Source organism: Passer montanus, unplaced genomic scaffold, assembly GCF_014805655.1.
Source record: "Passer montanus isolate IOZ18808 unplaced genomic scaffold, ASM1480565v1 scaffold107, whole genome shotgun sequence".
Taxonomy (NCBI): Eukaryota; Metazoa; Chordata; class Aves; order Passeriformes; family Passeridae; genus Passer; species Passer montanus.
The window spans coordinates 1,613,975-1,902,332 of NW_024357281.1; the positions used below are offsets into that span (position 1 = coordinate 1,613,975).

The 288,358-nt window shown below is 41.8% G+C and overlaps 9 protein-coding genes and 1 long non-coding RNA gene across 13 annotated transcripts; 6 read left to right on the forward strand and 4 right to left on the reverse strand.

Moving 5' to 3' along the window:
* Positions 1–7,548: 7,548 nt before the first annotated feature.
* LOC120508513 (MARVEL domain-containing protein 3-like) lies at positions 7,549–27,291 on the reverse strand. 2 transcript variants are annotated; one of them, XM_039722196.1, is made up of 4 exons: positions 27,059–27,291; positions 25,839–25,994; positions 22,286–22,446; positions 7,549–8,712 (listed from the first exon to the last, which is right to left on the reverse strand). In XM_039722196.1, exons 2-4 carry the CDS (start codon positions 25,952–25,954, stop codon positions 8,012–8,014), a joined length of 978 nt encoding a protein of 325 aa, XP_039578130.1. In that variant the 5' UTR covers positions 25,955–25,994; positions 27,059–27,291; the 3' UTR covers positions 7,549–8,011. The 2 variants fall into 2 exon arrangements, with proteins under 2 accessions (XP_039578130.1, XP_039578135.1); XM_039722201.1 differs by lacking the exon at positions 27,059–27,291 and adding an exon at positions 26,210–26,322.
* Positions 27,292–47,310: 20,019 nt separating this feature from the next.
* On the reverse strand, positions 47,311–144,753 carry BCL2 (BCL2 apoptosis regulator). Its single transcript, XM_039721778.1, has 2 exons — positions 142,903–144,753; positions 47,311–52,012 (listed from the first exon to the last, which is right to left on the reverse strand). Exons 1-2 carry the CDS (start codon positions 143,488–143,490, stop codon positions 51,878–51,880), a joined length of 723 nt encoding a protein of 240 aa, XP_039577712.1. The 5' UTR covers positions 143,491–144,753; the 3' UTR covers positions 47,311–51,877.
* Positions 111,483–116,805, forward strand: LOC120508338. Its single transcript, XR_005628967.1, has 3 exons — positions 111,483–111,594; positions 113,276–113,777; positions 116,226–116,805. It is a non-coding gene; the product is annotated as an uncharacterized LOC120508338 (long non-coding RNA).
* Positions 144,754–151,495: 6,742 nt separating the features above from the next.
* On the reverse strand, positions 151,496–176,198 carry KDSR (3-ketodihydrosphingosine reductase). Of its 2 annotated transcripts, XM_039721758.1 has the most exons (10): positions 176,002–176,198; positions 168,927–169,016; positions 167,771–167,827; positions 162,855–162,920; positions 162,620–162,715; positions 161,455–161,646; positions 159,671–159,754; positions 157,247–157,330; positions 155,365–155,466; positions 151,496–155,000 (listed from the first exon to the last, which is right to left on the reverse strand). In XM_039721758.1, exons 1-10 carry the CDS (start codon positions 176,107–176,109, stop codon positions 154,881–154,883), a joined length of 999 nt encoding a protein of 332 aa, XP_039577692.1. In that variant the 5' UTR covers positions 176,110–176,198; the 3' UTR covers positions 151,496–154,880. The 2 variants fall into 2 exon arrangements, with proteins under 2 accessions (XP_039577692.1, XP_039577699.1); XM_039721765.1 differs by lacking the exon at positions 157,247–157,330.
* A 12,907-nt stretch (positions 176,199–189,105) lies between these two features.
* On the reverse strand, positions 189,106–206,404 carry VPS4B (vacuolar protein sorting 4 homolog B). Its single transcript, XM_039721802.1, has 11 exons — positions 206,228–206,404; positions 203,283–203,394; positions 201,741–201,891; positions 200,428–200,495; positions 198,654–198,773; positions 198,275–198,431; positions 196,919–197,067; positions 196,662–196,743; positions 194,461–194,680; positions 191,678–191,815; positions 189,106–189,920 (listed from the first exon to the last, which is right to left on the reverse strand). The coding sequence occupies exons 1-11, from the start codon at positions 206,252–206,254 to the stop codon at positions 189,819–189,821; spliced, it is 1,326 nt and encodes a 441-aa protein (XP_039577736.1). The 5' UTR covers positions 206,255–206,404; the 3' UTR covers positions 189,106–189,818.
* An 11,164-nt stretch (positions 206,405–217,568) lies between these two features.
* On the forward strand, positions 217,569–232,487 carry SERPINB5 (serpin family B member 5). The gene is made up of 7 exons (XM_039721862.1): positions 217,569–217,702; positions 222,740–222,914; positions 225,628–225,765; positions 226,864–226,981; positions 228,155–228,297; positions 229,617–229,784; positions 231,012–232,487. Exons 2-7 carry the CDS (start codon positions 222,741–222,743, stop codon positions 231,402–231,404), a joined length of 1,134 nt encoding a protein of 377 aa, XP_039577796.1. The 5' UTR covers positions 217,569–217,702; position 222,740; the 3' UTR covers positions 231,405–232,487.
* A 6,663-nt stretch (positions 232,488–239,150) lies between these two features.
* LOC120508474 (serpin B12-like) lies at positions 239,151–245,673 on the forward strand. Its single transcript, XM_039722145.1, has 9 exons — positions 239,151–239,196; positions 240,014–240,090; positions 240,846–241,026; positions 242,415–242,528; positions 242,875–243,006; positions 243,988–244,105; positions 244,631–244,773; positions 244,974–245,144; positions 245,267–245,673. The coding sequence occupies exons 1-9, from the start codon at positions 239,158–239,160 to the stop codon at positions 245,669–245,671; spliced, it is 1,380 nt and encodes a 459-aa protein (XP_039578079.1). The 5' UTR covers positions 239,151–239,157; the 3' UTR covers positions 245,672–245,673.
* Positions 245,674–258,529: 12,856 nt separating this feature from the next.
* On the forward strand, positions 258,530–262,572 carry LOC120508427 (leukocyte elastase inhibitor A-like). Its single transcript, XM_039722016.1, has 6 exons — positions 258,530–258,697; positions 259,866–259,994; positions 260,200–260,317; positions 260,633–260,775; positions 261,819–261,986; positions 262,136–262,572. The coding sequence occupies exons 1-6, from the start codon at positions 258,530–258,532 to the stop codon at positions 262,538–262,540; spliced, it is 1,131 nt and encodes a 376-aa protein (XP_039577950.1). The 3' UTR covers positions 262,541–262,572.
* Positions 262,573–267,273: 4,701 nt separating this feature from the next.
* On the forward strand, positions 267,274–275,043 carry LOC120508483 (ovalbumin-like). The gene is made up of 8 exons (XM_039722158.1): positions 267,274–267,488; positions 268,493–268,677; positions 269,235–269,282; positions 270,517–270,645; positions 271,420–271,537; positions 272,368–272,510; positions 272,788–272,943; positions 273,674–275,043. The coding sequence occupies exons 2-8, from the start codon at positions 268,510–268,512 to the stop codon at positions 274,073–274,075; spliced, it is 1,164 nt and encodes a 387-aa protein (XP_039578092.1). The 5' UTR covers positions 267,274–267,488; positions 268,493–268,509; the 3' UTR covers positions 274,076–275,043.
* Positions 275,044–282,333: 7,290 nt separating this feature from the next.
* LOC120508490 (ovalbumin-related protein Y-like) lies at positions 282,334–287,863 on the forward strand. 2 transcript variants are annotated; one of them, XM_039722168.1, is made up of 8 exons: positions 282,334–282,362; positions 283,395–283,579; positions 284,245–284,295; positions 284,898–285,026; positions 285,624–285,741; positions 285,975–286,117; positions 286,445–286,600; positions 287,365–287,863. In XM_039722168.1, exons 2-8 carry the CDS (start codon positions 283,412–283,414, stop codon positions 287,764–287,766), a joined length of 1,167 nt encoding a protein of 388 aa, XP_039578102.1. In that variant the 5' UTR covers positions 282,334–282,362; positions 283,395–283,411; the 3' UTR covers positions 287,767–287,863. The 2 variants fall into 2 exon arrangements, with proteins under 2 accessions (XP_039578102.1, XP_039578111.1); XM_039722177.1 differs by lacking the exon at positions 282,334–282,362 and having other exon boundaries at positions 283,403–283,579; positions 284,245–284,303; positions 284,891–285,026.
* The last annotated feature ends 495 nt before the right edge of the window (positions 287,864–288,358 follow it).

Genomic DNA, 288,358 nt, shown 5'->3' on the forward strand with positions numbered 1-288,358 from the left:
ATGACGGCATGAGGAAGCTGTTGTATAATAAGTGCAGTGTGACAGAGACCTGGGACTGGCAGGACTGGTCTGCTCCCTCACAGGGAGACCCAGAAGCTGATGATTCCCTGGGGCTTTCTGCTGTAGGAGATTCAGGGTGCCTGATTTACAAGCAGAGTGTAGATTTCTGCACGTCAGACTTTGGGGAAGAGGATGAAGGCTGGGAAGTAGTTCCTGCTGGTGGATAAAGTTCAGCTGGCTCTTCTTGCCCTTCTTGCCCATTAGGGTCTCAGTGCCAGTGTCCTGCTGCTCATCACAGCCTCTGGTGCGTGTTTGAGCTTGTTCTTTTGTGTCTTTTGTTAAAATTAAGGAAACAGACAGAAAAGGGATCTTTTACTAATGGTTCTGTAGAATTGTCTTTGGAGGTTTGTGTTTAGGGCATGTAGGTCACTTAGGGGCATCCCAGGGGCCATCAGTGGGCAGGGATGGAGCTCTGGAGGCCTTCAGGAGCTCCCAGTGCCAGCAGCCCTGTGATGAGAGCCTGGGCACCAGACACAATGCTCTGAGCACAGCAGGCTCTTCTCCCCTCGTCAGATTCAGCACAGCTGCACCAAGAGAAATAAATGTGTTTTAACCATAAAGTTGTCAGTATTGACTCGTGGAACAGATGGGATTGTTTTGCTAATTAAATGTATGCTGTTGAATGCTTTAAGGGAAAATGGGATGCAGAACTATGAAGAGAGACTGGTGTAGCAGAAGTCTGTGACTTTAAAGATGCTTTTTCATTTTAATTCCTCTTAAGGAGAGAGATACCAGCATTTTGTGGGAGAAAAAAATCTTGCGGTAGGTGTACTTGCAGTTAGTACTTGCTTGGTCCTGAAATTACAGAATATATAGTGATGTACAGTGCACAGAATAGGGCATAGAATGCGTAGTGAAGTGCTCTGCTCAAATGTATTTAAAATTGGGTGGCAAGGAAGAGCAAAAGCTGCTGTGTCTTTTTAAAGTGGCCAAAGCTGTCCTCCTGAAAGCAGCAAATGTCCCTGAAAGCAAGCTTTGCTACGTCACCTATGGGAGTTTCATTTAACAAGGGGTAAGAGATTTTTCTGTTCTCTCATTTCTGTTGGGCAAAATCTGACCACAAATTTCCAGAATTTGTTGCTTTGCTGTTCAGAATCAGCTCAGGTATCAGCAGTCATTCCCTGGCATTTTTTGAATGCTTTGGAGATAAAAACATGGGAAAGGTGTCCCCAGACCATCCTGCACCGTCAGAAATAGAGAATGTTTAGGAAGGGGGACCCATAGCAAGTGACCTTCCCCACTCCCAGTGGTCTGTGGCTTGCACGTGTTTGAACCAGGACCAGTGTCCTTGTGAGGATGATCAGAGATGGCTTTCAGCCCTCCTGCTTTTTTCTGACGAGGAACTGAGCGTTCGTATTTGGGGTGGGGAAAGGCGTATTCCTGCTGTCCCTATGACTTGGGAGCTGCAAGGGCTCCCCCTCGTGTTACCGCGGGACTGGACCAGCACTGCTGCATCCTCCTTGGCGGCTGCATCCCACACCCTGGTGCTGCCACCGCATCCTGCGAGCCATGCAGGACAGCCAGAGGCTCGGAAAAGCCTTTCTTCAGATGAGCATGGAAGGCAGCAACACAGAATAGCAGGAGTCTGCTTCGCACAGACTGAGGGCTCTCAGAAGCCTCCTGAGTGTTGCAAGTATTTGCTGCGAGTCCAAACAAGGACGTGAGGCTGAAGGAGCCAGGGAAGCCACACCTTCATGAGTGCACCCGCAGTGCTGCCAGGTAAAACAGGATCTTAGCAAGATCTCACGTAGTCTTAGCAAATTATGTACAATGAGATCTTGATCCCAGCATGTCTTTATTTGGACCAATAAACTGCCAAATCTTCACCGTCAGAGCTCATTCACAAGTCGAAAAATCTGAATTCCCTTTCAGTTGCACAAGTGCTGAAGCATGTCCAGAGAAGGGCAGTGGAGCTGGTGAAGGTCTGGAGCTCAAGTCTGATGAGGAGCAGCTGAGGGAGCTGCTTTGTCTAGGTTATTTAGGAGAAAAGGAGGCTCGGAAGATGTTATCATTCTCTACAACTGCATGAAAGGAGGTTGTAGCCAGGTGGGGGAACAGCTGGACTTCATCTTAGAAGTCTTTTCCAACCTTAATGGCTCTGTGATGGGGCCATCTTGTTAGGGAATTATTTTTGCACTCTAAAGCGAGGAAAATACCCTGTTGGCACCTGTGTGCCTCTGTCTCATGAGCCTTTCTACATACTTCTGAAAAACTAATTACCTGTAAAACACAGGAATGCAGGCATTCCCAGACTTGAGCCCTTCAGCACGGCCTGAGAGTTTTGGGGAGCACAGTAGCCGGTGCAGGTCTCTGTGTGAAAGGCATCCCTGGAAATCAATAGACCGTTTGTAGTAATGAAGGGCATCCTGTGACTTGCCTGTTTTGCACTGTCACACGCCCAAACCAATTACATCAAACGCCTTGACAACTGGTGGACCTTGCGAGGGGTCTCATGTTTTATTTATGATGGGTGATGCTGAGCATCTGTGACAGTTTTTATGCTGTGCTGGCGTTAAGTTGCTGCAATACCCTGAGCGCCACAATTTCTGAGAGATGGATGATTTGAAGGAGAAGAGTAATGACGAATGTCACAGCTGTCATAAACACTGCACTTCACTGGTGCCCTTCAGTAACTTACCTGAGTGTTGAAAAAGAAAAGGAGGCATCCAGGTTTGGCAAATGTGATTGAGGGATCTGAGTTACTGAAGGTCTGATGTCTATCTGTAGCTTTGCTTATCTCCATGGTGAATGTAATTGTGGTGGAAAACTACCAGAAGAGTAACTTTAATGAAGCCAAGTCTGCAGTAGGAGTAAAACACATGGATTATGAAAGAAAAATTCCATTCAAACTGTTCTTTAGTGCTCTAATCCCTGAATGTATTCTCATCTCATCAGTTTAAAACAGTTTCCCATGTAAACTGAGATCCTGACTTTTCTTAATGCTAAGCCTTGAATTCAGTTTCTGCTGTTGCATAACCAGTTTGTGTCCCTTGTTGCTTCTGCACATTGGATGCTCTCAAACTCTTCTCTGGTGGACTCCTGGAGAAAGCTTAAATTGGGATAAAATGTATTATAGTCTGGGAATGTTTCTTTTAATTTTCTTTTGTCATTAAGAAAATAGGAGAGCTTCTTGTTTCTGCTTACCTGAAAATTTCCTTTCTGCGGATGGGTACAAAGGTCGTTCCCCTTTACAGCTGCTCTGCAGCAGGATGGCAATGCCCTAATACATGCAGATCTTCCAGCAGCACCAGATTTCCATTTCCAGATACATGAATTATTTGGGAAATATAAAGGTTATGTTAAGCTTATTTGGAAGGGTAAACATCTTCTTTCCTCTTTGTCCTCCACTCCCCCAGTTTTGCCTTTCGCATTGAAACAAGAGACCTGTGTCCTTGGATGTTGATTTGCTCTCTTTTGGACAAGATTTACCCCAGAATGAACTATTTTATCAATTTGTTTGAATAAAGGACACATCCATGAAAGTGGGTATTCAAAGGTGCACAGCCCAGCATGATGGAATTTTCATGGCAGTCTACTCAGTGTTGGGATGCAGGATCAGGGGAGAGGATTCCCTCCTCTCCTTCCTCCTCTCTACTTTATTTTTTTTATCTTTCAGTCCTTCTCAGCATAAATATCTTATGTCCTTGGTTTCCTCCTCAAGATTAGGGCGTGGAGACACATTTTTTTCAAAGACAATTTTTTTTTCCTGAGAATCTTTTGTGGGGAGAGGGTCCCTCTGTGGGTAGCTAATGCTGGGGGGCTCAGCTGGAGGCTTTTCCCTCTGACTGACTAAAGCTGTTTGCTCACACATTGAAGCAGAGTGGTGCAAATTGATGGTTTAAATCCAAAGGGGCTGGCCAGGAGTCTCACAGGTAACTCTGAGATAAATGAGCTACTGAGCCCAGCTCCTTTCACTAGTGACCTGTCATCTGCAGTGGGGCTTTTCTCCTGCCAGGCAGCTCCAGTTCACTCTGCAACCTGCATCCATTTCCTCGTGTCTCCAGGGATGGTGGCCATTTTAATCCTCTTTGTGAAGGTTCAGAAAAGGCTTGGTGTGCCAGAAAGCTTCTTGCTGTACCCAAGGCTTTGAGGTTGAAAGATGCTGTGCTGTTTACCCCCAGGACAGCCTCTTGGAGAAGGGCAGGTTTGGCCTTTGCTATCCCTGCTTCCTTCACAGCAGGTGAGGAGCTGTGGGGGTCACAGAGGGCAAGCTGGATATAGCCTGAGGATCCCCCTTAGCAAAGAGGGACTGAGGGTGGTGGCTGTGGCCATTCCTTTGCTGCAGGTGATTTAGGCTGTCAGGGGCTGTGTCACAGAAACAGCTGAGCTTGTTTTCAGTGCTGACCTTGAAGGCTGCAGGCAGGCAATGCAGACACACGTGTGCACAGGGCAGGCAGCAGGGAAAGGCTCAAAGCAAGGGCAGGGCTGACAGGAGCCATTTGCCCTGCCTTTCTTTACTGGTCCAGATGTGGATTATTGTCCTGTACTGACTGGCTGCTCACAGGTAATGGTCAGGCACAGCCATCTCCAGCAGAAAGCAGGAAGGCTAATCTGCCCTGGGAGAAGGATGTCTGCAATTCCAGCTGGGGATGACAGCCTGTTGTGGCCTTAGTCACACGTGGCTGCTAGGAAACCTCTGCTCTTGTATTACACCTTCCCAGCTCACACAGTTGAGACTTTCATGACTTCTAGAGGACATCAAGCATGGTGTTATAGTTGGAAAGCAGGGTGGTTTGGATTGTTCTGATGGCATTTGGCTTGTCCTTCACCCCAACAGGTAGGAAAGCTGCTTCTTTCCTGCCTTAGTCCTCTGAGAAATATTTCTGGGATTTTCCTCACTCCTCTCCTACACTTCCTTCTGCAAAGGTGAGTGGAGGAAACAGCAGTTTATTACCTCCTCACAATTATTTCCTAATAATCTTTCTTCCTGGTGTCAAGGAAGGAAACAAATTCAAGGCACAAAACTTTGAAGAAACTCTCAATCACTGGGCTGTGGGGGCCCCTCTGCTTGCAGTGTTGCAGGACCTCTGCGTGTTTGTTGATGACACCAAGCTGACAGCTGGAATGCTGGAGGGAAGGGATGCTATCCACAGCCACCTCTCAGGGTCTCCAGGCCTCAGCCAATGTGAACCTCACCAAGTTCACACAAGGCCAAGTGCAAGGTTCTGCACCTGGGCTGGGACAATCCCCAGGATCAGTACAGACTGGGTACTGCAGGAATCCAGAGCAGCCCTGTGGAGACAGACAGGGGGAATAAAAAATAGTGCATAAAAAAATGGATTTGAACTGGCATTGTGCTCTTGCAGCCTGGAAAGCAAATCGTATCCTGGGCTGCACCAAAAGCAGCATGGCCAGCAGGGTGAAGGGGGGGATTCTGTCCCTGGGCTCTACTCTGATGAGACCCCATCCAGAGTGCTGCATCCAGCTCAGGGGTCACTGGCACAGAAAGGACATGGACCTTCTGGGGAAGAGTCCATAGGAGGGCCAGGACTATGATCAGAGGGCTGGCTATGAAGACAGACTGAGAGAGTTGGGGCTGTTCAGCCTGAAGAAAAGAAGGCTCTGGGAAGACCCTTTTGTCTTTCAATATATTAAAGACGGCTGAAAAATGTGGAGAGAGACTTTTTACTAGAACCTGTAGTAACAGGACAAGAGGGAACCATTTTAGATTAAAAGAGAGTAGAATTAGTTGTGTTATAAGGAATAAACTTGAGGCTGCAAAAGTTAGAAACAAGAGAGGATGATGAGTGCAGGGAAACAGCTGGGTGAGGGGCTGAAAGAATGTGACCTATATTCAGCACCTACATTTTGACTCTCCATGTAAAACACATTAAAATCGCTCCTGCTAACAGGAAAGGGACCCAAGATGTTTGTACTGTGAGGGACCCAGGTGTCCAAGGGAAGAACACCACAGCAATAGTCCACAGCGGAGCTCTGTGCACCATTTTCCAAAGACTTAAATACCTTGCAGCAAATAAGGCCTCTACCACAGACACAAGGAATAGAGACAAGCAGAAAAAAAAAAAAAGTCAATGCTCCCAAGAAGATTATGAAATACCTTGCAGCAAATGAGGCCTCTACCACAGACACAAGGAATAAAAAGACAAGCAGAAAAAAAAAAAGTCAATGCTCCCAAGAAGATTATTGCTTTTACACAGCAATGCCAGGCAAGCATCCAAAAATGAATGGGACAGAGTAAGAAGCCCTGAGACTAAAATTCACATTGTGCATGTATTTAATGACCGATTTAAATTTATGCATTCTTACTTGCAACATTTTCTAAGCTTTTGAATTTGTCACTTCAAGGTGCTTCTTTTCTGTTGTTTGTGTAAGTTAATAACAGTGTGTCATTGTGTAACTAAGCCTGCTTTCAAACTGTGCAAGGTGCAGAGGTAGCACAGAACAGGAGTGCAAGCAGAGATGCCCAACAAGTGGTCAGCTGCGGCTTTAGCTGCATGCCAGACATCCCTGGAACAGACTTTGCAGCTGATTACAGCATACCAGAGAAGGTCTGTGCTTTGGCAAAGAGCTAGAAATCAAAGTCCTAATTTCCTGACTCTGTGATGACTGTGAGTCACAGCCAGTTTGGAAAAACTCTATTCCTGTCTCTCCATAAGCATAATAATGCTATAGAGCTTGTTGGTGTTCAAAGTGTTAAAGAGATGTTTAAGGAATTATACAAATGATACTTATTGTAAAGGCTCATGTAATCACTTCTAATCAGAACCATAACATTTTCTTGTTTGGCCTCAAACACAATCCTTTGAGATCTGTGTGTGTGTGTATACATATATGTATGTATGAAGTATGCAGTAAATAATCTCTACTATGGTTCAAAAAAGCCTCGTCTGGGCAATGACTGTGAGCCAGACAAAACTGAAAAGAATTAAAACAGCCAGAGCTTTCCCTCCTCTCAAGCTGACAGATCTTATGCACTTGAAGAACAGCCTTTTCTTTTTCCCACTCCCTCATCTTTGAAGACCAGTGATCTATTTCATCTGCCTCAAACAAAGGACTCTTGAAAGATGTTCTCTTAAATTTATTTTCTCAGCCCTGGGGCATACAATTACTGCTGTTCACTCATGCTTTGCCTATTTAGATATTGGAAGGATACATGTACTTTCTGTCACTGGTACAGCATTCCCAGGACAGGCAGCATGTTCCCGATTCAGGCTCTGCCCACCACTGCCTGTGGAGTCAGCAAGCCAAACCTCGTTTAGGTGCTTACAGAAACAAATGGTATCTTTACTAAGCTGATACCTGACCAGTGTGCTGTCTCTCAGGTTCTGATCTGTGCTCACTGAGATGGGAAAATGTAGTAGGAAACTGCATAAGAACCCTGAATGCTGCCTTTGACATTGCAGCTAGCTCCCCCAGCAGCATTCCTCAGGGAGCACATGATCGGCATGTGTAAATCCCCGTGACTCAAAAGATAAAATGCTTCGCTAGCCCAGGCAAAAAAGGTTACAAGTGTAACTTCGGACAGGATTCAGAGAAGCACTCAGGTGTTCTTTGCTTTACAAGCACTGTAGGATAACGGAACAGGACACACAACAGAGACAGGATCTATTGAAAGCTGCCCATCCTAGCTGTGTATTCAATTCCCTATGTCATGGGAGAGGGAAAGAAGTGGTTGTTAGCTCAAGTCTGGCAGCAACGCAGTTGTAACCTGTACTGCTGTTTGGATTTGCTCTGTGCAGGATGAAAACATTACAATGAAACTCATTTTAAATGCAGGAGTCCAGCTTGAGAGACCGGTGCAAAAATCCTTGTTAAAACAGTCACTCAATGTCGATTTTATTCCATCACGTTGCAGCAGTATGGTTACAATCGGTGATTCAATACACACTTCAGCGCCTTGTAGGAAAATACACCGTGGGCTGGCTGCCTGTTTGCGAGCGTCCATCCTCTGCTGAAGCCTCAGTTCTCTGGCCCAGTCCCAGAGCTGATTTCACACTAACGTGGCGAGAGCCTGGACGCTGTGGGAGCCTTCAGCGGTCCTGTGCACGGCGTGGTGGTTTCTGACACTTCTGTCTCTCACGCTGCCCTTGGGGCTGTGCTGAGCCTTGGCCGCGTGGCTCTGGAAGGCCCGGACGGTGCGGATAGCAAGGATGCAGAGCACAAAGCTGGCAAAGTACAGGCAGGAAGCGACGACCCCGAAGAGGCCGACGGCGGCGTCGCCGCCCTGGACGTCACAGTTCATGGAGGTGTAGCCACGGCGCGCGTAGAGCCGCTCGCGCCGCCTGCACACCTCGGTGGCGTTCACCTGCCTGACGAAGTGCAGGTAGAGCCCCACGGCCGCCAGGTACGCCAGGCCAGCCAGCAGGCTGAAGGCACATTCGCCCACCAGCAGCCCTGGCCGGAGCTGCTGGATGGGTTTGGCCCCCACGACGAGGAAGACGAGGGTGAGCGCGGCCGCTGTTAAGCTGAAGGCCACTCCGCCGTACACGCAAGGGGCTCTCATCTGGGTGAACTGCATGTCCAGCTCCCGCACCTCCCGCAGCTCCGTGCCCTCAAAGGGGCTGTAGGCCGAGTTCAGGTTGAAGGAGCCGAAGCCTCCGAGGGACGTGAAGCCTGCAACGGAGGCTTGGGAAGCGCCCACGCAAATCAGCACCAGGAGGTTAACTGTGATTTCCACAAACTTCAAAATGCCTGGAAGGAGCAGAAAGATGGGAATAGGTGTCAAAACCACATTTTGTGCAAACTGTGGGTGACAGAAGTACACCAAAATCATAGGCAGAGAGTACTAATACTGAGATAATCCTCTTGGCTACAGCTACAGAAAAGCACTTGGAAAGAAAAAAAAAAAAGAGAAGCCTGAACTCTCACGGGTACATTTTGGAGGCTGGGCAAATTACTTTTTTTAATTTGTCAGTGTGCTTGATAGATGGATCTTCATGCAGTGAAAAAAAATCCATAAAAATTTTACAGTGCTTGTGTTACTGCCAAGGCAAGCGCACAGTGATTATATTTTGGCCTGTAACTACTTGGCATAAACACACTGAGCAAGAAATATCCAGTATGAACAAAATGCTGAGGCTGAAGCTGACAAAAACCTAGAAGCTTCTAACGACTTGAAAAATTGTGCAAGTTACTTCAGTCCTTCAAAACACATTTACTACTTTAACTTACACCTTTTTTCTTTTTTTTCCTGTGAAGGTATTTGTTAATTTGAACTTACTATCTAGCCAGATGCAACTTCCACTTTATCTCCTTCAGAGACAAAAATCGCTTGTAACTCTGGAGTTTCTGATTGCGTAAAAAACCAAACCCCCCCCCCCCAAAAAAAAAAAAAAAAAAGAAGGAGGGGAAGGATGCAAAACCCACCTTGTATGCAGAAATAAATTAAGTGAATTTGATACTAGGTCATATGCACTTTCACACCCTGACCTTCAGAAGAAAGCCTTACAACTTCTGAGTTGACTCTTCACTTTTTCTTATGTTAGGCTACTAGTAATAGTAACCAAGTATCTTTAAGGGAAAAAATACAAACAAAACCCAGAACCAAAAAGGAGAAATTACTTATTTTTGTGGTAGCTGCCTCTCAGGAAGCTGCCTCATATTTGATAAATCTGATTATTCTGTGACAGCTCACTAGGGGTCAGACTAAGATTAGCAAACATGACGGATGTTGAAGCGTAGCACAGCTAGAGTTGCCTATTGGGGAAATGAAAACCCTTAGCGTGTCAGGCGTGTTGCTCCAGTTCTGAAGTTAATTACAGAATTGTAAATCTTATTATTCCATTGCTGTCTGACAGCCAAGAATGTAAGATGCTCGACACAGTGGTCCTATATTTGTCTTTAAAGTGGAGCAGGATCTGTGGTTTGCACACAGACTTTCATTTTATGCTACTAGTGCTGATCCAACATGGCATTTCCCTCTTGAGCAATGGCTCAGTTGTTGTCAAGGCTGTATGGGCTTGAAAAGGAAGAACTGAAGCAGGAACACAAGGGAATTAAACAAATTCCTCTCTTGTGTTGCCAGATGCTTCTAACCAAAGAAAGCCAGTGACAGCCACAATGAAGGATTATCAGATATTCCCATTCTGCCCCTTCTTACTCCCTCCACAGACAGCTAAGGTAATGACTCCTTTCCTGCTGCCACTTGCTCTGCACAGGAAGGTAGTGTTAGTTAGAGCAGACAAATTCTTCCCCTTGTTCAAGAAGAACCAAGTGAGCAGTTCTGTGTATGTGTTCTTCAGAGGTGATGCTGATTTCTGCATGGCAGTGTGCCCTTTCTTTGACCCTCCTGCACAACCATTTCTGTGAAGCAGGGCACTAACTGTGGTTACCAAATCTCTTCAGGAGGCTTCAAGTACTTCAAAGGAGGTATTTGTGGAGCTAAACGTAGAGAGAAATTTAAATTTTGGCCCTGGAGTTAGGATTTGGAACTTCTTGTACCCAATCCAGTAATGCAGCCAAAAGACTTGTCATTTTTAATAGGTAAAGAGTCATCACTTTACTAGGATTGTTCATAGTATTTTGAAAGAGTAGTAGCTGTGCAGAACATTAACTGGAACTCAGTCAGGTGGGGTTTCTTTTTGTCTGCTCAGTTGAGTTGTGTTTTATACCTTCCAAATACAGGGAGTCAACTTAGATCCTCAGGGCCCTTAGACAGTGTGACAGTGTTGGATGCAGGAGGGCACTTCCCTTTTTAAAGGCTGACTATTGATTTCATAGATGCTCCACCAGGAAAAAGTTTCTTACAAGTCTACATGGAGGAAAGACCATTTGATTAAGGGAAACATAAATTTTAAGTATGTTTGGCTACTTAGTAGTTGGGAATTCATGATCAGTCTGCTGCTGACTTCAGAATTTCCTTTTCATCTGTGTGTACTGAGGCCCCCTGACCTGCCAAGCATCAAGTTTTCCTCTACATCACCTTGCTAAGCTTTGGAAAAGGCAATTTTCTGTTCTCAAAGTAGTCATTGCCTGCTGCTAACCTCCCCACATTTATAACTGACCCCAATCCTCAATGATGCTGCTCCAAAACTTTCTATGTGTTCACACACAATCTGTATGCCACCCCTTAACTTTGCTGAGCTGATAATGGGAAGACAAATGTGTCAGTGCAGGTCTATTGTATTTTTAACCACAGTAGTAGGTGCTTTAAAGGCATGCCTGAAAAATTTCCTTAGACAGGGCTTTCAGGTTGGACAGGTTTTGTATGTACCTGCACAGTTGTGACACATGCCTGCTGTAGAATTGATTAGAGTGACTAAACAATGGAGAGAGGTTCAGCAGCAACTACTTCACCAATCACTTGTATAATTTGGATTAACTTGGATTTTTTAAAAGAAAGTGCAAGAACAAAGCCTCCTGTATTACAGACAATCTTAAAATGATAAGCAGTATGTAGAATGAATTACAGGTCTATGATGACAGCCAGCTGGGTTTACGAACGTAGCAGACAATTAGTGGAAATGCCTAAGACCTTGTATAATCATCAGGGCTTTGATGGAAATATTAAGCCTTTACAGTATGTTCCAACCCAGTAACCCCAAAGGCCTCTCTTGCAGCCTTAATCAGTGATAGTTACAAGCTGATACAAAATCCTACTAGTATAACAGGATAGAGACAGATTTGAGAATAAAAGGAATAAAAGGACCGGTAAGTTTTGAATCTTAGCTCTGTCAAGCTATGGTCACACACATCTTAGCAGTGACCTGTGTCAAGCAGTGTGCTTCTGGTGGAAAGGATTGAGTTACAAGCCATGCTTCCGAGTCTGCCCTGCCATTTCTGCTTTCACAGGCTAGTTAGCCATGTCATCTTGAAGTTACACCTGCAGAAACCAAAAGGTCTTCCTACAGGGAAGTTGCTTATCTCTACAGTGATTCCCTAATCCCATGCAACAATGAACACATTGCAAGATTTAAGTGTAAAATAACCAAAGGTCTGAACAGCTTGGAATTCTATTGGCTATTTTTTCCTTACTCAGGTTCAACATCTTTGGATTTACCTAAAATGTTACTCATTTGTATTAAAATCAGCACAGTCAACAGCTGGCTTTAGGAACTAACCCTTTCCTTACCAAATAAGCCCTGTCAGGGCTCCTGGATTGCTATTTCTTTCCTGTGCTTCTTTCGTGCACTGCTTTTCAGCACTGAAGGTGAGGAGAAGGGCTGCAAGTGGGTGTTGCCAGATATTTCCAGAGAACTGTTTCATTAGTTCCATAAAATCTAAATCTGCAGTGGATAGTAATTTTAATGTATCCTACTTGTTAATTTTGCTTCAATGCAGTTGTCTTTTGCTGTGAGTACACCTCCTGCTATAACCAATAATAGAACCTTCCAATTTATGTAGTATTATGTACTATTTATGTACTATTCACTTTTTCTTTCCCTTTATTTTCCTTGCTGGGATATTTCCATGGTATCAACCCATTGAGCAATGGTTTTATCTTCTGTCAAATGTGAGCTTGGCCATCCAGCAAAGCTGACAGGTGGGCTGGTTAAGGGTACAGACCCACAAGCAGCTGAATTTAACAGCTCCCACCCCTGGCTGGGCAGTCACTACTTTTCTCCCTTACCTCCACATTAGGCCCTTCTAAGAGTTGTTCAAATAAACTAAAATAGCAGGAAACTATTTAACTCTTTTCTTTTGTGCTGCTGGTTTTGTTCTGCAACTTTAGCATCTTGAGGTGACTCACGGCATCTGATGAGCATGAGTTTACTGGCATGAGTTTAGCAAGGGCAGTAACAGCCAGGACCAGAGAAGGACCAGAATCTCCCCTTCTCAGGTGAGGTGAGCTGTTAAATCCACCTGCTCTGCCTCGTAAGACCACACTGTGGCTGGATGTGTGGTACCCAGCAACTCAGCTGTGCACTCAAGTCTCGTGTCAGAAGCGCAAAGAGGAATTTCCATCCAGGCACTGTGGCAGGACAGCTCTGATGTTCAGGTGTGGGGGTTGTGGTGTGTGTAACATGACTACATAAAGTACAATGGTCAATTCTTGTTTGTTCCTTTGTTTCTGCCATAAATGAATTTGCAGGACAGACAGTTCTGGCTTTTTCTGTTGAACTCCCCTGACCCTGTGAGGGCCATACTAATGGAAAGGCCTTCAAAGTGTCTCCCTCCACTGTATCTGAGACAGAAATCACCTTCTTCCTCTGCTGAATGCACATGGACTCCTCCTCCTGTCTCTTTTTGTCTCATTTGCTCCTCTTCAATGAACACCACTTCCAGAATATTCTATGTCTACCATTCTCCATTTTGGCTTGCCTTCTCCCTCTGCTTCCTTTGCAGACCACATACCACTGGGACCAGCAGGACCCAGACATGGACTCCTCCTCCTGTCTTTTTTTGTCTCATTTGCTCCTCTTCAGTGAACATCACTGTGTACTTCCAGAATATTCTATGTCTACCATTCTCCATTTTGGCTTGCTTTCTCCCTCTGCTTCCTTTGCAGACCACATACCACTGGGACCAGCAGGACCCAGGGGCAGCCTAGCCCCAGGAGTAATGTGGCTGCCACCCTTGGACACCTGGGTCCCAGTGGCAGGGCTGGTGACAGACAGGTTAGTGGTACCCATGTCACATCCCATTAGGGGTCGCTACAGGAGAAGGGAAGAGAGGAGTCAGAAGCTACAACACACATGAAAAATCTTTCTCCAAGCCTTTTTCACTGCAAGTTGTATTTTGTTTCCTTTCCTCCACACCCCCATTTGGGTAGCTTTCTGCTTTTTAGAGGTCTTTCTTCTTATTTATTTTTTTACCCCTCAAAAATGAGAAGACAAGTATTTTGAACATATACAGTGACTTACAACAGCAGCAGTCAGTCCTGAAAAGGATCTCAAATGGAGAACGTCTCTTGCCAGCACAGGTTTGGCATTCCCCAGAGACTGAAGGCACAGCTCAATGCAGCTTGGGTCACCTCTCTGCTAAACTGAGTCAGTAGCATGAGGAAAAAGATAAGGAGAAGGGGGGCAAATTTCAAAGTAAAGCAGGGTTTGGCTCTGCTTTTGGAAGGGGACAAAATGTGACAGAAATTGAGAGAAACCAAAATAGAGGAGGAAAACTGAACAAGGGAAAAGAAATGAAGACAACAGTTGCAAGAGATCAAAAATATAGAATCTGGATGCAAAGATGTTTTAATACCTTTCTAACAGTGTTATTTCCTTTATTTAGAAAGCAAGATCTTACTGAAACCAGTCACAAGAATTCAACCAGCTTCAGTAAGCAAAATAAGGGCAATGCACAGCTTTTTCATAAACAAAGAAATGCCCCCCAAGCCCCCACAACATTATTATTTTTGAAGGTCTCTGTGTTCTTCAGCCAGTGGTGGGACTTAGCTTTCACTTAGTCATGCTAAAATCAAAGACAGAAAAAAAAAACAACCCAACCCTAAAACACAAGAATTAGGCAATGTAACACCAAGAAAATCTTGGCTTTTCAGAGGACCCAAGGGATGCACAAACTCAGAGCCAACTGCATTTAAATTGCATGGATGTGCCCAACACATTTATGCTCATTTGAGATATCCATCTTACTGGAAATCACTGAAAAAATAGTTTAAAACTGGGAAAATAAAAAGATTTATGTGCTCTAGAAAAAAAACACTTTATTATTACCTTTTAATAATTTGTCTCTCTTTAGTCAAGATAATCACTCTGTTAGGAAATCTCAAAGGATGACCAGCCTTGGTTTTAATGACTCAGAGAAGTCTTGCATTCACAGAGTGCTCAGATCCAAATGTATTATCCTGTTTTTTCTGTGTATCCTCTTCCCTTAAAGAACAACTATCCCACCTGCTCTATTCTTTCTGCTTAATAACTTCCCATCCTCTAAAAAGTGCTGTCCAATTTTCACAGGAAAGGGTGGACTTAAATTGTAGAATTACTGCATCATCCTTTATCCCCATATTTTCCCACCACTGTAAGACAGTTTCAGTACAACCCAGCCCTTGCCTGGGAACAAAAGCTATGGTTTACTTGTACCCAGTAGTTCTTTAAAGATCACTTCTAGAATGTTCTTGATTTCTCTCCTGCTAATTGAGCATGAGTCATCTTTCCTAATTTTGGAGAGGGTGGGAAGCAAAAGATCTTGCATTAAACTGTTGTATTTGACAGTACTGCTTAAACATAACAACTGTAAAAGGCTGTATCCTATTTGTAACATTGGTAGGTCTCTGTATGGTCACCTCGCATTCTACGTTTCAGGAAATGGCCTTTTTTATCCTTTTTTTCTTAACGTACCAATAGTTCTTTCAAGTAGTAAACAAGTGTCTTGGTATTGAAACCAGCTTGCAGGAGTTTTTTTTAAAAGGAGTTCAGAAAACAATGAACCGTTCTTGTTCCGTAAGCCAACTTTCCATGGCCACTCCTTCCTTTTGAACTGAAACTGAGCCACCTTTATAAAGTACAAAGATTGGGGTGTTATTGCTCTTTAAGTAATCATAGTCTGGCTGAAGGTGGGTCGGGTTGGAGGCACCTGTGAACCCAAGCTTCTCATTCACTTTACTAATTGTACGTTGTCACACTTGGTGAGCAACATTCCTATCAGGGTGGATTTTTCTCCTTTAAGAGAGCTAGGATCACTTGCTCAAGAAATAGAGCTACATTCAATAGATAGTCTGTCTGCTGTATCAATTGGCTTTGTGAGCCACTTCTAAAAGAGAAGAGTTTCCCTTTGTTCCCATAATTTGGGTCAGATGTAGGGAAGACAAACCTGGTTCTCTCACAGGAAAGATGGTGTAACTCTTCTTCTGTAATAGCAGCGAGCAAACATAAGATTTGCCAGTATGGGAAACATGGACTGGAGTCTAACACACACCTCAACTTTGCCAGTACCTTCCCCTGCCAACTTTAGTGAGTCTTCTCAGTTGCAGCTCTCCCTTCTCTAAAAACAATCATGTACACGTTAGCACAATGCCAAAAGGTAGATGAAAATAATTTCATATGAAAATGTGGGCAGAGTGAAGTCCCGTGTGTTGGCAAGGCAACAGTTTGCTAAAGGTAGGATTTGGCATCTGCAAGTAGTGTAGCTCCCCTGAGTGTTTTTACAGAGCCAACTGCTCAAGGCTGTTTGTATTTCATAGTAAAGAGGACTGAGCTCCAAATGAAATACTTGAACATCAGAACAGGAAGGAAAGTTACCTGCAGCTCTGCTGCTGTATCTTCTTACTCTGCTACTTTAATTAAGCATTTTGAATAACTGGGATTATTTTAATCTGCACAGCTCCATCCAATTCCCACTATTAATATCATCTGTCTTCACAATTACAAGATTAAAAAACTTTATGGCAACTCCAGCCTGTTAGTCATGCTGTATTTAAAATATACTTTGTAAAAGATAGAAGGGGAGGCTGTCTAATTACAATGAGACTATAGGGGACCCTAGTGCTCCCATCTTAGGCAGAAACACATGGAAATTAACTGCCACAGGAACAGTGTGCAGCAGCTTTGGCACCATTTAAAGGAACTAAGCACAGCACACTGTGGGGGCGAAATGTGAAGATGGTGACTACAAAACACAACAGTTTCTAATCCTGTTGGGTGCCCCCACAGGAATGTAGGTGTCTTATATTGCCAAAAAGATGCAACATGCTGCTGAATGTACTTATCAAATGCTTGTTTTCACACACAGAGTTACCTGCACTATGCACATTTAATGACCCTTCAGTGTTTTTAAATGTGCATACCTAAAGCTACAGGAGATTTTTTTACTTCAGTCCAATGCCTCTTGCAGACCACTGTTCTCCCCCAACATCTCCACAGCACTAAAAGGGATACAAGTCCTCCACAAAATGTTTTTCCCCTCCTGCTCCCTTTCCCCTGTCTGACTCCAAGAGGAACAGTATCACAACATAACACAGCAAAGAAACAACAGCAGCATTATGGCTGAGAACAATGGCATAACTCAAAGCGAGTTTCTATTAGTGTGAACCCTGTGTCTTGGCTAACTTTTCATCTCAGTATTTTTTTCTTGTCTATGAGTATTTCCCATCATGCCTAGCTACAGGGGAAAAAATTGACTGTGTTTTGTAAAAACAAAAGCTTATAGATGTTTACATTTGAATTAATGCTGGCTTGTTAGTGCATGAATGTATCCTGGAGAAAGTCATTGTTACTCCCTAATTCTATTTCCTCCTCCAAATAAATTCAGTTTGATATTTCCTCCTGGCTATGTTTGAAATTGGAGACTTTTCATGTTGTTACAAACCATAATGCTGTCTTTTTCTGAGAGGAAATTGGTCTGAAGGTTTTAACAATTGTAGATGTTAGAATGTAGGCTAAAGGCATGATTGTTTGGAAGTGCCTACAATATGCTTAAGAAATCTAACACTATTCAAGAAGCAAAGCTGTATTCATAGCAGCAAAGAACAGGGATTCAATTATACTTGCTCCTTCACAAACTGTTTCGTAACCTTTTCAGTGTTGTCTCCCTTAAAGGCCAAATGGATCAAAAAAATTAAAAAAAAAAAAGGAAAAAACCAGTAATTTGCTCAGGAATCATGACCAGCACAGTATAATTCTATAGAAGGCAAAAGCACAAGCAATTTTCTGAGTCACATACTGACCAAAGATGGCAGAAACTTAAGTTTACCTTTGCTGTTTAAGCAAAACTACAGGAGGCATTATCCAAGAATTGCATTGCTCCACCTCTTTCACACCAATATACATAATAAAAAGAAAATAAAAAGTTTTGAAGGTCAAGACCAAATATCTGAGACCAATTTATCATCAGCAATTCACTCTTGGGTTCAACTGACATTTTCCTCTCACTGAGGTAAAGGATGGCAGCCAGCCTTGAACACTTTTTTCATTCCATCTGCTAAACAAAAGCACTGAATCTGGTTATATTTTATATATATCTAGGGGGGTTAATTGAAAGAAAAAATGATAACTAATTTAGGTTTTCCACATAGAATAGAGAACGACAGAAATTTTACCTGCACTGTGAAAAGCAAATTGAATGCTTCTTTCCGACAGAACTTCAGCCTTAAGAATCCCCAGGTCAAAAAACTCTCGTTGTTTTTAACATGTGCTGCTTTAAATGGCATATGTAATATATTGTGTGTAAGCAGTAAGAAATGGCTATTGCAAGCAGCAGTTCCTTAGTTAATGAAAGGTTTGTCTTTATCACGAACAGTTTATTTCAAATTCCCAGAAATTATATAGTGCATCTAGGCAGTTTGACACTGGTCTATAAACTGTTCCCTCAATCTCCCTCACTACTGTAGAAACAGAAGGTGGAACACTTCTGTTTCTACTGCCTTTTGATCTGTAATCTGCAGGCCCACAAGTGTGGCTCTGCTATGTAAAATTACCCAACATATAGAAACTAGACATAAAGACAGCATAGCAGGGAATAGTCAAGAGTTTTATAGGGAAGTCACTTAAAAGAATCAGCAGATATATGGAGAAAGGTAGTGCTCTTAAATGACACCAGCTCCTGTGAGATAAACAATCATTTCACTGGTTAGCAGTGGTTAAAGGATAATAAAAAGGAAGCAGGCAGTTTTCAGGCAACTAGAGTTAAGGGAGCAATCTCTAGTTTGTGTTGCCTGCCACCAGTATGCCCATGTTGGCAGTGCAGTGGGAGGGGATTTGCAGAGTCAGGTGAGTTCAAGACACAGGGGCTACAGGACAGGCATTTTCTGGGGAGAGAGAAAAACTTCATTTTGGGACTTGTTTGTTCCAAAGGGCAGAGTACCTGCTACCAGTTACAGCTCATCCTTTCACTTAGTTTTAACCAAAGAAAATACAGTTTGTGCAACCTGGGTCTGCTCTGTAATATGGCCCAAAGACCTGTAAAGTGGAGGTTCCAAGCATGTTCAGCTCAAAACTACATACCAAAATACTACGGTGGATGCACAGACTAATGAACTGAAAAGACTGAAAACTGAGATGGTGAAATCTGCTTTAATAATAATAATAAAAATTTCTTCATGCTTGCCAACAGTAAAATTGGTAGGCTGCTAAGAGCTCAAGCTTTGAATGAGAAATTAATGAAATCAGTGTTTAATAAGCAACCTCCACTTCATGATTGTACAGAAATACCCACAAACAACTGATGCCCCTGTGGACAGAGCACACAGATGGGTTCTAAGCAAAGCATTTCCATTTCAGGTAGCTTTCTTTGAAGACATCAGCTCAGTGTTCACTGATAGTCAAACACCACACAAAAGGTAGGAAGCATTAGAATAGGATTACAGAACCAGAGCCTTTTGGCAGATGTCTCATTCTTTCTGGAATTTATATGGAATTTTTACTGCATTTCTGGTCAGCCTATCTCAAAAAGGTGTGGCAGACCTGGAAAAGGTATAAGACTGGAAAACTGACCAAAACTGGCTGTTGTTCAATCTGTGAAGAAACAATAGGGGCACAGGGAAAAAGGGAAGACTTCACTCTAAAACCATAAATCTCATAGAAAAGCTGAATATATGAGATTATCACTACATATTTAGAATACCATCAGAATCAGAAACACCTTCTTTAAAACATTTTAAGGAATGAAACAGTAGTACTTCAAGTGAAACTCTGGAATGGCTTATCTTAAGGTAATGTGAAGGTCAAACATTTAAAAAAGCAATTCAGCAGAAAATTAAACAAACTTCATAGGTCTGTAAAGAGGCATTAAACACAACAGATGTGAGTGCAGTTTTCCAATTCAGGAAATTCCACCAATCCAAAGTCTGAAGTCTATTCCAGAAGACAGCTTACTTTCTACTGGTCCAAACTTTGATGGTCCTCCTAAGTCTGGGAGGAAGAGTGATGAAGTGGCCCGTATGATCCAGCACTGCTATCCATGTGATCCCACCTGAATGGCTTTGAATAGGTATCCCTCATAAAATGTTTTAACAGACTTTTTTTTTTTTTCCCCTTCTGTTTTCAAGGTGAAATGATTAAAAAAGAGCAGAATGTTTTGAAGTTTCTTAGATGGTATCAAATGTTCCTACCAGCAAAAAAGGTCAGTATCAGTTTTTTCTTCCACTATATTTGATCTGGGTTTTTTGTCCTATTATGGTTGTAGGGGGGAAAAAAGGGGGCAAGGAACAGGGAGGGAAGGGGGGGAGTAACAAAGACAGGAGAATAAGGTCCTAAAGTGTCCTAAGCTGTTTAAAGGATCCCTAAAAAAATCCAGCTGCTTATTTCTCAAATTCAGCTTTAGGTTTTTTTGGGATATAGCTGGTAAAAAACATGGATGAAGGGGGAACTATCTGGGTGAAGCAAATACTATTCAGAGCTCTGGTTGTATAGAATTCCTCTCTAGTTTGCTAAACTGCTTTAGCAGTTTGCTAAACTGCTCAAAATGCAAAAAGAACATAACCTAGGTGTGCTAGGCAAAAGATAAAAGCCCCAAAGTTCAACTACTTAGTGGACAGTCAGAAACTGAGGTTCACATTTCAGTTGTTGCTTTGGAAAAGATTGTGCTTCATCACTTGATTTCCCAGCCTTGTTTGAGTCTAGTTTATTTTAAAATTATGGTGATTGGGAAGGGGGAATTTCACCAGAGTGCTGATAAATCACTGGCAAAAGAAGGAGATGGTTAATAAGTATTTACAGGAACTTTTCATCCTCTAAAATGTTGCAGCTCCCATGTACTGACTTCTTAGTAAACAATTCATATAGTTCATTTACAGCATCTGCCAAAACTGCAGGGAATACAGAATTCTGCAAAACAATTCTGCTAAAATCTGCTAAATCTTGGTACTTCCAAAAACTGAACAGGTAGTAACATTCTCATAATCTCATCAACTTTCAATATATTTTCATTTTTTGAAATAAGGTTGCTAATAAAAGGGTTTATTTTCTGCATGATCTCTTTCCCTTCCCCCACTGCAAGCTCAGACATGAAATTTTTGGAAAACACTGAGCAATACCTGAGGGAGGGGTGGGAGTAAAATCATCATTGTCAACTGATGTTCCAAAACTAGGACATTTTAAAAATCTTAATGATGTTTAATGCACTGAAATAATGAAAATTAAATTCAGGGGAAAAAAACCCTAGATATTCACATTAAGCTATCCATAAGTCCAAGCAACCAGTAAAACTGAAAACTAAAACTAACTTGCCACTCCATTTTCCTAAAGCTCTGATGAAATAGGGCATGGAGTTTTGTGCAGCTTTTCGGACAAGTTAAAATAATTCAGTATGTTTAAAGAAGAAACTGATGATACAATTTTATCATGGATAAAATATCAGCATGGCTCCATGTCATTGAAACCTTACTAATGGTTAAAGTTATATCTGAAGATGAAAAACAAACTGCATACTAATACACAGAACATATTTTTAAGACAAAATAGTTCATCTCACTCTTAAAATTGTTCACATATTCACATACAGAGAAATATTAAATTGATTGTGCTACTTAACTTTCCTACATGGGGTAAAGAAATAATCTAACATTATGTGCTTTAATTTACTTCCAACAGTTAATCTCCTCCTTTTCTCTCTACTGGAGGACACTGAAAGTCTATTTATAGACATCAGCCAAAGACTTTGCACCTAGCTGCAAGTTCAACTCAAACTGCAGTGGAGCTTTCCTACAGACAAGGTGAGAATGAGCAGTGCCCTGAAAGAGCAAAAACTTTCAAGGGGTAATGAATATTTTAACAACTTCTTTTTTTCAGTTTACAGGAATGAGTTTACTAAGGCTGATTTCCTCCCACATTAAGATTCATTTCTGTCCTTGATACAGTTGCTTTCTTCCTAGGAAAAACCCAAGTTATTCCTCCAAAACTGTGTTATTGGAATCATGTCCAGAAGAAAAAATTGTCTCCTGCAATGATGCTTTATAAAGATGTATGAGTGATAACTGCAGAAAATCCAGAATTGATAAAAAGTGAGAAGAATGTTTGGGAAACAAACTAGCATCAAACCTTTAACAGCCATCTCTAAACAGCTCACAGATGCAAATGTCTATTTTATTCCTAAAATCCCAAAGGCTAACTCTTGTTGTACAGATTGGCTGATTACACACATGATCTTCTCTGGTGCTCTGGATGCACATTCCAGAGATGTATTTTCAAGTATCTAAATATCTGTACAAATATTGCCTTTAGATGTCTAAAATGGCATAACCCTCAGTCACACAATTCATTAACTCTCTCAGTCCTTGTGGTCTTTTTTGTGGTAGGGTTTTTTTTTCCCATTTGTTTTCCTTGGTTTTAATATTCCTCTAGCTGTACTTTGTTGTGTTTCTAAACACAGAAACCAAATCCAAGAGAAGTCTTTGGAAGGAGAGGGGTAGATGGCAGGCAATAAGAGTCTCACATACCTCTTGTTGTGCATACCTTTGAACACTTCATTGAGAAACTTTCCTTGGGAGGATAAAATTCTGGTGGTGGGCCAAAATACTCCGGTGCTGCTCCTGAGGTTTTAGAGTAAGGGTCTGAGCAAACAAGAGAAGTCCTTGAGTGCTGGCCACCTCGGATGTCTCTACAATGGAGTAAACAACTGATGGTTATACATAGGTCACAGTCTCTCCTGAACGTGAGAAATGAATGTTCTAATGTCCTCCCAAACATTAGAACATGAGAAATTATCAGATGCTCCTCTTAGTGGAAGCAACTAGCTTGCTTCACAGGCATCTGGCCTTTTTTGCTTGCCTGTTTTGAAAGCAAATATCCCAAAAACTTGCATAAATCCATGTTCACAAGGATATTTGCATTCAATGGTCCTCATTTTGAAAAATAGTGTACTCACTGGGTAGGCTGGCTGAACTGTTTAGCTTACTGGCAAAAGGTAGAAAGAGGAAATAACAGCTTTTTCATGAAAACCAAACAATTTAGCTAGTCCACAGCAGGTCACATAATAGAAATGAGAGAGATTTTGGCATAATAAACGTGCAAAGTAGCACAACTATTTAATGGGTCTTTGTACTTCCAACTAGTGTCTCTCACAAAGATGTCTTTAAAAAAAATAAAAGCCATTAAAATAAACAGACAAAGATTTTAAACTAGGGAAAAAATAGCCTATTCAAATTTTGGAGGTCCTTGAAGATATTTGAAGAAGAATCTAAATTCAACCCTCCTCCCCAAAAAGATCCATTTCTCCTGTCTCCAATTAGTCTCTTCATTGATAAAATGGTCCAGTTTTCTGCAATGACATACAGCTCCATATCTGAAGCCTGATGATTTTTTAAGTTGGTGAGATTTTGGTTATTTTATAAGGAAAGTGCAATTTTCCCTTTAAACTGAGCAAACACTCAGGTTAAAAGAAACATTGGCTGCACATTTTTTGTGTGGTCTAACAGAAATTTTCTCCCTCATTGGAAGAAGAATTGGAGCTGGCCTTTTTCAAGGTATAGCTGGATGAATTTGTTATTAAAGGGTATTTTAAGTCTCATTCAGCATTATTATTTTTAAAAGTCTTCTTTGTATTCCTTTTTTATCTTGAATTTCTTATCCACAGATCAGCATTTTCAACTGTAGTTTTGTTTCCTAGTATCACTGCACTTCACAAAGGTTTATCTTCATCCAATTCCAGACTCAATGTAATCTCGTTCATCCACATTAAATCATGTTCTTTGTAGTTTTTACATTTTAATTAAGACATTCAATAACAAGACCAATGCTAACGTTTCCATGTTTAGCTGCCAACAGCTCTATTTGGCTGAAACATTTCTGATTTTTCTGACCTCTGTCCTGTGTCTTGTGCAACTACCAAAGCATCCTGTGCAGCTGTGTCACATAAATTAAATAAGCTGTGTGATTTATAAGACTTCCAGTAACTTGAAAGCAATCCCTTTGGTACTTCTGATGCAGCTGCTTCTCTCTATTGTTTCCTGTTACTTGCCAGAAAACAAAACAAGACAAAAAATCAAACCAAACCTCCCCCCCACCACCAATGTTCAGCAGCAGAGTACATTTAGGGAAAAAAAAAAAATCCTTTTTTTAAATGCCTTTTTTCCTCAATATGGCCTGTTCTGGCCACGTTTGCTGCTGCTTTCCTTGAGGATTTTACCATTCTAGGTAATTCTCCTCTGCTCTGGGAGGAAGGTTGCTGTAGGAGTTTCAGACAGAAATGCATTTGGAAAGAGAAACACTCTGGCTAGAAAGTCTGGTTCATCAGGGATTAAAGTATTAGGCACCCAAAGTACAACTAAATTCTTCCCATGTATTTCATTACAGGGTCTGGTGGTCTTCTGATCAATCAGCCAAAGTTTTCACCAAAACCCATGAGAACTCCATGAGAACCAAGCAGAGGAAATGCTGTTAGGTTAAGCCAAACTCCTTCAAAACAACTGACAGAAAAGTTTTTCAATCAGTTTTAGTGGGGTCTGATGGCCCCCAGATGCTTGACTTGACTCTAAGAATTATCTTCGTGGCTGTTACAGATTTGCAACTGCAGCTTCCCTTCCTCTAATCCCTGGTGGATACAGGGATGTCTGTGAACCTTTACAGCCCATCCATCAATTTTCGATCTACGAGTCCAAACATATAAAACTAACACAAAACCAAGAAATCCAGAGAAGTGCTTTATTAAAAAGTGGTGGTTTAATTTATTGCTAGCCTTTCACACATTGCTTATATTATGCTACACATGAAAGAAAAAAAAAGCCCACATCAAACCTCCAACCTTTTTGGGTTTTTTTTCTTTTTCTCTCCACTGTGCTATTAACATGTTACTGGCATTAGCTGGTCTCACTTCTAATGAGTTCAAAATAATTTAACTATATTGCCTGCCAATCTCTGCTTTTGCTAAGGACAGGCATTCAGCCTCTGAGGATGATTCTTAGGCTGGTCTTTGTTCCGATTTTTCTTCAATTTTTCATAGTTTAAGAGAGACAGAAAAAAAATCATTAGCTACTTTCACGATGCAATAGTTTTAGCACTATCCAAGTGTTTTATACTTAGCCATAAGTATTACTTGTAGTCCACCCAGTGCTCTTCTCTGCTCCTTTCACTGTCATCCTGTTTTCCTTACTAAAATGCATATTATCAGGGAGTACTTCAGTATTTCAGCTTTTCAATTAAAAAGCTTTTCAGCTTTTCCATTATATTTATCTCCTCTCCCTGTTTTCTTAAATTCCCCTACAATCATGTCCCCAGAGACTAAATGGCAGAGATGAACACTCTGCTGCCATGGCCAGTTTGCCAGTGGTGTTTAGATCTACAGACCTCTCTCCTACAGTGCAGCCACGCACTGGCATGACCTAAAAGGCAAACAGCCTAAGCTCACATCTAGCGTGCTGCAGCCAGGCCAGGCTGGAAGGAGAAGTGCAATATCCTAAGAGTTTATTTGGCACTGGAAACCCATTAGTTGATCTGCTCATTGTGGTGGTAGGGGCTGACCCACTCTCAAGTGCTGCCAACAGCCTTAGACACTTCAACAAGCACTCATCTATTGACAGCGACTACTGAAAGTAATTTTATTTCAGATTAACAGGAACATGCTCACAGCAACTTGAGAGCTCACAAAGTCCCTGTGCTTGTCTCAGACATGTAACATTCTTATTTAAGCAGTGCATATTTGGCAAGCCACAGCTTGCCATCACCTGCTGACCACTGTCTTCAGGAACTGTACTAAGACTCATAGCCACATTTCACCTACTTGTCACCCAACCTGATTCAGATCATCCCAGGAAATTCACATATCAGCCTGTGTTACACAGCCTAGCTTTCTGTCCTGTCTCCAGCTCAAAACAAAGAAAAAAGGTTTACATTTCTAAGTGTAAAATAGCTCTCTTCCAAATGCAGTATGCCCATGCTTTCACAGCTGAGTAAAAGCTTTCTTTACTGTTGTAAATTAAGCCTACTTAAAAGCAGAGAGAAGACAGACATTATAGACCTGCTGTGATCTATTTCTCTGAGGAGATAAAGACGTACCTTGCATTGTATGGGTATGGTTTTCTTGCTCTTCTGTCTTCCTTGTATCTATCAGATCTATGGTTCTCATGGTGCCAGTGCTGCTTATCTTGGTATCGACTCCCAGCATGAGACATCTTGTTTCTCAGATGTATTCTCTCCTTCTAAAATAACTTCCTGAGCCAGAAAAATAAAACCGGTTCATTTTATTGCTCCACTTAAAAGTTATTCATTGACCAGCACTCACTTCCATTAAATGCTATTCAAAATCAGTACAGACTTCTTCAAGAAGTGACGGAAGTAAAACCCTTTAAACTACAAAGTAACTTCATTAAAGCAAGAAATTTTTCTTACCATTTCCTTTTCATCAAGTAAGTGCAATGTTTCTGTACCTGACATTTACTGCACTTCGATTATTTACTAGGTCTGCTCTGATTCTCCTGCCTTTGCTGCCAGTGCAAGGAATCTTGTCCACCAGGAACTGAATCTTGTCTTCTGCAATGTTTTAAGCCCAGCAAGTGCCAGTGCACTGCAGGAGCGTGCACACAGCTGCCACTGGCACAGGGAAGTCTGGAAGAGCAGGCTGTGACCTTTGTCCTGGGAGTTTCTAAGAGGAGGGCACCCGTGGGTGTAAGCAGAGTCACTACCAAACGTTGCCTACGATTTACATAAACATTAGGTACAGGCAAAGCTGTGCTGGGCTGAAAGTAAGCTGGCAAGAAGCTATACCCTGATAATTCCATATTAAACACACCAGTTTGTTATTTGCTGAAAGTGTCTTTATCTTTTCAAGTGCGATACGATTAAACCCAAACCTGTAAAATAGGGAAACAGACTTCAAACACCTGAGCAATCTTTAGACTCATTTGCCTTCATCACAGCCCTTCAACATCCCTGCAGTCGGTTTAATTTGCACTCATCAAGGCCTGATAACCTTCCTCCATCACCTTTGGGTGTTACAAAGTAAATAAATGAAAACATACAAAAACATAACATAAAGGAATACATTCATTTTTGTTTACATCTAAGAGGGAAAGAGACAGCGCCTTCCCCCGAGGGCAGGAGCCATTCCGCAGGGAAAGGTCCCTGCTGCCGCCGCCACAGCGCCCCGAGACCCCCGGGGGTGGCCCCGGCGTGGGCGCTGCCCCGGGACACCGGGACACACCGGGCACCGGGACACCGGGACACGCCGGGCACCTCCCGCCGGGCACCTTCGCTTCCCCCCGGCCCCGGGGCCTCACCTGAGGGAGCGCCGGCTCCGTCCCGTCCCCCAGCAGCTCCCGGCGCGCCGGCACCGCCCTCCCGGCCCGGCCGCCTCCCGCCTGCCCTGCCCGGCAGGGCCCTGCCCGCCCGGCACCCGGGAAAGGTGAGCGGAGTTACAAAATCCCGCAGTCAGTTCGGTTGGAAATGAACTAAAGGTCTCTGGGATCATCAAGCCCAGTCTGTGATCCAATACCGCCGTGTCAAACAGACCGTGGCACTGAGGCATTCCTTAAACACCGCCGGGGATGGCGAGGCCACCACCTCCCTGGGCAGCTCATTCAAATGTTTAATCACTCTTCATGTGAAGAACTTCTTCCTGATGTCCCGAACCTCACCTGGCACAGCCTGAGGCTGTGTCCTTTTGTCCTGTCCCTGGTTCCCTGGGAGAAGAGGCCATCCCCCACCGGGCTACACCCTCCTCCCAGACAGCTGTAGAGAATGATAGGGCCACCCCTGAGCCTCCATTTCTCCAGGCTAAACACCCCCAGCTCCCTCAGGCACTCCTCATGGGATGTGCGCTCCAGACCCTTCACCAGCTCCCTTGCCCTTTCCTCCTCCTCAGTGAAGAGGATTGAGGGCTGTGGGGATGGGCTGGTGTCTGGGAGCACAGGACAAACCCAGCTTTGTTTAATTTGATAAAATAATGTCCCTGTGCCCTACAGTGCTGAGGAAGAACTTGGTAACCGCAAGAGGATATAAATCCTGAAGGTTAATAAAGTTGAAATTCAAGGCCCCCACAGGCTGCCTTGTTTTTCTAAAGCCACCCCCATTGACTGGCAGCGTTCAGGGCAGAAAGCCCCACAGAATGTGGGGTGGGAGGGGTGAAAGGAAGGAGGTAAAAGACAATGGGTGAAACTTGTGCCCAGGGGCAGGTGTGTGGGAATGGCCTGTGTAACACTAGACAGGTTGCACAGGGAGGTAAGCAGATAAACTCTCCTCTGGTGCAGAGCCATGTTTTGGATAAGCAGCCATTTGAATGCATGCAGTCTCCTTCCTTGGTGCTCTGCTGAAAGCCCTCCCTATGGAGCATCTGCAGGGGCTTTGTCACCTCACTGCCAGCCTGTGATGTTACTCTTACAAAGGAACAATATGCTGGTCTCCTCAGGATGCCTTCTGTTGGTGTTTATAATCTCTTTTTGGAATGAGTCTGGACAGGCTCTTGAACAGGGATTGCAGCAAATGGCTTGTTGGTTGTGCAGTCCTGTACACAAAAGCAGCCTGTGCCTGGGAAACAGGGTGATGGTGTTAACATGACACCGTGCCCAGCTAATACTGAGCTTTGGAAAGCTGCCTTATGCTGTGGCACTGTCCTGCACAAAAGCTGGGAGCAGGAAATCCCTTTCCTTCCCAGGGCTTTCACAGCAGCAAGCTCGGGGTACCAGTGCTTCATGATCTTGGGCTAAGATATGTAGCTGTAAGTGCAGTCCCATGGCAGAGGTAAATCCAAAATCCCCTGTAAGTAACAGGCAGGTAACAGAGGAGCTGCTGTCCCTGAAATGAGGAGATAGCTACAGGAATTGAATGCTCGAAGCACATGTTTTGAAGTGTGGTAGGAGTGTGATTCCCTGCTCTGGCTGAGCTGTGTTAACAGCTTCTTTTGCTGTTTACCATTCACACCTTGCCTAGACCTCTTCTGCTGTTCCTGCCTTCAGCTGTACACTTCATCTTCTTCTCACTGTCTTGCACCAACTCTAGTGCTTGCTTGATCACATAATAATCCAGTTCTGCTTGCTTTCCAGCCAAAACCAATTTACTTTCTGCTGTTTTAGTGAGTTGAATTGGCTTTGTGCTGCAATCAAATGTGCACTGGAGCAAAGACTTGGCAGAAGCACATGTCCCACAGGGAAGAAACTGGGGGAGGGATGGGGGAAGAGGGCTACCTCTCTTGGCAGCAGTGAGTGGTGACTGTAACTGAAGCCCTGATGAGAAGTTGCAGTTTGAGACACCACTGCCCATCAGTTGCTACGCCTTCTCTGTTTGGGGCTGTCATCTGGCTAGCAAAGGCAGCCTAACAGCAGCAGGGTTTTACTGTTTCATAGCTTTGCTTGTTTCTAATTCCTACTCTTTCTATTTAGAGGTTGTTTAAGCTAGTTTGGCAGATTTTACCCCAAAGATTAGGGTGCCTGCATGAACTCTGTTCTCCTGTCTAGATACCAAATATTTGGGAAATTGATTCATCATTTGCATCCAGCAGAAGATAGCTACTCTTGATGGCATGAGGAATTACATCTCCCTTCTGATGGGCAGGTTTCATACAAACAGTTGAAAAATAACAAGGATTCATGGCTGGAAATAGACTTTTTTGGAGGGGCTGAAATATAAGCAGCCACTGTTTGCAGTATAACCAGTAGTTTTGTTAAAACTACTTCTTGTTTCTCCTTCTGGGCTGAAAGGGTTCAGCGTGGCCATTTTGGTTTGGAAGACTGGGTGGAACTGAAGGGATGCAATTATGGACTGGGTAAAATTCAGTGAAGCTGGTGGGCATAGTAAGTATTTAGAAGAGTTTCAAGTCATTATGGAACCAGGTAGTTGAAATAACAGGGTCACAACCAACACAGAATTACAAGGTGAGATCTACATTAAAAAAAGCTTAACTCTATGACATAAGCGTTTTTCTCTGGAGACTCATGAAGGAAATACAAGATAGGCAGTGACTGCTGGAGTTGCCTATATATGACATAAAAACCAGTGAAACAAGCCACAGAAAATCATGCTGACTAGGGAGAAACATCCAAATGTAGTAGTAGGAGTGTGTTTCTAAGGAGAAAATCATGAAGGGATTAGCTATTGTACTGGCTAAATTTAAATGACAACTACCAAAGAAAAAGATCAGGTCATTTGTTTTTACGTTATTGCAGGTGAAAGGATGTTGTGTTGTATGTAAGAAGATGGGTTTGTATCAAAGATGCACTCAATTCTGTCATCAATTTCTCTTTGTAATAGAAATAACCTTTGGGACTGAATTTTGGCTAGCTGATGAAGTCCAGAGGGGCTGATGTGCAGAAAATGAAGTGTGAACTGTTTTGATATTTTTTTTCCCCGTGGTAATTTACTCGAGTAGGTCACATCTGTGTCCTGGATCAATGTAGTCCTGGATACATGCTCCCGCCTAACCAAACAAAACAAAACACAATGAAACAAAACAAAACAAAAAACCTAAAACCTAATCTAGGTACAGGGTACAAGGTGCTATAAATAGATCTCTGGGGACAGATTTCTCCAGCCAGGCAGGCAGGGCACCACTGGAGTCTGTTCAGTCTGACAGGAACACTAAGCTCCTGAGATCAGCAGGACTAAAATTAGCTTTGGAACACTGTTTTCTACCCTTATGCTGCTGCTTTTATATGAAATCTGTTGTTTATTGTTATAAACAACAAGAAAAGAATTTGGATTGAAAGCTTTTTTTTTCTTTCTTTCTTAAGGAGATTTTGAAATCCCTGGTCTTTGGAATGGGAGGTAAATTTGGGAACTAAGTAATTGGTTATGTGTGGTCAAATTTTTTCTATGCTAATGACAAAAACCAAAATCACAACAATAAATATTTCTTCAGCAAAAGAAATGTAAACAGTCATGACAGAATTAATATTATATCCTTGGTGTGTGCTGTTACAAATACTTAATTTTAAAAGCAGTGGAACCATGAGCTTCTTTTATTTTTGTCTTTGGAAATGTGTGAGTTGTTTGGTCAGTAGCTGTTTCTCTTACAAGTCTGATACTTCCCAGCATCTTCTGAGTAATTGTCTAGCTCTGATTTAGAGATCTTACAACATGGCTTTCTGAAGAGAGGGATTTTGTCTCACTGAATCTAGACCCTCACTGTGGAACAGCCAGTTTCTGGGACACATCCAAAACAGGCTGGAGGTAGTGAGGATGTTTCTGTTGAAGCCTTGAATCCTAAAAGGCTGTTATCTGTGGGCCCCTTCATATTTACATCAGCTTGAAGTACAGAGCTGTAACACCAGCCTCGGTAATGCTCTGCATCACCACAGCTGTCACTTTCATGCTGGCTTTCCTCAAGTTCTTCTGTTGCTGGCCACCCAAGATGTATCTGAAACCTTATCATTCATTTTCTTTTTCCCTGTTCCTAAATGGAGATGTAGTGGGCTAAAGCCATTTTCCCCCTTCTAAAATGTTGAGCAAAACCAAAATGGCTTTTGAAATCTGAGAAACTGTTAGCATTAAAATTTCTCCCTCATTTCTTAACAACCCATTCTCACAAATTCCATCTGTGTTGTGCTGAGCTTGGGGGAACCCTTGTCTGTGTAAATATTAGGGACTGTCTGCAACCCCATACTTATTTTTCTGTAATAATTTACCACTTCAGTGTAAAAATATATCAGGACTTAAATTTGCTTTCAGAGGATTTTTAGACCCTGTGTAGATCTCTGCAGTCTGGATTGCTCTAAAATTCACACTGGTGGACCTTTGTGCAGTGCTTTTGTCTCGACCATCCCAGAGTTCTCAGTAGTCCTGGGCTTCTGATTCTGTGTGCCAGTTTGCAAATTGCATAAAATTGCAGCAAGAGCAGCTATCTGGGAGCTCAGGCCACTTCCCTGTCTCTTGGCATGAATACATTACATTCCATTTTATATTAGTAAAATATTTATGAAGTTTTATTAACATGGTAGGGGCTCTTGCTCTTTCACAAGAGGTATCAATTATGAGCAGCCTTCTCTCTGATTTAATCTACTCTCCCATCTAGTGTTTTTCTTTTCTCATCTGGACACAGATAAAATCCAATAACAAGGTATTTATTTTGTGGACAAAACTATCAGAGTTTGAGTCAACACTTGGGGCAGTCGTTGGAAAGGTTTCTCATGCACAGAAAATTTATGAAGGTACAGAGGTGCTGGATTCAGTAATCAAGCCTTAAAAGGTATTCAAACATTTTGTTCCTGAACAAAACACATTCCTGTGCAGCTCTGAGCTATTTACATCTGGATGGTCTGTCTGGGTCTCTAAACATCATCAATTGTATGTGTTAAGAAGGAAAAGAGTTATTAAATTTAGGTCTCCTGTTCATGCAAACAATTTGTCATTCTTTCTGTCGACCTCCTGAAAAAGAAATGCAACAGTGGCATCCTGTGGCCCCAGCAGTTCATGGCAGGTGGGTCTGGTTTAGGGCAGAACCTTCCACCAAGGTTTTCCTTCACTGAGCAGGAAATGGATCGAGTTGTTTCTAAGTTAGTTTTCAGAAGAAGCCCACAATATTTCAACACAGTGCATATTTAAAACATGAAGTAAAATCCTGCTATATACTTTTCAACCAGGATTTTTCAACCCTTTATCTTATTCTGCTTATTTTTATACTGAACACCTTGATGTTTGGGACAGAGAGAATGATTTCAGTTATTCATTGAGGAGACAGGACTTCTGCATTTCTGTCTTTGTGCCGATGAACATTTCCTCCAAAAATAGGAATAGAGGAGAGACTCCTGTTTCTAATTAACCCACGGTTTAGTGCAGCATACTGGGTCTCAAAATGAATGCTTCAGGGAAGTCCAATGAAAAGAAGACAAATAAGAGTTGTTTTCTCTTGCACCTACATCATACCCAAGTGCTCACTCCTGCACAGTGTATGTGGGTCACTCGAGTTTTTGGAAGTCCTGGCTTTAACTTGTTGAACTTGGACAGGCTGTGATTTGCTTACCTCCTCACCAGCAGATATTGGCAGCCGTGACCACCAGGCTCTCTCCAAAAGCATTCAGGCATGCCAGAAGGCACCTTAATGAGGAACGTACAGACTCACCTGCAGTCGTGTGGGAAATTGGCCAGCAAGCTGCTGATAGCCTCACTTTTGCTTCTTCTCCCCCTGGTTTTATGGCAGCTTCTTTTCTGTAAGAAAGGAGGTGTTAAGGTGGTTTCTTTTAAAGCCTCTTCCTTCCTACTTCTTACCTTTGCACATAGAGGTGTAAGTGCTGCTGAAGGCTCAGCATCAGGAAGGAGTGGGGGGAAAATGAAACAACTTTCTTTGGTTTAGTTTTTCATTTTCTTGTATCCAGGAGGCTCTGCACGTTTTGAGTCATGTATCTTGAGAACTGGAAAAGCAGAGTAGGGGCAGCTGTCCTCTGCTGCCGGTGCATGGAAAAACCTGTGGGCATTCAGTTTTCTGTTGTGCGGGAAAGTCACCATGTGATGGCTGAAGCAGGAGGCGAGGGAACCAAACCAGCAGCAGGCAGGGGCTCAATTGTTGCCTTTAATGACGAGTAAGTACTCTGAAGATTTTTTGTGGAATTGCCTAACTGAGCTTGCACCACACTTTCTGGACGGTATTAATCCCCGGGCTGCCTCTTAAAACACGGACATGCATGAAAACAACCAAATGTTGAGACTGGCAGTGGCTCCAGCGATGTTAGCCCTGCTCCTTTTGTCAGTTAAACTGACAAGCCAGATAAGAAGAGCCGGTGTTGGTATCGTCTCTTGCAAAACAAACCGCTCTCGACAAAAGAAGCAGCCTCCTGTCAAACGAATTTCCTTTACAACTGCCGAGGGGACTATTTTTAGTTTCATCTGCCATTCTTTACTCCTTAATCATCGGCTTCACTTTTTCTCAGTTTTTCTCCCTTTTCCCCCTGCACAGCTAGCTCCAGTACCAGGTACTGCTGGTAATTGGCAGAGGAGGAGGGCATTGGTCTCTATGAGATGCTATTGACCTTGCCATGTCGAGCTCAACTCTGGGCCTGTGTTTCCACCTTCAGAGAAAGGCAAACAGACCACTCTGAACCTAAATGAGGGATGTCAAAGACCAGCAAGTGAATGGGATCAATTCTAGCCGGGAAAAGGTGTTTTAGCTAAAGCTATGTTCAGAAAACATGTTTTAAATTGCAGGAGTAGAGCTACAAATGTCCAGTGTTGAAGTGACATCAGAGACACACTGCATCAGGAGAGCAAATTCTTCATATACCATTGGCAAAGCAAAGCAGTGCTTGGCTTTTCCACTGGAGATAAAATTAAAGTGCTGTGGGAATGATGGTGTTTATTTTGTCAGTATTTACTCTGTGGTGCTGGCTGCTTTTCCTATTGGTCTGCTTGAGCCACTGCATGTTTGTAGCCTTTTGAGCAGCAGAATAATTCTTATCTTCTGGCTGAGATATTAAACAGCAGTTCTGCCTATCTGCAACCCATTAGAGATTTTGTAGTGCTATTTGCAAGTTTAAGAGCATCTTAAGGCTTTAGTCATTCAGGAAGCACACTGCTTTGCTCAGTTGAGCATACTAATTCAGACAGGTCCATCATCCTCCCAGCCTCTTTCTAAAGCCTATTTCAAGTGGTTTTTATGTATTCTATACCTTCTTCCTCCACAGTATGCAAAAGCTTCAAATAATGAGTGGTTTCATGCCCATGGTGATTCTGCAGAGTACAAGTTTTATACTCATTTTATAGCTGGATTTGAGAAACACAAAGGCAAAGTGAATAGTCCAAAGTCAAGAGGGAAGTTTCTGGCAGCAGAGGAAATTATGGTTGTGCCACCTGAGGGAACTTAACAGTACTGAAGTTAGTGTACTAGCTAATGTTTTCCAGGGAAGTGCCACAATTCTCATGAACAAGGAATCACTAGAAATGGTCAAAAGTTTTTATCACCACTATTTTCTTAACAAATAGGAGTTTTCAAATGATACAAGACATTTGCAGAAAATGTAATTATTTTGAGAAAGTGAAGGAAAATTTATTTGATTTTAAAAAAATGAGTTAGGTTTATAAGGTTGATAATGTAAATGTTCCAATTTGTCCTTTTTCCCAGTTGTGTAAACAAAACAAAAAACAAACAAAACAAAACCCCAAAAAACCAACAAAAAACCCCCAAAACCCAAACAAAAACCAACCAAACAAAAGCTGGAAAGAAAGCAAAAAAGAGACCTGGTTTCTCCAGTGAAATGAGAATGCTAATGTATTGTTTATGGAAAAATAAAACTACATCTTTGTTCAGGCTTCAGTCTTTTTATTCTTAGTCTTTTCTTTTTGTCCTTTAACTGACTAATCTCCTTCACCCTAACAAACATGCACCAGCACTTTGAACAACACTCATTAGCCAAGGAAAGTGAGAGGGAGAGAGCTGGGAAGGGGTCTTATGGCTGATGACAGTGGCTTCTTGTGACTTTGGTTGCTTTACTGTCCAGTAAAACAGGGATCTCCTTAGCAATTCTTCTGTCTCCCCTCCTTCCATGGCCTGGGTTTTCATTGTGCAGTAGCCCTCAGATTCGTGCAACTGTGCTGGGATCCACCTGGCATAATCCCAGTCTACGTACAGCAGAAGTATCTGTGGGCTTCTCAAAGGCTGGTTACCCCTAGCTGTGCCATACACCACTGTGCAGCTTACAGTCTGACATAAAATTGTTCCTGCTTTTCTTTTCCCAATATACCATTGCTTTTGGCAGTGTTACTCTTTACTTTCAGCTTTCTTTGTTGGGACATTTGTGAAAATCTGTTTCTGATTCTGCTCTTTTGAAATCTCTGAATTTGATTTTCATTTAGGAGCTGGAAGTAGGGAAAACATTAAAAGCAAGATTAGTTTTGTATTTCTGAAGATGCTTGAAAGACTGCCAGAGAGCTGACAGGTTAGTGATGGCTTGTGACATATAAAAGCAGATAAGCAAAGATTCATAATAATTCAAGATCTGTTGAAAACCATATTGAAACATGGCTAGCAGCGAGGGTTTTTTAAGAGAAAATTTTCATTGTGCATATTCAGACTCAGAAGTGTATTTCAGCCCTTACTGTAGGAAACAACTTGTGACTAGCTTTATGGGCATCCTTTGGATTTTGCCTCTCTTGCTGAGATTTTCAGTGTTTTCATCCCAGTTCATCTCTCGCATCTCTTACCTGCCTTCCTGGCAGGGATACTGCCTTTAGGCGTCTGCACACGTGGAGTCCCCATTTTCCTGCTGCCTGGGTATGTGAAGCCTTTCTTTCATGCATTTATCCACTTGTTCAGTAGTTCACTTCTCTGCCTCTCTAGGCTTTTGTTGCTCTACAAAAAGGAGCAGTTAGTTGAAACTTCTCCTGGATCAGTGGTGTGAGAAGTAGCAAGAAACTTCTTGATGAGGAGCCTAGAAAAAAATCTTTTAGGTTCCACTGGGTGAAGAGGGCCTGACCTTCAAAATTTCCCACGGCATGTTAAGAGGATTTGGGCAAAGATCTCAGGGAAAAATGAGAACTCTGCTTTCAGAATGGTCATGAAATGAGAAAGACAAATTAAAAAGCAAATTTTCCTCTCACACTGTGTAAAGGGCTTTCTGCTGAACAATCACCAGCTGAATACATATAAGAAGCCGCCAGCAATCATTAAGCTCAATTAACCATATTCTTGTGCCCATGATACATCTGTAGATTATTTAAACAAAGTGATGGTGGGCAAGGAGAAGAGGAAAATTGAAGAAAAGGGGTTCTGCTGTGAACACTCGTACCACCATCACCCGAGCGATGCTGTAATACAGAAACTGGGTCAGAGACACCCTTCCCCCTCCATGCTGCTGTCAAAGTTATTTGAGTGTCTATTGAAACCCTCACAATAGAAGAGTTTGGCTCCTGCATTTGCTGAGCAAAACTGATTTGTATTTCTTCGTTCAGAAAAAAACTGCTGGGTAATTTTCTGAGCAAGTACAATGTGGCGGTTCAGTAGATCCCTGAAAGCTGATTTCTTGGTGATTTGTTTTTCATTTAATAAGACACCAATGCTTTTATTTAGCATTTCAGGATTGACATGCTGAATCTGTGTTTAGGAGCCTTAAACCTCTCTCTTGCCACTGTTAATTACCAGACCGGCACTGGTAGTCTTCCTTCAAAGTCTGAAACATTGTGGAAAGTCTCTTGAGAGGCTGTCTAACTGATGATTTAAATCTAAGTTAATTTCTTTATTTGCTTCTAGGATAATTGAAGTAAAAGATATTAATTTGGAAGTATGTCTTGGCTAAATTTAAACATAGTGCTCTTCTGGACTCTTCCAACTCCCCTTTTTAATCTTGAATTTGAGTCTGTCGTCCTTGTTTACAGCTGTCCCATTAGCAGTCTTAGCCTTCTGGTGTGCTCTGTCTGCTCTGGGATTTTTCTGTCTTGTTTGTCTGGCTTCTTTCAGGCAGTCTCAGTGCCTTTACCTTGTCCTGAAAAGAAACCAAACTACATTTCATGCTCATAAGGACAGTGTGCACTGTCCTTATTTTCAGTAAGATTTTCAGTAAGCACGGAACTTGGATGTTTGGCTATAAGGAGTGACATTGTTTGGCAGTTGTTGTTAGCCCTTATTCCAAAGGAGACATGAGTGAAGTGAAATAGTGGGGTCCAGAGTTTGAACCTGCTTTCTGAGTTAATAAAGTCTCTAAATTCACTTCCCCTTCCTGCTGCCCTCAACATGCAGGGAGGAGTGAGCACTTGCCATCTCACACATTTTTCCCCTTATATAAAATGTAATTTCTTTCCTGAAAATTGCCCTACTTGATGGACACTCTGGAGCTGGCTGGGAGACTTAACTGGCCATGAAGTACAAAACAGTGTTTGGGCCATGGCTACTGGGAGTTGCACACCCTAAGTGGTTGTTATATCGTGTGTTAAGGAGGCGTGTTTGGAAGTGACAAAGGAGGAGGAGATGAAACATCAATTCCTCGTTTTCTCTGTACCTCAGTCTACTCTCTGAACAAGGTATTTAATTGTTATCAAGCAAAAGTGAGAACCTTTGTGGCCATTCATATCTAGCTTATTTCTGATTCATCTTATTGTGTTTTTAAAAGAAAAAGGAAAAAAAAGGAAACAATGCCCCGGGTTGGGTGTTAGCTTCAACAGGCACATAGTTACCTATGTCAGCCTCTCTTCCTTGCATCCTAACTACCAAGAGGAAGAAATAGAAATTCTTGCCATTCCACCTGATTGCCCAAATTTTGGGAGAAGCTCAAGAAAACAAGCTGTTTGCAACCTGAAGTCTGATGGCAAAATGACTTCTCTTTTTATCAAGGCTAATCACTTTCCAGCCCTGTCTCTGGCAAATCCTCTATCTGTAATAATCAAGTCAGTATATATGACATAGTTTTTTGACAGAACAATATTTCTTAATAATTTAGTAGCATTGTACACACACAAAAACAGAGTTATAATTAGCTCTTATCCCTAAAGTTGGAAGAGCTTTTCAGTTCATTGGAGGCTGCTGGCCAATTCTCTTATCTAATTGGATGAAGTTCCTACTTTCTCCCATTTGTATAATGTCTGCTTTTACACAAACTCATTAAGTGCAGCTGTACTCCAAGTTTCTAACAACAGCCCCAGTGAAGACGAGGCAGAAGTTTAATAGCTGTTCTGTTCTCTCTTTTTCATCTGATCTTAATCCATTTTGGTGGCTGATGTGTGCCCAAACATCTTTCCCTAGCACCTAACTCTACCCCCTCCGGTTTTTTATTATGAATTATATTAATAATTAGAAACCAGACAAATTGCATAAGATTGATCTGTCTGTTTTGAAACTGGAGAGTTTGCAGCTTGCTTTCAAGGAAGATGGATTTAAAGCAATTATTTGTTTCTGTGAGGCATACAGAAGTGATTTTTCCCTTTCATTTTGAAGCTGGCATTAAGATGAACTAACATAGTCACTACACTATTCTTTAAATCTTCAGAGACATTAAACTGATTATACAGGTAGAATTGCAGCATCATAGTTAACATGTTAAGGTTTTTCATTTAGATGGATTTTTGGGCAAAATAAATATATTTTAAACCAAACAAAACCACCACACACACTTTTGTCAGTCTGACTGTTTTTTTTCTCATGTTGCTGTGTGTAATTTTGAATTTCTACTTAGCTGAGTATACAAAGTCTTCATTTGCCAAAATTCAAATTTGTCTTACTGTACTGTTTACATACATTCAGCTCACATTTACAAAGAAATGTTTATCACACACTTCCAGCAATACAGATAAGTCATTAGTATATCATTGGTATTAGAGTGATTTTATAACTCCTGTGGATGTTTTTTCCCACTGAAGAACTATTCCAAGGTTTACTGGGGAACTTCCAGCTGTATAATTTCCTTTCCTTAATGTGTTCCATTTTCCCACCAAAAAAGGGAGGCTGTAGGAGAGAGAGAAACTCGGAGAAGAAGTTTTCTCACAGTGTTGATTGTTTCATGAGGACATGTATCTGTGATGATAAATGCTCTTGCTCAGATAGCCGGTGATAGGGAGACATGGGTGACAATGAGGATGACATTCTTTGGCACTGGGGTCTGAAGTTACAGCTGTGTATGTGCACATGTCTGCAGTGCAGAAGAGGGGAGACAGCAAAGGAGCACAGTGAGATATCAGTAGAGGGACTCAAACTAAGCCTAAATTGAATAAGAAGGGAAATTTCCCTCTATTGGTGCTCCAGCTCCTAGCATCGATATTCCCTTCAGGTGTAGTGCTCTCCTGGCTTTGAAGGTCACCAAAGGCTTGACCCTTACAAGGTTCACAACACCCTTAGCTCAGTCTAGCACTTAAAGATGCAAACATCTGGCAAAATCCAAAGGCCAGTATGAATGGGGAGGACCTCCTGAACTCTACTTCCTCTATCTTAGACTCTTCCCTCAGTTCAAGTCCTCATAAAGAGGTACCAGAGTTGAACATTTTGTTTCTATTCCTGTGAGTGTATGAAAACTGAGCAGTGTTGTAACCAAGTCCTAGCAAAAGACTTGTCAAAGTCGGCAAAATTCAGGAGTGCAGATTGAATATCAGTCTTCTTAATAATGACACCAAGAGGTAGTTTAATTCTTTGTTATAACACAAAACTAATCTTAGCATGAGTCACGAGTAGTTTTTTTACTGATAAATGTCTCTAATAAAAAACTGAAATCTGTGATCATCTCTTGTTTTCAGAAAATTGTAGACATGTTCCATCCTAGTCTCAATCCCTGTGTAGACAAGTACAAAACATGGGCATTCTTGTTTAGAATCCCATTTGTTGTCTCCTCTTGGTCTGCTGCCCTACACATACGCGAGATAAGCTTGACTGACATTCATGAGTGAGAACATTTAGGTATTTTCTACCCAATAAAGACAATATCTTCTAAGTGTGCAAGCTTATTTTTAGAGGACATATTTATGTATTAAAAGGGCTCTTATAATGCTGGAACATTTGTTTGCCAGCTACAGTCATCATAGGTACATCATTAAATTTACAACAGTAGCTGCTCTCTGCTAATTTTGTAATGTTTTGACAGAACTTAACACACAAATGTATGTTTGTGCTACTAGTCATCGGTGAATCATACCACTTAATTGGATGGGTCAAGAAGATAAATAGATGTGGTCTTAGGAAATGAAAATGGCTTCTTTCATTTGTGACTGAGTTTGTTTGTACACTGCTTTTGTTGGAAGTAGCAATTTTTGATGTGGATTATGGAAAAAAGTGGTGACTTATTTTCCTAACACTTGAGTGAGTGGTGATAGTTGTTGGAGGATGTGATGACAGAAGAAAAGCGGGTTTTAATTTTGGTTTTGAAGTGGGTGGGGGTGGGCAAGTGGATACTCAAGACACATTAATGAAGTTATGTTGACAACTGCTAAGTGTGAAGTCTGTCATGTATTTCATTGCAATGAATGTGTCTTTATAAGCAAACTGCATTGGAGACATCTGTGCAATTGTCAGCTGTAATTAAAGGATGATTCAGCAGTGGACATACAGTTGAAAATGAAGGACAGGATAATTTTTTTATGTGGGTGTGTATACTTCTGTTTGCCAAAAGTGACATATCTTTTTGACTAGCTAACTCTTTCCAAATATCTACTAAAACAAAAAAATATTTGACTTAATTTTTTTTTTTATTTTTAAATACAATTTCCGCAGTAGGAGAGAATTTGAATATTTTAAGGCAAGCAAATTGAGACTTTTTGGTCATATCCTTGTTGGTGGCATTCTAGAGATACATAGAGAAATTACTTCCAGAAAGACTTGGGAAAGCATGAGGTAATACATCACTTGTCAAGTATGCAAAATAAGCAAAGCAAAGGATAGTGCTTAGTCCAGGGCACATCTCTGCTTGCATGTGCCATGCTCACTTGTAACACATGCAGCAGCTGTGTGTCATGGTCCATTTCCCTAATACCTTTCTGACTGTGCTATGGATTTTGATGTTGCTTTCAAAGGAGCTTGCAAGCTACAGCTGGGGTTTCTCCTCATAAGGCATGAACAATATTCGGGATTGCTGGCTGATTTTTTCCCCTGCCACATAGCTTCCCATCACAATCAACCCGAACTTAAGAAAAGTAAAGGTATTTGAGGAAGGATCCAGGCTTTTCTCAGGGAGTTGAACAGCCTTGTGTAGCAGTTAAAGCTGTTCTGCAGCTATCAGTACTCCACTTCCAGTGCAAGTACTAAAATTTCTCTTCATAGCTCCAGTAAATATCGATGGAAGTTTCCCAGTAGATGATGATTGGAGTAGTTCTCAAGTGGGTAGCTTGCTTTGAAAAGCATATGATGTGAAGAGGAGGTTTGGCCTATCTGAACCTTGGATTCTGTCTCACCTCTTCTTGGAGGTAGTTGTATAAACTTTTCTTTTTATACTTCTTGAATATCTTTTATGGCCTCTGGACTGCCCTGCCTTTCCCCCTCCATCTTGGCAGAAAGCAAGAAAGCAGCTATAAAGTAACAGCACTGACATCTAATTCCAGAACTGGAAGTTGTTATTTGGATGTAACTGGAAGCATTGCTATTTGTCCTTGGTTAAAGATTGATTTCATGTCCCTAATGAAAACACAGGGATAAGGAATCATGCTGATTTAGGTGGTAGGTAGCTGGAATGAATGGTTTATTAGGTATCTAGTCGGTGAGGCGAAGGAGTGAGGAGGAGCTGAAAATGAGCATCTTTGTTTAAAATACATCTGTTTCTTTTCCATGGCCACATTTTTCAAGTGGAAAAGGTATCAGCTTCTTTTAGAGTTGCGAGTTGGAGGAAGCTGTGCCTGCCACTAGCAGTAAATGAGTTACTTAATGGGAAGAAGAATGTTTGCAAAGCCTGGAGAGAAATAACAGCTGCTTTTTTAAGTTAAAAAAAAAAAAAAAAACCAAAAACCAAAAACAAAAAACCAAAAAAACCCCACCAAAACCCCCAAACCCCAACCCTATAACATTTCAAAACCGTAGCATGATCGAGGATTTTTTTTTTAAAGGCCTGGATGAAAGGAAATTAGTAATGTGTAAGGCGTGCTGAGTGGCTCAGGCACCTCACCTGTTTTATTCCTAGCTGCAGAGGGAATTCAAAGTTTGACACCAGATGTAAAGCAAACCCAGAGCCACATGAACTACTAGCCAGCTTCCTTCAGCAACATTAATTTACAGTCTCATGAGAGAACACTTTGGCTTGCTGCCAGTTTTGACTTCAAGCAGCATTGTCAGAGGACAGAGCAGTGCAGGCAGTGGTCCCTTTCAGGCCACGGCATCTGGGCACTGGAGCAGACAGCCCAGGCTCCTGGCCGGGCTCCGACGCAAACATTACAGAGCACGTCTGTGCCCCAGCTCCCTGCTGAAAGGCAGCATTAATTATCCTGCAGCTCCGTGGCTCTGCGCCGCCTGCCTGGTGTGTTACAGGGTGCTGGCATCTTGACGCTGCGGAAGTGGGCTTGCCAAAACTCCTGTCTGAGGTTGGCTGACGTGTTTGGCATTGCTGGGCCCTGCCAGTGGGTTCCTCCACTGTTTGCTGGGAGGAGGGCGGTGGAGGCCAGGAAGAGGAGCTGTTTAGCCAAAGTCTCTTTGGTTTGCCATTGGCAGTGCTGTGGGATGACACAGTAAGAGGTAGGGAGGTGTGATGCCTCTCAGCTTTTTCCAGCCATCCTGTCTTTAAAGAAGTGCATTTCCAAAGTGCCTTGATGCCTGTTAGGGTGTTTTATGTGACTCATGGATTCACTTTCCAATCTTTTGCTGTTTTCTTTTCAAACTATCCAGTCATATATGGATATCCCGTCCCTGGAAGTGTTTGAGGCCAGAGTCTATGTGGAATCTCATCTAGTGAATGGTGTCCCTGTCCATGGCAGGGGGGTGGACTAGACGATCTTTGAAGGTCCCTCCCTACCCAAATCATTCTATGATTCTGTGAAAAGCTGTGCAGTTTGAATGCTAAGCATTCATGCTTGGGAAACTGGAGGTGTATGTTGTCAGTCTAGTGACTGGAGGGTTGAACCCAGAAGAAAGCAAGAGGCTTTTAGACAAGTGACTTGTTTTGAGGGTTTTTTGGAGTAAAATTTAAGTAAATCAGGGGTGATTACTTCCACTGCAGCAGTAATGTACAGTCTATTTTTTTGTCTGTTTTTTTTCCTGAACACAGCATTTTCTTCCTTTCACAATTTCTGATGTAGTTGCCCCAACAAAGACAAAGGGCGTATCAAAGTTGTTGCCACACTAATATGTAGACTGCATTCATTGACTTTTTATGTGTTTGCATCAGATATGCTTATCAGTTAATAAGATTATTGTGGGTCAGTAGAACAATAAATCCAATTTTGGGATTCATGATAACTGACTAAAAGAGTGTTTTTTGAAAGACTATGAAGTAGTTCTGTGGCTTGCATTTATATAATTTCATTACACAAAGTGCTTCTCCAGTGCAAACTTTCCCCTGCTGGGTCAAGTTGATTAAATGTTTTCTCCACCATTGTAAGTAAACTTTCTGCAACAAGGCTTTTTGGTGAATGGAATATGGTGGATTGACCCTGGCTGTATGCCAGGCGCCCACCAAAGCCGCTCTACCACTCTCCTCAGCTAGGCAGCAGAGAGAAAATGTCATGAAAGGTTCCTGGCACGAGATTAAGGGCAGGTAGAGATCACTTACTAATTACCATCAGGCAAAACAGACCTGACTTGGGGAAATTAGTTTAATTTATCGCCAATCAAATCAGGTTAGTATAATGAGTAATAAAACCAAACCTTAAAAACATTTTCCCCCCAACCCCTCCATTCTTCCTGGGCTCAACTTCATTCCTGATTTTCTCTACCTTCTTCCCCCTGAGCAGAGTAAAGGAGCTGCTTTTAGGAGTTGCAGTCAGTTCATCACATGTTGTCTCTTTCATCTGTTTCTCCTCAAATGGAGGACTCCTCACACTCCTCCCCTGCTCCAGTGTAGGGTCTCTCCAACAGGACACAGTCCTCCACAAACTTCTGCAATGAGGGTCCTTCCCAAGGGCTGGAGTTCTTCCCAAACTGCTCCAGCGTGGGTCCCTCCCGTGGGGTGCAGTCCTTCAGGAAGGACTGTTTCAGTGTGAGTTAGCCCAGGGGGTCACAAGACTTTCCAGAAAACCTCATGGGCTCCCCTCTCCATGGGTCTGCAGGTTCTGCCAGGAGCCTGCCACAGCAGGGTCTTCTCATGGGGTGACGGACTCCTTTGTGCATCCATCTGCTCTGATGGTCTGAGGGTGAATTCTCCATGGCCTGCAGGTGATTCTCTGCTCCACCATGGACTTCCATGGACTGTAGGGGCACATCTGCTTCACGATGGTCTGCACCAGGGTCTGCAGGGGAATCTCTGCTCCAGTGCCTGGAGCACCTCCTTCCCTTCCTTCTTCACAGACCTTGGTGTGTACAGTGCTGTTTATCTCACATATTCTCACTCCTCTCTCCAGCTGCAATTGTGTGGTTTTCCTCCCTCACCTTCTTAAACAAGTTAAGAATACCAGAGGTGGTGCCATTGTTGCTGATGGGCTCAGCCTTGGCCAGCAGTGGGTCCATCCTGGAGCCAGTGGACATTGGCTGTAATGGACATGGGGGAAGCTTCTGGACTCCTGTAGACCCACAGCTACCAAAACCTTGCCATGCAAACAAGATTTGCCAGAGGGTAAGACATGTTACCTGAGGGGTAAGAAGAGTAATAATCTAGAAGTCACAGGTAGGAAAGGGAAAAGTTTCCTTACCGGATATATTAAGGATCAGCAGATTTTTTGGAGTGGGAGTGTACGGGTGAGGAGAAATTTAAACAGGCACAAAACTCAAGGATATGATTAACTAGGGCATTGGACAGCATCTCTGACCACACAGGCAGAGAAGTGCCTGCAGCTTACCAGGCGGACAAAGAAAGGGAAGGTGGCTCTTTTTCCATCCCCAAATAAACAGACTGGTTGACTTCTGTCTCTGTCACCTGTGGCTTTATAAAGATTTGTATCAGTACTGTCTGCTCCAAATGGACACTTTCAGCTGTACAACCAGGACCTTTTCTGAGTCCAAATTTTCACCACAATCGAGGCATTGAATTCCCACCATTGTGATTGTACTTGTAGTAAGAGTTTTGGAGGACACATGCAGAAGAGGGCAGGCTGATGTGTTTCCCCAGGATATCCAACTCAGTACATTTAATATGAGTTGGATAGGTCAGAACCAGGATAGGTACTCTCACTGAAGAGGAAGAGGCATCTTCCAGGTGAAGTAATCCAGAAACATTATTCGGTACATTGCAGGACAGCAAGGAGTGTGTCTGCACCTTTAGAAGTCTTAAAAAAAATTAGATACACATGTTTTTAACTGACAAGTATTTATCTCCATAAGCTTTTAGAGATCCATTCTGAACATTTTCAGTACTTGTGCTCAATTGTAGTGGGGAGCAGTGAACTACAGCCTATCATGGGATGCTTCAAGAGCTACTTTGTTGTTTGTCTATCTGTGCAAATCAGTTTCTTGCAGTGCACAAATCTTGACTCCATTGTCTTTTGCCCAGGGTAACATGTCCTCAGAGGCAGTTCTGGATACCAAAAAGTTAGTTCCAAGCAGGAGGTTAGCTCCTCCTACGGCCAGTTGTTACATGAAACATAAATGCCATGCAGGTGGTACCCAGCCATTCATAGTGGAATAAACTTTACTTTCTACCACTTGTAGACTTGCTAAATATTTAACAATTGAGGAGGACAGAGGCAGGAGCTATGGGATGGAGAACTTGCTGCTGCAGAGGGACAACTGCATGCTGCTGCAGCTTCAGTAGAGACTTACAGTGCTTGAAACCACTTGGGAATATTTTGAGGAAGGAGCTTTCTGGTTTTGGCCCAGCAAAACATCTTTTTTTAGGGTGCTCCTACCTAATTTTCAGACAGCCAAAATCCATCTTAGTTACCAGGTCTAATGTTAATTTTGTCTTTATCCAGACCTTTTCTGTTCTCCCCATGTGCTCACTGTGCTTGGTCTCAGGGATAAGGTAATCTCAGGTGTGTAAATCTGTTAGCTTTTAAGAAAAACTGGAGTTATCTGACTGGGCAGAAAGAGAAGAATTCCTGAACTAATTTACCTGGTTTTGCTGAACTCCCTGTGGAAACTTAATCCCATCATCCTTTGTTAGGTTTTAGCTAGAAAAAATGCAGTTCTGGGGCTGCTCTCTTCCAAGACCTCCTCTTCTTATTTCACAAAATAATGGCAGAGAGAAATGGTAGTACTTGCCCTACTGCAATGTGGTTTACCTTCTACCTTGCAAAGGTTTAGTAACCTTGCTCTCTGCTGGACAGTTAAATCCCAGAGGACAGAGTCCAGCTTTGCATTCTGTTGTGTTGCTGCTTCTTTCAGTTTCAGGCTGACTTCCTTCACCTTCTCTGTCTTCATGGACACAGACAGAGGGGTAGATGTTTTGCACATGTGCTAGAGTTGTGCTTGAAAAGCATTAAACTATGAAGATCAGACATTCATAAAAAGTGCATCCATGACAGCACAGTGCACATATTTGGCTGCAAAACCTACTGGAGAAGCCGGGTAAATTCTTAAAGCAGTTAAATACTCATGACCTGAACACATGTAGCTATGTTCTAGCCGAGTTAAAGCCACAGAAGGTAAGAGGCAATGCCTGTGAATTAAGGGCCAGTTAATAGGAGCCTGTAAGAAGCAAAATACCTAAATACTTTTTGGAAACCTTTGGTCATAACTGTAGGAAACCTTCAGCAGTAACAAAAATATTTCTTTTGCTCCTGTTGCTAATGTCCATTTCCAGCTTATGGTTGCAAGAATGAAAACCAGTTTTAGCAAATAATTAGAAGACCCTTGCTGCACTTTCTGCAAGGCATCAAATGAATCAGAGGGCAGAAAGGGTGACACTGTCCTTGGATCCCAAAGCAGAGACTACACCTGGGGTCTGCAGCTACTCAGACCTGGGTCACTGCATCTTCATGAGCAAGGCTGGCGAGTACTGGCCACTGCTGAGCAGAACAGGTGAACAGAACTATCAGGAAGGAAAGAAACATTATGTGCCATTTATGGGATTACACTCAAAATGTTTGAGTAGCTTTTTATCGACAAATCCTAAACAATGCAAATGCAAAATGAGTATCTCACAGTGTGCTTTTATTATTTTTTCACAATATAAACTAGACAGACATGGAAAGTTTAATGGCAGCATGTTCTTATAACATTTTAAAGACAAAGAACAACATAATCATATTAAATGATGATAAACTGACAAACTACATTACCATACATACATCATCCAAGGGTACTGGATAAACAATATCTGCTTATGTACATTTATGCTGGTGATAATTAAAATTCAAATATTCAGAAGAAAAGGAAAAAAACTGCTATTTAAATTATAAAAATATATCGTTTTTGTGTGGAACTCTTAATGCTGTATTACTTTTTGAAGATAATTTTATTGTGTGATGAAGCTGCATTAACTTAGTATAGAAATGTGATTTAAACCAAATATGGATAAAAGTAGCTCTTTTGTCTTCCTTGCATTTAGCCTTATTGTAAAGAGAGATAGGAATGAAAAATAAAGCTGGGCTTTTGCAATGAGAAAGAATTTTTATAGCCATAAATTAAAATACGTATCATTTTTCATATAGTACTGAGCCATAAACTCATAATAGAAATAAATCATTTTGCTAGTTTGTTCAGAGATAGAGAGAGGAAAAAGAAGAAAGGCTTTAAATATGCTACTTCACGATACTTTTAATCAATAGGTTGGTGAAGTGCAGGTGCACAGCTAAGCAGTGTCATGCTTCAGGGTCAAAGCATGCAGTCCAGACTCTCACTGCGTGGACTGGGGGGACTGGGACCGTGTTCTTTGAACTGCATCACCTTCGTGTTACCTTTGCACATCTGGTTTCAGACTTCTTTTTTCATAATTGCTCCTTCTTAGTGCAAAACTACTCAGGCTATATAATCCCCAATCATAACAGCAAACTGATGAACTTTTACAGACCAGATAATTTTATAATAATTTACCTGTATTTTTGTAATTGCTATTTTTTTAGTAATCATAGCCATGTAGTGCACACATTTGTTGCTGCTTTTAGTTATTTTCAGACCATCTTGAGTGAACTCCTGCAACACGTGAAACTGAAGATTTTCTTACATACCAATGTCATTCTCCATATCTTCCAGCTCCCTTTCTCATCTCTCTCTATATATCCCTGTTACCTTGACAGCCCCATTAGTCCTTTGGTGGATCCAGTGCTTGTTCCATTAAGAAATGTCCTCTGTATCACCTCTACTTTCAGAACACTTTTGCATGATTTTTTCATCTGTTTCTAAGTTACTGATTTATGACAGATCTCAGGTGATCCTACAGATTATTTTTTTCAGAAGCAAAATACTTTTCTTCATTATTTTCTTAAAAAATAGAGTGAAAAAGAATTAAGGACACCTAAGCTGAATATAGCAAAACCCAGTACTTCTCTTTGATGCCTGTGCATTTGCTGTTTTTAAAAAGATTGCCTTCAGTATTAACAAAGTTCTATAGTGAAAAATAATTGTGGGGTCTCTGCAAGCTTTTTCTCTGTCCTTATATAATCCTTTTTCAATGGAAAGATAAACAAATTCCAGGTAGCACTCATCTTTAACCATGGAGATGGTTCAACGATCTCTCAATTTCCCTCTGCTTCTGACCTCTTCCTTCCTTTTTGACCTCTGATTCTCTACACCCAAACACTTCAGAAGTCTCCCTATTTTTAATTTTTTTTTTCCTTTTACAATTTGGATATGGTGGGAGTGGTTAGATGTCAGTGCATGCACAGTGACAGAGGATGGCTTTTCACTGAAGCGTAGTCTTTGAGCATGGAAGTCGGTAAGGCATTTTGTGGAGAAAAAAAAATCTTACATGGAAGTGTAATGGAGAGTAGGAAAGACAGGAATTATTGCAAAAGAAATGCAGGAGTGAGAAGAGAGGATTTTATTTAAGAAGTTCAAGCTTTTATATACATTCAATGTTTCTAAATGTTTTCTTAATAAATGTATTATCAACTATCATTATACCTAATGTAGCCACAATACTGTACTATTCTGCAGTCAGGATGGGAAAACTCCATCAGCTCTTTAATAAAATAAAATTATCAACAGTCATCATGACTCTTCTCTTTGCCTGGTACTAACAAATACACTGGGAAGTCCAGTGAGTAGACACAACAGAACACAAAATCCTCAGTATTCATTTAATTGTGTATCATGTGTCCTCTTCATATTATTTCTAAAGCAGCTTTAAAAAACTTTAGCCATTGGAAGGTATTAAAAACCAAAACCCCATTCAAATTATTCTGGTATTATAGCAGCACTGGAATTGATATTTTTTACTATTTTTGACAATGTAAACCTTTAATAAAACAAACAATGTTGAAACAATTTGAGGTCTAATAGTTAATAAACTTTAATGGGCATATGGGCACAAATCGAAACGAAGACTAGATTGTGAAATGAAACATAAGCTCAATAGCAGCCAATTCCAGTTGTGCAATTGGCTGCAAACAAATTCAGTTTGTAAGCTGAGATAAAAAACAAAGCCCACACTCAATCCACAATACTCCTCAGTTCCTCCGATTTGAAATATTTTTCATAAAACCCCAACATGACCATGCCCACTGCTTTGAGAAGCACTCTGAAAGCACTGCAGGTACTATTTGTTTGATGGTGGGATTTTTCCTTTTCCTTTAATCAAGCATAGTTCACATTTTTGTCTTCTTAGAAATATTTCCTTTCTACATTTCTATAAAATTAAGTAATTCCAAATCTGAAATGTAAGCTTGCCCCATCTTTGCTCATACAAAGTGTAGGTGCCACGACTAAATAGCAGTAAAAATGCTGAGATGTACAACTCTTAAAAAAACCAACCAAACATAAAAGCAGCTTTGAAGACACAATATCAACTACAGCCTTAACATTGAACATATTACATTCCCGAGTTACTGGAGATATTTTGCATATAATGCCACAAAGTTATTCAGCTGAAATCTTGAGGTTGGAGCTACAGTTTATTCACTGTGTGTTTTTCACCCTTTGAGCACTTACGTATTGTACGGTACATTTTATCCAGAGCTTTGCAAACTTTCCTTTTATATCTGGACATCCATTTACCCACAAATCCCCGATTTCAAAAGTTTCATAGAAAAAATAGAAGCGCAGGATCTAAAACATTTGAAGCTGGACATTTCGTTGCCTCAGAGCAGCCCCTGGGACTCAACGCTTCAGAGTCTTCTGTTTCCAGGGGACTCCTTGCCCCCGTCGAGCTCATGGAAAGCCCCGCTTTGAACACAGATCTGTTCATAAAACTGTGTTATGTACTCTGCGTTAATTTTACACGCGGTGCATTTTGTAACAGGAGCAGATGACTTCACGCCTCCCACTCCCCCTTTTCCTTCACCCTATTTTCACTTGAGATGACAGCAGGCACCTGCATGAGAGAGGTGTCAAAGAGTCTCTGTCCAGAGATAGGATTTTGAGTTTCTTCATCAACTTTTCTTCTGTAGAAAGTCTTAAGAGACTATTTGCATGAAAATATTTTGAGGGCGAAGGGCAGGATGATAAATCTCACTTTCCTTTCCTGTTATGAATATGAACTTGATTTTGGTGTCCAGTTTGATAAACAAGGATAGTCAGAGCTAATCTGTAACTTAGCTGAGGTCTGCTTTTTGCCAAATAAAATTAAGATCTTTTTCAACTTTCAGGGATTTAGAGACCACATCTAATTGGTTTCAAACCCCCAGAGGAACTCTGTAAGTAAGCAGGATTATTTGCAGATATGAGCCCACTAAAGTGGGACACAGGTCAGGTCTTCAGACTCCAGCTCTGCTCTGTTGAAGCAGGCACTTAAGGTCTCCTGATGTTTCTGTGTCAGTAGCCACAAAAAACATTTGCTGCTGAGAAAATCATTGGAACAGCAATTTCCTGCGAGCCCCAAAGATTTAACTTCACACTTCTATTAAAAAAAAAAGTTGACATGTATTGTGTGGATATTGTGATTAGGATGTGATGGCACAGCTGGTAACTTGAAAACACGTGTTTAAAAGGCATAGGCAATCATATTTCCAACTGTTCTCCTGTAGGGATAGCAGTGTCCTTCAAGAAGTTTCTGTCTTGACTCCACATATGTACCATGTTGAATTGTTTACTACATCAGTTCTTGCCAGCAGGACAGGGTGAGAACTTTGCTCATGCTGACCTTGTCTTTCAGATCCCTCCCGGAAAATGCTAGGAAATTCAACACAATCTGGCAGTTTTTAGCAGCTCAAGTAACTGCCCTTGTAAGTGTAAGCAGGTAGGTCTTTGTCAGTATATTCGCTCTTCAGAGATAAAATAATCCAGCCAGCGGCATTAATTAAAAAAAAAAAAAAAGAACGTAAAATACTCTGGGGCTCATTAAAGTTAAGAATAACAACATGATGTGATGACAGATACAACTTGCTGAGGTTCTGAAAATAGCAGGTTAAAATGTAAATATCTTTTAATAAATAATTTTCCGGCAATGTAAAAATAAATGATATTTCCTTTGGCAGTAATAGCTGATTTAATCTTTCGCTGGGAAGTTGCTTTGCTCATAAAATATCATTGTGCTACAGAAAAAAAAATATTATTTTGTTGTTTTGAAAGACTTTTGTAATCCACAATAAACTGGGTGACTCTACTTATGTCCGAGATAAGCGCCAAGAGTGATGCAAGCTCCCACCAGAACCAGACTCAGGATAGTCTTCAGAGAGATCCAGGAGAAATCGAACAAAGGCCTCATACCGTTGCCATACAACTCCACAAAGGCATCCTAGAAAGGGAAATAGTGAGAAAAGGAATATCAGAATTGCAGTTACTGGTTTTTTTGGGGGACAGGGAGAATGGGGAAAGGGAGGCAACTTCTTCACCCTCAGGGATCACCCAACAATCCCGCTGGCACAAGAAGACCACACAAACCTATTAAAATAGTGATTTGGGAGGTCTGTTTTGTGTGCTTTAAAAAAAGTTCTCCTGCCTATTTCTTTATAAATACTGCTGAAATTACTTATGGTTGTGAGTTCTGCTTTAGGCATGTTTAGTCTCACAGAAAAGACAGAAGCAGCATTGTAAAATAGAAGTTACCACTATTTTGGGTCCAAAATGTTGTCTATATGAACACACACAAAGGAAGTAAATGAATCTTCATTCTCCACATCTTTTATTTCCACTGGATAAGGAGCATCTATATTGCAGGTCAGCTTCATGGAAAATAAGGCAGTATTTGGTTCCCCTGGATGGGCTCAGAAGACTTTGTGTAGTAGCCACAGATGTTTCTTCCATCTGAACTGAAGGTGTTAGGGTTGTGTTACACCTATGATAATCTTTCACAACTGTCACCAAAAAGGGTGATGCTGTGGTCCAGTGCTCCAGGAAAATCTGCATTTCCACTGGATAAAGAGCATCTATATTGCAGGTCAGTTTCATGGAAAATAAGGCAGTATTTGTTTGGTTCCCCTGGATGGGCTCAGAAGACTTTGTGTAGTAGCCACAGATGTTTCTTCCATCTGAACTGAAGGTGTTAGGGTTGTGTTACACCTATGATAATCTTTCACAACTGTCACCAAAAAGGGTGATGCTGTGGTCCAGTGCTCCAGGAAAATCTGGTCGTGCACGTAGGCACCAAATAGCTGTTTAAGTAGCAAAGATAAAGTTTTTGTGACTCATAAATACAGTGGGATTTGACCGACAAATGACTGGATTGGTGATACTCTGCACGTAATGCCTTTCTTTCAAGCTGCAATTCCTAACGAGCGTGACGCTTCAGGGCATTCCTCAGAGACAGACAAATCATACTGTATGGCACGAAAGCAGTAAATAGCCAAGCTGAATGACTTTAAAAATGTGACAAAACTGATAGCATCATTTATGGCAACTCTTTTACTGTGCTGCCAATTAAGGTCTGCTCCCAAGCTATTGCAATAAGCCCATGAAACAGCTATCTAATGTGACAGTTTCTGTGTCTACTTTTATTACCCTAGACTTCCCATTTTCGGTAGAAGTCACATTCTCTATTAAAGTTGTAGTGCCTTTAGCTGTTTTGCAATGTTATTGTGCTAGGAGTTGACCTGTCTTCTAATAATGCATATTTGTCTTCTAATAATGCATATATTGTTATGGTTTACAGCAGGAACTGAGGAGAAGAAGATGTTCATTATTGATGTAAACCTTCCAACCGAGTTAATGACAACCAAATTCTGTAGTTAAATTAGCTTCCCTCACCAGGCATCTCTAGTTATTGTCAGAAGAGGTGCGTTTGTGGTTTTACCACGAGAGGGCGTGTAAGGATTTTTAATATTTTGACTTCTATTCACTAGACGCTGAGTGAGATTCAAATAAATAATAGATATTTGCTTCCAAAATGTGTAATTACATTAAGTAATATTGGTGCATGTTGTAGGTCAGAGTGGATGTAAGTAGGTAAGGCTTGATATCAGAACAGCCACAGGCTCTGGCCAAGCCAGTGACGTGAAAACACGCCTGCCTCTTGCTATTTCTCAAGGCTTGTTCCTCTAGGCAATCATTTTCCAGCTTGGGTTTCCAAAGGTATATTCTTAAGTGAAAGCAGCTTAACCTTTTGTGGAGAGGATGGACTGTTTTAATGCAAATTCTTCATTTCAGAGAGAAATTGGCAACTTTTGCTTAGCTGCCTGTTTTTTGACATAGACATTTGCAAACTCTGGCCTTAATATTCTGCTCTGCTGTTGCAGAGCTGAAAAAGCACACTCAGTTTGCTGTGCAGCTCTTTGGAAAGCTGCTTTTATTTCTCCTTAAGGCTATGAAGTAACACAATATCCTAAAATGTTACGGACTGGGCTAAATCCTGTTGTCGCCAGTACAGACTCACTGACTTCCACAGGAGCCTTCTCTGTACAGGGAGTTCAAGATCGGGCCTTATAAAAATACAACAAGGGTAAAGTTCAACACTTGCTGATATTATTATGGGTGGAAAAGAGAGGAAATGAAAAAAAAAACCCTCATGGAAACACAAGTCATGTGCAAACATTTAAATGTTAAGGTTTTCATGGTTTCTTTCTGTGGGGAAGGACTCACTTCTGTATATTCATGACAGTTGATACATACAGAGTATCAATATCAAAATGGGAGTATTTTGTGTGTCCCTTCTATCCCAGTTCAGGAACATTCCTCCAAGTTTTTCTGTGAGACCATTTCCAATGATTCCATAGAGCTTCTGGTACTGGGTATGGAGACGGATGGAGGAGAAGAGTAAAACTTGGATACAAGACAAAAATATGGCACAACCTATGGCTCAAAAGAGGAATGTTAACAAAAAATGTGCAGCATGCAGTACTTTTTTCTCCGAGATTATTACAACAATAACATGAACCCAACCTAATGGTGTCTGCACTATATATTACAAGTAGCTCTTTATGATCGTTCCCCCTCCCCTTCTCAAACATTCTGATTAGGCCTATTTCCGAAGCTTGTTTGAACAGCCTGTCACTATTTGTTTAAGTTTCAAACCTGTTTTAAATAAACACATGTCCATTTTATGTACTAAAACAAGGGGGGTGGGAGGAGGGAAGTATGACCCATTGCTGAAAACTATTTTAGCACAAAGAGAGCCCTAAACAGAATTTTAACCTTTCATAAGGTTTTGTCTTCTGTAAACCCATGTATTTGTCACTGGATTTTTGTCACCTAAACTGCTCTGTTTAAAATAAGAGAATCTCAGCTAAAATAAATAAGATTAGGAAAAATTGTTTAAAACACTTGATGTCCTTTGAAAAGCACTCTTTATAATGAAAGCAAGGGTCCCCTTGGCAAATACACTGAGGCAAGTTCTGGCTTGGTGAACCTTTCTGGAAGTCTTACACAATTGGAAAGAAAATCATTACAGACCTTGCTTTTAAGATCTTCAAAATTTAATGGGAAGTTATATCCTGGATGTAAAATTATATCAGGGCTGTTAAAAATTATATGGAAAAGAACTCTTCATTCAGTTCTGTAACTTTTTAAAAAGCCATTTCTTAAGAAGCTTTTATTAAGTCAAATCAGTCTGTTGCTGGTTTACTGTGCAAATTTGTGTTGACCGTTTCTGTGAAGCAAGAAAGGTGGCACTGGAGAAGGGAAAGATGCTCTGCCTGAGCTCCTCTTGGGCACCAAAGCCCCTGAGATGCCTGTTTCACCTTGCCTGCTTTGACTGGAAGCCATGAGGATTACCCCAGGGGCATCCCTTACTGCCTTACTTGCCCACTGCACTATATATAGGGAGGACCGAACGTGTTCCTGGACAGAGTTCCAGGGATTTGCAGGGAGCCCAGGACAGAAGAGTTCGTCACTCTGGGAGCATTAGGAAGTGTAATAGTGCACTTAGTCAGTGCAGTCTCAAAACAAAGAGATCACACTATCCCGCTCTTCCACTGGCCCAAATTCGGCAGCTGTGATCCAAGAAACAAATGTCATCTTTAATTACACGGGCATTCTTTGCTTGTGGAAAGAGCCAATTTTGTTCAGCCCCGGACCTTTCACAGCGCAGTGCAGCTTGCACCCCAGCCCGAAAGGCACAGCTCCTTGGCCACAGAGGAGGACGTGCTGCCCACAGGCTGAGTCCAGAGAGGCATTATGGATCTGACAGCTCCTTACCAAAAATGTGGAGGAAGAAGGCAATTTCTGCCTGGCATTTCTGACCGAGGGGGCGGCAGGGAGAGCGAACATGAGGAAGTAAACGCTTCCTTTTTCTACCTGAATCAAACAGCTGGTGAGGAAGTGACTTTATTTCCCTCGTTATCATTGGTTTGGCAGGATATCCTCTTGAGCCACATTGTATTGAATGAAGAGCCAGAGAGACTTCCATTTTACTGTACGGGAATTGCCTCGCAGCTATTTTACGCTGCCCGCTCTGTGACTCCAAAACAAACAAACAAACAAACACTCACTAGCCCCCGGCTTTTGAAGAAACTTGCACAGGTCTGAACAAGGCCACTTTGCCAACCACTATGGGGCAGGAGAGGGAATGGCACACACTCTGATGCCAAGGTTTGGCAGCTGAATGACTTTTACCTCACCCCTGCCTCCACACGAATGACATAAATTCTCATAAAAGCTTTTGTTCCCGCATGGTAACTCATTTCAGAAAGGGTTTGGGGAGTGAGGGAGGGAGGGGGTGGACAGAGCTGGTTAAACCGTCCCATGTTTTCTATGCCGTGAAACCTCATTAAAATGTCATCTTGCAGCTAACAAGAAAAGTTCTTGGAACACAAAAAGTAGACAAATGTGTAGCTGCTCTTTTCCCAAAGAGTTTATGAGTCTTTTATGCAAGCCTAAGTCGTGAGTACAAATAAGGGCAGCTCAGCCCCTGGCTGTGCTGTGCTGTGCTGAGGTGTGGTGTTTCACAAGGTCCGTATCTTTAGAGAGGCCGATATCCTTTTACACCTGGGAGTGCCGACATGCTGGCAGTCCTGCCAGGTGCACTTTAGCAAATTATAATGGGAAGGAAAAGGTGTCACCACTCAAGCCCTGCTGATCATGGAAAAAGAACCTGCCTGGGGAGTGGCTTTGGCATGTGAACCCCTGAACCGATTTCCATCTGGGTTTTTTTTTCCTTTCCCCCTTCACCTTTGCTCATGGTAGAAATAGGGTCTATTTTGGAGACATGGTTCAGTGGTGAACACAGCAGCGCTAGATTAATGGTTGGATTTGATGATGTTAGAGGTCTTGTCCAACCTGCTATGATTCTATGATTCTGTATTGAAGTATCTGTTTCTGCAAAGCCTGACAGTCATAGGTCTGCAGCTGATGTATTAGATGCTGGCTGCATACACTTTTTTATTTTGTTTCTCCAGTGTTGTCTGAGGTTTCTGACTTTGACCAACACTGGTTTCCATCACAGTTAGTCTTGCCTAACTACTTTTTTCCTTGTCCTTACTATCTATTTGTATAAATTCCTGCATCAGCGAGCCCTGTGATTTTGGGGCTCCCACTGTAAAGCTCTGTGAACTGGCATTAGTAGAAATAGTATTTGCATGACTGACTAAACATGTCAGTCAGATGGAGACATGTAAGGAGCAAGGACTGACTGTGGTTAGGTTTGCTAATGAAAAGTGATGCATAGGCTTAGAAATACATAAATGTGAGTAGTTAGAGTAATGGTGATGACTACTCCTCCTGTCTGTGCTCCTAAAGGGTGATCCTGCTGGCAGTCAGGTTTTCTCCAGACCCCTGGAGGATGAAGGGTAAATCCAGGCCTTGAGGAATAGTCAAGCCATATCTTTAAACACAGGATTTGTAAGGTGTTGATCACTCAGCCTGAATGGAAATCCATCCGGTGTTCAGACTAGGCCACATTCTTGTCAAACCAAGTCAGCATGAGAACTGTTTCAGTAATTTAGTCTTGGCATTTCTATTTAATTAATTTAGACGTGGTTCTGCAATATGCAAAAGCCCAGACTTAATGGAGGCTGCCTCGCTCTCTTATTCCTGGAAAGGCCCACACTATAAAATGAAGTATTTCTGGCATTAGGATAACAGCTGTAATGTCACTGCAGCAGCTAGCTGGTGGTATTTGATGGGTGCCACTTCTGAGGGAGCACTATTAGCAATTATGAGAAAAAAAAGGCCTCCTGGACAACATATTGTGTCCAAACAACACAGTCAAAGCTGCTCTATTTGATCCTTCACAATTTTGAGATCTTTTGTACGTTGATAGTCCTACTTAAATAATTTGCTGCTTTATTAAATTTTCTGAAGCTATCTTACTTAATCAGAGTGCTAGAAACTGTTCTACCTAGAAAACAAATATGTCCCTACACATGAATCTCAGTTGCACTAAAACTGAGTCATTAGTGGGCCATATTCTTCCCCAAATTATCAAACCCATTCTAAAGAGTTTACATTCCCATGCAACAGTAAATTTAGTGACATCCATTTGTGGATTTGTGAACCCCTTTGAAGGAGAGAGCAAGTGTCAAAGAGCTGCTGGGGAGACTCATCTCATGCTGTTACATCGCTGTTATACCTGCATCCTCCAAAAAAAGGCTGGATGCATTAAGACCCTTGTCAAATCTTCAGAATGGCTTAGAAAAAAATAATGACAAAAAGGGCTTAAATGTCAATGCAGACCTGTTTTTCTCTAAGTTTTACTTAAATTCTCTGTCTTGTTTGTAACTGGCTTTCAGTATGAGTGCCCTTATCCTGCAAATAGCCCAGCTAATTTAAAAGTGCATCTCTGAAGATTTGTCTACTATTTGCCCTTATCCTGCAAATAGCCCAGCTAATTTAAAAGTGCATCTCTGAAGATTTGTCTACACTGGGTGCTGCACTGACAGTAGAGGGAAATGTGAACACATCCCCCATTATATTCCCTGTCTGCTCCAGCTGCCCGGGCTGCTCTGGGGCTGCTGCAGAAGAGTTAAATCATGTAACCGCCTGGGAAATGGGAAATGAAAGTGGCTGCTTGTAGAAGTGCTCAGGGTGCTGTGGCACAGTGTTTGTCCTCCAGGCCACAGAGGCTTTCATTTAACAAGAGCATCCAGTGGTGCTGGGCTCAAGGCACAGGTATGAGTGGAGGCAGAGAGAGGACAGCAAGGTGGCAAAGCTGTCAGCCTGGGGAGGGACCTGGCTCGGGGTGGCCTTGGCCAGAGAAGGCTGAGAGCACGTGTGAAGCAGATGGGTGAAATCCGACTGGTCTGAGCAGGTTGTCCCATAGACTGCACCACGAGGGACCAGTCATGCGTTTTTGTGCTGCTTGTTTTAACATCCCTCAGGGATATGCTCCATCTCATGTTTGTTGTTTCAACACTCAGTTCTGATCCAAACTCCTTCTGCTTGACAAACTCGTGCTCAGCATTGAGCAAGAGTAGCACAGAGCTGGAGCGGTGGCCTGGCTGGTCCGTGGTGCTCCGTGGTGCTCCGTGGTGCTCCAGCAGCAAGAGGCCATGCAGAAGTGCCACCCAATCCTCGTGTGACTTGATGAAGGCACTTGTTTTTTTTCATAAATCTTGTGACAAGCAACTGATTTACCGGGCCAGTGAGACAACACAGCTAACATCATGCTAAAGTAACCTCACGATAAATCCGCAATTTAATGAGTAAGTGCAAAAAAAGGCCATGCTGTAGACTTCAATGGACAGTTACATTTCTACCACCAGCCACCTGGAAAATACGAATTTGCCCATGTGTTTTCTTTGGCAGCCTACACCTCATTAGCGGCTCAGACCATTTCTGCTCACCTGAAAAAGCCTTATTTGAGGCAGAGAAGAGGCAGCATTTTTTGGTCATTTCTGCCTTTTGCCATTTCCTAAGTCAGCCCTCCCACCAGGAGCTGTGGGAGGCAGACAGGTCCTGGCAGTCTGATGGAATGCTGCAAATTCTCCCCTTCCAATGTGGTGCACGTGAGAATGGGGCCTCTAAGTGTCTCGCTTCATGTTCTCATCAATTCACAGCTAAGTGATAATGGGAAATTAAAATAAGGGGAAGTTCTCTGCTCAGAAGAGATTGTTTTTAATTGAGTGCTTTCCCCCACTCCACTTTTAGTCCTTTCTGTCCTGTTCACCACTTGCACAAAAACATTTCTCTGGTAGAGAAACTGAGGGTGAAGGAGCAAGGAAAGGAATGAGCAGAGTTTGCATAGACTGAGGCAAGTAGAAATTTGAACAAAATGAACTAAGTGGGACAGGTGAAAACTATTGTCAAAAAAGCTGAAATTTTAAGCCAAGACAGCATTATGTGTTGCTTGCCTTATAGATGGGGGGGCTTGTAGGTTAAAGTGGGCTGGTAAATCTTCAATTTTTGGGTTCATCCAGAAAGTCCTTTGGTAAATGTTATCAGGTAAGAGCTAACAGGGACCACTTGAAAAAAAAAAAAGGACCAGTAAGAGTGTAAGAATACAAGCTAGGTCACAGAGTAAAAGGACTTTGTTTTGCTATTCAAAAGAGCTCAAATTCATTTGCATACACAGTTGTAATTCATTAACTATGACCAACAGATTTATTTAAATGCCACCCAACAAAACCAAAATATGAAGATCTAATAAAAGGCAAACCATCTCTGCCTCTTGACCTCCAAAACCAACACCAAAACATATAACAGGCATCCTGCAGGAGAACTGGGATCTTCTCCCATTCAAAGAAAGTACCACCAGAATGTTGGAAGGCAATACACCTCCTATCCATATGTGTACTTTAATTCTTCTGTAACAAGAAATAATGTCTTGATGATATAAGAAAGGGCACAAATTCTGCATATTTCCTTTTAGCAGAAAGCTCTCTTTAAAATGGAAAAACATTGGACACTGGTAGCAGGAGAAAAAATTGCTGTTCTTTATGTACTTCAGGGGCTTTGCTGGTGTCACTATTCTGGCCATATTCCTTGATGGAAACATGGCTTATACCAGCTGCAGCAGTCTGCCAGTATGGTTGAAGTACCTCCCAAACAATGCGAGTTACACTGGCAAAAGGACTCCTCTCTGGTCTAAGTCTACGTAAGTCTACAGAGTGGGGAAGGGAATCATGCCAAAATAGCTATCTTTGTAAGCTAGGGATGTGATTTTTTCCCCATGAGATAGTTGTGCTGGCCAGACTTTGTCATGTAGACCCTAGGAATTTTTATTTGCAAAATAAGACTGTAATTTATTTTAACCAGATGTTCGGCACTGATCTGTGTCTGTGCATTCACAGCACACTCCAAGTAATTTTTACTGTGAAAGACATATACCTTGGACACTGGTAAGATTGTAAAAACATAATGCTGAAGCTTTAAGACTGTGGTGGGCTTTCCTTTCTTTTTGTTGGTAATGGGTAGCTCCCAATGAAGTAAGCTGGTGTTCTGGGTGTTGAGTTTTGCTCCTATCAATCAGATTCCCCACAGGCCCTGTATGGCGAAAGTCTCAGCTCTCCCAGGTATCAGAAATTCCCATCAATTGCTGGAGCAAGTCATGCAGTTTCTTACAACCTAATGGTTGCTGGGAGAATAGAGTGAGAGCTGAAATGACCTAGGATCCCTCTTTTCTCAGTAAAAAGCAGGAGGTACGAGTGCCAGTCCTCTGAATAAACAGATCCCTCTTTGTTTTCTTTCATGCCTGGTGTTCTTGAGGGGAGGCAGGGGCTGGTTCTGCTACAGGACAGTGATCATCGGAGTGGTCACGTAGCTGTCACTGGAGCCTGATGTACCAACCATTATCAACAAGTTACACATACACATCCTTGGGAACAGCTGAAATACAGCTTAGCCTGCATTCCTATGGCCAGTCATTCAAAACAGAAACGAAAGGATTTAGCTAACTGCTGCTTTTTTTTTTTCATAAGCCTGCATGTCCTTGCAGATCATTTGCAAGGGCTGCACATTTATATTTCCTGTTGACATCCTTTGAAAGGGAGAATGCCAATGGAAATTGGATCTTATAATCAACAATTTTTGTGGACGGCAAGTCGGATGAAAATTCATAAGGATTAAATTCTATCATTCTGACCTTGAACTAAGAGCACAAGGAAGGGGAATGCTGTTAACTTAGGCAGGAAAGATTGGTAATTACTCCATGTGTTGGTGTTTCCAAGTCAGTAGAAATTTCATGCAAAATTTCAGATACTCAAAGGAATAAATATAAAACAAAATCAGGACTGTCAGCCAAGGAAACAAAAAAGCATCACCTATGAAATCAGCCTTGAAAGCTTCCCCAGTTTCTAAAATAAATAAGACTCCACAAATCAGCAACCACAGATCAGAACTGATATAAAGTCCTTCATAAATGTCATAATTTATTTTTTTAATACTTCTAAGAGTAGGTGGGAGCACACAGCAGAGTGCAGTTCTACAGAGGGGAAAAGAGAGCTCACCTTGCACTCATCAAGCTACCTCAGGGTCAGGGATAGGGGTGCGAACACTGTGGGTATATTAGAATAGCACTCCAGGCAGACTGAATATTCCTGCTGTGAAAGTAGCACAACACTGCTCAGAGGCAGCTCCAGAATCCCTGTGCAGTGCTGAGCTCTGCCGTGTAGATGTGCCCCGAGGCACTACCGGACTAAAAATGATGGATCCTGCTCCTGCTTATGGCATTGCCTTCCCCGTAGAGCAGCGTGAGCTGTGACTCCTGTGCCAGCAGCTGCTGCTGAAATCCCAGTCTCTCCTGCCCAGCCACTTCAACGTAGCCTTAAGAATTTCATTAACACATTAATCTGCAATTAAAGAGCTGCCCTTGCTTAAGAGCCAGAGGAAGTGATTACAAGGGCTGAGGAATTCATGTGTGGTGGTAGGAGAGGCACTAGATCTGGAAGCAGGTACAGCAATCATCTACAGGATGACCACGAGTAACTCCTGTGTGCAACCACCTCCTGCTTGTGTCCCTCTTCGGGTGATGTCCCTTGCACATCTCAATGCTCTCTTCCTTGGAGTTCTGCCATTGCTGCCAAAAGATTTCTTCTCCCCCTATGTCTTCCATCACTGATATCTGCTGCTCTAGCCCTAAGTGGGAAGGCCCAAAGATGGTTTCCATCAGCTTTGCATCAATAAGGGCTTCCTGCCACAGTGATAACTCTCAGCTTTCTCTTTATGGCTAGAATCCAATGTATAAGTGTCATAAACCCACCCAGAAGCTGCCTTCATAACCTCCTATAATTAACTGTTGCTGCTATAAGTTTAGACAAACCCAGGAAATCACACGCAAAATTCTGTCTGATTTGCTATCTAATCATCTTCTATCTAGGTTCTTATACCACACACATTGCTGTGGTATCTGAGCATCTTGATGCCTGGATGCAAGTCAGACAAACCCTTTTCTAGCTAGCTAAGCTGCAGTCCTGACACTTCTACACTCTTTTGCAGACAACACTTTTGCTACAAGCAAACTGCAAAGAAGCTTCTTCAAAGATTTGCTGAATGTACCAGCTTCTCTTGTCTTCCTTTCCCAGATAATGTAAGATTGGGAAATTTGCCAAGCATCATGCTAAAGTGAAAGAGACAATTAAATTGCAGTGAGTGCATGAGCCAAGGGAGCCCAGCCTGCCAGAATGTTATTGTAGTGTTCTCAAGAAGTTCTCAGCATTAAGACTTCATTTCGTTTTCTGTCTTGTTAGGAGATGCTCCACTGGAGACCAGAAAGTCATTGCTTCCTCAATATTAAATACAAGTGTATCATCCAGCTACAAACCATTTGTTAGCTTCAAACTTTTGAGTCAGTTTTGTTTCTTTTTCTTTTAAGATAGGAGACGTTTGATCCTGTGGTTACCATCACTTGAAACAAAACTTCTGCTTTCAACAAGATTTTAGATATACCCTTTTCTGGTGACCATAGGATCGAAGCAAGAACATGGACAGGGACAAGCAGTCAAAAAGGTGATGAAAAAAAAGGTGTATTTTTTCTGCATGAGAAATAATAGATATGGGTTTGACTGATTTAAGAACAAGTAAGGGAAAAGTTCAGAACTTATCTATACTTTTAACAGTAAAAAAGCAATCTTCCCCCCAGGAGGAACCATTTATACTGATATCAAAGTGTATTCTGACTCATTAACTGAAATATGTTGTGCTGGTGGGAGACAGTTGTATCAGCAAGATTTTGTCTACAGAAGGGTTCACACCAGTATAACTTAAATTCATTTAAAAAATCAGACACATCAGCAACAGGGGCACACAGTAGAGTGCAAACCAGGCATGAGACATAGGGAAGATCAATGTTTTGGACTATTTTTCATATCTGTGTAGTAAAAGTTCTTGTATGTCCATAGTGAGAGCAGTTAAAATACAAAGACCCTCAACCCCAATCTAGAGAAACACAAGCATCAAGAAACTAAAAGAAACCCAAAGCACCTTCCTTTTTTAGGCTATTTACTCCTGCAGCTTTAGCCATAGAGTTGGGGGGAGGGGGGTGAGGGAAAGAAGCTGAACAGAGCTGGTAATCACAGCATTAAGTTGATTTGACTATTAGAAAACTTTAATTTCAATGTTCCCTATGGGGTTTGTGGTATTTATTTCCCTTATTTACTTCTTGAGCCTATTTAATACTTTGACCTGAAGGAAGAAGAATTCGTACAAGCAAGAAGATTAAAGGTTCAAATTAGTTAAAGATGATACAAACTTATTGATTCACTACAGGCCAGTGTTCTCAGTGTCACCAGTGATACCGTCATGTACTAATGCCATAATGTACCGTCATGTACTATGCTTGAAGAAAAAAGACATTTTCAAAACCTCATTATAGATGGCTTTTGATTGGAAAAAAATACACTGATGCTTTGCATTCTTTTTGCCCAATGTTTTCTGTCCCACCCAAATGGCCCTTCTACACATGTAAGAACCATGAAAGGGTCAGTGAGTCTTTTCTCACACTGACCTGACCTTGTATGTTGGTTTCAGTCTAATTTTTCCATCTGTGTTCACTCCAAAATTGTACCTCTGAATTTGCATTCTTTTCACAATTGGGGGATTTTTATGTGCTTTGGTCATGTAGTCGCTTTCTTTCTGGTACGCGTTTCTTCTGCCATTTCTTGTGTGATTCCTTCTTCCTCTGGCTGTTTAACCTTACTTCCTTCATTGCTTCTCTTTTCACTATTTGCTTTCAGGTATTTGGTGCTGCCTCGCAGAGTTTCCACAAAGCATTTGTCCATACACAAATTATGTCTTTCCTTGATGGTGTATTGCTTACTCCTGTCTATGGAGCACAAGTTAGTGCAGACAAATACATGATTGTCGTTGTGCCAGCTAATCGTGCTTGAGCCATGGTCCCAGCAGGTTTTAACTGCAGCTGGCTGCTACAACGCTGAGCGTAGCCTAGGTGGATGTAATAGCCAAGTCACCGCAGGCACGGTGCCAAAGGGACTCTTCAAGGTTGTGCTGTGACACAGTGGTAGCCTGCAGTGAGACTAGCCCTGACTAGTACTCAACAATAGCTCAAGACTCAGTTTGTGTCTTGAAGAAACCCAAGCTGAGGTGGTGTTCCCCTAGAAGCAAGCAGGGGTCAGATAGGAATACTTAAAATAAGGCTTAGTCCAACACCAGTTGTGCCAGGTTTAGTGTGAAGCCAACACAAAACCATGCTCAGAAAGCAGGGATACCTGGGCACTGTACAGCTGGACACCTGTATGCAAAAACCTCCTGTGTGGAAGGCACGGCACACCTGCATGATTTATCAAGGAGCTGGTAGCAGCCAAGCCATGTGAGAAGTTCTCTGAAGGCTTTCACACTCCTGGGAGGAGGAGCAACTCATAAAGCTGTGTTTATTACTTACCCTCTGGTCAATTTTTAAGGGTAGCTTTAGGAGGAGGAAGATGAAGTTGATCTTTGTTGAATTTTTACATGCTAAAATACATATTTATGTCACAGAGGTTAAAGAAAACAAAAAGACCATCACCTCCAAGAGGTGAAAGTTTGATCCTTGGACTGCTGTCCTGAAATAGGTTTCTGGTACACCTAAGCGTTAGTGCTCAGTGAGTTAGCTACAGTCAGTTTGTGATTAATACCTGGGTTAAGAGTAGTTTCTTTCTTCTGTCTCTCACTTTTCCAAGATAGTGTTGTGTCAAGTGTTAAGAAAATTGCTCTTCTAATTTGTGTGCCTCCTGATTTATTTGGCCTGGCTTAGGGGAGTAGCCCAAGTCCCCATTACCACAAATCTGTTAACAATTCTTTTGAGTTCAACAACGCTCATTCTGTTTCCTTTTCTTAAGCTGGATATTAGCAACAAAGACCTGCTAATGTCTTTACTTTACAAAAGTTGTAAAAATGCTTTGGAATTTCTACTTTAGCATTTATTTATTTGTCTTCAGAGATTCAGTTGCACAGCCCTTCCCACTTACAGTTCAGCTAAATAATGTTCATGTTATCCTTCCATACAAGAGTATTTCCTCTGCCCCTGTGGCCCAGTCTTTCTTTCCTGAACAGTTTGTAGGTAGATAATTATGTTTTTCCACTACATTTCCCTACCACCCATTGCTATTAAAATCATCTTCCATGGCAAAATAGTCTGATTGTTCTTTTGCTTTTAAGCTTGTTACATTTGTCTAAATAGCTACGCTATTCAACTCCTTTTTCTGATACCTTCCCAGTTTTCCTGAATTCCCCTTTATACGTTTACCAAAATTACGACTCTCCAATGGTCGTAATTGGCATCATATTCTCTGAATTCACAAGACGCTGCCATATATACAGATGTCTTTAATAGACATATCTGACTAATATGTTCCCCAGACTCCCATAACTTCTGGCTTATTTGCAGGATCTACTTCTGTTCTGGTCCTCTCAATTTTCTAGGCTCTCCTTCATTCAGTTACTGTATTCTCTATCTAACAAACTAAAACACCTTCTTGCACAGTCTGTTCTGGCCACACTGAGAACTGGCACAGATCTCACTGCTTCATCAGACTTGAAGATTAAACTGGGAACAGCTGAGTCAAAGCCATTTGCCCTGTCTTGGACCAGAGTTTTCTATCTAGCCAAATGATGTTACTTCCCAGACAACTTCTCATACTTACTGGTAAGAAAAGTTCACCCAGTGCCTCATGATATCCAGTGTTTTGGCAGAAATTAAGAAGCTTGCTGAGCTCATGTTCGTCATGACCATGTTCCTGGGGACAACTGGGGGTGTTTGCCTCACCAGTCTCATTCTGAGCTGGCAAAAGCCAGCTTTAGTTGCAAAGAGTCTCATTGTCTGCCAGAGAAGGATGATCTGACCCTCCACTCTGCAGCCATAGGGAGACTGGCTTCTTGAAGCAAAGCCTTGGCCAGCTCGTGCCTGAGAGCCACCCTTCCCCTCCCAGATGACCTTTCAGCTTCTGAGCTTCCTCAATTTGTCACAGATATTTGTGGGACTTCAGAACATTTGAAAGTAAAGAAGCAGAAGCTGTGTCAGATCAAGGGTCCTTAAGGTAAGATATTTTAACCAGTTCCATAGTCAAAATAAGAGTTACTGTCTTTTTATCTACTTGCTTGTGGTAATAAAATGTTTGGCTTTTGTATGGGCAAACAACTGTCAGTACGGCATAGCCCATATGAGTTCCTTCTCATTGTCACTGTAATGTATCCCACTTACCTAAATCTTGAAAAAATATGCTTTAAAGTTATATTCCTAAACACATGAGTAGACACCTGAGTAGACTGAACTTCACAGTGGGGACCTCCTGCCTTGGTGGCCTAAAGTTAGGCACATGACAAGTATTGGAAGTCTTGGGCGAAGAAATACACTACAAAGCTACAGTCTGGATGGGGACAGAGGAAATCAGTTAAATTCCTGATTCTATTTCTAAAATTTGAATATTATGCATTAATAATCACTGCACTGATAATAACTTATTAAAGCTTCTGGGATTTAGGAAATCTTTTCTGAAAACAGTGTTTGAATTTTCTGCACTCTTTATTTGACAGGGATCAGAGTAGAGCAATAAGACTATAAGAACACAGGAAACTTTTCAATAGGGAGAGCACTGGAACAAGCCATTTGGGAATGTAGCCACCTAACAGAACAAGGAGTCAGGGAGTGACGGGGAGAGAGAATGTGCAGATGGAGATTCAGCACTCCCAGTCCTCTTCATGCAAGCAAGAAATAGAGGGATTTCAATAACATAAGGAAAGACAGGAAATTCAAAGCTGGTAAGACAGCATACTTTTGCATGCCATCCTCAATTAGACCGTCTTATTATACAAAGTCCTTAAATTAGATAATTGCTACAGAATGCTGAGATGTGAGCTTAGTGAGCTTCAAAGAATAAGTAAATATTTCTACAGTAAACAAAAGCCATTAACGGTCCAAAATAATAGGGATAGTAGTAGTAATAATAATGGTGGCAATAATAGTAATAATAGTTGTTATTATTATAATAATTATAATGAAAGGCTTTTGTTTGAAGGATTAAATAAATCTCTGATTTTTGGGATTAGTGTGAGATCTTCAAAAGGACTATACAAGACAGGGAAGGGTGGAAGATGACATTATCCTAAATCCACCTCTTGGGGCATTTTTTTGCCTTCATTTGAAGCAGGTGGTGCCCAGCACAGGCACAGACACAGACAGAGTCTGTGCTAGATTGATCATGATTCCAATAAACATGGACCATTTTAAATAATTATGTATTAGCTGAGCAGGGGATTTTTGTGTCCTTTTGTGTTTATAAACACATCCTTCTAAGTTTTTTCATGTTTATCAAACAAAAAGACTTTGACTGAGACAGAATCCATGGATTCCTAAAGTAAGAATTTTATAGAAATTTGAAAAAATTCTATACAAGCAACACAGTACCTTTAACTCAAGAAAAAAATTCCAGTATGTCTTTTTACCTGCAAAACTAATGGGATTATTTAATATTAAAAAAAATGCTGTAAGTTAAATGCAAGGCATAATGAAAGATTGAGAAAAGAAGTTCAAACCCCATTTTTAGAATGGACAAATTCTTTAATCTTAGAAGGAACATTTTCATAAACTATTTAATGAAAACTAAAAAGTAAATAGAACAAAATTTAGGTTTTGTTCATGTGCTTTATCCAAATGGAAGGAATAATAATTCAACGTATAATGACAGCATCATAAAGGAAAGAGGCTGTATTTAAAAAAAAAAAAGAAAAAGATAGTTCTGTTCCTTAGTTAACTGAAGATAAAGCTAAAAAACCTGGTAACAATATGGAATGTAACCATGTGCCAGGGTATAAAATGCTACTGTTTACGTAGGGCCGCCTTCACTCCTTTGTCCAGCCACAGACACTGTGACAGGTCAGTCATGGGTTTTTAACTGAATTAATCACAGCAGGGGAGGACGCTCTTCCCGGCTGCTCTGAGGACCACCCCTGCATTCCTGCTCTGTTTGAGGCTGGAGTGAATGCTGGAAGAGGCCATAGAAGTGTGGCTGATGTTGCTGGGGCAGAAAAGGATTCACCACACCATAGATGGATCCTGTGGCTGGAGCCAGGGTCAGAGGCAGAGGCTGAGCACAGGTGTCCTCATGGAAGGCCACCCGTAGGAGCCAGGACACAGACTGTCTCCCTTCATATGGTGGTGCTACAGGAGACAGCAAAATCACATCAGTCTGCAGGAGTTTATCAGTCTTTGCTTCTTCTCTACTGTCCCTAGAGGACTCCTCAGTTTATTTTTATTTTTCAGGCTTCCTTGAATCTCTTTCATTTCCTCCCCTGCTTAATTATGCAGCACTACATGATATAATTTAGACAGAAGTACGTGAGCATTTTTAATGACATCAAGTCTTTTAAAACTGTTTCATGGAAGAAAATACAGCTTGTACATCTGTAGTGTGCCACGGGGTAACACAGTAGTGTCTTTCCCACCATCAGCCCTCCCCCAAGTACTTTCACTCACCCCTTTTCAGACCACTAAGCAACCACTGCCAATCACCCTTCACGCCCCATCCCACCACTTTCGCTCTCAGTCATTTGCCCACTGCCTTCGAATCTGTCAGGACTTACTTCACCAAACCATTACAGACACCCACCCCTTCTTAATCACCTCCTGAACCCTTTCATGCGGGCAGGGATATTCATCAGTTGCTCAGCTACAGCTCTCGGTAATGGCGAAGCAATAAATTCAGAGAGAGAGAGAGAGAGGAAAGAACCAAGTGATACGGGCACTGGGTGGGAAACTCCTCAGTCAGAAGTTTAAGCAGGTATGAGTCTCTCAGGACAGTTGGGGAGTGCAGGAAACTCATCTGCTTGAAGCACTTCTGTAATGCAACAACTACACCCAGAGGCAGGTCCTCTCAGGTTCAGCAATTACAATGATTGAAAAAGAAACTCTTCCAGGTGATTCAGAGAAGCAGCCACATAATGTGGCTATTCCCACACTGCCCTCTGATTAAACCTGTCTTCCAGTCTATCAAGCATACAGGGGAAAGTCCTTACCTACCTACCTGAACCAAAATCCCTCATTTAGTCTTTGTATCTCAGTGCATCGTCTGTGGTTGGTGGTAACAAAGTGCTTGTCATGGAGAAGTGTTCCTGGAAGGTGAGTGCTACGGCAGCTGTGGAGGATCACCCACAGTGGGAAATGACAAGTGCTTCTGCATGTGTGCAGAGCTGGGAAGTCCCCACAAATGGGGTGTCCATGCCTGCTGAGATCAAGCACAGACACTCTTCTCTCTGTTTCTTTTGTAAAAAGGGTCATGGTATTTCCCTTTGGGAATTGTGTATTGTGGCAAGTCAATTTTTAGCTGTGTTTATCTTAAGTGGTTTTATATTCCCGCATGAATTTGCCATAGTAAAAGAAACTTCCATGTGCATATCTCCTCAGTTTTTGAGTAGAAAATGACAACAAGAAGAAGAAATTCTCAATAACTTGAACACTGCTTATGTTTCCTTTCAGCCTACTGTTGAATGAAGTACCATTTCGAGCTAAGGGAGGCACTATTTGACAGAACAAAAGGTATCTCTCCTGTCAAGCTCAAGGATATCTGGAAGGTACTACATTCAGATTTACTACCTTACAGAAGTATTATGCAAAATCCAAAGATACTTTTCCCTATAAATAAACCTAATACCTATATACTGGAGATATACATATATGTATTATATATATGTGTGTGTATGTACAATGCTGAGCAGTCAGAAGAACTAAGTGAAAAATCAAGACCTGTGCAAGGAAATGAGTAAATAAACCTAATACCTAAATACTGGAGATATACATATATGTATATGTATACACATATGCATATTATACATATGTGTGTGTATGTAAAATGCTGAGCAGTCAGAAGAACTAAGTGAAAAATCAAGACCTGTGCAAGGAAATGAAATCCAGTATTCTGTTACCGTTTTCCCAGCAAACGACCATCCTCTAAAACAGTCTGGTTCATTAGCAGAGTCCAGCACTGAGTTGTTACCGATGCAAAACATCCATCTTTCACATTGCAAAGGCTCAGTGCCAGAGCCTGCACTTCCTGTAAGCACCTGCTTCATCCACAGCCCTGAGGTCAACAGAAAGAGTTCCCATGCTTTCATTTGACTTTGATCAGGTTCTCAACATCCTAAAGTGAACCTTCTCACCGTTCAAAGGAAGAACCTCCCAGCTGTGAAGAGGACCCCAGAGCTCAGCTTGCTGTGTTACCAGGGGTGTGGGGGTTGTATCTGCACGGAGACTGGGCAGACCCTGGAAGAGAACGGTCTGGACCGTGCACTGAGGGTTTCAATTACAAGGTTCATTTAACCCAGAAAGCCTCCTGCTGCAGAAGGCCACAGATGTTTCGTTACTCCCCCTTGGTTCTTCCTATCTTGACAGACATCACAGAGACACCGTGCATAATAAGGGTTTATTCGAGTTTTCCGCTCGGGACTGTGCCCTGACCCCAGACCACTGAAGAGCCGATCTCATCCCAGCTAGCAGATGCCTGTGTGAGATCTTAGAGTTCTTGTCCTTCACAAACACTTCTTAGTCCCGTCTATTGCCAATTAAATCTCCCTATTGTGATGCAAAGAATGATAGCAGCATTTTCTGTGTCCACACACTGCCTAAACTGATAAAACCCTCAGTATATGTTAAGAATATAAGTGTGCTCAGTCCATTCACAACACACAATAAGTGCACAATTCAATTAACTAATGCAATTCATATTTCATTAGGACAGAAGCTGTTTGTGACCTTAAACGGACAACAATTTCATGACGGCACTGCAGAATTTTAATTAGATAGGAAAATAACAAAGACAAATGAAACAGAGGGAAAACGCGCTGCCTGGCAGAATTGTTCCGAAGAACTTAAAAACAAAAGATGCAGTTGTTCTGCTAGGTTCTTCTCTTTCCCCCTTACCAATGATGCAGACAACAAAACATTATTGCCTTTCTTTGCCTTTCATTTGTAGAGAAGGCTGTCTCAGCATTGGTGGTATGAACCTGGTATGGTACTGAAAGGCACAGGCAAGAGAAGTCCAAGGGCCTGGTTCAGCTTTTGCTCATGGGTACCTAAGTGAAGAGCAGCTCCTCTAAGAATAATAGTTTTTGTATCAGTTTTTCAGAAAAGGCCTAAATATTCGGCCCTAAAATAATTTGTGAAGAAAGTGGTAAACCAACCAACAACAGACATGATTAATAAAATTGTTAGCAATATTGGGACAAAATAACACACAAAATCACAGTATATAAGGACTCTGATTAAAGCAGAGAAGGATTCAAATATTAAGCTGTGATTGCTGTAATATTTCTTTTTGATGTACTCTTAAGAAAATGAGAAAAGATTAACAAGGTTAGTTATTACAGTCCTGTAGTAATTTCATACTTAATCCAAAGTATTACCATACACGCTGACCCTTATGTGAGAAAAATGGCTCCCTACAGACTGTAATTCGGTTTCATTATTTTACTATGTATTACCAAAACTGTATCTCATCTTACAGAAACATAAAAGGATGAGAGCCTTCAGTTTTTAGATACTACATTTAAAGAGATGACAGAAGGATGAAACTATCAGATCAGAGTTCACGTTCTGCAGAGCAGGCTCCCCCTGCCCCCTCCTTCCCAGACTATGATTTATGTTTTAAAGATAAAAACAGTAAATACATTTTGTACAAAGCTGGCCAGATTTTGTGTTAAAGGCAAGATGCTGAATAGGAAGCAGTTGGATGTGTAGCAAGATGTGTCTGTTTAATCAGGATATTTGTTGATCTGGGTCACTAACAGGATGGTTGTTTGTCCCTGGCCAGTGGGTGGCAATGGCAGCAAATGGCTTATAGTAGACAAGGATTGATTTTGATAAACATGTCCAGATGGGTATGATTTAAATCAGTAAATATATTGCTTCATATAAAGAGATATTTTCAAATTAATTTTAAACCAATGTTTGCATCTACGAGTCAGTAGATCCTACACATACACTCTTAAAATAGTACTTGAACCAGGGGAATATCAGTAAAGAAAAAGGAAAATAGCTTTGCCTTCCCTAGTCGTAACACCTCCAATGCTTTATTTTTTCATGATATATTAGATCAAAGCCCTGTTGTCTGTATATTAATATTATTTAGTAGTTCTTTTCTCAAACTTATTGTGATCTGAAGCTAATTTTACAGGAAGAGATTAAGTTAATTTATCGTCAGTCTTGTAAAGTAAGTTTTTAATGCAATGAAAGTATCATAACAGCTGCTAAATGAGAGAGACCATAAAAAGGGAGTTTCCAGAACTCACTGATATTAGCTGCTCACCCATACATTCCCTTCCTCTCAAGTTTCAAGATGAGATTATTATAAAAACAGGCTGATTTGTTACCAAAAAAAAAAAAAAGAAAAAAAAGAAAAAAGAAAAGAAACTGTCTGAACAAATCTGCAAATAAACCAGCTTGGGGGAATTCCCATGTCTGTGTCTGACCTCCATGATCAAAATAAGGCATCCTCGACCTGATAGAAAATGCTGATATTTTTTACTGATACTTAATTTTTTTGGTACTTAACTCTTCACCTGATGGGGTATCTGAGCATCCCAGGAAAGCTGTGCTTTAACTGTGGTGGGCCCAGCCTGTGCCACACCCCTCAGGCCAGAGGGGTGACTGCTCAGGGATGAGCAGTGGGAAGCAGGGTGGTGGCCATCGCTGGTCACGGTGGCAGGGTCTCACCCAGCCCCTGAGCATGACACTGAGTCCCCACACCATGGAGAAGCTGGGCCCAGGCTATTTGTCTGTGATAAGTGCAGCCAGTTGTGCAGCCAAATTGCTCTGTACGGCTTCCTTTTTATTTTTTTCCTGTTAAGTTTTTGGCTTGGCTGATGGAGGACGGAGAGGAAATGCATCCCAGCAAAACTGCCTCTCTTGGATTTGCGGGGGCCTTGTTCCAGTCTGCTTGCTGGCCTTGGGCTGACTATGAGCTGCGATTGTTTTATTTTTTTTAGCCTTTTCTACACTTCAATTTACAAATCTGACGCCAGATTCTTTTCTTTCCCTTACAGTACTGCAAAATGGGAGTCACCCCGCAGCCATTCTGGGATCTGCTCTGCACAGCCAGAGATGCCACTGACAGCTTTTAGATAGGAGGAAGCTGAGGCTAAAGAGCAGAGAATATTTCTTGCCCTACATTGTTCTTGAAGACTATTTCTGGCACACAGGAAGGTCTCACAAAATTACCATCAAACTTATTTTAGCTAATTCCATACGTGACTTGAAGTACTCCAGAGGTGTGTGTCAAGCCTCGGAGAACTGATGGCAAGTTTCACTCCCTGATTAGACATAGAAATAAATGTATGACACTCTAGGGGTTGCCTGGAAGTGCTTTTCTTATAAACAGAGGGGAAAACAGTCTTCAAATGATACACAAGAAAGTTAACAGGAGTGGGTCCAAAATATTGTACTCTAAAATGAACACTTTGATAATCATAACAATGTGGTTTGAAAAGCATCACTTTAAAAGGTCAGCTATACCACCCTCTGACTGCACATTGAAAGCATAGCGGATATATTGAGTCATACATATTGTTCATTGTCATTTGCATTTGGTGAAATCCCTGCATTTTACCCAATTTAGTAAGCAAGCACCGCCTCGGACTCCCTTGGCAATACCTCTAAATGCAGTTACTGTTTGTTGGGCTAAAACAACATCTTGTCCCATCCTGCACCAGTAAATCACTCTTCGGTCTTTTGATCAATGTTTGCCTTTTCAAGCCTGTGAGTCATTTTGCATTAATGGAAAGAGAGGGAGTGACACACGAGAGCAATGTGGGTATTTTGAGCTGCACCTCTGGGATACTTTTGTGCACGTTGTTCTGAACAAAACGACCATCTGTATCGGTTTGCTGACAGCCACTAGTGCATCAAAAGATCTGACTTCCTATCTTTGTGGATAAAGACTGGCTTAATTCTACAAACACCACGCAGAGTCATCAGGCGACATGTCATGAAAAGGCCTTACTGAAAACAAGCACACTCTTTGCAACGCAGAATTTTTTTCAAAATTGTCCTCAGCATCTGACCTCATGGCCTTTTCCATATTTTTCTGCACATCACCCATCACTGTTCAATTTCCCAATAGTCATGTCAGTGATGTTTCCAACCAGAATACGGCGGAAGCTGTCCTCACCCTTCCGGGGCCTACACCTGAAGAGTAAGCAAATTTTGTGGGTGTTTCAGTCTTTTTAAATTTTCTATGAGCAATGTAAAAATGACTCATTCCTGCTTTGGCTGGAATATATAATTGGTAAACATTGGTGGGGAGCAATCATATTTCTAAATTTGTAAATATAAACAGTGCGTAATGCAGCAACTCTTTGGTCCTGTGTTTTTTGTGGGAAGGGCAGGGCAGGGGCTCAGTCTCACAGCTGGGCAGGTTTGGTAGATACAGCCAACAGCAGCTGAGGGGGAACCAAGAACTGTCCAGCAACAAGGAGACTAGGAAGAGGTGGAGGAAAAGAACAGAGGCACCTTCCCATCATAGCACTGATCGAGGCTTTAAAACCATAAAAAAAAAAAAATCCCTCTCACAAAGATGCATGGATACTCAAAGCACCATGGAACCTAATCCAAAGACCACCACAGGCAAAGGAAGATCCAGGAAGGAAAAGTCATGGATGTTCTGGATTGGGTTCTGCAGGGAGGACAGTCAAAACACGTGCCTGCAACACACAGACTGCTTTAAAACTAGTTGGTTTGCTGACTGAAGGAGAATTTAGACTGATTGTGTAAAAGCACACATTCACACATTCACAAACTCATCAGGAAAGAAGTCACCTTAAAGTGCATTTATAAAACCTAACACTTTTACATTGCCTTCAAAATCATAATGTTGCTAATAATGATTTTTGTTAGTATTCAATAATTTGAATACTAATAATGATGAACTTGTTAGCATTCTATCCAAGAAGGTATGCAAGTCATATGCCTTTCCTTGTCCCTGATATGGACAAAACACCAGTGCTCAGAGGGTTTCCTTTGGACCTCTAACCCAACCTGTACAAGCAATTCTGATGGAGAATCTGGAATGGGAACCCACTGACTTGCTCCCTTCTCTCCATCAACCACCAGAAGGAGCACACAGGCTGCTGAGGGTGACCTGTGTGTGTCCTCCCATTTTGCTACTCTTACTGGACTGGGGCTGCTGGGCTGCCATGCCCAGCACTCTAGTTCCCGCAGTTATTCACCCACTGACTTCTCAGTCCCAGCTGAGGATTCATCTCACACAGCATTGCTCCCCTGCTGCTGGGCCACAAAGTTTCTTTGAGAGTCTGCACATCCCTCCAGTGATGCCTGCTTGGAGTTACCCGCTGATGAGTAATAGCGTGTAAAAGTCAATTACATTCATATTCATAGAGCTGCTACTTAAAATGTTAACAATGAGGAAACTTGCCCTACAGGAATGAGGATGGGGGCAAACTTTTATTAGCCCCACATGAGCTTTTATCTGTTTTAAATGTTACATTGTCCCAGGGAAAGAAGTGCCATTGTTAACAGCATTGGAGGCAGTCAGCTGCACTCAATTTAAAATTAAAAGGGGAAGAAAAAATAAATGAAAAGGGAAAAAAAAATCAAGGGTCTGCCTGACACACTGTAGTATGGCAGGCCATGGTAACTTGCCCCAGAAACTTTTTATTGAATCCAGCCTTTCACTACAAAAGAATTCATTAACTGCTTCACGATGCAAAGTCTGCTAAAGACATTATCCTCAGTGGCCAGCACGGGGCTGTTCCCATACACTCTGAGCACTGCTTTCACTGATCACTGCTGAGTCCAAGGTCACATCTATGAGTCACTGTTATCCAGTCCCGGCCACCAGTGGGTGTCCATGCTTCCAACTCGAGATGGCTCCACATCTCTGCCCACTGTAGCCCTGCTCAAGTCAGGACTGGAGAGCTCAGCTCAGAAGGCATTAAGTGTGAAGTTGGTGTTTAAATCAGCTGGTATGAGTCTCTTGTGGGCTGAACTTCCTCCCCTCTCTGCACAAGGACTACCAGGGGTGCACAAAACCCTTCTCCTGCCTGCCCCAGCAAATTACCTGTGCCACACACGTGTTGCACAAATGGCACATAAACCACCATGCCAACCACCAGCTCAATTCTGTATGGCTGCGTACACCCACCCTTGGGGCAGTGCAGGATCTACTCTAATGAAGTTATTCCAGTTGTTAACTCCATGAACAATAACGCTACATGAATGTAGCCTCTGTTACTGGGGGAGCCCCACCTTTAAAAATGTTCTTTTAAGGGACATAAAAAAGGCTGGGGCAAGAGGAGCCAGCGTGACTCTGGGAACTGCTAGAATCTTCACATCAGCTTATGATTTTCATTCACTATCAGCCAGTTTGCACTTCACTGGTGCATGTGGTGCTGAAAGAGATGCACTAGTGGATGTTTATTATATTTATGAACCAGGTGGCCCTAACTGCCCCAATTACACTCGCTGCCTTCCATTCATCACGCCGCCTTAATGAACAGAGAGGCTGGCGCATGTCAAACAACCAGCCAGAAGAAACAAAAGAGAAGCCAGGCACTGTGTCACCCGGCTTGAACCAGCCCACCGGTACCTCTCACGTGGCTGTATCCATTCAGCTTCCCTGCAAATCCCAGCGTGAATGAACCACAGCCACCGCAGAGCAAACAGATAAGAGTCCGGAGGAAGTGATCGATATATTTAGATAACGTGTAACAAGAACACGTAGCAACCTGCCCCCTTTTCTATGCTTGGATAAAGAGGAGAGGAAAATAAAAATCTCTGTATTGGCTGCTTCAGGCTGAGTGATTCTTTGACACTATGGTTAATCGACACCACCGTAACCATGGAGTTAGCCTAAGTTCAGGATAACACGGTGGCTTTATTAAGAAACTCAAGCACAGAAATACAGTTGGAAAGTCCTAGTTCTCCTCAGCAAATTAATCTTTTGAACTCAGCTCAGCCACCTGCACCTTCATGCTCACTGTTTTTACAGAGTAGATGCTGGAAGTGTAAAAATAATTCAAAATATGTTAGTCATGCTTGAAATGGTCAAATGAAGATTAGAGAAAAACCCAACAGCTTAAGAGAATGTGAAGGGACATTAAAAGGTATGTAAATATTTATCCATAATTTTATAGCAGTATGCTAAATACTGTACTTTTTTTTTGCTCACACACTGATTCCAGTGCTCATTAATTGGAATTTCTTCAACTCTGAAAAGGACCTTTATGGGATTGAGAAAAGAAAAACTAGGACAGCACTGAATACGAAGTAGCTTTTGAGACAAGAGCCACTTACGTGACCAAGACTGTGCTCAATTGCCTTTGCTGTTTTCTTGCAGAGAAGCAGCTGAGCAGTTTTAAATAATAGAAGAAAAGAGTCTGTTTATAGAATAAGCTGGAAATGAGACTCTACCTGCAGAGGCTGAGCACACAGCCAGCCTTCCTCTGGGTTCACTTTAGTTTGAGTTTATTACAAAGCTAAGTTCTCAAGCTGAAAATAATGTTTATCAAGCTGAGAGCTAGTCTTTTCTAACTAGAGTATAGTTCAGCAAAGAGGGTACAGTTCATCTTTTTCTTCTCTAAATGACATAGATATATAAAGACACATGTAGGGACACACAGGACAGAAAGAGTATGTCTGTCTGTATAAAAACTCCTCTATCCTTAGCTGAAAAATTTTTTGCTGTGTCAAATTCATAATACAGTGCAAAACCAAAATCTAGAGAAGAGTATAAGTATTTTGAGACCTATTCAGTTTTTGGGGACATTTTTCTTATAGATAAAATAAAGACTGTGAGCTTACCCGTGTCTTGTGTAAGAATCTCTTACTTTTCTGTGACTATAAGACACAGTGTGTCTGTAAGACAAAGTGTTTGGCATAGGAAATGAACCAGTTACACTGGTTCATTAGACTTTTGTTAATCAAATTTTACAGAAAAACTTAGCAAATTGCTTATGGGGAAAAACCCCCATCCCATTACCATTCTAGCATCCATGTTTGTTCAAATGTATTTTTTGTAAGCACACACTGTATTACCCACCAGAAAAAAACCTCAACCAAGCTGCTTCCCAACACTGAAGTGCCAAGGCATGTACATGAGTCTCTCCCTTTGCTCTGTTCCTTTAAAAACAATTTCTCTTCAGTTCACTCAGGTACTTTATTTATAACCTGGCCCAAAATTTCAGCTGTGTTTTTAGCTTCAGTTTTCATCCACTGAGTCCAGTAGATTTCAAGAGCTACTTTGGCCTGTGAGGTGTCCATCGTCCATCCCTTGTGCAGATTTATCTCTCGGCAGCTGGCAACAAGGAACCCTTCAATGCCAACAGCATACAGCAGGCCCACAAAGTGATTCAAACCTTAGTTGTCATCCAACCCATGCCAGCCCCAAATATAGGCAACCCCTCTCATCACCATGAGCATTAATGTAATCTTTTTTTAGGTCTCTAGGTGTTGGCTGCCTGTGTGGCTTTGCTTTGGCTTGATCTGGTATGCATCTACACAGACCACTGCCAAGATCAGGCCTTCCAAAAAAACCCAAACTCGTGTAATCCTTATGCTGTTACTCCCAAGAACTAAGGTCTGCTCTCTCCCTTGATCACTACAAGGAGTATAACATGACCTGCAAGACTGCTGTATAAAAGAGCATCTATTTTCAAGTGCATCTCTCTCCTATTGAAAGTCTTCCATTTTGTTTTAAGTATGTAAAATTAGTCCCTAGAAGATGATGAATCCCACATCTTACATCTGGACCAGCATGAGCCTGCAGAGTCAATCTGCAGTGGTGTCTAATACAGTTATTGCAGGCAAAATGAAACAGTATGGAGAGGAGATTACATAGATGTGGGCTTGCTACATAATTCAGGGCCATGGGAAGATTCCTCAGGGATGGTCACTGCAGCCCTCAACAATTTCTTTGTGAAGACCAGACCAATGCATGTTGCCTATGCTTCCAGATTGCAGGATGCAACATTCACAGTAATTATAACCCTAGCATTTGGATTTGTATCAGAAAAAAGCAGCTCATTGCCAAGTGCAATTGTAAACACCACTTACATTTTTGCAAAGCCTAAGCCAACAGATAGATCCCTACAATCCAGAAAATGCTGAGCTACAATGTTCCTCATAGAGCCAGGGATGCCGTAATACCACGATGCTAAACTGCAATCACGCACTTTTCCCCCTGAATATTACTTTACTGAATCCTAAATTATCTGCAGGAATAGTAATGATACCAATTGCCATTTCAATCACCTAAGACAGGCATGTTATCACCTGTCTGAGCTAACAGTGTGCACAGGGCCGGGGTTTTTTCCCCAGCTCAAAAATAAAGTCTAGCAGAAAGTACTGCAGAATGACCAACAGCTGTGACAGTCTCTAGTTAGCAAAAACTAACTCTCAGCTTGAGAAGCACTATTTTCAGCTTGAGAAGCAGTATTTCCAGTCAGGTGGGGATTTGTGGGGCAATTCCCACACTGACTGAGACACCGGCTCCTGAGAAAGGAAGAAATAGCATCACACTAGTGAGACATCAGAGGCCTGTAAGAGAAGGTCTTGTAGAAAAGACAAAGTCATTCACAAGCCCTTCTGCCTCCAAGCCACCTGCAATCCTCAGAACATCCCCCAGCACCTCTTTCACAGGACAAAGATTGGAGAAAAAAATAAACCAAACAAACAAAGGCACAAGAAACAACCTTAGCTGCATCTTGAGAGAGGCAGAGGGGGATATTTGTACACAGAGACCCTGAGAACACCTTGCCTTTTGCAGGTGCAAAATGCCCCTCTCCCCTGCCCACGCTGGGAGTCATTTCCAGGGGTCTGCCCAGGTGGTTATGTGCTACTACCTGCAGATAAAGAACCCCATGCTAAAGTGCATCCTTACTGCACAGCCCAAGCTCTGCATCTGTTCAGCTTGGATGGGTTCAGTGGTTCAGTTAATGTAAGCTCAGGCCAGTCTGAGCCTGTTAAGTGCTCAATTAAGCCTGATCCACTGCACCTCTTTATTTCCTGCGTAGCTGGATTCTGTTTTTTCCATGACACAAGCATTTCCCTAACCTTTTGGAAAAGGCATTTAGCTGAAAAGCACGGAGTAGTAGGAAGTTGTTTGCTCTTGGTATGCTGTGCTGGAAATAAAGTCAACATGATAGATTAGTACTGAGTGAGTGGAAGTTGTTTTTCCCAAAATGTCACACTTGTGTTTCAGAAATGATTGATCTAGAGCATCAAATAAAGCACCAGTAAACCCACCAAAATATACATCATGTAGCAAAACAAATGCCATAAAGAAATGTGCTATGAGCTCTTGCTGAGGCCTGCAAAGCCCAATAAACATTTGCTTGTCACAGTGCAGAGCAATGGTTACAGCATGCAGAGGAAATTATGTCTCCACCACAAGAACGTGTGTCTGGCCTTAAAACTAGGTGAATGGATCAGATCTTCATCTGGTGTAAGTCAGAAAAGCTACAGACATTTCAGTCAGGTTTTAGATGATTACTCCTAATGAGCTCTTGTTCCACAAAGTCTGCAGAGACGCTTGGTTTACAAGGCCACAGCTTTGAAAATTCATAATCTTCCTTTTAGGCTTCTCCATCAGGAATTCTTTATACAGATTTGTTGTTTGATCCTCCACAGGAGGAAAAAACCTGAATAACTCCTCTCTCATTTGACTACTGCTGACAAATTGACACAGGCACCGAAATTAAAACTCTCTTCCGTTCAATTTGGGAATGAAAGAAGAACCTGCTTAGGGGTTGGGGAGGTGGGGTTAAAAATAAAGCCCACACAGCAGATTGCCTCCAGCAGCTCTCACAGGTCCTACAAGCTCCTATGACACAGACAAACTGCATCTCCCGAAGCAGGGATGACGGGGAGCTTCCCTTGAGAGCCGTAGCTGTAGTTTATGAACGTGCAACTTCATTAGCAGCCGGTGACCCCATTAGACGGGGCTCTTAATTTCTTGGCTTGGACAAAACTCTCCAGGGATTATCACAGCTGTATGCCGTGCACAGAGATCTCATCGCTGGGGCAAGGAAGATGGCTTTCAAAGTCACCTTGAGAAAAGCTCAGCAATTCAAAGATCATCCTGTGGATTCACAGAAAATAAAGGGTTTAATTTCAGATTTTGCTGAATGAAATTGCTGTAACTTGTAGGAAACCCACTCGAACTCCCAGGTGAGGAGCTGACACAGAAAATCACATGTAGCCCAACGAGGCTCCTCTTTCTATTATTAGGGGAGAAGGATAAGACTATTTATTTCCAACATTACTTCATACTGTGGGGGTTTTTTGAGAAAAAAATTAGAAACAGAAGGAAAGCTCATAAGCAGCTGATGACCTGCTCCATGTAGAACAGTTACAGAGGAGCAACTGTGTTCTTCACAAAGGACTTTTGATGTAGGCAGCAGGCCGTGATTTAAGATAGGCTGGGTTTGCGGGGTGGTAATGGCAACCCAAACTCTTCTGTCAGTAATCTCAAACCACAACAGACCTCAGAGTTCTGTTCTCTGGGAATGAGGGTGTTTGGGAAGCCCACGGCGGTGTCTGGATAGCTGGGGGATGCTGCTGAGACCCGGCGCTGTCTTATCATCCCTTTACAAAACAGAAGAGAGGGAATAAATGACCCTGCAGCTAGAGGTCCTAGTGGGATGGATGGATGGATGGATGGATGGATGGATGGATGGATGGATGGATGGATGGAGCAAACTCAGTGTATTAGGCACTAAGACTAGGAAGACAGCAGAGATTCAAGTATCTGCTGAGAAGAAAGGAGCTGTGAGAACAGTGCGGAAGGAAAGGTCATTCTGATGTCATGTTTTTCAGTATTCAAATCTGTCGGGTCACAGAGGTTTTCAAGCAGCCTGTAATGCTTTAAGTTGGATCATTCAATTAAGAACTGTTTACAGCTTTGACCAGAGTTTAAATTTTGTCTGGAGGGAGAAGCATCAGTAGTAGTGCTCAGCAAAAGCCTGCAGTGGTAAGAAGATGTGGTGAATGTTGTACTAACAGAGTTAAAACAGTGTGCTCTGGCTGTAAGGTTCTCACATCTATTTTGGAGAGAAAGGAGATATATATGTTGTCATTAGTACATGCCATATTAACTGCTATTCCTAATGCGTTCGTCTGGCATGATTTTCTGTTCCTTTCCTTAAAATCTCCTTTTATGGCTGCCACGCAGTAGATCTGTTATTTTTAAACTACTGCATTTTTTTTCTCCTAATACTCATCTGATTGTTCAAAGTCTGACCATGGACTCTCAAAATACACATCTGCATTTTTCCACAGCTTCATGCTGAGTTCAATCTAGATTTTTATCAGCAGAAGGATTTCAGCCTGGGAGGTTTCATGGCTTCAGCCCCAGTGGCTACAGGTGGGAAGCGTTGATTCATGAGCAAGCAAGTTTGAAGGCTGCAAAACAACCTCCTGCCATGACACCGAGGCTGAGAAATGAGCTATCTGATGTACTGGAGTTTCCAGTGAAAGGCATTTTTCAAGATGTATCAGCAGTCTTGAAATGCTGGTATGGAAGGGTAGTTTTCTAAACTGCCCCAAACTCTCCCTTTGTCCCACTTTTGTGCTGTTGTTCTACTTGGGAAACTTCTTTTTGTTGTCGGTTTCTTAGTGCTGACGCTTTCGTTTAAGAGAGCTGCTCTTCAAGGCAGTGCCGTGGCTGATGCGGAGTGGTTCAGCTCCACTGACTTTTCACTGGAGTTGCGCCAGCTTGCACCACCTGAGACAGAGCCCTCCCTGCATTTTCAGATTCAGATCTGCTGTATTTAGAAGCAAAAATCAATTTCAACAGTTTCTTAATCTTGTTAGCTCTATAAAATCATGCAGCAGGGCAGGGAATGGCAGCTGGCAGGCATCTGTTACAGAACAAATTTTACCAGTGAATGGAACATCTCCTCAACCATCTGTTTGTAATGTGCAGAGAGAGGAATTACCATCATTGGTGACTTCAGCCTCAGAGATATTTGCTGGAGATCTCATGTGGTCATTCAAAAAATACCTTAGACGGTCATGCACCCAGCACACTTGAGATGAGTACTGACCTCATTCAGATAGACAAAAAGTATAAAAAGTTTACAGACTGAAGAATTAGCAGGTGGCTGGGCATAATGATGACCACATTAGGATCAAGTAGAATCAAACATCAACCACGGAAATGTATGAAATAAATTTAAATGCGTCACTATCCCCAAACTTGACGTATTAGCATAACAGAAGAGCAACAAAAACTAACAACAGAAATAATTGACAACAAGATGGTTTTATAAAAAGACAGCCACAATTCCACAGGAAAATTCATGACAAAAAAGCCTAAAACTACTAGTCTAGATAGAAATGTATTTATACTAAAGAACATACAGAATCAGTGTTAACACAAGTATAAAACATGAGGGAAAACCAAAAAGACATATCCAGTTAGTAAGGGATTTAAAAATCACCACAGGAGCCTGGTGTGAAAAGATGAATGCCTTTTATCATGGTCCCAAGCCAGTGAAAGGTGCATGAAAGGCTTACCCATTGGGAAGCACCACATTTGGGAGCCATGCATGAGACTGCTGGGGCAACACAGCAGGCACAATGTTGTGTTTGTCTGTCCTGGCTTGCTCTTGCATTTCCAGCCCCATAGGTGGCTTGGAACGTGCACATCACAGGAGACAAGCCTATCCCTATGATCCATCATCTGCACCGATCATCTGGAGGATATTTCTGGGCCCATCTGGGGATGCTTCATTTTCCCCTCCCTTTTTGGCTCCAAACACTGCAATATAAAATCTTTCAGGCTTAGCAAATGAATGTGTGGGTGAAACTTATGAATGACACATAGGCAAGTAGGCCAGGTGAGTTAATAGCCACCGTGTCCCTAACCTCTGCAGATCTAAGGAGACTCTTACTCTTTCCCACAGATCAGAAACAAGTTTAACTACCCTCTAGCAAGCTCATTTCCAGCCAGGTTGCAGGTGGCAATGTAAGACCTGCTCTTCATCTCAAGGCAGAAAGGCATGCAAAGCTGCACTGGGGTTGGTCTGGCGGCTGAGGAACTGTGCCAGGCCTAACAAACGCAAGCTGCAAAGTATTTAGATACAACTGCAGGTATCACATCATAAACGGATAACTTTTACTTGGCTGTTTTGCAAAAACAAAGTCCAGTATTTACAAAGCTCTTTCTGAAGGCACATGAGCACTCCAAAGAACTTTGCTGACTCACTGAGCCTTTGCAGTGAAAGGAGACCACAAGTTCTTAAGAAGCAGTATACGTGTGGCAGGAGAGCTCTTGGGTCAGCAGATGAGGATGTTTATGGCCACCAGAGTGTTGTCATTAGACCTGAGCCCCATCCTGAAGGAAAAAAATCCAAGGCAAGTGAGTTCAGCCATAGACTGTCAATAGTGACAGCTCTGCGAGGAGGGAGAGCCTGGTGAGTGTTGCAGGAGGAAGGGCTAGGCTGCTTTAATCCTAGGGTGTGCAGGGGGAAAGAGTCATGTAGTTTAGAGTCTGAAGGCTGGAAGGTTTTGCAATGAACTTCAAGGCTCATCAACTGTAGACAAGGCATGGGTTGCACTGGGCCTGCAGCTAGTAAAACAAAATGCTGTGGCATGAAGATCCTGAGAAAGATTTATTTCAGCTAAGGACATTTTCACATATCTAAGCAGAGGGTGCCTTTGGCCTTTGAGTCTGGCCAAACCCATGTGTGGGGCTGGGGTTTCTCTGCTTGGAGCAGAGGGAATTTTAAACATTTAGGAAAAGACTTAGTGGAAATCAGCTGGCTAAGCGATGAGCTAAACCAGAGAAAATGTGGGAGACAAACCATGCCCTCACCCCAAGGCCAAAGTGTGGGGTTAACTCAGGATTGCAGAGCAATGCCTGTGTCCTCAGGGAGTTCAGACACTTACATTTGGAAGCACTTACTTTCCTTCAAAGAAAAAAATATAACCCAGAGGCCTATGCTTTCCTCTTCCTTCCAAAACTACTTCTCTCTGATCTAGTCCAGGGGGGGTCTGGGCTCACCCCACTCTACAGGGATATGAGAAGACTGGGGATCATTCCTCTCAGCCCAAAGGGATTGCAGCCCAATATTTCACTTCATTTCAAACTCAGCACTGTGGGTTTGAATATGCTGAGGAGAAAATGCAAGAAGCCCCAACTGCTGTAGTGTTTTCACATCTCACAGCTAATTTGTTGAGACAGAGGGAGGAACAATCCCTGTGATGGAGCAGCAGATGCCCTCACACAGGAATCATTGCAAGATCCAGCATGAATGGCAACAAAGCCCAAACATGCATCTGTTTCCCACCACCATCAGCTGGGGTAGGAATGTTATAAAGACACCACTGCTGCCTACAAACCCTGCCTGTCCCACTTTCCATCACTGGGGTAGCAGCAAACTGCAGATCCCCACACTCCCTGTGCAGTACCTTAGCCTACAGAAATGCTGCATAATCACTAGGTCAGTCCCTTTACAAATGTACACACTCTGCTTTCTTTCCTTTGTTCAAAAACCAGCCAAAGTATTTAAAGGAAAATCATTTATTTATCCTTTGCTTCTGCAAGTAGGATTTCCTTGCGTATCTAAAATGTCCTGTAGAACAGCAAGAAAGGAACGTAAAAGAACCTCTTGCAAAAATTATTTATTTTCATGTGTCTTTGAAAAAGATCGTTTTATATGTTTGCTACTTTATGTAATCACAAATATGTTACAAAGCAGTAGATACAAGCACCAGAGTTTACTTAATTTAGGGTTTTTAAAAACAATTTTCCTACATTTTTCAGATGTCTCTATATATTTTTTATCACTTCACTTGGCTTAAAATTGGAACTATTGCTCTTTGACCTAGGACTGATTTGTTTTTCTAGACTTTTGGCCTAGATGTTTGTAATACAACAACCCAGGTTATCCAATATCTAATTAAACACAGGTGGAGCCTGAATTTCTTACAGGACAGCAGCAGAATCCATTTTGAGCAGTCTGAAAAAGAAAGGACTGCATTGGCAGAGAAGTGAAGATGGTGAGGAAAAGAGATCACCTTGATTAACTGTCTGCTACTAGTAAATGTATTCCTAAACAACCAATCTGTATGTGAAATTTTTTTGGGGGAGTTTGCTAGTATTTGTTGCATTGATTATTTAATTAAGGCTGAACAGGTTTATCTGCAACCTTGAAGCATCCCCACAGCACTCACTTAGAAGATGTAGCTAGTTCAACCTTACCCACCCCTGCTTTTTCTCTGTGCCTTGAATGTATTTTATATTAGGTTACTGCTCCCTGTAAAAAGCACTGTGTTTCTCACCTTCTCCTGCCTGCAGCTTCACCACTGACAGAGAAATTTTTTAGGCTTAGGGTACAGAAAATAGAAGAGAAATGAGTTCTTTGAGTTCCACTTATATACAAAGCTACTTCTAAAAAAGAAGAGTTCTATTAACAATCCCGTGCCATATGAACCATACTCAGGCTCCAAAAGTGACAGAAGCTTTCTCACTGCAACCTCCTCTCAGAAAGCTACACTCCAAAAAAGACCTCAAACTCTGCACCAGATTACTGCCTTGGGCCTCAGTTCTGCCCCCAGCTCTTGTATTTTTTGCGTCTTTTACATATGGAACCACAGAAGCATGGAATGGTTTGGGCTGGAAGAGACCTTAAAGATCACCCAGTTACAACCCCCTGCCACAAGTAGGAACACCTTCCACTACACCAGATTGTTCAAAGCTGCATCCAGCCTGGCATTGAACACGTCTGGGGATGGAACCTGTACCAGTGTCTTATCACCCTTACAGTAAAGAATTTCTTTCTTATATCTATCCATCACCTTTTGTCCTATCCCTGCATGTGCTTGTAAAAAGTGTCTCTCCAGTTTTTTTGCAGACCCCTTTTGGTAGTGGAAGGCTGCTTTAAGATCTCCCCAGAGCCTTCTCTATTCTAAATGGAACAACCCCAGCTGTCTCAGCTTGTCTTCATAGAAGAGGAACATGTATGTAACAGCCTTAAGGACAATTTATTAAAGAGGTGACGTTTTTCCTGACACAAGGGCATGGAGCTGGACACCAAATAGGCAATTCCAGCACCATGTTGTGAACCATTCTCCCTGCTTCCTCATCCAAACAGTACTGGGGTGTTGGATTTATACAGATTAACACCACAGGTAAGCCAGGCAGGTGAACACCCATGTCTGTTGGCTGCCAGTGGGTGCCTGTTACATCTTCAGTCCCTTGACAATGTTACATCAATTAAAAGCACATACTTGCTGGTGCTACAAAACTGAACCCCCTTTGTGCCATCTTCTCTTGGATTGCCTCCTCAGCATTCTCCTTCTGAGTGCAATGAAACAGAGCACAGGAAGAAGGGCTATAGAGCCAGATGGGTGAAGGCACTACTGGTGGTGTGTCTTTAGCCAGCTGATGACTGTGAGGGTGATGTGTGACATGAGCTGGGGATATGGAGCTCACTGCCTCACTGCCGAGTGTCTTGAGCACAGCTGGACCCAGGACACCACCCAGACAATTCCCCCAAGGCCAGAGTGATACCAGCCTTCCTATGGCAGCAGAATGCTGGTGTGTGAGCCGCTCTCTGTAGGATCTTTGCAATTTGCTATTGCATTAGCAGCACAGAAAACACTGGTGATTACAGTCTGTGTTTCTGTAAGGAGGCAGTCGTTCAACACTCATGGGCATGGGTATAAGCACCAAGTATGGACACAAACCTTGCCCACATTACCCTGCTAGTGGCCCCAAGACATGAAGTTCCCATGAAAAAATGTCACCGCGGTTCCAGCCATCAATCCTTTGGGACCTCCCCCGAGCTGGGGCCTGGCCAAAACACAGGGACACGACACAGGGATGCCAGCCTGGCTGTGAGGGCAGCAGCACTGCTCAGGGTGCGGAGGCCAGGACGCAGCTCTCCTGCCGTCAGGGGCGAGGTCACGGGCGCTGCAGAGGTTCTTCCTTCCACGATCTCCTCCGTCTGCAGGAAGCCTCTCTGATGCGACGGGCGATGCAGCAGCCCGCGCCTCCCCCACTTCTGAGAAGCGCAGCTCTCACCACTACCGGCTTTCCGTGAGGCGCGCTGCCACAGCTGGCACAGCGCACGGCACCCGCCTGCTCTTTTCACTGGAATCCCCTGCTTTTGGCTATTTACATCCTTTTCTTAGAGAGAGACAGGAAGTCAAATGAATCAGAGCCATCTATGGTTACCTCCACCCCAGCCCGTACCAGGCTCTCGGCGGTCCCCGTGCCTTGATGGAGATACCTTTGTTTGGGTTCGTGCTCGGCCCACCGCTGAGATGGGACAGGAGGGGACCAAAAGCACCTGTGTCATCCCTCCTGGGGCTGTGGGTAGGGACCAGGAATCACTGTGACCCTGGGGAAACAGGGCAGGGGCAGGCAGAGGCATTCCATGCCCTGCTGGCTCCAATGGCCCTGTCAGCATTTCCCACAGGAGGCAAAGGTGGGGCTCAGAGACAGGATAGGTCCCAGGACAAGCCTGCAGCATTCCTGCTGCTGCAGCCAAAGTCCTAATCCTGGCTCTGCAGGGGTGTACCCCAGAGGAAGAGAGGAAGGATGTAGGCAAAACATTTCATGGTAAAAGTTGGTTCCACATAAAACTAAAAAGCAAGTTGTTCCTCTGAATGAGCACAAAGTATATGAAAACAGCCCACCAGAGGAACTAAAGTATATCCTTTGCTCTTCTCTTGCAATACCTGACTGACACAGAGGGTTAAAAACCAGCAAGCTCTGCTGTGCATCTTCTGCAGAGAGGTTTTCTTCCCTCTGAAACTTCGAACAACAGGCAAATTGCAAAGCAGCAGTTTAACCAGATGCCTCTGATCAAGGAAATAAACCCCATGAGTGAGGATGAGGCCCTTCCCTCCTCTAAGTGAATTGCAGTTACAATCTTTTGCCCATCAGATGTAGGAGGCTGCCTCTGAACTCCAGTGATGCATCCGTGCACTCACAATTGCTCTGTTTTAAATGACACTTCTTGCTTCAGAAAATGATTTTAGCTGCCATAAAAAAAAAACAAAAAACAAACCTGCAAGGTTTGAACATAATATTTGGGCTACCTTTGTCCAATCCTTTGTCTTAGGCCTTATTAGCTGAGGGTCAGTGCTGCAAAGGAGCTCAACCCCCACTACCCTAAGCACAGCTGTGCTCAGCTGCTCGGATCCTTCCAGACCTCCTGGGACCCTCCCCAAAGTTACCAGGATTTCTGGCTGCAAGGCAGGTTTCCCACCAACTCATGGAGGCTGCTCTCTGCTGCACCAAACTCACTTGTGACACGTGCATGGGGTCTGGGACACTAAATCAGAGCCAAGCGTCTTCCTGACAGCTTTAGAGCCAGGCTCAGCAGCACCATGCCTAGTGCTGCAGCACCTGAGGTGAGGCAGGCGGCTTGCTGGGGACACACAGAGCAGGCAAAGTCAGACGGCTTTGCAAATGGCATTTGCAGAGCCTTGGAAGTATTTCCTATAGAGGTCTATTCAATTGTCTAGTAAGCAGCAATGCTCAGGGGAGAGGGCAAGCGACGCTGGGAAGCTCCCCTGCCACCCTCTGTCCCGCAGGCTGCCAGCACATGCTCACTCTGCTGACCAGAGCTTCCAGACTTTGTTCTGGCTCACACTGCAGGCCCCAGCTCTTGTATGGGAAACCAGAAGTGTTCAGGACTTCTGACGTCCAGGTCCTTTTTGCCAATATAAAAAATTTACCAGCATGCTGGGAAGGTCAGAACAACGCACCCTTTGTGTCTCAGCTGAATCTGCAAAACAAAGCGTATGTCTTCTCTTTTCCTCTTCTTTTCATTAAGGGAAAAAATTATCCGTAAGTTACAGCAACAGGACATGCAAAAAAACCTTCTCCAGCCAAACGAAGCCTAAACTTGCAAAGGCAAGTACTCAAAAGTTCAGAGATGCCAGAAGTGAGACTGCCTGCTCAACACCAGAAGCAGGAGCGACTGAAATAAAGGACATTTGTCCTGCCTCTCTCATAGAGGGAAGACTGCATTCTCTGGCCACGTCGCACTGCCATAAAGTACCTGGAGAGAACAAATGGAAATATTTTCTTAAGCGGCAGGGGAGTGACGGGGAGAGGTGAAGCCAAGCAGCTCAGAGCCAGGGAGCTCCAGCCTGGATGCCGTCCCTCCCGCACCCAAGCACTGTCCCACTGCATGACCCAGCAGAGACAAAACGAAGCTCTGAGACTGATTCAATCCTGCCTTGTTCCAGTTTTCCACCAGTTCAACAGCCATTACTTGAAAACAAGCAAGCCCCTAGCTATAAAAGTCAGATTGCTTTTCTTTTTAAGGGAAGGAAAGAGGAAAGAAAAGAGAATAAAGGATCCTCTACCAATAATCCATTATATGGAAGCATTTCACGGGAGCTGCATTGCATAAAGCCCAGCAACAAAGCAGTGGTTTTGGTCTTTCCCGAACAGATAGAGCAGACGATGCTTTTTATCAGCATCATAAATATCAAGTTATACTTTTTGGAACTTGCACTTCAATGTATTTCTGCACTGCGGTGTAGTCATAACAGCTTGGGCTATCAACTACTCAGGTCCTGTACTAATTCTGAAACTAAATATCCGTGCTTACAAACATGCACCACAAAATATTCTGGCAGCTCAAAGTCACACAGCTACAGAGTGCACCCAACTCCCAACAGCTGATTATGTCACTGAAAAGGCACCTCTTTTTGGGAATTCAGGATCCGTACATGTGCAACAGGAAAGGGTTTGTTTCAAAGTTTCATTTGCTCCGTGGTTCCAGTAATTTGGTTTATCAGAGGGTGTGATTTATTAGAAAAATACAAACAGTGAATAGGAATTAAAAATGCAGTGACCTTTCACTGCAAAGAACAGCCATATCACAATGCATTCCTGATTAGAAAAGCACATCAAACTACCCACATGCTGGTAGCTGAGCAACTGCAAAGCTGATTTTTTGTTATCTAAAAAATCATGGGATTTTTCAATTTTTTCTTTAAAAAATATAAACAGTCTGTGTTCATGTTCCCAAGTGGAAAAAGTGTCTGAGGACCTTATTTACAGACTTGGAAGGACAGCCTAATCCCTTGTCCTTGCAGCCAGTTTTAGGAACTTACAGGTTTTTCTTGGCACATACTCAAATGCAACACTGCTGTCTTGCTCAGACTAGCTTTAGTCAATATGATTTCTGTTAAACTCACCTGCAGTGTGAATCGGGCAATTGTTTGGCCTTATTGCTACCAAACAGCTATTTTAAAGAGTAATCCTTATAGTTTACGAAATGACAGCGGAGGCCTTGCCTTAGATATGCACCAGGAAGAGAGCATTTTCTTAGAAAAGCATAGTTCTCAGTAAATGATAAACCACAGAGCTACTGCTGTGCACATTAAACCACAGAGCTATATTTATATAGAATTAAGGGGCTGAAATCCCACCTCCACCTCCACTCCCCAGCTTCTGCCATCCAAAAGCAAGGATTTTGAGATGCACATCTGGCATTTGGACTCCTAACACAATCTCCTGACCCACCTATAAGGCATACACATTATAGCCATGGTGAACACAAACTCTTTTTCCATATGACTGTTTGATTTAAGGCATCTGAAATGTCTCCACTATTTATTATTATTGATCTTCTGGGCTATGGTGATGCCAAGAAGCCTTATTGTGCCAGCTTCTCAGCAAACTAAGAGTCCCTTCCTCACAGAGCTGCAGTGCAAAGAGACCACAGAGGCATCAGGAGTCAGAGGAAACAAGTGCTCTGATCCCAAACACATACAGGAGGAAATAAATCAGTCTCCAAAACAAGCAAGCATCCCGATTCAGAAACACACTTTAAAAATGCCCACACTTAACCCTTGGCAGGGACCTGTGGGAGGAGTGCACTCCACAAGCTACTGCTTGTCTGGGCTTCATTATATGTCCCAGGCACAACCAGTGCTACCACCAGCACTGCCAGGTTGGCAGGGACACTTCAGGCTCACTTCATTTTTCCAGTGGAGAAGCATGAATAACCCTTACAGAGTGTTGGTATCCAAAGCTGGTATCCATAGCTGTGCAACTGCAAAAAAGTATTTGGCGAAGAAGCTTCTGTCCTGAGGGAGAGAAAGGCAAGGCTCATGGAATGGGACAACAAAACAGACCATGGAGATGTTTTCCTATGCCTGATCATAGAGCAGATTTTCCTGAAAACTAGACTGAGGCACATGGAAAATAAAGAGGTGGTTGGTAACAGCCAACGTGGCTTCACAAAGGGAAATCATGACTGATAAATTTGGTCACCTTCTGTTATGGGCCCACAGTGTTGGTGGATGAGGCAGAGGAACTGACATTGTCTACCTGGACTTAAGAAAAAGTGTTTGATACTGTCCTGCATGTTGTTCTTGTCTCCAAGTTGGAGGCATGGATTTGATGGATGGACTACTTGGACAAAGAACTGGATGGCTGGATGGTGCAGCTGAATGGCTGCGCACAAAGAGTTGTGGTCACTGGCTCCTTGTCCACAGGGAGATCAGTGACAGAGGTGTCCCTCAGGGGTCAGCCCTGGGGCTGATACTGTTCAGCATCCTGTTGGTGACACGGACAGTGGGATTGAGGGCACCCTCAGCAAGTTCACTGACCACACCGAGCTGTGAGGGGCGGTCGGTGTGCTGGAGGGAAGGGATGGCATCCAGAGGGACTGGACAGGCTGGAGAGCTGGGCCCGTGCAAACCTCCTGAGGTTTAACAAAGCCAAGTGCAGGGTCCTGCACATGGGCCAGGGCAATCCCAGGAACACCCACAGAGAGGCAGAGGGCAGAGAGGTGATTGGGAGCAGCCCTGAGGAGAAGGACCAGGGGGCAATGGCTGATGAAAAACTCAACGTGAGCTCCCAGCCCAGACAGCCCATGGAGCCCTGGGCTGCATCCAAAGGAGCGTGGCCAGCAGGACAAAGGAGGTGATTCTCCCCCTCTGCTCTGCTCGGGTGAGACCCCACCTTGGGTGCTGCACCCAGCTCTGGGGTCCCCAGCATAGAAGGACATGGGACTTTGGGAGGGACACAAAGCTGGTAAGAGGACTGGAGCCCCTCCCCTATGAAGACAGTCTGAGTTGGGGCTGCTCAGCCTGGAGAAGGGAAGGCTGCATGGAGATCTCATAGCAAACTTCCAGTACCTGAAGGCGCCCTACAGGGAAACCGGAGAGGGACCCTTCATCAGGAACTGTAGTGACAGGACAAGGAGTAATGGGTACAAATTGAAGGAGGGGAAATTTAGGTTAAATATTAGGAAGAAATTCTTGGCTGTGAGGGTGGAGACACTGGAACAGGTTGCCCAGGAGGTTGTGGACGATCCATCCCTGACAGGGTTAAAAGCTAGGCTGGACAAGGCCTTGAGCAACCTGGTTGGAAGTGTACCTGCCCATGGCAGCAGGGTTGAGACTAGATGATTGTTAAGGTCTTGTTAATTCCAACCCATTAACATTCTATGATTCTCTTATCCTATGTGATAAACTGCCAGCAAGCAACATTACTTCTGAGGGATTTTTTTCACAATTTAGATAGTCAAGAAGAAATAGGAGTTAACAGCGCTGCACCTGCACAGTACAATCCAAATCTGGGTTCCAGGATCACAGACTGTCCTCAGGAGAGACTTGTGGGGCACATCCTGCATTTCTCCAGGCTTACATGTGCTTCACCCTTTCTAAAGAAACCAAGGGGAGGAGGCAAAGGGCACACAAATCTTTTCCCAGCACAGCCTTCTGGAAGGCATCTGCTTGAAGGTGGGAACCAGAAGGTAGAGAGACTCAGCTGAGGCTCTGTTAGCACATTCTAACATTTTAAGAGCAACAAGAGCTTTCTAGATAACTGGAAAGACTTCTATTCAGTCTAGGTTTAATCCTGCTGTCACACACCTGAAGGCAAAGAGCAGCTTCCCTGAAGCACTTAAGGGCAGTGCTTCTCAGGAGTCAGGGGCTCTGTGTTACCATGAACAAGCCCCACTCTCAATCCTAGCTTGCAAGGACTTTTTTTCTCCAGCTGACAAAGGGAAGTCAAATAAACCCCATCTGTCAGAAGAGGCTTCAGGTGACCACAGCTGGACAGTTTCTGGCTTCCATTGTTAGGTGAGTGCCAGGATTCAGCAATAAATCCAGCAGAATTGAAAACTGTCTCAGTACTTCAAAAGTAATAATAAGATACTCTTTACAGAGTAAGGTGGCCACTGGCTGCACCAAAGCCTCAGAGCAATTGCTGAGATTTCTCTTGAATTTACTTATGATTTTGAGCAGTATTAGCTGTAAAATGACAACTGCCCACATCTTAGTGGTACAGAGTCGTGCAAGGCATGCAAATACCAGTGAGGCAGGGCCTGTGATAAGCAGTGAGTAACAGAAAAATCAGTTTCCCAGCTCCCTGAGCCCTCAAGAGAGTTAACAGAACTGTGATCACAGAGGACAGAAACCAAAACACAGTTATAGGCAGGACAGGGGCTGTGTAAAAGCAGGATGTGCAAGCTCAGCCTGGCAATGCCTGCCCATGGCCCAGGGGCAGAGCTGGCTCAAGGAACAGCCCTGAGGAGCCATTCAGTAGTTTGTGCCATGATCTAAATAGGCTCTGGGCACAACTGAACTGCATAGTTACTAATTACTACCCTCATTGGCTTGAGTTGGGCAAAGATTTCATGCACTCCTCTCTGACCCCACAATGCTGACAGCTCTGGGAAGAAAGTGGAAAGACTCCAGCAATGACTAGGAAAAAACCAAAACCATTGGGTGACTCACTTTTCCATATCAAACATGATTATTTTGTATCTATAAAGATATTTAATCCCACAGAGACTCCTACATCAAGTTCGTTCACTTCACAAAGCAAATAATTTTCCCCTCTCAAGACATCTGATTTGGGGGGCACCTGTTATCAAAGTACGTAGAGCTGGAATGAAGGTGCAATTAACTGTTTGACCTTGGCTGACGAAGCCAAAATATTATGTACTGCAATTTTCAGGCTACTGAGGAATGAGGCAAACATAGTATTCAACTGACCTGATGTGGAAACAGAACTATAATTCTGGTACCAATGAATTCTGTATTAGCAACGTATTCACTGGCGGGAGGAGAGGAACATTTCTGTCACATCTCAAAGGCAAGTGGGAAAGCAGCCTGATGCTGGAAATATAAATACTGCTTCAATAACCCTTACTATATCTAAAAGGGTTTCTGTTTGGGGATAATTATCTTTCTTTCCCTCCGGGCACTGCCTTAAGTAAGTGCTTTGAGTAACAAGGAAAACAATGACTAAAACAGTCACTGTGCTCTCTGTAAGCTCACAGCACTCCACAAGCTCCCAATGAGAGACACTTTGGACAAGTTTTATTCCCTGATCCACACCACCTAAAGTCAGCGAGTGCTCCATTTCTACTCCTCCAAGAAGAATTTCACCCATAGTATTTAACTACAATGAGCAAATCCATCTTATTAGATATTGGTGGACTGGAAAAATACCCCAAGTATTTTCAGACGGCAACCTGGAGAACACTCCAGATCCCAGGATTTACCGTGGCTAAGCTCTAATTTATGAAGCAAGAGTTTGGCAAGAAGAACAAAAGCATATGGACACAGCTATTGCACATCTTATGATCAGTTCTTAAATGGAAAAATGGATGAGATACCTGAGCTTGGAATAAAATTATTCCAGCCAAAGGAATACACAAAGGGAGTGGGTCTTGAAGAATTGCAAGGCATCAAGAAAACATGAAGATACCAGTGTAATGCTACATCACTATATATTACAAAATTACTATCATGAGAAGGAGTTTACTAAGCAAGGGAATACTTATTTCTTTTATTCAAAACAAATCAAAGTGGAATAAGAAGCCACCTAACAGATGAGTAGCTAAAAGATTGGGAGAAGACTAACAAAATCTCCTGCTCATGGACCCAAAATTATCAGTTGGATAGAGCACACCACAGAACCAGTTTCAGATGAGGAACCACACAGTTCATGCTTGCCACTCAGATTACCCATCACTTGACATGAAAAGTTTAAATGCTGCATAAAATTAATGGGGGTGTTGGTGGTGGTGGTGCTCTAGTTTATGTCTCTAGACCAACTCATGATATGCTCGTGGCATTTTCTATAACCTCAGAAACTTGCAGATATAAATTTAAAAGAGTTGCTTAGATCTGTAGTAACTTTAAAATATAAGTGCCTGGGGAAGTGAGGAATCCCTTTTTTAAAGGAACGGGATTACGCAGAAGAAATGTGAAGAACTGTAAAAGGGAAAATATCAATGGAAGAGGTAGCAAAAGCCTTCCTGATGAGATAAGTTTAGCTATAGAAGGAGTAAAAACACTATCACTGGATGCATATAAAATTTTACTAGGCTCTCATAGATGTCTTGCATACTCACTCACAACCTTTTCTGGTTAGAATTTCCTTTGCAACAGATGGATAGGCATGAAGGAGCAAAGTGTTTTCCAAACACTTCTCTTACCAAAAAAGTTAAGGCGTAAGACAGCAGAAAAACTTTCCACTCTTGAAAGAAACAAGCTGAACAAAATCCACACCACCACACGACTTTTCAGCAAATCCTACCAATTTTACACAGAGCAGAAGAGGTAACTTTACCTCTTGGTTCAGGTAGTGGCAGATGGGAAAGCTGGGAGAAGAAAAGCTACACAGCTGTCTCTGAAAATTTTAGTGGCATCTACAAATTCTTAGCTCGATTCGCCCCACATCACCAGCTCCAAATAATCCTTCCTTTACTGTGGCACTGGAGGATCTAAGAAAATCTCACCTCTGTACAACTGCAGCAATTGGAAGGACCTTATTTGGATTCCTCCCCCCAGCTCCACTTTGCACTGAGAATACATGGCTACAAGAGCATTCACGAAGGGATTTTTTTCCTCCTCTGGCTTAAACAGTGAATGGCAGAGCTCCGAGTCTGAATAAACAGTGTGGGTGGTGACTGCTCTGTGAGGCCCATGTAAAGGATGCAATCATTTTCTGACTCTGTTCAGCATTAAATCATGTGAAACTAGCTTGATTACCACACATAACATTGACTCTGTTACAGAGTATAACGTACCGTGTATCCTTCCCTAACTTTGCAGGGGAAAAAAATAACAATTAATTCTCCTAGCTTCAAGTGTTTAATTGTGTATAAAGTTCATTGACCTCACTAGTTGCTGTCAGATGATCTTGCTAAGGCCTGTGAAAAACATCCCAGGAATGCAGTGATGTGGGCAGAAACAAAGTGAGTTCATGCCACAAAATGCTTTAAATGGAACAAAATCAGCAACCATCCAGAGAGCCTGCACTGAAAACAGGACTTCGGAATAATCGTTGATTTAACCTCACCTAAGCACAGCTAGTCCTTGAAAAGGGGCTATTATAAATCATAGCCTTTTAAAAAAAAAGAAATCCTTTAGGGATCCTGCATGTGACTACATGAAGTAACTTTGTTTACTGGGAAATCTCTGCAGCTGACTGGGAGGCAATGTTTTGGAATGACTGGAGAAACTCGGGCACGGAGGAGATAAGCTGGGAAGTGGGAACCTGCTTTTGTGCCCTGTCCAGTTCCCATTAAGGATACGTCGTTTTGCCTCCGTGCAACTCAATTTCTTCCTCAATAAAAATGGAAATGGGTCTGCTTATCTACATGAAGACATGCTATGCTTTTTTCTGTGTGGGGAAGCCGCTGTTAATGGGAGGTATTATCATGTATTTGACACATACGTAAGCATCCTACATAGTTTTTGACATCTCTCTGAAATGTAGCTTCTGAGCTATGTTTTATGAAATCTTTCCCTCAATGACCCCAAAGAAGTGTGTTGCGTTACTCACTTCATACATCGTTTCCAAATGAATAATTCAGCATGAATTCTGCTGGTAGTGCCCATTAAAATGTAAACTGCTCGTCTTACCTACTTTTCACAATTGACCTATGTGATTTCCGAGGGATGTCACAGTCCAATTTTCTAGGGAAGCAGTGCAAGAACCACTGATTAGATGGCAGTTTTTGTTAACCCGTAAATCTTAGCACAACTTAAAAGCACATCTGCCGAACTTCTGTCCGACTGCAAGGCCTTTGGGATGGAAACCAAAGGTACCTATGGGCATGGATGGCATTTCTGCCATCCCCACTTTCATTGCAGGGTGATGCATCCAAATAAGCCCCATACCTCACCAGGGCTGGAAACTGAGTTCTCCCCTGCTTCTGGCGTTTTTCTGGGAGCCTCCAGGAGAACCTGACTGTTAAATAACAAGTTCTTTAAGTGTGACCAGGCAAACATCACTGCAGGGCACTTATTCATTGCATTTATTTCACATCCCCTCCCATACTGCTCTCACCATTCCTTCCCTCCTCCTCTCCAAAGGCTGATGTACATGATGAGGGAAGGTGTGGCTCACAGACAGGAGAAAGGAGATTGAAAAGCTGGTCTGCAGTGATGATCTAGGACATGCTTTCATCTTATCCAGTATGTTGCTTAAGAGCAGCTGTCTCTTTGCTTTGGTGGGGGCCACCATTGGCCAAATCCTTTCCCATATACTTCTGATATTTTGCATCTCTTATGGTGGCTACAGCAGATAAGCTCCTAAACAAATAATTCTGGTGAGAACATTTTGCATTTGGTTATTTGGTTCATTTTGGTGATTGTAACAGGCTTGGATTATAACTTCTACCATCTGGAATTTAATCTTCTTCACAGACAGTTAAAACCAGTTAATAGCCATATTAAATTGTGGATTATGATTTCTCCTGGTATTAAGTTCTAAAGTCTTGCTCCAGAAGGGTATGGGATTAAGACAACCTCTACTATTAAGTGCACTGGAAAATATGTAGTTCATAATTTCTCATATCTATTTTATCTGCTCATTATCAATTACAACAGTGGCCTTAAAAGATAAGAAAATGTTCCAATCAAGCTCTGTAACCCACACAAGGTGTCTTTGTGAGAAGGGGGTTTAATTAAGTTTTTCTTTCCATTGCCCCATTGCAAGTGTTTGGATGGGAGGGGAGGGGGATAGAGAAGGAAAAACCTGAACATGTGATGCAACTTCATGTTTATGGGAAAAATATTTGGAGGACAAGATATCTATGAAATCAATGGGTTCCAGGCCTCAGCCAGCATTTCATGCTTTTCCCAGATGGTGACATACTGGAATGTTTTCCCAAACAGCAAGAAGCCAAACTGGGGTTTTTGCAGCTGCAAATAGGTAAGAAAACTTTAACCCAGCTCCTCAAAAAGCTACAAAATATCAAACAATTTCAAGGTATGTGTGAAAGACAACTGTAATACACAATAACATACCATTCTTCTGGATTGTATTTTTACTAATAGCACAGCAAACTACCTAAGTAGTAATAATAAGAAATAGGCTTCTGAGCAACACCCACACATTTAAAAGTAATGCAAAGACTTGGGTTTAGTTCAATCATTTCCAAAGTTCAAGATAAATAATCTTGAACAAAGGACTTAATGTAAGTGCAACACTATTTTATTACCCAGAAAACTACACTCCACCAGAATAAACTGAAGAGAAGTCATGGAGTTTGCAGCTTGTCAAAAATGGAGAAGAAATTAAACTTGCCTTAGGGGAAATACACACATGTATATATTATACACTGTGCAATCCTTGGCCATTAAGATTTCTTCTTACCTGAAAATGCCATTCTCTCTTGTTAGGAAATGAAAAATACAACAGTAGTAATCCAAGAACAGCTGGTGAAAACCAAACAGACCTAGGAAACCATCTGCATATCAATTCAGAACTTCTTGCCACATCACTCCCTTCCTTCAGTTTCATTTCAGGAAACCCAACACATCCTGCAAGCAGGAGTTTTACCTGAGAAAATCAGGTACTTCAGTCACGTTTGATACTAAATAGCACCTTGAATCCTCTCCTATCTCCTCCCTGCTGTTTAAATCCTAAATTATTTTATCAGCCCAGTAGCTAAAATTTCCTTGGACTAGCAACCCCTGCTTTGTAGATTCCGAATGCTGAGTTTCTGAACTGTATAAAGAAGGGGGTTGCTATGTCTGATAGTTCCTGACACAATCTACAGCAAAAGCATGCTGAAATTTGAATTAAGATGACAAGTATTATCTATATATACATGAATAAAGACTTTTATTTATATAAGGTTAGTATCCTCAGATAGTATGGAGCTAGAACATTGTTTGGATAGTGGTACAACAATATAATCCCAGCGTTCCTGTGGGATACAGCATGTATTTCTATCCCTGATGATTTATGAACTATTGGACCTTAAACCTCTTGCTGCTTCTTTCCTTTAGCAACTTTTCACTGGCACGGGTCCAGCTCTGAATACAACCAGTCCACAGCCTTCAACTATTAAAAGTACTTGGTGCCTGTTCATGTCGAGGTGAGGGTCTGCACAACCCACCCCGCAAGGCCGACTGCTGAACTCACTGAGACAACCCCACCACGTTCAGCAGGGACACCCTGATTTACACCCCTTCAGTATCTTATCCACGATCCCACAGCAATCCATTAAAGAAATACTGAAAAAATCTAAGAACAAACAAACAAATCAACCCTGCATTCCCATTAAGATAAAAATGTGAAATGAACATAAATGGAGGGAGATACTGCTGTCACTTCAAGGAGTGAGGATTAAAGGACTCCAGCCTCATCAGATAAGACTCTGGATTTTCTTGTCTAGCACTCTTGTTTTAATCCATTTTCCAGTTCTATATGAAATGAATTATAGCTAGATCTGCATAGCGTTTAAGGACATAAATCTATCCTACAGTGTATTTGAATTTAAAATACACACAGCCTAATATCTTTCATGCCTGAAAAAAATGGACGTGAAATCTCAGGGGGAACAGAGCAATTACCTATTTCAGTCAACGTGTGAAGAATAGTCAAATAAATGGGCTAACAGGCCCACCAGCTGGAAAAATTAAACTGAAAGCCTGCTTCTGAATATATGCATTATATCACCCTTAGCCAGAATGGCTTTAATTATTCTTAAATATAGCAGTGGAATGCGAAATAGGAAAATCTTACAGTCCTTTTCTCCCACAATGGAGAAAGAGAAGAAAATTGCCATCATTATAATTTTTGTTGCCATTAGATAAATGGGTAGTCTTCCAGGTCATGGTAATCCTCCTTGGCTTTTTATATTATCTATTTAGCCCGAGGATCCAAAGATATTTTTTTAAGTGCTTGTGGATTCTGTCACTCATACGTCATCTGCTGGTTATGGAAATAGAATTGGGCCCATTTTACAGGCAGGGACAAACACAGCTCTGCCAGTGACAAAGCGTGACACTGGCTGAGCCCGTGCAGTCAGGTCTCTCCTCGGACCATGAAGCCACTCAGAGAAGTCATGAAAAGGAGGGTGGGATGTATTTTACCTAGCTTGAGCTGCCTTAAAACTGCAAGTCTAAACAAAGTGTTCACGTAGACTTGCTCCCTGGATGATTCATCTCGTTTCGCACCACCTGTCTTAGGACCAGATGAATCACCTTTTGAAAGTCTCTGTCTGTTGGATGTCTAACTTTTAGATACCTCAAATCCATCCTATGCAGAAAAGCACCATCATCTCCACTAAATACTTGATAAACTCTAAAATGTATCTTTCTAAGGCTAGTAACAGAAGAGTTTTATCTAGTATTCTTTGACAGAAATTAAAAAAATACCAAATGCTTAATTTTCATAATCTCAACAGTTTCCCCTGACCAAAAACAAACAAAAGAGCCACTGTGTTTTAACAGAAAATGCTTCAAGAAGAAACTACTACTTTGTCAGGCACACCACACGATTGAAATAGTCTCTCTGTTGAGATGGTGAGGAAGACAATGCAAACACATAATCAAACTTTTCAGCCAGTGTGCCTTTTTCTGTACCTCTAGCTTTGTACATATGTCTTAGGAGGGGCTGAAGTTACATTTGTGTTTTCTTGCCAGCCATGTGCCAGATGGGTTCCTTCTCAAATGTGTGCTGTTTTAAGACCCAATCTTGCCTGAAACAACAGGGTCAAGGCCACTTTGATGTTACAGCTGGATACAAATCTCTGCTGCTTCTGTGCCTGTTGCTCACTTTACTTTTAATGTCCAATTCCAAAAAGATGGTGGAGCTCAGTACAGATCTAGCTGCAGGAATTATTTGCAGAGATGACAGAGAGTTTCGCCTCTTGGGGAGACTCCCCAGTGATTCCCATGTGATCAAACCCCTTCCAAGCCATCAACTTAAAAATAACATGTTGGGTTTTGGAAAAAATGTAATTCCAGGGGGTTTGTGGAGCCTCTGGTTTTGACTTTTTTAGGCTGCACTGGTGTTGAGTTTTCAGAAGACTCCTCCACAACCGAGAAACTTCTCGGCAGCCAGCTCCAGAAGCAAAGGTCTTAAGGACATGGGTCAGGATGAGACTCAGCCCTTGTAAGGAAGGCTTGGCAATGCTGCCAACGTACGTGGCAGCCCAAAAGGCCTCTGAAACCCAAGAGGCCTATCTGAGCAGACCTACAGACAGATAAAAAGCATCTTTGCTCCCACAGTGACAAGTGCCTCAGGCAAGCCAACAGATAGACTGCCTCAAATGCAAACTGGTGAGTTTCTATTTCATGACTGATTTCACTCTTATGGGCAATCCCCAGGGTAAAAAATTCTCCTTGCTTTATGCCAAACTGCTACCAACAGGTTTTAGGGAGGTTCTGCACAGCTCGGGGATTTTTATTCAAGTGTTTTAAAGCCTACATGATGAAAACCACAGTGACTAAAACTAAAAGCCTGGGCATTCTGCACCATATGTTACTGCTTTGCCATAGAAAACTTCAGGGCTTTAGGGCTGGCAACTGAGAAATGATGACCTCCTGCCTGTGAAGTTGCAAGTAATTAGTGCACTTGCACAATTGCACCATTAGTTCTTTGATTTCATAGGCAGGAGGAACAGAGGTGGTTTTCGTTGTTAAATCTGTTTCCCTAAAAAACCCCATATTTTAAAGTTCTGAGCAAAAATGGACTTAGTGGATGTGCAGAGGTCACAGATGGACTTCTCCCCTTTGCCCCAAAGTGCAGTTTCCTTGCTTTAAGCAGTCAGGTCTTACATTGTTCAGTTGCAAAGCAAAGCTTCTGGATGTGACCTGATGTGACACACACAGTCAGAAAAAGATCAAAGCTCTGGGAATTGCTCCTGTTGAGTTATATGGACAACTTTATTGATAACAGCATCAAATTACTGCATTGCTGATAATAATAACTGAACAACACCCTGCCAGGTGTACGGGCAGGGCCAGTAGTTATGGGTGAAGCTGAATATAGCTATGCATCTTTCCACCAACTCCTAACCTTATAATATCTTCTCTATATAAACATCTGACAAAAAATATAGAGGCCCTTGAATCTTCCTCTGCTTAAGTTCTGAAATCTAGAAAAGAGATTATAATATATTTTACCTTACAATGAATTAACTCCTCAGCATGTCTGTTCCAATGCTGGGTTTGTGAACTATGCCATGACAGAAAAACTGTCAGTAAGCATAATTTACTGCTAAGGAAGATATTTCTCTAAAAATGCATCAAGGAGAGGGTGATAAACCCCAAAACATTGTAACACAAGTTTTACTGAAGTATGTATGTAAGCAAAAAGTGAATAAAGGGTGGTAAAACTGAAGGCACTTTCTCTATTCTGGGTGATAAGATTATTTGGGATTAACTTCTGTATTGGATGGATGACTCTGAGTACACTGTGGGTAAGAAGGAAATAATACACATTCTTGTGGCTACAAACACTAAACCAAAAAACTAAACTGTCTGGCTTTATATTGCTAAAACACGGAGTTGTGGAAACATTGCTAAAGTTTTGTTGGTACAGACCATGGAACTAATCTTGTCTCTTTCTCAGTGTATTTGTCTCATACTTTATCTTCCCTTTACTTTCTAATTTCTCCCTCTTTCCCTTTTCTTCCACCCTTCTCTCCCCACTCAGCATTCAGTTTCTTTGTGTCTCAGGTACAGCAAGGCTGGTTAGCAAGGAAATCCTGATGCAATCGTGATGCTTTTCTATCACCGTTCACTAGTCATTAAGGTTATAAAACCATAATGAATGATATTGTTGTTATTATTAAAGAAATTCTGCACAGATTAGATTACAACAGCTCAATCTTCCCCTTTTTGTTTCATTCTTTAAGAAAAAACATTTCCTTTTTTCAGTACAGTCCACGGAGGGCACAAGAACATCTACAGATTATCTTTGAACAGCTCAGGCTGCAGTGGTGACAGCCCTCGAGGCTGCCTTGGTGGCACAGGGTGCTCTTGGCTCTTGGGATACACCTGTGGGGCAGTCCACCCTCCCTTTGACCCGCTGGCATTGTCCCCTCTGGTGGGACACTGGCCACTGAGGTGAGCAGCTGCTTCCTGAAGGCTCCTGACATAATGGACTGCATCCCTCTGCCTGCCTGTATCCACAGGGAGAGTGGAAGCACAGTTGTGCTGCCATACTCAAAAGGATGGTAGCAATGTCACCACCCCAGGATGCAGACAGAGATGGGATCACCGCATGTTTCCCTGAGGTATCTGGCAAATGACCCAGAACTTAGAAGGAGCCATAAGTGGACAGGATTTTGAAACTCAATGCAAGGCTTGAAAAAGCAGGCCCTAATATCTCCTCTTCATTTTCATCCAGTGTAAAGCTCTAAGCACACTAAGGCTGGCGGGATAAAAGAAGAGAGACTAACATACTGTGTCTACTGCTTCCCCTTTAGCACCCTCCTACCGATTCCATACTCATTTCCATCTGTGCAAAGTGCATGTAAAACAACTTCACCCCTTGCCAGCTAGACATTGAACTGTGGGATTTGAATCGTTCTGGGTTCCTGGGCCTCCTTAGGTACATAAAAGCCGCGTCTGCGCCGCGGGAGGCGGCTGAATCGCAGCCTTTGTGTGCTGGGCACAGGGGAAACAGAGCCCGACCGTGGGCATGTGCCAGCCCCTGCCGGGTGAGAGCTGGCACTGTCTGCCCAGCAAAGCCTCGACATTTCCACCAACCACACTGAGTACATTTTCAATGGCAGAATCAGGCTGTACATAGTAAAATGAACAAATCCAAGTTTCCTAAAAGCGGGAAGGTCTGTGATCAAAACACACCACAGAAAGACCTGCGTTTCCCAGCCTGGTGCATAGAGCAGAGAGAGCAGCGCATTTGGAGCATCCTGGAATGCTGAGTTTTAGACCATCCTCAGCTGCAGCATCCCATGCCTAAGAAAGGGGCCAAAGGATGCCCAGCATTGCAGGGCATCACCTGTGGGTGCTCAAGGGGGAAGTGCCCAGCAGGACACTTTTGAATGAAGCAGTTCTATGCAAAACAGCCTTTGCTGTGTCCTGTTTCCCTTGGACAGATGCATCTCCCTGTCACAGAGTAGTGAGGGGCACCAAGCATACTTGACACAGCAGAACAGAAGCAGAGGAGCACTACGGCACATCAGCAGTTCCAGGTCACATCTTCCAAAGTAATAAGAAAGAATTGCTTGTAGTCTGCTACATGAAAAAGTCTTTCAGCAAAGTTTTTCCAGCTACAGTGAAATACATATAGCTACATATTTACAGTTAAGACACCAGGGAGATAATCTATGCACATACACTTCCAAAGTAGCTGTGGACAAGAACTGGAATTTTCCTCTGCAAGTAGCGTAACAACTAAATATTTAAATAGTTAGAAGGCCAAACAATTGCAAACAAGTCAGCAACAACCATATTTCTCTCAGTTCCTGACGTTGCCCACTAAAGACAGCTGTAAAAGAGGACCTGAGTAAGTCCCAAGTTATTCTTTTAAATTGAGCGTCCTCCTTCTCCTCCTAATAATAATAATAACAATAGTAATAATAGTAATAGTAATAGTAATAATAATAATAATAATAATAATAATATTAATGTTCAACCAAGCAATAGCTATATGAAGTAGAAATATGTATACCTATCTCAGAAAATCTACAAAAATCCAGTGCTTCAGAGACCTCACCATTTTTTCATGCAGCAATCACCAAACAACAGCTATATGAAGTAGAAATATGTATACCTATCTCAGAAAATCTACAAAAATCCAGTGCTTCAGAGACCTCACCATTTTTTCATGCAGCAATCATTAAACACTTCTCTGATAAATTGTTATGCAAACTGATGCTTGATGGAGTTTGGACTAACTAAATAGTCTTGTGTCAGAGTCAGACTCATAGAAGAGCCTTATATGGGTACCCAGCATCTCAGCAAATGCTCCCAGTGCTGCCTGCTCAACTGGTGCTGTGCCCTGCAGACGATCCGTGACCGCTGGCACCCTCACAAGCCCACATGTCACGAGCAATGGCCGAGCAGGCTAATCAGAAGCAGCCAGCGAAGTTTTGGGGTGCGAGGCTGCTGCCCTCCCCAGCAAGGAGGGAGATGGGTGCAGGGGCATGGGGAGTGACATCACGCGAAGGAAGAAGCGAGGCCCTACAGATGTCCCGCCGGGACAACGACACAGTGTTCCTGCTACATCCCGAGCGCGAACGTGGCTTGTGTGCATTCAATGAAATTGTTTTTGTATACAAAGAGGATTTCAGCTGCTGTGAGGCAGATGGAAGGCGCTTTTGGCCGCGCTGAAATGTCTGGTACTGCCCGCGTTCGGAAGCATGCACGGGGCAAGAACAAAATACACTACTGTGCAATGTAAGTTGTCTGGTAAAAAATTAATTCAGCACAGGGCTATGTGAACTACAGGAAAACAAGGAGGAGTGGATGGCTTACCCTGCTGCTCTGCCCATTCCTTTCTCTTAGAAGAAAGAGAGCTGCTCACACTGCCGGGCCACTCAAAGAAAGGTGAGGGGGTGGCAACTGTCAGAGGGCAGCAACAACCATGAGAAACTTCATTTAGCTGAGTTTAAACTTGGAGTTAGAGAGCAGAGCAGAGTGAGCAGGGAGCAGCTACAGACAGGGAGCCTTAACCTTCAGCAGAGCACCGCTCACCTCCTGCAGTCGCTGGCAGCAGTTCTTCGCCCTGGGCTGGGGGGAGGCACCTCCAGCCAGCGACTACAGCTCCCCCTCCCTCTGCTCTCCTTTCCCCCAGGAGCTGAACTGCTTCTGCATGCCTTTCAGGGTGGCACAAAAACAGGTGAGACAGTCCTGCTTTCAGAAAGTTAGAGAAACTCTTTACTAGACCAGCCAGTTCATCCTACTAGGGTGATTGCATCACTTAAATATCTGGTTTGCTAAATTCTTTTTAATTGGGAAAGTGTTTTTCTATTAAAATTTGCAGGTCTCCATAGATCATTTACCTTCCAGTACCCCATGCCTGTTAAAAATCTTTCTCCCAGCCCGGTTTTGTATGGTGCTAATGTCAATCCACATCAAAGTCCACAGGAATTCTACACATGTGAATCCAAGTTTAAGCAAGAAAAAAAAAAAAGGGGGCTCAGATTTTTATTACGTGAATTTTATTGGAACATTCCCTTCATGTCCCTACATACAGAAGAGCGTCTGGATTGAGTTACAGCTGCATTTACTCCCACACATCTGCTCCCTTATTGTTATAGTTACCTTTTCTCAGGGGATTTAAGAAACTACCCCCCCGAAAAAAAGCCCTTCACCTTTAGGTCCATGATGACAAAGATCAAAAAGCCTTCAGCATTCCTGCACCATGACATGAATTATGCTCTGCAGCAGTTTAAAAATTGCTTTTCTAATTCGAATGCTGCTGCTTGACCGCTGGGTTTCCAAGAGCGGCGCGCAGCAGGGCCGGTGCCCTCGCTCTCCGTGGAGGTGTGCGGCTTTGCTTTATAACCCACAGCACGTCTGTGACTGGCGTTTCACTGGGAGGGGCATGAGGCAAGGTATAGCAAATCTCCCTAGCAACAAACATAGAAACACAAAAATAAACTTTGGATGCACAACACTCAATTGATTTCACAAGTTGCTGGGCTGGCTGCGTGATGGAAAGCAATCGGAGGACAGCCGAGCCCGCCAAGAGGGGATGCCAGCCAGATTAAAGGTACCCAGCACTTAGAAACATAAGGGCCCAATTGTGTCAAAAATCTTATTTTAATAGAATAATACAGTATGAAGCAAGACACTTCCCTACTTTCCAATTGCTCTATTGTGCAGACCCTCAGGAGAGCTTTGAAGACCAGATTTTATCTTGGTCTCACTGCAAAGTCGAATCCCATCCCAGCTGAAGGCAGGAGGAACGTCCTGGTTTATTTCAGTGCTAATGAGGGTGGGCATTAAATGCATATGGTGATGGACCTCGTGCAGGAAGGCAGACAAGGATGCCAGGGACATCAGGAACGAAGCCCTGCAGCAGCACGCCTAAACATACACCCTGGCAATGGGGGCTTGGGCAAAGGGAAAGGAGAAACCACTGCTCCACTGCAGCAATTACAAATGACAAGGTTATTACTGACACGAACAAAAACACATTGATTGCTTTCATTAGCTGGTTATGGTCAGCTAGTGCATATTTGGGGATGGAACTTGAGCTGGTTCAAAGACAGACACTGACTGCATTTTCTATCCAGGAAATTACAAGGCAGGTCCAAGTAATCATCTTCCAGGGAGACAGTTCAGAATTACTTGGTTTTAAGTATGGATGGATATGATTTCGAAGAACCAAACTGGTATATCAAGAAACTTGTGAATGGCAGGGATAAAGACTAAGACCAGGGGAGGCACAGCTGATCTGAACTATCTCCTGATAACCTCACCAGTGAGCTAACGTTACTGGGAGAAGAAATGACATGGGCAGATGGGGTGCAGGCTGCAGGACTGCCTTTGCCCTGCCCAGCGTGATGACTGCCCTGCGAAGATGCTAGTTAGTCTCAACAGCAATGTGCACATTACCCTCCCAAACGTACAGTAGCAGTCCTATCTGAGACCTGTAAGTAAGGAGAAACAGCGTATTCCTCAGCTTGTAAATTAATTTAATTCCTGGAGTGCACTTATAGAGTAATGCCTGAGGCTTATGAAGGCAAAATGGAGCTAGAGACAGCACATTAGTCTCTGGAGAGACATACCAGCTGTTTCACGTCCTGATGGGGGTAGGGTGGAAAACAGTTGTATACAGTCTGCACTGTCCACTTAAAATCAGAGTATTTTCCCCTTACTTTCCCATACTATTAAAAATCACATATCTGAATAAATATAGGGAATTAGCAATTCACAGAGATGGGATAAGTTCAAATCCTGCACCTCCGAGGTGCAATGCTAAAATAGAAACAGCAGCCTTCTCCTCCTACAGAGTATTATCAAGAAATAATGATTCTGATGAAGAAACAGATTAAGAGGGAAATTAAAGTGCAGATTTAATTTCAATAGTAGTGCACCCAAGTCAGCCTGTAAATAAGCCAATCTCACCACCTAAATTAGGCATCAATAGAGAATTAGTGCCGACCTTAGGAAAACTGTAAGCCTTAAGAAAAGGGAAGGGTAGATGAGTGCACCCTTTTCAAACATAAATCTATAATCAACCCTCTCAAAACCAGATAAGGGCTGATGGCAGGCAAATTTAATTTTAGAAGTATCTGAAGAGTTTTCTCCTTACTGAAGGATGGGGTTGGGGCAGGGTTGGCCTTAAAGCTGGGATCCTATTGCTCCTAAACTTTGTGGAGGTCTAAATTTATGTCCAGACATTATAACTAGCCTGTATATCATTAATAAGCTATATCAAAAGCCTGCATTCAGATACCTTATCAAGTTGAAACACCTCAGATGCAAAGCTCGTCTATGGATATCAAGGCTTGATTTCCATAAAAAATCCCCTTCCAAAAGTTTATAGTACATGCTAGGAGGTTCTGCTTTGGTGTCCTCATTTCTGCCTCCCAATGAGTGGTGGTTGGTACAGTACTGAGTCAGAATATGATGTCTCCAGCTCAGTTTGAATCAGCCAGGTAAGGCACAATGCAGCTGATCGCTTAGAGCACATAATTATAGCATCCATGAGCTACTCAGAGGATGCTGGCACTGACAAAGTAGGAAAGGCTAAAAGCATCATATTAAAATGTCATAAAACATTCATTTTACATGATTAGAGAAACTGGTAATTAGCATTTTTCTTTTAGTGCTTGACTTTTTATTCCAGCTGCTCTAATCCAGCTTCTTTCCATGGCAATTATTGCCAGGAAAGCTGAATTTGGCATTCTTTTCATGTCCACTTTAAAACCTGCTCTGTAATCCGTCAGCTAGGCAGGTCTCACATGCAGTATTTGAAGGTAAGTGAGGGGGGTTTTCGCCCTATAGTCAAATTACATTTATAGTAAGCCTTAATTGTAGGAGTATGTCCATACACTATTAAACAAATCATATCAATATGTTTATTCTCTGTTAGTCTAGATTTATCTTGCCAAGGCTGAAGCTTTGTGTAAAAGGACTGACCCCAGGAGTGCATATGTCAAGCTGAATTAAGGAAGAGGAAAAAAAAATAGAGCCGTATCTAAACTTCCTTAGAATAATAGGATGTTGATTAAATTGTTAGAAAGTTAAATAAACAAGTGATTTTTTTTGTAATTGTCCTTTGAATGCCTCAGACTTCCACTCGCCTGAGCTGTCTCTGAAGGTGAGGAGGAGAAATGGCCCATTGCTGCAGGGCACATGGATTTCAGAAGGCAGCCGCCCTGCCAAAGCTTTCTGAGTGACATTGGGTAAGTCGCTGAAGCCTGGGGCATTTTGACATCTCATTTCCATCAAACTAATTGAGTTGTTGTAGGAATAAATAGAGAACAGAGCCTGGGACTTCTGCAGCAGAAGGGCAAGCTAAGGTCTGCTTCAATGGGCAGGGCAAGCAGCCACGTTACTCCAGCCAAGAGCCGTGCTGGGGCCCTGGGCTGGCCTCCTGGAGAGCAGGAACCAGCACCATCCTGCCAGGAGCACGGACAGAAAACCTGGGTCAGGAAGCTGTGAGAAACAAGTCATCACATGGCTTTGGCTGTGCACCGTTTCTAGAGAAAAAGACAAAAGCCATCAAGTAATCCCCCAATCTTCTGATCAAGAAAGGATCAGGTTGATATTTAGACTGGAGTAACATGGCCATGTCTCTGCCACAGACACAGAACCACTGCTGTGGAGGGTAGAGAGTGTACTTCAGAGGCTTAAGCCATCATCCATCCCTTTTTGGGGTCATCATTTCTTGGTCTGGCTTTAAGAGAGCAATCTACATTCACAATTTGCAAACTGCTTGCCACCCTTCACTTCCCTGAGGAGGCAATACTAAACCGTCAAAGCCCTTAATGTAGCAAGATTTCCTTGGCACTTAAGCTAAATTTTGGCTTTCTACATGTCATTTCTGCTCCTGCTGTGCTCTGACTGTCAGCCCTCATTACGTGAGCTGTGCTAACCAAGAGTCAGTGGCTCCAGCCACCCATGGCTGAATTGCCTCCACACCACTGGAAAGCCATGCAGCCACCTTTGTGTGACACCATGCTGTCTCCACTCCCCAGCAAGCATGTACCTTGAGGACAGCCCTACAATCATCCACAGATATGGATTTTGGTCTGGAATTGACTTAACCTTCAAGCTGCCCTTAGTGTGTAACCCTGGTCAAGTGCAGGGTTTTCTGCATCCCCTCACCATGACCCACAGCCACTTAGAAAAACAACGGGCATCTTTCCTCATACATGTCCTTTTTAGCACTCCCCCACTAACCTGCTTTTGTTCCTTCTTGAACCCCTGCAGTGCTATCAATCTCCCTCTGACAAAAAGCGTCAATTTTTCCAACTACAGCAAAGTCATACAGAAATGCAATAGCATTTCTTGGCTCATTAATAATTCCAGAGAGGCAGCAACATTTTTCCTCCTTTGTATGATTGACAAGCTGGTTTTTCCTTTCATATGAAATACCATAGGTAGACATTAACTAGCTAAACAAAGATACTCTTATTTCCCTAAAATGACGCTTTAAATATTTCAAGTTCCAATCACATTTCTGGTGCAACACAAATTCTTAATAAAATCATTAACTAATAAATGCTCCTCATCTTTGATGTTAGTAAGAAGTCTCAATACGTCCATGTGTTGCCATAAAGCTCTAGAGAAACTTAAAAAGATGCTTGCATTATTTACTCTTAAAAGGATCTCGCCAGTATTTGAGGAAGAAAAACATGGAAATCAATATCAAGGAACATAAACACAAACAAGGAAGATATTAAATTAAGCCACAGTTGAAAAGTTCCTTCTCCAATGAGTACATGGTGTGCAGCCAAAAGCCTATTTTTATACTACAGAAAGTATTTAAGTGAGCACATCTGCAATAGGCTTCTCTGGGAACATATACGGGGGAATCTTGTTCACACAACGCACTCAGGTGGATTCCCGTTTTTCCCGCAGACTTCCAGAGCACTGCAAGTGGCTTGTGCCCACCACCCCTGCCACACACCGCTACAGAAAACTCGTTCAGCCCGGCTTCCCAGCATTTTCAGGATCTCTACACATATGGCCGTGGCTTTTCCTATTGCCTTTCCGGTTTTGCTGAAAGGGAGCGTGACTTCCTACATGTCAGCTTTCCCCCACTGCTTCAGGTACATCTTTTTGCTGACCCTTGAGTCTGCTGAATGTATCTGAGGAGGGTGCCTGCCTTGCTCTCCTCCAGCACACCCTCTCCTTTTGGGAGCCCCTGGCTCTCCCACACCCAGCCCGGCATTCTGGATGGATATGAAGGGCCCCTGCGTTACAACCAGCTCCTCAGCAGCTGAAATTATTCCAGAAGAGCCAACTGCAATGCAATGCCCGGGGAAATGGCAATTCCTGACAGATACCATCTCCTGCCTTCAGATACAATGTCAGCAGTGCACTTCGCTTATCTTAGTGACTGATAAGAGGAAGTGGCAAGGTAATGTTGGACCTCACAGGAAAAACCTAAAGAGTAAAACTTTCATAGCTGAGCAAAACCAGTCCCTTTTAGTCCTCCTTCTTTCTCTTTAGCTTGCAGAAATGGCGAGCTCTGTAAATGTTTTCAATAGACTGCAATTCCTTTTTGTGCAATTATAAATATTTTAACATATGACATCAGTACAATATGTTTTCATTGTGTTTAGATCTCTTTAATTAGGATGGGGCCTGAGTTCTCCTTGCTGCCTTTGGTACTTGGACTTGGCAACCAAATTTGTTTTGTCTCAACTTACTGTTCTTTCTTTCAGTGCAGAAGGAGCAACACGCACTTTTTTATTTATTGTTCTTGATAATTGGCTTCATTTTCAGTCAGAACTGATCTGATCATCATGGAAAAAGAAATAAAACACATAAAAAAACCATTAAGGGATATTTATCTCCAAGTTAGAAGGGTAGTGAAAATATCCAGAAGGATGAGATAAGTGGTATTTCTAATCTAACGGATAAAATCCCCACTTAAACATCTACAGACGATGATACAGCTTTCAAATGCAACTATTTATGCCCTTTTATTTCTGGACTTTGCACTTAATACGGCGGTTAATTTATAGCAAGCAAAGGCAGAATTTACAGGACTGCAATAAACCAGGAGCCCATTCCTGACATAAAAGAAGTCACTGACACACCGTCCGTTCCCTCTCCATCACATGGGCCATAGCTGCACGCTGGGTCACACCTGGACAATGTCACCAGCTGCAGCACTGGGCCACCCCAGGTATCCACCACCCCTTCCCCCTTGGGTGAGGACAAGAAGTGTGTTCCACCCCACCCAGCTGCTCCAAAAAGCCCTCAATTCCCTCCCAGTGATAAGTCCCACCACTCTGAAGCCATACTGGGAAACTTTGGGATTATTCATCCTGTAGCTGGAGCCCCTGTGTGCTGCTTAGTAATGTGAGAAGTGCCAGCAGAGGGGACTTTCCATGGCTTGTTTAATGCTTCCTGGTAATGGCTTAGGTGACAAGCAGGCCCAGGGGCTGGGCAGAGGGGACTGCTTCACTGGGACTTACATGAATATGGGCAGGAAACTTCTGTTTGGGTATATCTGACTACCAGAATTAGTCTACAACTTTTGCTTGCTTATTTGTGGTCATCGAAATTGAGCTGCTGCACCACATTATTAGTCAAGGCTGATACTAAAACAACTGAATCTCTAGAACATGGAAACAAGCTAGTTAGAATGAAAGATTACAAATTAGTAAAGTACATGGAGTCAGAATGCAACTCCCTTTGCCAGCCAATACAGCAAGGACAACTGTTTTCTTCCCCATAAGCAAGCTGATCAGGAATGCTAAGAAGGGCTCCATTTGCTCTTGAGAGAAAGAGGCTTCAAAAAGTAGATTTAAATGTATTAACTAGCATACCAAGATGCTTTATGAGAAATCCTGGCAATAGAATTACTGAGGTTGACAGCACATTCGAAGTGAGAAATTAAATCATAAATGGTGTTCCCTGTCTAATCCCATTCATTTCAATCAGTACAAGAGCAAAACTCGTCACAGAAAGAAAAAGAACTAAACTATCATGATGCTTGGGGACTTCCTGATCCTTTCCTTGATGTCTCCTAGAGGCATTGAGAGGAAGTTTCATCCTGTGATTCATCCAACTGGCCAAAGACTGCATGTATCTGGGTCTAATTCTCTGCTCCCTGCCTCACTTTGGGCACATCAACTCATGGTCTGATCCCGAAACATCAGCTTCCAGCATTTAAGCAGGACATGGGCTCTTCATGTCTCTGTAAGGCCCACAGTGAGAACCAGAGAGCCCAGCTGGGCACCACATAGCCCTGGAGCTAGGGAAGTTGCTGGGTCACCACAACCTCACTTTTCAAAGGAGCCCAGCCCAAGGAGGTAGGACCTATTAGCTATGGAGCCAAACCAGCAGAGCATCCCTACCCATGCACCAGACCAGCTGCTCCCTCCTAACACAGCTCCTTTCTTTTCTCTGAACACAGAGCAGTGGCTGTCTCCAGGCCAGCAGTTAACATTTACCCAGGGAGTGGATCTCTCTGCCTCCAGTCTGATGGAATTCAAGGTGTCCACTACCATGGGAAGCAGCCTAACCATCTGAGCCAGGGCGGGGAAAAGAGCTCAAGTTTGGGAAAAAGGAGATAGCACATTACAAGCACCGATGAACACCAAGAGCTGAACTCAGTACTCTGTACAGGGTGCCTGGGAAATCACAGCTTACAGCGTGTTCTTTACAGTGCTACGAATGTAACAAAAATACACACCCTGGGTCTCTTTGAATTAAAAGAAAGGATTTCACTATACAGCATTAAATGTAAAAATATGACACGTGAAAGTACTGAAGTAGTAACATGAAAGAGATGGATATTTACATTTTAAAATCTCCAACTGTTACACAACTTACTTTTTTTTTTTTCTTTAAGAACACAAAATTTGCATACAGAAGAGGGAAGAAGATGTTTGGGGGATAAAAATAAGGAGGAGTAACATGATCCTCAGTTCAGATCTTCCACGAAGTATTGAAAGAAACCAGAAGGAAAGCAGAGGCAAAGCTTCCAATAATACTGTAAGTTACTCAGTAAAAGTCTTCAGGAGCACATGTCTTTGAAGTACCACGGGGAAGGCTCAATCCTATTACAGCCCTCCTGAGGAAGTGTTAATCTTCTAGACAAAGAAACCAAGGCTCACTTTTTATGAACTCCCATGTACTTTTGATTGCTTCTGGCTTGGTTTATTTGTTTCTTTAAGGCTCATCAAACCTGATTTTTTTCCTGAACCACTAAACCTACAGTTCAACTCAAAGGCAAATGGAAGCTGCTACGAAAAATCAGGCCACTTTCTTTTGGGAAGGGTAATTTATGGGCCTGTATTCTACTGTTATTGATGAAATGCCAGCATTGTGGAAATCAATAAAACAGCCTATCGCCAAAATGGCACTAGCACTAAGACTGTATTCTTGATTTAGAAATTGCTGGCTATGATTTAAAAAAAAAAGCAGAAAAGAAGACAAAATGCATGTTTTGTGGGTTCATAAAAAAGGCAGAGTGGTAGGAGATAAGCTATATTGATAAAATGTAATCCTTTTATGATAGAATTAAAAAAGATTCAAGGTTTATATTTCTGGTGCTTTAGACTGCATTTATCATAAATAAACCAAAGTTAGTCTAACATTGTGGCACTGTCTGTTGGTGAAAATTTATAAATCTGCCCATTTATTAGGATTACTGTTATTACTTTAGGGGGAGGACAATCAAATCCAAACTCTGGGCTTTTTTTTTTTTATCTTCCAGACACAGATGAACAGCTTTTGGTTGGGGATTTTTTTTTTGTATGAAAACCAATTACTGGTCTTGACTGAAGCTGAATTCAATTCTTTTTTTGATGTTCTGCAGTGCACTTCTGAGCAGCTTTTGCAAGCTATGACTAGAGTAGAGCATTTGCAGTCCCTCCAACAAAACAGAAAAAGTATTTGTAAGCTCATTACTACCAGAAAAACAGCACCAGTACGACTCACACAGTTTGTTCTTGCAGCAATGATGAAGAAAATTCACAGTATGAGCAAGGGGAAAATCATAGTGAACAATTTCTGATTTATACAATCAGTTCGGGGTTTTTTTTAGTTTAGGTGTGGATACATTGCATCAGATGTTTTTCAACATCTCCGCCTTCGTGCAGATAGGTTGGCAAATCCAAAAGGCAAGCTGTCCCAGAGGGCAGCATGCATCTTATACAAACCTGTACCCCTGCTCAGGAGGCCTTCAAAATGGGATTAAAGAATTGAAAGTCATTTTGTTGCATTTCTTCCTCCTTTGCAAGGATCAGTGATGCCATCTTCACCCTTGCTCTCAGTGACTAGGGGATCGGCTGCCTGTGGTTTGCCCACTGTTTCCCCCAGAGCCCAGCCTTGTTCCCAGGAACATCATCCTGCCTCCCAAGCAACAACAAATGCTACACGCAGCCAAACCATGGAGGAGAAGGCTTTGTGACTTCAACATGGACTCTACCTGGTATCCAACACCAGGGCCAAGACTTAAAACCCAGCAACTGCATTTGCTGTGGCACTACTGCTGTTCTGCATGCACACCGCAAGCTGCTCCAGAGTAAGTAGAGAAAAAAATGCACCATGGAATTTAATTATTACATTAATTTGATTTTGTTCAACAGCAAAAGGGAATAAAAAAGACATACGAGAGCAGCTTCAGACATAAACAAGGAGCGTATCCCATTTTGGATCGGTTCACGTGCTGTGTATGGCACAACATGTAGTTTTCTTCTTTTTGTTTGTTGTTTTCAGTTTAGGTTTTATCCAATTATATATCTATTGTGTGACAGGCCTGGCATGAGAGATCCCATTTACAGGAAATATTTCTGAGATCACAGGCCCTGCAGGCTAAATGCAAACACTGGAGCAGATGGTAACTGATCCAGTAGAGCTGTACCTAGGGGTGCTGGAAGGGGGAAAAGACTTGGAAAGTAAAGCCGCTAACAAAATAACCTCACATTATTAAAAACTACAACCAAATCAGCCCAGCCAGCAGCTAGGGACCTCATTAAGGATGCCTCTGACCACTGCTGCCGACCTGCTCGTGGCAAGGGGCCGGGGGTGGGAGGGAGGGCAGGCAAAAGAGGGTGCTTGCTTATGGAATGACTTCCTACCTGCCCAAGAGCAGAGCAAAGGGGCTGCTCTGCCCATTGAGTAATCACCATTGAACAGTGGTGAAAGCTGTAGAGGAGAAAGAGGAGAGCCAAATACCAATCCACACTTTAACACAGTCGTTCCCAGGCTCTCCCTCTGGCACGGCTGCAGGATGCCGAGACCAGCCCTGTGAGAGGAATTCCCTCCCGTCCCTAACAATACAGTGTCTGTGTCCAGCCAGCCTGCTGATGCTCCTTTTCAAGCAGGTGCCCTCTAGACTGCAATGCCTCTTGGGTTCACAAAGCTGTGCTGAGGCTGGGTCAGCAGGAGGAAGAGCTGACCAGGTTAACAGGCAACTTCATTGCACAGGTGAGCTCAGGTGGACACCTATCCTGGGGAACAGTGCAAATTAAGGAAGGAAACATCAATATGCTGCCCTTCTTGCAGCAAAAAAAAAAACCAAACCCTTTTGATGATAAATCTGCATTTATACTAGGGTTGTAAAAGTGCTGTGACAAGAAATCACAGCCCTAATGAACTATACTGTAGCAGGAAAACAATTCAACCACAGACCTGCAGAAGCAGGTAACTCTGTCTCCCCATATTTTTAAGTAGCATCTATCACAGTGCATTTCCAACGTCGATAATAGTATGACAGTATCTCAGCATACTGACATTAACCTGGTTTTGAACACATGAGGGGAAACTCAGAGAAACTGGATTATAAAAGTGAGATTCCAGACCAGTAAATGGGAACAGCTGACCAAAGCTCTTGAGAAACACTGACTCATTCACAATCAGTATTTCAAAGATTGGTAAAAGTTACATCATTTCATAAGGCAGAGTGCAAAATATCAGCTTAAGTACTTCACCTACTTTATTTTCTGGAGAGGGACTAATTATACCCACTTATAACATAAATTGTACTGTTTCATCTTTACTAAGTAGGGGTTCATTAAGCCAGCTAGCTAAGCTAGCTATCCCTCACCTATGTGTTTTCTGTCACTTCTGTTCTTGTCCCTTTTGCTCTCTGTCTGCTTCTCACTCATTTGAGGACTTATCCTTCCATCCTTTAGCCTTCTGCATTTTTTCACAGAGCAAACAAGCAGGTTTGCTCTGACTTTCCTTGCAGATGATGCTCCCCAAGCCATGGGGGAGTCCCCAAGACTCCCTCTCACAGTGGTCAAATGCTTTTTTGTTCGAAGCAGAGCACAGCATCCAGCTGAGACTTCCCCAGCGTGGAGTCGCTGTATAAAGGTTTCTTCACACGTCCTGCATCTCACTCCCCTCGTGTGACTTTTTCACCCTTTGGAATGCAAAAATAAGCCCTGATTTACATGTGCAGTCCAATTTTACCAGGATCCTCTAAAACAAACCTCCCTGCTGCTGCTGAGCGCTGTTTAAATCAAGAGGCCTTCACACGGGTGAAGATGTCTTAAAGAAAGATCGGGATGTAACTCTGTCACAATTATTATGATTTGGTAACATTTAGCAGCTGTGTTTTTTTGCTGCAGACATCAGTTTTATAGCTGAAACTGTTCCTTTAATTTTTTTGCAAGAGTGTTTCACTATTTTTTTTGTCATTGTTGTTTCCTGGACTCCTAAATATAGCCAAGTGGAATAACTAGCACCTCTGTAAACTGTTGGTTAAATGCCACACTGAGTTTCATTTTGCTCTCTAAAAGGCCATTTAAAACACATCAGGCTTGTAGAGCTCAAAATTTAGGAAATTATTTACATTCTGGGAATAACTCCTAGCCATTTCCGCAGGCTTTTCTGCCTTTAATACACGTTAATGCTATTCCCACCAAATAAAAGCGTGGCCTGAAAAACACCAGGTATCAAAATAAATGGCACTTCAAAGTTGAAGAAACAGAATTGAGAAACAAAAAAAACTGTAAAGGTTGCTCTGCTGTCCCGAGGTGTTTTGTCACCAGGGTGTTAAACAGCAAGTAGTCTGCTTTAGGCTTCATGGGACATTTCAGGCAAACTCACTGGTGGCAAATGAAGTCACTGCTGCTCTTAACCCTATGGAGCTGAGCTCATTTATGTCATCATTTAGTATAAACATGCTTCAAAACTAAAAATGCCATGGAACTGAGTGCCACATTCCTGCCAGAAGGGGAAGTAAGAGGTTTATGTTTACCTGCCACAAGGTGTAAGATGGTAAATGACACTGTCATTGGACACAAGCCAGGAATTATGGAATCACAGGTTGGAAAAGACCCCCAAGATCACCCAGCCCAACCACCACGAATCCCTCACTCCATCCTGAAACAGACCCACACACACACCAGAAAGCTGAGGTATGGGGATCAGTATGGAAAAACATAGTCCTCAGAGTCCAGATGCCTATGCTACACCCCTTTACTCCAAAGTAATTTGAAATAATGCAAGCTCTGAAGTCCCTCTGAGAATAAAACTGCCTGACCCACAGGGAGTAGAACTTGCTTATTTACTCAACTTTCTGTCAACATTTAAAAGGAATTATCATTCCCATTTTGTAGCAACTAAGCTGTTTGCCTAAGGTCAGAGAGTGAATTAACGTTAAACTAGATTACACAGTATCGTAGTTCCCATTCCTGTGGTCAACCAGCTACCATCTGATTAGGTCACCTCAGCACATTTAATTTAAAAAGAATGTTCAATCTAACACTTTGCTGAAGAAGTGCTTGAGTCTTCAACAAAGTCATGTGAAAGAGAAAGAGGGAACAATAAACAAGAAAGCTGCCTACGTCTCAGTAACTTGCAAGTCCAAACAGACAAAGAGTAATTCAAAGTCCTGAAATACTGTCATTTGCTGCAGAAAAAGTCACATAAAAACTCTTGGCTTTTGGGGAGGAACTGCAGCCCAAAAGGCCTGATCATTGCTGCAGCTCGGGGCCAGGCAAGCAGCTTTGGGGAGGTTCAGCAGCTACTCTCCCATAGCCCCAGTCCTCCATGCAAAGGCATTGCAGCCTGCCCAGAGGCAAGATGTTATGAAAATTAGGTAGAATGAATGTCACTCAAAATTACTTCTTGTATTTTTCAGCTTTAAAACAAGCAAATGGGCTGCAGGGCCTCTCCAGACATCCACACGAAGAGAGCCTCTCAGAAACATGAACCATCCTGTGCTGGAAGGGAGACTGGAAAGGTTTTAAATTAGGAACTGCATTCCTCTTCCAGGTGCTGATGAAACCCATAACACCAAAACAATTAAGATGTTTTCTAATTTACTTTTTTTTTTTAATATTTGCTGAAATAGCTGGAGCTTCTCAAAAGAAGAGAAACACATGTTTTTGCAAGGCCCAGCTATTCCTTCAGTTACCACTGGCAAAGCAGCAAATAGCTGCCTGCCCAAACAAAACTGCGGCACCTCACAAATGAGCACTTGTACCCCTGCACTTTTAATATTCTCAAAGCATCCTGCTCTCTGAATTTGTACTTTGAAGCAGTAGGAAACATACAACAATTTTGCTGAAAATTCAACGTCATTTGCTGACAATTCCAAACATCAACTAGTCTTCTGTACCTGTGTGGTTATTTAAACAGAGCTTGTTCAGTTTGCCTGCCAAGCTAGGTGCTTCTGAAGTCACCATTCAGACGAGCACTACGTAACATAAACTGTGACGACAGGTCTTCAGCAGGCCCAAACCAAGCCCTGCAGCACGTCCACAGAGTCCGCTGAAAGAACAGAGCTCAGCTTCATGTGGGATTACTCTAAGAGCAACTATTTATGAATTCTTCCACGAGTTGCCACTTTTTGCTCTTCAATATGAGTGCTCTGTTCCTCTTCAGCCAAAGCCAGTGCTGCAATATCCGAAAGACTGTTGAGGAGCAATGTGGCCTCTTTCCAAAAGAAAAAGACTACTGGCTCATGGACTGTTCTGGAACAACTGCTCTTCCATTCCTATTTCTGAATAATACGAGTAGAGAAATCATGGGATATCTACATCACCAAAAATGTCAAGGTATAGTCTAGTGAGATATGTTAGTCACCTATGCACAGTTCACTACAAATATGAACATTGCAGGTTAACTAACACTCCTGGATGAGCTGCATTAAAACCTGTTAAGAAATTGGAACTGTCACTACAAAACCTTAATGATCAGAGTCTCTGCTGGCACAGCTACCACATGTTTTCCAAAGAAGATCTCCCTGTGGTATCACCTTCCATCTGTGGTAGTGTATATACATATATATATATATATACAGGGTTGCATTCAATCAAAGAAATTATAATTATGTACTTTTTGCTTAATGGGCAGGCAGCGAAGAAAAATAATGTATTCATCCATCTATGCAATGTGGTCTCTGCCCATGAAAATCAGAGGCTTCATAGTTGCATGAGGAGGATGTGGGATGCCTTTCCTCTTGTCCACTTCCCCTGGCTCCCATACTCTAAAAGGTCTTAAAAAGCTCTACAAGCTCTACAGCTCTGGTGGTAATTTTGCCAACCAGTTTTATTGAGCCTCTCCTCCAAACTCCCACACAGCAGAAGTATCCAGTTTGCCTCCGCATCTCGTGTGCTAGCATGGAAGAGAGCTTGAGAGTTACTGCTACACCCACAGCTGTTTTCCGTGAATCTGAAGAACACAATCAGCTTAAATGTTTCTTTGAAGATAGACCATCCTTTTCCTGTGGCCTAATTTAGACTCAACATTAAAAGCATATAAAGCTAAAACTGGAAAATCAGTCATAATTAAACTTGTAAAATAGAGAATCTATTTTTCATGAAACAATCTCAAATTCTATTTTATCCCCCCCCTCATTCAGACAGTTTCCTACTTCAAATGGAAAACGTTATAGCAATGACCTACTCAGTTATGAACTCCAGCATTTCTGATCTGTAGCAAGTAGGACACCACCCGGGGTGAAAAAAGATGGCTTCAAATCTGATTCAAATTGTACCAAGGTCAAGTGAGAGCCTGCTAAGACCAGGATGATACCCACAAGGACTGCAGGCCTTCTGAGACAAGAGCACGAGTGCAGAAGAGTGCAGAGGCAATAGCAGGAGGACAATAACCATTGGCATTTCAATGAAAACAAGCAGCTCTTGGGTGTTGGGATAAGCTGCTAAATAATGCTGTTCACCACCAGTGAGTAAGCAGTTTCAGGGCATGCTTGGTAGAGGAAGTGTCATAGTGGCATCATGCACAATTTTGAAACATGCAACATCTTTGATGCAGCAGGAGAAACCAAGGTTGTGATATACTCAATAACCTGTTTGGCTCAGAGCTCAGGGCCCAGGTTGAGCCCAGCTGACAATACCACCTCCACACAAAGGCTGGTGTACAAGGAACTCCCAAAATGCCACAAGACAAGAAGCCTTAATGGGTCCTTGCAAAACCTGGGAACTGTGCTATCCATTCTTCAGCACCATCTGCTGGTACCGTACCCAGCATCAAACGGGTTATCTGCCTGCAGGCCACAGCTTGTGGCACTTGCCCACTCCTCCAACACAGCCATGGACCCCACGAGGTCCGGGGTCCCTCTGGCACTAACAACAAGGTGGATATATCCCAATGACACTGCTGGAACTTACCAAACACCCTCCCATGGTGATACATCTAAAGCTTAGACTTGAACCATCTTATGTGATACCAGGGGCCTGGACAAAGGTTTTTCTGGCTCAAGAAATGAGATGATGGATTCCCATGATCAAGGAGTTCCTGACCATATGTGTGACCCTGACCTATAAATATCGTTGGCTCTGCTGACCAGAGTGCTATCTGACAAGTGCTATCTCCCTTCCTCTTCACACCTTTATCACCTTTTGGCCTTCAGTCACATCTAAGTGGCATCATCACACTGGAGTGACTTGAATGCCACTGCTTGACTCATTCTAGAGTGGCTTCAGGAAGACAAGAGTCCAAGTGCAAGGCACAGCAGCATCCCCAAGGATGGTGCCCACGTTAATCACATGCAAACAGACTGGACTTGCACAGGGGAAGTGCAGACCACCCCAGCTGAGCCTGCCCTGATTGGAAAGGTTTGTGTCTCACCATGCAAGCTCTGAGCAGCGCTCAGGAAAACAGCCCCCAGCAAATACTGCAAGTGCGGGTCACAGCTGGTTAGGCTGCTTCTGGAAAGCAAAGCAGTTGAAGGAAATATTCCCATTAATAGAAAGAGGCTTTCTGGGGCCACGTGGACAGCTCTGGAGACCAGAGTCAGTACAATGCACAGGCTCTCATCTCTGCTTCAGTGTCCCCATGCTCTGTAGTTTCATTGCTTTAGCTAATGTTGGGAAAGTGCTGACAGGGATTTCAAAGGGAAATTTCTGGTCTAAACACATTGTTGAACTCAGGCCCTTGGTAGTTGTTTTGTTGCACAAGAGAAAGGAGGGAAAACATTGAATAAAAAACCCCCTGGAAGCACTTTCCCAGGGCACAGGCGCAGTCACCCCAGGGGCTGAAACCCAGCCAGTCCTGTGCCCTGCCATCCCACCCACCAAGTCCTCCACACCACCCAGCCCCCAAGTGGGGACCTTTCCCAGCCATGGTTACTGGGGTACTTGGTAGAGCACAGTCTGAAGAGAAGATGAAAACTATCGCTGGCAAAAATAATTCCAACTGGGATTTTCCAGCCTGTTTTGGGAAGACACAGTACATGTAAAGACCAAAAGAAAAAAATAATCTTTCTTATCTTACTGCCTAAGAAAGCACCTTTGAAGAACGAGAACAAACAAAATTTACCCAAAAGAGGAATAAAGGAGGAGCCAAAAAAAGATGATAACTACTGACATTCTACTTTAAGCCAAGTTTTTAGATCTGAGCATGGAATTGAAATATACTATACATAATCCTGGGAGAAGTGAATTTCAACCTCTGTTACTCATTTTTTTTCCTGTTTGGTTCAGTCATTTAAAGGAACAACTTTCCCCTTGAACTCTAATCATTTTTGAATGAATTATTAAACAGCCTGACTTTACAAGCAGATTTCCTTTTATATACAACAGCGCACAAATAAAAGAGGAAACTGATTAAACAGGGAACATGACAGTATTCACTTGACAGCATACTTTGTAAAAACCATGGGCATGTGTGGTGCATGTGTGCACAACTGCTGGCAAGGAGGGGTGGTTTCTTTTTCCAGTCTTCCTTCTCATTCAGAATAACTGTGTGCTGTTCTACCACTTTTAATTTTAACATTATGGTCCAGCTAATTATGATAATTTTTAAAGTGGGCAGTGCCTCTTTAAAGAGATAAAATATTTTAGCTTGCAATTATATTTATTATTTATTTTTATATTTTCTATATAATTTATTATTATATTTTCTATAGCTTTACTTTTAACTAATGGAGATTAAGCTGCATTCCTGAATGGCTTGCATTTTATCTAAAAAAAAAAAATACTAGTAACTACAGAATACATAACTCATTTCTTCTCTTTGCAAATAGATTCTATATATCATATCCATAATAAAAATCAAGAGGTGCTGCCAGCTCTCTTTTGAAAACTCATGGCAATAGGAAGTCTATGTTCTGCAACTTCATGTACTTACTCTTGACTGATAAAGGCTCTTTTTGAAGTCAATTATAAGCGTGCAGTACCTTGAAGGGACTAAAATGGAGTAAAATATCTAAATAAGATTAATTTTTCTGTGAAAGCAACCACTTTAATAACAACAAGGATGTAGTATAAACAGGAAGAGTCTTCCCCTATTTCCACACATTAAAGCAAAGGTGCTCCCAGAGTGGGTGGGCACATGGGACCAACCACAGTTTCATGTCTGCTTACACTGAGGCTCATTGATAACCAAGGAGCCACAACCATCCACCCCTCTGTACTCTTCATCTGGCATTTCTCACCTGTATTACCTTTGCAACAAAGACTTTACCTTCCAAGAACAATTCAATCTAAAATGCAACAGGCAGAGTTCCTTTAGCTCTGTGCTTCCTCTGTAACACATTTTATTTTCATATCCTTTCTGCTCATTTCTGCAGAGGGTATACACATCCAGTAACTTACATGCTTGTCTGTATTAGAAACTTCTAGCTTCTCACATGACTTCCATTAAAAAGAAAAAAGTTTTTAAAAAAAGATTTATGAGCAGCATGAACATACCAGCCAGCTTGCTTTCAGAAAATTACAAATCTATGCAAGAACATGATGACAGGATGATTTTGAATGAAAATAACACCAGCATAATCCAAGCCTGGGAAATCTTTCCTCTGAAATTATGTTCACAAAACACTAAGGCTGATTTTTTTGGGTGCAAATTGGACTGTGAATCTCAAACTACATGGCTACTCAGAGTAACCTTGGTTACCTCTGTAAAACTCTCCTGCACTCAGAGGACCAGCGCGAGCCTGCCCAACACCAAGTGCCAGCTGAGGCTCACTGGGAGAAGCGCTGCGACGCCGATGCCTTGCCCTGACCCTGGGCACTGGGGTGAGCTGTGCCCACAGCGAGGAGGGACCTGCTGCCAAGTGCTACACCCCACACCGAGCAGCCAGATCACACTCCCTGGTACCAGCACGGAGCACAGGACACGGAGCACAGGACATGGAGCACAGGACACGGAGCACAGGACACGGATCCTCTCCGGCGTGCGATCCTGAAAGCTCCACTGACGCGGATGTCCAAGGACTGCTTGCCAAGATACTGACTGCTGCACTGGGCCCTGGGGTCATACATCAAATGTTCACATGCACTGACAGATGTTTATGTTGGTCATCCTGATTTAACTCCCATTACATCATTTACCAAGCTACTGATGTTATCATAAACGATTAAACAAGCCGGCAAAGGGGACTCGAATACAAAGCTGATTCCCTTATGGTATGAGGGCATTACCACTCCAGACTGAGTCTTGCTCTTAAATCAAATTGAACAACTGCACAGATTCTTTAATTCATTTGAATTCTGTATGGAGAAGTGCTCCTTTTCCCAGAAGACTGATTTCATTCATCATTTGACCACCACAGGATGAATGAAAGGTATTAAAAGGTAAAGGGGGTGGGGGGGGGGGTCAGACTTGGAATCACAAATTATTAGTGTAAAACTAAAAACAGTTTTGTACTTTAATTAAGGCGCTGCTTGGGCTGGGATTCATTTAAACTACCTCAGTTCTTCAAAGTCTGCTGCATTATTTAGTGCTTCCAGTCACTTCTGGTTTGTGTCTGGACTATTTTAACATACTGAAAATAACTGAAAGTTCTGAGGGAGCAAAATTAATAAGCAGAGGAAGTCCTCAATCTAGTGTATACATAACATGCTTTCTGCCTGCCACTGAAATACAGTATTATCAAATACAAGGGGTTAAATTTAAACTCTGACCACCTCCCTGCTTGCTTGGTTGTCATTAAGTGTGGGGAGGGAATAGGAAACACTTCACACATCTTGTTTTCCGCTTCTAATATATTTTTGAGTTTTCTAGTGCAGGCTTTGCTTGGATGTGTAATCACTGTGGAATGGCTACTATACTCTTGCTTCACTACATAATACTTTCCCTTCCTCCTTCTGTAGGATTCCTCATGAAAATAGGCACTTTGTGCTTTTGGCCCTAAGGACAGAACATAATGTACTGTCTCTAGGAAAAAATTAAAAAAAGAAAAAAATCATTAAAACATTTTCCACTACTTAAACCTCGACACATGAAGTACTACTGTATTTCTGTTACACACATGACCTCATAGATAGATGTGTGCATCCACACACACAAATGCATTCAATTTTCAATTTAGCTATTTATAGAACTCTATAATTTTTCCTGGCACAAGTTTTAGTAAGTCTTCCCCGATGGGGTTCAGTTCACACGGTTTCACAGCCCTTCATTTTGCTTCAAGTTCAGGTCCATGGAATGCCCCTCCCCGACCCTGCCTTCTCCTAGAACCCCATTTAATGTTTTGCTGATTAAATTGGCCCTTTGCTTTACTGAACTCATCACAAAAACCAGCAGGTTTTTTATTTCCTAAGGAGCTCTGTGTGTCTTGACAATTTTTCTTGCAATCTCCTAACAGCAAAGCTCAGGGATCCAGTTGCTTCTGTCTACAACCGCTTTCTTGCTGATGAAACATGCTAAGCACACCTAGGAGGTCTTGGCAGAGAGGCACATAAAGATCTTCCAGCCACGCTGCTGCTCCCTTAAGTAGGAACAATGGAGATCTGGGGAGTGTTTGAGAATCATGGAGCCTTTGTTCAAGCTGGCAACAGCGCAGAAGTTCTGGAAGACAGGCATCTATATGATGCTGCTCCACTTTCAGTGATTTGGGCAAAAAAGAATGTTCAGAGACCTCAAGGCAGGAGAACCTTTTCTTCCCTGTCTTCAGACCCCTCAGACTTCAACAAACCATTCTGTCCTAGGGTAAGGATGCCCCTAGCTGATTTAGGATAGATGGATCTGATGGTACTTCCACATCTTCCAATTCTCCATCCTCTTTCCAGGCTGCCAGGTGGGAAGGCAAGGCTGAACTGCCCTTCAGCCCAGCAGCTGTGTGAATGCCCACTGAGACCTAAATGCCCATTTATGTAACTTCCAGCTAAGCTCTGCTTTCTTTTGGTAAGAAAAGCCATCCTGCCATGTCAAGGTGCAGTGCTGGAATGCACAACAGCAACAAGAGGGAATTGCCCCCTCTCCCCACTCTCCAAAGCTCAGCTTTAGGCTGGGAGCATACAGCCTGCATACAGGACAGAGAGGCAGTGCTCAGAAAGTAAAAAGTCATTAAAGTGAAAACCCATGAGGCAGATAACAGCTTGCTGCCAGACTTCTCAAAATTTAAGTGTTGATTGTTCAGAATTTATGTCTAGATTTTTCTTAAGAATGCAATTTCCTGGCACATGGTACAAGTCACTCTAGACCTGCATGTCAGCACAGCAGGCATCCTGTTGCAAAGGTTATTATGGAACTATTGAATGTTTTCATGCCAAATTTGTCCAAATTAAGCCGAGGGGAATGGAAATACTTTCCCTGGATAGGTGGTGGTTGCATTAGGTGGGTTTGTTTATAAGGAGAATAAAAGTTACAGCTAAATATAAAAGCAGATATATCATAATATTGTCTGAGAACTTGAATAACATGTCATTCAGCCTGTGTGCTGTGGAAAGAACACGAAGGTCAAGTCTAAAATAAGATCAGTGACTGTTTGACAATAGAAACATGTAGGAGGTAGAGCAGGAGAATTTTCCACATTTTTTTTCAAATGGCATTTTTCTTTCAAAAAATATCCTTCTCTACCTTGCAATGAGTCTGATGCAAAAAACCTGTTGAACTTCATGCAAAACATACTGCTGAATTCAGTGTGTTTTTGATCAGCCCCCTGGCAAACCTGTATTAGTAATTTTTGCCAACTGTTTACTTTTTTGCATTATGCTTAGTTGGGAAAATGAAAGAAAGCTGCTCTGTCGCATTTATGTTTTTAAAGAGTTTCACTTTCTGCTTGAGCCCTCTCATTCTGCTTCCCTGGAAGTCAGAGACTTCAGTGAGTCTATTGATACCTTTTAAAGGTAAGCACACCTGAATTCCCAGCATTGGGGAGCACACAGAGTCCTTGCCAAGGTCAAAAAGAGAAAGAGAGAGGGAAAAAAAAGCCCAGCCAAACTACTACTTGGAAGTGTTTTATAAAATCTAATGCATTCCTTTTTTATTTCGTTCATCCACCAAAACCTAGGGTGAAGACATGATGTCAAGGTCTTGCCATTTGCCAAAATGCAATGGAGGTGGGGATCTCAGCCTCTGCCCTGCAGCAGGCACAACCATCCCTCAGCAAGTCTTGCAGGAGAAAAGGAACTTGCAATCCCAGTCTTGACAGAGACATCCAATTCCCTCTACTTTTACTTCAGTCACTGAAGTCAGACACACTTTTATTTTGCCCCCCACATTCACTTTAAAATACAGTTACAACCACTTCCCTGTAAAATGTGTTACAAAAGAGTCTTGCAAATGCCCTAATCGCCCTGCCAACAGTTCCAATGGCAAAATCCATGACTTTAAAGCAAAGGCAAGAGACAGAACCCAGCTCAAGGCTAAGGCCTGAAGGCAGCTGCCCTTCCTTTCCCTCTGAGCTGTGGTACACAGTCCATGTAGTTTCCAAAGCCAACATTGAAAGATTAATTGCCAACTTGTTCCTCCACGGGAGGACTTTCAGGGTTCCTGGGAGGAAAGGCCTGGCAGAGGAAGGAAATGTGGGGGTAGAGCATCCTCTCCTCAGCTCCCTCAACCTGTCCCTGTCCTCTGGAGACTCTGCACCAAAGCTCAGGGTGGCAAGGTGCAGGAGAGGACTTGTCCCCTCTGAGGAACCTTCAGGGAGGCTGCAGGAGAGGTGGAGGAAGGAGCCAGTGCCTTGTGGCACACAGGGGGGACTGGTCAGAAGAAGCCCCAGGCACAGGCTGGCCAGAGACCACTGCAGGGACAGGTCCTGCTTGGGTTTGTGCTCCACAGCCCCCTTCCGCTGACCTCCAAGCCCTGGGGCAGACACGGCCAAAATTAGTATCACACTGAGGGCTGGCACACGGTGGCTCAGACCCTAACGATCCCACTGGGAATGCAGTATTGTTCTGGCCCTATTAACAATAATTTGCATGTTGTCTAATAGCCCTGGGAGGAAAAAAATAAAAATAAAAAGGGTGGCAGGCCCTGAGGGAAGAGAAGAGGAAATGGGACTGCTGCCATTTTCTTCTGAGACCTGGCAAAGTAAGAAGGCTGGCTTTCTTAAGGAGCCAGAGGTAAAACCATTCATTGCAAAATTATTTAATCTCTAACTTAATCATTCAGCCTTCATTGCTTCAAGGCAGGGTTTTGAGAACCCAAACCACTTAACTACTCTGAAGAGCTCCTGTCAAACCAGCCTGATGGGGACCTTGGTCATAGGAAACTGATTTTAGCGGGACTCTGGGTCTCTCCCAAGGCACTGGTGACAGTGATCTTTCACATGAGGAGTTGCTCTCAGCAGAAAGGTCTGAAGCACAGAGGCAAGGGACACCTACACACAGCGCTTCCCCATTGAACTTGGAGCCTTACATATAAAGAGCAGTCAGTAACACTGAGCTGCCACAGTTCCAGTCATTATTTCCTTTTGTTGAGAAGAGTTTCTTTAGGGATCAAAGTCTCCTGAAAACCAAACAAGCTGCCTGTCCATCCCTTCCAAAAGAACAGGTAGTTTATTCCAGCTGTCAGCAACTGCAAACCAAACAGCTCCTCTCCCACTGTCAGTTTTTGCTCTAGGCCAGTTATTAAAGTTAAACAGTTGCGTTTGCAAGAATGATGTATTGTGTCTGCAGGGGGGAAGAGAAGGGAGTAGAGAGACAGGGGAAAAAAAAAAGCAAGCAAGTTTTCTAAAACAAACCCTAGGCCAGTTTACACAGCCTAACAGTGTGCCAGTGCTGCCTCTTCCTTCAGTTCATTGAACTCCCACAGAAGTCCCAGCCTGCAGGATGTACTACCATATCACAAGCATCCTTCTCACTGCGTTGGGGAAAATATTTTATTTTATTTTAAAGGCAGAAAAAAACCAGTTGCTTGTAAAATAAATATACTATTCCCTTGTGAAAGAATCCACTTCAAAAGGTATGAAAAAATGTACAGGTTTCTCCCCACCACCTGTGCCACTCAGACTGAGAGCAGAGGGGAAAGGCCCCCTTCTCATGCTCCATGAGGCTCCCCAGCTTGCCCCTGGGCTGAGGAACAGCTTTACTGGCCAAGCTGGGCAGGACCAATTTCCAGAAAACTGCTGTGGCCCTGGTGGGACACTAGCATCCCTGTCCCATACAGGCACAGTCAGGAGGATGTGTGTGGCATCCCAGGCTCCCCTTACAGTGAAGATTCCTGGGAGGCTGAAAAGCACTCGCAAGGAAAAGCCAGAGGCAGCCTTGCCCCAGTTTCCACCACTGCACAGCCGTGCCCAGCCACCCACTGCAACCAGGGCTCTGCACAACACTTCACTGATCCCTTTCTGGGTCTGTCCACACGCTCACTGCTAGTGAGGCTAGACATCACCGCTTCTAGCACCCACAGTGGAAAAAAATAGCTATTGACTCCAAATGGGCAAGGATTCCACACATTCAGCCCAGAGCCAAATACATGGATTTTCTACTGCAGGGATTTTTTTTCAGGCAGCCATGAGCTACTGCAGAAGCCTGAACAGACTCCAGGCCGGCTCATTTACTTGCAGCCTTGATTGCCACCTGACATTTCAAGAGATTGGTTTATTTTCTCCCTTGTCAGGGCGCCCTGCTGCGGCACTCCGGCCCCGTGAGGAGCAAAGCTTTTCCCTCAGCCAAGCTCCACAGCAGCGCTGCTAATTACTGCAGATCTGGAAAACAGAGAAAGGAACGGGTCGAGCTGGAATCTGGAAAATAACACAGGCATTAGGATTCCTTCTCAGTTATATCTGGGACCTTGCGCATCCAGCAGCAGACAGGATTAGATATTTGGAGAGTGTGATTTAACGTGATGTGCCAGATCACTTCAGGAGAGGGGCTTGGGATATGTCTGACTTAAGGAAAAATTTGCAGACATCTTGGAGCACAATGTAGAATTTGCTTCAGTTATGAAGGAGGGAGTCATTACTACAGTTTTTTAGTGTCTTTTTTTAAACTTAAGCTGTGGGCTCATTCTTGAGAATGAAACCTCAACAGGTTTTATCTATCTACAGCACTGACCATCTTATTCTGCTAATGGAAATGTCAACTCATTTACTAGAGTATTTATCTTTGATTTATTTCTACCTCTTTTTTCTCTATTAAAAATAAGAGATTAGAAATAGGATCCTTTACTACATCGTATAACAAGTCTGAACATGTGAAGAATATTCTTAAGAAAGGAGCTCATTCTGTTAGAGACAAGCCTGCAATAGTTATTCCATCACAAAAACAGGCTACAGGACTATCCCATAGATTTTACTGGCCTGTTGTCTGTGGTCTTATTCCATCTTTCTAGTGAGTCATGCAAGTCTCTCCAAGGCACATAACAACAATTTTGTCTCCTAAGCCTCAGTTCAGCAAGATATTTAAGAGTAACTTCAAGCTCATGCTTAAGCCAAAAGGTTTGATTACTATTCATTTTAAAAAACTAAGTTTAAAACTGCTTTTGCTGCTTGTATCTGAGCATTTAATGAAGCTTGTGAATGGAAACAGAAGAATACAAGTGTATAAAGATACTTCCTACAGGTGTATATGATATACCTATACTACTCCTTCCCTGAAGTGCCACAGACAGATTTTTCATACAGCAGGAATAGAAAAGGAAAGACAAATTCCTTCTTGAAACACCCATTGAACTGGGCTGATACTTAAAGGAAAACACAAATAGTATTACTTGCCATTTCTCACTGCTCACCTTTCCCCTACATAAAAACTAGAAATCAACACCTGAAACCAATCTGCTTCCATCACAAGGATTGGTAAACATCCAAACAGTGGAACTGAAAAAGTTTAAGCCTACTTTCCATTTAACTTTTTTTTCCTTCTTTTATCTTCTCTCCACTCAAATCTCACCCAAGATACTTTCACAATCTGACTCACTTCGCTCTTTCCCAGGCTAGCAAGCTCCAGCAATGACAAAATGCTACAGATTTGAGCTTTATTCTAAGCTCCAAATTACTAAACTGCGCTTTTTGTTCAAAATTTACCTTGTATCACTTTTTTTTTTATAGATTATAGACCATCAGCTCAATTCACAATAGCACGATGGGCAACAACAAATTTCCCATACCTTGTGTGCTGTATATCAAGAATACCTATTTCATATATGGGTTAACTGAAAAAGAGAGATATTAGTGATTTGCCCCTTTTCCTATCATGTACTCAGTACTAGAGCAAGAAGAGGAAGTTAAGTTTTGACTCTTAGTTACTTTCTCAAACAACTGTGTGATGGCCTCTTTCAGTCACTATGAGGGGTAAAATGAGGCCTTTCCTTTTTCATTGTACCTGGCCCACATTCTTAAATTACTCACTGAAGCGTCCTGAAACCCACTGAGCTACCTTTTCAATCAACAAAACAGAATCATTCTTTTTATGCTTCCTAAATAAAATAGCAATAAAATTATGTATGCACTGAAGGATGCAGACTATTTCTTTCAACTAACTCAAAATCATAAAATCACAGAATCATTTAGGTTGGAAAAGACCTCAGAGATCATCAAGACAAACCACTAACTCAGCACTGGTTCTTTTCACAGAGCTTCGATGACAAATACAAGGAAGATTGGCTTGCAACTTTAAATGAGAAGGGGCAATGCATAACAGAACTCCAGTCAGCACACGAGTAAATTCTGTGATGTGGGTGCTCTTAGAAACACATCAAGTGCATTTACAATTACCTTAACAACAAAACACATGCAGGAGTAGGTTTTCCCTGGATGGATGAGCAGCGCATCCATCCCAGTATCCCCAGTCACTGACCAACAGCAGGTGCTCTGGGCGAGAAGTGATGGAATTGATAATTTTGAAATAGCATTACCTGGAGAAAGCTCTACCCTCAGCACCTGGTGATCTGATTTCAGCACCTGATGTTAAATTTACCCTAAGGTGTATGACTGCCCTTTCAAGGAATTGGACTCAAACAGCAGCATAGATGTTTTCCCTACTCTTATAAATAAATATCTAAACCTTTCCTGAATGCAACTCAGTACTTTCACTCACAGCTTTCCCATGAAAACAACCTCCAAAGGTTAATCATGTGTTGCAGAAAAGGCTGGTTTTGTCTATTAGCTGAAAACCTGTGGCTTTTTCATTTGATCTTATTTTTCTTGCCACATATACAAAGTAAACACAACTGCAATTGTCCAATTAAGTGCCTCTTCCTGTTCCTATTGAAGTCAATGGCAACACTTTCTAACATCAGATTTGTTTTCTTACTCATTAACTGTAAAATCCAGAAACTGGCAAAGAACTTTCCAGCAAGGGGGAATTTTGCAAAATCTATCAATACACAATAATTATGACAGCAACCTAACATTAAGATAAAATAACAGAAAATAAATTCCAGACTGTCAGATGCATTTGGAAAAGTTATCTGGTTTCATAGTCTTTTGGGAGCCAAAAGGAAAAAAAAAAGGCCAAAAAAAAGCCATCAGATTGTTAATGAGACTGAAAGCCAGAGTAAAATAAAAATCCCTCAAATCTGTCATCAGCATTCATGTTTGCCAAGGCCTGGATGTTATCCTGCTGGGGAAGAGAAGATTTACGGCATCACACACCTTCATCCATCCTATTATTATATATGAAATGGAAAATAAAACAGGCTGGTACTGCCCTTAGAAATAATCAGTATTTTGCTGCCACTGAGTAACAAATGTTGTTATTATTATTACTAAATCAGCAGGAGGGCAGCCACGAGGTGCTCATAAAAAAATTATTTTTAAAAAACCAACAAACCAAACAGGGCTGGGCTCCACCCTCCCAAGGGTGTGAAGGAAAATAAAACAGGGATGGAGGTGGGCAGGGCAAGGCCAGACCTGGCACACAGAGCTCCTGAGGTGGCAGCGCCCAGCACCCTGCCCAGCACCTCGTGCCCGGTGCCAGCAGCAGGGATGGAAGGGGACAGTCAGGAAGCTGAGGACTGCTGGTCCACCTTGAAGCAGAAAGAAAAAAACAGGCAAAGAACCAGAACGTCTCACCATAACCCTGATCACCAAAAGGGATGGAAACTAATCAGGCAAGAAGTAAAAATCCTCTTTGCTAACAGGATAGCCGTTATTCAATCAGATCTTTCACACTGTTTTTAGCTCCATGACTGCCCAGGCTGCTGACCTAGTTTGGAGCTACGCAGACCTCAGGTCAGGAGCCAGTGGCCCCTGCCTTACCAGAGCCTGGGGAAAAAAGGCTTTGGGCTGGTTCGGCGAGGGGGCTGCAGGGCAGGATGGGAGACAAGGACACAGCACAACTGCTGGCATCTGCAAGCAGAGAGCCACCACTGCAGCCACCCTTGCCCCAAGCCCCAGCCCAGCACCCCTTGGTGGCGGTGGCAGAGCACAGGGCTGGCTTACTGTTCACCAGGCACAAACCACCACACGAGACCAAAACCACAGCAGAGGTTTCAGAGCGACACCTGAGCGCCACTCCCGATTCTGCATCCACCTCCCTCCACCATGCCAGGTCCGACCTGCTGAGAGATGGCCCTCTCCCTCATCAAGGACACCTGTATTGAGCACGAGGGCTTAATGTTTGCTGGTGATGCAGGACAAAGTTCCCATGCTGCCTTAGGAAGCCCAGGCCCTGGGATCTGGCCGCTGGGAAAATGCTTCTGCTCCACATGCAATTTCACACATCATTGCATAGGTCTTGTGATTCTCCTGCTAGAGCCATCGGAGGAACGCTTGTGCCTCGGCAGAAAAATTCAACTGGATTTTCTTCATGGATTACCAACTCTGAATTTCAAGCTACATACTCAAAAAACTAAGCTCCTTACTGTCCAGCAGAGCTAACACAGCAGCTCGGGAGATGCCTGTGTTAGTGCAGGCACAGAACAAACTTATTTCTCAATATTGAAAGTAAAGTAAAAGTTTTTAATAGGATTGCTGTTTGAACTTTACAGTTCTTTGCAAGATCAAGGCAAATGACATCATCTCCACAAGTGAGACCCCTGGTTCTGAAATTTTAAAGGTCATAGTCAATACTTTTTTTTTTGTTTTTTTAGAAAAAAAACAGACTTCTGAGAAAATATGCAGCCCACTGTTTTTGCAAGTTACAGAGAAAGCTATTATAAATGAAAGGGACTAGAGAACCACAATAATTTTCTCTTTCTGCTCTAGCTCTTCTCCTTGCTTCGGCACAGATCCTCCGCAGAATGAATTTCTTTCTCTTCAGCAACAGCAAAAAGAAAAATATTTTGATAATATTTTGAGAATTTGATTGTAAACCCACAAAGCCACAAAAACTGGCAAAGGACCTAGAAGGTGCAACACTTGAAACTGCCAATTCACTTATTGAACGGAGTGGATTTCAGATCGTTTCCTTTTACCAGTCAAACAGTGACTTGGGGTTAGCCCCACTGGGGATTGAGTCGCTACAAGGCTGCGCCTCGCCGCTGAAGAAAGGCGAAGCTCATTGCTCCATGCTCTCCCTGGCAAAGCACGTGGCATCCCTCTGCAAGCAAGGTGAAGTCCTGTGCTGAAAGAGCAAGAGGCTTTTGCCTGGGACTTGCACAAGAAGCAGAAGTGTTGTGCAGGAGGGTGCCTGGCAGAGCAGCCCAAATCCAGAGCCCAAAAGGGATGGGGTTTTGGCCTGTGCCACACTGATCCATGATTTCTAGCTCTGTCCTGGAGGCAAATGCCTCTGCCATCCCCCACCTCCATGACACAGCCATGGACCACCGCAGGGCACAGAGATCCTCCCAGCTTCCTTTCCAAGGTGTGCCACCAAGCAAAGAAAGTTAATTATTTAATAGGCACAAAATAAAAGAGGTAGCTCAGTGATTAGGACAATGGGCTCAGGAGAGGAGAAAGCTGAGGTCTTGTTGCTCATCTAAGAAGCATTTATTCATTTGGCTGTGGACAGCCACCTGAGAAAACATATCAGACTGCAGGAATTAGACACCCTACTTCTTCTTCCTCCACCAAATGTAATATCACCCCTCTAGAATTAGAAGAAGCCCTGTTGCCAGAGGGGAAGACACCTCAACAAAATCAGCCTCAGCAAAATCAGGGGAAGACACCTCAGCAAAATCAGTGAAACCTCCAGAGATGTTGGAGATGTGATGCCCCACTGCCAGGCTGGAGAAGTCTCATTGCCAAAGCTCAGGAGAGGCCTAAACTAAGGAGCCGCCAGTAGGGAAAAGTGGGGACCTCTCCTCAGATGCTTTTGCAGGTGAGAATGACACCTAAGTGACAGCAGAACTAAGGACCCGCCAGTGGGGAAAAGTGGGGACTTCTCCTCAGATGCTTTTGCAGGTGAGAATGACACCTAAGTGACAGCAGCTGGGCCAGAGGGTGCCTGCCAGCTTTGGGACATGGAAGTTCTTGGGAATGGTGTCCCACACAGCCCCAAAGTGCCTCCCTTCTCTCACGGCAGAAGCAGCTCCTGACTAGCTCAGGTGAGGAACAGTGAGAAGCCTGGGACTTCCATCAAACTCCGGCTAGGCAGGCACTCGGAGGATGCAAGTGCGTATGTTCCACCGAAGGTCCACTTCAGACATCTAAACCCTTCCCTGTATGTGGCCTTAACTCTCAAGCAGAATATAAAGAACTGCAATAAAGGAACAGAATCAAATGAAAACACATGGCCATTGCATTACTGGTTCAAAAGTAAATAAAGTAATTTAAAATTAAGTGTTCTTGGCTGATTTTTTTCTCTGGTTCTCTCACCTGGGCTTCTTTTCATACTTTACATCAAAAATGTACATGTCTATGTAAATATGATGGTGACTGTTTCTCCTTCTGTAGTGCTCATACTCCTGTTTTTTTCTTGAACAGCTTGGGGAGAAAGCCATATGTTGGACTAGAAGTGCCCAGAGCTAAGCATGGCTCCCACGTCTGTTAGGTTGTGTGCCCAAAGAGGGAACCCGTCACTGCAAGACAAACACAGTTCTTTCTCCCACACCAACTGCATCCCTTCAGTGTTCCCCCATGCCTGTGTCTCCTTCTGTAGTTCTTGTTTTTTTCTTGAACAGCTTGGGGAGAAAGCCATATGTTGGACTAGAAGTGCCCAGAGCTAAGCATGGCTCCCACGTCTGTTAGGTTGTGTGCCCAAAGAGGGAACCCATCACTGCAAGACAAACACAGTTCTTTCTCCCACACCAACTGCATCCCTTCAGTGTTCCCCATGTCAATGTCAAAAAAAGTTGCCAAGTGCGACAGGCCACTGCCAAGCCAGTCCTTCTGCAGCTCTGGAAATTAAAACAAAGCCATTAAGTTTTTAATCAGAAGGCATATATTACACCAAGTACCACAAAATTGCAGAGATGTGCTAGTTCTCCACTTTTTTCTTTTTAAATACAATTAAGATGTTATCAGGCCGAAGTACAATATTGCGGTATCCTGGCCAAAGTGAAAATCTTTGAAAGCAGCATTTATTTGCCACCAGAACCACAAGCTAATAATGCAGATTACGTGCAGTCCCCATCTGTTGCTTTTCCTAAGTTTTGAACAAACCCATGAGGCCATGTATTGTAAGGGCATTAGCAACCCCAGACACCATTATCAGCGATGTCTAGTGCCTAAAATTTATACTCTACCAGCTATATCCCCCTCCCACCCTGCCCTTCGATATGCTTTCCTTCTTTGTTTCCCTTGCAATATAAAGAATTCACATCCTGAAAACACACTGCCAACTTATAGAATGGACTCAGACCAAACAGACAAATAAGAAAACCAAATGTCAACCAAATTTCAGACCTGAGGGTAAGACACAGGCCCACTCATGAGACACAAGGCCCATGGTGCCCAAATTACCCGCTGTGTAAAACATGCTCTCATGACTGTGACACTCTCTTCTCTGGTACTGTGCAGCCTTTAATAAACTTACCACTCCACAAAATACCAAGGAGCCAAAATATAGAGGAGGAGAAGGCTACAGCAGCCAGGGCTCCTGCCTGTTGTATCACCCTGCATCACAGAGAGGTCTTGCAAGAGGCTGTGCTGAAGTCCTACCAAGCATGACCACATACAAAGCTACTCTGGAAAAGCCATTTATGAATAAGGTTCCTACATGGGTTGGGTGCAAGAGGCAAGTTGAAGACCGAGCACATGTATTAAAGCGTCCTTTTACACTGACTGATCCTGAAATCTAGAAAAAGAAAAAAAAATAAAAGAAAAATCCACTGCCCCATGCTCTCCTTGATTTCTTCTCTCTGAAGAAAGGACCCCAAAAGCTGTGTTTGCAACTTCATGGTAGTCTTTTGTTCTTTGTAAGCACCCATAAGGTTTTGCCTGTGTTTAATTAAGCTAGAGTTCAATGCTTTAATAATGCTAGGGTTTAATAATGTTAGGGTTCAAAGATACCAGCCATGTACCAGAGAGACAGGCAAAAGCCACCTTCAGGTAGTGTTTCATGTGTACATTACAAATAACAAGTGACAGTAAACGGTATCACGTGCATCCAAATTCTGGAGCTTTTGTTGATGGGAAACCTCAATAAACAATTAAATGGCTATCAATAAGAAGCATCTTTTCCTTTTAAAGGCAGTCATTGTTTACAGTCCAAGTTTCTTGTACTTCTAACTGTCAAGCAACAGCTCCAGCATTCTCCTCCTCTGGCCAATCACGCCTGGTAACACCTGTCTTTTCACATTCTCGGTTTTATTCATTATTTGTGTTTCTCTTTACACAATACACCCACAGGACAATACCTCTCCAGCATGCTTACGATTTGATCCAAAGCTCACTGGAGTCAAGAGAATGACTTCACTGGCTCTGGAGCGAACCGAGGGCCCCAGCTCCGCAGACGGGCTTCCAGCCTGAGGAGGGACTTACGCACAAGTTAGGCATCCCAGCCCAGAAGTGCAGTCGCAAAATCCCTAACCCTTTAGCTGCTCGCCTCTGAACAAGCCAAGGTCTCCAAAAGCCTGAACCATTCACATTTGGTTTCTTTCCTCCAGTTATCTGTTTCATGAAAAAAGACCCCCACAACACTAACAAACCCTCTTTAGTGATCCATGCACTAAGGGTCAGGGGATAGACCTCCCTCTCCCAAGTGTGGTCCCAGCAACCAGGTGCTGGAGTCACGCTGTATGTATGTTCGTATAGACATAAGTGTGTGTCTGTATATGTGTGCATATTTGTATATAATGCACAGACACACACTCACACACACACATTTTTTGCTCCCCCTTCTGGCCCCATGAATCTTGATTTTTTTTTTCTTCTTGATGGAAGCAGAGGAGAGCAGGAGAACAATCCTGCCTCCAGTGTGACTTGTAGCAGGGGATCAGCAGCACTCCTCTGGGAGGTGTGCAATGTGGATTCCTGCTGAGAAAAGGACCCCAAAGCCTTGCTCCCTCTGTTACAGCAGCAGGACATGTCCTCTGCATCCCTGGACACGAATCCCCTTTAGTCAGGCAGGTTCAGCAGCAGGGAAGGCAACACCTTCATTTTTTAACAGAGATGGTCAATGCAGGCAGCACATTATTTAGCCTAACACTGATTTACCAAGAGATCTGGTGCTAACAAACACCATGCTAGAAAAACATGTTAACTGGGAAACATACATGTAATTCACATTTTTCTACACACACCTCTTAAAGGTGTGCTGTGCAATTGAGTCAGCTTTCTGTATTTCACAGGAGACCGAACCTGAAATTGCCAGTGTCCTACCTAGCTGACCTCCATTTCTAGGTGAGTTATGCCAGCTCTCAACCCAGGTTTCTTCTTCAGTATAACTTTTGCCATTTCTCTCTCCAAAAGAGCAATATCATAACCTCTACACATACAACAGGTTTGGTTTTGTGGGAGAGCAGCTGGGAGCACATTTTGTTCCAGTACATCAACTAATAAAGGAAAAAAGGAAAGAAATACCCTTCTAATTCAATGCAGTTACTTATTCTGGAAAGAGAGGGAGAGAGAAAAAGGAAAGGCTTTTAACTGACTACAAGTGAAAAAGCTGTCCATTTTCCACAAGTGGAAAGCTTCCCTTTCTAGTTGATGGTAAAGCCTGCCCCAGACAGAGTAATCTCTACCTCAGAAACACAGCCACCCATCAGATCACAACAAACACTCATTTTCCAGAACAATCCCACAGACACGGCTCCCAGCACCTTTGTTTCATCTCAAGACAAAGGTTTTTCACTCTAGACATATCTTATCCCATAAAACCCCACTCCAGTGACAACCAGAGCTGCAGACACTGTCACTGATGGCCACCTGCTTGCTGGTAACACCAGAATCCCATGTTTGTTGCACACCAGTCTGGTACACCACCCCTCGCAGGTAGGGATACTGCATGCACACACACACAGGTGGCCCCTGCTGTCCCGACACTGCCTGGGACCTGCCTCTTCTGCCCGGCAGCTGGATGGGCATCTCTGCTGCCCCTCCCACCCCCCTGCACGACCCTGCCTCGGCAAGGAACCTGCCTTGCTTAGGAACCTGCCTCCGTTCTGCCAACAGGGGAGGGTGGACAGGAGAAGTGGAGACCACAGGAAAGTGGAGACCGCTGATGAAGACAGAGCCTTGTTCACCCCTTTTGCTCACCCCTTTTGCTCACCCTGCCTCGGCAAGGAACCTGCCTTGCTTAGGAACCTGCCTCCGTTCTGCCAACAGGGGAGGGTGGACAGGAGAAGTGGAGACCACAGGAAAGTGGAGACCGCTGATGAAGACAGAGTCTTGTTCACCCCTTTTGTTCACCCCTTTTGCTCACCCCTTTTGCTCACCCCTTTTGCTCACAAGCTGTAGCTGTTCCCCTCACCTCCAACCACTCCACCCTACCCTGTATCGAGGTGACACTTGACAACTGGCAAAGGGCCTGCACTGCTTTGGCACATCCCACTGCAGACACCCCCTGGGCAAACCTTTGCTCCCACAGGTGCGATCTCCCGGGCACTGCCCAACCCGGGGTCCCACCAGCCACGGGCTGGAGCCGGGAGAGGAACCGAGCAGTCGGGGGACTTACCCAGCCTCCGTTGTCCTGGATCCAGTTGTGCAGCTGCCGGTTCAGGTACTCAGTCATCCAGGCGGCGATGCTGTCCACGAGGTGAGACATCTCCCGGTTGACGCTCTCCACGCACATCACGCCGCCAAACTCGAAGAAGGCCACAATTCTGCCCCAGTTAACCCCATCTCGGAAGAGCTCCTCCACCACCGCCACGAAGCGGCTCCTGGCCGTGAAGGGCGTCAGGTGCAGCTGGCCAGACATTTGGGCAAAGTCCCTCTGGTAGCGTCGGGAGAACTCGTCCCCCGCCTGGCGCAGGACGAGGTGGACGACCTGGGGTGCGGGGCGCAGCCCCTCGGCCGGGGGCGCGTGGCTAGCAGCAGCCGAGCCGGGGGGCTCGGGGTGCGGAGACACCAGCCCAGTGTGATCAGAGGAAGTCCCAGCAGCAGCAGCAGCAACCGCAGCAGCAGCAGGAGAAGAGAGACCTGGAGGCAGGGATGCCCTGTCCTCGCTGGCAGGCCAGTCGTATCCCCTCTGGGAGAGTTTATAGTGGATGTACTTCAGCACTATCTCCCGGTTATCGTAGCCTCTTCTCCCCGGATGAGCCATAATTCCCACGAGGAAGCAGCAAGAGGAAGGGAGAGAGGAAGAAGAGGAGCAGGATGAACCCAAAAAAGTAAAGCAGCCAATAATAATAAAATTAATAATACCAAAAATTATAATCCAGTTATTGTATTGGACACGGTTTCATTCATGCTGGTGTGGGGGAGTTCTCGGGGTCTCGGAGGTACTTTTGTCTTCTCAGTGTTTCCTCCTCGGTTTGAGATGCACGGCATAAATAGGGATTAAAATGCTGTAAATACTTTACTTCCAGGTGCACATTTATTACTTATTATAAATTTACTTTAGGACCATTTCCTCCTCGGTGTTGAAATGCATCTTAAAAAATATTATACCGACTGAAAATCAGGTGCATTTTCCCCTAGGTGCTGGACTACCACGGACACGAAGGAGCGGACGAACACACACTGCAAAAACTGCAATTCAACACAATTTGCTAAAGCAGCCTTGGATGGACGTTAATCCAATGCACTTTATGCTAGAAACCTCAACATTAGGTTTTGGGTTTTTTGTTACACAAACTAAATTTCCTCTGTAAAGTACTTACTTGGACTATAAATATGTTCCTCTGTCAAGTTTCCTCTAAAAGAAAAATAGCAACAATAAAATCCAAACATCACAAGTCTTCAGAAGCGTTAAGTTCTGGCTGCTTTGATGCTTCAAGTCAACAAGGGGATGGGAAAGGGGCAAAAAAAAAAAATTTCTACGATTTCAAATGTTTTTTCCCAGACTCCTGTTTAACAGACATCTCCAAAGATGTGTCAAAGCTCAGAAAATCCCGCCTCGCAGACCGGGAAGGCGAACAACCCCAAAGAGACGGAAAATCCTGGAGACCAGATGAACCACATTTGAATCCAAGCTCTCGCAGAAGTGCTCTGTTTTTCCCTCCAGTGCAACGTACAGACATATGCATTTACGTAGTTTCATTCAGACACCGATCGCAGGAACCCGGTGCTTCCACACACACGCACGCACACACCCAAAAAATTTTAAAAAATTTAAAAATCGTATGTATTTAGGAAATTAATTCTTTTTCACAAGAAAGAGCGCAAAAAAATTAATTAAAAAACGAAAATAAAAATAAAGACGGAAAATTGCTTTTGACTGCTGCCATTTCCCGAGCAGCTTTGTATCGGCGGAGGAAGAGCCCCTGGCGCTGCCGAAGAGGGGCGCGGACGGGGCGTGTGTGCGGTGTGACTGGTGCCGATGGGGACCGCGGCCGCGGCGCCGCTGCCCGCCCGCCCGCCCGCGCAGCCCCGCGCACCCGNNNACCGCCCGTGCGGGGAAAGCGGCGGAGGGGCCGGGGGCTGCCCGCCCTCCGCGGCGGAGAGCGTCCCGCTCCGCGCCACCGCCGCCGCCCCGCGCGGATTCATTTAAATAATTTTTTTTTTTTTTTGGTAAATAAATGAAACGGGGAGGGGAAATAAAAAGAAGAAAAAAAAAAGAAGAAAAAAGAATACACCTTTTTAAAAAGCAAAGTGGCCGCTGCAGCGTGCGGGGCTCTGTGCATTTTGGATGGTGTGCGCTGGCCGCAGCCCGTGCGCTGCGCGGGTGCCCCGCTCCCGGCGGCGGCCCCGGCCGGGCGGGTCCCGCACACCTGCTCCGCGCAGGCCGCCCCCGGCCGGTGTCCAGGCGATGGGACACGCAGGGAGTTGGGGTTTGGGACTTTTTGTAGAAACGGTACTCAGGTTTGTCCCTGTGCTCCAGCCTGAAGAATTTTTTTTACGTTGAAGAGAGGCATTGAGGAGCTGCTTGAAGATGAGGTCGATCTGGAGTTGACCAAAGAAGCAGAGTTAACCTTTAAAGCTGGTAAACCCAAAGAGCTGGGAAATAGCGGTGGCTCAGCTGCCTTGCCATCGAGCAGCGACACTGGGGGCCAGGGATGTGTGCTGCTGGACTGCCCCCGCTGAAATAGGGCACCATGCCGGGAAATGCCAAGCCGAACGGGAGAAGGACATTCCCGGCACCTTTCTCTGCTCAGTACAGGAGGGGAAAAGATAAATTCTTCCAGATTTTGTCAATATGAGGGTGATTGGGCTGATAATCTTATCCCCAAAACTAAAAGGAATGAAATGCATAAACAAAGCTGTGACCGTGAGTTCTCCTGGACAGGGGGCACTGGGAATGAATGCACCCTGCCCTCCAAGTCTGTTTTTAGAGATGGTTCCTTCAGGCACGGGCCGGTAGCTCACAGGGTGGCTGCTCCTCTGAGGAAATGGCACTGGTGTGGGAAGGGTGAGCAGCTGTCCCTCCAACAGAAGAAGGGGAAGTCTCCGAGACGGATTCCGTTAAACGGAGCTCACCTGTGCCCTCGGTGATCCAGGGTTTTGCTTCGAGGCCGCACCGAGGAACTGGTTTCTGACATGTACGAAACAGCGCCTTTCCAGGTGCTCGAGGAGGCGCTCAGGGTGTTTAACTCGTCTGTCGTCTGGTTTTTAGGGGGCACGGGGAGGCACTCGGCACCATACCTAGTGCCAGCATCCTCCCCTCTCCCTGTCTTCCTGTCTCCTCCGCCTCTCCCTCCTCTCTCTCCGGCGGGCGGCTGTTGCCACCCAGCGGCCGCCGCTCGCCCCGGCTCGGGGCTCCGTCCCTGCGGGAGCCGGGAGCGAGCTCGCCCCGTACCCGCCCGGGAAACCGCGGGAGCGAGCGGGGCCCTCCCGCCTGCCGGTGTGTGAAACGGGGCTGGCTGTGGATGGTTGAGCTCAGGGGGTTAAGAGCGACGGAGATTGCAGGACAGCAAGTGAAATGAGTTCAGACAAGACTGATGATGCTCTGTGAAATCGTGGACTAAGGGCTGTACCTGACCAGGTAACTCACAGCATGGTTTAATGATGGACCACAAGCTCATCTCATCTCCATCCATATGAAGGAGTCCCCAAAAGTAAGGTGCTTGCGATGAGCTGAGGGATGGCTTCTGATGGCAGAAATGCAGACAAGGGATCTGTCAACCAAGTAACATCATCACCTTTATATTCTTTCACCGAAAGAGAACAAAGAGCAAGAGGTCTCCCAAAACTGAAAGTAACCTGACATTTCCGTGTAACCATTTCCATGGTTTAAATGGAACAAGTGATACAGGCAATCAGAGCAGCCATAACCAACCTGGATGCTCATTCAGTCTGTCACTGTGCTGGTGATTGAATCTAATGCAATTGGTCCTGCAACTGAAAATGCATCAGAGATGTTGAGTAACACAGAAACCCTTTCTAGGTGCACAATGATGTTCTAGCAAGACCAGTTTTAAAGCCCAAAGAGTAAATCAGTGTGGGGCAGATATAAAAGATGCATGTAAAATCAATGGGATTTTGTAAGGAGGAATTGAAAATATCACTGATTTTATGGTATTTAAAGGTTTTTTGCATGTAGAAATGCAATTGAGGCCAGCTAAATGAACAGTGTACTGAGGACACAATCAGTAAAATAAGAGTTTCATCATTTATAACTGATTCCTGATGGAAACAGGTACAGCAAAAATTTTATGAGATACCCTGTTTGAAATGGATTTAGTGATGATGCTTCTTCCTCACCAGCTCCACATTCAGCACTTTGTTATGGGAATGACAGCTCCCAGCTTTTTAAAAAAGTTTAATAGGAAAATAGTGGTCTTGGTTCACCAGAAAGCTTGCTAACACCAAACACAGCTGGGACTGTACCAAAAAATATAAAAAACACAAGGAAAAATCCTGGGAAATGTTTGCTTTAAGCAAGGGTATTAGCGTTGAGTCATGGGAAACAAAAACCGTGCCTTGAAGAATGACAAATTGGGACTCTGTAAAAAAAAGCAAAACAAAATTATGCACATCTGAAGCCTTGTTCTTAACATTAAACGTCAAAAGCATTGCATCTGACCTGTACGACTCTAATTGAAGGGAGCGGCATCTTAAAAGCAATTATGCTACCTGAATGGGTGATAAACATCTATTACAGTGTCACGAGTTTGCATCACAGCACTGCTTTTCACTTTGCTTGTTTGTCTGAGCTCAGCAGGATAAAACAACAGTTAAGAAGACATCCAAAACAAAGGCAATATGGTTTTGGAGGCAGATGGAAGAAATGGCAAAAGAAGCTCAGGATTTATTAAGGAACCTGCAGTCAGTGCACAAAGTCAGCTAAGAAACCACGGGGCTTTTAGGTCGCAGAATAAGATGCTGACTACTCAAGATCTGATCCTGCAAGTCCTTCCACACACATTTACCTTTATGTGAGTCAGCCCACCAAAGTTAATCAGACTTATAAGAATTAGCTGTATGAAGAATTGGAACTTGATTAGGAATACAAGCAGCAGTTCACCTGCAAAAAGCTCTTTTGACACTTAAAGAGTGGTGAAAGCATTGCCATTCAGGCATCAGTCAGGTCTGGTAGCATGAGGGATTTTCTTGAGATTATTTTCTTGAGATGGCTTTCTTAACCATGCTTGGGCATCTGACCAGACAGGGTCCTGGAAAGCCTGCTCTTTCTTCTGTGGCTTCCCACATGCCCACTGTACAGCAGATGTATTACTAACAAATTCTGTAGAAAAGTTTGTAATGTCCGGCAACTCTAACCTCCCCAACAACCTGAAAGCAAACACCTTTTCCCTGTACCTTTGTGTTAACATCAACAGGCTTTCAGCAGCAATCCTGATTCCTGGTGACCTGCCCACCCTTTTATTTCCTTGGATCAGGCACAGAAGTTAGAGAGAAGCAAATGATTGTTTAAAGCCCTGCATGAGCAGGCACAAAACAAGCAGGATGTGTGTTTGCACTCACAGTGAGCAAGGACATTGCCACTTTTTCTTCTGAAAATCTGCAGGGTGGCAAAAAATCAAAACCACCATCGCCACCAACCAAAACCCCCAACAACAGTAAACTAAATTTGAGTGACCTGAAAGAAGCATTTAGGGCAATATAGGTAAATATACCTATGACATCAGAAGAGGTCCATTGCCTTATGGTGTTGGAGCGCAGCTTAAATACTGGCTTCACTGAGAGTCCACTAAGACTGTGCCCACAGGTGGGGAATTTGCACATATGCAAATCAGCAAGCCGCTCCTCACACAGCCAATGGCTCTGTAAATGCTTTTTGGTGCTGTGTCCAGTGAGGTATTTGTCTGTGCCACCCACTATGGCCATTCTTCCCACAGTTCCAGGCATTCAGTGATGCTCCCTCCCATGCCAGCATTCATTTACTCTGCCTTTGTTCCTCCAAGAGCTTTCTAACTCTCCCTGAGTAAAATTAACCACCAACCACATGACCTTTCATGTTTGTTTCTGTCCGTGAGACCACAATACCCACGGATCTACGGTATCTCTGCCAAGCTGGATGAAATGTCTTGAAAGCAATATTCTTGTAGAGACTTGCATGGATGCACATAATGTTCTGCTATCAGGTGCCACCATTTATTGCTTAGACTCTCATCTGGTTTGCTCAACATGTGGCCCAGCACTGCTGCTGAGGAAGCAGCTGTCTGTTGTATAGAACGCTTTAAGTCAGTTTTCTGCATGAAAAAAGTATAGGAAAAGGTAGTACCCATGAAGCCTGGATGCATATTTTCCTCATTCTTAACCAGGATGATGGCAGGCTAACCTGAGCAAACTTCCTCACTTCTTCAGAGTGCATTCCTGAAATGGGAGATTGCCTTTCATCCTGCTGGTGTTGCAAATGCTGCAGGTGTGGAGTGGATCCTTTTTTGCTGGAAGCGCTTACAGAGCAGATAATGCTACTGTAAAACACTTAAAGCACGCCCAACCTGCAATTATGGTTTATTTCATGGGGTTTAATTGCGCTCATCAGGAAAGGCAGCTGGATGAGATACTTGGATAATATCCTTAGGGTCCAACATAGCAAACAGCTCCTGGCTTTCAGATGCCTTTTACTGTACTCATCCCTCAACCATCTTCACTTCTTGTCAGGATCCATAGGCCCCATGGTTTGGATTGGAAGGAGGCAAACAGCCCCGGATATCTCTTTCTATGACATCTCTTGCACTTCTCTATGTGGCAACAGGGTCTTGCCTTCACAAGAGCTGAGCTGTCTCGCCACCTTTCGCAAGACACCAACCTGTGCTTGTGACTGAGGCAGTGCCGCCCATGCCCTGTCTTTCTGCTCTCTGGAAAAGGATTGGACACCAACTTCCCAGATGAAACTGCAGAGGAGCAAAGCAGGCAGGTTCTGCACAGAGGAATAGGAAATCGAAACACTCTTCTAGACAAACAGGAACATCCATCTCTGATTCATGAACTTTTATTACACCTGTTAAAATTTCTTAAAGTAAAAAGGGAGGAAAGCACTTTTTTGAATAAATGCTTTGAAATAAAGACCAACACACTTCATTTTAACAACTTAGCTTTGAAAAGAGGCTGTTCCCCTCAACTGCAAGTAACCTATGTCATTAAAAATTTCATTTTAGATTTAATTTTATATATATTATTTACACAGTTGTTATCTTAATAGATTTAACACCTTTTTTTGGTCAAGGGAGTTGATTCTTGGTGCTTGGTTGTATGACTGTGTTAATCATGTATGTTTTGCTCTTGCCCCTTATGTTTATTTACATTGCTCTAGCAGCACGACTACAGAATCAACTTCAGAGTTAGAACTGGAAAGGTTTAAAATTAACATGGGGATTCCCCTCCAAGCTGAAAACAAACTTGTTTTCAACTTAAAAAATTTCAGACTGCATTGGTGGTATTCTACCACAGAGGAGACTTAGTATTACATTCATCAAGGTTTCCCCAAACAGCAAACCTTCCCAATCAAGTCTATGAAATCAATCTCCCACATCAAATTAGATTCTGCCCCACCCCCCCTCCAAAAATTAGATACACATCTTTTGGGTTAAAAAAAAATAAACAAATTTGCACTTTCCACTTCCTTCAGTGCAAGTTTCATCCAAAAGCTTACCAGCATTATTTCCCCCCACCGCAAACCATCACCCACAGCCAACCTTTCCCAACAATTTAGAGCAACTAAGGTTGAAAGTAGTAAGAGAGACAATGAGAGGCATGGCAAGACAGACACCTTTTGAAGTCTCCCTCCAGTGACAGAGGAAAGGAAATTACTTCATGAGGTTTTTACTACCAGCTTTTGACAGACAATCACGCACACACCTACTCTACAGCGTGCCTGGTACTGGCTGGGCAGGAAAAAACCCAATTAAATGGAACTACAAGATAATCTTATTTCACTTACAAGGCTAAATTATGAAAAAGATTGAGGAGCAATCTAGTTTGGCCTGCTACGTGTACTGAACTGGAAAAAAACAAGAGCTCCAGTTGCAAAATGGCCTTCTCCCATTTCAAAACTTAGAATGTTGGGGAACTAAAAGATTAACATCAGCAACACATTGTAGACAGCACATGCTTTCCTCAATCCATCTTTGATTTTGTCTCTCTGATAATTTAATACAAATGTCTCTTTAAAAGATTGAGCATTTGAGATTTTGTATTTACTTTGAGAATAAGTATCTTGGCACTATTTTCCCCTCACTATTATGCTGGGGGCAAGCTACACACTCAAGCCCTTCCTACCACAGAACTCCAACATAATGCAGTGATTTTCTACGCAGCTGCGTGCTCAGCGCTGGTACAGAAAGACATCTGCCCTAACTATTACTTCTATTGTTTTCCCCTGGGAAGAATGAGCATCGCTCGGCTCCTCAGGATTCTCGAGCGCTTCCAGAGAGCACAAACACTGGTTACATACCGGCACTACCTCCAGCAACAAAGGCAGGTTTTGCCAATTTAATCTCACTTTCATTGTAGTTTGAGGATACTGGGTCTGCTGACAATGCTCAGTCAAATTTTTCACATCCTTTTTTACCTCTGCCCTAAGCTGCTAAAATGGAAGGACATGTTGCCCCCTCTGCTGTCCTAAAGATTAAGAGACTCCTGCTGAGCTAATCTCGGGTTTAAAAAAAGAAAAACGCAAACTAAAAAACCCCACCACACCAAAGCCCTGCAAACGAACATATCCATTACTCTTTATCCTCTCAAAGAAGTTAAAAGTTACAAGCTTTGTTGATTCTCCATTTATTTTGAGAAATATAAAATATGAAAACTAGTTTACAGTTCTGGCACAAAAAATGATGTCGCAATAAGCACAAAGTTTCTTTTTACAAATAACGCTATATATCTTTACCATTTAAAAGTGCCTAGAGTTTTTCACAGCAAATAAACTTTATTCACTTATATATTTTTCCTTATTAAAATATTAGATCTATTTAAATTGCACGTGAACACCTTGGTGAAATAAACTAGAAGTAAAATTATAATAAATCTGTATATTAAGCAAACAGTCATTAGAAACTACATGGAATGGAAAAGACTATCAAAGCCTAAACTGAATCTTAAAGGATGACCAAGAAAACAAGAGACAAGACAGCAAATGATATGGCACAAGTGATTAAATTATTGACAATTAGACAGTAAGTAGAAAGTAAAGCCTATTTGAAGATCTTCATGGATCTAATACACTGCTAAAACATTTTGATGCAGAAGTTTTGTAACATTTAAACTGGCAAGAGTTTTTCAACTGCTAAACATTTTTCCACAAGATTACAAGGCATCTCCTTCACTTTATATTGGACCTTAAAATAACTACATTGGTAGATAGAGAATGTGCATAAGAAAACAAAATTTACACCAAAGGTTGCTGTAGTTGAAAATTTACATTGTTTTGACAGTAAAACAGTGGAGAAGTTTATCAGCTAAAATTAACATCATTAACTTGCAACAGCAGAAACTAGAACAATGAAAAATATTATGCTTCTTGCTTTAAAACCATACCTTGTTCCAACCTCCACAGTTGCTGAGGGGTTCAATCTACAGTTTCACTGTCAAGACAACCACTTAGACTATGCAAAATCAGGTCTGCAAAACTGAGGTGTCTGTAGGTCAGGGCCATAACTTTCACCTGGTAGTCTTACTTATCCAGATACTTGCACTGAATTCTATCAGTCATGACTGGGAGGGGAGTGGCGATCCAGCATCTCCAACCTGAAAGCTTTAGAGGCCCAGCTGCCATAGTGTTGTGTGTGCTCTGACCTTCTCGGTCATGTTTCTTAAACACAAACCCTTTAACATTCCAAGGTGAAGATCCTAAAATTCAAGCATCCAAAGGCTTACTGGTTTTAAGTCCTGACCTTCAAGCTTGTGCTGGTATCAAGTTGCTTACATAAGCATTTCTTTCAAACTACAACACAACCAATTCACCCATTTTGGTATCTTTTCCAGGTGGTCAAAAGAATATTTTATTTGCATCAAAACAAGAATAACATAGATCACAGGGTCTGAAGAAGTGTTCCAAGGCCAGGCTGGATGAAGCAAAACCTGGTCTAGTAGAAGGTGACCCTGCTCGTGGCAGGGGGATTGGAACGAGACCATCTTTAAGGCCTCTTCCAACCCAGATCATTCCATGATTCTATGAATAGCATTGTTATGTTGCTTTAAGAAACACAGCAATGTTGACAATGGATGTATGATAAATGCTCCTTTATGTCACTCACATTAAGCAGCACAGGAAATACAAATGCACACTGGATTTCTTTGCACTGAAGCCAAGCTGTTTAAAAATGCAGGAATACACCATATTCTCAAAATTAGTATTATACTATAGGCATGCACAACTTCACATATCTAAACAAAATCAGGAGGCAGGACCTAAAACACAGGCTTTGTGAAGAATTCAACAGCGCCTCAACATTTGCAATGAATTTTCACCACTTAAAATGAGAGTGCCAATGTGATCCTCTCCAAAAAAATATGTTTATAACCAGGTATTAAAGCAAGTTTAGTCTATGTGAAGAAAATTGGAAAAGTGATCAACCTAATTCAGAGAGGGGAAAAAAATTAGCCTCAATAAATTACATTCTAAGGTTTTCCAGTTAACCACCTGTTAATTTTTATCTCAGTTTAACTGAATGCATCTTCTTAAATAGACATAGAGAATCTCTTAACAAAAGCAATCAATTTTGCCTATTTTTGGTTGTTAAATATTACTGTCAAAGAAGTGAAAGTGCCCAGTTTTACACATAATTTTAAGATTCAGAGTACTGAATGAAAATGGAAATATGACATTGAAAACACAGCAGTGCTAACAAATACAAAATATGCAGCTTTTGAAAAAAAAAGCAGCTCACAAGGCACTTATACTATAGTGGTCCATTAAATAAACTGTATACATAGTGCACCCTTAAAACATCATTGTTATGCATCAAGCTTTTTCAGTGTTAAACGAGATCTATTAGAAACAACCACTGGGTTCTGTGTATTCTGAAGCAGTTATTGAGCAGCCTTGTTTCATATAATGTAAATGAAACAAATTAGAAGTGGGTCATATAAGGAGAGCATTTTATGTAGTTTCTCATGTGAAAGCTTTTCCGTGCAGTGGTAAAATGCAGTGTGGAAGGCCATTCTGACATACACCTCTCCCCCCTCCTGACCCCTCTGCCTTAAAAAGCTACATTCCTGCTACTGGAAGAGCCCGGCATTTTAATTACAATTGATTCTATCATCAACTACTGGTTTGGCTCATCATTTGCAGCTTTGAAATTAATGTGCATAACAGTAGCATTAAGCCACTTTCCAGAGGAAAAACTGGCAGATTAGGTATCTGTTGAAATTGTACATTGTTTCAATGGCTTAAAATGCTGAGTTATAACTGACACACTTGATACTGGTTTGATTTTTTTGTTGTTGTTGTTCACAACGTACTTCAAAGGCCAGAAGAGCTACGGACCCAACCACATCTCCTAGCATTTCTCTGTGGGAACGGGTTCTTCATCTCCCTTTAGAAAGTATGCATATATTAACCATACTTTTTAATTACTCCCACACTGAGAAAGCTTGGATCATACAAACATATTTGCCATCTTCAGGTTTCCACAGTCATATGTTGGACAGAATAAGGAAAGCTGTCATTGACAGAAGGATCTGTAGATTGGCCAAAGGAAAAGTTAACATTCTAAGTCAAATGCAGTCCCAAAACGTTAGCAAAAGGTACCAACTTGTTCAGGGGACTTCAATCTACTTCAGCCCAGTCTGTCATGGTACTTGTTTCATCCATAAGCACCAAAGTGAGAAAACTTAAGTATTTGTCCAGAATTACCACACATAGTCCATTCTCAAATTCTACTCTGCAGATCACTTATGAGCTCTCCAAATTCTTTCCAACTCAAATCACCAAAAAAAAAAGTTATCTAATCCTCATTCACACTTTTGCATAGTTTGGCATTTTCTGGATTTGTACTTTTGTTTTTTCTTTCATAGCTTTTGAGGGGACTCCTCTGTCACACATGCAAGTACTTCCAGCCTAAATCCTTCAGGAGCAAAACTGAGTCCCACTTAAGCAGCAAGCTGTCCAGGACCGCTTGACATTCTTCTTTCCACTCAAAGTAAAGATTACTCAGTTTTATCTGCACTTTCAGATTTTTCCCTTTGCATCATGCAGCGACGAACTATGCTGTCAAAACTTCCTAGGTAAAATAGGCCAATGATGCGAAAAATGCCCATGCAAACAACCTGGAAACAGAGAGAAACAGCTTTCAATTCATTTTGGATCCCGGATTCCACCATATTATTGACTCATAAAATTTTTTAAAAACCCCAAGTTCTAGGCAGACATGTTATATAACTTTCAGAAAACAAACTGACCAAACCAAGCTGATTATGTTACAGCTCAGGACTGAGTAGCAGTGAATACTTTCAGCTCAGTCACCAACTTGCCGCTTCAGCTTGAAAATACTATTGCAGTTTCCTAAACCCAAGTGCCACAGCATTAACAGCCATTTGATGAAAAGATAATCCATTTTTGCATCATGCTCTACATTCTGAAATTGTTTTGAACTACCAGAAATTATGACAACAGGTACTTCCCAAATCCTACCTGCTGAAGACCTTCAGTAATAGAAGTGACTGGTGACATTCCACTTGTCAATATTGACAGCATGTAACCATCTGATCCAACTGAGCTGTTGAAGTTCCCTTGCTGGATGGAAGGATTAAGAAAACAAAAAGTAATTTCCCCAGTTGTGGCAAATCACGATGTGTCTTATTTCAACAGCTACTCTTGATGGACACAGATAACTGATATCGCTACCAACAAATACTTTATTGTAAAAAAATATTGCCACAATTAAGAAGCAAAATACTCCAAAATATTTTGGGCTATACAGCAACATTCTAAAAGGCATTCATTTAAAAACGGAAAAGGAAGCTAACTTCTCTTTAGAGAGAGTGTGCTAAATTACTGCAGATTTTTACAAGATATAAAGGCTGTAAATTTCTTCTTACTTCTAAAGAAAATACATGACAGTCTTCACAGCTATAAGCATATTTCAGAAACCAAATGACACCCTAACTCTATCAGATCACCAACAACTACTGTAATTGTATGACAAATACAGCTTGCCTTTTGTTAAAATTAGCTTGCTTATCACATGAGATTTGCAAGGGGGTGTATTTCAAATGCTAGAGGTAGCAGGTTCTCTTTCACCTACACCAAGGATTTTTAACTGCAAGACACAGCTTGTTAGGCAATTCAGAGGAGGGAAAAGGCGGGGGGAAGATACCAGGAAGAAACCCCAAACAACCAAACAACTTTAATTACTTAACAGTAAAATTGCAGTTCTACAGCTCTTACTCCCAGGCTTCGCTCATTTGTTTTCATTTGACTTTATGCCAGACAGACTTTCTGAAACATTGTGGGACTAAATCTATGGAATGTGGAAGTGAAAGGAAAAGGAGGAGTTCCTGATTCAGGGTTAGGGGTAAATCTATGCAAAGTAGCAGAGGTTATTAGATCTGATTATTTCCCAACATATAACCGAGAGTACACAAACACCTTCTTGTTTCTATTTCAGTCTCTCTGCTCAGGGCCAGAGTGCATAAAGACCACGTCTGAACTAATATATGACCCAAAGTGTAGAGAGCATGGTATAAATATACCAGATGCTTAAGATGAGAGAAGAGATTAATTTTCCTTAATCACAAGAGAAGAATACTCTGTTGAGGTAGTACTTGCTTTTAAAACAAAATCAGACATAATTTCATGTTTATGTGCTGTATTTGTGACAACACTGTAAAAACATCACAACTGAACACCTGCTGTAGGTGTAAACCATGTTGAATATCAAGAGTATTTGGAACTGCAAAGTAATTGAAGGTTTTAGGATTCAATGGGTGTGCTTTATAATCATGAAATTTCATGTTTGTTTCTATTCTGAGGTGCTTCATTTAGCATGCAGGCCTAGCACAAAACATTGACAAAAATCCTCAGAAAGGCAATACACTAAGAACAGCATTTTATGTATTTTAATCACTCATAAATCACATACTTCAGATATAAGCCAATAAAGGTCAACTGCCTTTCTTTATTGTAAAATTATTTTTATATGAACTCATCTTCAAGAAAAGTAAGAGATTACAACAAGCTTTTGAGGTTAGACAAACGGTAATTGATACATACAAAGTCAGTAGTTTAGTGCTTTCAAGTCAGTCATAATCCATCCCTGAGACATTGCATCATACTGATGCATCATTTTAATGTGACTATGTACAACTTCAGATACCTTTTACTTCTGAGAGACTGTATAAAATCGTTTGTGGGCACAGTGGCAAAAAAAGAATAAAGAAAACAGCTCTTTTCAAACTAACCTAAGAGAATTGTTTTGTGTTAATTGCTTTTGCATTTAGCTTAGCCATTATCTTATGGTCTCAGTTCCAGACTCTTCAACACAGAACATGCTCAAAAAACACAATTTACTTACTATGGCATCTTTCACTATAACTCTGGCAACTTGCTCTGCTTGGCAAACAGATGAGGTTTCAGAAATCAGCTTCGTCTCTAAGGGCTTTAATAGAAAAACACCAGTTTAAGTTTGACTAAGCACACACAGGAGAGAAAAACATGAAGGCCGAATTTTGGGTGTGGGTCTTCTGACACAGATGACACCGCTGCTAGCACGTGTCACCTAAAACACCCATTTAAACAAAGGTATAAGCATGTTCATAAATAATAGTCCAATTTTACAAAGGGAAATTATACTTTTCCCTGAGTAGTACTTTTTTGTATATAGTTTATTACTTCCATGAAAGTCAGGTTTTTGTCCCTCCAAGTATTTTTTTTCAGTAGAAGCTATCAAACACTTTAACTATTTTCCTCAATACTTATATTTGCTTATTAATGTTTTTTTGCCAGAAATGAAGTATAAGATAGACCTGAAATATTTTAAGATCCTATAAAATAGCCTGCTTTTTTTTTTCCCCAGGCCTACTCTAATACTGGGATTAGTTTAATTCTGGGATTATTATTTTTTTTTAAAAGCACTTCTATGGAAAAGTTGAACAACTACAGGTCTCTCATCATCAATTTGAAGTACTACAGCAATTAAATTTCATAGAAAAAGGCCTATTTCCCTATATTGTAGAATTAGGAGATTTCATCAACCAAGCTCACTGAATTTTATTATTTTTAATATGTGTATTTTAAGGGTGGCCAGGAGCTCATCAGTGCCTTTGTCAGCACAAATCACATACAAAAACCTTTTACATTCATTCCTACAGTGATACGGCTCATGTCATCAGATCTCCATTTCATAGCCCCTTATTTACTTTTGAGCTTACTGGCCAGTATCAAATGAATCTGAATGAGATATAGGGATATCAACAGTAACTCAAATACTCTAAATCTGGGAAAAAATAGCAGCTGTTCAGGAGCGACAGCTAAAGTTAATGACATGTTGGGAATAAGGCAGGCAGAAATCAGCCATTAAATGCTGGATCTGGCTACTCAGCTGGCCAAGGCATGGCTGTCATTTGTGAGGCAGCTACCTCAAAAAAAAAGAAGCTTACTGAATAAACACAGGAAAGCTGTATCCTAGCTCCTGACATTTTTTTTACTATATTCAATAACTACAGAGAAAAATAAGGAGATGCAAGATGGAGGCATATGTTCTAAGTAGTATTGAATATTAATATTAATTCAGTAGTATTAAATAAATGCAACAATAAATGAGTATCTGAAATGTCAGAGCCATGCAATGTTGCAGAGATTTAAGGTACACTATCATGCTAGGAGCAAGTCATCCAAAGAGGTCATATAGGCTAAAACAAAGCATAATTCTCTCCTAAAAGACAAAAGACTTTTTTGACAAATAACATAAAATTCTCTGAATCTCCTTCAAAGAGAAATCTTAGACGAACAGTACATTCTCCTGGTGCCTGCTGGTGCCCTGAAATAGGCTAAAAATCCTAGAGAATATGCAAGCTGTACAAGTATCTGCAGATGTCTAATTCTGGCACTTTATGCGGATGTGTGGGAGTATACATTTAATACAGAATATCTGTATCAAGAAATGATGAAGTAAGAATTGTGTTATACAATCCCTACTGATTCCTATTCAAAGGGTGAAAGACAAAATGGAATTCAAACTCAATTTCCAATTGTATGTGATGGTGCATGTTGAAAAGATTATAGTCTTAGATAGCAGATTTTTAGTTCACAGTATGCAAATAAAAAATAAAGATTTTTTTTTTCTGGTTACCTGATGCTGTAGTCTGAACAGGGGGCCTGAATGTGATTTTTGGAATTATACTTCACATGTATGGACATGGCAAATGACAAGATGTGACTAAAGGTGAAAACTTTCACTTTTAAGGCAATCCAAATGAAAAAGGCCTCCTGCTGCTGACACATCCTTCTGAAAAGTGATACTGTCATTTCTACTATGAACACAGTGCCAGAGAGTTTCCTTTCTACTGTAATACTAGAGAACAGCCATTCCTGAACTGGATCATTATATGCATTCATACAATTTGATCTGGTTGCAGGCTCCACTGAAGGAACTGAGGTTTACTGATCTGTCACATCTATCACAACAGCCACACATTACTGAAGATGCAAAACAGGAATATTATTTTCAGTTAATTAAGCTTTAGTATCAAAACAAATAGTGATTTTATAGTTTACCACCCCACAGCAGTATTCTGATTGCATGCACGAATACTCTGCAATGTTTCAGATCTTAAAGGCAAGTATGAAAGCCTCAGAACAAGAAACTACACAAAATTATCCTGCAAGTTATATAACTCTGCATAGTTAAAAACTGGTAAAATTGAAGTGTTTAAGAGTACTTCTTAAAATCTCAATATGCTTTAAAAATACTGATTTCAAAAACTGAAGGATAATTTACCTTTGTTTTACTTTCTTCTGCAAAGCCAGGAGTATCAGTATCTGGAGGATAGGCCACTGTTACGTAGACATTGTAAGGTTTTACCTGTGTTTTACAAAAGCATTAAGTGTTACCTTAATACTGACAGCTTTCACATGTCCCTTATAATTTCATCTATTTATCTTCTAATTAATAAGTTTAGGAAGCAACAATTCAGATTGCTTCTAGGGTTAAGTACTCATCAATTTCAAGACTTGCAGCTTTGTCAACTGAAACAAAACAGCAAAGATTTTTAAAAGGTGGGTGTGGTGCTTTTTCTAATAAAATGCCCTAAAAACTTTGCAAATTATTTGATGAATCTTGGTGGTTTTCAAGACACTTAGGAAGAATATTAAAGTAGTTCAGGTCTATAATTTGACCAATTTCAATTTCTAAAAGAAGACCAAACCACTGTCAAATATCAGCACCCAACATTTATAAACACAAGGTCAAAAACGCTTTAACCGAGGAAAAACAACAACAAAAATGTAAAATTAAAATTTGTTATCTTTAAGAGGTATACTCAAGTCTCAAGGCTTTTCAACCCATGGTATAAACTTGCAAGAGGTCAAAGTCTAAGGAGACAAAAAGTAATTGGAAAATGTGAGAGAAAATGGAAAGTCTTACATCAAGGATTGTACTTATTTATGTATTTGTATGTACATGTCATAGAATTACACTACTTACTACAATCCTATTCATACTGCAAATCTGTACCACAGTACAAAAAAACCCCCAAGCTTTTAATGAAAATATTCAGAAGGCTACGATAAAGCAAAATGTTGTAAAAGACTGAGCATTTTCATTTATATTATGAAACACTCTATATTGAAAACACTTCCTGAAATACCACACACCCATAAACACCCTATTTTTAGTCTTGAATAATTCAGTCTTCACAAAAGTATCTGTCACCAGTCTGAAGAAAGACCCTGCAGTCACACTGTTCTATTTGGCAGACCAGAAGTGGTTAGAGGCAGTTTTACCCCACATTCTTATCCTGATCAAGGCATATGACAGGGACTATGCAAGGGTCTGGAACTAAACAAAAGCATCTTATATATAAACATGTAATTACTCAAATATACATTCTTGACAGGAAAATTACAAAAGTAATTTTCAAGTCAGTTTTATCTCTCTTACTACAATGTACTTACCTTGTTCCACTGAATAATGAAAACAGTGTTTGTTTGGTTTTAGTCTTAAACACAAGCTTAAATCACTGCAGGATAAAAAGCTCATATATATCAAAATATAGAAGGGTGAATGACTGCAAACCCAATTTTTGTTTTGGTGGACAATCCTCAAATTCTAGCCTAGGAGTTTTACAGTTTCATATGGTTCACATACCACTTACCATGGACACTCAAACAAACTGGCAATCTCATGCATCCATGTGATATCTTCAATAGCATTTTGCACTTAGAACCTTAAAGAAGGCTTTTAATCGAAAGTCTTAAAAATCTAGTCATTTTAATTAAAATAAAAGATTAAAAAAAATGTTTGCACATGTGGTCATACTCAGTTTTTGGGAACAGATTTGATCTATTTCCTCTTATGCAACTGAAATCAGGTTAGCTTCTGCAACCCATGCACAGCAATAGCATTATACTGCTGCCAAATGAGGGCAAATAACACACAGATATTGGCAATGCTGCACAATATAGCCCCCTCCATTTTTTTAAATGAAAATGTCATGTGCTAAACAGGACAGTTAAAACCAAATTGCTTACAACCAAAATTACTTGAAATCGTTGCACACATACCTCCATTTGCAGGGCTTCAGCCAAGCCTCGAAGAGCAAATTTCGTGGGAGAATAAGCAGTATATCCAAACAGGCCCAACTGCCCAGCCTGAGACGACACGAAGACAATCCTTCCCATTCTGCGCTCCTTCATGGTAGCGATCACCGCTCGGCTGGGGTAAACACTCCCCAGGTAATTGACTGCCATTAATCTCTGCACAAACAACATCAAGATTGGGGTATTTGAGCCTCAGATCCAGAATTCTTCAGCTGTTTGGTCTTATCTATCAAAAAAACCCCTGCTTCAGTCTGCTTTAACAATCAAGTTCACCAGATCTGTTCTGGCAAAAGAAACGACTGTTTTCTATTCTACTGCTTCATAAACTGTTTTATAGCTAAAAATCTCACTCCAAGCCAAAAGAAATCCTGTAAGTCTTAACAGCATCCAGGATCCTGATAATACTGTGAACCATATGGCCTCGAAGGAGAAAGAATAATATTTCATGGAAAATCTAACCTGAACAGCCTCCAGGAAGCAATCTATTTATGCATGATGCATGAAAACATACTGAAAGTTTAAAGAGCTTTCTAAAACAGGAAACAGGAAAAATGCTATGTATTTACAAGTTTCAGAGATTTTATTCTTTGCCAGGATAAAGGGAAGTCTTTACTTTCATTCTCTACAAAACATAAAACACAACTGATAGCCTATACAAGCAATAAAATGGATGATTCAAATTTATTATAAAATTATGCCCATTTAGTATTTTCAGATGATTCAGCGGTGTTTGTAGATGAATGGAGGCCTGAGGGATGTGGGCAAAAAGTAACCAAAATACAGGTGTTTTGGGGTTGCTTTTCTGTCTTTTAATCAGAGCAGCAGCTTCTCAAGCTGAAACAATTCATCCATCTCAGAAGTGAACACTGATTTTTGTTTATTTTTCTGCATTTTTCTTAAACAGGTTAAAAACTGTTTTGAAAAATCTTCAACAGAAAAAAATGAAACTATGTGAAATCATTAGGGGAGAAGTTAGAGGCAACCTTTGCAAATCTGAAGAGATTCTGACAGCTAGCACAAGTCAAGTGTAGCACTGTTCAAGTCTACAGACACAGGAATGCAAGTTAATTGTTAGAATGGTTAAATAAGAAATTATCATATGATGAAATAAAAAAGTATGCTCACTCACTTCAAAAGAATTCACTTCAATATCTTCAAATTTTCCTGTAACTGATGTCCCTGCACAGTTTACAAGCATGTCAACTGGCCCCAACTTCTCCTGAGCCTGGAAGAGGGGACAGAGATTAAGATATTTTTTATGAGGAAAAAACCTTCTTATATCATCATACCAAATAAGATACTATTTCCAACAGAAATACAACACATAGAGATAAGCTATGTAGGTGAACCAGTTATTTTCTCACCTGTTTTAGAACATTCTCCACCTGTTCATAGTCTTTAGACACATCAACGGAAATACAGAGTACAACCTAGAAAAGAAAGTGAAAGCCCATTTTCACAACACACCAAGTCCAGTAATTGTTGTCTTAGAGCCTTTCAAAATGAAACAAGCCCAATGTCATATCTTTTCCACAAAAAAAAAAGTCTTTTGACAAGATATTCTGCCTTCTGGCGCATTGAAGAAAGCAGTTTCTGCTACCTCCAAGCTCCTCCCCCTCACACACAGGTTCTAGTGTAATAACGATTGCATTAAGAACAAATAAGCTCCTCAGGATCTTCAAAGCAGTGACTCATGTGCAAAGTACAATTTCTAGTTTACTGTACTAAGACACTATTGACCGAGTTATTTACATGAAGTTTAGTAAAAGCTATTTTAAGTAAGACAATCAAAATTCCCCAGTGATATGTTTAACTTTCATCAGCTAAACATAAGTTTAAAAATTTGTATGGCTTAGGCTCATCTTTAAAGAAAAAATGGGGTTTTTTCCACCTCATAGCAAGGCACTGTTGTAGTGTTACCCTGAAACAGCAGTACCAGCACTGCAAAAAAAAAAAAAAATCTGTTCCAAAATTTAGAAAGCAAGTGTTAAAACCCCACTAATTTTAGTACTTGCAATGCACACTCCCTCCTTATTTCATGATTTATTTTTTTTAAGAATAGTAGTAAACCTAGTTGCATAATATTTAATTGGGACACCTCAAGGACAAAATGAAAGTAAAATTTCTATGAAAAACTGAGTCATTGCACAGTGTCATAAATATCTAAAAAAGTGAAGGCATGTGTGCATATTTACATCTTGTCTGAAAATCAGACATTAAGAGGTTTAGTTTGAAAAATATAGAAAAATTAAAATAACCAGGGAAGAAAGAAGCAGAGGGGAGAGGTGGGCAGGCAGGATGAAGGAAAACAGGTGATAGCAATATGGTTTTTTGCAGCTAAAAGTTAGGCCCCATTTTCCTTGGAAGTTATTGACTACTTTCAGCAAGATGGTCTCAGAATCTAAGTTTTCAAACATCTTCAAAGCAACTTCTGGCCAAAGGAAGCACTGCTTCTTTTGGGTTACCACTTCCAAACTGTAAGACTACTGCAAACACCATGTTTGGTGTTAATAAGCTACTCTCTCTGCTAAGCCATCAACAGAGCTCTAGGGCAATTCCTCATCTTGAACAGTAAAGCCATTTCCTATTGCAAAAATAGGAGGGACTCCTGTATTCTTGTTCCAACTTCTATCCTTTCTGTTACTTTGGTCAATTAATTTAAAAGTCAGAGATAAAATAAGACAAAGTCATCAGTAGTTTGTAAAAAGTGTGCTCATGACCACTTATCACGGAGCATGTGGGCAAACACACACACAAAAAAAGGCTCACCACAGTGTAACTAACTGCTTGGCAGCCAGGGATCCTCAGTCCTGCCCCTGGTCAGACTGTAACACTTCTTAGCTGCATAAACAGAATCTGCCTGCCATTCCTGTACAGCAGGTTGGCTATTCCTGCCTCCCAGCACTGTGTGTAGTTGGACAGCAGAGTAAACTTGTGGCACAAGTTATTGGCAGGAATCCCCTTAAGGCATTTATTACATTTTGAAAACATTTATCTTTTTCGTAAGTTTGGGAACAAAACAGCAGCTGAACGCAAACAACATTGAATTATCATCTGGATGTCTTTGCCAAGATCAGTGAGGAGATGAAGTAAATCATAGTTCTCTATAGAAATTGGAGCAATTTTTTAATTTAACAGATTTCATAGATTAGTTACACTGTGTACAACACACTCAGGAACTACCACAGCTTTTACTGTTTACCACATGTTTTACAATTCACCTCTTTGCTTCTATTATCATACATTCTTTCTGCTACCATATACTAATTACCTTTACTCAAAAAATGGACTATAGATCCACATCTAGGACACCAGAAGTAGTCTTATGCCCAGCCCTACTCATTACATTTTGTTCTAAATATTGCGTGATGTTGGATCATTAAGGAAGCCTTCCCCAATTAAAGATCAACTCTACCCCCAGTAAAATAACTGAGAATATTCTAGATTAGGAAAAGGATTTTAAAAATACTGGGAAAAAACTCTAAGGGTAAGGATTCTGCTGTGGTGCACACCTACATCCAGAGAGGCTGCACCATCAGCACTCCAAATCACATGCAAAGGCGAAAGGTTAAAGGCCAGACTCTGGTTGTCAGTGCAACTTGGTTTCAAGCATGTATCCAAGAGCCGAACAGTGACAGCACACGCCCAAGAAAACAGTAATCTTTCCTGAGGATCTCTGCCTCTTGACAAGGGACCGCTCAGTGTCTTCAAGGACACAGACAACTTGGTCTGCAGGAAGCTTGCAGGTGACACCAAGCTTGGTGGTACAACTGACCACACTAAGGACAGGATGAGGAACCTGGACAAGCTTGAGAAGTGGGCTCTAGGGAATTTCATGAAGTTCAACAAGACCAGGTACAAGGTACTGCAGCTGAATTGAGGCAATCCCCCACCCCCTCTATTGCTGCAGGCTGGGAGATGAACTGATTGAGAGCAGCCCTGATGAGAAGGGCTTGGGGATGCTTGGGGGTGCTGGAGGATGAGGGGCTGGACATGACCCAGCCACGGGCACTCCCAGCCCAGAGAGCCAAACGTGTCCTGGGCTGCATCCAAAGCAGCGTGGGCAGCAGGGGAGGGAGGGGATTCTGCCCCTCTGCTCTGCCCTGGTGAGACCCCACCTGGAACCCTGCACCCAGCTCTGGGGCCACAGCAAAGGAAGGACATGGACCTGCTGGAGTAAGTCCAAAGGAGGCCACAAAAATTACCAGAGGGCTGGAACAATCCTCTTATGAAGACAGGCTGAGAGAGGGGTTGTGTAGCATGGAAAAGGCTTCAGGCAAACCTTACAGCTGCCTTTCAGTATCTAAACGGGGCCTACAAGAAAGCTGAAGAGGGACATTTAATGATAGGACATGGGGAAATGGCTTTAAACTGAAAGACAGCAGGCTTAGATTAGACACTAGGTAGAAATTCTTTACTGGGAGGCACTGGCATAGGTTGCCTAGAGAAGCTGTGGATGCCTCATCCCTGGAAGTGTTTAAGATCGGGTTGGATGGGGCTCTGAGCAATTTGGTCTAATGGAAAGTGTCCCTGCCAAGAGCAGGGGAATTGGACCTAGACAATCTTTAGGGTGCCTTCCAGCCCAAACCATTCCACGATTCTGTGACCTACTAAAGGTTACAGTCAGTGTATGTTACCTATACCAGGCATCACCTTTCTCTACAGCCTATCAGTAATCCTTTTGTACAGCTTCTCTGTTCATCTACTGTCACTTCACAGCGTTTGATCTGTTGTTCCAGTGCCAGCTCTGCCCCAGACTCCCTGCCTTCTCCAGTTCTGTCCTTTCCATTCAGATCAGTCAGGCTTCCCAGAGACCACGTCCACAACCAGGAGCCAGCCTGCCCGCCACCTCCGCTGCCAACTGCTTCACCTGGCTGCAAGCCTGAAACTGCTTCTGCAACAAAAGTCCTAGTCAGTCCACACTGGAGCTTGCTCAGCCTTGAAGGTGCTTTTGGAGATTTGCACCGAATCTCCTAGGTACATGCACCAAATAATAGTCTTTTTAGAAGTCAGCATCTATCAAGCTAGGACAGATTTTAAGAACATCCTGACACAGTGTTTGACAAGGGATTAACTGTAATGCTAAGCTTGGGAAACTGCTAGAGCAGCTAAAAGAAAATGGTTATCAGGATTTTTTTTTAATGGGCAAAATACAGCTTCTCCTCACCTCAAATGGCTTAGATTTTCAAACAAAGTTGATCTGAGTAAGGCAGCATGCACAGAAAAGAAACAGAAACAGCTCAAGCCATTTGATAAAAGTATAAGGAAGCAAAGACAGAATCTTATCTTATAAATGGAGGTATTAAAAAAATTTGTATCAGCTACTATACTAACATTTTTGCTGGCAAATATTCAGCTTTTTTCATTGCTTCTTTTCAACAGAAATATCTGGTTCATCAACTAAAATCTCTGAAGTCCTTTAGAACTTTAAAGTAAGTTCTCAAGTGTAAGTAAATTATCAAATCATCTGGGACTGAGGGCCTCCTAAAAATTATGGGCAAATAAATTACTTTTATCTGTGATCATGAAAGGAACTTAGTTACTAAGTTACTTTTATGATCAACAAAGTTCTGGAAGACAAAAAATCAAAGATGTTAATAGTTTCAGTACTATTTTCCCTCTCCCCTTCATTATTAGTAGTAAGAAAAAATTATTTTACTATTTCACCTCAAGGTTGCATGTTTTGAACACAGCAAGCTTAGCTATTCCTAGCTAGTACTTCTGCAAGCTCCAAACCACTGCCCTCATGCACAAGTGCATTATCTATTCAGCAAAGCAGCTTCTATGTTTAGAAGTCTCTGAACTTCACAAATTTAACTTGTGTAACCAGTACAGGAATTACTCAGGAAAAGCAACAAAAGTATGATATAGTGAAATAAACCTGGGAACAAGCAACTAAACTTCTTTCCCAAGATAGATGCTGTATTTATGAATTGTAAAAAACATGGTATTTGAGGAAAAAAGATTTGGATCTTCCACTTCATTTGAAAGAATAAAATGCCTATCAAGTGACAGTAAATTGCAGCTATCCAAAAAAGCATTCTACACCTACAGATGAAGACATCTTTTTCTAAGAAAAGCAGGCTATTGCACTAGCTAGGCAACATCAAATATAGCAAGAGCTCAAAACAACTCATGTAAACAGACTGGTATTCCTGAATCCAAACACTGAGTCCTCACTCAGTTTTGTCAAACAGCTTTGTTTTAAACACAGGACCAGTGAACTGCAGTCACTGTGTTAAACAAAACACACAACAGCCCCCCTTGGCAGTGACCTTACCTGCTTGTCATTAACAGAGTACTTTTCTATTTCCTTCTTCGTCTGCAACAGCTTGTTCTGAAATGGACACAAGGACAACAGAAACATAGTTCTGAGAGCAGAATTAGTCCTCAGTGCTTCAATGAGGCTTAAACCCTAAAGCCCTCCAAAGCTATCCTCAACTAGTTACAGCATTTTACTGTCATTTTGAAGACTTACAAAGATATGAAAACATGAAATTTATCAAGAACTCACTTCTCTGTTTTTCACTTTGTGTTCTAAACCAGTAATGACTTCCACAGATTTAATGCTTTTGTTTCATGCAACAGAGAGCACCTAAAACTGTAGGTATTGATTCTTCTCCTTTATTTTGGCTCTATTTTATATTTATGTGATATTACATAAACCTTCTTGCAGAATAATCACTGGCATGAAATCATCAAATCCCAAAAATCTGGTAAATTCAAAGTGTAATAATCCTTTCAAGACATATTCTTTCAATTCTCACTACATTTAAGATTATGTAAAGTAAGTTCTCAAGTGTAAGTAAATTATCAAATCAGCTGGGACTGAGGGCCCCCCAAAATGAAATGCTTTTATTTCCAGAATAATTAGTTTTTTTGCAACAAATAAAACAACAGCCTGTTATGAAAACAGAGTAATTCCAATTAAATTCTGAATACCTCTTAGTTAAAAACACCAATAAAAAAAACCAACAAAGCAATGAGTTTTCTTCCAAAGCTGTCTTGATGAAGAGTTTTTCACTAGTAAAAAATATGATATAATGCTGATTAGACACCAGTACAGTTTGTGAATTTTAGAGATGATTAAACTCCCACGTGTCACTTACTGTAGGGAAATTCCACAGTTTTAACCAATATGGGGGTTTTCCTAATTTTGTTCTCTGGCACAAATCTAGACAATGATATAACAAACACCAATAACAAAAGCAACAGAACTGGTGAAGTTTTAAAGCAAGCTAATCACAAATTCCATGTTGGGCTATGCTTATTAAAAAGACAGCCACCTCTGCTATTCAAATGCATTAATTTGGAATGCTTAGGGTCCCCTTAAAATATACACTGAAGTAGTATGAATAACCATCAATTCCAAAATTATTCCCCACCTATACAGATTTTGTGAACAGTTTAGCCAGTAAAGTTACACATACACTTACCTCATCCCTTGCAATCAGTGTTATGAAAGCACCTTGCTTATAGCATTCAATAGCAATACATTTTCCAATTCCACTGGAGCCTCCAGTTACCTAAAAGTTATTTGAAAATATCAGTGTTAGTCCACGATTCTCATCCCTTCTCACATATGTATGAGTCAAATCACATGAAAATTCTAAAAACATACTGAGGTTAAAATATCACCCGATGAGACACAAGTAGAGGAGATGCACTAAGGTTAGCTTACTTATTAGCATACTTATGGAGTATGAATGAAACATAAGATCTGAATAGATCACTGAGCCTGTGTTTCTGCCTCAAAACCAGTTTTACCTCAGTGGTCATTTTTGGTCATTTCTGTTGTCAGGCACAGTTAGACCACTCCCACGTGGGTGCTCTCACGTGTTCGTAGGCTGCTTCTAAAAACGCGGTGTTAGAAGTTTGAAATCACTATGAATGCCACGATAGTGCCATTACACACTGTCCCTTCATACCTGGCCACAGCAGAAATTACTGTAAAATCAGCTATTGCAGATTGTTTTCTGAAGATGTCATGGTGTAAACGTAAACAGAAAACACCTTCTTTCTTATTAAAGGAAAAATCCTATTAATTCAACAATTTGCCCTTTTTGCTGCATTTTTCGGTCCCCCAGTCAGAACCTTGAACTGTCCCCATTCCATCCTGCTATTTCAGTTTATTGAGGATGTCACCACCTGAATTTCCATAACCACTTCTTCTTCCTCCAAGCTGTAACACCTGGATAGTCTTATATGCAAACAGGAAGTTAATATTTCATTAATATTACACAAATACAGGTTGATGGCTACAGTCCTGCATCATATGCTGCAGGAATATACCCTGACAAATCATACCAATATACAGGTGAAGGTTATCTTACTACCTCTCTCACTACCCTCAATAAACCTACTTATGAACTGCCTGTGGATCAAGATGTAGATGGCAATCCTGACTTCTCTTTTTGACTAAAATAAAAATGTCTGTCCTGACATCTTTAGGTGACTTGGATCAGTCTCATCCTGCATGTGCCGTTGGTTCTAGGACACTGGTATCCTCCTTATATACTGAAGTTATTTGAATTTTCCTTAAACAACATATTAAAACTCATATTGAGAAAATATTGGAACAAAATACCTAGAAGCAGTTATTTCAAAGAAAAACACATTGATGAAATGAGTTCAGAAGAAACTGGAAGAAGATGAAATTCAGATTTCTTTGGAAATCATCACCTTTCGCTTTTTATCAAAACCTTTACAAAGACTCCAGTGAAAGGTTACCTTCTGCATTTTAAGAAAATGGAGGCATTGAGCTAACTGATGTACCAGCAAAGATCCCAATCTCTAACTACACATTCTGTCAAAAGCCTTGTGTTGTCTCCTCATTAGGTAATGGCTCAGTTTTGTTTTCAGAGATGCATTATCCTCAAAATTCTTTCCACTCCCGGAGGCAGTAAAGTCAGAAGAGTCAGAAGTACATTCCCATGAGTCACTAAACTCTTCTTTCATTTGAGTATTTTACCACTAGCCTCAAAAACAGCTTAGTGCAAATAAAATAATCCCAGCAAACATTTTTGACACAATCCACAGTTTTTGACTGGTTCATCTTGAGCCGCAAATGGGCCAAGAATGGGCGTAGCACTCACAAAGACTAATTTCGGCACTTTAGGCTTCCTCTGTTATTAGAGAGAACTCCTTCAGATTAACTTCTGACTCTGCAAGCTCAGCTTCACACTACCCCAGCCTTTGGGGGTAACTCCAAGATGTGTGTCCTCTTCTGGAAATGCAAAACCCTCTCTGTAGTATTATGAACCAACAATGACAGCTCTCATAGTAAATAAGCCCGTAAGAGTGTGAGTGGCAATTATTGATTTGTGACTTCAGCAGAATCACAGAATTAATTTAATGATTCATTAGGGAAAGAAGCAACAAATACACTGAAATTCTTAAAATAGATTGCAATATTTCAATACATATCTGAAAAGGTTAAAATAGTTTGATACATTCAGGCAGACCTCAGATCCACAGTATGTGAGAGATGCTTCTACAAATCAGCAGCAGGTACACCAGCACTAATCAATGGGCAGGGAAGACTGTTCCAACTCCAGTTTTTGGTGAGACAGCTGATTACTACCAGCACAAACTGGCAACTATCAGGAATGGGTCAACTACAGCAGTGCTTGAGGAATTCTCTGCAGTGAAGGTACAGGCACCATGCCTCCAGCTTGTCAAACAGCGCTAAGGTTCACTTCAGAAAAACAATGTCTGAAGTCATGCAAGGAACAGAAAAAGGAAGTTTTTATTTACAGTCACACCCAAGAACACTGGATAGAGCTCATGTCAGATTGGTTGATGATAAAGTGCAATATCAATTAGCTGGGAACTTTAGCATTTAGGTGGGAGGCTGCTACAAGCACGTGGGAGTTTGCTACTAATACATCTTTAAGAAACATTCACCATGAGCGCTAATGTAATAGCAAACAAAATCCCCAACACCAGTGAAAGTTTTGCTTTGTGCTATGATGAAGTTAACCTAAGCAAATCTATGAGGTCTGTTAGGTATGTAAGTTCCTAACATGCTCAGAACTAATAGAACAGCACACACCTACTCTGTTAAAGACAACATTATTACAATTACTTATCCTTATGGCTAATGGTTCTACACTGGTACTGCATTTCATCAATTCTGGACATTTGAATTGCCACCGATCCCATTTTTAAATTTTAGTGTAACCCAGCCTGAGAGGAGCTACAAAAATAAAAATATGGCCAGTGCAACTCAAACCACAGATTAGTATTTTGACAAGAAAGCACAATTAAACCTTAGCATTAATTCAGATGTTCAGAATGCAGAACTTGAGCAGTGTTACTGAGCTGTTTCTATGCTTAAAAAGAACAGGTACCAAACTATGTATGCCAAGAAGTACCTGGCTCCAACTTGTTGAGCTTTGATCCTTAATAACAGAGTTCAATTTTTTAAGAGTCACAGGATTTACTTCCCCCTTATAAGTGGAAACAGTGGCATGAGGTACAGAGAATTGATCTATTAGATCTTCAAATTTGAGATACTGGAAATTCACTTCATTTGACGAGACAGTCCAAATCCAAATTAACTGAACTGTCATCAGGAATGATCAAGACTTGATATGGCATCTCCAATAGAATTTATTAACTTTCACTGAGAACTGCATGCAAGCAGGCTTCATGCTTTTAGACAGTGCTCTGAAAGAAGGTTCTACTGAAACAGAACGTGCCTTTAATCGGCTCTAAGTGGTTAGCACGCCTGACTTCACTCAAAATGACCTCTTGTCGAACCACTCGGATGTGTCCAAACCACAGATCTTATCACTCCCAACACAGGAACGACGGTGTGAGACACCAAGATGGGCCTTCCTTACAGCTGACCACAGTCACCAGGCTGGGTTCTGCACAGACGTAGGGAAATTACTGGACTAGAGATGACCCAAGTGCAGGAGGGTTCAGCGCAATCATTCTGAACTACATCCACATGAAAAGGGGACCTTGTCAAACTGAATGGGAGACAGTCCCAAGCAGGTAATGTCTTTCCACTTCCTGCCATCGCTATTCTGAACTTGGATAACTGTATGCACAACACTGAGACCTGAGGGGTTTGAGTTTTCTCAGAAATTCAACTTGGTTTTAGAAAGATTAAGTCTGAAACAAGGGGAGAAGATTAGCATTAATATTTCAAGCAAGGGGTTTCTAAACTGAAGAACTTTTGTTGAGAAACTTAAGGAAGAACACGGATAGAGAGCAGGTGTAACATCCCTGACAAAGGAAAATCAAATGTGGTCCGGGTGAGCTCAATGCAAATGCAGCAGTGGTGACTGCCTTAACCTATTTTCATACCCCTGTCTATTGTTACAGACAGCTACCAAAATACTAGCTTATTCTCACAGAATCTCTGACATGTGCTAGTTTGTAGCCTGAGACCAAAGGAGAGAGATAAAGCCAATGGCAAAATAATAAAGGTATTAAGCTGCCTTCTGAATCACAAAGCACAAAGAAGTTCAGCACATGAAGCCGCATCTTTGCAGCACAAAAATAACTTTTACACCCTTTCTTTGAGAATGCTTTCCTCGTCATGCAAGAAGTAAAAAAGTATTAAGCATCTAAGAAGCATTTTGTTTAAAATAAGCTAAACTTAATGCCTGAGCCAATTTAAGAGCAGAGAAAGCCCTTACCATTTAATGGTGCTTGCTGGGGTAAAGAAAATACATAGCAGATATGGACGGCGGGGGGAGAGGGGGTGAGCAACCCATGAGATTAGACGATGAGTAATTTGGAGTTCTCTAGACTCTCACTCTGAATAGCACTCCTTTTCTAAGAAAAAGGGACTCTTAGAATTCTATGATTTCTCCAGAAACTATGTCTCGCCTAACACAGCAAGGGCTTCCATCACGCAAATGCACAAATGACTGTGGGAGAGGACAAAGGAAAAAACCCCTCAAGTTTTCTGCTTCAAATTCCTATCCCAAATGGCAGCCAGAGTAAGTTATTCAGCCATAACTCAGACATCTCCTAACCATAATTGCTAGGAGTAAAGAGAAATAATTTTTCTGAAGGATTAAAAGTGAAAAGAATGCTGACTTAAGTTGAAAATTCAATAACTGGTATGTAATAGCTTCTGAAATTGCCCAATGACCTTTTTTCAGAAATGTAACAGATTCCATTATATTTTCAACAGACCCGTAGAAAGAAACGTTTCTAGAGAAGACTGACTTTTTCTGCTTCAGTAAAGCAATTTATTCAGGTATATTTTGAAAAATTATAGTGTGCAGTGACAATCACTCACCCTGCTGAAAGGGCTCATACACAATTTGCAGGTCATTCTTTTATTTATTTCAACAGTGGGTTTAAGTGAGGCCTGATGCTTAAACAGATTTTGACCTTTTTCTGTGAGAAGACTTCAAAGAAGCACAATGTTACGGTCCTTAAATATTTTCATGAAGTGTCTCAGTCATTTCAGTAGCAGAGAACGTTCACTCCCACCATACGATTAAAGAATTCACTTTACACACACAACATGGGAAGTCTTCTTGAATAGTATTTCTGATTTACATTACCATCACCCAATACTTTTCCTTATGCATGATATTAGGGAATCTAAAATCCACAAGTGCAAGTGTCCAACATTATTAACAACATCTACACATCTAAAAACCAGTGACCTTCAAGCCAACTGTTCCATATTTCATTAGTTTGCAGAAACACTTGAGGAGCATAACTGAAGTCAAAATAAGCAGTTCCACAAGTGGTGACATCAATAAAACTGCTGCCTGCAGATTTGTATTTGCATCATCAAGACGGATATATCTTACAGCCTTTCTGTAAGATTTTTCATGATCAGATTTTTCATTATCATATATATTCATAAAGTTAGTTTTCCAGTTGAACTTCTAATTTTACAGGACTTGCAGGAATACTGTTTTTCAGACTTCTACTAGTACCAAATGGGGCTTAAACTGCTAATTAGCAGCAATGGTTACAGGGAGGCTTCTCCAAACAAGAACACTCTCGTAGTTTTCAATGTGAATTTGTTTAAATGAACCCTTCTGATTGGAAGAGCCAGCACAGTATTTTAATCACTATACAGAATGAACAAAACTTCATGTAATCACTGCATATATAAATAAATAAAACAAACCAACCAAAATCCATTTCACTTTTTATGTCTGCTATTCTATTTCTTCACAAGTCACAGCAAGTGTGTAAATCTCCTTCACCTTTGCCTTAATAATCATTACTCCTGCAGGGAAAGAGCCATAACCCAAGAACCTTAATGCAACTTTGAACACACCTCACACAGAACATGATGCTGTAAAGCACCCAAGTTAACACCTACTGCATAAAGCAACTGGGGAGCCCTGTTGCAACTTAATCGTTCTGGGGACAGCTCCATCCTCCAAAGAGGAACTCCAAAAGATAATAATGAAAAAACCAAACCAAAATTACTCACTTACAGTAAATTTAAACAAACAGTAAACTGCAGCTTTTCTGCGCAAAACACACCGTGGAGATTTGGAGATAAACTAAGAAAGCTGACTCGAGGACGCTGAATCTTTTGAACCACTTAACTAATTTGCTGTCATGTGCTCAAATTTACTATTTTGTGCTCAAATTTACTACCCTCTGAAAGCAACTGGGTAGGATTCCCCTTTTTTCCGTCCCCCTCTTCCCAAGCCACATATTCATACAACTTCCACTGATGTACTACTCATGGACTCTTTCAACAGTACGCTCTTCCAAAGACTTCCTTCTACCAACTTGTCAAAATGTTGCTCAAAGACATCCATATCTATGTGCCTAAAGACGAAAGGGCGCCCAAGTGCCATCTGACCACTTCCTTTGTATTGGTTTTTCCATTTCCTCATACCTGACTTGGCTTTTTAGCCCAAGGAGATAATAGATTTGGCCTTTGGTTTATACGTGTGTACACACACCACGTCATTGCCCTGGGAGATGCTAAAAGAAAAGAAAACTCCAGGTAACCGGTGGCTTTGGAGAACACAAAAGGAATGTCTCAAAAAGCCAGCGCTGAGATTGGAAGATGGTGACTCAGACCATCGCCTCAAGCCAACCGGGACCCGCAGCGCCTGTCAGAGCCATGGGGACAGGTCATTTCCCTGTCACCCGGGACCTGTGGCTCCCGGTGTTTTGGTAGCTCGGGGTGTCGCCGCCAGCTTTCCACCATTCCTCCCGGACCCGCGGGCACCCCAAGGCTGGCGCTGCCCGGCCGCCAGCCCCGCTCCGGGCGCTCCAACCTCCCTTCCCGCTCCTGCCGCGGGATTCCCGCAGCCATGCCAGCGGGGCACTGCCCCCAGCCTGCGCCCCCGCCCCGCAGAAAGCGGCTTCCTTCCCTGCTTCCCTCCCCGCTTCCTTCCCCGCTTCCCTCCCTCTCCCGGCGCGGGGCGGGCGGCTCGGGAGCCGTCCCGCCGCCTCCCCGGGCGCCGAGGCCGAGCGGCAGCGCCCGCCCGCTGCCTCCTCCGGCGGCGGAGCGGGACCCCGCGCCGTGCCCTTCCCGGGGGCCGCCGCACTCACCACGACGTGCGCGCCGGGCAGCTTCAGGGACTTGGGGCTGATAAGCGGCGACACCATGTAGAGGAGGAGGACGAAGGCCACGATGAAGGCGGCGGCCAGGAGCAGCATGGCTCGGGCTGCGCCGGCGGAGGAGCGGCAGCGGGCTGGCGGGGGGCCGGGCTCCTGGGGCGGGTGCTGCGGCGCGGGGCTGGCGGGGCCGCCCGGGGTCAGGGACGGAGGCAAAGGGCGGCGGGAAGCGGGAGCGCTCCCGGCGCGGCGTGCGCCCCCTACGGCACAGCGGCGGTGCCGCGCCGCCGCCCCCCGGGTCCTCCGCCTTTGCGAGGAGCGGCCCCGGGCGGGGAGCCCGGCCTTGGCGGCGGTACCGGCGGCAGGGCAGCGTGAGGGCGGCCCGGCCCGGCCCGGCCCGAGATGGGCGGTGCGCGCCCGCTCGCTGCGGAGGCGGGGGCTCGGAGCTCGCCCTGAGTGCCCTGTCCGTGGGGACGGAGCTGCCCGCCTCGGGAGGGAAAGGGGGAAAAGCCCCTGACGCTGGTAATCGTAAAATCGTAGCGTGGGTTGGGTTCCAAGGGACCTTAAGGATCACCTGGATACAGCCTCCTGCCGTGGGCAGGAACACCTTCCACTGGAGCAGGTTGCTCAAAGCCCCGTCCAGCCTGAATGCCGCCAGTCACGGGCCATCCACAGCTTCTCTGGGCAGCCTGCTGCAGTGCCTCATCACCCCACAGTAACGCCGTTCTGTATATCCAACCTAAATTTCGCCTCTTTCAGTTTGTACCCTTTCCCCTTTGTCCTATCACGACAGCTCTTGAGAAATAATCCCTGTCTGTCTTCCCTCTGGGCTCCCTTCAGACACTGGGAAGTTGCTCCGAGGTCTTTACACAGACTTCTCCTATAGAGTATGAAGCACCTGTTTGTACACCAACTTGTTAATACATTGCCTGAGGTCACCGACTGACATGACGAAAATTGTGGAGATGTGTCGGAACGTTCCTGCAACGTGCACTCGGAATGGGATGAGGGCAGAGAGCTCTCCCTTCTGCGGGTAATGCCGTGTGTCAGTGAGGTAGAAAGCATAAACCCTTTGTGCAAGATGATTAACAGACTTTATCACGGCGCGTTTTAAAGCCTGATGATGTTTTATATCATCGCCCCAGTAAAAGCAGGTGCAGGTTCTGTGGGACTTGGTTTGCAGTGGTTGAGCTCCGCTGGGTTCTGCTGGCTGCACTTGAAGCTCATGCTGCTCATTTCTTCTAAATGCAAAATTTTTTTCAGCCTGGTGTTCCCTGCTGAGTGAAACTACAGGTTTTTCATGTTATTCACATTAAAAGAAGATAAAAGCACAGTTTTCAGCTTTAAGGCAGAATATTGGAACAAATATTCAAACAAACAAACAAATAACCCAGAGCAATTTGAATAAAATAATTCCACATGTTTGACTTAGACATTTAGATATTTATTTAGGATGTTTTCATTTAAGTTATAATTATTTGTAATTAAAAAACTTGGATTACTTTTCCTTACTAGTTAATATGCAGTCATTAGCTTGTACAAAATAGTTCCCCCCCCCGCCCCCAAAAAAATCCCAAACCCAAAATAAAACAAAGGAAAAACTAAAATCCCCTAGGCAAGAGGGTGTGCAGAAGGGTGTTGAAAGTAATATTTTAGAGGAGGAGATTAGAAGTAGTGAGTAGGTGGAAATGGAAACAGAGTTGTGGGCAGGGATTATGCAGTTTTTAGGGTGAGAACAAAGGACCTGAATTTGATGCAGTAAAAGGATGAGAAAACCAAGGATTAGTCTTGAAATGGGATTGATCTGGAATGTGTCTTTGGTAGCATTTTGAATCCAGTGCTTCAGAGGTGGAGGCACAAGGAAGTGAGAGGAAGATACTGTGCATAATAAAAAAAATGCTAGCTGCTGGGGTGACATCCATGGAAGCTGATTAGCGATCCATCTAATAAAAGTATGTCAGTTATGTTGTTAGCAGAAGTCAAAATAGGATGTGGACAGGAAAAAGCAGCAACTAAATATGTTCATTTCCTCTTTTACATACGGGACAGTCTGTATGTGCCATCTTTCCAACAACATCAAATTGTCCATCAACACAAAAGAGGAAATTAATCAGATAATAACTATAGACTACTTCTAGACTTCCACCACAAGAGATGTTGAGGCTTTCAAAGCTCAAGTGTCAGCAGTATAGAGCAAAGCAGACAAAAGTAAATCTGTCTTTCACCATATAACTCTTGAGGTCAAGGTGAGGTGAGGACATGAGTGCAAAAAATCATCTGCACTAAAGCTCCCAGTAAAATGAAGGTTAAACATTGGTAGGAGACCTTTAGAATCCTTGAACTCGTGATATTGCCCTGGTCAGTCACAGTTAAATGTTCACAGCTTACTAATGGAGAAATTCTCTTGTAGCAGATTTCTTGGAAAAAAAACTATACTGCTTTTTTCTTCTGGCTAAGAGGCCACTTTAGCAACCTTGGGATTGACAGTGCAGCTGTGATAATGTTTGCTCTTGTTTTGCTCTCTGCATTGTAAAGTGATGTTGACTTCTGTGTGAGAAAGGCAATCAAAGGGGAAGACCTTATGAACTCCATACAAGTTACCGATGGATTCCCCAGCAAAGCTTTTTGATTCTTTTAAATAATGCCAATGGAAACTGACGTCTGCCTTCCCCAAGTTACCTGGTTTGTATTCATCTCACATGACCTCATTCACAGAGGAAATGCATTCCTGGCACAAGGGAATTGTTTACAATAGAACTGTTTTCTCAATGACTGTGGAGTTGGAATTTGAATGCTAACATAAACATCATAACACCACTCCAAACTGCAGTTATATATAAAGCAATACTTAATTAATCTGACCTTCATAAATAACATCACAAAGTGTATAATTTTCAAGAGGGAGCTGGCCAATGTCTGTATATACCCTGAGGATGGGGAGGGAGAAAGAATGGATAAAACATACTCATTACTTTGCTAATTAATCTGCAGAAGAAACTTCAATACAACAGTGATGTGTTTAGAGAAGGACAGAGAATACAATACAAGTAGATGAAAGCAAAGTGTAAGAGCTGTTGCAGCTGTGGTTTTCTGCTTCTTCAGATTTGTTAATTTAAATCTTTCAACAGAGTTTTGCAGTGACAGTTTTGTGGGTTGAGATATTCAATATGAACAGTGTGGCAACTGTAGAAACAAAATTATCATTTAAACGTGGAAACAAGTTTTTGAATTGGTAATACTGCAGGACAAATGTCCTTTTGATCTTAAAAGATACATGCTCCCAAAACACATCAACATGTAAAATAAACTTGTCCCGCTTCCAGAGGCCTTCAGGAGAAGGGATGAAGTTTTGGAAGAGCAGGTAGCACAGTTGCAGCCTCCAGCCTCTGGAATCACTTGTGCCTGACTGTTAATCTACTGGATTTTCTGGTTGTGTTTTTTGCCTATTGGGAAGGGCAGAGGAAGACCAGGGGAAGAGCAGTATGCCATAGGTTATACTGTGATAAAGCTGGAGATGCCTTGGTGAGATTTCCATCCAAACTCTCCTACTGTATTTAGAAAAAGAAATAGCAGTGAGAGAGTAATTTCCATGGCCAAGCAAAATAACTTTTTATTTTCTCTTTCCAAAATAACTTGCTTTCTTTTCTAGCCTCCCCCAACTATATTTTTTTCCCTTCTTTCTTGTAGCAAGCATAGATGTGTCATCTAACAGCCCTCTTAAGAAATTAGCATTAATGGTTACATGACATAAGAGCCATGCTAATAATTCTGGGATTCCTGGGAAACCCAAGGTTTTAGAATAATGGCAGTGCAAATAGATGGTTCCTGTCAACCAGCTTTCATGATCCCTTATCTCTTGAAGAAGAATAGTTAATAGGAACTCAAGAGCTGCTGTACTCCATCAGAAAAGGATCTAACATACTATCTGTCCCTGTCCATTATCTATAGAGGGTACTTGGGAAAGAGGAGTGAAATGATGACCAGTATATGATGGTGACAGATGTAGGGTGACTGAAATGCATATCACACCCGTTGTCTGCTTGGTTGCACTTTTCCAAACAAAGAACTGGCCCCACTGTATCTGTGCAACAACTTGTGTGCTGGTGGTCATGCTGGCAGAGATCACAGAATTGTCTTTGTCTTGCAGGGCCACACAGCTCCCAGAGCAGTGCTCCGGCCACAGCACCCTGTCCAGGTACCCTCTCTTCTGGAAAAATGTCAGCCTAATTCTGTGGGTCTCCCTGGAAGGAAATTTCCCGTGCTGCTGCACTCTGTGTGTCTCCCAGGAGGTGTTTGTTCGCCTTGTTCGCAGATCCCAGAGCTCTCACAGCCACCAGCCCATGCCACGATGAACATGGGCAGGGCTGATGGCCCCGGGGCTGCTGCAGAATCGCTCCCCAGGGCTGTGTGCACTCAGGCAGGTGGTGCTGGTAGGCAGCTGGGGCTCAGGTGGAAGAGGGGCTGCCTGCTGGAGCAGAGGAGGTGTTGGTGCCTGATCGTGTGCTGCAGAAGCAGGTGACATGTACATATATAGCCCAGGCACCAGCCTGCTTCCCCGGGCTGCTGCAGCTGCTTTGGGAGGAGCGCTCTGGAAACAAAAGTGCTGTTTGAATCAGAACTTTGTCTTTATACTGCACTTCAAAACTTATTTAACTGCTTAACATGTTTGGCATAGATATTAGAAAAAAAAGAAAAAAAAGGAAAACAATATTCTGAATTAACTATTTGTAAATGATGAACCATTATATGTTATAATTTTTATTTCATGCTGAAGAAGTAACTGTACTGATATTTTGCATGCTGAGCACTAGGTCTATTGAAATAAAATTAGTGACAACCCAGTAGTAAAAGCAAGTAATTTGAAAAGACATAAATTAAATGTGGGACCAAAATGATCTTGAACTTCATTTGTGTTTCTTTTCCTTTGGTACTCCTACTTATACCAGACCTCACACAGGAACAATTTGCTGTTCACACTTGGACATGAGACTCCTTTAGCTTGCTAAATATTCCTAGGGATGCTGTGGACTGTGGGCTGGAAGAGAAGGCTGGGCAGCCTACCTTCTCCTCAGGTGGCATGGAAAAGTACTGCTGATAGCGAGCAGGCACAGGCACAGGAGGGAAGAGGCTGTGGCTGGTCCCTGCACTGAAAGGTTCAGAGCTCAAACATAATTAAGTATCTGCAAGAAGTGAATGCAGGCCTTTTACACAGGGACGTCCGATTTTTTTCTTGACATGAGCACCCTCTCTCAACTGGTCTTATCACCTCAAAAATGATATTTAAGCAGATGATTACAATGCAAGTTCATGTTACAAGATAGCACAGCTGATATTACAGGTAACAGCAGTTGTCTGACTAGATGAAGCTCCAGAGACACCAACGGTGTGTTCCCCTGACACTGTAACAATACCCCCAGTGCCTCATTGCCCCTCCCACCTTACTGTACTTATCCCCTGGGAACACTCTACTGGGCCACAATCACTGAATATGTACAGGAAAATGCACTATAGGATTACAAGTGATACACTGGGGAGTTTGAAAATGCAGTTCTACCAAAATCACCTTCCTTTCAGGTGTAGTATGATTTTCTCCACTACTTATTATACCCTGAGTGCTGGGTAAGGGGGTTCTTTTATTCCTAATGAAAGGCACTCCTCTTTCTAATACGCAGACATGCTGTAGTGTTTATTGGAGGAAGCGTAGTGCTTGTGTTTTGAAGGTCTTTGTCATTGAATTGAAGGTAGAGCCATTCCTACAATCAGCAGTATTTCAAGATGTGACACGTGTCAGCCTTTTCTGGAGTTGCTCTGGCTTTCCACACCTTCCCCCTGCAGCCTTCCACTTGTCAGCACTGCCATAAGCCTTTCCTCCTTGCCAGCAGAATCAGTTGCAACTCCTACCCTGCCTCAAGTTCTCCAGCTGGTTGCAGCTGCCCCCTTTCCCCAGTGTCAAAGGAAGAGCTGAACGGCTGAGTGCATAAACCAAGGATCTGCCGACCAGAGGGATCAAAAATATGCATTGCCTGGGAATCTGTGCTTCAGGGGCATGGAAGAGGAGAAGATGCCAGTGCTGTGCTTACTGTGGGGTGACACACACCTCCTGCTGAAAACTGGGTAATGAGAGAAAAAGAAGAGATTCACAGCCTTGAGAGCCCCCGTCCCACTTTGTTTAATAAACACAGATTAATGTGAGGATTGCCATGGCTTCACCTTCCCTTGGCCCCTATTTGTCTAGAAAATCACAGCTGCTGCTTTTATGATTTCTAAGCTCCTATTACGATAGATACTGTGACAGGGGAGAGCTTTAATACAGAATTTCATCTATGGGGTAATTAGTTCCTTGGCCACTATAGTTTTCTAGGTTTTCAGGTAGAAACTCTAGGCAGAGAGCTAAAGGAGGGAGCCTTTCTTGGCTGTTTAAAAAAAAAAACAAACTGCCAGAAAAGGCTTAGGAATTACCATTGAAGCTACTGCATTGCTTGCTCAATGTCTCAATGTTTGTATCATGTTTTGCATTCCCTCAGACAAAGTCTTTATCTATTACTGTCATCATTACCTTCCTGGATATGTATTTTCATGAATGCTTTCACTTTTTAGCCAGATAGGGAACATTTTTGTAGTTAAACTTGCAGCAACTTTTGGCCTATGTCTACTCAGCAACTTGGTGATTAAGTTGCTCCACCCAAGCTGCTCATATGTTTTTCAAAAATAGGAACAATTTTCTGCTTTGTACTGTACTTTTGGAAACACCTCCACGTAATCTTTAAAGATTGACAGGTCCTACACGTTTGTGAGCAGTCTTCTCTGCTTCAAAACTAAGCTACCAGTTGTACCACCCCAGTTAAGCCATGTCTATTATGCTCATGTTGATATGACTCGATCTTGGTACAAAAGGCCAAATTAATGATTTGTAGTCTTGGTAGGCCTCTGGTTTTATCAAGAACTTTCCTTTTGTAGGTGATCTTGGGTAGTTGCTATGCTTGCAAACCACAACATTGCTGCCCAGGTCTATTTGTGCCTCTCACTGACAACTCTTGTTTCTAGAGCTGCTTGCCCTACCCCACGTTGCTGCGTGGGACAGCATCGTGGGCTGCCATTGCTCTTTGCTTTATAGCTGCACTCTTGAAAATACTGGAAGAACTGAAATTACCTCCTCCAGGTTCATGCGAGGTTCTCTGTCAAAGTCATTCAGACAACTTTGTTTGCTCAATCTTTTAACATGAATTAAGTCTGTTTCCAGTTCCAGGTAACGCACAGGATATTGACAGCACTGGCAAGAGGTTGGTGTTTATTTCTTGAATGAAATTACACAACCTCTGCCCTTGCCATGAGTCCCTGCTAATTTAACTTTGGCACACACTGCAGAGAAGCTGCTGCTACGCAATAGAAATTTAGAAGATGTCTTGCACATAGCTCTCTTTTCCCCCTCTAACCCAAAAAACAGGTACAAAACAGGTTGCTCAACACAAGCAATTCAACCATTCCTTCCCCTTGCACTGCTACCAAGTACAGCAGAGTTGCTTGTGCTCCAAGTCTGTCTCCATCCTCTAACAACAGCACAGCCCATTGCCTTCCTGCTGTCAGCCCGGGAAAGGACAGTGTGTACAGATGGGCCTGCTGCTTTGAAGGGAAAAACAGAAATCAGAGACACTCTGTCAGCTTCTTCTTTGTTGGATATAAACTTGCTTTGCTATAAACACTGGAGAAATATTGGAACATAAAGAGCTTTGAAATAGGATTTAAAAAGAAATCAGTGCTTTATCTTCTTTTTGAGAAAGGAAAAAAAATGGTGTGAAGGACAGAGGGTAAGACAGACAAAAAAAGGAAAGAAACAAAAATTAAAAAAAAGCAAAACCCCCAGAAAATTAGTCAAAAGCAACAGGAGAGGCAGGCAAAGATTGCCAATTAGCATTCACATCAAAGGAAAATTCTCATCAAAACCTTTTTCTTCTTGTAAGAAGCATCATGCATTTCCAGTACGTACTGCAGTGAAGCAAGCACATTTTACACAAAAAAAGGCCCAAGAGAATAAGCCAAATAGCCTCAAAGCTTGTGGAAACCATTTTACACAGCTGACAACTAGGACAAAACCCCATAGGAGCCCTGAGTGTCAGCATCGCTGCCCTTGTTCACCAGTCAACTTCCAGCCTGCGCCAGCTCCAGGGGATCTGAAGCACAAACCCTACACATGTTTCTGTGGACTCTTTTATCCCATGTAGAGCCCCAGGCTGCTCAGGATGAACAACAACACTGTGTCCCACTGCCCCACAGAAACCCCACAAATGCTCCAGCACATTTGTTCCCAGCTGGAGTGAGCCCACCTAAAGCTGGAATGTGCAGGAACCTGGCAGCGCTCCAGGCGCTGGATGGAGGTAACTGTGCAGCACCTGCCTGGTGTGCCCTGGGTGGGTGGGTGGTCACACAGGACCCTGCGTGTTTGTGAGGTGTTTGTCACCAGCACTCCTACGTACGGGTGTGCACGTGTGCCCTCCGTGTGAGTTGGGCAATGGCAGTGTCTTTTACAGGGGCACCTCTTCTGCCTTGAAGCTGGTGCAGGGGCAGAGAAGACGAAGGGTGGACAGAAAGGCTTAGGCTCTGTCAGCAGGTCCTGTGGCTCCTGTGGAAACTTGGGCTATGCTGCAGCTAAACCAGCTTTGCTGTCAGGCAGGCACAGTGCCCTGATTGCTCCCACACTGGAAGGGGACGCGTGCATCGTGGGCATGAGCTTTTTGGGCAGGTAAGAAAAACAACAACAAAAAAGAAAACATTTTAAAATAATACTGACAGGGCAAGGCAGGACACAAACATATCAGTCTACAGCAAAACAAGAGCAGGTATGAAGATTAAAACAGTAATAATTTCTTTACTGTTCAGTTGTCTATGGAGCAACTAATAGCTGTGATTAATTAATTAAAACATCATTAAAACTTTAAATGAGCTCATGCTCAGTCAGGCAAGAGCATGAGCATTTCAACTAGCAACTTAAATGGGACATTTGAAAACAGTAATCTGCTAATTTTTCCAGATCTTCTAAAATCTTGCATAAAGCAGAAGTCTTGATAGGTCACAGCCTCCCTGCTAGAGCCCATGCTCTAGCTTTCAAGGAGAAGAGGAAGAAGAAATGATAATTTGCATTCTTATGGTTTTAATATTTTCCTAACTTTCTACTGGGCAAACAGTTCACCTGGCTCTGCCAGCGCCTAAGTCACAGATGCAACTAACAGTCCCCATTTGTCGCTGTATTTCCTGAATGCGATGGTGATATTTACAGCCACTTTCCCAGCCCCTTGCCTAGCTGACTTGCTACTGCTGAGACACGGACAGAGAAGCAGCAGAAGGCAACTACTCCAGCTGAGATTTTTGTAACAAATTACCTGTGGATGGTCATCAGACCAACAACAGAGTGAGTCAGAGGAAATTACTGTTTATAGTTGACAGAATGCATGTGACACTGAGCATGTTTGAAAGCAAAGTCCCTGCCTTGAATAGCTTGGATTTAAATGAGTTGAGGCAGCAGAGGAGGAGCGAGGGCAAGCAAAAGCAAGTCCTGCCAATTCATGTTACAGTGCCTGATAATAGGTCACCAAGCAGGAAAGAAAACTCTGCCTGCATTATCAACATCAGGGCTGTGTCATGTGTCAGTGACTTATTTCCTGGAGATGTCTCAAAACACAACCAAAGCCTATTTAAAAGGGAACCTAGCTCCTGCTATGATGCAGATAGGACATTCTATTGTGTTTCCATGACTACTGGTTGAGAAGTTCAGCTGAATGAGTCCAAAAATGTCAAGTATTTCTGCAAAAGACTTGCAGATTGTACATGTGGCAGGCACCATGCACAGGCGGCATGGATGGATGGAAATCCAGTGTCCCTGGACTTGGGATATGACAAAGGAAAGAAGTAATCTTGAGTATTTATGCATCAAGTTGGAGCCTCTCGGGTAGGAAGGCTGCAAAAGCGAGTAAACAGAAAATGTCACAAACCATCGACCTAATAGAAAAGCTCCCATCAGAAGGGTGTGTGTGCATGTAGAAGTAGGGAGGGAGAGGAATAATTCTAATTAGGTCACAGGGACCAAAAGATAAAAACAGGACAATCTTATCTAATACCTGCGCTGTCACTACACAAATGCCAGGACAGAGGATGAACGACCAATTAAAAGAGTTTTTACGCAGCTCATTATGACGACAGAGGATTTGTGGAATAAAATCCCTAGATTAGTATGTTAATAAAAACCTAAAGAAAAATTGAAGGGGTAAGCACTGAAGCTACACCACAAGAGCTACAACAAAAGCTGACTGCTCAAGAATAAAAGAAACAATGTTTTGATAAGAATTAATTATCTGCTGGAATAGCAGCACAGTATGAAACAAACAGTCCACTGAGTTCTTGCAATAGTTTACGTAAGTTACAGGAATGGCTTTAAGTCAACCATGATTACTAGGGTGAATCTGGTTAAGACCAAAAACATGTATGGAAGCCAAACTTGAAACAAGCTTGTCATTCTGGAGGAAGGAAAGAGTAAACAGCAAAATGAAGATGTTCCTGCATATTTCAACATATTCAGAACTATTAAATAGCTTCCTGTCAGGATAATCCTCTGAAGAACAACAAAAAAATGTGGAATGTTCTTATTAACACTAAATAAACACCAAAAGTAGATCAAAACACCTGACCAGAGAATATTCAGCAGCCTCTTTGCTTCAGTTGACAAAAAGAGCAAATTCTGACAGGCAGGAACATGAAAAAAGCCAATTCCAGAGTATCTCCCTCAGCTACACTTGTTCTGCTCCACTAGTTAAAACAAAAGCATATGAGTATATTCAAAGACCAGCAGACTTGAAAAACCAAACCAAATAAAAAACTTAAGACATTTATGGAAGCCTGAAAAAGATTTGTATGCTTTTGTTATGCTAGACAAGAACAAAAAGGCAATACATAAATCAAACTACTCTAGAACTTGACATCAGTCAGGGAATGCAGGAAAAAATATAAGTTGATTTACTGAGCTATTTTAACCCTGTAAGTATGTACATCAAGAGACAGACCACAAATGGTAGGAAATCCAAAACTCAATATCACTGTGAAGAAACCATCTGTGAAGGACATAAGCACATACAGAAGTGATTTAACTGAAAAATTATTTTACACACAGGAAGGAAAATGACATTTTTTCATACTGCAGTCAGAGTAAGCAGTAACACCAGAAGGCATAAAAACAATTTGTAAGCTAACCAGCCAAAGATCAGACCTTGTTAAAAATGTACAACTAATTTGTCCAGTATTTACAGAGATTTTCATTATTCAAAGCAAATACAACCCTTCACGAATTATTTGATATAGAGTATTTTAAATTAACACTGAAAACTAAAAAGTGATTTTGCATGTTCCTTCGTTAGGCTACAGTCTGCAATGGGTAACTTGGCTAAGACGCTCAGTGATATATATATATATATATAAATTTCTCATAATTTTACAAAGAAGCAAACCAAAAAGTTGCCCTTGTAGCTGCAATTCTAAGCAGCAAAGTTTATTTGGAATATTTCTAAAAACAACTTTCAACGTCAAATAGTAAAGGTTCTGTTACAGATGTCATCTGAGCAAGCAGCAAGATGTAAATTTAAAACATACAGTATATTTTTCTTTTGCATTAAAGATACAAGATTATACAGTTAAGCATATGGAAGCCCGTAAGACAAATCAGCTTACCACAAAAAGGAAAAAATAAACCAAAAACCAAAATGTTCCTGAGAATTTTAAGATTGCAGGATTGCAGTAAGGACTCTCATTTTTCAAAAGGTCAAGAGAGATACTTCAGACAGTGGCTTCAACCCTCTGAAGGACAGCCACGCTAGTATGTGGCTCACTTCTGAAGTGTTCACAAGAGAAAAGTACAAACGAGATCTTGTTGCAATAAGGATTAAGTTTACTAACCATAGTTACTTGTACCTATGCTGGAATTCCTGCCCTCGCCCACTCCCTCTCCTGCCATCCCCCCAAAAGCTGTCAGAAAGATTTGCAGCCCACTGATTCACATTTACACATTCTGATGTAAGACAAAGGTAAAGCTGTGTAACTGAAGGATTTTGGAAGAAATGCTTCATCATGTTAGTAAAAAAAAGCTCAGCACCTTGCAGATCAAAGAATATTTAACTACTTTGTTTGGCTATTAAACACAGAAACAAAAGTCTAAGAAGACAATGATGAGGAAAAACTTGAACATAACATTGAAGAAATACTCAAATAACATAACTGATGTTGTACTACAACATTTTACTTCATTAAAGTACAGAAAATGTCACCCATCCTATGATTTATAAAGTACACAAAATATGTACATAGAAGAAACCAAACCCCATCAAAAGATGATCATATTTGTGCATATGTACATAGAACATACACACCTAAAATGTGCAAATTTCTTTTAATGCAAGTTAAACAAAACATTTGCAGGATAAGAGTTGTACAATGATAATGGAAGAGTATTCTAGATATTCTAATGGTGTTCCATATCTACAGCCAGTGCAAACTTACAAGGCACAAACTCAATGCTGATGCTGTAGTGTTTTAAGTTACATTCAGGCACATCTCCATTTGCAGTTCTGCAGAAAAAGGAGCAATGGAAGTGCTACTTCTATACTAAACTGCCAGCCTTCTCTCCCAGTTTAAGCACTAAATTGATGTAACCTATATGCTACAGTTACCAGTGGGGTTCAGGGTTAATTTATCACTGGAAAGGCTGTGGCTAAAACATCTGTTCTAATCTCCTTGCATGTGAAGCATGCTATTTCCCAAAATACCTCCCAGACATTCTCCAAAGACTACATATACCTTGCCAGCCTCAACATACGAGATCTTAGAGGACATTACTAATGCTTTTTTCTAATTTCAGTCAAAACTTCACCAGGAAGAGAGTCCAGATTTTAAAAACCAAAACAACAATAAAACAAATCCAAACAACTCCCCAAGAAGAGCCAGCAAAACACCCTCTGAGTTACCTGCATTTAACAAATTTGTGTTAAATTGCATAGTGACAGTGTGTACCAGCTAGTAAAGAATTAAAAATAAAAGCTTGCTGTTTAAGGCAAAATTTTATTGCATTTAACAAATTGTGTTAAATTGCATAGTGACAGTGCGTATCAGCTAGTAAAGAATTAAAAATAAAAGCTTGCTGTTTAAGGAAAAATTTTAACACAGCATAGCAGAAAAAAAAGCCAAATAACAGGTCCATCAATATTTAATCAAAGTACTGGCCTATGTAGTCTTATCCTCACAGTGTCTTCTTTCTTACTTTTAACAGCAAACCCACACTTGCAGCATGCTTGATTAGAAAGTTTTGTTACATTTTCCTAAATGAAATGAGAGCAATTAATACATATGCTGATTGACTCATATTGAAAACACCTGACAAATACGTTCTCTCCCATCCCTTAAAAAGGTTTTTCACCTTACTGGGAGGTAAGGTCAAAACCTAAAACTCACTGGTATCCAGGTCTAATATACTACCTAATATGGAACTAGTAATTTAAAGCTTTCTAGTATTTATTAGACATTACCACATCACTTTGCTGTCTCACCCTAAAATTGCATTTTTGTATTATTTTTTCAATAGAAGACATTTAATAGACATCTGAGGAAAACAATACAATACAAAAGCTTACAGGTCTTTGCAAAGGTATCTTCTATTCCTTCTGCAAAGTAAGAAAGGGGTGATTTTATTGGCATTTATTTGAAGTGCCATCAATAAAGACACAGGAATACTTTAAAAAGAAAAAAAAAGAAAGTTCTAACGCTTCACACATATCTTTGGTTTAGCCTTCCTGACCAAAGTCTTCTGTAAACTTCTTTAACTTCTCCAAGTCCTGTTCATTAACTGTTGGTTTTGTGCTAGCAAGCGACCTGAGCATATCACCCTGTCAGAAAAAAAAACAAACATGTTTTCAGAAACAAGTATAGTACTAGTGCTAGCAATTTTGCTACCAGGACAAATATGCATTAAAAAAATCATTAAAAAGTTTCTATTAACATAAAACTTTAAGTAAGCCTGAACACTTCTGCACAGAGACAGCCTTTTAATCCTCTGAATGCAGACAACAGTCAATGAGTTTTCCAGTAACAAAATCAGAACCTCAGGTTTAGGTTTAAGCCACTCATCCATTCAAGTTTTGTTAATCTATTTTTTTAAAAGAACTGAACTTTTTTTTGTCAGTTACTATTTTCAATCCATGATTAATTACAGTAGATTAAGTGGAAAATAATCAGATGTTCCCATGTACTCTTCACAGTCCAGCAATGCAGAACAACAGTTTGTGATTAATCTCTAGCAGTTTTACTGCTCCTGACTGGTAACTTCTGTCTCTTCAACTCAGTAAATTTCCTAGATGAATAGTTAGATGCTAGGAAATGGAGTTTAGAAAAAAATTCATAGGTCTATGAAGTTGAAAACAGCAGTTAAAACACAATATGAATAAAAAGGGTAAAGAAAACGAAACAATTCCCAGCCAACGGCAGCTGAAAAAAGTAGATGTCCAACACCTCATATTGCTATAAAATTACAGGCAATATCCAAAAAAATTAGTATAATGGTTTTCCACACATGACATTTGTCTCATCAGACCAGAGGCATCCTGCCTCAAAACGAATTAAAGCCTTATGTTTTAAGGCAAGAAGTGATTTTGGACACTGAAACACCTGCCTGTAGTGCATCAGAGCCCAGGTACCATTAGGAGCACACAAGGAACTTCTGTCTTTAATTCCAGGAAGGACTGATTAAAAATCCAATTAAACCATGCAGAGAGAAGTTTTAGGGCAGGCCTGCACCTGCATAAATCCTCTTTTGCTTCCTCAGTGTGCAAATACACACAGGAAATTCTTTTCTGGAATACAGTGATCCCCATGATCACATTGATTTCCTTCACTCCTTACAAGACTCTTTGCACACAGGAAACTACAGCAACACAGATTTGTTTAAATGCTTCCCACAAACTCTGTATTTAAATATAAAATTTTCTTCTGCTGCTCCTGGGGAAAAATACAGAATGAGTATCCAGCAATTATTTTTTTTCTTAAACAGTGATCTAAAATTGAAAACTGTCTTACATATTTCATTCCCTAGGCCAAAGCAAGTAATTTCATATGCACAAAGAAAACAGCAGAAAGAGCTGTATCACCTATAATAAATTTAAACCTAAACTACCATTATATTAAACATCTTCTTACATTTTGGTTTTATATTTGTATCTATTTCATGGGCAATATCTACCTATAGAACATCACTTCCCAATTTACAGTAAATGTAATTTTCCACTTCCCAGTATTAATGCCACAGTGATGAGAAGAAAGTGCATCATGGTGCAGGAAGCCTAAAGGTTTTGAATGAATAAAAGCCAAGTGAAAGAACAGTGCAAGAGGCAGATACTGTCTATGGATGAAAAGATGGCAGCTGCATGCCAGCAGACAAGAATAAAAAATGCTTATCAGGGATAGACAGCTGTCTTTTTCATAGCATGCCATACTGTAGTGATTTATGTTGAGAATTCAAATGTTATCTGGTATGCCCAGGATTTCTGAAAACAAACACCTCATCTGATTGTCCTGAAAAAGACTCTTTATCTTAAAGTGTTTTGAGAGTTCTGCAAAATAAGAAAGAAATGCTACAAGGAATACCTACCATGGAAACTCTAGGCTCCAGTAATTTATCACCTGGGACCTCCATCCATGTCATTTCTATGGCACCAGGATCACCTGGAGAGCAAGGGGTGAATAAATCTACCATCGTATTTGGATTAGACACTGATGGTCCTTTTACCTGAAAATAAGAAAACAGTCAGTTTATGGGAGTTATTATTTTGAAGACAGAAACCAGAAGCTGAACAGCACCCCAAGCAAAAACCATCCCTTGATTTTATGCAGATGCCCTATCCATTGGGAACACATGTCCTGTGAAAGAGAAATTGTACAAGTGTACTGGTATTATTCACCTTGAAAACATGCAGCTGTAGCCAGATACTTAAATTCGCATCAGGTCAAATCCCAGAAGCCACATCCTCTTAAGGCTGAGGATTTTTGTGCAAAACTGACATGACAGGAAATCTGTTTGGTGAAGACCACCCTTCCTGGTCCCCAGTCACTTTAGGATTTCATTCATCGCTAGTTAACAGCTCTCTAAAAGCTTCCCAGTGCTTTTCCCTCTGACATCCTGCCTTCCCAAGCTCCCAGCACTTTTCCCGGCACCACCTGAGCAGCGCTCCCTAGAAAACAGCGCCACCTAGCGGGAGAACAAACAGCTTTTTTTTCCCCCCGCGCCAGACAGACGGACAGACCCAAAAAAAGCTGCCCCGTGCATCTGTTCCCTTTGCGCAGAACACTGTCCGGTACCAAGGATTTTGCCTTCCCCCGCTGTTACCTGCAGCTCCGCACACCCACGGAACTGGGAGCACACACAGAGGTTAGAGCACAACACGCTACTATGGACAGAGCGGGATTGGCTGCTCCAAGCTGGATTTATTTAGAGCAAGATGCTGGGGAGCAGATTGTAATATTCAAAATGCACTCTGGCAAACCTGCACTATCACAGATGGCAAGGAAAGGTTTACAGTTAATTACTGACAACTGAGGAAAGCTCTGCTGAACTGAGGCAAGTCGTCTGTTATAACACAAATAATAACGCTAAGATTTTGCTTACACAAAATCCCATCCAATTAAAGTATTAACAATACAAGTGGAATCAACCTGGCTCATGTCAGAGTGTTCAGAGTAGTGCAGTTTTGGGGTTTTTCCTTCCTTTTTTTTATTTTCTTAAGCAGAAATAGTTAAGATGGAAGGAGTTCTTTCGAAGTTGCTCCACAAACTGTGACGACTGAGGTTATTTCATTGCTCCATGGCAAGCTGAAACATGCCTCAGATTGCTCCAAATTTGAACTAAACACTAAAAGCTAACAGCCCTTTAGCCAGAAATGTCATTGTCACGTAAAGTTAACAACAGATAAATACTTCAGACATCACTGCTTAAGGGAAGGAAGCATCTAGAAAATCCTTGATATATCAAAGTCACTGTTTATTTATCAACAAATACAGCTTACATCACGTTGTTACTGTGAGTTGTCCTCAGAAGTTAAATTTCCTGCCCTCTCATATTCTGGACCATACTGGATTTAAGTGTGTCTTTCTCTTTGAGTCTTAAGCTGAATGAGTTCATTGGAAGAAACCACATTGAAAAAAAGGAGCCTATCTTCAAAGAGAGCGAAGCTGTTCTGTTCAGGACCCTTAACCCTTTTATGTCAGGTTGAGTTGCTGGTAAAGAAACTGTAATTGTAACTGAGAGACAAAGAACTGCTGCCAACACAACATACACGGTACTCCACACCTTAGGAGTTTTTCCTACTACACCTGCTCTTTTAAGAAACAACAAATTAAGGCTTCCTTCTACAGCAATTAGCACCTCTGCAGAATATCCTGACCCACCTTCACCCAAAACCCATGAATTTTTGCAAAAAACAAAGTTTGCACTAAAAATATTAACAAAAAGTACCTTTAGTCTGGGTCTGCTTTAAAATATGATACACAGCAAAATAAAATTTTATTTAACTGATACACATTGTAGGTATTTTAACCTCTGTTTATACCATTGATACTATCACTCCTTTTTTTTCCATTTAAGAGTTTAATAGTTTTCAAGGAACAATAAATTTGACTGAACAAGGCCCATCTGTGCAAATTCTCCAGGGGAAAGACATTCCCAGATGTAATGGATTTAGACTGCTGGTAAAGAATGCCAATTGGTTCTTGTACAGACAAAGTTTCTGAGATTCAAATATTGTGAAGAAACATTACTTAAATCAATACATAACATGTAGAAGTAACTGGAAGACAAGCCAAACAATATAGTTTGAATAGGCTCTTTGGTGTGTACCTATGTAAAAGTAAACTGGTTTTTACATTTCAGCAGTGTAAATGAAACACAGACCTCGCTCAGTTGTGTTGCATCTTTACTACTGTAATTGATTCAATGTTTCTACCAGAACTCTACAAGAACCTTAATTTTTCAGTTTGAAAAATATGCCAAGTAAACAGAATGTGCTTAAGTACAATCCATCTGTTCTCAAGTGGATGAGGGATACTTTTTTTTCCCAGCATGTTAAGAACCACTTAACTTGAAATTAAAAAAAACCCCACTTCTGTAACATTGCCATTTAAACGGCAAACTGAATGCTTTTAACACTCTCTAGAGACATTTAAGAGTCAGAGCATGAATATTCAGAAATTAGCTCCTCCAGACTTATGGCAGGACTAGGGAGGGTATGGGGAATGGAACAGTTCTCCCCAGCCAATAAAAGGGACATTCATAAGCATGCAGTATTATCCAAAACCAAATTCAGTTTATTTGTAAGGAATTTTCAAATTAAGACTGTTCTCATAGGTGCAATAACTTGAAAAATTTTGATTCCTACTTACTTTTTTAAAGTGAGTCGCTGATTGCACTTTTCTGACAGGCTGCATCAGTGCATCACGGACAATGATGCTTATATCTGCACCAGAATAGCCATCAGTTCTCTTCCCAAGCTCCCGATAATCTGAGTCTTTTAGGTCATTTGGAGTTGACCCAAGGTGAAGTTTGAACATTGCAGCCCTGGCGTGGTCTTCAGGTAAAGGAATATAAATACGCTTCTCAAACCTGGTTTAAAAAAGACAAAAACAAAGCTCCCAAGATGCCAACTCATGCAGGTGCACAATGGAAAGATCTCATGCAAATGAGCTTGCTTCTAGCAATATTAGAAAGCAGTTTCAGTACAATAAACCTTTAAAAAAAATCTGATGCAAATATTCAGCAACTTGTTCTCACAAATAATACTTTAGTTAGTACAACCTAATATCCAGAATGTAACAACTGCTTCCTTTCCATTACAAAATCCTTCTCTCCAGACTGACGTTTTTCCAGCACAATTTGAGTCTTAAAAGAAAAAACTGAGAGGAAGAAGTCTTTAAGTGTTAAAGTGTATTTGAACAGATTTCACACTCAAAGAAAGAAATGCCTGATAACAAGTTTATGCAACAACTTTCTACAGGATCCAACTAAATTAAGAAAACACCATACATGGAAGTAAATTTGAAGTCATTCTCAAGAAAATATTGGTAACAGCAGTTCCTCCTTTGAAGCAGCATCTGTTCTCAGAGTGGAGATAACTCTTACCAACGAAGTAAGAGCAACTCCAAATTCTGCTGAACACAATAAACCTGATATACATGACAAAGTGGCTCAAATCCATGAAAAATTAATTTTATTACAGCCTTTGTTGTACAAATTCCTTTAAGTCTTGTGGGCAAGAACTAGGGAATTTCTCTTTCGTGTTGCTGAGAATGAGAAAATGGTTTGGGTTGAGAGAAACCTTGAAGATCGTCTAATTCCAATCCCTGCCACAGGCAGGGAGACCTTCCCCTAGACCAGCTTACTCAAAACCCCATCCAACCTGGCCTTGAACACTTCCAATGATCCACAGCTTCTCTGGGCAACCCATGCCAGTGTCTCACCACCCTCATCATAAAAAATTTCTTCCTTATGCCCAATCTAAACCTATCCTCTTTCAGTCTGAACAACTGCCCCTTGCCCTGGCATTACAAGCCTGGGAAAAAAACACTGAACATCTCTCCACCCTTCTAGTAAGTTCCCTTTATACACTGAAAAGCCACAATAAGGTCTCTCTGGATCCTTCTCTTCTCCAGGCTGAACAGCCCCACTCTCATAACCTGCCTTCAGAAGAAAGGCATCCTGATCATTTTCAGGGCCCCCTTCTGAACACACTTGATTAGGTCTGTGTGTCTTTTACTGTGGATCCCAACCAAAGCTGGAATTTCAAGAATGACTTGAAATTCTCAGCAATACCTTAACTTTTAAATCTGGCTCATACAACTCTAGAGTCATGCAGATGAGAAGTGACATCCGGAGGTGACCTGGTCCAACCCCAAATCAAACTGAAGTATGGCCAGCTTGAATTCAGTACATAAATAAAAGCCAGTGTCAGTCATAAAAAAAAAAAGAATCAATGAGTCTTTAGCCAACAAAAATGGCCACTATCCAAGCTGCGTCCTCATCACAACATAATCCTGTTTGTCACATAACTCTATCTGTCCTTTACTTGCTCTGCAGCTCAGAGAAAGATCCAAATAATCAGGTACAGGCAGTCCTGTATCTGCAAAAGTCCTTTATCTGCAAAACCGCAGTTAAAAAATTACAAGTTAAGCCTGACCAGTAGAAAAACATGGCATTTCTCCATAAGGTTACACTTCCATGAAAAAACTCAAGCTACTCACCAGTTTGTTAACAGCTGAAAAGGAAAGCTCTACTCTCTCCTGCCCTTCTGAGTTGTGTATTTTCTAACTTGTCCCCTAAGGCCCCAGAAAACCAAAAAGCAAGCAGAAAACTGTTTCTTCAAGCATAATCATCTAACCAAGAAATCAGATAAACTACAGAACTGAACAACTTACCTCTCTCTAAAGAGGCAAGTGACTATCAGTTTAGCTAAGTCTACCTCACGGAATTGAGTTGCAGAACATTAAGCACTTCTGCAAACATGAGCTGGATGAACACCTTAAGCACTCTCTGGCTGAAGGCTCACATCAGTTGTGAATTGGACACCATGAAAAAAATGCCATCATACCTTCTTCTGATAGCAGAATCCAAAACCCAGGGTATGTTTGTTGCTCCTAAGACCAAGATTCCTTCATTGTCAACACCAACCCCTGTATCAGGGCAGAAATAATTTCACAGTTTAGATGATAAACAGAGATTGTTTTAAAAAGCCATCAAAATTTAATGAGGTGGAACTGCAGATATTTTTAGTATTCTAATGCAAGTTACACTTAAAAATATATGCCTTAATTTCTCTGTCTGATTTTGAAAACCAAAAAAACTTACCTTGCATCTGGACTAGAAATTCCGTTTTTATCCGTCTAGCAGCCTCACTTTCATTTTCACTTCTTGACCCACAGAGGGAATCTATCTCATCAATGAAGATGATAGAAGGTTTGTTTTCTCTGGCAAGCTGGAACAAGTTTTTCACTAATCTTAAAGAAGGAAACAGCTTCAGCTATATTAATAATTACAACAGCAGAAACACATAACTTCAGATTTTGATATAGTAATTTCCTTTAGATAAAGCAAGGGGAAAAAGCATTAACATAAAGCTACTCAAAAAAACAACATTCTTCCAGCTCCATGACTCAGAATTACACTGAATGAGAGAACCCAGCATAATGAAAAAAAAAATTATAGTGCTCCAGGGATGATTTCTCAAAATAAAGCCCCTTTTCAGTTTACACTTCTACATGACAGCCTATATAAATGGACTATACAAAACCACCAATTTAGAAAGCTTTTTTCTTTTGAATCTTTCTCTAAACATTTCTAACTCAAATTAATTCTAGAGATTTTGTAAGAAATAACATGTATCTTTACTTTATACAACATTACTTACTAAATAATTTTTGTATGACAAGGAATATTGGTTTCAAATCAAATAAACAAGACAACCTAAAACAAACTCCATATACTCTTAACCATCTCTCATGAACACACTTTACTAGTTGCAAAAAGAAAAATAAATAGGAACGCACTGGGAAATTCTTCATATTACAGCAGTAAATCTCAGGCAATAGTCTCAAATGAATTCAAGCATAAAATCTAATGCCAAGCTAGCCTTCAGTTCTGTATTAATTTTGCAACAGAAGAAAAGCAGCTTAAGGTTTCCAGCTTTCTGGAGAAAAAAAATAACTCACTTCAAACACTTTATCTAATAGCCTTTCTTCCTCATTCTATCAGCTTTCAGTAGTGTTGCTCAAACTATTAAATTAAATTATGACAAGTATGCTTATCATTATATGAAATCCTTTCCCTATAAACCCAGAGCTTTTTATTAATTCAGGAAATCTCTTTTGGAAGACTAGATGGACAAATTCCTGGACTTCTAGACTGCAGCCATGTCACTCATGGTCTTCTGGCTTCCAGGTCTTCTTCATACATCACGCAGTAACAAATGAAGAGTTAGTATGAGCTCTGTGGTGCTCCCAAAATCTTTCTGAGCACTGAAAAGAGTTTCTCAAAATGCAGCATATAATAATATCGTTACATGGCACTGCAGCATGAAGCATAGAAACACCTATAGTTGGTTTTTAAAAAGACAAGACCATTCTCTTAAATTCTTCATGGCAACTTATCTCTATAATTATTTCCTCTCAACAATGTTTTCCCAGACCTCTGGCAACTCCAACTTACTTTTCACTTTCACCTAGCCATTTTGAGACAAGGTCAGATGAAGATACTGAGAAGAAGGTAGAGTTGTTTGCTTCTGTTGCCACAGCTTTTGCTAAATAAGACTTTCCTGTTCCTGGTGGTCCAAATAGAAGAATCCCTCTCCAGGGTGTTCTCTTGCCTGCAAGAGAGAAACCAGAAGTTTTCAAAACACTATTTTCTGAGTATCCTCCTGTAGGGTGCTCAGAAGTTTTCCACATTTACCCACAAAACTTCTGTCAGATTGATCAAAATCTCTTTGTTAAGAGATCTCTTGAGTCTGTGATACATTGGCATAACACACTTCACAGACCCCACTGCCAGTCCTGGCTGGCCAATAGCAAATAAATGCTGTAATCCTGACCTGTAAACAGGTGTGGAAATTTAATGGGAAGGATGACTGCTTCTTTAAGTGCCTCTTTGGCACCTTCAAGGCCAGCAACATCACTCCATTTGACATTTGGTCGCTCCATAACAATTGCTCCTGTAAGAAAAGATTGTCTAAGTTAGTGACGTACATATATTTTCAAAATTACAATAAATTCCATTTGGTGAAAAAAGAAATCTACACCCATGTCTATACTGAATAAAAACAAGGCATTTCTAAGATGATAGGAACACTGAATTCCATTAGTCAAATGGGTGTTATTTTTACAGATATCTGTCACATTTTTTAACCAAAATAAACCATGGATAACCAGAACATTTGTGAGTTAGTAGAAGTCCTGGTACCATCTCATAACTAAACCACCACTGCACTTCCCAAAAAAAATCAAAATTTCCTTTTAAACAATGTAGCTGTACTAGCTCAGGGATTTTTAAGATTTTCCAGCAGATGAAGTAACTTGTTGGTATCTCCAGACATGCTGCAAACAAATGGATAATCTAATGGAAAAGAGGTTTGAGAGCTAGGGCGAAAAGCATCAGAAAGGTTATGTGGATCCTGCCTAGCTGCAGAAGTATTTTCTTAGTCAAGGCACATTCAAAGTTTTGCACCAAGTCTCATCCTCCTCAGTCAATGAGTTCAGCCAACTGAGCTTGTAATTCAGCCTTCTCTTCAGATTGGTTAGTCTGGTGTGCCAAAAATTTTGTCTCAACTACTTCTAGATGGGAAAACTTGGAACTCAGGTAGTAATAGGTTATTAGACCTATAATATTAGATCTTGTAATCCTAGCCACTACTTCTACTCTCTGAGGTCAGATTCATGTGGGAAGAAACAAAGTTTGAATAGTGAGAGGATAGGAGTTTAAGGCTCATCAATTATCTGTTACTTTTAAAAACCCAGGAAACTGTTTCTTATAACTGTGCACAGGATTAAATAATGTGCAGAGAAGCAGAAAAAGCATAGCACAGTTTCCAGTGGTGATACAACAGCTCCTGAAATTACACAGGCACAAGATCTGGTAAATGCATTTGATCTTTGTTACAATCAAAACCAGGAAAACAATGAGGTTTCTTCAGATCCATAAGCACCTTCTGTTAGGGAAGTTCTGAACAGTTCTTCATTACTAAAGGGAAATAAATATCAAAAAGCCTCCTTTTTACTGCACACCAAACTGCTGGTAACTGCTATACATTGCTTCACTGACTGTGTTCTGTACTTGAGTGCAAAAACCCAAACTATGCTACTGAACTGGGACAGCATCATCACTGCATATAAGAAAATGCTGCCTGTTATTATAAATGGGCAAGAATCCATATTTCTTACTCCTGAACATGAATACCAGTCTTTTTGTGAAAACAGTCCTGCTTACACTATGTATTTGGATCATCACTTCCTTAGCCTCTAGGCAATATGCTAGTGCACTTCAGAGTAAAAAAAAACCTACTAAATCAGTTTAACAAATAGCTACCTGGGATTTTGTAACTTCTGTTGGAAAATGCTAGCCTGATAGGTGATACAATTTTAACAAGAAGCACAGGGTGCAGGAGATGCATTTCAATATAGCGACTGTGTAAGTTCATGGCACACTAGTCCTTTTACTTCCATAAAGACTATGCTTTTGCACTTGAAGATTACATGCTAGCTGAGCCACTTACAGATATTAAGTTATTCCATAAAATTTAGATGGCAAAAATATAGGAACTTGCTTGACTGAAGTAATCCCTATTTAAAGAAAAGGATGCTTCAAATTACCTTGAAGTTGATTCTGTAGCTTCTTTTTTTCAGGGTCCTCTGATTCCCCTTCCCCATCACTGTCATTCCTGATTAGGAAACAAAATGTTGAAATACAATAAGGGAGACTTCTGTCTTAGCATAAAAATCAGAACGCAAAAAGCAGAAAACCCATCAGGCTGCGGAATTAAATAAACACTGAGATGCTTCCAGCCTCTAAAGGTTTACATGACTGTAGAAAAGCAGAAGTACACTTTCCTATGATTTCTTTCCAGTTCACCCTCCTCTGCCATTTCAACTTCCTCTTATGGGTCTGAGCCCTCTTAATACACTTCTGTGTGCTTTGAGACTGCTGTTAGGAAACGCAGCCCTTATATCCAGCAACACAGAGGTGCTGGAATGGTTTGTTTGTAGACATTGGCACTTCTCCTCTATCTGGACATGCAACAGGACTTGGTCAATTCCATCTAGTACTGTGAAACTCTCATCAGAGCAAAGGAAACTGGAAGTTAAAGGAAAAGAGACTAGAGAGGGAACAACTGGAGTGGAGGTCATGAAAATACACGTAGCCTTCGTGGTTTTACCATTTCCTTCTAGTATAAATAAGCAGGAGATGATACAGCTCAAAAATTAAGGCTGATGAGATGAGCAGACATTGAAAAAGACTGAAAACCAGGTGAAGTTTTAAGAGACAACTGAGCAACTTCAGCTGTTCAGGACTCCTAGAAAGGGCAGTCCCACCAGAACGTACAATCTTGAATCCTTCCTCTTTCCTACCCCCATAAAGGAAGTAGCAAATGCAAAAGAGGCTGGGCTTGTTTGGGAGGCTCTGCTTGTTCAACTCTCTCATATGCAAAGTGAGAAACAAATCCAAGAGAAGGATAGCAGTGGAGGGACCAGGCAGCAGCAACACATTGGAAGGATTCACTCCACCTTACAGAACTTTACCCTGCATAGGGCTTTTCATCTCTTATCAAGTGTCAGATCAAACTGAGTAACCCCAGTAATCACCAGTCTGAAATTATTTTGTAGTTACTAAGTATTTAAATGGAGAAAGCCTTTGAAGGCCATTAAATCCAACAATCATTGGATTCAGCTGTTAGTCTGAGGCAGCTTTCATTCTTCAGTGAATTTCCTATTGAAATGTTCACATTTTAGTAAACAAGCACAGAAATGCTTGTGATTGTAATTCAAGTTATTTTTATTAGCCCACTGTAGCATTGTAATCATCTGAAGCATTTCAGAAACACAAGTGAAATTGATCTTTGAATAGTTGAAGTTTAGAATAAGCTGAGTTCAGGAAGTATTTTGCTTTACCTTCTCCAAAAACATACCCTTTTCCTTCAGCAGGACCAGACTCTTTAACTGGTTTTGGTGCAGTTTTTTCTCTCTTTTTCAGATATTCTTTCAGCTTTTCTGCTCGGTCCAAGTATTCTGTACATTTTGCTCTAATGCTTTGTTTTGCTTTATCACCCTGCGCTTCATCTGAGAGTTTGAAGAGAAACAATTCTTTGTTAACAGCAAAACACATCTGCATCAATCAAAAAACAAGACTAAAGATCTGTCTTCTTTATCTCTTATCAATATACCTCTCTCAGGGCTCACGACGTAACCAAACATCTCAGCTACTTATTTTTCCACTATACCTTGGAAAGAACTGACCAGAAGGATGTCATCATGTAACAGAAATCAAATATTCACCTGAACATTGCCTTGCCTTAAAATTTGACTCTAAAGGATTAAGGACAACAGCACTGGAAGCTTTTCTGTCAGCCTTTCAAGCTGCTAGACATTGCCTCAATAACTGCTTTTCTAAAATAGCTAATCAAGAAGCTGCTTATGCTAGGCAATTTTTATTTAGAACCATACTTGATTCTTCCATAGCCTGCTAATTTTAAAAGATAAAGAAACATTACATAAAACATCTCAAAGAACTCAGTGTGTTTGAACAGCCATGCTGTTCTCATAATCACAATTACAGTATTTCAAACCAACAATCAAAATTTAACACGTCAGATTTTTGAGCTAAATTTCCAAAAGTACATCAATATTGTTAAAAGCATAGAAAGTGATATTCTGAGAAAGTCTGTAAGATTTAAATGGACAGGAAGTGATAAACACAGATTATCCTAATAATAATGGACTATAAAGAAAACTATTTTTTTCAAACCATGAAGATCTGTAAGTGTACTTTGGTCAGGCAAGCAACTCTAACCCACTTACATTAGGTCTGTACCCACTTTAAGAAAGCCCACTTCTTGCATACAAACACTGAATGTGGCACAAAAGGTACACAGAAGTGTGAAAAGGCATAAAGTAATGAGAATATGGAAACTGAAGAAAAATTGTTACATACAAGTCCATCTCATACATTTTCTCGGCCAAGATAAACAGCAAGACTATGACATTAGGGAGCAAAAAATGTCAGCAGAGAGGCTTCAGAAGGGCAAGCAGCATGAATTAAAGGAGCAAAAAGCGCTCTGCAAATACAGCAAAGACTTCATGTGTAACATGGTTTTCAGCACAACAGAAATACAGGGATCCCTGTACTTATTGTCATATTTCCTCGTGCAGTGGCCCGCTTGAAACACTGCTACAAAAGTCCAGAGGAGAGACAGCAAACACCTGCCTCCTGTCTTAAAAAAACCTAAAACAAAACACAAGTAAAAAATAATCTAATTTCTTACAAGAATGGAGCAAGCACACAACACAGTAAAGGTAAAAGCTGCAAAATATATGACCTTAGTCAAACTACAATTAGCAAGTATCAACTGTTGATGAGAGCAAAAATTTAAATACTGATGTCAAAATAAGAGATTACTCTTGTGCAATCTGACAACTAAACTCTACTTAATCATCCAACACATCACACTTACATTTAACAACATGGAGAAAATACTGCACGGCATGTTGGTACAAGCGGAAGGCTTCCTCATAGTTTCCTGCTTTATCTTCTTGTGCTGCCTTGCTAGCAAGGTCTATTGCTTTCTGCAACACAAACAAATAATTAATTACTGTACAAGAGCATTTTCCATGATCAGAGACCATTTCAGCTGTTACTGTTCTCTGATGGCCAGTTTTTCTGCTCCTCAACATTTACCCCCTCAAAGCTGGAGGCAATTGATTGTTATAGGTGGTGTTTTGTACAAGACACAATATTTCCATCCTTTCATGAACAGCAGAATTTACAAACTGCTGAAATCTACCAGCACACAAAAAAGTTTCTGTGTACTAAGCTGGAACTACTACTACCACTATGCAGTCTGTCTTACCAATCTCTTGCACTTTCTCATGGAAAGATTTGGAAATCCATTATAAAGCTTGGGGGCTTTTTATCACAGACACAGAAACTTTGAACTATGATACAGATATGCTGCTTAAGGTGTGGTTTAGGGGTGCACTTGACAGTGCTGGATTAATGGTTGGACTCAATCTTTTCCAGACTAAACAATTCTATGATTCTATGACTGATGACATCAGTAAACCCTGTAAACAGCCAAGTCAATACAGGAAGTACTTGATTACAATCACTGAAACTAGCACTATCACTCTTCAAACATTATGCTTGGAGACATCTTCAAAGACGAGTTGCTTAGCTTCTCTAGGAGGATTTAGATTCTTGATATTCTAGTGAGAAATTCTAATTATCACTCCACTGGGAGAGGAGAAAAAAAACCCCAAAACAGAGAGAGAACAAACCCAAATCTCAAGCATCAAAGAGTTCTGAGAAGCTATGAATGGATTTTTACTTTATTTGTTCAGCTAGTTTCAAATGTGGGAGAGGAGAAAAAAAAACCCCAAAACAGACAGAGAACATACCCAAATCTCAAGCATCAAAGAGTTCTATGAGAAGCTATGAATGGATTTTTACTTTATTTGTTCAGCTAGTTTCAAATAGATATGACTGAGATCTAAGCCACTGTATTGCACACACTGTCCTGTGGATTTATTGTATCACCACTATTCCATTGCTTGCTTACAAGTGCTTATTACTTTTTATTACACTTTCCTTCTTGGAATGCCCAGACCACTTCCAGACAATTAAAACTGTCATTTTGACCACCGGTTCATGTAAGTTGAAAGTAAGCAGCCAGCCAGAGTTAACCAACACCAACTAAGTATTCTATAGTCCCTCACCTATTTTTTCCCATGTGGTTCCCTCTCCATTGGTTCCCATTGCTAGTATGCTCAGGATGATTATGTAATGTCAGGCAGCAAGCTTAAGAGTTTGAACCGCAGCAAGGAACTTCCATTAGACATTCCAGTGCAGATTCTCTTGCCACTACCTACAGTCTGCTGTATTTCAGGCAGAACAAAGCTAGTAAACAATAGCCATGAAAGAAACAGCAAAATATTGCATTCTGTCTCTTTATGTTGCAGTCTTGGAAGCAAAGATCATCTCAACAGATCTACTTGAAATCAGAGGTATTTAAAAACAATGAACCAATTAAACAGACTATGGCTCTGTTGTGTCAAGTGCTGGAGCACTGTAAGCATCTGTTTTTTCAGAACAGAACCAAAGTCTTTCCTTTATGGAGAGGCTGGGAGCTCAAGAGCAGTTTCCCAGGTATGAATGGACAGCTGCCTCCTTGCTGCCCATTTCATGCTGACTCCCTTACTCACCTCTGTGCACCATTCAAATACAGCAACAGAGCAAAAATTAACCCCGAAAAAGTTATTTTCATATTAAAGTTCATAAGTCCCATCAGTGACTTAAATTACCACAGGGCAGCCCAGTAACTGTATTATTGCCCAACATCCAGGGCAACCCCCTGGATCCAGTACAACAAAGACAGTGATACTCGTGACATTAATTCCAAAGAATAAATGGCAAAGATCACCTGCTAAAACAGAACTGTGAGAAAACAAAGCATGTTGCAGACCAGTTCCTCTGAAATAGGCAAAAGTCTTCATCACGGTTTTGCTATACTCTCTCTTTGTAAACAGCCAAAGACTATTACCTGGCTATTAGATTCTCAGCTCTAATACTTCATTACATCAGCTGCATCTTAGCCTGTTACTGTGAAGAACACCACTGCTATCAAACAGAAAACATTATTAGAAAGTTGTGTGAACTAGGGCATAGATGACCAGCTCTAACCATCCCTGAGGCACAAACTATGTTGTACCAGGCCATGGGCTTATAGTTTGATGAACATCACCCAAGGAAAGAACGTCAGCTTAAAGAGGTGTCATGCTTATTATAAACCCTGTAACATCTCCTCTAGCTTTGCCAATGCAAACATCACACTGCCAGTGTAGACAAGGCATACAGAAATGATCACGGTTCAAACAGCCGAAGAGCAAAAGGAGTTGTTTGGAAGGCGCTTATTTCACTCCGGGGTCTTTCTGCCGGCCAGCCGCAGCCCCGACGACACCCGCGGAGCCGAGGCTTAGCGCAAGCGGAACAGCAGAGCAGGCAGGGCTGCCTACGGCCACCAGCAGCCTCACAACGCCAGCCGAACCACGCGTCCAGAGCGCCAGCGCTGCCCGGGCGGGCGCTAGGCCGCCGTGCCCGCGGGGACCCCTGCCCCGGGACTCCTGCCCGGGACCCCTGCCCGGGACTCCTGCCCGGGACCCCCTCACGCCCGGGGCGATGAGGGCCGACCCCGCGGGTTCTGCCACCGAGTCCCCCCCACGCCCCCCTGGCTGCGCTGCCCCCGGCCCGCTGAGCAGGGGCGTTCGCGCTGCCTGTGCCCCGGGACACCCCCGGCCCGGACAGCCCCGGCCCCGCTCCTTCCTGGCGCCGCCCCCCGCCCGCCGCCTCTTGCCGGGTCCGCCCCGCGCCGGGCAGGGCAGGGCAGGGCCGGCGTCGCTGTACCTGCAGGTTGCCGGAGTTGCCCGCCATGGCGCAGCGGCGAGGGGAGGCAGCGGGAGCGGCAGGAGAGTGGCGCGGGGAGCGGGCCCGGCTGCCGGTGGCGCAGCGCCCCTGCCCCGCCGCCCGCGGAGCCCAAAGCGCGGCCTCCGCCGCCGCTTCCGCACCGAGCGCCGAGCGCCGCTTCCGCCTCCGCTTCCGGGCACGCCCCGAGCGCCCGGCCCGCCCCGCGCTCACCCCGGGTGTTCGGGCTTGGAAGGGAGTCTGGGGAGCGTCCTGTCCCACCCCCCTCGCAGGGCAGAGTCACCTGGAGCAGGTGGCACAGGAACGCACCTAGGTGGGGTTGGGAATCTCCACAGGAGAGTCCGCGGCCTCCCTGGGCAGCTGGTCCCAGTGCTCTGCCTCTCAACGTGAAGAAGTTCTTCCTCGTGTTGAGGTGGGGCTTTTTGTGCTTTGGGTTATGGCCACTGATCCCCTCCTGCCGCTGGGCACCACCAAAAACAGCCTGGCACCGTCCTCGTGGCTCTGCCTTGGGGACATTTGTATGCTTTAAATAAGATCCCTCTCAGTCCTCTTTTCTCCGGATTAAACAGGCCCAATCCTGTTTAATCAATCGTGACGGAGTCATGGGCAAGTGTCACTCACCCGTGGGTTGGTGACAAAGATCAGGTGACACAGGATGCTTACGGAGTGGGGAGGAGGAAGTGACTCAACACACGAGCAATTACAAACCAGTTCTGGAAAGCCAGCTTGCTGTCTGGATGTATGGACATCTGCTAAATAAGTGCCATATCTTCCCCTCTGGTGCATTAATTCCTTTAGGGCAAAAAAAGTATCTGGCAAACTCAGCTGTAATAAAACCTATTCTTCCAACTTACCAGCTTTGACTTAATAATTCCAGTGTAACTTTTTTGATTTTATATTGTAATAAAAGTCCTCTGAACTTTTCTTGATACAGTACTCTGTACTTTTGTGTACTCTGGGCACAAGGGAAAAAGGCACATCCACAGTTCCCCCTGTACCAGGGAAGGTCGTGGTGAATCTCTTCATTATGTCATCTGGTTGGCAGTTTATTTTGGTAAGTGTCCTCACGAGCTGGGGATGCTTTGGTTGATTTTTAGACATGGTCAGTCACAGCTGTTCTCCTTGCATCAACTGCAAACGTGTAAAGACGTGATGTAGGAAAGTCATGCAATCAGGCTTTGGGAAATGAGACGGTAAAGAGAGTTTGCCCCTAAAGACAACTGAAACTGGCCAAAGTGAAAGGAGAGATGATGATTTCTAAAGGAACCTTACAGCTGTGCGGTCATCAGGATTCAAGCACAGCATCAGTGGTGGGAGGGGCTCAAGAAAACTGGGTTAAATATTGTATGTCTATTTCTTTCTTCTCTTCAAAGGATGAGGCAAAACCATCCCTTTCACTCTTTCATGGTTGATTATGCCATTATGAAGCCTCTGGGCTACTTTTAACCTCCTTTTTATTTAAAACAGGCTCCTTCCTTGGGGTATAATTTCCTTTTTGGCCTTACCTTCTCATTGTGGTTAGTGTAACAGAGTATTTTCAGATATGTTTCTGTTGCTAGCAATTCTGTGTCATCTGTACCTATGATTTTTAATTCTTTAATGTTACATTTAGATTTTAGACCGAGGTCTAAAACAATACATACCTCACAAGAGTGTAACTATGCTTCTCCAGTCACACTGAACTGGCTTCCAGAAGAAACTCCAGAAAAAATGACTGCCTTCTGCAAATGTGATTAAAGGAAGTAAATCAGAAAAGGCACCTCTGTCATTTACAGATAACAGGCTAAATCTTGCACTCTTTATTTAAGTCTTACTCATACAATATTCCTGCTATAATTTGACTTCGCAGCTAGTTTTGCCTGAGGAAAGACTAGATGAATGCTGAGTAATGACATCAAGATTATTTCTTGAGAAGCTAATGAAGTGTCATGTTAAGGGCATTACTTCAATTTGAGGGACATGTACAGTCTCATTATCCAATGGTTCCCAGTGTTGAAGTTCCTGTGTTACCATATTCTAAGAATGATTGTGTACAACCAAGTGTAATGAAAATAAAACATATTAAAGGTGTTAATATGGGTACCTGCTGGCCTGGATGGAACTAAGTCCATCCCATAACTGCCTGGGGTGTTATTGCTCGCATTGCTATGGCATTAGGTGGCACGGGCACTGGTGATCTGTGTTTCCTAAGGCTGAGTAAGCTGTTGTGGAGAATGCTTCCTGCTGCCATGCCTTGGTTTGGAGGGAAGGGCCCACACCGCGTGTTGCCTGGACACCTTGGGCCAAGGGTGGATGGTTACGTCAATAAAAGAAGTCATGCCTACGGCACAACAGGTGTCGTGTCTGTGATTCTGCCCTGGCAGCTGAGGGTGGCTAGGGATGACTAATGTTACCATCAGAGTGAGATTGGCATCAGCCAAATGACGTGAGAGCCATGCAGGTGAGGGAAGTGCCTTAGAGACCTTTACAGTGCAGGCAGACAAGGCAGAGAAGGCAGGAAAATACAGCCTCTGTTTTCCTGTAGTTCTCTAGCTGATGAAATGATGCTGAATCTAGTCAGATCAATCTGACCTAGGAAACGAAGTCTGTCAGTAGCAAGACTAGCAAGTAAAATTCAGGTTGTCCAAATTCCGTTTCAGCACCTCGATCCAGTTTGGTGTACACATAATGAGCTCGTGCACTTGGGACAGGACCTGCAAAGCACTCGTGGTGCAGCTGGGTCCCTTCTTTGAACCACGCTGGGCTGAAAAGCAGGAGCACTTCAAGCCACCAGTGTTTGGGAACCTTTCTACCTGTTACATAGTGCCTGGCCTGTGGGAGTCCTGCTGCTGTGGTATTCCCAGGTGGATGCTGCCATACATATCTCCTTTAAGAGCACTGAAACCACAGCAGCCTTATGGAGGAGAGCTGTGTCCTAAGAGCTCTTATTCCTAAAGCACTCGGTGCTCTGGGTGCAGAGAAGGTGTTGTGCAGCTATGGAGCCTAGGAGGGAAAGAATTAAAGCTGCATTCAGGGCCAGAAAGACTGACAACAAAATAAAGCCGTGTTACATTTATGGCATTAGAGACAAGAATGAGCTTTGGGACAAGACTTGAAGCACTGGGTTTTGAGGAGTTTGTGGTCCTCCGACTGTACCCAATCTTGGGGGTCTGAGGTGGATGATGACAATATTTCCTGCCATAGTACAGCAATGGGTGTGGTTGTACCTACCTGGAAAGGAAAACTTAAATTTGTCACTTTTGAACTAAACACTTAATATTTTTTAGTTACGTTAATTTTCACTCTACTTCTGCTTTAGTTTTTAAACTTGGAAATTCAAAATATGTAAATGCTTGAAGGCACACTGATTTCAAATCAAGTGTGCATATATACAAAAATGTGTTGTTTTCTGGACTAAATTTATTCCAGGCAATGGAATGACTTAGGATGTATATTTCTGAAATTCATATTGAGATTAATCCAGCACAACATGAAAATAGCCTATGACAATGATTGCAGGTATAACTCAGGGCACATTTTGGAGTTGTTAATTTGATCTTTTTTGACAGAGCACAGAAATAAAAACATAGCTTATTTTCTTAAGTTGTGAAATATTCCATCCATTGCTACTACTATGTTTTTTGAACGACATTGAACATAGTGAGTTTCAGGACTTTTTTTCCTGCTGTTACATGAGAACCAGCAGAAATTGTCACAAATAAAAAATGAAATCTGAAACAATGTTTTTATTAACATTACATGTGTTATCTTCAACGGCAATATTTGTCCTCTGTGAGCATAAGTCTGGAGATTTCTGAGGTTTTTCTCATCTTGAACTCAGCAAACAGGGACTGTCATGGGCATTCTATGTAGAGACCAAGGGCAAACATTTCACCTAGGTCTTTTCTGCATACCATTTCATTTGTAGGTCTTGATAACGTGTTGAGATTGAATGAAATAAAATCTCTTCTATGATGGCTTTTTGTACAATTGAGCAGATGTGGCCTCAGGGCTGTAGTGGTTGACTAATTTTCATTTAAAATACACAATTTTTTGCCAGGTGGAAACTGCCAGCTCTTTTACACATATATGAGTTCAGGGATTTTGTGCTTTGCATTGTTGAGTTTGGTGCAGCAGCATTTCTTTTTGAAACGTTTTCATAGTCACAGGACTTAACAGCCTTATATAGCCCTATTCACCTCAGAGGTTTTATTGTTAAAAGTTTAAAAAGTGCTCCCCAGCCAATGTTTCTTTGAGTTTAGAAATGTTCAGGTTTGGACTGTGCACTTTAGATTGCTTCATACTGCCTTCATTTAAATTTTTGATGACCTGTAGAATCATTGGAACAACTCCTAAGGATATTCTAGATGCTCTCATCAGCTGGGGGTTTGTTTTGATCACTGCCAGATTTTTCAAAAATATATGCTGTAACCCAAAGAGAAATCATGGGTCTCATAAAATTGGTAGATCAGGTTCTGCAACCTGTGTTATGAAAGTGTTCAAGCCAGCTGGTTGTCACAGCATGTGTCTCACTGTCTTAAAAAAGACACAAATCTGTGAGTTGACCCAGATTTTCTTTCCGTGCATCTCCCATGCAATAGAAAGTCTGTAGTGTTTACTGTTGCCAGAGTACCAGAAATCTGAATTGTGTTAGGCAGGGAGAAGCATAAAAGCAGTTCTGCTCCAGTAGGTCCTTTTTAAAGTATTACCAGACTCCTCTAAGCAGATGACAGGGGAATAACTTTTGCCATTCCAATATACAGCAGAATAACTGGACTTGGCTGTTGCAACACAGACATTCATCTGTATGAGTTATTTTTAAGACTGATGGGCTGCCTCTCATGCTTCCAGACTTAATTTTCATGCTGAATTCAAGGTGGCTTTTGCCTGTGTGACTGTAGAGAGCAGTGTTTCCAACATAACTGAATGGCTTGTGGTCTGAATGATTAAGGTGATAAAGGGAAAGAGAGCTGGTTTGGGACTAGACTAGCTGTGAGCTACTGCAGTGTAGTCTACACTAGATTCCTGAGCTAGAATTTCCCTACTGGATCCCTGTTTATTAATCCCTAAGCCTTTTAATTAGGTATGGAAAGGAGCAAAAACTGGATAGAGAGGTCATTTAACTTTCTCTTGATCCAAGCCACTCTTAGCAGAATAATTTTAATTTTAAGCAGGAAGCTCTTGGAACCAGGCTATTATTCTACCATAACCTGTCTATAGTGCTTCCACATATACTGTGCTTCCACACCTTTCAATACAATTGTCTCTAGGAAGTCTGTTGCCCTTTTTTACCCAAAACTCACTGAAGCCAGTAGCCACATTTGCAGTGGACTTTGAATGTTAGCCTCAGATAGACAAATAGGAAAGTATTTGCATTACCACAAGTAATTACATCTTTCCTTATTACATTTTTGTGTTATTAAATTTAATGCCCTACTCCTGTTATAGAAATGTTAATGTTATTGTGCTAGTAAGTTTATTAGCTTGTAATATACATGCAGTATCCTCTGAAGTTTTTCCATAGAGCTTAATGAGACTATTAGATCTCAGAAGGACTGAGGAAAACTAGTTTTAAGTGGACTACCTATTGCCTGGGTAAATGTAAGTGGGAAAGTAAGAAGGAAGAAGTCTGTTATAAAGTCCTAAAACTTTCTTTTGTAAAATATATAACTGAGTCTCACAATTTACAGCATTTTTATACTTCTCCTATCATGGGCTAATAAAGTATTCTTTTCTACATGTTTTGTGGTGCAAGTCTTGCAGTCCTGGGTCAGTGGTCATAGGAGCTGAATCAACTGACTATGGGAATAGCTGTCTCACTTTCATGGGCACTAGGTGTGCATTTTGCATTAGCTGGAGCTTTGGACTATTAACTGTAAATTTTAAAACTGGGAGTCAAGATAGGTTTGCAGGTATAACTTCTGTATTTTACTGATCACACAGACAACGTGCAGGGTGCATTTCTCCAAGTTGTGCATAAGAATCCACACGGTGTTTTGGTTGCTTTTCACCTGGAGAAGCAAGAATTAACATGTTCACCCCTTGTCTTAGCTGCATGCAGGGATAAACAAAGACCTTCATCCTACCCTGAAAACACACAAGAGGAGTAAATTCATCCTGTGAAGTCACACCCATTTCCAGTGAAATATTCAGCAAATATTAATTCTAAGCTTTTATTTTACTTTAATGTGCATAAATTCAGTCTGTGAACCTGCACTAAGCAAGCCTGGGAAAATATGTGCCTTCACCAAGATTAATCATACAGAGGTAACTACTTGGATTACAGAAGAAAGTGACTCATCTACAGATGACAATGGATGATAAAAATGGGGGGAAAAATTCCCTAAGTCTCATTCCCCCTTCCTCTGTACTGATAAGGAGGCACCTAAGGGAGTAGTACAAAAAACACAGAGCTGGAAGAGAAACTGTGTCAGAGTCCAGGTCTGCTATGGTGAGCAATGGTCATGTAATCTCTTCCAGAATCTGCTGAATCTTGAGTTAAAACTGGTTTGGTGTCTGAGGGAGGGAGCTGCTTGATCCCTTTATTTCTTTTGGGAAAGATACTTCTGCTAATTTACCCTATGTCAGTGTGATCTCCCTCTCTAGTTTCCACATTGACATGAGCAATCTTATCCACATATGGATTTTATTTTGCTATTTGAAGGCAGATAATTCTAAAATTGCTCGTATGCCCAGTTTGGAATTTACTGATGGATTATTATGCTGCAAATAATTCACTAGTGGGATCTTCCACAAATTATAATCAAGCACATGAAACTGTGGATATGTAGGGAAAGCATTCCTAATAGCAGCACTCCTTGGTTAAGTGATTTCAACTAAACAATACTAGAGAGTGACACTTCAAACATTTGAAAATATCACTAAATTGAAAAAAAAAATACTGACAAAACATAACAAATGTGAGTGTGTTGGCATTTTATCTGGGACAAAAATAGGGCAGGTGATTTTGAATCATAGTTTCAGCCTGGCGAAGGAAGCTGATGCAGTAACAATGGGCACTGGTGACAAAGGAAAAAGACTATTAACATTGTCCCCATGAGATGGCACCCTGAACCAGCAGTGGACACAGGGATGGGTTCAAAGTTGGGGTTTTTTTCATGTAAGGAATGGATCACAGGTGTTTTGAGAAGTTGTTAATCCAAAGTGTTGTCTCTCTGCTTTTGTTTCACGGAAGTTGATCTTTGTATATTTTCAGAGTAATGTGTCAGAGTTTTTTGTCTGGTTTACATATATTAATTTCCCCTTGTGTTTCAAATTCCTAGTTATATTGCAAGGCTATTCCAAGTAGTTAGTCCAATCTGTGTCTTTACTAAGCTGATTTACACTAAGCATTATGCCTGGTGATAAGTGTTGGGAGTAACACCTTTAGGGAAAGTAGTCAAATCTTCAACAGCCTTATCTCAGAACACAGAATAATTCATTTCCTACTGAGCAAATTAAAGGCCTTGTTCTCACTGAAATCTGTCAGCTGTTTGGTTGCCTATTTAATTTTTTTCCCAATGAAACATTTTTTCCAATGAAACCTGTTCAGAAGAGCCTCACCAAAAAAAAACAAACAAAAAAACAAACAACCAAAAACCCAACACAAAAGTGAAAGCACTGAAATATGAGAAATTAATTTCCTGTCTGTTATTAGAAGTAACCACTGGTGAGTAATACTTCTACATCAGCAGAGATGTTTGAAGAATACTATTTTGCTACCATGCATGTTGGTTCAGTGTGTTGCTACGTGACACCACCCTTTACATGTATTGGTGAAGATGCCTTGGGAGGGGAAAAAAATACGGTGTTTGTTGCTGTTCAGTTTATGTCTCTCTCAATGGAAGCATAGAGTAATGCTTTATTATTGTGGTGTTATTTTAATTTCAAATTAACTTGTGGCCAATATGATCTTTTACTCACATTTCTTATGAAATTAAAAATACTTTGGCTATGGCTTATTCCTGTTATTAAATAGTAATATAGACCCATGCTATGTAAAAACTTTGAAAAGCTCTGCTGTGTTTACAGACACTGCAGTCTTTCATACCCTTTGAATATTTCTAATTGTATTAAAGCTGTAGGCCACTTAATCAAAACAAAATTGTACAAATAACCTCCTACCACTGGTTCCTTTGCAAGGTCCAAAGCTTATTGTGAAAGCACAGAAAGAGTGCACCAGTTTTAGGCTATTCATTATTCAGTCCCACTTGTAAATGATTCCCCATGTGGTCTTCTAAATATGTGGGCATTAATTGCAAAGAGACATGCACTAAGAGTTAGTGATTAGGGGGAAGGAAAAATAAGGGCTACAGTGGATGCTTTGAGCCTCTGAAATAATTGAAATAGTTCTTCATGCTGTATTGAGCAGCAAGAGTAGTCCCTCCCAGCAGCAAGAGTGGGGAGAAGGCAGCTGGGGTTTTTTCCTTTCCAGCAGCATGTAGGAACAGTGTTCCTAGGAGGGAGTGGCAGGGAGAGCCAGGAGAGTGAGGGCTGAGAGCAGGCTGAGTAACAGGAGAGTCACCTGGTGGGTTGCATCCCTTCTGCAAGGGAGTGTGTCTGGCATGCCAGTTCAGAGATGCAGGCACACAAATGTAACTGCTGAATCCTAGCATCCAGCAACATCTTTGGATTTTTCCTTGAGACCTGGAAGAGTGAGGACAGTGGCTCATTTATTACTTTGCCAGTAGACTGTAACTTGTCCATGTTAAAGGCTTTACACTAAGATTCAAAGTGTACCATGTCACATCCCCATTGTTTCTACCTTTTTATTTTTACCTATTTTTTGATAGATGTCCAATTCACAGGGGGTTTAAAAATAATTTTTATTTTTTCATATAAAAAAATCCTGTTATTTGTTCTATTTTTTTTTAATTTATTGAGGTGGTGGAAAAATAATGTGTGTGTTGAAAATACTTTGAGATTAAACTGAACAGAACTAATTTAGTGAAAGGTAAATGAAGGACATGGGGATGCCGTTACAAGTAGTTGTTATTCAGTCAGAGTGAGGAAGAGTGTTCATGGACACAGGGACAACTACTTCGCTCCTTGTACTGTGCAAACTTCAACTACCTGAGATTCAGCATCTTCTTACTCTTCAAGTTAGCATCTTTTGCTTTTACACATCTTTCTTGTTGGGCTGTAAGTCCAGCAAGTCCCATAAATCTGAATAAGTAGCTAGCAAGAAGTCACAGTCATTTTAACACTGCCTCCAAGAGCAAGTGAGCCCAAACTGTCCATTCTTAGGGGAAGCAAAACTGCCCCATGAGTCACTCACACCAGAGCCAGTGCACTTCTTCATTTGAAGCATAACAATTGCAGCAGTAATTACTAGTTTCATGGCACCATGATCAGAATTAATTAATTTCTCAGCACTAACTAGGTCAGACTGAAGGATTCTGTACTGCTACATGGTGCCAGATCTCAGCCATCGCAGAGCAGTTACCCAGTGAAGTGTAGGTGATGTTTACACACTTCCAGCTTGGCAGTGCAGAGCCCTTTCCCTTTTCCACTGTCCAGCCCTTTGAGGCACATGCCTATATCTGTATTTCTTGCCTAGCAGTAAGAAGGAAATGGATCTGGTGAGTTGTGCTGTCTCTATGAAGGCAATCTGCCTGTTGTCCACCTCGCCGCAGCTTATCCAGAAGCTCCTGAGCCACCTCACAGTGACTTTACTTGTTAGACCTGGGTCTGAAAAAAGGTTTGCTTCTGCAGAGATGGCAACACTTGGCTTTAGATTACCTGCAGACATCTGAGAAAAGTCTGGCAGCAAAAATTATTGTGTATTTTCATAAACATTTCTCTTACAGAGAGCTTAATTAGATACATAACAATGATGTCCCAGATGGCACAGTTTAGCCAGCTGGCCTATATCTTATTTTAATTGCCTAAACATATCCACACCCTGTCTTTGTTATGAATTCAGTTATGGAAAAGGATATGAATTTTAAATTTGCTGTCTGGCAATGATGGAAGGTGAACTTAAGAGCTTAGGAGCTTCTTGGAAGGAAACATGGGTAGGACTCAATCAGGCTGCTGTGGTGTGGCCTGATTTATGCTCAAAGCAACACAAAAACATGTCGTTCCAGATGGAGATACCATCTCCCCAGTTCTCACTGTCACCAAGGGAGTACCATGCTGGTGAAAATGCATCCTTTGGTGTCCTACCCCCTTCATTTGGGCAGCTGGGCACACCAGCACTTCAAACCTGAAAGCAGATTCAATTAACTTGCTTGTGCTTTTTGTAGTCTAAAAAGATGCAGGGCCACCTGGGGTTAGTGAAGTGTGACCTGGAGCTGTGCCTGTGGTTGGGGCCATGTCCTCATGGGGACTGAGGGGCAGCCATGGCCTCCCAGGGGTACTTGCTGGTGTTGTCCACTGTGGACAGCTGGGCTGCCCAGCCAGGGAATTGTGTAGAAGAGGGGCAGGGCTTGGTAAGGGCAGCGTACATCTTTCAACTTATAGAAAATAGACCTGGTGGGCTGCACTGGCACCTCTCCTTGTCCCTTTCTTTTGCCGCCTTGTCATGTTCACTGGTACTAACGTGGGCTGTATTTACATGAACCCAGTGGTGCCCATTCTGGAAGTGAAGGGGTGGGATTTTCTGTTCCCCTACCACCTCTGGGACAGCTGGCAGCGGGGAAGGCTGCTCCCCTGCAGAAGACCTGGCTGCTTACAGGAGGAGCTTTGCTTTGCAGTAACAAGGTGTTTTCCTTTGAGCATTAACTCCAGTTTGACCTTGGGCTTTTTAGGCAGCCAAACACACACATATGCCTCGTGGGCAGAGTTAAGATACTGTCTTAATGCATGTACAGATGCAAAGTGCCCAGCCACACACTTCTACGTGTTTTGGTTTTCTTCTGGGTTTCTTTTTCATGGTTACAATTGTACATGTACATGTACAATTGTACAGATGCATGTACAGATGCAAGTACATGCATGTACAGATGCAAAGTGCCCAGCCACACACTTCTACGTGTTTTGGTTTTCTTCTGGGTTTCTTTTTCACGGTTACAATTTTTCTGCCAACAGCGGTAATCCCAGTTGGAGTTTCTTGGAGTGCTGGTTTTGTTGAGAAGATCTTCAAATTGCTCATGAACTCCTGCATTCGCTCCTTCATTCGTTCTTGTCTGGTGCCTTTTGTACTGCGCTTGCTGAAGGCAACACACATGGCTGCTCTTTCCTGCCACAGCTTGTTGTTGTCTTCAGTGGCTGGGCAGGCAAAGACAACTCTGGTGTGAATCATTTTGCTCCTCCAATGTAGGAGTTGCCATGAAGAATGATTAAGGGAGGGGAAAAAAAAAGCGAGAGTGAGAGGGAGTGTGTGTGTGCACAAATTGAGGCTGGGAAAGTGGGAGTGGTGTCAATGAGCAGGCGAGTAACAGAGTCTTCTGCTCAGCAAGGTTTCAGCACGGGCAGCTGGTTCTTCGTGCTGTGCTCACTTCATTGATTCGTTTACCAGGATTATAGCCTTGCAAAGTGAGTACAGCTTTTTTCTTTCTCTGATACTTTAATTTATGCTGAGCTAATAGTTAACAAATCTTGGCTGTGAAACATAATTGCATGGAGGGAGTGGGATAAGGAAAATTTGTGCCAAAAATGTACATGTGGAATTAAAGAAGCTTTTTTGCCTTCCCAAATGACACTGTTTTGCTTTCATTTCAAAACTGCTGAAATTCCTATTCTCGGTTACTTTCTTTTTGGAAAGATTCATTGGAAACAGTGAATAAGATCTGTCAGGTGAGACAGCAAGGGCATTAGGAATTATTAAAATATGGTGGTTTATTGCAAATGGCTATTTCCATATTAGAAAAAGCAGGTTGCGTGTGATGCCATGAAAATCCTCATGTACCAAAGTAGGATTTAGATTTGTAAACCCCTGTTAGAAAGGAACATTCCTCTCGTTTTCTGCAGAGGTGTGTATGCTCTGCTCTGTTTGCTCCGAGTTATTAACCAAGTGACTAATTTGCACTTGTTTAAAGTGAAGGACACTTCACTTTAGCTTAGGCCTAGTAATTACAAATTCATATTCAGTGTGACCATTTAGTTTGAACAGTTCGTTGCCTATTGAAGCATATTGCAGTGGCTTGTTTCTCTTTCTTTCCTGGAGTGACTTTCCCCGCTCTGTTGCTGACAGTGCTTTTTCCTCAACCATATGAGATGTTCTGGTCCCACATCAGTCTGATGTCTTGCATTCCTCGATGCCTGTTCAGACAAAATTGTGTCCTTGGTTTTTTATCCAGATTATTTTGCCAGGTGGAAAGTTGTCATTTCTGTAGAAGAAAAGGCTCAGATAAATCTTTTATTTCCTCTGATCGTGTATGCTGAGTAAGAGCTGAAGTAGGGTCATGTTAAACTCTTGATCTAGTTTCAATATTAATGCCTCACTTGTGAAATTTGCATGTGGGTTGTTTAATATAATTCATCCTCTTGGAATTTTGTTTGGACTGGAGAGACTACAGCATTGGGACTCACAGTTCCTGAGATATAAACCAAATATACCCCCCAGGACTGGATGGCCAGCACTGTCTATGCTTTATCTGCCACAGGTGTCTCCTCCTGGAAAGACTGCTTAACCAAGACAAGAATAAAATAAATACTTGGTTCTGCTTTATCAGATTATTCCTGCCATACAACTAACTTGATTTGTCAGATGTTTGCACACTGATGCTGCTATTCTTGTGATTATATTTTTAAATGTAAGTTATATTTAGATTTTCCTGTAGTAAGCAGATAGTAAAAAAAGCCTCCTTGTTTTTGTTTTTTCTTTTGGGGTGGAGGTTTGTAATTGTTGTTGAATGCAAGATTGACTAAGCAAAAATGGGGTCTTATACCAATAAACAAGTTTAAATAAGGTTTTTCTGAACTGGTTCTGTAACCTTTCAGCTGCCTTCTGTATCTGAAAGTGTTTCTTTCACGCTGTGACAGTCACAGATTTAAGTAAAGTTGGGTGGACCGCGTGCTCCAAGTGCTTAGAAGATGCCCCAGTGCTGCGGGCCTTTCTGGAAATGCAGATAGTCTGCTTTCCTGGGAAAGGAGGCACCCAATAGGAATCCATGCAGCAGGCCTTTGTAAAATTTCATTTTCAGTTTTTTGACTCCTCCCTGTTTGAGGGTTCCCTGTGATTACCGACTCAGGAGCTATGTCTGATTTCTGAGACTGTTAATGGGCAGCTAATGGGCTTTCCTCTCACTGGGAGCCTCAGCCCTTCTCACCTTGCTGGAACTGGCTTTACTGGACTTGCAAGGCTTGGGGTGCTCAAGGCTTTAAAGAGATTTAAGATTTTTTTAATATTTAATACTGTAAATTTTTTTCAGTAATATGAATGTTGTAAATAATATAATATAGTACAATATGTCATTAATAAATGGAGAATAAAAAACAGACTGACCAGTTGAAACAGATGGTGGAATAGAGATTACTCTTTGCTATCCAGCCAATAATTCAAGGTCAAGGGTGCAACTGAGCTTTTTGCCTCAACCAAATGTCCTGAATGGTCCTTATTTCAATAGTAGCGTTGAAAGGAAGAAATTAGAATGGAGAGCTTTGCCACTACCAGAAACAATTTCACTCTCCTCCAAAGAAGCTTTGAGAGTATCAGCAGTTACTGGATGAACAAAGGTACATAAAAGGTTCACCATGAAATACCTCCTGTTTTTCTCACTGAAAAGAAGCATCGAAACTTTATAAAAAATAATCCAACATGAATAGTATGAGAGTTGCTCATGAGGCCAGAGGAGTTTTTGAGCCATGGTACAGCTTTTAACTGGCATAAGGAAGAAGAATTTAATTCAATTATGTAAAATTTCCTATTTTGTTTTCTCACTCTGAATGTCTTGCAACCCAAGGAAGTGAAACACAGGTAGTGCATTTACATCTCAAATTCAACATTAAGCCAGAAAGGAACAAGGGGTAGTTTTAATTTGCTATGATTTCATATTGATTTTTACCCTGTAAGGAAAGCCCAGAGGCCTGAATAGAATAATATCATGCCAGCTAATACTAAATAATATACGCCATTAAAATTAAATTAAACTCCAAATTAAATGTTTTTCAGGTGTACTGCATGACTCATGAGACTTTTTGTATTATTTGTCTTTTTGAGGGTGGTAGATGTTTACTGAATGACGCATTCTTGGTTCCCTGGGTAATTTTCCAGTTCCTCAGAAAGAAATACCTGTGAAGTTAGTACTTGCCCCAAATCTTCAATTTTGGGGGGTGGAGTGGGGTGGGGCAGAGAGAGAGAGAGAGAGAGAGATTGAGAAGCAGACAGACACAGTATAGGAGTGTATTGTCGGTTCCTGTGAGAATGGTTGAGTTAATGGCAACGATAAGGTGGGTAGCCTATGCAGGGGAATTTATTTAAGACACGCATAGGCACAAAAGAGCACATTTGTGATGAGCAATTGCAAGGAGGCATTCAAAGGAATGATTTTCTGTTTGCTTCTTTGTCCTGTTGTCCAAGATACTCCCTCATCGACGTTCTCAGTCCTTCAAACTTGCTCTTTTTGCCACTGTCCTGCCTAAGCTCTCCTCCCTGAAGGTGTATGCTGAGCCCATGGTTGCTGGCAAGCTCGACTTTTCTGGTAATTAGTTGCTTTCATGCCTGAGAAATGGTGTCTGCGTAAGCGAGGTGGGTGGTTGCAGGGCTAGGCTGGCACTTGGATCTCTGAGACGTTTCCCAAACCTCGTTGTGACATCAGCTCGAGGCCTGCTGATGCTGTAAAATGGAATCTCTCCTGGAAAATTCCTCTTTACCAAGCACTGCCAGAGACTGCCAGAGTACTGGAAGAGAGACAAGTCCAGCCAGACCCATTCTGAATTCCGAGTCTGACAAAACCTTGGGATATTGCAGAGCATACTCCTCCGTATTTTCATGTGGGGATAAGTTTCTCCAGTGAAATATGTTCAATGTTTGCAGTCAAGACAAATTCTTTTCCTTGCTTTGTTTTTTTTTCTTCCCCCAGTGGGAGGGGATTTGTTAGCAAACAGTTTGTTGCTAATGCCAACAGTCAGAATGTTTTGCAAGAGTGCAGGGCTGGTTAGGTGTTCTTTTCAAACTCTGATTTAAAAAGCCTGGGTTTAATGCCATTATATCTTTTCTTTTAAACTTGATTAAATGCAGTGCATTTCACTAACCTTTTATACTTCATGTTTTAGCCCATAACAAACTAGTTGTCAAGTAAAACAATTGCCTTACCTAACAGATCCAAGAACATGTATAAGTTAATTAAAATAAAAATAAAGACATTTATTTTGTAAAAGACCTTCTGTAGTCAAACAGGTCTTACAAGTAAATCAAAGTTCTTTCTCTACTGTGTTGCAGGCCAATTACGTGCCCATTCTGTTACTCCCACCAAAAAATAGTTATAAAAATTTATAACTGCCACAAATTATTTGGAAGTCATTACTACTGTCAAGTAGCACAGCTGCTCTAGAGTGTCTCTGTACAATGGTGTCAGATGTTCAGCTACATTTGGGCAGCATAATACATGCAAAAATTTCCATTTCCTTTCTGTTTCTGTCAATAGCTTTGATGGAGCCATTTAGCACCAGTTTTAAGTTTCCTTTTTTGGGGGGATACATAGTATTGGGGGTACAGTACTGTCAAATTCACTATGCCAGAGGGGTCATCTTCTGTGTGATTGCTGGTCTAATGCCAGAACTGTGCTATTGACTAAATGCTGGGGTTCACCCTTCTTGGCTTGAATCCACACAAATGTGCTTATACAAAAATGCAACTTTGGGTATGAGAAAGCAGCCTGGAAGATGGGAATAGTCTCTGGCTTTCCCAGAGCATGGACAGCAGCAACTGTGCCTTGCCTTTCCTGACTGCACGGGTCATGTAACAGCCCTATGGCAACTGCAGTTACTGAGAGTGGCTAGGAAAACCTTTGAGTTAAAACAGTGTAAGTGATGGGTGGGCACGCAGCAGTGTTTTGTAGAAAGCCTCCTTTAAGTTTCTAAAATAATCTCAACGTACAGGACCAGACAACTTTCTGGAGACTTCTAGAAAGGCCAGGGATAATCAACCCTGAGAGGAGGGACATGTACCAAAGCTAAAGGTTTAATGGACAATTAGCCATGAAGTAAGATAGAGAAGTTATGAGACCATTAAAGACTTGTCTGAGAGCCAGGAGATCCCAGAGCGTAGGTGAATTACCTTCTGAGTTGGCACATTTTAAGAGTATCAATTAAAAACAGATTAAATTCAAATGTGATCCAGTTTGACTCAGTGTGTGTGGGTCACCCTGAACCACACAGATCTTCTCAAGTGCTTCTGATTATAGTGGCTCTACATAACACGTGGCATTGCCTGCTGTCACTTGAAGATGATGGCTAGTACTGAACCTCTCCTCTCCTCTCCTCTCCTCTCCTCTCCTCTCCTCCCTGGAAGTTCAAGATACCCAGTCCAGATACTGGTGCCAGTTTCTTTCAGTGCTCTGACCCAGCCTCACCACAGCAGGAGCTAGAGTTACAACCTGAGTCATCTCTCCTTTTTCTTTTCTATTTCAGGATGACAATGGACGCTCTGCAACTAGCAAACACTGCCTTTGCAGTTGATATGTTCAAAAAGCTATGTGAGAAGGACAAAACAGCTAATATTATTTTTTCCCCACTGTGTACCTCAACATCTCTGGCTCTGGCATATAAAGCTACGAAAGGTGATACTGCAGAGCAGATGAAACAGGTAAGCTGTCAGCAACCTGTTCTGTGGCTGCAAAATTATATGGCTGTTGTAGGTGTCTTATTAACTCTTGATAACATTCTCCTGGATGTCTGGTTCCCTTGTAAGATAGGCTTCAAATCATCCATCTGAATTTCTTGAATAGTTCCACACTTCATGGCCCTGCACAACAAAATGGTGAAACTGTCTTAAGGACAAATCTTTTCAGGCATGTGTAAGGTGGACATAGCAGGGTCCTTGCAGATGCATTAAAGCCTTGTCTCTTTTTATTGTAGTCACTGTCCAGATGTATGTAAATGTTTTTTCATTATTCAAGAATACTTAAGCTTTATGGAACTTAAAATTATTTTGCCACTGCTGTCAGCAGAAAGTGTGTGTAGCAGCCCTGTCACTGACTTTTCCCCTATCTCTCACAATACTGTAAAGAGGAGATGGATAAAGTAGAAGGGGCACAATAGCGTCCATGTTTCTCCTTTCAAGCAGCTCATGATGTTCTAGGGGTTTCCAGCATCATGATCCAGCATGGCAGTCATGATTCAATTGGTTTATGGAACTCACCCTGTGGTGCAGGGAGTCAGCCATCCAGCCTTGTCTGCTGCCTGTGTAAGCAGAGATTGAGCTGGATCCTTTTAATCCCAGTGAGGGTCCCCACGGTTTCTGTAGTTACCTGCTCACCCTGTGGTGCAGGGAGTCAGCCTTCCAGCCTTGTCTGAGAGATTGAGCTGGATCCTTTTAATCCCAGTGAGGGTCCCCACGGTTTCTGTAGTTACCTAAAGGTGCATGAAATGCAAATTAAGTGTGCATTTGTATGCTGATTGTATGCTGATTATCTACCTCTGAAAGACTCTCAACATATTTGAATGTATTTTCCCTCCTTTGGAAACTCCTCCATGTAGTTTCTCATTCACTGGAAGTACCCCTGAGCACAGTCTTCTGTGCCCCTACTTATACCACAGATTACAGGGAGTCTTGTGCTGTTCACAGAGCTGCACAGCAATATCTCCATGAAAGTCATAGAATCATAGAATGATTTCTGTGGGAAGGGACCTTAAATCTCCTTGCCACAGGCAGAAACATCTTCCACTAGGCCAGGTTGCTCCAGACCCTTCCCAACCTGGCATTGAAGATTTTCAGGGATGGATCTTGTAAGCTCGGCACATTTTCCCAAACAGTATTAAAAAAAATAAAATAATTAAAGTTGAAATTTAAATGGTACCCTGAAGCTCCCTTACCATTTCAAAATTCAAGCGTTGTCTTTCTGGTAGGAAAGTTAAAAATATTACCCTGCCCTTATTTTGCTTTCACTTGTGTCTGCAATTTGCTTTGAACCTTTCCATAATAACAAGCTAACCTGCACCTCCGCAAGTGGAGCTCTGTTACACAAGCACACTTCTGTTTCATATTTCTCTAGTGGTATTTAAAAAGTGCTGACTACAGATGCTAAGGAGAGCTTGGTATGCTTTTAAGTGTAATATATCCTATTTTCCATGTCTGTTTTAGCTTCTGCCTTTCCCTGAGTTTGTGCTTGGGTTTTAAATACTAGGTAAAAAAGGAGCCAGATTGGCAGCTGTACTCTGAAACATCGGTCAACAAACTTGTGCCAAAAATTCTTCCAGGTAGAGAAGCAGCAGTAACTTTCTCCTCCAACCTAGTTCCCAGGCACAGAAGCTTTCTGCACTTGACATGCAAAGAAGTAAAACTGTTGGAGGAAAAGGAAATAAGTTGAGAAAATTGTTTCTAAGGAGATGGACTTGGAGTTGGCTATGACAGCTGTGCTGCTGCTGTAATGGGAGTTTATTTCCTTCTACTCCCACTGAGCAAGGAGAGAAGAGGATATGGAAGAGTGACTAAGGCAGAGCAGCAATTTTGTCTGTGAAGATGTGATGTGTTCTGGGAGAAAGGGCAGTAGTGATGTACAAAAGGAAAAGAAGGTCACAAGTGCCTGCTGTGCTTCATAAGGCAATTTGAGGCAGGTGAGGAGGGTGGACAGGCTTCCTTTAATGAAACAGTCACCATCAAAAAGCCTGTAATAAGTAGGCATTAAAAGTTGAATTCATATTTATAAGGGTTATTTTCAAACAAAGGCATCATTATCCCAGTATTTCCTAGAACTGGACTTGGCGTTCCCAGGAGTTGGGAGGTAGCCATGTGTGGGTCAGCAGCCCTACCCATGATTATTCTCTGTCTACAAAACCAAACACAGTTATCTTTATCTGATCAGTTTTTGCTGAAATGTCATGTGATGTCATGTGTTAGTCACAGCAGTCAGAAAACTTGATGATCTGTCAAGAATTTTTAAAGTTATAGCCCAGTTCTAGAAAGGAGATTATCTGGGATGCTCACGTATCTGTCTTAAAAGCTTCAGGATTTTGAGTGGGAATGTAAGTTTGACAAAAGCATTATAACTCCATGCTATGGAGTTTTAGTTGACTAAGTACATCAGCAGCATGATCAGCTCGATTGGTTTCTTTGGATTGCTCATAGGCAAGAAATGCATTTGGTGGAAGTTATGGTAGGATCAGGTTTTTGGATTTATGTGAGCATGTCAAATACATAAATGATTTTTGAGTAACAACAGTGAGAGGCTCTGTCATTAGCTTAAATACAAAAAGCAACAGCTCTGGTCACAACCTAACATTTTTTGCTTAGCTGTTAGGAATGTTTAGACAATAATAATCAAAAAGATGCTTAGTGTTTTATCATTTTCATTTAACAGGTGCTCCATTTACAAGATGTCAAAGATGTTTCTTTTGGGTTTCAAACAATAACTTCAGATGTTTCCAAACTCAGCTCTTTCTTTGCACTGAAAATGGTTAAAAGGCTCTTTGTAGACAAATCTCTCAATCCTACCACAGTAAGTACTGCAGGAAAACCCTGGGGTTATGAATTACTTGGCCATCATATTGATGGGTTATGGTGTCAGACTGCAATGTTATTTAAAATTAATTTTTGTACTTTTGGTTGTTGGTTGACTGGACCCAAATGATAAACAGCATAATATTGTCTCCTGCCATAAAGGCTTGTAGGAGGATAGATGAGTCTGCTGCTTGACCCCAAGCTGTGCAACTCTTACAACACTTTTAAGTCTTTTGTTAATATGCTTTAGGTCAGTAGCAAGTTTGGTTTTGAATGCAACATAACTTCTATGCCACATCAAAGTCTTTGCATTGCAAGTATGAGTGAAAATGACTATTAAAAAAATTGGTGGTGCAAGTGTATGTCCAGTTCACACACCCAAGTAATTACTGCATAAGCTTCAGTTTTCCCAATCTGCCTGAGAAGGCAGAAGCCTGGATATGGAAGCAACACAAGTGAAGAAGGTGGTGTTTGGCCTTTTAACTTATGAACTTTGCAAAAAACTGATGGGAATGCTGTGTGTGTTGGGTTTTCCCCTCCAAAAGTTGTCTCTGAGTAGAGTCCCAAGCAAGGACAGCATCAGCCCAAAAGAGGTGTTTCAGAACGAGAATGCTGTGTGTGTTGGGTTCCCCCCCCCCACAAAGTTGTCTTTGAGTAGAGTCCCAAGCAAGGACAGCATCAGCCCAAAAGAGGTGTTTCAGAAAGCTCAACATGCTGCAGTGATGCTGTGCTCAGATCACCTGCTGTTCAGCCTCTGCTACAGCAAGGCCAGGACCCAGAGCAATAAGTGTTTTCCCTGGAGAGGACAGACATGATGCGAGCAGATTGTGGCCTCTGTCTCAGTCTTGCTCAGGCCTGGACTGAGGGCTGTTCTACCCTGTAAACTCTGGCAACATGGTCACTCCTCCAATATCAAAGTTACTTTGCTGATGTAGCACCACTGGTCTGAAGATGACCTTGGGAGTGCTGTGCTGGATGCAGGTGTATGTCCTTGTTGTCTCCTGCAGTTATTTAGTACCTTTCCTCAAATAATTATGAACTCCTCAACTACCCAATGGCACTTAACCAAGAATGACTGGTTACTTGTGTCTTTCAGGACTTTGTCAACTCCACAAAGAGACCTTTTCCATCTGAACTGGAATTAGTGGAGTTCAAAGAAAAAACTGAGGAAACCCGAGAAAAGATCAACAAATCCCTTTCAGAGCTGACTGATGGTGGGTACAGCTTAACCTTGGGAATGCTGTTTGCCTCTTTGGAGAAAGATCTTTATCCTTGTGACACCTCTTTAGGAGTAAATACATAGTGAAAGAAGACTAGGCCTACTATTTGGATTCATGAGGATTAGCAGCACTGACTTCGCTGCTGCAGCACTTATGAAGGTGGAACTGTGAGACTGACCTTGCATTAGCCTTGGGGAAAGCTGCTCACATTTGACTGCAGCAGGATGGGCTGGGAGAATGGCAGTTCCTGGTTGTGGAGCATCACAACATGTAAAACCAAAACATCGAACCCTCTAATTCCTTTAAAATCTTCATTGTAATGGGAAGCACTTGCTGGACTCTGAGTTTCAGGCTGTTAATTAATATCTCAGCTGCTTTTGCCAGCAAGAGTGCTACAAGCAGATGTGGGTCTCTCATTTGCCACCTTGTGGAAGTCCTGGCAGAGGTGGCCCTGGGGTTGGTGGCCACCTGTGGCCCTCATGTGGTGCAAATATGGAAACACCGTGTAGGAGCCTGGTCCTTCCCAGGCTGGCACAGGTGCCACGGGGAAGCATCTGGCCCTGCCTGTGCAGCTCCAAGACAGGACTTGCCTTCCCAGTGCTCTGAATTCAGGGTCATTTATAGCAGTGTTTGAACAGGTCTAAAACAGAGAGAGTGGGTCAAGACATTTACATCCTGTTTTGAAGTCTGTAGCGGTATTTGGATATTAACTGTAATCACAGCAGAATTTTTTTGTTATCCTGGTTATTTTATTCTTGTTTGTCAGTCTAGAAAAGAGTAGCTGCTAATTTGAAAATTCCCTTCAATTCTTGCTCTCCAAATGACAAAGTGTTTTTTCAGTTAAACCTGTTGAATATCACTGAAAACTCAGCACCTTCTTTAAGGTACTGAACAAAAGCAGGAGATGTAGTTTTGATTACATGCGATATAAACCAACAAAACATGTAATTTAAAAGATCTGCCTTAATCCCAAACCCCACATCAAAAATTAAGCTGCAATTTTATGTGCTCCTTTTTGTAATTTTCTATTAGAAAGAAAATCTTTTATCTGTGAGATGTAAGACACAAATCTGTTTAGTTCAGTGAAATGTTACCATATTCACTTAAAGCAATTGATATACTGCTAATGTATTGTTGTAATAACAACCATATTAAATCTGTTCACAGGAAAAATGGAGAACGTTTTGAATGAGGATAGTGTAAGTGACCAGACTCAGATCCTTCTAGTTAATGCAGCATATTTTGTCACAAACTGGATGAAGAAGTTCCCAGAGGCAGAGATCAAAGAATGTCCATTCAAAGTCAACAAGGTATGCAAACTTTGAGCTAAGGAAATCCCAATAAAAGAAAATGAGAAATATGTATTACTGTGGCATTCTTAGATTCTGTCTAATCTTACCCAGTGTTGCAAGGGTCCCAGACTGTCCTGGGAGTACAACATGAGCTGAGTACAAGTGGTCAGAAGCAGCTGTTGTCTGCAAGGAGATACAAATTCTCATGGGCAGCTTTTTCCAAGAGATTGGAAGGTTGCAGGTACTAGAGGCTGCATCCAAAAACCAGCAGAGGTGAAGCACATTGCATTTCTTGAGCTGGTGAAATGTGTACAGTTGTGTCACCTCTTTGACTACATCCCTCAGGTGCCTGGCCCTGTGTTTTCCTCTTCAGAGGTGTCATCTCATCAGTCTCCCTCTTTCCAGTCAGGCTCAGGACTGCAGCTCCCTGCATGTCAGTCCTGCTGAGCCGTGAGGTGCATGTGGGAGCAGCACCTGTGGCTGGTGCATTCAGGAGTCTGTGGAGAATATTGTAATCAGAAAACTTACAGCCAAGATATAAAGCTGCACAACATTTGTGAGATAAAGAGATTATATTCCAAATATGCATAGGCATATGCAAATATGCATATACATATAGAGGTGCAAAATCAAAGTCGGAGTTTCAAGTTCACTGAAAATATTTATAAATTACCTCGTCGGCCAATAGTTCCACCTAAAAATGTTTTCAAAGTCACAGAGTCAACACAAAAATTTTTAAGTGAAATATCTCAAGATTTTTTTTCCCCCTAAAGTAACATTTTTCTACTGAATTTGAATTTTGAACATTTTCATGTGGATAGAACAGTTTTAAAGTCTTCCCTATAAAATAAAGTGTTTTGTTCTGTCTCATTTAATTCAAAACCAAAGAGATTTAGGTAAGCCTGAAATTTCTTCTGATTCTGTTTCAACTCCTAAACCAAAATATCGATTATTGGAATGAACAGCTTGACCTTCACTGTTAAACTGTGCTCAGCACTTAACATTTGCTAGCATTACAATGCCCTGTAGACAGTGTAGTTGGTAGTACTCAGTGAAAAGGCATGAAAGGCCACCAATATTAGATAAATTGCTCTTTTAAGGCACATCCCCCGTATGTTGCTATTGTATTAAGTAGAATTCTGTTCCACTTTTCTTTGGAAAGCTGCCTACTGTAAAAAAGCCAACTCTCGCTGCTGCTTTCATTACCTGTGAAAGCCAACAAATTCTCTGGTGGTACCTCAATGTATGGCTTCCATAGAAGCTTACAGACTTTCCTCTGTCTCCATCTTATCTGTGAATTAAAACAAATGATAGATTGTTTTCTCTATGTTTTGCAGACTGAGACTAAGCCAGTGCAGATGATGAATCTGGAAGCTACTTTTTGCCTGGGCTATGTAAAAGATTTAAATGTTGCCATCCTTGAGCTCCCATGCCTTAACAAACATATAAGCATGCTCATTCTCCTGCCCAAAGAGATTGAAGACGAAAGCACTGGCTTGGAGAAGGTGAGAGAAAAAAATGGAATTGCCATGATACTTCCCTTGGAAATAGCCCATATAATGCCATATGTTTATGGAAGGTTTTTGTTATTTAGAAGCAATGCATAAGGAAACAAAAAGTAACTTTCCTGTGAATTTACCATCTCATTCTGCTTCTCTGCTCCTCCTCTCATATTTGTGGCATCAATGTTTTCACTGTTTCCAGTGGAGGTTGTACATGAGGCTTTGTTCTAGATAGGGAATGCACAGAAAACAGTGTAAAGTTCAGAAGTTTACTTATTTCTGGTATCCTTATTTTTGCAATTGGCACGTGTCCATGATTTATTTTACTCAGGTCTTACACTTCTCCAAGTTTTAATTTAGAGCAGAGAAAACTGCAAATGAGCCACTTTTTATTACCAATTGCACATAAATGTGAAAATCAATACAGCATTTCTTAAAGATCAACAATTTCATATGTCATTTCTCTATGAAAATTTTACAACATATTTTCACCCCAATTCAAAGTTTATTATGAACTAAGTAATTACTAATATTAATTAATAGTAAAGTTATTTAAGGATTAAAAGACTGATGATCACTTAAGTCTCCTTTGTAATTTGCTGCAACTACCCACAAATTTTAAAGGCAGGAAGAATCTGTCTTTGCAGCTGTAAAATGCTTTTATATGTTGGAGTAAATTACAGAACACGCCTACCATAAAATGCAAGTGAGGCCTTTCGTGATAGTAATTTGTTGTGGCCCCACATTCTGCCTCCTCCCTTTCCCGTTAAAAAAAATAAATGCTTGAACAGCTGCATGTTTGATTGAGATCAGGCTCTGGATTTGGATTTTGTGTCCCAAATACCAGCAATTTCATTACTCTGTAGGGTCAGGAATAAAGACTTTTGGATCTCTGCCAGCTGGCCAGGTGTAACCTGGGTAGGGACTGTCTTCCTCAGGTTCCTTCATATGGCTGTTGAGCTGATTGCTTATCAAAAGCTTGCCAGAGCATGCACATGCAGAAGAGTTGCTCCAGAGGCCTGTCCTATGGATTAAATCATACTTGAATCAATATAACTGAGAGTATGTTAAGCCTGAATGCTGTGGTTGTGAATTTAAAAACAAAAATTACCTTTGGACTTTATTTTTTGGAAGTTTGATAGGAGTGAGAAGTTCAGGAATGGTCTTTTTTTTCTCCTTTCACTTTTCTCAGACTGCTCACTAATTTCCTTTATTCATTTATGTTTTCAGCTGGAAAAGGCACTGACCCCTGAAACATTACTACAATGGACAAATCCCAGCATGATGGCCAACACCAAAGTGAATGTATTTCTTCCAAAGTTTAGTGTGGAAGGTGACTATGACCTGAAGCCACTTCTGGAAAGCCTGGGAATGACAAATATTTTCAACGAAAGCACATCAGATTTCTCTGAGATGTGTGAGACAAAAGGTGTTGTTGTGTCAAAGATCATCCATAAAGTCTCCTTGGAAGTAAATGAACAAGGTGGCGACTCCCGAGAAGTACCTGGATATCGGATTCTGCAACACAAAGATGAATTTAAAGCTGACCATCCATTTATCTTTTTGTTTAGACACAACAAAACTCGCAATGTGATTCTTTCAGGCCGATTCTGTTCTCCTTAAGCGGGGCATGTTCCTTACAAAAAAAGCACAATTACATTTGTGGTGGTGCACACTCCTGTAAAGCTTTTCTTCCCAACTATCACCTTTGAAAGGAAATCTAAGAGGTTCATATATTGGCTGAGTAATACAATGTACTCTACATATGCAGCAGAAGTAGTTTCTCTCCTTTTGTTTCCTCCCCTTTAGCGGAATAATTTCCACTGTGAAGAACACACCATATTTTATTGAGAAGTATCCCAGCTTCAGCAACAAGAACATTTTGTTCCTCTGTGACACTTTTTTCCCCAAATGAAGTGAGAGCCTGATTTAAGATAGCTCAGGAGCTGGAAAGGGCTCCAGGAGGAAGAGCTGCATTCCTATTCCCTAGTGAAATCTCTCTCCCTTGTGACTTGCACTCTCCGGATTCCTAATTGCCTAAAAGGGGAAATGTGGACATGTGGTATGATAGCTCTCCCTCTGTACCTGGTCACACTCTGGTGGTCCAGGGTGCCCTACCAGACCCTGCCAGCATCCACTGAAGAAGTGGACAAGTTCTGCAGCATAGTTACAACAGTTCAGGCTGGCATCAGGATTTGCATCTGTGAAACAACAGCCACACCAAGGCCTATGGACACCAGAGGCAAAAATCATGGGGACATCTGTGTCCCCAGAAGACTCTTCAGCATGAAGTTCCCATACTGGGGAGGTTGTACTCTGCTGTGTGGCCTTTTTTGACTCATTCCCTTCAGACATGGAAGATGGAACAAGAGGAATCTTGTTGTATATATCCTAAGGAAAAGAACATTATGCAAATCAAGGATAGAACACACTTGGATTAATACTGGAAGTGCCACACTTCTCATGCACAGATTATCTGCCATTTCTAGCTCTGGATTCAGCATTAAGGAAACTCCTTACTGTTACTCAATGTCTAAGGCATGAGAAAGAAATAAGGACTTCAACTTGACTGAAATTAACATTGTAATTACTAGTCTTCAAATTCCACAAGAGATTATGGTAATCAGATTTCATTTCTATCTAAAGACTGCCTGCTGCATATGTTCAGTACTCATTTACCTAAATACTGTTCAGAATAAAGCACTATAAAACCTGTGTCAAATGTACAATACCTCTAGTGCCAGTCTGTGTGTTCATTGACAGTGTCAGTGTTCACGCCTGACTTCCAGTAAATTATAGGAACAGAAATAAGCAGATTCACTTAGGCCACAAAATCAAAATAACAAAAAAAGCAGCTAAGTGAATGTCTGGATTGCCCTTCTGAGACAGATGATGATAGCTCCCAGTCAGGACTATCTTAGGTAGTCAGGATACATGCGGAATTCAATTATGTATCCTCAAAAGATAGAAGCATTCTACTTGAGAAATCATCTTGATGCCTCAGGTCTGAAAGAAACTGGAAAGAGATCTCTAAATGAGAACACGCAATAACACCTAATATGTATACTTTCAACATCAGAGCACTGCTTATTGTGAATTTAGAGATGGGAGTTCTGTTTTGATTCTTGAACTTAACAACCCATGAGAAGCCTTTAGTCACAATAATTCCGTAGTTCCCACAGAGGACCTTTAATGGTTTCTAACGCATTTTAGTGCTAGAGGGTTAACTGGGGTCTTTGGCCTGTATTTTTGAGGGTACTGAGGAGACTAACTTGGATCAAAAACAATGGGAGGTGTAGACACTGGGGGTCTTTGCTGATATGCATCAGATGTTTTGACACAAGGATAGTAGTCAGAAAAACGAAAGATACAACAATTTACATGAGCCCATCGTCTGAGAAGGACTTAGCTGCAAAGATCTTTACTGGCTCAACTTCAGTGATACCTGAAATACTGGTAATGATTGATGCACCCTTTCATTGTCTGATCTGCTCTGGAGGCTGGGCTCAGAGGTATCCGGGGCTGTTGTTACTGTGGCTTCTACTGGTTCTCCTGTAGGAGATGGATCAGGACATGGGGTTGGTGACTAAGGAGCTGCACAGGCAGCTCATGCATAGAGAAGAGGGACTGTACAGTTTGTGCTTGGGCACTGACTCTTTGTCAAGTGGTTCCAGTTGTCCAGCAGGCCATTTCACACTGCTACAGCTCTGCTGGTCTGCTAGACTGAAGAAAAACTCTGGCAGATTGTCCCAACCCTCTTTTCTTTCCTGGATGAGATTTCCTAAAGGAGAAAAGCTCAGACATTTCTTTCTCAATTTTTTCAGGTTCTGAATACATTCCAGTTCAGAAGCCAGTCTTCGTTTAATGGAAACCGTAGTCCATTTAAATGCTGATCAGAGCATTTGGCATATACCCACAAATTTATGACAATATTCTTCTCCTTGTGATAGCTTGGCCAGGAAGGGTTATCCCATGAAAGCAGAGAGAAACACTGCTTCAGGGTGTGCCCATCTTTCTCCACCTCCTGACTAATTCCAAGGTATCCCAGCCTGTGCAAGGCAAGCAGATGTTAGAGATACAAAGCTGTCTTGGCCCACATAAAGCAAACCCACTTATTGATTATTTATGAAGAGGGTGGCTTGCTCATGAAAACCTCAGCGTCATTTTCCACTTCTGCCTCTTCTCTCTGCCAGTCCCAGTGTGAAGCTGTTCCACCTTGCAGCATGTGAGAGAGAAGTATCTGTGAGGCTCCTGCTGCTGTGAGAAACCATGTTACAGTCTACTATTTTCATTCTACCCTTTGCTGGCCTCTGGGCCTTGGGCAAGAAATTGCCCGGGAGGACGTGGGAAAATGTGTGTGGGAGTTTGTGTGCAGGAGCTCTTACGTGCTGGAAGGTGTTGGTCACAAAGGAGAGAGTGAGCATAGCTGAGGGCTTGCTCACATTGAAAGGGTGCTCCACCTCACCTTTCAACAGGGCATTACTATCCAGTGATGGATGATGCCCCTGGAAAACAGCAAGCTGTGGCTGGCTTTGGCAGGTGGTTGCAAACTGCGGGGCTGTGTGCCTGCTCACCTCATCACTCGCCCACCTGCACGGTCACTGCCCGCTCCTGACTCCCATTTGGTTGAGAAGGGACACGTCTCAATGTCTTGTGGTAGCAAAAGTGGTTTGTGGGGAAGTTCTGAGTCTTGAAATGCAACTTAGGGCAAATAGGCCCCACTGGAAAAGCAGCACATTTTTGTGAATATGCTGTCCTAAGGGCCTAGAAAAGACAGAATTTGCACCTACGTTGACATTTCCTGAGGCAAAGCAGTTAAACAGATGCCAGGGAAGCTCTGAGGGAATATATGACAAAGTGTGGGTAGGGCAAGATGGTGCTTAGGGGCCTTGTTCCTCTTTCCTGCTTACCATCTTTGATCCCATAAGTACCCTATGAATCCAAAGGCAGTTTTATGCTTTGTAGGAAGAAAATAGAGGTGAGAGAGAAAAGACATAAAATATTTGGTGTTGCAAAGCCACATACAGCCCTGGTTTAGCTCGGCTCTCTCAGTCCAGCTGCCATAACCCTGTGCTGCAGCTGAGTTCAGTGGCACTGATTAGAGATCAAGCACTGTGCTAGTGCAGGGGATAACCCTTCCTGGCCAAGCTATCACAAGGAGAAGAATATTGTCATAAATTTGTGGGTATATGCCAAATGCTCTGATCAGCATTTAAATGGACTACGGTTTCCATTAAACGAAGACTGTGCTACTTCCTTCTCACTTTATGCTGGAGACCTAACCTCAGTGATCAACCACTCCTGGCCTTCTTTTATTCTTAACTCCAGTGATTTAAGATTTAAAAGGATACCCCCTGGCTGGGGATTCCTGTTACAGTTCAAGGAAATATTTATTCCCTTCTCTAATTAAGCTTCTTCCATGCATATAAAGCCAGCTCCTTACCTGAGAGGGAGAGATAGCTGTAGGCAACAGAAAGCTCATGCATTTCCCCTTCATTTCCTTTATCTCTGCAAGCAAGCTCAGCTCCAATCAATCTTGGCATGATCCCTGCACACTCTTTGTCCAGGCCAGACCCCATCAAAAATTAAAAGGGACTAAGCACAGCAGTGCAGTCAAGGGTCTTCCTGGGGTTAATGACCAGTTTTCCAGCTGACAGTGGCTTGGCATTGCAATCAGGAGATGTTGCCAGCAGATACTGCCTGCCAGACTTGTTGGGCAGCTTGAGAGAAATGCTAATAGCATATTGCTAGATATAGGTTTCTCATTCTTCTGTGGGGAAACTTCATAGTAATGGCATTTGCATTAAACAGCAAGATGCTGATATCAGCAATCATTGGTTAGAGGCTGAACTTTCCCACAAGAGAGTGGGAGATTTTTTTAAATACAGTATTCACAGGAACGTGCTCCGGAACTCAGCTGTTGTCTTCTTGATTTAACCTCTTCAGGCAAGAAGGTAAAAATTCTATGTTGTTTTGTTGTTTTCTTATTTTTTTTTCCAAAATAACTGTGATTTTTTTTTCTTTTTTTTTTTCTCCTTTGTTTTTTCCCTCATCCAAAGTACTCTACAGGCTGGTAAAGTAAACATGATTTTTACATATTGGGCAGAAAGAGAGATACCTTTACAGGCTGCAGGCAGCAAAACACACTGCTAAAATTTAGGTGGCTCAAGAGCTCACACAAAGGGAGCTGATCTTCAGTGGGACATGAATGAGGATTTAAGGGACACATCTAAAGATTCTTGCCTAAATTTCACAGGCTTCTGAATCTGTATTTTCACCAAAACCTCTCTGTCCACCCAGTAAAATCTAATTGCCACAAGACTGATGAGTTCAGTGGGTTGTATGAGAAAGTAGACACTTTTCTTCCTGTCTCTCCAGAAGGGCTGAAGTATTGCAGGCACTTTCAGAACACCTCTACTCACTCTGGTAGAAACAGCGTTCATATAAAGTGATGGTGCTGGTGAAATGGGCCTGAGAAATGCAGGTTACTTTTCCTTCTTTACTCACATTTCCGTGGCACAAGAAAAAGCCTTGAAATGTTCTCTGGAAGAGAGAGAGGGCAGGCAATTCTTTGGCTGGGTTCTAAGGCATTTCCCCTTTACACTGATCCCCACTACCAGGGAAGTTGTTTATGTTCTTAAACAATGACGCTATAAAAGAGAAAGGGTGGAGTGGCATTCAGATTTTGTTTTGTTAGTGGGGGTGCAAGTCTTTGCTATTAAAATATGAGCTCCTGGGTTTGGCAATGCTGTTTAGAAGCTTGCAGAGAAGCCTGTGCAGCTGCACACAGGCACAGCAAATAACTTGCCACCTTACAACCTATAACAGGCCAATGCACATCCATGCCTGTTTATTAAGAAATAACTGGCCTAGAAAGAGGTACAAAAGATACCAGAGGGGCTGATGCAAGCTAATAAAAGCAGTCAGGAAAAAGCTTTCTGGCATAAGAGTAGCCTACTGAGAAGCTATGTTGTTTGGAAAATTAACTTGGCACCATTTCGCTTGAAAAGCTGCTTTGTACTGAAATGTATTGGTTTTTGATTTAAAGCATGTGTTGTGCTACTTAGGGATGATCAGAATTGCTATGTTATAGGAAATTTAATTTTTCTTATGTGCTGTTTGTCCATTTCATTCCAAATCAGCACAGAAACACTTGGAAACTTATTTTTGTATATTATTTTGTTTGACAATGAAAAATAAGAAAGTAACTTCTACCAGTTTTCATGTGAGGAGACAGCACTGTCACGTTGTCTTTTTCTAGGATAGACCATGTATTTTCTGCCAATTCTATTTCCCTCTGTGCAGGTAATGAAAAATAAGAAAGTAACTTCTACCAATTTTCATGTGAGGGGACAGCACTGTCACGTTTTCTTTTTTTTCTAGGATAGACCATGTATTTTCTGCCAATTCTATTTCCCTCTGTGCAGGAGAAATGAATGTATATTAAGGCACCTTAATGGGATGCAGATTGAATAAGTCAAACATGCAATGGGAATTATCATGTGGCATCAGGCAAAACAGGTTCCTTCTTACTTAACTTGTATGAAATACAGAATTACCTTAACAGCAAGGCTACAGGTCTCTTACCTTCTCCACCCAATTCACTGCCTCCTCCTGTTGACTGAATAATATAATCTAACACAACCATTAATTGTGACAGCTTTCAGCACAGGTTTATTTATTCTTTGATAGTTTTTGTTTTGATTTCATCTACCCTTAGCCAAAAACAAACTAGAAAGAGAGAACAGATCATGAATAGTTATAGAAAAGGAGTGTTCATCATTTCACACAGCCATGGAGGAAGTTTGTAATTTTTACAAGGTCTGTGGTATGCAGTGGTTTCTTCTGAAGGAAGCAATTTTCCTGGGTAGCTTCTTGCTCACATACTGCAGTGCCAGTAATTTCATTTGCCAGACTATGTTAAAAGCTGCTGAACCATCATGCAAAGGATCTCCTGTCATCAGGGGCTCTGCACTACCAATAATGCTCAGCACAGGTGCTTTGGCTAGTGCAGATCAGCATCTAGGAACTTCCTGGAACACTCCTTTTGATCCTGTATCATCCCTCCTTACACTCCAAGATTTTTTAAAAGTGACATTACCATTTGCTGTTCACCATGTAGATCCAAATGCTGTGATCCTTGCAGTAGCTCCAAAGGTCTGATTGAATTATTGCTCAGATTACACAGAAGCCTTTGTGGTGTGGAATCATTCATACACTTGCTCCCACCCCATTTCAGGTTAAGGAAGTTCACTAAATCCTTTCACTGTGCAGTAAGAAAGTTCTTTCACTAGCCTATACCTGCCCTCTCTTCCTCTGGATTTCTAGGGCAGCTCTCTAAGCAGTTCCTGCTCACAAAACCATGGAGTTGGCTCTAGTGTTTGCACCTGGATGTCTCCCTGTTGGCAGCCTGCTGCTTTTGCTGAAGGAGTGGCCACATCAGTGTGCCAGACACTCGCTTGAAAACCTGTTCCCAGATCCTGGGCTCTCCCTCCATTCTTGGCACTCAGCCTTTCCCTGCAGGGTGAGGTGGAGCTGCCTTCTTCCTACTGAGTAAGATTATTAACTCTTTTTTTTTCTCCTTGACTCGGTCTGAAGGTGGGACACACCTACAAAGTGCCTCATGCCCTACACTCACTGTGCCCGATTTCAGAGCTCCATTTCAGATCTTGCAAGAGATGTGGAACTATAGCACTACAAACATCAGCCATGAAACAGCACTGTTTTGCTTTCAGAAGGTTGTGGATAGTAGGATATGAAGGTGGAAAACAAGATAAATTGTTTTGTGCAATGTCTTGTTGTAAGATTACTGCATTATTAAAAGGAAAATTAAAACCATATTACATAAAAATACACTAATAGCAGAGCTAAAACAGCTGTGTTCAGAATAAATGAGATAAAACTCATCCTTAATTTGTCTGTGCAAAGAATCCTTTGGTATTTCTAATCTGTTTTGTCCATTTGCATTAGGCCTTTATGTGAAGTATTTCTGGACTCCAGAGCAAAACAAAAGTCTCAGTATGGAACATCTATGAGCTTTTCTTTCAGCATCACAGGTTCTGTCCACAGAGCATCACTCAGAAACAGTATGAAGCATTAATTGTTTCTGTTAAGTTGTTAGCCAAATAGAAAGGAATGTCTGCATTTGCCACACATTGTACCTTCATATATTCAGAAACTTTACATTTTCATCTCTTCCAAGCCTCTGCAGCAGTTTGTTTTAGGCTCCGTCTGTTTTCCTGCTGGCTGAGTTCATTCCCACTGTCTGGCACTTGCTGCAGGTGAGGAAGGTTTCACACACAAATGTCGTATCTTGCCTGAGCCATATCAGCTCCCAATGCCCTGGTAACTTCTGGAACCTGAGTGCCAGCTTTCCATGCAAAGTCATGCCGGGCTCGTGGCTGAGCTGGAGATGGTGAGCATGCTGCATCTTGAGAGCAGTGCAATGCATTTTGAGCAGCTCTTTGCATAAAGAGAACTCTGTGAAGGTCAGAGTCTCTCTGAGGGGAGGGAGCTGTGGCTGTGGTAGAAGAACTGGGGCCTCAGTGGAGGCTGACAGGGGAGTTTTGGCTGGAATGGATTGCAGGTCCCCAGCACCAGGTAACCCCTTCCCCAGAGGGCTCAAGACAACTCTCAGAGGGGCACCAGCAGCCCAGGACAGGCTGTACAAGTGTCCTGCTGATAAAAGATCCTGAAGTTCAGCTTTGCACCGGTCTCTTCCCACCTTTAACCTCTGGTGACACAGACTGGAGCTCCTCATGTAACCTGACCTTGCAGGCTTCAGGGCAGACAGGGCTGATGAAGAGTGCCTGCTGTGCTGTGGCTGTCTGTGGGCACTGGGGAGAGCCACTTGGCTGTGCACTCACTCCTTTTCCAAAAGAGAGGAACTCTGGCAGCTTTCTCTGCACCTGACCCATGCTGGTCCCAGTGCAGGCTGAAAGGTAGAGCCAGCCAGATCTGTGCCATGGGAGACATAAAGGATTTGTCACCATACTGTGGCTGTGTATTTTCCCCTAAATAAATAACCTTTAATCTTTCTGGAACACAGACCAGTGCTATTTGTCTAGTAATTTTTTTTAGTGTTTGGTTTTTTTTTTTTTCCCTTGGTTTGGTTTTTTTTGGTATAATGATTCCAGAAAATTCTGTGTGATCCCACTGGTATCTACACAACACCTTTACAATCTCCTAAGCCTAAGACTCAGGAAAGGATTTTCTAATTTCCTGTTTTTTAGATGGCCTCCTCCTTGCAAGGACCAAGCTCAACTTGTTCAAAGTGGAGTGGATTGGAAGTAAATGACGCATGGGAGAGGTATCAGACTGCAATGTTTCTTGTGCAAAAGTAGAGAGTGACACATATCTTGTCATATCACTAAGCAGGAACTTACAGACTTCTTTTCAGAGCTCTTGGGCTATTTGTTTGGAATTTTAAATTGTGGATCCTACATTAATCTGTGACTCCTGGAAAACTTATTAGAAGTTAAAAGTGTATTTCAAACTGTTAGTGTTTCCATATGTAGTTCAGTCTCCATAGCTGTTAATGAGCCTTTTTCATGTATGAAGACATTTAATTAATAGTGATTTTATTTTTAGAAACCTGTTCTTTGGAGCCCCCTTGCCACACCTCTGGTTACCACAGATGGTTATATGCAGGCTTAGTTTCTGTCACCAGGTCTCTATCACTGATGTATGTTGTTAAGAGGAAAGAGTTGATGCAGGGGCATGCATCAAACCAGTGTGGAGAAGGAAAATGTTAATCCATACCTATCTAATTTCAGTACCATAAATTGAAATAAAACACAGCATGGGATAAGGCAGAAAAAGGGCTCTTTTTGAGGACATATGTTGTGAGCATGGGTCCCTTTTGCAGACCCTCTGTGCCTTTGCTCCTGCTGTGCATCATAGACTCATCTGGGCAAGGCTGATTAAAATTTTCAGAATTTAGAAAATGTCTATTATGTTCAACAACCAGCTGTGGGACAATTTCAGGGCTGAGAGATGATCCACAGTGTGGTCAAGCTAGGCCAGCTGCACTAAATTTTTAAATTCTTTTGTGCTCCCACTCAGCAGCTGCTTCATGATGGACTCCATTTCTAGACCAGTTACTGAGTTTTGCCTTGATCTCTACAAAAAGCTCAACAAAAGTGCAGAGGACACAAATATTGTCTTCTCTCCTATGAGCATCTCTGTTGCCCTGGCCCTGATCCATCTTGGTGCAAAAAACAACACTGCTGCTCAGATAGAAAAAGTGAGTATGAATGAACCATGGTGGGGTGCTTCCACATTGCTTTCTGTTCCCTCAGAGGAAATGCTGGGCATCCCAGCACAGCACACGTGTGAGTGTCTCACAGGAAATGTGCACAAGGGCAGGCACAGGTGCTGCCTTCACAGCTGTGCTTGGGGCACTGTGATCCCTGCCATCTGCTGGGGTGAGTCTCATCCTGTCCCCTGCAAGGGCTGACTGAGGGGAGGTGATACAGCACAGTGGGGTGCTCTGGCTTTCCCCAGGCCTGTGGCAGAATGTCAGGCTCATTTCAGAATTATGGGCAGGCGTTTCCTCTTGTGGTTGCTACGAGAATCCTGAGAGTGGGAGTCTGGGTACACCTGCAGACACGTCAAGGGGTTGCACCTGAGTGGCTGAAAGCATTAGCTCACTTGTCCCTTGTGACTTTCGAGGGTCAAAATGTCTCTCCCCACAGAGCCCCAGGTGGGCAAAAAGGGGATGAAGATCACACCTCCAGTCACCGTGCTTTTACTTCCTGCAGTGCAAGTTCTGCTTTCTACAACCTTCTCTTTTCTTTTTTCTTTCTTCTCTCCTTCCCCTTCTCTACCATAAGTGGTAGAAGACCAATAATCTTAAGGCAGAGCTTCTCACCACAATGTGGTGGGTTAACCTTTGCTGTGGCTGCCAGGTGCCCACCCAGACACTCCGAGTCTGTTCTCTTTGCACAGAGACCACCCCTACAGCCCCCTGGCTACCATAACCCTGCCACATCCCTACTTAAGACAGGGACTCCTGCTTATTTTAGGAAAGAAATGGGAATTGCTCAATATCAGTATCCTCTAAGAAACGAGAGCATGTCTATGTATGATGCATGATGCAACATTATTATAATAGAAAAACTGCTGAAAATTTCTCAGCGATGTATTTGCACAGCACAAACAAGGACTGGTTTCCATTAAGAGCACTGTGGCTTTGATCTATTTCTTAAGCTGATGCTCATGTTAAGGATGATTGCAAGAAGGCAGTTTTGGTGGTTTTGAAGAAAATTAATTTTCATCTCTTTACTTGGGGTAACTTTTTTGTTTTGAAATTTAGGATAACTGTAGCAATGAAAACACAAATCAAATATAGCAATGAAAACACAAGTCAAATATAAACATTTTGAGGTAGTGAAGAGTAATATTTTGAGGGATTAAGTGCAAGTTCTTCTTGGAGTGTTAATATAGAAAAGTGAGTCTGAACATGAATGTATGAACAAGTTCAAGTCTGTCATTTTAGCTGATGAGTGAAGCTGCTAAAACATCTATCGTGAATCTACGCCATTTATCCAGTAGGGGACAGCAAAACTTTTAAACAAGGAATATGGTTTTATCCCAGTTACAACTGACATAACTTGACATCTTCACCTGCAGGTGCTCCATGTCAGGAAAGCTGCAGGAAGAATGAGTCTTGGATCTGATCACGAGAATGCAGCTCCAGAAATGGAGCCAGAAGGAAGCCTGGAGAGTCAGCCTTCCTTCTCAGAGGTGTGTCCTTGGGTGGGGAGCCTCGCCTTCACTGCGTGGTAGGTTAGTGCGGGTAAAACACTGGCGTTTGCCACTGGAGGGAGTCAAGATCCCATGCTCAGAGTCTGCCTAATCCTCTAGGAAATGACTGATACAAGGTTTTATTTTATTAAGGGCCAGTAAGTCAATATCAAAGCTTTCAGTGATCTCATCCAAAGGAGGATCAGCCTACAAAGCTTGGACTAGCTGGATTTAAAAATCAGTACAGCAGGAGTTAACATTATAGTGTTATCTAATTAAGATGAAAATTAGCAACCAAAACTGTACAGAGGAATAATTTTAATTGTTGTGTTTGTGTTACTCCCAGTGTAACAAGGAAGGAGACCTTGATCATAAAGTGTTCCAGGAGTTGCTTTTGCAGCTACAAAACCTTGGTGAAAAATACGTTTTAACCTTGGCCAACAATCTCTTTATACAACAAGGATTTGAGCTCCAGCAGGTAAGTCACCTGCTAACTGTTGTGGCTATGACCTTAAGCTTCCCTGTAGTTGTGAGCCTCACTGTTACCCCTCATGTGTGTGTTTTGGAGCATGTAATGTGCTATATGGAGCTATAGCTCTTGAGGCTGGTGGGAAGGAGACAAGACTGTCAACTTTCCATGACTTTATTTAAAAAAAAAAAAAAAAAAGGAAAAAGAAAAAATAAACCAACAACCCCCCCAAAAAACCCAACAAAAAACACCAACAAAAAAACCAAACCCCAAAAAAACCAAAAAACAAACAAACAACAAAAAAACCCAGAAACAAGCCATCCTGTGGATATCAAAGGCTATAGAGCAAAAATAAAGCAGGGATCTGTTAATTTTTGGCACATTTTTCATATGTGTGCACTCAGCCAGAGGAGAACCTACAGCCAAAAATAGCCTATTCAAGCTCTCTGTAAACCACCTACTTCAGGTCTTGCAAGTGGGACAGCTGAGGCAGCAGTAAGCTTGGAGAGAGTTTATCTCCAGGAAGGTTGTGCAGGTTCATGCACAGGACTGCTCTGCTGAACTTCTTGCTCCTTTCCTACTGAATGACTGAGTGGTCTTGAGACTACTTGGTATGGCTAACTTGTTAGTCACATCTTTGCTTTTCTGTCAATTATTTTGACACTTAAGCATCAAACAACTCATCTTGAATTTTTTCTGTTTCTTTAATTTTTTTATCCGAATCTCAGTTATGCAGTTCTCCATGAAAAGACTCATTCTTCTGGTTTTCTTTTTACTTATTTACATTTTTGACCTATGCATTAGAATCTCTTTTTCAAAGATCATCTGGATAAACTTCAGATACTTGACATTTCCAAAATGAAATTTTGCCTCACAGATTCAACAGATCCCTCACCAGTTCTAAAATACTATCAAAAGATTGATTTCTTTCAAAAGGCAGTAAGTACTTAATAGATTTGACCAATTCATAATGCTTATTTTGCTTTACAGCAATTTCTAATGTGTAGCAAGGAACTGTATGGAGCAATGCTGCAAACAGTCGACTTTCATGGTGCTGTTGAAGCTGCCAGAAGAAAAATTAATGCTTGGGTTGAAAGTGAGACACAAGGTAAAACAAAGCAAAACTATAGCCATTCTATCCTTGCCTTTCTACATGGCTTCAACAAACGACATTCCAAGATAGGAAAAGCAAAGACCTCTTCACATTTCTGTGTGTGTTCACTCTTATGCTGTTTAAGGGTAGTTCATCTTCCATCTGCTCTTATTAGACTAAGTTACTAATTTATTTATGAGTTAAAGATATATTTGCTGTTGAATATTTTTTTCCCCACCCTTATGCCTGCCCTGATAATTGCAGCAATACCTATAAGTCTTGGCCAGATAAACTGCTCCTGCAAACAGCCATAAATGCCAATCAGAACACCATGGCATAATTTGGTGACCCCCATCCTCCCTGGCTGGTTACAGGGCAGAGGAATCTACCATTTGTTTGCCTACATTGTTTTTGTCCTTTGAATAAACCAAGAACTGTGTTTCTAAGTTTTTCCAAAACTAAGTTCACAGACCAATAATAGAGTCTCAGTCCAGAGTCTTAATGCTAACAAATGCTTCTGTGGATCAAAATTCCCTTTAGGTAAAATCAAGGAACTCTTTTCACCTGGTGTGATTGATGTACGTGCATTGCTGGTGCTTGTGAATGTAATCTACTTTAAAGCATCCTGGGAAAGCAAGTTTGAGGAAGAAAAAACAGTTCTGAGGGATTTTAAACTGAATCAGGTACATCTGCATTCTGTAAATCTTAACATTATTCACCTTAGATACTGTCAGGATTGCAGCAAGCATAACAATGTTTGGGGCTGAGCTGCCCTGTGTGTAAACTGTGGGTCTGTTGGGAACTTAAATTACGTCCCCTATTGGGTAGAGGTGTTGGTAAGAGCTGTATTGCCTAACTGACTGTGTAATTTTATTTTCAATAGAACAGAAAGAAACCTGTGCAGATGATGTATCAGAAAGGCAAATTTAAACTGGGCTACATCGAGGAGGTGGGTGCTCAGATCCTTGAACTCCCTTATGCTCAGAAGTCACTGAGCATGATCATCCTGCTGCCAGGGGATGTGGCTGATGGATCTGTCAGTGGGCTGGAGCAGGTAAGGCAGTACATGTCACAGACTAGGGCTGGAAGCCACGTTTCTGAATTAACACTAGGTAAAGATCTCGATTTTTCAAAGCTTCCCACCTATTTTAATCTCCTTTTCCCCCCATCTTATAGATTGAAAGCACAATCACCTATGAAAATGTAATGCTGTGGGCCTCCTCAGAGAACATGTTTGAGACAACAGTGGAGGTTTACCTGCCCCGATTCAAGCTGGAAGGCACCTTTAACCTCAACGAGGTTTTACAAGAGATGGGGATGACTGACATCTTCACTGAATCAAAAGTTGACCTTTCTGCAATGACATTTGCAAAATCACTGGTGCTGTCAAACGTTGTCCACAAGGCATATGTGGAAGTTAATGAGGAAGGCACCGTGGCGGCGGCTGGCACGGGAGCTTCCATTGTGAGGAGGTCTCTGCCTCTCACAGAGGTGTTCATGGCTAATCACCCTTTCTTATTCTTTATTAGACACAATCCTACCAATGCTATTGTTTTCTTTGGCAAACTCTGTTCACCTTAAGGTCAGGGCCATTTTCTAACACTGTGAGGACCACCTGGATGAAAAGCTGAAATTGTATTTTTCTCCCAAATGCTTTCTTAATCCTTTGATGGCTAATTTGTACTTCAAAATAGTCACTGCAGCCAGTTTATTTAGAACCTATGAATCGAATGCTCTGGTAGTAGACTACTTGAATTGTAAATATTGATCTGAATCCAGAATACAAGTAAATTTTATCTTAAGCTCACTGGATATGGATAGCACTTTGTTTCCTTGATGTGCGCACGTGCTCATGGTGACAATAGGGTTGAGTTGGGAAGGGACCTCTGGATGTCATCTGGTCCTCCTCTGCACGAGCAGGGCCATCTACAGCTGGTTGCCCAAGACCAAGTCCAGATTCCTTTTGGATATCTCCAAAGATGGAGACTTCACCACCTGTCTGGACAACCTCTCCTAAGTCTGTGTTAAGTTCTCAAATAACTCCAAAGAGAATTTTATATGCATGGTGTCTGCAAGAACAGGACACAAACACATGTATTTCTAAAGATGGTTAATTATTTACATAGTATAGAGGGCTGTCTCTTGTATGGGGATAAATCAAACTATTTATCTCAAGGTTTCAAAGAATAGAAAGAAAATGATCCAAAGCATCCCACTGAAGTTACCGATGTGGAACACTGTAGCAATGAATTTCCAAGAAATGTGTTTTCCTTTTCCCATGTTGCTGAGTGGTGAATTTAGAAGTTCTGAGATGCAAATATGAGAGACAGAGCTCTCTCCATACTTTGAAGAATGAGGAAAGGTATAAATCATGGAAATCACAGTTAAACATTACCTGGCAATGCTTGTGGGAAAAAAAATAAACTTCTTTCCAGCTGATAGGGAGACATTACTGATAATTTCTAATTTCCTGGTTTAACATAAGTGACATCTTCCTCAGAGGGATGAGGTTTAACAAATTAACATTTGTAATGTGCTTTTAAAATTTATATATAATGGAGAATCAGTGAATAACATGTTCAATGCACAGAATTATATATGGCCTCAGAAAGGAGAAGACACACTAAAAATGACATGTCTCTCCTAAATAGAATATAGGCTGGCTTTAAATTTGTACATCCAAAAAGCCATCTGAAAGAAAAATCCCCTCATCCAACATTTGCACGCATTTTGTTTTCTCCTTTTGTAAATTTTCTAGCAGCTAGCATTTTCCTTTGCTTGCTCTGAGCTATCTTGATGTGATCAATTAGATACTTTACCCATGTTGAAATTCAGGAGCAAGGTAAGATGAGGTGTAAGTTCCTAAATTCCTGGAGAACATCTAGTGCATGGATTCAAAGCAGACCTTGAGAAAGCTGTTCAGACAGGGCTCCTGAAAAAGCCATTAAAAAGACTCCTTTTTTTTTTTTTTTTTAATCTAAAATAGTACCTAACTTCTGTAGTGGAGAAATTCATGTGTCTCAGGAGGCGAAGGGCCTGTATCCCATATCCTTGTTGGAATTCAACCCTGCAACTCTCGATGCACCAAGTGATCTCGGGCACTAGGCTTTAGCATTGGCTGCAGGGCAAAACTGCCCACCTTCATTTTGAAGTCCTTATATGAAGACATGCAGCTTAAACACACAAGAAGGGAATTCCAGGACTGAAAATTTTGCAGTCAATAACTGTATAAGAGATGAGTTCTGGTTTCCAGGATCTAGTGCCATTCCTGTTTTAGTCCAGTAACAGAGGAAAAAATTATCTGTATGTGGGTGTCTATCCTAACTAGAATGCTATGGAAGAATTTTTTTTCTACATTTTTCTGATAGCATGAATTTTTCTTCACTTTCTTAATATCTGCCTAGAAAAGAACATGGTGAATGAAGTAGGTCAGTTGTGAGCTTCCTCTCAGCTCTTCAGGGAGTCCTGCTGTGCAGCTTTTTCATCTGAATCCTCAGGCATTAAATTAGATATTCTTAGTTATGGGATGGCAAATCACAGCTTTTGTGTAAGAGCACTGCCACCTACACATCTCCAAGATTATTTTGCAATCCTCCCTCACTTGAGTGCTACAGTTTGGAAACAGAGTCCAGCTTTTCCACACACTTACTGACAGTTTTAAACATGCTGGAAAAGCACCCCCAAAGGACCTGTCTCACCAATTCTGATGGAAGCCTTATTTTCTTGTGGAATGTCTCATGAGGCAGGTAGCTTTTGGCACAGCTCTAATTGTAGCCTGCAGCCTCACAGCACCAGTGGCTGCTCTGCCTCCACTCACACCCTGACAGCTCCTTTTCCAAGAGACCCCCACTGCAGCCCACTCTGCTGCCTCTCACTTCTCTCCCCTGCAATCTGTCAGCACGAAGATCTCCCAAAAGTGGGCCAGCAATGACCAGTCCTGCCTTTTCCACAGCCCTCAGATTGCCCCGTGAGGAATCATCTTACTAAATTGTAGTGGGATGACCACTGTGGGGAAAGGCTTTCTCAAACTAGAGTTTCATAAGAGGAAAAGTCCCCTCAGTCATATTTTCAGATTATAGTCATGCAATCATTGCATGTTATCTAGTGGGGGCTTAGCTGCATTTTGCTCAGTGGGTTCAGCTACTGGTCTTCCATGAGAAATGCGATATTCTGCCAGAGCAGTGCTGAACACAATGCCTGTTGGCCTAAAATATGGGCATTGCTCAGCCCACAGCCACCCTCCAGCCAGCAGGAGGAAACACTGTGGAAAAGCTGACTGCTGCTTGTGATGCAGAGCAGCCTCCAGGGTTGAAGGATGAATTCTTGGCAGCATGCAGCCATTTCCTTGCTTATGAATGGTGATGAATATGAAGGATCCTGGAAGTCATGCCCAGGGGCCTTTGGTGTATCTCTTGTACCACAGACAGGAAAAGCTCCACCTTGCTGCCTTATTTGCTTGTTGGTTTGCTTGGTGCAAACCTTCCTGAGGTGCAGACTGACAATGATTGTGGAGCTCAACAAAAGCCTCAGGAGGCCAACATACATTTCAAGCCATAACCATTGATGCCTCAAGCTCCCCACACTGTTCTGCTGAAAGATGTGGGCTAGGCCTAGGGTACAGGAAATCAGATCCATAGCTGGAGTACAGCAGCAAATATCCAGAACTAAGAACCTCAGCTATGCTCTCATACCAGTGTCTAACTTCCTGTGGTGTTGTGGGAAAAATCCACATCTTGTATGATGTACTTCAGTGAACCACAGTGTCTGAAGCTTGGTCAGTGCTTCTAAACCAGCAGTTCTTGCAAAAAATCCAGGATATTGACTACATGACTGTGTTTACACAGAGTATAGCCTTTAGGAAAAAAAATGCAGGAGATTAAAGTGATTGTGGAGCTAGCTGGAGCAGATAGGGGAAGAGTTTTCTTTGTAGAAATTAATGAAGAAGGAACTGAGGCAGCTGCTACTACAGGGGTGACCAAAAGAATGCTTTGCCTCTGTAATTCCTTATGAGTTCAGAGCTGACCATCTGTTCCTCTTGTTGATCAAACACAATCCAAGCAAGAACATTCTCTACTTTGGCCAATGTTCCCCTGAAGGGTAGAGCAGGTTCTGCTTCCTTCTGCACAAAGAGAGCACAATGCTGTGGTAGAGAGGAGTAAGGCATAAATAACATGTTGCTATCAAGTTCCACTGACATTTCCTGATATCTATATTCTTGAACCCAACAAAAAACACCACACTGCTTCAGCAAGACAACTGGAAAAATTCTAATGGGCCTTTCCTGTTTAGAGATCTTCTCCAACAAGTGAACAGACTTAATAGAGCTTATTTGATACTTATTTCATTCTTAGCCATGAAAACACCCGTGCAGTGGGGCTGTCTAAAGAGTTGGATGATGTGCAGTGTAAATCTCAAGTCCAGCATGATGCATGAGAAGTCTGATGGCAGGGCCACACTCCAGGAGGTATCAGACCTCTGTCCCCAGCCATCAGGTCCCAAGCCAGACACAGCTCAGTGCTGAATCCCATACTTTCCTGAAACATGTCTCCAGTAACCCCATCTCCAATGCCTAAACACCACCATGAGGGAAGGCTCTTGGCTGCCATGAAGGCACTGAAACCCACAGGCCATGTTCATGTCCTGAGCAAGTCTCCATATACATGTTGGACATGGAGATATGTAGAGGTTTGTCCCACACTCTTCTCCTCAGATGTCCTCTCCAGGCCCTCCCTTTGGAAGCAGTGAAGTGTGGCAGTAATAAAAGTATTCAAAGCATTTACTTGGTATAGATTTTTGAACCTTGATTTGAAGGTTGCCTTAGGCACTCAATGCTTTTGAACCTCTGCCACATCTTGTCTCTTGCCTGTTGTATTACATCCGTGAACTACAAGCACAGTAGGTGTAATTTACCACCACCAGGAACTTGAATGTCTTTCACCTTCATTTCTCTGACTGGTCATTCTGAAAATAATAATGAAGGCAAAAGGTTGGGTTTGTTTGGTATCACTATGAAACTTTCTAAGGAAATTCTTCTCTGGTGCTCTGGTGTTTCACCTGTGCCTGAAAAACCATGGTCCTTGAAGGACATAAGATGTTTGGCTTTGGAGGAAGATTGTTCTCAGTCTATAATTTCTCATTCTGCCAGTTCTATGACCCTCTGCCTGATGAGTGGGAAACAATCTTACTGTAAAATACAGACATGACCTCTGAAGGAAAAGTGTTTCTCGATCCAGAACTCCGTAATGGATGAAAGTCCCTCTAAAGTACCATATTAATTTCAGCATATATTAATCCTATTGCCTCGTGTCTACACTGGGGTGCACTGAGTGTGACTGGGATGGAGCTGACTGTGTTCATAGCAGCCTATATCACGGTCTTTTGGAATTTCTGGCTAAAGCAGTGTTGATATATTATGGCCACTGCTGAACATTACTGCAAAAGCAATTCTGGTCTAATTCTGGTCAAATTCTGCCTACACAATTTTTTTTGCAATTATACAAAATGGGTTTATAGGCTATTAAAACATCAGTGAAGAGTATTGGTGGAGTTAGGATAGATTTACACTCATGTCCGAGAACAGAATTCAGTCCCAGTTCTAGCTGAGCAGGAAGAAAAAAGGCCATCTTGAAATCTCCGTTTAGAAATGAATACACAGTTTTGTTTCTCCACGTAGCACAAAAGCATACAAAGGGAGAATATATTTATGGGTACATCCTGTTTCTGGTTTACAAATACAGGAGGAAAAAATTAACCATGTCTTAAATATACAGTAAACTTCAGCTCTGTGAATGAAGATGTGGGAAGCCTTCCCAAATCTCAAATGAGAAGGCTTGTTGGCAGGGTCAGAACTTTGAAGTCACCCCACAGGCATTTGATGGTGTTCCAGATCCTGTTTACCTCCCATGACTTACTGGTAATGTTTACTTTGTATAAAAAAAAAGGAGATTTAGGGAAAGGGCCAAATGGCACTTTCCCCCAGCAGCAACACTGGCTGTGTGTGCCTCTGTACCAAGGGATCTGTGTCCCATTGGCACACAGAGAGTTGCAAGGGAAGTGTTTCATGATTTCTCACACACCCTTAATGTCCCTTCATCAGCATGTTGTAGTTAGATACCTGCCTCCATCTGGAACAATGTGAGGCTTTTCTGTGTGTGAATTCCACTTGGATGTCCCAGGCCAAACACCAAAGCTATTGAACATCATGTTCAGTCAAGACATGCTTGTTTGCACCCAGTGGTTACTCAAGAACACAATAGCAGGGACTATTTTACACATTCTGCATGAAGTAGTGGTTCTTGGAAGCGTAACACGTTTAAGTCATGTTTTCTTAAATATCTGTGCAGTAAAATCACCTTGTTTTACGAAGGATGTTGGTAAGTGATGCTGGTCACAGGTTCTCCATTAGATTATACACCAATGTTTACAACCAGCCAGGATACAAGTATTTGGGAATCACAAGGTGATGTGTCTGGGTTACAGGCAGGCCAGAATATAAAAGGGCTGTCAAATTTTATCCAGGATAATATGAGAGCAAAAACTTTATCAATGGTAAAAATCAGTGGAACTGAGGGAAAGCAGAAATGTGAAGAGATATAGAGAATTTATTTTCAGGACAGTTCAGTCCTCAGTTACCTCGGGCAGGTAGGAATTTGAATGGCAGAATGCAGAAATTATATATTGTACAAATTCCATGGCAGTGTGTGAAAAACATACCATTTACACTTCTGTATTATTCTGTGGCCTGAAGAGGAACCTTTTTCCATGGAAACAAATTATCTTTTCTCACTTCAGTCACTTTACATTGGCTGAAAATTTGACTTTGTACTTTCAAATTATTCACCTGCCTGTTCTTCACAGTGCTTGGCAGCTTAGGAAGGATATTTTCAAATTTCATTTTGTTTTCAAAACTCATTCACTAAAAAATATGTATACAATATTGGCAAACAAGCTCCATTTCTGGACCTGTGATACATCTGACTTCAATAACTGTAAGGACTGGCAAGAGCTTCTGCACTAACATTTATGCAAATAATATATGGGACTGCTGAACCACAGCATAATTTGACTAGCTATGGAAATCATACCACAAGGATTGTCGCAGGAATGAGGAAGAACAACTATTTTTAACATCCAGACTGATGACCAAAAGCAATACCTTTCTCCTCAGAATGGTGAAAATTAAACAATGTGCTGCAGAGCTGAGCAGCCCTGAAGGGTGTTTCAGGTTTCCAAGTCCATAATCTGGTAAAGTAGCTCAGGAACTAACAATACCCACAGGTTTTAGGTAGTGTGATTAGTGTAATGTTAAGTTCCTGGTTATGAGTACAACTACAGTAATTACATTTTATGACTAGGGAGACACTTCTAGATGCTACGTCTTGTACAAAGGATAAATGGACTAATAAGTATTTGAACAACTTAGCCAGTAGCACATATCAAAGTTTAAATATAACTGAATGCAACTGTTTTTAATTCACAGTCAGGACAACTTAGGACAAAGTTGAGTTAAAACTTCAGGAATAAGGACGAACAGAAATGCAACAGAGATTTGAAAACACTTTGTCCAGAAGCTTCAAAAACAGGTTCAACAAACACCTATCAACTGTAATCTAGTTATTTCATCCCACCTTAGGGCAGCAGATGCACCAGGAATTTCAACGATCCTTCCAGCCACAGTTCTGTCATTTCTAACCAAAGTTAACAACAACAGCTCCATTGCCTGAAAATATCTGTTATCTTTTCCACTGTCTAAGCAATATAGAAAAGCAGTCTCTTTTTTAAAAGACAAAGGAATTTTCCTACTTTCTACTGCATCCCACAATGATGAATGACAAGAAAAAGTGTGCACTGAGGCAGAGTAAAGAGAGGAATGTTTATAGACATTCTGTATCACACAGCTTTAAAAAATGCTGCACTTGCTATTAAAATAAAGAAACCTGGCTTACAAAATTACTTAAATTGCCACAAAGAAATTATATCCAGAAATACTATAAATGAGATCACTCATAAAGACTGAATCAGCATTCTAAAACAGGGTCATCATGCAGAAATATTTATCTGTGTAGTCATATAACCTTACACTATGGAAGTCTGTTAAGAAGATACATACACACATCACTGCCTACAAATGTAATTTCCTGTTAGTCAAAGCTCATGAACAAGTGAGAGAAGGCGTGAGCAGAAAAGGTGCAGCAGACAGAACTGGCTGTATTGCTAGAGCTATTTTTGGATGCTGATAAGTGAAACAAAGATGTGTCCTATTTTGTGTCATGTCTAAGTTTCCCTGGGGAGTAAATGGGGTTTATTTTAATTGTGGAAAAGTTTCTGGTGCACAAGGAAATTCAGCTGGAAAAACAACAGTGCTGGGCTCACCTTTTCCCTGGCAAGTTGAATGACCAGCATGAGGTGGCTCAGGTCTCTGCCAAGTTCACACTCATCAATTCTTGCACCTTGTTGCCAGTAAATTCACTAATGGAGAGTCAGCAGACAGCAGTGCTATTTATAAGCTGACATATGGTTTTTAATAGGTTCTTGACTCATACAACCTGAAGATCACAAAAATGAATATCAGAATCTGTTCATGTGGTTCTTCCCAAATGAGATGAGACCATCAGCAACATCTGAAATATCTCCAACTTGCTCAACTTCAAGAGGCATGTTTTCTGTCATGCTAAAGTTTCTGTGGATCACTACAGATACTTTATCACACTAATTGCTCTGATATATTGTATAAGACTTGTTATTTGGTGCAGCAGAGGTCTGACAAACAGGGAGGGGGGCCCTCTTGGCCAGTGAAAATCAAAGGAGTCCTTGTTTTACCCTTGCTATTCAGCAACTCCACTTTAGATAAGTGGCCTTTACCACAGGCAACCTCAGACAAATCAGGTACTCTGTAATTACCACCTGAACAGGGTGGTAGCAGAACGTGCATTTTGAAAGATGAAAGGGGCAAGAAAAGCCTTTGTGGTCAAACTTGAGATCAGCCTCTGGTTCCTCGACAAGAATCTTCTTCCCTGCTACGTCCTGCAGTCACCAACAGCAAGGGAAGCTTATGGCTGCAAACAGTGAGAAATAAGCCAGGGGAGAACTGGAGACATCCAAGTTTCTTGCATTCTCTTGAAGCAAAGAATACTCACAAGGAATATGCTGGTGGTCTGTTCTCCTTACTGAGTGAGTCATTGCTTCTTGCTGTGAGGTTGTGTTCTGCTGATTGACATCACCAGCTGCTTTGGCCTTCCTGTGCTTATCTCATCCATATAATCAGAACTCTTTGTGGTTTAAAAATCATATAGGGAAGTCTTCATTCCCTTGGTCCTGGCTCCAGGGCCATCAGAAACATTAAAAAAGTGTTGCTGGAAAGTGAAGTAAAATTTTGAGACTTTCAGCCATAATAACTTCCAACAGATAAATGGTGCTGGGCAAAACTTATCCCTAATGATGTAGTGCTGTTTACAATCTTATCTAAATGTGTGGAATTTTAGGCGTAGAAAGCAGGTCAGTCTGGAATCCTTTCCTCTGTGCCTTAAAGCAACTTTACTATGACAAGCATCTGACCACCAGCTAAAAGGGCAGAAATTTTCATTCTTGACAGAAGTTTAAGTATCTGAAACAAATTCTGTCATGCTTTTGTACTTGCAGTGCTTTTACATCTTCATCTTCCTTTCCACACAAACACAGCAACTGTTTCTCTGTAACCTTTAGAAAAAGTCCTCTTGCTATTTATCCTTTCCTTTTAGCAAGGTTATCAATGGAAAGGAATAAAGAGTCTCCTGATTCTGAGACTACTCTGACCATCTTCAATCCTCCTAGCTTTTCTCTGGTTTGCAATGAACCTCTGCATTATTCAAAGAGCAAGAAGGGAGTCACAGATGTGGAAAATGCGGGGCAAGTCCTAGTCCAGCTCTGTTCAACAGCAGGATGAGCTGTAGCTTTGCCTTTCCCAGCAAGCATTTGCATAGTGAGTCTCCTCAAAACCTACAATTCAGGAGATCCTTCAAGCTGCTTGAACAAAAGCTCCTGGATTTCTCAGACATTCCCATTAATAACTATCTCTATCTAAACCACACTCTAACCTACAGTAAACTAACCTAGAAGAGAACAAAATAGCAAAGCAGGAGACTAGAAGAACAGCAGACAGTGTTCCTTTCTGGGAAGGGAGCCCTGTCCAACTCCATTGCCTGTAATTTGACCACTAACAAAAAATGATTTGTGTGAAAGAAATATCCACCAAATGGAAAAATGGAGTCACAGTTAACCTTCAGTTTAATTAAAAATTAATTAAGAACAGAAGTACCTACAAAACCAGAGAAATAACAAACAATGTTGAAAAAAAACCTGGAGAAACCTGTTCACTTAAGACAGGTAAAAGTATTAGAAAACTAATCAGGGGCTAAGAAAGTAGAGTTTCACTCTGCAAGCATAATAGATAACTTGAACTTTGCTTTAACAGATTCCTACACAGAAGAATACATTTTAAGGGTACTTGTGGCTTTTAGCACATACCCCTGTGCCCAAAGGCCATGAATTATTGTGCTGCAGGATTGCAATTTCCCATTCACTGTATTAATTTGGATTAAAAATTGCCTGTGTTCCTGAAAGACAAGTACTTGGTTGTGTCTTGCTGCTCAAAAACCATCTAATTTCTGTTCTGGGAGACACCTGGATGCCAGGTAAAACTGTTACATCTTGTAGCTCCTTCCTTTATACTTACCCCCTCTTATATTCTACAACTTTTTTTCCTCCAACTGTGCCTAGTGCCCAAACGACTGCAGAGAGCAGCCCATCATCACGAGGAAGGGAACAGCATCTGCCCAGTTCTGCTCTGCAGTTCCCTGTCAATGACAATGCTGAGTGTTGGGGAATCCATTCAGTGCAGGTATTCCCACTTTGCCAAGGTGTCCTTTTCTTTGGGGTCCCTCCTTGGAGGCACCAGCACAAACTGATATTTTGTTATTGCATCATGATTAAATTATTTCAAGGATTGAGATGTTTGAGGCTCTGTGATGGAAAGGAAATCTGGTGTGATGGTGGGTGTGGGGGACTCAGCTGTGAAGTGGCCTTGATCCCAGCTTGGTTGGTGCAGATGTAACTGCTGGAGTGGCTCCTGGGTGGTCAGACAGGGCTCAGCACTGAGGAACAGGCTCAGCAGGTGGGTTTTTAGGTGACTGTGTGGAGAGCAGCCAGAAACCAGGAAAGCAAGCCAGATGCTTCTTTGGGAAATTCTCTTTCTCCAATGTTAAGCAAGTTAAACCAGACTGCACGGCTTTTGTTGCTTTAGGCAAAATCTGTGCAGGTCTGACTCTCTTGTTCTCAGGGCTTGAATGAGCAGTGTGTTTTTCATTTCTATTTCCTCCCAAGAAACAGCTATGGGAAAATTCAAACTGAAAGGAATTAAACACCATGAGTACTTTATGACTGATAGGAAACTGCCTTCAGAATTTCTTAAATACCAGAAAAGCCCAGTATCTGGTTGGATTGATGTGTAAATATATCTCAGTAGTGATAACTAAGTACTTGTTACAAAACAATGCTGTTAGTGCATGCATACACTCATACAAATACTTGCCCACCCACACACCATATCATCTTGAATGTGAAGAAAGATAATTTCTCTGAAAAATAATATCAGAAAGATACTATTTCTTATAAGTAGGTTGCTCTGTCCCTGCTGCCTATGCCTTGCTGAAGCAATATAAGACAATGATCAGGTGTCCTCAGAGACACTGACAAAAATGAGGAGTAATGGGAAGTTCTGGGCTAAATTTAAGATATGGTTTAGCTCAGGACTAAGTCAGTGGGCTGGTTATAGCAGTTTAATTGTTTCTACTACAAAACTGTATGCTGCATTCATTGGTGCCACTTCTGACATCAAAACAAAACAAAATTCTTAGAATTTTTTTACAGGTGAAAACCATCTCTGAAATTGCCTTTGTTTCTAGGAATTTGCTTTCTTTTTTTATAACTACTTAGATTTTACTTCTTTTTGACATCTTAGTATGCATTTAAAATTGTGACTACTTTCTGAATTCCTAGGGATATGGAAAAATTCAAGATTCCGCAACAGGTCCCCTAATTATACTAAGTGGTTGCAACAGACAGGAATGTGATTCATCAGGAGTGAAATTTATGCTGCCATTGGGAGTGGCAATGGTTTTATATCCCATTGCTCCAGAAGCTCTGTCAAGAAGCTCGACCGTCAAGTTGACACCATCAGTTCTGAGGAGAAGGTAAATATCTCCATGATCTTTAATTCTAAATGACAGAACTAGGATCTAAGGATCAATATGTGCATTAGTAATATACATACCTCCTTTGCACATAAATATGGCATGTGGCATATTCTGAGGAAGTGACAATGTTTTGGATTACATTAAAATGTATGGGCTGTGTAATGAATCTGTGCTTAACTTGCACAGTGGTGCTTCTAAACTTCTACTTTCCAAGTGTGCTTCTAAAGAAGATTAAAACAATTTGCCATTTCTTCTGTATGACCCAGACTGGTAGCTTATAAGAGCATAGTCTTTCTATAGTGCTCTAGCTTTCAAATGTTTGTATGGATAGTTTAATTCTTCTTGAGTAATAGGGGAAATATGCTTTCTACATGTGTAGAGGAAATTATTCAGACTCAGTAAGAATCAAACCAAATGTGACTTAGAATAGTGGAACTTCTAAAATACTGAACTTATGATCAGATGTTTCTACAACATTTCACTGGATGCAGACACTACCTCTTTAAGTCTTTAATGAGAAAGAAACTCTGTTCTAGGTCGAAGATGTGAAGAGTTTTGCATAACATTCAAGATGATCTGCTTGTAATAATTGTGATTATAACTGAAGAGTATCTGGGAAAAAGAGTTTAATCTGCAGGAAAAATATTTTAAGCTTCAGAAAATAAAATATATCTGGAATTTTCACAGAAATGTGTTTCTCTTAAAAATCTTACTAAGTGAGCCTGTCTATAGTTCCATTTTCTGTCAAACATTTGTTAAGCAACCAACCTTAGAAGGACATGTTAAGTGATGCAGAACTGAGTAATACACATAAAGTTTTTAGAGAGAAACAAAGAGTCAGATATGATCAAGGGTGTAATTAATAAGTGCTATACCTAGAGAACTCAAGGCACAAAGATCAGGATATAAACTGAGCTGGAAGTTTGGCTAGGACTAAGTCAGGGCTAAGTGGCACAGCCATAGCTATTGCTTGAGCTGGAGAAGCAGTTCAACTCAGAATACTGTTTCTGAATATGTGTTTCTTCTGCAATTCAGGGCGCTGATTTTCAGATTCGTTGTGAAATCCTAAATATAATGAACAGGGAATTTCCATGAAGTACTGAATAATTCAGCCAAGCTATTGCAAAAAGCCTTACTCTAAACATAACAGGTGTAAGGATGAGAAACCTAAATTATTTTTACCCTTGTTTCAGGTGATCACAGTGCCACAATGTGCTCTCTCAGTGCAGCCAATGCCAAGTTCTGTCTTGACTTTTTCAGAGAGCTGAACAAAAGAAAAAGAAATGAAAATATCTTCTTCTCCCCACTAAGTCTGTCAGCTGCCTTTGGAATGGTTGTCCTTGGAGCCAGGGGCAGCACACTCGAGCAGATTGAGAAGGTAGGGCTTTGCTTGAAAAGGGAACGCTGGCAAGATATGAGCCAAGAGGCTGATTGTGCCATCTGATACAGTTCCTAAACATCTAAAGGGCTGATGCACACAGAAAGCCCTTTTAAAAATACATTATGCTGCTCCTAATACCAAACTTCTTCAGACTAAGAATTATTATTGAATTGACTGCTCTATGAATACATCAGTGCTAAAGAAAGTGTTTTGGAGGTATCCCTGCACACTCAGAGCTCAGAAGTGTTCCTTACCTTTAATGTGGTTTTTTGCCTTCTCTGGACATTCCTTTCTCATATAGAAAGATTTCAAAGATTTCATGCACTCACCATCTCCTAAAACTATTTGTTCACTTGCAAGGATTTTATGGTAAAGAGCAAAGAGGCCCTTCTGCAGGGCCTGTGTCTGGCTGTGTTTTGGGGTGCGCTTGCAACACTGCTTTAGCTTTGAAGTACCTTCACTCATCTGCATTCACCCAACATTTACATTGCAGGTCTTTCATTTCAGAGAAGTTTTGAGCAGTACAAGGCAGGAAAACAGATACCCTTCTAAGGAGGTAAGACACAATTGCAGCTCTGAGCTGAATCAACAGCAGCCAGTTTGTCAGTCTTTTTCCTTGAAGACAATCACTTAATCAGAAAGCACAGCAGGGCTGATCAGCCTGTCCATCTAGATTTGCCAACCTGCTTATTACTGTTACTTTATTAGTTATTTAAGGGGCCTTGTGAGATCACACATTTCAACAGCTGAGCCTTCTCATTGTGGGTTTCTAATCAAAACAGCAGTGCCAATCTAAAATGTGATATGTGCTTCAATTGCCACCTGCAAAGGTTTGCCTACAGAGCATGCCAAAGGCACCTTTGAGCTTGCTTCTCCCAGTCTCTAAGCCAGCAGCCTTTTGCTTAGTGTGCACAAGGACACCACTGTAGAATACAGTGTGGTTTGGAGGTGAACAGGTGTGGGCTGAAGGGGAACTGTTTTGTCATTCTGCACATGTAGCGCAGGGGGAGTAGGAGGTGGTGTCCTGGTGCATTTATTCCAGTGCCTGAATCATCTGGGTGGAGTAGGGTTTTGCATGCAGAGAGAGGCTGCAATTCACCCTCAGGTCCAACTTTGCATAGGAAAGCTCAAGCCTACCACGAAACATCTGTTTTCCTGTTTGAAGTGTGACGAAGATGAAGGAGTCCATTCCCAGTTCCAGGCTCTGTTGGCTGAAGTCAGTGAACCTGGACCAGGCTGTTGTCTCACCATTGCCAACAGGCTCTTTGGAGAAATTACGTATCCATTCTTCCAGGTAAGCCACTGTGGTCTCCCTTGTAACAGCTCCTAGGAGTGGGGAGCTCAGCAGAATGTTTTCCATCATAAAGCACAAAGGGATATATGCATTTTTTACCAATTTCTTTCTTGCTGATCTACTACATGGAACTATCCTGAAGCCATTAAATTATTTTATAAAAATAATCACATTGCAATAAACTCCTGCAATTTGTACTTTCCAGCAATACTTGGATTCCACAAAGAAATTCTATCGAGCAGAACTGGAACCAGTAAATTTTAAATACACTGAAGAAGAAGTCAGAGACAAAATTAACTTCTGGGTTGAAAATGAAACAAAAGGTAAAGAAAAAATATGCAGGTTTTTTGGTTTGCAATTGAATCACTTACATATCCATCTCTACTTTTTTTCCAAAGATAGCAAGATTTTGGTATATTAAACACCTGCACTATTTTTTTCTTTTCAATAGGAAACAAATGTAGTAAGGGGGACAAAAATGCCTTGAGTTCCTTGGTTCCAAAGCTGTACATAAATATTTGTCATTTGTCTGACAGCATTATACCACTTGTCAATTTAAAAGAAATAACTCTTAATAGTCAAAGTCAGCTGATTGCCAGAACAAAGTAATAATTTGTCTTAATTCATTATTTTTAAAGGTAAAATCAAGGACCTATTTGCTGCTGGTTTTATTGATCCCTCGACTGTACTTGTCCTGGTCAATGCTATATATTTTAAAGGAAAGTGGGCAGTAGAATTTAAGAAAGAAGACACTAAGGAAGCGTATTTCCACCTGAACAAGGTACAGTGTGGGCAGGAGCTGAAGCAGCTGGGGGATGGAGGTCATATGTCTTCTGTAATAACAAATGGGGGCTTTTCTCCTCTCTGTTATCCCAAGACAAACCGGTGGTCTTAAGTGAGAACAATAGAAGATTGTATTTCTCTCTGTTTTCCTAACCAAATATGTAAATGTTTGTACCAATTCACATCAGAAGTGGTTCTTGTGCAGCTGAGATCCTTGGACCAAATCCACTGAGCACATGCACTAACTTTGTTGGGGATTTTGCAACTAAGGGTGCTGTTTCAAAAATAGTCTGCTGTTGAGATTGAAAGTGAAGATTCTGCTGTGCTACTATTTATGAACAGAACAGTGTGTGCTTTCGGGAAAAAAAAGTATTAAAGACAAATTGTCTCAGGGGAATGTATACATTATTCATGAGGAATTTAATTTATGGTTGCATAAGACATATCAGTTTCCTCATCTAACACACCAGAAAAAAGAAAGATGTAATGAGGAAGTTGTGAGTAAAGTAATTTGGCACAATTAGAAAGGGAAATGTAGTTTTTATGCTTCTAAAATGGATAACTTAATTGGGACTACAGTTGAGAGGAACATATCAATGCTACAAGTATATTAAACCTATGACCAGTTTAAATAATGCTTTAAGCTGAACTCTAAGCTCAGTGCTGAAACCAGTTAAAACCAGGGTGATAATTTCTGTATTTTCCATTTAATTTGTTTCATGTGTTCCAGAATGAGAGAAGGAAAGTGCAGATGATGTTTCAAGAAGGATATTTTAACATGGCCATCATAGTATATAATGAGGAAGTTGTGAGTAAAGCAATTTGGCACCATTAGAAAGGGAAATGTAGTTTTTATGCTTCTAAAATGGATAACTTAATTGGGACTACAGTTGAGAGGAACATATCAATGCTACAAGTATATTAAACCTATGACCAGTTTAAATAATGCTTTAAGCTGAACTCTAAGCTCAGTGCTGAAACCAGTTAAAACCAGGGTGATAATTTCTGTATTTTCCATTTAATTTGTTTCATGTGTTCCAGAATGAGAGAAGGAAAGTGCAGATGATGTTTCAAGAAGGATATTTTAACATGGCCATCATAGAGGAACTGAAAACAAAAGTCATAGAGCTCCAATACTTCAATAATGAACTGAGCATGTTCATTCTTCTTCCTGAAGATGACGGTGAGGACTTTACTGGCCTAGAACAGGTAACACTTCATTTTCTCTCTAGTAACATACATAGAGAGCAATGCTTTAGCGTTGCTCCAGTGTGGTCAGAAGACAAGTGGGAAAAACTGAACTTCCTTTCCTTGCATTCATTGTGGTGCCACTCATTACTCCCAATACCACCTTACAGCTTGAATGTGCCCTCACCTATGAAAAACTCGCAGAATGGACCAGCTCGGCTACGATGCAACCACTGAGAGTGAAGGTGTACCTGCCCCAGTTCAAGATGGAGGAAAGTTATGTTCTCAACAGCACTCTCCAGGAGATGGGAGTAATGAATGTTTTTGACTGGGGAAAAGCTGATTTGTCAGGAATCTCTATGAAAGGTGGCTTGGTTGTGTCCAAGGCCATCCAGAAGACAATTGTAGAAGTCAATGAAGAGGGCACCGAAGCGGGTTGTTCCATGGGGCTTCTTGCAATGCCTCTGTGTTGCCCAGTAACTTGTGAGTTCAGAGCTGACCGCCCATTCCTCTTCTTCATCAGACACAACCAAACCAACACCATTCTCTTCTTTGGAAGATATTCCTCTCCTTAAGCGGAGGTTATATTGGAAATTAGATCTTTCTCCCCATTTACATCCCATTGACAAGCAATAAGGATAAAAGACAAAACAAAAGACAATTCTCTAGACTTTGTCCTAAAGTCTGGTTTGCTGTAAATAAAAAGACTATCTGAGAAGACCCAAATTAAAGAAAAAACCCTAAACCCCATGAATCATAGGCATATTTTACTTTTAGAAGCTCTCATGAAAATGACATCTACCTTAAAATACTCTATGAGGTATTTGCCAAAACGCTGTAATCCTCTAGAGATATCTGCAAAGAAATTTTTACTTTGGCCTTTCCTAATGCAGTAGGGATCCAATAAACCCATGAGTTTAGTGCCCTGAAGATAAGTGATACCTTCTCTCACATGAAGTAGACAGGAGGATAGGGATCTGCATTAAAAGCATAACCTCAGCTACTTGGTCTCTTTTAGCCTTACCTACCTAAGGTCTCAAGGAAAATACCACTTTATAGGGGAGCATCACAATATTCCCCTGGAGTCTCCTATTAAATACTGATGGGGGGAAGTGTTTCAAAGTGGAGCTCTCAGGGTTTATTCTCAGAGAGCAAAGAAGACAGAAGATTTTCTGGCATAATTTTGTTTTCTCTCAAGAAGGGCAGACCCACTGCTTTTTTTTTTTTTTTTTTTTTTTGAAAAACCCTGTCTCTTTGATGTTTGCTCTCAAGAAGGGCAGACCCACTGCTTCTTTTTTTTTTTTTTTTTTTTTGTGAAAAACCCTGTCTCTGTGGCCAAGTTCTCCAACTTCCTCATAAACCTCATAAATTCCCAGATAATAAAACTAATAAAACCAGGGTTTCAGAATAATGGGACAATTTCCTGACAAGGCCTGCTCTGTGATGGCTGGGAATGAGACACATAATTCCCACATTAAACTTTGAGTAGTGATCAGCCATTCTCACGTCTAAGAGCCAGCTCTGTTTGGGCCTCAGATAGCATGAGTTTCTTGTTCCAGCTATTTTTTAATCATTAACATAATAAAAAAAAATCTATAAGTGATGTTTTTTAAATGGGTAGCCTGTGTTTATTATTTATTATTATTACTACTATTTATCATGATAAACCCATTGCAAACTAAATAATAAATGTAGTAGTCTGCATAGTAAAGTAAATGTAGTAGAATAGTAAATGTAGTAGAATTAAGTGAACAGAGGAATAGTCTAATACAGTAAGTAAAAATAATGGTATTCTTTTCCAAAAATGTACATGACACTGAAGTCTACCTCCCACTTTTAAATATTCCCCATGCTGAGATTAGGCCCTGGATAATTCAACATTAGGGTACATAAACTCTGAACCTTCTCCCTCTTTTACAAGACCACTATTAGTGCCTGACTTAGGGGATGAGCAGTTCTCATTTGCTTCTCTCTGGGAAGCAAATTAAGAGGAAAATTTCTGGTACAGCTAATTTTCTTGCTTATGATCTAGTTCCCTAAACCACCTCCTGGATGTTGTGGAGTAGGTGGTGGGAAGGAATAGCCACAAGAAGGGAGCAGCCTGCCCAGTCTGGCAGAAGGTAACGTCCAAAATCCACAGACACATGAAGAATACTTGCTTTTATGGGAAAAATATTCCAGCCTTTGATGACTCACTTCTCCTTTCCCTGTTACTCACTGATGGGAAGAACATAAGCACTGCGAGCATACTAGTACCATTGTAGAACTGATGATTTAAAGGGCTCTTCCAAATGCTGAGATATGCAGGAAAAATTACAGTAAATTACAGTACTCAACACAAATTGAACTGCTGAATAAAGCAGACCCATTATAGTCTGGAGATGCTTCATATGGCTGCAATTGCAGTATAAAATACAGCCTGAAATAGTAAGATTACCTGTAGAGACACAATTTTCATACCAATTAGCTGGTAAGAGAACACAAAACACATGCTGTTAGCTCTTTGATAAATAAAGTATTCAAAAAACAGCTATACACGTTTTTCAACAACTGCTTTTGGGATTCTGTGATATCTGGTTTGTTTCCAATTAAAATTACTTAGGTTAGACGAAAAAAAGTGAAATGAACAGTATTAGAATTTATTAGCTTGCACAATCAGGCCTATATATTTTCAGATAAAATGTAAAAGAAAAATAATCAATGTGATAAAGGCAAGTGCTTTAACATATTATCCCAAAAAGCACAAGTCTTACAACAGAAATTTTGTGTGTGAGTAAAGGAGAAGGTGTGGCTGAAACAGGGATTTCATTTAGTTTACTGCAGCAGAAGTAACTTCATATTGTAATTTAAAAAAACCCCAAAAACTTAATTCAGGGATATCGAGATAATTCAGAACCTGCAACAAAATACAGTATAAATTACAATTAAAAGACCCCTTCTCCTTATAAAATCTTTTTTTCCTTACTGCCATTTTAAGCTACAAGACACGAAAAAAAATGTGGTGAAAAACACCAGAAGCTGGAAAGTAGCCTCCTGCTGCTAGTGTAGTGGCAGCAGCTCCTGCTGTGGAGGGCAGTGCTTCCACAAAATCATGGATGTTTACTTGAAAATAGAAGGTAAACCCTCCACCCTGGCAGCAAATGCTTCTCCTGTGGGAAACTGTAGTCTGTAAAAGTTTGATGCCAAGCAATAGAGCTCGCAGAGCAGAGAAAAGTTGGAAACTCCAAATGGTGCCTGGAGCAGACATAGTCCCGAAGGGCATTCCACTGCCTCATCCCCAGGGATATGCTCCATGCTAAGTGTCGAACCACGCCATGATGACAGCCTACAAAAGGGTAGACTGGCAAAAAATCAAAACAAAAGATGTCAAATAGCATTTGCATGAGGATCCATGGAAAGGTAACACACATTTTTCCTGCAATAGAAAAATCTGTGTCTTCCCACAGTCTGATTAACTGAGTAGCTCTTTACATATACACATTGCCACTGAACTTTATTCTCTCTGATGGTTGCAGTTCTCCTCAGTTTTCTCTGAAACTGTGCTTTCCTTTAAACAGTTTTTAGTATCTATGTATAACGTAATTTTTTATTATATCTTCAAAAGCTTTGCAATAGATAGGCAAGAAGAGCAAAGGAAGATTTTTGGATTGTCACTGAAAAAGCCAAAGAGGTCAGCTTTGAGTCACACTCCACTCTGTCCCTCACCCTCTGCCCCCACCCCATGAAGAAGACTAATGTTTATTTTCCTCAAAATATAGCTGGTAGTAGGTTTTATAGTAGGAAGTCCTGGTTCCTTAAGGTCTCAGTCAGAAAGACACTCAGGCACAGTAAAGTGTGCATGGTATGTGTCATACAGAGAGGCCATCCAAAAGCACAAGCAAACACCACTCTCAAACACTGTTCAGTAGTTCCTGAACAACCAGAAGAAATTACATGTGAAAATAAGAACAGAGAAATGATGGAAAGAGCTGCTTTCCCAGTTCCTTGGTCTCCTTGTTCATGCTAGCATCAGAGGAAAGCTCCTTATCTTCAGATTTTCCCATCCTCATTGCTGTTATAATGTCCCCATTCTAAATGGGGAAACTAAAAATCACTTCAATTATCAGGCTCTGTACATACATCCCTGCATTTCAGCAAGGCAAAGAACACTGTTAAGGGTAAAGCAGCTCCCTTTCCTTTTCACAGAGGCCCTTACTGCTGTATGCTGTGACTTAACTCGAACATATTTGGATTTCTATTATTCACCCCTATGGCCTTTGCAGATGCCAGATTTGTTTCTTTACTGCTCATCAAGTCTATTATTTAATAAAGAGTAATAGCTTGTTACAATTGAATTATATTTTATATTGTGCATTATGGTTGTCTAACAGACCATGAATGTTCCTGCAGACAGATTCTGTAGTTTGTTCACCTGCCATAGTTACAAGGTATGGAAGATCTATGGGAATGGCCTGTGCAAGTACCATGGGCCTTGTTGCCATGACCTGTATAGAATGAAAATTAAAAGCTGACTCTTAGTCATTCTTTAAATACCACTGGCTGGTTTAAATTAATTTCTGAATACATGAATACTCTGGGGTCAGGCTTACAGCCCAGAAAATATGTAATTCCTGACCGTTCCTCAAATCTTTTCCTCTTCCATGCTCATCTTCAGGCCCTCAAGTCATCTCAATACTGTTGCTCTAAATTTTTTCTTCAAAATGAGGTTTTAGCAAAATGTGCTTTCTCCTCAGAGCATTTCTCCCCTCTTCCTGCACACCTATGCTGTAGACCTTCGTAGTTTGGCCTCAGGTAAAATACTGTAGGTTCACCTAGGCAGAGAAATGGATGTGGCTGTGCTTTTAACAACTACAAGCCATACACCACACCAGGCTGCACTCCAGGAATATATATATTTGGTCTTACAAAAACTAAGGTTTTTGTAAGACCAAAAACCTTTCAGTCTTGAAAACTACACAGGAAGTTTTGAGTTTGTTCTAACATGGAAAAAAAAAGATCAATTTCAAACCTCTCTCAATAGAATTACTATCCTGCAGCTGGCTTTACTTGGAATTACATTATTTTGGTAAGGTCAGATGGCCACCATTCTTGACGAACTTCTCTCTGTCACTGCACAGATGTTGTAGTGAGTTGTTGCATGTCTACCAGATGTTCAGCAGCTAGCCCAGCATCCACCCTTCCCTTCATGACTGTTGGGAGTACTGTTAGAGTGCTTTCAGCACTGAGAGCGCCTCACCCCTGAGGAGAAGGTTACAGCAAAAGCTTAAATAATTCATTTTTAAATCAGGTTTTACGTAATGAAGAAAGTTGACTTGCTGCAGATAGAATACCAGCTTAACATAGGCCTGCTCAAAGTTTCAAGGTGCAATGAATCGTGACAAAAGGCGGTGTTTGAAGATGACTCCTTGAAGGCAACAGTGGGAGTGTCTCAAAATCGTGCTCTATATATCACCAAGAGCTCAGGGAGCTGTTTAGCTTCAGCTGGCAAGCTGGATTATTACATGCCTCTTTGAAGTTTGTGGGGTAAGTATTTCTCCAAGAAAATGTAATTTCTAATTTGTATTCTTTAAGATGGAAAAAAAAAAAAAATTATGTTTAAGAACCTTAAGGTAAGTATAAGACAGGTATGTAAAAAGACAGCATATACAGTAATTTTACCTTGCCTTCTCATTATATTTTATACTGTTTCACTGTCAAATACTTATCAGTGGGCAAAATATGTGGCTTGTGCACCACAGCACAGTAGAGTAGAAATAGATCTTTTTCACTTAAAATCTGTTGTCACGTTAAAAACTATCCTTTTATAATTCTTATAATTGGGAGTAAAGGCATTTCTCTTTTCTCAGTCTCACTCCCTGACAAAACCCATATATTATGTATATATATTTAGATATGTGTAGATACATATATATATATATGCATGATTGTGCTAAAAAACATCAGCAGTGATTAAATGTCTGAAACAGGACCACAGGAAAACCCTAAATTTATATACCAGCATCCAAGCAGCTGTCTTACACCTTGCATTATTGCTGTAAACTACAGAAAAGCAACCTCCAAATTTGTGGCTGGCTGTACCAAGCAACAGTGAGAAGTACCCAAAGAGTGTAGAGAGTTGACTACTCCCTACACCTGAGGGATTGAAAGCAGCCACAGAACAAATTAAATATTACATTTGAATTGCCTCAAACACCATTCAGAGCCCTCTGGATGGCCATAGGGAAACTGATTCAGTGTTATATTTATCATATTGAAGGGTGGATGAAACTTTCTATTCCTAAAAGGCAAGTAGAAGGTATTATCTTGCTGATAGGATCTTGTTGAAAGGAAACAAACACGTGTTCATATGTAAATGGATTAGGAGTTACAATATTTCTAATGATCACAGAATTTGTAGGCTTCACATCATTCACTGGTTCAGCATCACAAAACCAGCAATGAACTGGCAGTTTCTGGGCTATTGGCAATACTCTTTAAAACAAGAACTACATATTGTGACAATAAAGTCATATTTCTTTTTGCTTTAGGAAACGCTGATTTCACAATGGGCTCCATCAGTGCAGCAAATGCAGAATTTTGTTTTGATGTATTCAAAGAGGTGAAACTTCACCATCCCAACGACAACATCTTTTATTGCCCCTTGAGCATGATTGCAGCCTTGGCCATGGTCTATCTGGGAGCAAGAAACAACACTGAGTATCAGATGAAGAAGGTAAGTTACATAAATGGGTACAAACTCTCTTTGATCCTTTTCAGAGGCAGCAGATTATCCATTTATATCTTCCAAACATGCCCAGCAAAAAATGGCTTTCAAACTCTGGAGCTAATTTCCATTTCTTGCATTTCCCCATGAAGTGCAAGAACCACCTTTGGTTTTCATTAAGAAAGAACAGTTTTGGAGGATGGTTAAGGCGGGTGTCTTGCTTCAGCTTATATTATCTCAGACACCTGATTCCTTTCAGGTGGAAAGGACAACTTGAGATATACAAAAGACGAAACACTCAGAAAACAAAAGTCATAGTTGTAAATACAGTGCTGTAAGGCTGTAGCTGGTTTATGGGCAATGCCATTAACTGGAAAAGATGGGATCTAAGCTGAAGATCACAATCACAAATTTTCAGTGCGGTGCCTGGTTTAAAGCTCACATGAAATTTCTCAGTTTATTTTTGGTCCAATCAGACTTGCTTAGTGAAAACCTACAGTTTTAGCACAAATATCAGTGACTGACACTGTGGACTTCACATACCTAATTTCTACTTTCAATTGCAGGTTCTTCACTTTGACAAAATTGCAGGACTTGGAAGTATCCAAACCAAGGTACAGAAATCTAAGGTACATTGATTTCTCTTTCACATCCTTTTCCTGAGAACAGACTGTTCTGATTGTGCTTTCAGTAGTTTCAACACCTTGCCAAACTTTAGCTAATTCTCTTAATTTAAGAGATGCAAGTTAAAAAAAATACAACAAACGACCAAAGCCCAAAGAACAACAGCAACAAAACAAATGCCAAACAAACAACAACCAACAAAAACAACAAACAAACAAAAAATACCACTCCAAAATGAACAAAAAATCCAAAACACCACCAGAAAAAGAACACAGGCTGCACATATTGCAAGTGACAGGACAGGACAGGGTGCTTTGGGCACCAGGAACTCCACACCTGCAAGTGCTGCTGGGCTGTAGCCCTTGAAAGGGTCTCAGCACCTGAAGCTGGGGTACAGTAGGCAGACTTGCAGCTGAGACTCCAAAGTGGGACAGCAGAAAAGAGCCCAGAATCCCCAAAGGATGAAAAGTAACCACATCCTTACAAAGCTACAGGGACTTTACCAGCCTCCAATTCCCACTGCTACCCCAAGAGAACCATGAGGGGTCCCAGTACCTTGATATCACCTGTATACTTCTGTCCATGTTAATCTGCTGCCTCTGTAAAGATAAAAAAAGCCATGGAGCCTGGTGTGTCCCCATTTACTTGGGATGCAAAACACAAGGTGGGACTTAAAAAAGGATGAGACTTTTTTTTTTTAAACAAAGATAAAAAAGCTAGAGCATTTAGGGACTCATTAAGCATTTAGAAAGGAGCTGTTCAACACAATTATTCTCAAAACATAAAGTCCCATCTACTGTCTATCGCTGTGCAGTTTTCTTACATTCTTTTAGCCTGTGTCACCATTCTTGGAACTTGAGACAGGTGAGCCATTTTTTCACTGTATTACAAAACACTTCCTGACTCCCTTGCCATCTAGCTCTCTTCTTCCATCTGCAGCTTCTGCAAAAAAATGCTATGAAAATGCAAGCAGTGCCTGGGATTTAGAGGCTTTGTACCTATGAAAACTCACCAATTTCAATAATTAACTTCTAGAATGAGTTGCATAAGTTGCCACTTATACTGAACATCCCTCCCATGGAACTCTTAGACCCTATTACATGTTCATTTGCAAATGCCCAAACACTGTGTGTTTTCCCACGTTATTTGTACCTTATAAATAATCCTCTTTCTCATAAAATAACCTAACAGCTATACTTTTCTGTCTTCTTATCAACAACTCAGTGTGGCAAGTCTGTGAATATCCACATACTGTTTAAAGCAATTCTCTCTGATATCACTGCACCAGAAGCCAATTATTCACTGAGCATTGCCAACAGACTCTATGCTGAGAAGACAAGTCAGGTCCTACCGGTAAGTGATCTCTTGATAAACCCTGTAAAATTCTCTAATCCGGGAGGACTGGCCAGAGTAGGTGACCAGTTAATCCAATAGTCCCTACTGGTGCGGATTTACTTGGTTTTTCCCTTTGCCATGGCCCTGGCAACAGTCTAGAATAGAAAATAATTTGAGGCTAAATATGACCCTATTAAAAAATGAATGGAGTAATAAACAAAATTATTAGTAATGTAACTCCTCAATCCCTACTTGCTTCCCCAAAGCATTTCATTTTACTGGTTGTTGGAGTTTTTTTTCAGAAAATAATTTGACTTTAGCATATTTCTTCACTTGAAAACTCACCTCAAAACCAAATTTTGAAAGTGTCAAAAATCTTTCTTTCACATTTTCAAAACGAAAGATACAAATATTCTAAATCAAAGGAACTTCTTATCTTTAAAAATAAGGAAAAATGCTTTGATAAAAGGAAGAGGACTTAAAGATGATAAAGCAGTCTAAAATTAATCTGAAAACAGGGGGTTTGGATCAGGTTTTCTTCCAGAAATTCTAAAACATTTTTAATATATGCTCTAAACTGGTCACATACTAAAGATGTCAGATCTGAAATTGTCATGAAACAAAATAATTTTTCTGGTCCAGTTTTAGCAAATTATTTCAGTAAGTAAGCAATGAGAACACCTTAACCATGACATCAATATAAAAATCTTATTAGTCATATTTTGTGTCACTTTCATATTGTTTCTAAAAAATTACTAGTTCACTGGCTATAATTAATTGGTATCTTTACAGATCTACTCAAAATGTGTGAAGAAACTGTACAAATCTGGTCTAGAATTGGTCAATTTCAAAACAGCATCAAATCAAGCCAGACAGCGCATTAATTCCTGGGTGAAAAATCAGACAAATGGTAAGTCCGACAAGACTATGAGATATACTCCTGTCTGTATAAAATACAATTGTATTTTAACATATTTTAAAATGCATTTAACATATTTTAAAATACAACTGTATTTTAGCAATTTCTGAAAGGACTAAACATTAGAGGAGAAATTTCCTCTTCCTGTTCCCATTAGTGGATATATTCCGTGGAAAGGGATGACTCTATTGCACCTTTGTGGCAGTGACAGTGTTTTAAATACATCTGGCAAAGGCAGAGGTGCCATGATATGCACACTTAATATGCACATTTTATATGCAATTTTTGTATCTGGAGAGATTAACTCATGCAAGGTTACTCCCAGAATCTCTAGAATATTAGCATATTTTTACAAGGATGTGCTGGATAGGTAAGAAATGAGCTTCCAGGGGAGAAAGTAATGCATACTAAACTGATGGAAGGAAATCAATGATTCAGAAGCTTGTGTGCACTTATTGTGTTGAGGTGGAAGGAAAAACCTGGAGTGAATTGTGAGAAACAAACATATTGAGAAAATCTGTGTTGGTTCTTCCCTCTCCCTTTCCTTCTTTCCTATATAAATATTTATTTTTTCCAAGCGCTGGTTGGAAATGTTCCTGGGAATCTATAACACTCTTGAACCTACCAGTCCTCTTGCAGAAATGTCTGGCCAGGTGCCTGTCTTTCAGTGTATTATTAAATCATCCTTCTGAATCTTAATTCAATGTGCAGACTTTTAGAGAAGAAAAAGTCAAGTGAAAGACCAGTATATTGATTAACTTCTAAAATGCAAGACTACTGCCATGAAACTTACCACTCTGTATCCTACCTCTTTCTTAAAGGACAGATCCAGGATTTCCTTGAACCAAGCTCTGTTAATCCTCAGACTGCGCTGGTCCTTGTGAATGCCATTTACTTCAAAGGGAAATGGAAGGTTGCGTTTAAAGAAGAACACACGCAGGAAGTGCCCTTCAATGTGACAGAGGTGGGGGGCACAGACACAGCTTCTGGCCAGATGTGTATTTGTTCTATTTACAATTCTGTTATCGTTGACTGCGTGATTTACCTGGGTGCCTCACTATCAGATTTACAATAGCTGTGTCTGACAGAGCAAACCAGCAGATGAGACAAAAATGGAGACACAGCTATTTTCCAAAGGCAGCATGGTTGAAAATTGAGTCCTACCCTTTCAAAGGCCTTGCACATTTGTCTGACCAAAAAGATTGCTCCCACAATCATCTGACATATTTTTGTTTTTGCAGCAAGAGAGCAGACCCGTGCAAATGATGCATCAGAACGGCACCTTCAGAGTGGGAAGAGTGGCTGAAGATAAAATTAAGGTCCTGGAGCTTCCCTATGCCAGCGGAGAGCTGAGCCTGTTGGTGCTGCTGCCTGATGACATCTCTGGCCTGGCACAGGTATGGCCCTGGCAGGGCAAGCAGAAGACTTGTGGCTTCAGTGGGGCTTGGCTGCTGTCAGACCTTTTGCTGCCCATTGACATGGCAGCTGCCCACCCCACGGCTGTGCTGGGCAGGCAGGGAGCACAAAATGTGCCCAGGTGCTCAGGCAGAGCCTCTGAGGAGAGTTCTGAGCTCAGTTGTATAAAATGAAGGTAAAGCAGTGTAGTGCTGCTGCAGCACTGCAGAAGAGGATGTTGCTATACAGGCAGTGTTATAAAATTACCCGTCTGTACCCAAGAAAGGATAAAAATCAATGCAGTCTATATATATGAACAATTACTCATATTTCAGTAATTTTAAATTATAAAATAAAGTTATTACAGATGTAGAAGATTTTGCATTTGTTAGGTGCTACCAACTGTAGGTAAATTTTCATGGTCTTGTTTTTGCAATCTTTCACAAGCTGACTGATTTGCTAGACTGTGAAACTGTTGGGTTGTGCCTCATAAGACACAAGATTACTTGGACAAAGGGAGTTGTGTTAAGTTGGTAAAAATCTGAATAAAAGGTGAGTGACACAGGCAGTACTGGAGAGGCAATTAATAAAATACCAGAAGGATGCCAATAGGATGAGCTGCAGGAACCATTCTGGTTGGGGGTTTTACTTTAATGATAGCCTTGACAGAAATGAATGGTAGGAAGAAGTTGGATTTGCATCCCACGTTTCATTCCCTGCCTCTCTTTGCAGATTGAGAACAAAATCAGCTTTGAAAAACTTGCTGAGTGGACCAGTTTCAATGTGATGGAAAAGAAGAGAGTAAAAGTGTACCTCCCACGCATGAAGATTGAGGAGAAATATAACCTCACATCTGTCCTGACATCCTTGGGTATGACTGACCTGTTCAGCCCTTCAGCCAACCTCTCTGGCATCTCTTCAGCAGAGGGCCTGAGGGTGTCTGAGGCCATCCACGAAGCACACATGGAAGTCACTGAAGAGGGAACTGAGGAGGCTGGGTCAGCAGATGACACAGAAGACGTCCAACCTTCCTCTGAGTTTGAAGAGTTCAAGGCTGACCACCCATTCCTTTTCTTGATCAAACACAATCCAAGCAACCTGATCCTCTTCTTTGGTAGATATTGTTATCCATAAAGAGAAGAGGGCTGGAATAATGCTTGCCTATCCCTTAGAACAGACCCCTTTTACTCTGGTATTGTAGTATAATCTAATCTCCAATATTTTCTGCAAGTGAAAAGGCTACTCTAGGTTGTACCCTTTCCTGAAGCTTCGATAGCACAGAGACACCTGCAGGTGAGGAAACAGCAGCAAGTCTGTTTGCTCCTTCCCCTTCTCAGACAGTTTTCAGTGTGGATTGAGCCAAGTAAAGAGTAAGCCCTCAGAGAATAGAGGCCCTCACAGGCCAGGAAGGGGTCACATGATTTTCACTTGAGGAAGGAACTCCAAGTCTTTGGTATTCCATTACGTGGAAAGCCATGGGCTACGCCCATTCCCTGGTACTATCCTGCTAACAAACCCATGCAGTTCCCGAAACACTGGCTTTGAAATCCCCCAGTCTGGAGAAGATGCTTGTGGACAAGGTTCTGCTATGCAGGTATTAATTGGTGCCTATGTAAATTTGTAAATTTTACTTATTTTTTACTTATCTGTTGGGAAATGGTGCGCATATTCACTATGACCAGAGCTGTTCTCTCACCATGAGTACCTCATGTAATACTGAATTTCTTCCAGAGGCTTTCCAAAGTCAGGGAGAGTTTCCCTTCCACTTCAGAATGTTCAAGGAGATCTAACGTAGTCTAGGTGCAGTTATGTCTTGTCACAGAGCATAGCTTCAAAGCCTGAAATGTGGTTATCTGGATGATTCAGGACTCAACTGCCATGCAAAAGAGCTATGGGAATTTTTGTTTAAAACATTGGAAGTTACTCCAAATTTGAGAACATTTTTATTTTTGTGAAAAATCCTGAAAGTTGCGTTAAAGAATCTGATTTCTCCATGGGAGTTTTGTGAAAAAACACAGCTTTCAAAAGAATTCCTGTTTCTGTTGATCTTGCTTAACAAGTAAAATTCAATTTGTTCCTGGAAAGTTCTCAGTTGTTCAAAATTCAAGAGCATTATTATTCTATGAATGTAGCTGGGCTTCTTTGTTCCTATAGTAATTCAAGACTACATCTTTTTTTTTCAAGAAATACATGAGAATCCTAATTTTCTCTGTCTTTTTTTCCAATGTGTCCACTAGCACCTCCAAGTACAGTTCCATTGGCACAATATTATGACCTGTTTTCATTCTAATCATATATTACTGATTTTGATGCACATAATTGATTTTTTTCTTTCTTAACACAATAAAAGAAAGTCACAAATCCTGGTCATGAAATTATCTGAATTTTCTTAATTTTATGGGTGACTAACCCTTAAAATCTAACCCTTAAAATATTATTACATTGGTAACTGTTGTGAGCAAAATGGGATTTAGTATAAAATTATCCAGTTTTTAGAATTAATAAAGTTATGTAGATATGAAGTTTCCTACCCATTTTTGAAATAAATGGATGCACACTTCTATAGTTAGATTCGTCCATGTAATACTGGTTACCAAGAAATAGCCTAGTGAAATATTAACTTATTCTTATTTATTCTTTGATACAGTTCCAATGGGTATTAAAGATGCACTATTAGTTGGAAAAATATTTCAAGGAAAAACTGTTCCAGCAACTCTGCCATTTGAGATGATGAAATCATCCGAAAAATCATGTAACTCAAAGGGCATAAGAAAGAATAAGTAGATGGACAACTCTTAGGCAAAGCATTTCCCCACTGAGAGTTTTGAGAGGAGGTACTCTGTCACTAATATCAGCTATTCCAATAATAAGGGACAGGGAAACCCTGAATGTACATATAGACTGGGCAATAAGTTTCTGGAGAGAAGCCCCATGGAAAGGGACCCGTGGGGTCCTGGTTGATGGGATCCCTGGGGGTCCTGCTCAGTGACAAGCTGAACATGAGCCAGCAGTGCCCTGGCAGGCAGGAGGGCCAATCCTGTCCTGGGGGCATCAGGCACAGCATGGCCAGCGGGCAAGGGAGCGGATTGCCCTGCTCTGCTTTGAGCTGGGGTGGCCTCACCTCCAGTGCTGGGGGCAGTTTTGGGAACCACAGTATAAAAAAGACAATAAACTATTGGGGATTATCCAAAGGAGGGCCATGAGGATGGTAAAGGGCCTTGAGGGGAAGCAATAGAAGGAGCAGCTGAGATCTTGATTTATTCCGCCTGGAAAAGAAGAGATTGAGGGAGACATCTCATTGCATTCTGCAGCTTTCTCAGGTGGGAAAGCAGAGGACCAGGAACTCGTCTCCTCTCTGGTGACTATAACAGGCCCTGAGGGAATATCAGAAATCTGTGTCAGGGTAGGCTTAGCTTAGATACTAGGAAAAGACTTTTCACCCAGAGTGTTTGGGCACTGGAAAGGCTCCCCAAAGAAGTGGTCATAGCACCATCCTGATAAAATTCAAGAAGTGTTTGGACAACGATTTTGGGTACATGCTGTCATTCTTGGGGCTGTTTTATGCAGGGCCAGAAGTTGGATTTCATGATCCAGATCCTTCCAACTCAGGACATTCTGTGATTCTATTTCCACATTAACATATAGTGTGGCATGATAAAAGCAGACCTGTAGAAGAAAAAAGGTGGTGCTACCTGTCTGACACCCACATTACCTGAATGTCATCAGGATGTTTGTGATATAGGCTCTGTTTTTTTCCAGTGGTAAAGACAGCTATTTCACCAAGTACATTTTAATTATTTTTATTTAGAAATTAAAGCAGTGGTCTAAACTGTTCCAAGAGATGCAAAATTTCAACATCTCAAGGCTTGCCATAAGCAGTTTAATCACTTTCTGCATCTCTTGTAGCCAGAAGCACTTGATCCAGTCTGTTAAATTTAAAAGCCTGTACACTTAAACAATAAGAAGAACTCAAAAGGGTTACATCTGAAAACTTTCCTTCCTATGATAATTAAACCAGAAAGTGCTCAAAGTACAAAGATATGCCTCAATGACCAATGTTGTTTCCTGAACAGCAATAATAGATAAAATTAAGGAATGGGAGAAAAGCAAAGGGGCCATGACTCAGAGGCAAGTACAAAGCTTCCCCTTTCCAAAAAGAAAAAACAAGAGTCAGTAAAAATTGCAAATTCAGAAATACTGTACTAAACCTGTAACTTGCTTTAATATTTGCTTTTTACAATATTAAAATGCCCCAAAAGTATTTAATGAAAAAAGTCAAAAATAAATAAACGTCTTTGTTGTGACTGGCATTTTTGTCACAACCTTCCAAATGGGTTTTCTGAAGAACTGAGTCCCTTTTTCTCATACAGACTGCTGTGCAGTACCAGAAATAAGGCTTAGTAGGTAAGAAGAAAAAATCTGAAACTTTCTTCATCTAGTGGTACAAATTGCAGAAAGAGACATCCAAGGGCCTGCCACTATGAGGCAACATTTCTCTCTGTACAGCATGGAAATAATACTTGTCTGTGAAACATGCTGTACACTCCCATTCCAAGTGCCTCATCCACATTGCTGTACTTTCTTTGCACATTAATGAGCAATAACCCTGCTCTCTCCATCTCCTTTAAGATCTTCCTCTAGATATTACATGGAAGCAGAGAACAGCTGAGACTGAAAGTGACCTCTGCTGATTTTTTATTCTAAGATCAACCTTTCAGTCACGGTCAGCTACAGCAGGTTACTTGGGATCATGTCCTTCTGTGTTTTGAATATTTCCAAGGATGGAGACTCCACAGCCTCTTTGGGCAACCTGGGTTTACCTCCCTATCCAAAAGAAAATGTATTTTCTTATGTTTAAATGTAATTTCTGCTGTTTCAGGTTGTGTCCCTTCTCTCTTGCCTGATCACAGGAGCAAGTCTAGCTGCATCTTCTTTTTACTCTCCCATCAAGAAGGTTATGCACACAAATAAGATCCCTCTGCACTTTCTCCTCTCCAGGGTAACAAGTCCCATCTCTCCAAGCCTCTTGCAGATATTTTAAGCACTTAATCATCTTCTCTGCTCCTGCTCCCATCTCGTTTGGAATGGAAATCCCAGAGCCAGACAGAGCATTCCATCTGTGGTCCCACCAGTGCTGAGTGGGGGGGCAGGAAAGCCTCCCTTTACCTGCTGGCAGTGCTTTCTCTAAGGCATCCCCTTGTGCTGTTGAGTTTACTTGCCACAAGGACACATTGCTGACTCACGGTCAGCTTGGTGTCTGCCAGGCATCCCAGTTCTTTTTTGCAAAGCCAACACGATGGCACGGACCCTTGTCTGGCAACATTTCACCTTTTCTGCAGAGTCTTTTCCTGCAGGAGGCAAGTCAGGAGTATTGCCAAGAATCTCAGTAGGCTGCTGTTCATAGGAGAGGAAGGCTTTGTGGAAGGATGTCTGTGTTGAAACAAACCAAGAGATTTGTTTATCCTATTTTGTGCAAAAGAAAATGCTATTTTTCCCGGGAATATGTGCCGAGATAAAGGACATACTGGGCAGACTCTGAGTGATGGGAGGTAACGTAGCAGGCATGGTGACATGGGCAGTGCTAGCCACAGGCTGCCAAAAACAGGTTTCTCTCTGGGGAGGGATGCTAGTAGCTAAGGTCCCAGGTGGCACAGCCAAATGTCGTGCCAATGCCAGCTGCCATCTTTCCTGCCCTGTGTGTGTGCTGGCTGCAAGGCCCTTGTTACCCTGCTGCCTCCTTAGGAGCCACTGAGTAAGTTCATACCCAGCGTCACCCTGGCTGCTGGCTGATTCCATGGACTTGAGGGATGAATAAGGGACTTCATATGTGCTGTGGTGACTGATAAAGGGACAGCTCTGTGTGCTGGTCCAGAACCTGTACAGCTGCAGACCCTGGTTGTGTGCACTGCTAAGCAGATGCAGTAAGGGTGGGCAACTTGTGACCAAACCCATCACAGGACCCTTCTGAAGATGCCTTCACTGGAGAAATTCACTCTGCCAGCACTGAGGTATGCACAGCCGTGTCACAGCCTGTGATTGACCAAGGCAGCACTGCAAGCAAAGATGCCCAACACTTCAGGACGGCACAGGGCTACCAGAAAGATAGGTGGGCTAAGAGCTCCTGTCTGAAGGAGCTTGACAGACACCTGAAGTTTCTTCAGAATGGGAGAAGAACACAGTCCTATGGGACAACTGAGAGAGAAACCATCATTGATTAACCACAGCACCAAGGTCTGCAGTAGCACCTAACTGAACAATCACTGGCATTCACCCTGAGCAAGACAAACACAAAACAATCAAAATGCTCCTTCCCACTGACAAAAGAACAGCAGCATGGATGCAAACTAAACCTTGAGCTCTGCGTGGGATGTTGTGATTGGATGAGAGGATTTGGTCTGTGAGCTGACCTGGACTTCATATCCTTTTGTATAGGTCTAAATGTGCAAGAGTCTGTTGTTTTAGGGACGGCATCACAATGGAATGCCTGGCAGAGGAAAGGGCAACCAAGCCTTAGCTGACCTCTTTCTTGGGACAAGCATTGTCAAACAAAGATATGTGGATAAACACATCCTTTTGTGTTTGTGCTGCATTACACAGCTGTGCTGGACTGGGCAATACATTATCTTTTCTCCGAGGAAGCGTTTCACCTGCAGGAAGGTTTGCTTAACCTTACTGGACCCATGACAGATCTGAAGTTGACCAGTCCACTAGGCACTACCTCTCATATTCTTACAATTCTATGCTGATATCTGATGATAATAAGATTTTCATTTACTTGTGGAATGATTTAGTTGCCTCTGCAAGTTGTTTTACATTAATCATTCATTTGACCAATAAAAAATAGAAATGCTAACAAAAACAGTAACCTGGCTTGTGCCAAACTTCTCAAGCAGTGGACTGCCCCTTCTCCACTGTAAACCAAAAAATTTCTCTCATTAGTGAATATATTCAACTCAGAAATATTTTGTTAACAACATTAATGCTGTGAGCTGGCTGTTACAAAACACCTGTACCAAGTCATGGGACATCTTTGTAGCTACCAAGTTACAGGCTGTCTATGATGATACAAATATGATTAAGGTAGGTGGTGCACAAGGGCCAAGGTGGCTCACATATGGTGAGTTGAAGCACACCACTAGATAATTTGATTGCCAAAGGAAAAGACTCAAGGCATATTCAAACGTTAGAAATGACAGAGACAAACATAGTGGCTAGTCCTTTGCCTTCTGAGCTGTCAAGTATATTGCAATGGACCATGGCCAAGCGTAGAAGGCAGCTTGAACAGAAAAAAGGCAGTCGCAAGATGCAAAGACAGAAGGGGCAGCAGCTGCAGGAGCAGCTGGCAGTCTGGGGAGCACCTCCCAGCTGTGTGGTTAAGGGTTCACCCTACACAGGCACATGCACTCATTTGACCTCCTGTCCTCCTGCAAGATGGGATCCTTTTCAGCTAAATGGGACTCACAACAGTGGTGACCAGTTTACACACTGCTCCTGTGAGAGAATATCTCATTCTCTTTGCAGTAGATCTGCAGTGATGGGCCAAGCAGGTAAAAGTCTAAAGATCTTTCCTCAAATGCCCTGTTCCTGCATAACAAGAGTTGTAGTAGACTGGCCTGGACCACACACTGTACCATGTAAAGTACCAGTGTGATGTAAATGCACCAGTCCAGACTGAGCTCTTCATGACTCTTATTGCATGAGCAACTTCAGCTGAATGGGACTATGAAGAACTGTACTAGAGAGAAAGGTAGGGATGATCCAGAGGCCTTCCTCTTTCACAGAAAACGAAAAGGGTTAAAAAGTCCACCGCTACTCTCCTGAGGCATAATTTGTTCTAGACAATTTCAGAGCCATTTTGTGTATTGACTTTGGATTTCTGTTTTAAAATTATGTGGCATTTGAGAGGTCAAAGCAGTTTCTTTTATTGTCTGTCCATTCTTTTATTTCAAAGGAATTATGCAACTGGTTTCTGCTTGCTATTGTATATTATGGCTGTCTTGCAGACCATGAATGTTTCTTCAGCTGGGTTGTTCAGCTGATGTGCCACAAAGTTGCTTGTGGAAGAATGTAAGAATGGTCTTGTAAGAATGTCTCTGTTTGTAAAAAAGGCACATTTTGAACCTAGCATCTGGTGCTGTGACCTGTGGAAAAGAACAGTACACCTTAAACTGCCCTTCAAAATTATATCTGCTACTTCAAATCCTTTTCTGGTAGCATCTGACTAGGATCTAAATATCCTGATGCCTGAATTAAAAAGTTACAGAAATCTTGTCTTTCTTATATTGTCAACTTCTCTTTCCTCAATGCATTTTTCATTAGTTCTGTAGTTCTTCCCTATATAGATGTGCTGAAATTAGTTGATATTCCCAGAATACTCTCACTGAGGGTTTTGTTCCACTGATGTGCTGCTCAGACTGCGTCAACTTCTCTTTCCCCAACGCATTTTTCATTAGTTCTGCCCTATATAGATGTGCTGAAATTAGTTGGTATTCCCAGAATACTCTCACTGAGGGTTTTGTTCCACTGATGTGCTGCTCAGACTGTGACTGTGTCTGTGTTCCTCGAGCTAGATTGCTCTGGAATGAAAAACTGTGCTCTGTGAAGCACTATGTCTGTGGTATTTTACAATGCAGCAAGGGACACCAGACATACATATAACTTCTTGCAGAAAAATGTACTTCAATTTTATTATAAATTTGGCAATAAACATTGAAAGGAAATGCTCTTTCTTGCATTCCTCAGTGGCAAATTTGCTCCATTCTTTAGGAAGAGCTATAGATTCTGGTGGGAAGAAAGACTGGTGATACTGGTAGTCCAGCCAACAATGAGAGAAAAGTTGCAATAAATACAGCCCTGCATATGCTGATCTTACCAAAATTTGTAAGTTCACAGAATGATGACTCTGAAATGGATCTGGCCTGTCATTATTCAAGACAGAGGAATATTAAGGAAAATAAGACAAAATTCTTTACAGACATTCTGCAAGACTGAATTCCTTACCATTCTTTTTTTTTTATTTTCACAAGCTATGTTACACTATTTGCTGCAATAACCAAATCATACTTACTACTCAAGTTCCAATGAATAGCTTTTATCATTATTTTTGCTTCAGTCATTTTAATGTTCTCCTGTCTTTTCTGCAAGGTTTCATGTGCTATGATGAATAAACCGTCCTTTTTGGAAACTTTAAGTTAAAATCCTTTTATTCAGGCTTTTTTTTTGTTTCAAAGAATGGACTTATTCCAAGTAGAAGTGCATGTCTGACATTGAGCTCCATCCATCACTTTATTGGGTAAACACAGAACAGGCAGTGTGGGGCGTGTCACAAAATAACACAAGATATATTTCAGGGGGTTTGTCAAGTCTGCCCCAAGTACAGCTGAGAAGCTGTGCTCTACCTTTCCCTGGTGAACCTGATAAGGTAAGCATTTCTTTCAGTGACAATTTAAGTTCTAATCTGCAAGATAAAAAACAGTTGTCTTTTACAGTACTTATAACTGTATTAATGTAACTGCATGTTTGTGGCCTTCAGTGTCAGTTGAAGAAACTAATTATCACAGAATGCCTTTTGCAGAAACCATACCTATCTTCAGATGTATAGTCTGTATTATTTTGTTATTTCAGTCTGCCATGAATAAAGTATTTGTATTTATGAGCTATAGTTTTGTTTACTAACTCTTCCACATTGAAAAGCTGGTGATAAGTTACAACAGATTTTCTTCCTTCTTCCTCTATTGCTTTATTTTTTCATTTAGTATTAAAAGACAAAATTGAATTTGTTTCAATCCCAGGGGTTATGTAAAATGTTCTCTGAATGAAATCAAGGAGTGCAGAATGTTTAAATAATCCCATCATTCTACAGTTCTGTGTTATCTTTAATAGTTACATTTTCAAAGATAAATTACAACAAAAAACCCCCCAAGCACTTGCTTCATGAGTCTGTTTCTTCTCCAGGAACAAAAACAGAGCTTAAAGCCTAAAATATAATAGTAAGCAGAATAGGTAAATAATAAAAAAAATCCATCTTATATTACTTATACAATCAGTTCAATTTAGAGAGAAAATGAGCATCCATTCTATCAGGGGAAGAGTTAGATGCACTGTTGTTCACATTATCTTACATTAGGAGATGACTGTCACACGAACATGTTGAATTAATAGAGACTGTGATATACATATGGCACAGTACCCTGGATTTTGTTCTCTAGCACGGCACACTGTATTTTCTAGTCTGTGTTTTCTTCTTTCACCAGCCTATGCACAGCTGGCAGATGTCCAGCACTTTGATTGCTCATGAATCCAAAAGCATATCTGCCTTTTAAATCCACACCACTGGATTCTGTTTGCTGAAAAAACTCTGTGCACTAAGTTTGGGGTTCATGTGAACTGAATTTTTTGTATTACAATTGACCTATTTCACCACAGTAAGTCAGACTCTTTCTGCTTCCTTCAGACAACAGGGATTTCACAATGGGCTCCATCAGTGCAGCAAATGCAGAATTTTGTTTTGATGTATTCAAAGAGGTGAAAATCTACCGCAGCCATGACAATGTGCTCTTTTCCTCCCTGAGCATGCTTTCAACCCTGGCCCTGGTGTATATGGGAGCAAGGGGTAAGACTCAATCCCAGATGGAGAAGGTAAGTTACTTACAGGGGTGTAAGTGACCTCTACTTGTGCCACTTGTTCCTTCTAGGTAACATCGCTGAAAAATATCCATTGATAAGGTTTTCACCTGTTTCAATGCACAAGGACTAAGCCAAAGTCACAAAATGGAGAACTTACTCAAGAGTTACATATAGACAACACTAATAAAAAGGTGTATATTTTCAATATAACAGGCAGTTGGCTTAAACATTAAAAAAAACAACAAAAAAACATCTCAGGGACAATAGCAAAATAGACTACCAGTCAACAATTTTATGATTTTTAAATTTTGACAAGTTCCAAATAATGTAATCAGATTTTCTTTTTTAATATATATAAAAGATAAATCCCAGAAAGACAGGAAGACAGACTATTTTTAGCAACACATAATATGTAACTCAATTGATTTCTAGATATTTGCTAGAAAAAAATGTAATCTAAGAAAAGAATAGTATTTACAGTTTCCAAGAAGGTCACAGAGGGCATAGACCAGTTGCAAGCTTACCTGTGAATTTTTAGTTAATCTATTTTCTCAGCAACTTTTTTTTTTTTCCCCTGGGCCAACAGGACTTTTTACACAAGCAACATATGTAAGTCTCAAATTCACATTGTTGTTGGTCATGCTTCTCATTTCTACCACTGGTATTTTCTCTTGCAGGTTCTTCACTTTGATAATGTTACAAGAGATGGAGACATTTCTGACTCACAGGTAGAGAAATAATTCAATCTTCCTTTCTGTCTTATTTTCACCTCAGAACAAAAGTAGAACTTTTCTGCCTCTCCTCCTGGCAGTTTCAGACCCTGACAAAAACTACAGTAATGGCCTCAAACCAAGGGGATCTGCAGAGGGAGGGAAGGAGGGTGTGGTTCACCTGTTTTTAAACAAACATAGAAAGACAGCAGGTTGCTTATCTTGCACCTGAACAAGTAATGGTGTGAGGAGAGTGCTTTGGGCACCAGGGTGGCTTCCCAGGCAAGTGCTGCTGGGGGATGAGTGAAGAGGGCTCAGCACCTAGAGCCAGGGCACAGCAGTTCAATTTTCAGCTGGGCAGAGAAGAGCCCTGTCACTGAGACCTCTTCAGAGGTCTCAGTGACAGAAACTCAAGTGCATGTTTTAAAAAGCACATTTCAGGGGATTTGTCTTGACAAGGATGAATGTGCCCAGTCTATGCAGCACTACCACAGCACTGGCTGCCCCAAAGTCTGTGGGGGAAGACTGGCCTGTAGCATCACTCTTAACTGAAAGGGATGAGTCTTTAGGATCTTATTTCCTTATGCAATCTCTCTTCTTTTTTCATGTCATCACCTCAGTGCGGCCCTGCTGAGTCCATCCACAAAACATTCAAGGATCTCCTCTCAGACATCAGCAGGCAAAATGCTACTAACTCGCTCAGGATTGGTGACAGACTCTATTTTGAAAAAACTTACCCTATTCTTGAGGTGAGTTATACTGTGAACTGACTTCTACAAGATTTCCTGTAAATCACCACCAACAGTAGCCCACTCTGTTGATGAAGAGGTGCTTGTGAGAGAGAACTGGTACAAAAAGAGTTTGGACTTTTCTGTGCCTTTTAGATGAAGGCAAAAGATATAATGGCATAAAATATGCCTATATTGCAAATCACAGGGAGTAATCAAGATTGCTGTTAATTTACAAGAAAATGGCTTGTAACACTTAAGGGAAATTAAATAAAGTTTTTTACTTGAAATAATGAAAACTGAAATTTTCAGTTTTCCTAGTAAAAGGAAACTTTGCTTTTGAAATCTAAGAATGTGAGAACACAATATTCAAAACCCTAAAGTGTGAACACAAAGAGAAGGTGACAAACGTTGCTTGTCCTTACAAATGTTTGTTAAACAGAAACTGTTTTGGTAAAACAAAAGAAACATATCCAAATTTTACTTGGAACCCTGTCTCATCAAAAAGTGCCAGACCTAGCACTGTTCCTTAAACCATTCTGCTTTATTTCACAATCTTGTTTTAGACATTCATCCAAGACCTCATCAGTCTGACAACTGTAACCCTTTTGCTTATAGGAATATATAAAGTGTGCAAAGAAATTCTACAAAGCAGAGCTGGAAGAAGTTGACTTCAAAACAGCTGCAGAGGAAGCAAGAAAGCGCATTAATTCCTGGGTGGAGAAGGAGACAAATGGTAAGGACTTAAAAATCGGTAGCAGGCATTTTCCCTCACCTACCACAAACTATATCCGTGTCTTCCTCTCCTCAAAACTGCTAGGAAAGGTGGGTCAAGAAAGTGCAGGTTGCTTATTGCTATGAAAATGAAACTCCACAAAGCAGGAACCCCCAGCCTCACCCCAACATCACAGAGATTTGTGCACATCAGAGGAGGTGTATCTTACTTCTCTCTTCTTCTCTCCCTTAAAGGACGGATCCAAGACCTCCTTGTGTCAGACTCTGTTGATTTCAATACTGCGCTGGTCTTTCTGAATGTCATTTACTTCAAAGGGATATGGAAAACTGCATTTAAAGAAGAATACACTTGGGAAGAGCCTTTCAATGTGACTGAGGTAGGAGGGCACAGACACACCTCTGGCCAGGGCAGCTGTTGACTCACACAGGCAGGAGTCTGGGTGCTACAAATATCTGTCACAGGTTGGGTGATTTTTCTGGGTCCATCATTGTCAGTGAGTTGGCCTAGAGCCAATTAGTGTTCACAAGATTTGAGTCTGACCAGGCTTCCAGGACACACAAGCAAGCAAGAGAGGAAAATGGAGACACAGCTCTCTTCAATAGTCAGCATGGTTGAAAATTGAATCCTGCCCTTTCAAAGGCCTTGTACATTTGTCTGACCAAAAAGATTGCTCCCACAATCATCTGACATTTTGTTTTTGCAGCAAGAGAGCAGACCCGTACAAATGATGCATCAGAACGGCACCTTCAGAGTGGGAAGAGTGGCTGAAGATAAAATTAAGGTCCTGGAGCTTCCCTATGCCAGCGGAGAGCTGAGCCTGTTGGTGCTGCTGCCTGATGACATCTCTGGCCTGGCACAGGTATGGCCCTGGCAGGGCAAGCAGAAGACTTGTGGCTTCAGTGGGGCTTGGCTGCTGTCAGACCTTTTGCTGCCCATTGACATGGCAGCTGCCCACCCCACGGCTGTGCTGGGCAGGCAGGGAGCACAAAATGTGCCCAGGTGCTCAGGCAGAGCCTCTGAGGAGAGTTCTGAGCTCAGTTGTATAAAATGAAGGTAAAGCAGTGTAGTGCTGCTGCAGCACTGCAGAAGAGGATGTTGATAAATGCACCTATCTCTATCAGGTATCAGAGGCAGGAAAGGTAGCAGGATTTTTATCACTGTGAGTGGTTTCAAATGTTTGCAAAAGAAGAAAAGTTTATCCTAGGGGAAACAAAAAATGAAAGTGATGAAGAAAGCATTCCAAGAACCGACTAAAAGGAAAATTATAAAAGTAACATTAGAAAGGAAAAAAAGTTGCAGAAAGGGATCAATAAAATATCTTCCAAGAGGAACAGTTTTAGAGCAAATTTGATTTGAAGTTTTCAAAATTTAATTTTACGAAAAAAGACTTGATCTGATGAAGAAATTTTCAGATGAAAAAGATTTGTCTCAAGACAGACATATGATATAGGTTCCATAGTCAGGAGGAAGCACACAGGATAAACAAGTGCATTTAAGAACAAGTATCAGTTCTATTGTATGCCTAAAGTAAATGGAAAAAGCCAGTAACAGGTGGTAAAAACACAGCTCTTAAGGCCATTGAACTTCTGTCTCATACATTTAATTCCCTGCCTCTCTTTGCAGATTGAGAACAAAATCAGCTATAAAAAACTCCTGGAATGGACCAGTCCCAAGGTGATGGAAAGGAAGAGAGTAAAAGTGTACCTCCCACGCATGAAGATTGAGGAGAAATATAACCTCACATCTGTCCTGACGTCCTTGGGTATGACCGACCTGTTCAGCCCCTCAGCCAACCTCTCTGGCATCTCTTCAGCAGAGGGCCTGAGGGTGTCTGAGGCCATCCACGAGGCATACATGGAAGTCAATGAAGAGGGCACAGAGGCAGGTGGCTCAGAGGTGGTGACTGGAGACATCCAACCTTCCTCTGAGTTTGAAGAGTTCAAGGCTGACCACCCATTCCTTTTCTTGGTCAAACACAATCCAAGCGACATGATGCTCATCTTTGGTAGATATTGTTCTCCCTAAGGAGAAAATGGGCTGGAAATAATGCTTGCCTATCCCTTAGAACAGACCCCTTTTACTCTGGTATTGTAGTATAATCTAATCTCTTCAGTATTTGGAAAGCCTTCAGTATCTAGGGAGATATTCCTCAAGAAGTGTGTGACTTTTAAGATCTTTGGGTGCTGATATTTCTGCTTACAGAAGTTGCACTTAAGACTTATATCCAGGAATAAATAAGAACTTCAAGAGGTAGCTTAACATTGTGATTGAATAACTTAAGATTCAGGACCACTGTTTTGATTCTTGTGAGAAATTCTGACACTGATATTGAGAGTCTGTTTTTTTACAGGAGTTCTCTGAAATAAACACAGCTATTAGAATAATCCCATTCCTTTCTGTTGAACTCTCTGGGCAACCATCCTTGAATTGATGCCTGAACAACTTGCAGATGAAATTCTTAATTTCAGCAAATCATTCTTTGAGTAATGCATTTATGCTTCTTTGTTCTGCACATACTGTAAGGCTAAGGTCTTGTTCTGAGGAGGCATACAGAAAATTTACCGTTTCTTCTTAAATCATCATCTCCAAACACAGCACCTTCCTGACTGATACAATT

What these genes read in the sequence shown, in the direction of transcription:
- LOC120508490 (XM_039722177.1), top strand. Translation starts at nt 283,412, where the DNA reads ATGGGCTCCATCAGTGCAGCAAATGCAGAATTTTGTTTTGATGTATTC. An exon ending in CTCAATCCCAGATGGAGAAG is followed by an intron (nt 283,580 to 284,244) that starts GTAAGTTACTTA and finishes TTTCTCTTGCAG; the next exon opens with GTTCTTCACTTTGATAATGT. An exon ending in TCTGACTCACAGGTAGAGAA is followed by an intron (nt 284,304 to 284,890) that starts ATAATTCAATCT and finishes TTTCATGTCATC; the next exon opens with ACCTCAGTGCGGCCCTGCTG.
- LOC120508474 (XM_039722145.1), top strand. Translation starts at nt 239,158, where the DNA reads ATGCAAAGTCATGCCGGGCTCGTGGCTGAGCTGGAGATG. An exon ending in GGTTGAAAGTGAGACACAAG is followed by an intron (nt 244,106 to 244,630) that starts GTAAAACAAAGC and finishes AATTCCCTTTAG; the next exon opens with GTAAAATCAAGGAACTCTTT. An exon ending in GGGATTTTAAACTGAATCAG is followed by an intron (nt 244,774 to 244,973) that starts GTACATCTGCAT and finishes TATTTTCAATAG; the next exon opens with AACAGAAAGAAACCTGTGCA.
- BCL2 (XM_039721778.1), bottom strand. Translation starts at nt 143,490, where the DNA reads ATGGCTCATCCGGGGAGAAGAGGCTACGATAACCGGGAGATAGTGCTG. An exon ending in TCCAGGACAACGGAGGCTGG is followed by an intron (nt 52,013 to 142,902) that starts GTAAGTCCCCCG and finishes TTCCCTTTCTAG; the next exon opens with GATGCCTTTGTGGAGTTGTA.
- SERPINB5 (XM_039721862.1), top strand. Translation starts at nt 222,741, where the DNA reads ATGACAATGGACGCTCTGCAACTAGCAAACACTGCCTTTGCAGTTGAT. An exon ending in CCTTTCAGAGCTGACTGATG is followed by an intron (nt 226,982 to 228,154) that starts GTGGGTACAGCT and finishes ATCTGTTCACAG; the next exon opens with GAAAAATGGAGAACGTTTTG. An exon ending in GTCCATTCAAAGTCAACAAG is followed by an intron (nt 228,298 to 229,616) that starts GTATGCAAACTT and finishes TATGTTTTGCAG; the next exon opens with ACTGAGACTAAGCCAGTGCA.
- LOC120508513 (XM_039722196.1), bottom strand. Translation starts at nt 25,954, where the DNA reads ATGTCTCATGCTGGGAGTCGATACCAAGATAAGCAGCACTGGCACCAT. An exon ending in CCATACCCATACAATGCAAG is followed by an intron (nt 22,447 to 25,838) that starts GTACGTCTTTAT and finishes ACTCCATTGTAG; the next exon opens with AGACATCCGAGGTGGCCAGC. An exon ending in AAAGGTATGCACAACAAGAG is followed by an intron (nt 8,713 to 22,285) that starts GTATGTGAGACT and finishes TGCTCCTTCCAG; the next exon opens with GCATTTTGAAGTTTGTGGAA.
- KDSR (XM_039721758.1), bottom strand. Translation starts at nt 176,109, where the DNA reads ATGCTGCTCCTGGCCGCCGCCTTCATCGTGGCCTTCGTCCTCCTCCTC. An exon ending in TGGAGAATGTTCTAAAACAG is followed by an intron (nt 162,716 to 162,854) that starts GTGAGAAAATAA and finishes CCCCTCTTCCAG; the next exon opens with GCTCAGGAGAAGTTGGGGCC. An exon ending in TTATAGTGAAAGATGCCATA is followed by an intron (nt 155,467 to 157,246) that starts GTAAGTAAATTG and finishes CCTTCCATCCAG; the next exon opens with CAAGGGAACTTCAACAGCTC.
- VPS4B (XM_039721802.1), bottom strand. Translation starts at nt 206,254, where the DNA reads ATGGCGGGCAACTCCGGCAACCTGCAG. An exon ending in GCAACTCCGGCAACCTGCAG is followed by an intron (nt 203,395 to 206,227) that starts GTACAGCGACGC and finishes TTTGTGTTGCAG; the next exon opens with AAAGCAATAGACCTTGCTAG. An exon ending in TGGAGCCTAGAGTTTCCATG is followed by an intron (nt 189,921 to 191,677) that starts GTAGGTATTCCT and finishes TTTTTCTGACAG; the next exon opens with GGTGATATGCTCAGGTCGCT.
- LOC120508483 (XM_039722158.1), top strand. Translation starts at nt 268,510, where the DNA reads ATGGGCTCCATCAGTGCAGCAAATGCAGAATTTTGTTTTGATGTATTC. An exon ending in AGACAAGTCAGGTCCTACCG is followed by an intron (nt 270,646 to 271,419) that starts GTAAGTGATCTC and finishes GTATCTTTACAG; the next exon opens with ATCTACTCAAAATGTGTGAA. An exon ending in GGTGAAAAATCAGACAAATG is followed by an intron (nt 271,538 to 272,367) that starts GTAAGTCCGACA and finishes TCTTTCTTAAAG; the next exon opens with GACAGATCCAGGATTTCCTT.
- LOC120508427 (XM_039722016.1), top strand. Translation starts at nt 258,530, where the DNA reads ATGTGCTCTCTCAGTGCAGCCAATGCCAAGTTCTGTCTTGACTTTTTC. An exon ending in CACTCGAGCAGATTGAGAAG is followed by an intron (nt 258,698 to 259,865) that starts GTAGGGCTTTGC and finishes TCCTGTTTGAAG; the next exon opens with TGTGACGAAGATGAAGGAGT. An exon ending in GGTTGAAAATGAAACAAAAG is followed by an intron (nt 260,318 to 260,632) that starts GTAAAGAAAAAA and finishes TTATTTTTAAAG; the next exon opens with GTAAAATCAAGGACCTATTT.